The following is a 232,804-nucleotide window of genomic DNA, read 5'->3' as shown; positions in this document are numbered from 1 at the left end:
GTGAACCAAGAGGTTACTGGTTCAATTCCTAGGCAGGGCACATGCCTGGGTTGCAGGTCAGGTCCCCAGTTGGGGGTGTGCAACCCATCAATGTATGTCTCACACATTGATATTTCTCTCCCTCTCTCCATCCCTTCCTTTTTCTCTCTAAAAAAAATAAATAAATAAAAATAAAATATTTAAGAAAAAGAAAAAACAAAATATATTCTTTAAAAGAGAGCTAGACAAGATCAACTATCAATACAACAATACCATCGTATTATCGTATTTTCATGATGCAATAATACTTACTATTAAGTAATAATACATAATTCTCAAGTAATACTTATTCAGACTCCTTTGGTGCTTACTATATTCCAGGTACTGTTTAAGGATGCATCAATTCACTTAAGCCTCATTATAACTCTAAGAGGCAAGCATAATTATGATTCCCATTTGATAGGTGGGGAATCTAATGTAGAGAGAGGTTAAGTTGCTTAAGGTCACACAAGCAGTAAGCGACAGAGCCTGCTATAAACCCAGAGAGCTGGGCTTCCCAGGGCCACTTACCCACTCTCTTTTACTGCCTTTTCTGGTGCCTTCAAAGCTCCTTCCAAGAACAGCCAGATCTGACTTTGACGTGAGTTAGGAACGCACCCTAAACTGTGCTCCCACAGCACCTTTTACATCCCGTCAAGCATTCCTCACATTTCCTGTAATCACTTGGTTAATTGTCTGTTAACCATAGTCTCAGAGTTATGGAAGTAGATGCTGTGACTCCCTCATTCACTGCTGTCACCCAGGCACCTGGCTCGATGCCCAGACCATAGTAGTTGCTCAATGCATACTTGTTAAACTGATTAATAAACTAATCTAACCAGCACTGCCATTGCACTGCCATTTACTAATTCGAGGCATGGCACTTGGAGGACATTTAAGAGATGTTTATTGTTGGGTGAGTATACCCAAGCAGGGTATTGGTAGTATCTGCTTAGAAGGTTACACTGCCAGTTTTCTATTTTAGCCTGTAAATGCTGCCCTCAAGACTGTAAAGGAGGAAAGAGGAAGGACATCTCTAAAATCAGAGAAGGAAAACTCTGACTCCAAAAAACCTCCGCTGCCTTGCGGCATACCTCTTCAGGGGAAGGGCTAAGGGAGTAAACCCCGACAGAAAATCCGGAGCCGGAGTCCCTAAGGCGGTTTGACATGTAGTCAACACCGGCAACTCCTGCGGCGCACCTGAAGCCAAGCTGTATTGACTTTGTCTTTCCCTTGGACCCTTCAGCTGCGAAGAGAGGGGGGGTCTGCTGCATGGGCAACAGCAGACCCTCCATATCACCCTGCCCAGGCTCTGTAGCTTCAGTTTCACTGGAGAGGACACTCCAGCGTCATCGCAAGATGTCGACTCAACACGGGAGGAGACAGATACCGGTTATAAGCTCATCCGATTGGCGAAGGAAACGAGCGCCAGGGGTCTCCTCTGACGGTGGGAGAGGTCATCGCACCTCACTGGACAGCTACCGTCTCGCCATGGCTCGCCTGCCCCACTGGGTGCATGGGGATCAGAGAGGCGCCTCTCGAAAAGTGGGCCACAAAACACCCGCACCAGTTAATTCCAAGCAAACAACAAGAAAGAAGCCTCCGGCTCTTCGCCTCGCTAGCTGGAACATCAGGACCATGTGCCCCGGACTTACTGCAGACCTTCCGTGGATCAAGGGTGCCAGGAAAACCGCTGTCATCGATAGGGAACTGGCACGACTAAACATCGACATTGCGGCTCTACAGGAGACCCGGTTGGCCGACAACGGAACTATCAGAGAAACCAACTACACCTTCTACTGGCAAGGGAAGTCTCCGGACCAACCAAGACAGCACGGTGTTGGGTTCGCTGTGAAGAACACGCTTGTTAACTCCATAGAGCCACCCACAGGAGGCACAGAGAGATTACTTACCCTCCGATTGTCAACAACTTTCGGCCCAGTCAGCATTCTTAGCGCGTATGCCCCAACCCTCTGCGCCACCACCGAAGAGAAAGAACAGTTCTACCATGCACTGGACGAAGCGTTATCCAAGATTCCCAGAAGTAACGCTCTCTATCTCCTTGGAGACTTCAACGCAAGAGTAGGAGCCGACCACATGGCCTGGCCCACCTGCCTTGGAAACTTTGGGAGAGGAAAGATCAATGAGAATGGTCAGCGACTGCTTGAGCTTTCGTGTCACCACGGCCTGTGCGTGACAAACACATTCTTCAAGTGCAAAGAGATCCACCAGGTGTCATGGAGGCACCCCCGCTCCCGCCACTGGCACCAGCTTGACCTCGTCATCACCAGAAGAACGGATATTGGCAGCACCCTCCTCACCCGCAGCTACCACAGTGCAGACTGCGACACGGACCATGCCCTCGTGGTAAGCAAGGTGCGCATAATGCCGAAGAGGTTGCACCACTCCAAGATGAAGGGTCGCCCACGCATCAACACCAGTTGTGCCAGCAACCCAGTTAAGACCCAGCAATTCATCAACAAGATGGAAGATGCACTCGGCGAGGGAGTGGCGGCAGATGACATTATCGAATCCAATTGGCCACGTCTCCGCGACGCCATATACAACTCCGCCATTATTGCTTACGGGAAGAAAGAGCGGAAGAACGCTGACTGGTACGAGGCTCACTGGGAAGAAATGGAACCCGTGATCGAGGCTAAGAGGAAGGCCCTACTGGCTTACAAGGTCACGCCCACTCCCAGTACACTTCAAGCTCTACGGGCTGCCAGGAACAAAGTCCAGAAGACCGCCCGCCACTGTGCCAACACCTATTGGCTAAACCTGTGCAGAAGCATTCAGGAAGCCACCGATATAGGCAACGCACGAGGAATGTATGAGGGTATCAAGAAGGCAACAGGCCCAATCCCCTCCAAGATGGCCCCCCTTAAGTCCAAGACAGGTGAGGTCATCACTGACCAGGAACAGCAAATGCGGCGGTGGACCGAGCACTACCTCGAGCTGTACGCAACGAAGAACACCGTAACAGACACTGCTCTTAAAGCCATCCCAGACCTACCAGTCATGGAGGAGCTAGACACCCCACCTACTGCGGCAGAGCTCGGCAAAGCCATCGACCGCCTCGCTTGCGGGAAAGCACCAGGAAGCGACGGAATCCCTCCAGAAATCCTAAAGAGTGGGAAACCAGTCCTGCTACAGCCGCTCCACCATCTACTCCGTCTCTGCTGGAAGGAGGGTTACATCCCCCAGGATATGAGAGACGCCAACATTATCACCATGTACAAGAACAAAGGAGACCGCAGCGACTGCAACAACTACCGGGGCATTTCTCTCCTCAGCGTCGTCGGCAAAGTATTCGCCCGGGTCGCTCTTGCCCGCCTGCAGACCCTTGCTTCCCGCGTCTACCCAGAGTCCCAGTGTGGCTTCAGAGCTGGCCGATCAACAGTGGACATGATCTTCTCCCTACGCCAGCTGCAGGAGAAGTGTCACGAGCAGCATAAACCACTCTACCTCGCCTTTATCGACCTCACGAAGGCGTTTGATCTGGTCAGTCGAAGCGGACTCTTCAGCTTGCTACGGAAGATTGGCTGTCCACCACATCTGCTTGCTGTGGTCATGTCCTTTCACGACAACATGCACAGCACGGTGTCCTACAACGGCGCAACCTCTGAGGCCTTCCCAGTCAGCAGCGGAGTAAAGCAGGGCTGCGTCCTCGCGCCTACGCTGTTCGGAATCTTCTTCTCCATGCTCCTCCAATACGCCTTTAAGGACTGCAGCGAGGGTGTCTTCATTCACACCAGATCCGATGGCAAGCTCTATAACCTGGCCCGTCTACGAGCCAAGAACAAAGTCAAAGAGGTGCTCATCCGTGAGATGCTCTTCGCCGACGACGCAGCTTTGACATCACACTCCAAAGAGGGACTCCAGCAGCTAGTCACTTGCCTTTCCCACGCATGCAAGGAGTTCGGACTAGCCATCAGCCTGACGAAGACGAATGTTATGGCTCAAGGCACGGGGACTCCCCCATGCATCACCATCGACGGGTACACCCTGGAGGTTGTCAACGACTTCACTTACCTCGGGTCCACCATCTCGAGCTCTCTGTCAGTCGACCTGGAGGTCAACCGGAGAATCGCCAGGGCAGCCACAGTCATGGCCAGACTGAACCGGCGAGCGTGGAACAATTCCAGCCTCACTGAGAAAACCAGACTGCGCATCTACCAAGCCTGCGTACTCAGCACTCTCCTCTATGGCAGCGAGACGTGGACCACCTACGCAAGGCACGAAAGGAAACTCAACAGCTTCCACATGAGGTGCCTGCGACGCGTCCTGCATGTCGCCTGGCAGGATAAGGTCCCCAACACCGAGGTGCTGAAGCGAGCCAATATGAGCAGTTTGCATGCAGTTCTTAGCGAGAGACGCCTCAGGTGGCTCGGCCATGTCAAAAGAATGGATGCAGGCCGTATCCCCAAAGACCTCCTCTACGGCGAGCTAGCAGAAGGCAAGAGGATGACAGGGCGCCCAAAACTGCGGTTCAAAGACATCTGCAAAAAGGACATGACACAATGCTCCATCAATCTCAACACATGGGAAGTTCAAGCAGACGACCGCCTAGCCTGGAGGCTCGCGGTCAGGCAAGGTACGTCACGCGCGGAGGCTGCGCGCAACGAGGAGGCGGTCCAGAAAAGATCGAGGCGGAAGCAGCGTCAGCAGCAGCAACAACAGCCATCTGCCTTCACCTGTACCAAGTGCGGCAGGGATTGTCACTCCCGAATCGGACTGCACAGCCATTCTCGGCGGTGCAGATAGACTCTCAGGAAGCTACGCCATCGTCTCTCGAGATGGACGGCTGCCGACGACGACGAGGTATGTACTGTTTTATAGATAAGGAAACTGAGGCACAACAGAAGTTGAGAAAATTGAACAGGTAGTAAGTAACAAAGTCAAGATTAAAACTTAGGCAGTCTGACTTGAGTCCATGTTCTTAACAACTAAGTACAATGAATACATGAATGAAGAATGACATATCTATCTCTATACACTATATAGTCTTGGATTATTATTCCTTAGGCTTTTGTGGTCAGTTTTTTTCCTAGTGGCTTCGTGATGGCTTCCGTTATGGCTTGGGTTTGTAATTTTTCACAGGCCTCCTCCAGTGGAAAAATGATGAATATTACAATTGCATCTTGGCTGAGTGAAGTACCAGATATTTCTGTCTCAGTTACTCTGCTTTTTATTTAGTCTCTACAAATGTCTCCAAAAAAAAAAAAAAAAAAAGGTGGAAATAGTTGTCTAAATCTTTGGAAAAGAACTAAAACACCGAATTCTCATAGCATTGCTAGATGTCAGTAGAGTGCCAAATGGGGAAGAAAAAAAAAAAAAAAGTCTAAAAGACTTACTTTATTTCCAAACCTGCAGTATTATTTTGCTGAAACCCCTCAGATCCAAAGAAAATTGTGAAAAATATTGAAACAAAATTAAACACATGTCTTTAAAATATTTAAACAGAAACTTCCGCTATGACATTTTCTACAATTTACTACTTACTTGATTTGTTCCACTAAAGTTTGTGCCATGAAAATAGAATCCTGGTTTCTTAAAAATTATTTATAACTACTGGAATATTGAAAGAAAAAAATGCATAGGTTGGAAGTAATGTGCCTGATCATACAAGGATTTTTTTTTAATTCTTATTATAGTTTTTTATCATCATCTGAGGATATTTTATTTTTCATTGCTTTTGGAGATTGAGGAAGAGGGGGAGAGAGAGAGATAGAGAGAAAGAGAGAAAGAGAGAGAAAGCATCAATGTCAGAGAGAAACATTGATTGGCTGCCTTCTTGTATGCACCCTGACCAGGGATCAGATCTCCAATGTCGGTTTGGGTATGTGCCCTGACTAGGAATCGAACCCATGACCTTTCGGTCCACAGGACAACACTCCAACCAAATGAGCCACACCAACCGGGGCATGAAAATTCTTAAATATCTCTTACTGGTATATCAAGCACTTGGAATGAGAAAAAATCATGCAGAACTATGCCCTCAATGATGAAGAAAGAGTGATCATGATGAAGTTTATATTTTCTCCCACTTTATTCTCATCAGAGTGACATCTGCTTGCTGCACATGGGTTACCTCAATGTGCAGCGTCTGGCCTGGTTGCCCTACAGATGCTCCATACATGCTTGTTGAAGAGAGAGGGTAACACAGAAGGGAAGATATAGTTAGATAGCCAATCCCTGTGTTATAGAATGGCTCTTCAAAAGTGGAGATCAGCCCCGACCCCCAGAGAGATAAAGTGAAATTAAAAAATCCTGTTTTCCCCAAAGTTTTCGTGGCAATAAAACCCAGAGGAGAAATTAGAAATTATTTAAACCACAAACCAAAAGTCTTTAAGTGGAGTTGTGCTTCAGGGTCTTACAGATGAATCATACATTATTACATTTTTTGTATCTGTCTCTGTGTTTTTTCCCCAGTTGAAATAATTTATTTTATTTTGGCACCATAATGAGTATGCAGTGAAAATAATGTCTCCCTCCCACCCTCAGCGAAAGATCCATTACGTGAGGGAATCACCATTACTAGTCTACTGTGTACCTCCTTCTGGAAATAATTCTTTGCATTTACAAATTTTTTCACAATAATAGTATACACATACTTCCATCCCCTGTTTTTTTCATACCATGATGTGTTGAATATGACTCCGTACCAGTATAGATACATCTGTGTCATTCTTTTAAATGACTATATGGAATCCCATTATATGAATATACCACAATTTTTTAGCCAGTTTACTGTCATTAGATTTTTTGAACTTATTTTTGCTATTAGAAACAATGCTGAAAAGATGATACCTAAACATACAGACCACCAGTATTTTAGATGGAAAATAACATTAAACACTGAAAAAGAATGCTCTTTGAAACCTTTTTGGGGCTACTTATTTCCAAATTACTTTTTAAAAAACATAACATTTCTAGTAATTTAGGAGAACAATGAAATACAGTAGAACTTAGAGGTTTGTAATGTGCAAAAAACCCTGGACTTTTTGGAATAAATTACTCTTTATGAGCAGGATGGCTCAAGATTAGAGTGAAGTGTTTGGGTAGCAGAATGAGATGGCCGAAGAGAAATAACTTTAGCTACCTCTGCACAGATTTTTCCAGTGTAATGGCCTTAAAGGTGGAAAAGGTATAGAATACAGGACTACAGTTTGAAATGACTAAGGCTGGGAGGAGGGTATTAGTCATGAAAACACAGCAGAATGAACAGGTTCAAAGAGTGTTGTGGGAAAACCTGGCAAAGTAAGCGGTAGAGGACAAGGGTAATGGGACTAAAGACAAGTCTCCAATTAAAAAAAATAGTAACAGTATCCAAAGGGTGACTATAGAATAATGGGCCCAGATATGGTCAACATGAAACCTACAGAAGCCTCTTTGCAAATATGATTATGCATCTCAACCCATGACCAGCCCTGATCCTTCCGACTTGGGGGAGTATTGGCCAGGGACAGCTGGGGAAAACAAGGAGAGACATCAATTAATATGTCACCACGTTTTGCTTGAGTTTCTGGACAGCTAAAGCCCAGGCTCTGCAACTATGTGCTTGTCGTAGGACTCAATTAGTAATGCAGGCAGGAAGAGTTAGCCAGACTTGACCTGTGGCAGGATGCAACAGATGCCACAGTGCCATCTGAGCCACAAAGAGCAATGGTGATGAGTGTGATGTCTGCGATGTTTGTCCTCTTAACCAGACGGCTCCAGCTGCCAGCCTCTGATTCCTGCCTGTTTTCCAGGCCTGGTTCTCCACTCCCCAGCCAATTCTGTGAGTCATCCAATATCCTTCTAATACATTTATTTTCCACTTATGTTAGCCGAGGTTCACTGCTGTTCTTTGTGTTCAAGAACCCTGACTGATAAAATAAATGTGAAGCAGCAAGCAACTTTAGCTGGAGCCAGCCTCTGGCAGAAATATGGACAGGGGCAGAGATCCTCAGAACTGAGTCCTAAATGGCAAAACCTCTAACACTGGGCTATAAACTTGGTCTCTTCATGAAAGGTCAGAGAAGCAAAAAGCAAGGCAAAGGTACATAAGGGCTGCGCTGGTCTCAGGCAATTAGATAACTGTCCTTTCTTTTGATGAGGTTATCGGGCCTGTCAGAGGATAAGTGTGTGAATGCTCTCCTCCCAGCAAAGGGGAGACGGTTGCGTACAGGAGAGGGGAGGGCAGAGCAGAGAGGGAATGGAGTCCTGCCACTTCTTCCATTAGCAAAAGGAACTCATTTGCTTTGCTCACTGCCATGTCCTCAAGGGTGTCTGGTACACTGTAGGTCCTCAATAAGTAGGTGTTGAATGAATGAAATAATTGTTAAAGATTGGACACCCACCATTAGTCAGCATTAGTCACATCAGGGTACCTCATGTAGGCATGATGGAATGACATTTGGGGTTTCAATCCAGACCTGTCTGACTCTGAAGTCCAAACTGTTACTCACTGGGCTCTATTGTCTACTTTCTGGACCTCAGTAGCTGTAATTACTCAGGATTCTCCTGCCTGCCAAGCCATGCAAAGGCGCCCGCTATGACGGCTGGTGCTCCCCAAGCTGTCACCTGCCCCACTTGCCACCTCCTCCCTCACTGTGCATCATGTGACAGAGATACCAGATCTGTCAAGTTGCCAAAGCTCCTCAAATTCTGGGCAAGTGTGCTTTGGATGTCCTGCTTTCTGAGTGAGTACTGAAGTCATGATGTCTGTATAGCAATGTCACACAGACATTTTAGGGAAATGGCTTTTTCAGAGTTGACTCATGGCTCACATTTCCTCTCCCCAGTATATACACCTGTACTTGGGTGCCCCTATTACTCAACTATGAGTTTACAGAGAGGGCTGAACTGGGACACAGATCTGAGTGAAAAAAAAAAAAAAAACATGACTCAGTATCACCCCCTGGCCCTCCAGTGACTAAACCTTTGTTACAATCTTGTGTGCTAGGTTCTTACCTAATGATTCATCTCTCAGAGATTTGGGGGGATCTTTTATAGGTAGACTTCTAGTGACTTTCTCTCTGTCTCCCAGAGGTGGCCGTCCCTCTGTCCCCCAGAGATGGCCATCCCTGTGTCTCCCAGCAGTAGACACCAATGAGATTCTCCCAGGGATCCTTTTTAGACAAAGTTAGTAGTTTTAAGCATATATTATGAATTCTCTTCAACTTCCATGCAATAAAATCAACAACATGAAAAAAAAAGTTTAAATCAAGTTTTTATCTCATATGAAAATACATAGAAAGCAAAATGAGAGTGATAGAAAGCAGGTGGCTGAAGACGGGGGGAGAGGATTGACGACAAAAACATAGGAGAAAACTTATTTGGGCGAGAGCAGTGTTCTATACCAGGATTGCGATGGGGGTTACGTGATTGTATACCTGTCGTAGTAGGTTAGAGTCCTCCAGAAACAGACCTAGAGGTAAGAACTCGGGTGAAAGTAGTTATGTGGGAGATGATTCCAAGAAGTAGAGGGAAGTGAGAAAGTATGGAAAGTGAGACAGGGAAGAGAGAAAAACGGGGTGTTAATGACCAGTTTACTGTGGTGGCAATTGGTGTTTAATCCTGTATTGGCGTGAGGTGTATTTCATAACCTCTTCTTGTTTCTTAGACATTTTATTTTAATTAATTATTTATTTGAGAAAGAGAGAGGAAGGGAGAAAGAGAGAGAAACAGCAATTTGTTGTTCCACTTATTTATGCATCCTTGGTTGATTCTCATAAGTGCCCCAATCGGGCATCAAACCCACAACCTTGGTGTATCTGGATGATGCTGTAATCAACTGAGCTACCTGACCAAGGCCTAGATATTTTATTTTAAACATTACTTTTAGGAATAACTTCAATGTTAGGGTAATGCAGGCTTTCTCTTTAGAATTTCTGTTTCCTTCTACCAAGTACCCGATGCTGCTAGCAGTCAAGGGCAAAACCGGATTACCTAGATGACCCACGGGAAAGTACCTACTTATTTTTTAAAGTCAGGTGTTTTGGACGGCATGGCTCAGTGGATTGCGTGCCAGCCTGGGAACCAAGAGTTGAACAGTTTGATTTCCTGTCAGGGCACATGTCTGGGTTGTGGGCCAGGCCCACAGTTTGAGGTGTGCAAGAGGCAACCAAATGATGTTTCTCTCCCTCTCTTTCTCCCTCCCTTTCTGTAGCTCTGAAAATAAATAAATAAAATCTTTCTTTAAAAAATAAATAAATAAAACAGCCCTGGTTGGTGTTTCTAAAAATAAATTTTTAAAAATATTTTTTTAAATAAAATTAAATGAAATGAAATCAAGTCTGGCATTTCAGGGTTCCAGTCAAGGGCAGAGGGTCTCCACCTTCAGATACGTTGAATTTCAACTCCCAGGTGTTTATCAGGCAGTTCCATTTTTCAGCTGTTCCCCTGAGATTATTAGCAAATGACCTCAGGGTAAAAGCAGTAGCCCTTTACGATATTTAACAAGGAAAGGGATCTTTATCTTTGGCTGCCAAAGGACTTAGTTTTGATCATTAGCCAAAGGCAGCCTTGTCTCTCAGATGCCTTTTATTTTTTTCATGAACAAATGCCTCTTGGACAGAAATGGCTTCGTTTCATCTCTTTAAGCCCCAATTCTCTCCCAGGTCAAGGTTCCTATATGATTATGTCTCTGATGCTTTTTAGTAAATGCTTCTGGTATTTATCCAGCTTATTTTTAGTTGTCTTAGTGAAAGGATAAAGGACAATTAGCCCCAAAAGCCAGGGCATGGAGTGAAGAGAGACAAATCTGGATGGTCCCGGAGATTCATTCCTGTGCCTCTTCCAATACCGTGGCAGAGAAGTGAACATTTCAGCAAATACTCACTCCTCTCAACCTCTATGTGAGCAGTCTACTTCCCGGATCTTTTCATGTTGCCCTTGGCCATGTAACTTGCTTTGACTCCTGAGATTTTGCCAAATACAGTGCCAGGAGAGGCTTCAAAAGTGCTTGCCTACCTGGGCTCGCCCTCCTGCACCTCTGCCACTACCATGAGAACTTGCCCCGGGAAGCTGCTGCCCCTTCAGCCTGGGCCCCAGAATGAACACACGTGTAAGCGATCCTGAGCCTCACCCATAGAAGAGCCCACCCTAGCTGGGTGCGCAGCCTCAAGCCCAGCCACCCCCAGAAGCCCAGTTTAGATACAATGACCCCCCGCTGACCTGCAGCTGCATGAGAGAAAACAAATAATAATTTTTTTAATTTAATTTTTTTTAATTTTTAACTTTATTTTTATTGTTGGCATTAACACAGATGTCCCCCATTTCCCTCCTTTTGCCCACCTCTACCCAGCCCTTGGCCCCTCCTTTCCTTTGGCCATCACCACACTGTTGTCTGTCTGTGTGTCAGGCATATATGTTCTTTGCAAATGATAATTTTTTAAGGCACTGAATTTTGGGAGTCGTTTGTTAACACAGCACTTCTGTGGCAATTGCTAAGCACACAAGTAGCCTAGTGAGAAGCTGGCTCAGCAGATTTGAGTTATCGCCACAGGGAAAAAAAAAAAAAGCTATTAGAATCTGAGCTCCAGAAGCTTCGCTTTGCTAACGGGTCATTTCCCCAACCAGGAGGTTCTCACTGTCACATAATTGCCTAGATACTCCCATTTCCCATTCTATGTAAGTAGTTAAACATCACAGGAGTCTGGTCCATCACCTGGAAGCTCCCCGCTTTGGGGGCAGTATACCTAGTCTACTTATCCCAGGCTTGAGCATGTGTCTGTAGGGTAATGCCTTGCAGGATCTCCACTATGTTTTCCCCACTAAATCTTATTTTGCATTTACTCTCTGCAGCATTAGGGGTGCGTGTGTGCCTCTGTCCCCTTTGTGCACTCAGAGGACAGGCAGAATCATTTTGTACGCTACTATCAAAAGCCAGAAATCACAATCACCCTGTTAAAAACCCATCACTGAAACTTAACAAGTCTTATGATCCTGCGTGCGTTTTCAAATATTTTCATATTGTTATCGCTGATATATAGAAATGCTTTTTTTTTTTTTTTTTTATATGTTGATATTGGAGCCAATAACCTTGCTGCGCTCTCCTTAGTTTTCAGTGTTTGCTCATATAGGCTCTTGAATTTTCTATGGTGACGATCGTATTATGTGTATACAATGAGTTTTTCCTCTTTCTAGCTCTTACATCTCATTGCCTTTTTATGTCTTTTTGCATTGGTTAGACCCTCCAGCATGATGCTAAATAGTAACTGTGGTAGTAGTGAATGAACATCCTTGCCATGTTTTAAAGAAAATGCTTTTTAAATTCTAATATTAAGGGTAATGTTTGCTATAGCTTTTAGTAGATTAAGGAACTGCGCTTTTATTCCTAGTTTGTTAAAATATATATTTTAACCATTAAACAGTGACTTTTTATTGAAAACTTTCTCTGCATCGCTTAGAATCATATTTCTTTTTTTTTTTTTCCCCTTTCAGGAGCATCAAATTTATTACAAAATTTAGGAGAACCAAATACTTTAATAAGCACCCCCACAAATATGGGAGAAAGGGGCCCCAGGAAAAACAGTAGTTTCTGAAGTTTCATTGGGGGGGGGAGCAAAGGGGTGCACCCACAGCGAGGATGCCCTCTCCTCTTGACCTCCAGTGGGCTCCAGGCCGTCCTCCAAGCTCAGCAAGTATTTTGGATAAGAGGTTTCTAAAGGCCACGGAGCTGCAGGGCCCTCTTCTGATGTGAATCCATGCAGGGAATGCCACGGCGGTCTGCGCACCCCGTCGCCTGCCGGACCAAGTCCTCTCGGCGGCAGACAGAATGTATTTCTGGAGCCGCTCTCACTTGCAGCTGTTTGCGTCCAGCCTCTGCGTCCCTGCAGCTCAGCACCTTCAAGTTCAGCATTTAAAATGCAGGAAGTGCAGCTTGACCTCCCCAGAGTCTTTTATCGTGGCCCTGCCTTGGCTGTCCATGATTTAAAAAATGAAATTGGCTTGACTCTTGTCCTTTTGAGATGCTGCTTCTTGGTAGATGGCCTACCGAACATGAGCCTTAATAGGAAACTAAAGACCCTCATAGCCGTCCCCTGCTGGTCCTGGCTGTGGCCAGAGGGAGAGGCTGGGGTCCCACCCTCAGGCTTCCCAGCATGAAGAAAATGTTCCATACTGGTTCCTTCTGGGGCTCCACCGCTGCTGCTGCTGCTGCTGTGGGCGGAGGGGGAGCCCCCAGGGCCACACTGGAGGGCTGGGCTGGGGGTCCTCATCCTCCATTCCAAGCTGGGTGGGGCAGTGGTGGTCCATGACTCAAGGTGGGCTGGGGGACTGGCTGGCTCTTTGGTCTTTTGCCCTGATGGCTGAGTCTCACGGGCTGGGTCAGGAAAAGGGCAGGGCCGTACCCTGGTGGTGCAGCCCTGCACCTCGGTGTCCCTGGTACTCAGGATCAAAGGGCCCATCACTCTACTGTTACTGACTCCTAGGTCTCATCCAGCTCAGGTTCTTCAATATCTCTGTTACCTGGGGGTGGCTCGCTGCAAGGCCTGAGTTCCTCCTCCTGGCCCAAGCTGAGCCACGGGTCCTTCAGTATATCTTCCAGGGCTCTTTTGCTGGGTTTGAGGGTCATTACTTTTTTCAAAGTTTTTGACATTTGCTCCAGTTGCTGAGCTGCCGCCACCTAGGACTCAGCAACCTTCCCCATGAACCACCCACCTCGCCTCCTGACCCTCCTCCCCGCTGCCTGGTTTCTCCTGCCGCAACCAAGGAAAAGGAATCATCTAACATGTCTGCTTTCCAGAACGTCCACTCTTTCAACCCCTTTGCTGATGCAAGTAAGGGTGATGATTTGTTTCCTATTGGCACTGAGAATTATATCCACATAAGAATTCAACAGAAAAATAGCAGGAATACCCTTACTACTGTCCAAGGGATCAGGATCGCTGATGATTATGATAAAAAGGAAGGAGTGAAGGCACCTAAGAAGAATTTGCCCGCGATGGTACTGTAGAATACAGAGAAGTAATTCAGCTACAGGTGACCAGCGCAAGAACATAGGCCAGTTCCTCGCAGGGATTGGACTGGCTAAGGATGACCAGCTGAAGGTTCATGGGTTTTAAGTGCTTTTGGCTCACCGAAGCTTAAGTGAAGATTTCCTTGCAATGAGTAGAATTCCCCTCCTTCTGTCCCTTGTCACAAGTTTAAAAACTTCACAGCTTATATAATGTAACCACTTGGGATCTGCTTTTAACTTGGACTAGCGTAACTCCTTCACGTAATAAACTGAAAAGAGCCAAAAAACAAAACAAAAGTTGACAGTCTATAGATATGGCATATGGGACATGGAAGTGCCCGCTCAGTATCTGCTGCTTCAGTTCCCACAGACTGCAGGGTCCCTGTAACCAAACCGTACAGAACTATCCCCAGGCTCTAATATCAGCCCCAGGGGCGTCATAGGTTCGGTGCAGGAATAACTCTGGGACAGCACAGAACACGCTCAGCTTATGGCCTATAAATTCACAACTGAGGCCAGCTGCCAGAACATGGCATGGGCCTCCTTCTCAGTCATTCAGCTGTGGACCTCCAGATCATCAAGCAAGTCCCCTCTGCTCACATGCTCCACAGAGAGAAATACTGTTTCCCTGGTGGCAGTCACCTCGAATAACTTCATAATACTTGGGTGATTCAAATGCTTTGTATAGTGGGTTTCTTGGAAAAGGCTAGAGGAGCCCAGCTGATGAATGGTTGACAGCCACCTCCGTCCTGGTCATATTGTGCCAGACCAACCTCACTTTGGCAAAGGTTCCTTGGCCAATAGTGTTCAGGAGTTTGTAAGGCCAATATGGCACTCATGGTCAGCAAAGATAGCTGCAAGGCCATTTGACATGGTGACTTGCTAACTATGCTAACTATACCAATACTAACTGTACTAATTATGCTAATAAACAATACTAACTATACTAACTATATTGATGCTAACTATACTAACTATTCTGGTACTAACTATACTAACTTTAAAAATTCTGAGGGGCACTTGAGATCTTGCTCCTTGGCATATGTTGTCAGTTTGGCTCAAATAAACTCTTATAAAAGTTTTCTTTTGTTTTGTTTTGTTTTAATCTGAAGAGGTCCCTGGCTGGTGTGGCTCAGTGGATTGAGCACTAGCCTGTGAACTGAAAGGTCACCAGTTCAATTCCCAGTCAGGGTACATGCCTGGGTTGTGGGCCAGGTCCCCAGTTGGGGGTGTTTGAGAAGCAGCCCAATCTCTTGCACATTGATGTTTCTCTCCCTCTCTTTCTCTCACCCTTCCCCTCTTTGTAAAAGTAAATAAATAAAATCTTTTAAAAAAAATATGAAGAGGTCTGGCTGGGTAGCTCAGTTGGTTAGAGTGTCGTCCCAATGCTCCAAGGTTTCAGGTTCGGTTCCTGGTCAGGGAACATAAGGAGCAACCAATGAATGCGTAAGTAAGTGAAACAACATCTCTCTCTCTCTCTCTCCCCCCTCTTTCCCTTCTTCCCTCTGTAAGTGCAATGAAAAAAAATGTCCTCAGGTGAGGATAAAAAAGTTAAAATCAATCAATAAATTTTGTTTAATTTAAAGAAAGAATGATTAAATACAAATATAAAAAATTAAAAAATGAGAAGAGAACAAAACACTGAAAAAAAAAAACAAGAACATAAGAAAAAGGGAAATAAAGAAAAATGAACAAAGAGAAAAAAAAGAGTAAATAAATGAGAAAAATAGAAAAGTTAACTAGGCCAAGACCTACAGGTCACCACAAATCAGCTTCCTGGGCTCTAAAGGATAAAAACCCAGCCAGAGCTTTATATAGTAGTTGTTTGTAATTCCATCAAAATGATGCCTTATGAAGTCAGAGCAAGAAATGAACTAATCACAACTGGGGATAAACCACAGTGGTTTTCTCACTTTTTGGTCTTAAGACCTTTTTACTCTAAAAGAATAAAATAAAAGGGTTAACCACCAAAAAGCTTTTTGTTTATGTGGAATATTAAAAATTGATATTTATAGTGTATCTAATTCTTGTTTACTGTCTGTCTTTCCCATGAAGGAGGAGCATGACTTTAGTGTTCCCTGTATCTAGCACAGTGAGTGGCAAACAAAGTAAGTGTTGAATAAATATTTGTTGACTGGAGTAATAGAAGAGTTTGGGGGAATGAAAAAAGATATGGGCAACTACTTATTTAATCAAAGTGATTCATAAAAAATTCTTAAAGCTCATGCGTGTTTTCTATTTTAATCTGTTGATGTGGTCGTTATGGTACATTTATCTCCATAAGTAAAGAAGTTGAAAAAGAAGGGTTGAATAAGAGAGGCATTATCTATTTCTTGAATGACGGCCAAAATTGGCCTGCAAAAATATTGACTTGGTGTCTTTCAGGAGGAAATCTGACTACTTATTCAATTTTTCATGAGTATGTCCCTGAGTAATTGTTTCAATTGTGGAGCATGTCACACGAAAGAAAATACAAAATGTATCTGCATCTTTAAAAATGATAGTAACATGAACACTTGTGTGTCTACAAGATACAGAAATAGACCTGCACCAGTTCCTTAGAAGTTCCCTGTGTAACCTTCCAAGATCATGTCCTCTTTTCTCCCCATAGAGATAAACATGTCCTGTATTTTGTCTAAAACATTTCCTCGTTTTTGTTTGTAATTTTAATCTATGTATCTCTGGGCAACATTATTTAGCTTTGCCTACTTTTGAACTTCATGTAAAATATATCTTACTGTTATATATTCATCTGTGACTATTTTCCTTTGTCCAATATTTTTTTCTTCTAATATTTTGTTATTAAAATTCATTCTTTGAAACTGAAGCCCTGTCTGGTGTGGCTCAGTGGATTGAGCACCAGCCTGCAAACCAAAGGGTCGCCAGTTTGATTCTTAACCAGGGTTCATGCCTGGGTTGTGGGCATGTCCCCAGTTGCGGGCATGTGAGAGGCAACCACACAGTGATGTTTCTCTCCTTCTTTTTCTCCCTCCCTTCCACTCTCTCTAAAAATAAATAAAATCTTTAAAAAAAAAAAAAAAGAAATTGAAACGCATAGCTGTACTTCAATCTTTTTTTTTTCTGTATAGTATCACACTGTATCAAATTATTCAATTTATCCAATCTATTATTGACTGACATTTGGGTTGTAAATGCTATTACTACTAATGCTGCCATTAAGTTTCCTGGCATACCTGTGTAAGACACACACACACACACACACACACACACGCATCCACACCCCCGAAACCCAGGAGTGAAATGCTTTGGTTGTAGGGTATATTGATGGGCTGTTTTGCATTTCCTTTTATATGAATGATTTTTTTTTTTTAATCAAACTGATAGGGGAACTCAAGACTTAAAGATTTTAGCCTTAGTTGATAGGTTTAAGTGATTAATGCATATGGAAAGCTGTTATTCCAGGAACTGGACTGCATGACCTACTTGACCCAGGAGGCCAACAAGCAATTCAGCCTTTGTGCCCCAGGGCAGCTGCAAACCTTGGAGCTGGTATCTGAGTTGTTCATCTACAGATAAAGAAGTACTAGGAAAATCCCTGTGTACTGTAATTCTTATCTGATTAACCTTTCCCCCAAACCTCTTACCTACCCTTTCTTCTCCTTATAAAAATGGCCACTTGACATAAGATGTTAAGATGGTTTTTGAGGGTACATAACCCAACATCTTCTAAAGAGCCCATAAAGATTCAATTCTTGTCTCTACTTATAAGTTACTTATAGGCAGCCCAAATCCCGACTTTTCCAGTTTCAAAACCAGCAAACTACAGCCTTAGAGCCAGCTGCCTATCAGGTAAATAGAGTTTTATTGGAAACAGGGCCAAGATTAGGGGAGGGAAGCGAGCAAGGCTTCAGAAAACAGGGTCCCATCTTGTCTTTATTTTACATTTTAACATTTTGTTGTTTGCATTAATTTTGATTTTTTTAAATGTTGTATCAAAATATCATTTACCTCCATACGGCATCTTTTTGTGCTTGCTTGAATTCTGTGCCCAAGGCGAATGCCTTCCTCACACCCCTCAGTACCAGCTTTGTTCCTGTCCCAGTCCTGCCCCTGTCTAGGCCATTTATTATCTCCAGGCTACCCAATAGCTTCCTCACAGGTCTCTTCACCCATCTTTGATCTCTTCTCCACATGGCAGCAACCTGACCTTTGGAAAAGATAAATTGATTTATGTCACTCTTCTGCTTCAAATCCATTCAATCATCTTTTAACCTATTTAGAATGAAATCCAAATTCCATGTAAAAACCCTGCATAATCTGATTTTTACCTTCTTCCCTAACCTCCTCTCCTACCCTATACTCTGTCTTTGCCCCAGTTTCACTGGCTAATTTTCCATTCCCGGAATATGCTAAACTCACTCCTGTGTCAGGGTGCTGGCATGAACCATTCTTTAAATTGTTTATCCCTTCTAATCCTTTAAATTTCAGATTAAATTATCTCTTTAGAGAAGCTTTCCAATCTCAAGTAAATCCCTTCCTGATATTTCTATTGCTCTGTTCCTTTTCTATCCTATTCCTCTGACAAGCAGAGTGTTACTTGCTTCTTATTTTGTTTACCTGTTTTCCATCTTCCCTTTTATACCCTAAGATCTTTGAGGGAGCTTAGTGCTTTGCTCACTACCATACACACAATATTTAGCACTCAAATATTCACTAAGTAATTAAAACTAAACATAATAATGGTAAAGGTCAAAGTAAATGGGTTTTTAGGGACAAAAGCTCCATAACCAAGATCATAAAACTGATCATTTCCTGTGGCCCAGCAGGTCTACATTTGAGACTATATCTCAAGAATAACTTGAAAATTTTATTTATTAAAAGTACTGATATATGTATATAATTTATGAAGGTTGAAAAAATGGGAAACAACCCCTAAATTTGGTTGCCCATTAACCTTCTCCTGGTTTCATTCTCCTTCTCTAGCCTTAATAAGCCCAACTACATATTAGGCCTATAGCAGAACCCAAGCAGATAAGCATTAGAAAAAAAATCAGTAAGTTGGGCAAAATACTATAGCCATGATTAAAAAAAAACAACTATTTATTCTTAGAGAGAGGGGAAGGGAAAGAGAAAGAGAGGGAGAGAAATATCAATGTGTGAAAGAAACATTGATCCGTTGCCTCTGGCTCCTGCCTGGATGGGGACCAGGCCTGTAACCCAGCCATGTGCCTTGACGGGGAATCAGACCAGACCAGTGACCTTTTGCTTTGCGGGATGACACCCAACCAACTGAGCCACACCTGTTAGGGCATATGGCCATGATTTTCAAGTTCACCAGTCTCAAATGGGCAATCATTATTTCCCTTAAATTTTGTTGTTTTTATGATGAAGCTGTTATCCTACTGTCTACAGATGTTATTCCAATATTCACCATCCTCCCTTTACTAAAGGAGCTACCCTACAAGGCTACTTAAGTCAGAAAATCTGAATCATTCATGAGAATACCTCCATTATCCAGTTCATCATCAAGTCCTACTGTTTCAATATCAAAAAATATATCTTGAATGCATCACCTCTTTTCCATTTTCAGCGCCACCATAATTAGAACCAACATCTGGATAATTGAAATGTTCTCTTAATCAGTTGCACCATCTTCATTCTTTTCGCCTACCCATTCTCCACACAGCAGAGTGATCTTTTTTAAAAAATATATAAAACTAACTCACACACACAATAAATCAATACAGCAATTTATAAAGAAAAAGTTATTTTCTCCTTCCACCCCTTTCCAATTGCAATCTCCCAAGGTAATCAACCACACACTAAAACTCGATGTATATACATTCTTGCATTCTTTTTTCTGTTTTATACAGAAATATATTCAAACATTTTTATTGGCTTTTTTATTTCTAAGAAATGGATTATGTTATATACAATATATCATGTTGTTATTTACTTATTCTTTACCTAATAATATATCACGGTGCCTAGTGAAAATGAAATACCACCAGCACTCAGCACAATGCCTAAATGTAAAAAAATATTTACTAACTGAATAGATGTGCTACACGGAGGAATTACTAGGCAGCTAGGTAATAGAACTTAGTGTTAACTTTTAAAATTAAATGAGTATTATTATATAGATTAGTTTATATGAAATACATATACACACATACATACATATGATATATGAAAAACTAGTAATATAGTATAGTAAAAGAAGCATTGGCCTTAGAGGGCAGTGACTGGTTGGTGACCTAGGAAATGTTCATCTCCACCAGCAATTTTCAACTGGTGTACCGTGAGAATGTTTAAAACATGCAGTACCTGACTATTTAGTCAGGGACACCGACCTCTTTACGCTTACATTTTCAAATAAAAAAATGACAACAGCCAATACAACAACAGCTGTTTGGTGTCAATAAATCAAAATTATACCTATTTTGGGGGGTCAGATTGGGAAAAATTATAATACATTTTCTGGTGTGCCGCAGAATTTTAGTAGTTCGTTTGTGCGTGTAAAGAGATGAAAAACGTTGAAAATCACCGGTCTCTACCAGTGAATGGCTCAGTAGGTGTGGTATTGCCCCCTAGTGTTAGATAGTCGGGGAGGTACTGCTGGCCTTTGGAGAACAAGGGCCACTAAGCAAGACTTTCTGCAAAATGTGCTAGTGTTCCTGACATGAAAAATTACTTTGTGTCCATCCAGAATAATCTGTTTCTAATGATCTGTACCTGAAACCTGACCTATTTTATATATGAACCCAAAACTTCTTTTTTATTTTTACATAATTCTAATAGTGAATGCTTTAGGAATGCATCTACAGTGGACACTGAGGACAGATTAGTGTTGTGCACCAGAGGTGGCCGAAATACCATACTTGTGTCAGCTGGGATTTGTAGCTTTCACATTCATGGGGATTCTAGTTACAAATACCAGCAAATGACAACTTGATTACATTTTCAAGAAAAGTCATGCCTCAGTATTTGCATATTGAAATATAAACTATTGGATTACAAATTATTTTCTTTGTATTTTTTATACATGGTATATAATTTACAAAATAATATGTAGATAGGTTATACTACCTATGAATTTAATTTAAAGCTAATAAAGGTGATGTTACAGAAATATTTATTTTTAAAAGGTATGTTGGGTAAAATAAGGTTGTGAACTATTACTGACTTAGATGATGATTAATAATGGGAAGGGTTCTTATTTTGTTCTTTTTATTATTCTGTTTATATTCTACTATAAAATTGGTAATATAACAGACATTTAAAAAATATACACGGGTGAGCAAAAGCAGGTTTACAGATATCCATATGGAAAAAGACATGCAGGTTATGATTATTACTAATAAATCAGAGTACAAGAATTAACTGTCTCCTGCACTCACAACTGTAAACCTACTTTTGCCTGTCCCTGTAGATCGCGTATACTGTTTAGACAATTCATTATCTAAAGGTGAATTCAAATGATTTCCCAAATGTCCTTGCTAGATAATAATTTTATAATTTTATAGTTTGAAATTCATGGTAAATTGTGAATTTATCATATATTTTAAGTTTTCACCACGTAACTGTTGTCTTTAGGCTTCATAGGGAAGAAACGGAAATATAAAAGTACTAATCTATTAAGGAAAAGAATGAAGGCTTCTCGCTATGAAATTGAATGCACAGACTTAAAATTGCTACCCCTTTCCCTATTCTCTTCCCCTGCTCTAACTTTTTAAATCAGCATGACATACTATGCATTTAAATCTTATACTGTAAAAAAATTGCCTCCTTTCCCTTTCCCCTCATCCCAACACCCACTAAGATACAGGACTTCCTAGAATGGGAAGAGGGAATTTTGTGTTTTGCTCACCAACATCTCCCCATGTATAGAACAGTGCGGGGCACACAGGAGGAGCTCAGTGAGTATTTGATGTATGAATGGAATAATGCACGCCATAAGCAAAAACGACTGCTTCGAGAGCCACTTTCACCAGAATTCTAGGAGGCAATTGGGAGGAACCAGGAAGTTGATTTCTGTGATTTGGCGCTTCTAGGGACTGCAGGTGCATTCTTATATTCTTTGGGATGTACGTATTGATGTGTGAGGACTTTGTGAACTTCGTGCGCTGGGCTGTGCAAACAGGAAACAGAACTACCAGTAACTTGCACCAAAATCCGCATAATGTTCTCAAATTTATATAATCGGAAACACGTTTTTGTCAGGGCATGGGTCCTCGTTCTCTTGTACACGTGTACAGGGCTACTTAGGTTATTTCTTCACTGAAGATGAACGGTGAGGATGAGATAAGGCTGGTGCCTGCAAAATGTACAAACGACGGAAAACAAACTAACTCTTTTCGCAAACAGCCAATTCAGTATCCAATTCTCACCCTAGATTAAATCCCGCGCTCCTCCTACCTTGCCAATCTGCCTCTACCCCGCCCTTTTAATAGCTATGGTAGGCGGAGCAGGGGAGAGGCGTCCTTGGCTCCCCCTACATTGGTTAAGCTCGCCCCAAGTTTTGGTATCCCATACTTGAGCAAGCTCAGAAGAAACGGAGCCAACCACTAACGAAGATCGTCGACTAAATGAAAGCGGAGCAGCACACGCGGACAGCGAAGGAAGCAAAACATGAAGAAAGGCAGTAGTCTAGCAGCCACTTGAGGTGGGCGACCCCATCCGCCCTGTGAGGGAGAACTTCAACTCCCAGCTTGCTACTGGGCAGTTATCATCTGAGGACTACAACTCCCAGAGTGCTCTGGGAGCGACCGCCTGCCACTCCCCCAGCCCCTCCCCCGTCCCCCTCAGCCGGATCAGCGTGCGCCTGCGCACGGGAAGCCGGAGGAGTCTTACCCTAATGTAAGATGGTGGCCCGTCTGGCTGTGGAACCCACCGAAAGCTGAGAGTGTCTCTCTCAGCCGTAAAGGTCGGACTCGCTAAAGCAATCAGGCCCGGTTCTGAAGAGTTTTTTTCCCGACATTCGTCCATTGGTCTCCTGTGAGGACGCGGCAGCTCGTGGAATCGGCTAAGGGAAAAGCGAAGCGAGGCAGGCGGGTGAGTCTATGCGGGGCTGGGCTTAGGGGAAACCCGGGGCTGACCGGCTACGAGAGAGCGGAGGCTTCGCTGGAACTATGCAGGCCGCACCCCCCTCTCTCCCCAACCCCCGCCTCATCCTCACCCTCCTCTCTCTTGGTCTTCTTCCTCCTCCTCCTCTTCCTCCCTCTCCTCTCTACGCCACAGCAGTTACCACCAGGAAAAGAGAGCGGGGCAGAAGGCAGCGTGGCGGCAAGCACCGACTCCTTGGAAAATTTCTTCAATTGGGGGAGTCGAGGCGGCTTTTCGCCTTCAGCTCGCCCCCCTGCATTTTTGTTGGGGCAGGGACCTTAGATCTCAGGGCTCCTTGTTTCCCCAGACCCCCGTCCCCTCTCTGACGTCCTTTCCCAGTGGCCCCCGTCTCCCACGAGCAAAGCCATCACTTCCACTCTGACCCGTGTTGCTGCTGCTCATTAGTGCTCATTGCCCACTCGTCCTGCTGCTTGGTTTTAGCTCCGCTGCTGCTGCCGCTCCGGAGTTAGCCTTTGCCCCTTTCTCGTGCTTGCGATCAGCCCCCCGTCAACGTGCCACAGGAGAGCCTCTTCCGATGTGTGTAGTCTCGCCTGGAACCGCACCTGTCATTTTAAAGCTGCCCCTTCAGTGTCTCGGTGCTGCTCCTGCTCGTGCCGACCCACCTGTTTCTCAGCTTTCTTGGGAATTGTCCGTTCCTTTCCGCTTTCCTGTACGGATTCTTCCAACATTCACTTCCAGAAAAAAAGGGGTGCCCCTGTTGGCCCCCGAAAAGTCCAGGAAGTTGGGAAGTGAATGAAGTGCGGTAGGGTCCTAGATCAAACATTCTGAGTGAAGAGCGTTTACTTAGGATACTCCGGAGAGGGACGTTTTCGTTTTGTTTTCAGTGATTTGTGGATTATTCGTTCTGTTGGGAGGTTGTTGTTGTTTTTCTCTCTCTCTCTTTTCATTTTGGACCGATTTGTCCGTGCAGCTCAGCGTTCTTCTGAATTGCCTCTCCCCAGGACACTTAATGTGGGCTCTAATTATACTAACAAATGTTAGCCTTGGCATTTCCAAATAAGATAAATCTGGCACACAACGAAATTCATCTGTGATCTCCACAAACAAATATATGTGATATTTTGATTATATGCAGGTTATACGTGGGTTACAGATCCCTTCCATATCGTGCATTGTTTATTGAATAAGTGAATTATATTGATGTTCAGCTTAATCGATGACATTTTATTTATGTTTGAGTGGAAATTTCCTCTCCAGCTAATATCAAACTTAGAATTTTTGGATTTGGGAAGTTCTCTCTTTTAACAGTTTTAGAGTGGTAAGTATCTGAATACATTGTTTTCTTTTGAAAACCCATTAGGTATGTATATAGAAGAAAAATAGACCCCCCCCCCCAAAAAAAAAAAATTAAGTCCCTCATTTTTCTATAGAAAAGATGAGGGCTAAGGTTGGAAAGAAATGACAGAGTGGCCACATACATGTATTTGGTGGCAATCACTGTCATTATCTACATTAAAAAACAAAACTAGAAGCAAGAGGTGGCTTATCATGTCTATGTTTTGGCAAAAGCTAAATCAAAATATACTGAATAAATGGTGTAATTGGAAGGAGGAGCCTTAGCTTTAAACAGACCACTGTGAAAAAAAGAATTACCAGAACATCAAAGAGGATTACATATATCAGATACATATATCTCATGTCTAAATAAGATGTTGTGTTCTTAAGATATAGGTAAAAATGTTAAAAGTCATAGTAGTGATCTCATGCAGCAGTGTACCTTATTTGCAAAAAGTATAATACCTCAAGTTTAAATACAGATACAGTTACCCCTTTGATCACTTTGCACACACTGTGTTGCGATTTTTTACAAGTTTTACCTGTAATGCTTGAGGAATCTTACATTTGGCATTATGGTCACTTGATTGTGATAAGTGATCTGTTTTATCAAACTGAGATAGAAAAGCTGTTTATAAAACTTATTTTTTTCCTTTTAGCTACTTAAGCCCCAATTTGAAGAAACTGAATAAGTCCCTACTCTTGGGAATTGGAAGCAATTTATATAGAAAACCTTGTTCTAAGTTATAACTTGAGGTTTTTAAAAAATACTACTTACATTTAGTTTGTCCCAGTAGGAATGTGATTAATACAATTGATTTTCACTCCTAAGGGAAAAAATGTATTTCATATTTGTTTGTAATATGCTGGTGGAGAAGCTTTCCACTTTGAACAAACCTAACACACAGGTTGGGAAGCCCTTGGCAGTCATACTTGGCTGAGTTGTAAGCAGTGTGTTTTAGGAGAGGACTGTCTGGCAGAAGACGGTAAATGCTTTTGATACATGTTTTCTTTGTAAGGCGATTTTGCCTCAGTAAATACATTCTCAAGGAGTTTTTTCCACTCCACACTTTTCCTGCAGTCATCGGATTCTTAATTTCAGCACTGACGTTAAAATGAATTTACTTTGGGATCTTTATCACATCTAAAGATATCTAAAGTTTTTTGACATTTTGATAGGAAATAGCTAAGATTTCAAAATATTTTTGTATGGTTTAAATTTTTAGATGTAACATTATAAACATTGCGACTTCCTAATTTTGACTGTTGGAATACTTTCTGCCAGGTTCAGTTGTTGAAATCTCTAGATGAGTAGATTATTTCTATAGAAGGTTTTTGAGCACAAATTACTTAAAGTTGACTTATGTATTATAAAATTTGTTTTCATAAAGTTGCACAGACAAATCTTTAATTTTATTAGGATGAGACAGTTATAATCAAAGGGCAAAATGCAGGAAAATTGTTTTGTAATGTCTTCAACTTCAGTCTAAAGAGAGCAGTAGTAATAACCTGCAGTTCATTACTGTATAAAAGAAAGAGGGTGTTGTATAATTGTGAACTTACATTAGGGGAGTTTCATTTTAAAAATTATGTTACATGTCTTAAGAGAATTGAAGACTGTCTTCTCAGTTTAAGCAGTGTGTTTTTACAAGTCTTCTGCTCGTGTCCTTCACTACTGCTGTTTTTAAGGTGAAGCTATGCTTTGTTTTAATGTGTTATTTTTGGGAGAGGGGTGCCTGCAAATACTACTCGATAGAATCTATTTTAACTCAATGTTATTATTTTTTTAGACCAGCTGTAATAAAAAGTTTTAATTTGTGAAAACTTCAGGCTCTGTGAAAATTTGGTTAGCTTTGTGTTATTAAGTATAGTACTGTCTTGACGTTTTGTGAAAGAAGTTACATTCATCTCAGCTGGTTCCAAAGAAAACAGTAGGGAAATAGGTTATAGAGCTTTTTAGTGTTCTAGAAATAGTATAAGTAGAATGTACTACATACTTTTCTCAAAGGATTTCTTAATCTAAGTGGAACTTATAAATGGTTTTCATCCCACTGGAATAACATGTATTGTGTAAAACTTATTAACACATTCTGAGATTTTTTTTAATGTTATTTTTCGATTACACTTTACATTAAACAACATTTTGTATTAGTTTCATGTGTAGAGCATAGTAGTTAGACATCACATACTTTACAAAACATTCTAGCACATTCTGAGATTTCAAAAATTTTGTTACCTAAGAGATAATAGGAACGAGTTACAAATGTCCATTCTTATAGAAAATGTGGCAATATTCCTGATATTTATTTTTAAATTTAATTTTATTGTTTTTCTATTACAGTTGTCCCATTTTCCCCCCATAATATTCCTGATATTTTGAAGATAGTAATATATGTATATTTTCAAAAGTTGAGAGTACACATATTATACAAATGACATAATTTACTGAATTATTTAGTGATCCAAGGAAAGAAGATAAGTGGGACTTTTTAGTCACTTATTTAGTGATTTTCTGAAAGAACTTTCTTCAGAATTGTTTTTAATCTCCTTATTATGTGACCTTTTTTATTGGAAAAGATTGAGTGCTAAATGTCAACTTTTTCAAGTGTAGTGATAGTATAATCCAGTGGGTTTTGTCACATTTCTATTTTATGCTTTGATTCATTCATTCATTCATTCATTCATTTATATCAGAAAGTAGTTTATAGAGAAAAAATTTCAACACTAGGTTAAGCTTTCCCATATCAGAGTTTTTCTTTTACCAGAAGAGAGAAATTATTTTTACTTGCTGGGAAGACTTAACTTTAAAGATAGTACAAGTAACAAGGCAATTGGAACGAGTTTATTTTTTTCCTAAGAAGTTTATTTGTGAGAACTTTTTTTCTTACTGAACTCTCTTTATACAAGAGCTTTGCCCTGTTTAAACTTGAATTGCATTGGGTGATGGTGGATGATGTATCACTCTTAGAACGATCCTTGCTATTTATATATGTGTATGTGTAAGATATCTGTTCAAATAAAATATGCTTTTTAAAAAAGTTATGGTAACTAAAATCTCACCTCTTGAGTATTTAGAGAAAATCAGAGAAGAGAACATCAGAATAATCAGTTTGGTTCGTATATATTCCTAAAACCAGTTTTGGAAAAAAGTCAACGTGAAAGAGCAGTGTAATGAGAATAAAATGCCAACATTTTAAGATAGTAGGTGTTGTATTACTGCTTTTGAAAGGAATTAGTGAATAATGTTGTAGGAAAAATTGTAGTGATTGAATTTTGAAAAGTAGCTATAGCTGAAATATAAAAGAGGTGGAGCATTCTTTAGCAGCAACAAACAAATACATTGTTATTAAGCCAAATATCTGAAATTTCTTAAGCATTTTTGCAGTCCTTGGAATAAAAAGGAAGTGCTAATTTTTCTGATTGTTTAAGAACCTGATTCATTCCCTTTTAAGAGCAATAGGTGTCTTCAAAGATTATCAATTCATAGCCCATCTGGGTTCATCTGTATCCTCACTTCTTCCGTTTACCCCCTTGCTTTGACCTGGATTATTTTGAAGCAAATCCTAGTCAACTCATTTTATTTGTACTAGACATCTTTTGACATAAAATATCTTAATGTTTTAAAATAAGGATTATTCAATTAGCTTGTCAAATAATATTGGAGTACTTATAAACACACTTCTTGGGAAATGGTCCAATTTCTTTTTTTTAATTTATTTTAAAAAGATTTTATATTAGTTTTTATTTTAGAGAGAGGGGAAGGGAGGGATGAGGAGAGAGAGAAAAACATTGATGTGAGCAACATCGATCGGTTGGCTTCTGTATGTACCCTGTGACTGGGGACTGAACACGCATACCAGGCATGTGCCCTGACTGGGGATTGAACTGTCAACCTTTCGATTTGTGGCATGACACCCAACCTACTGAGCCTCACTGGCCAGGGCTTGTTTTAAAATTATGTTTTTTATTACTGTTTTTTAAGTTTTACTAACTTCTAAGTTTATTGTCTTGTTGGGTATACTTTCATAATATAATTAGTGTTAGCCAAAGTATTAAGTATTATACAGATAATGGGTGGTACATATCATCTGAGTCATATATTAGTGTAGGGGTATCTTCAGACTAAGTTCTAGACATGGGGCTCCCTGGAGAAAGTGAGACTTGAATAAAGAATATGTACTATTTGCATGTTCAAAACGTGATCTAAGAGGGATGTAAGGACCTTGGTCTCAGTGGAATAAGATGTTAATTTCCAGAACCAGTGTTGGAGAAGTTAGTATAGTAGGAGAGAGCTAGATTATGAAAGGTGTGTTCATTGTCAAGTTGAATTTGATCTGTTAAGCAGCAAGAAGCCTTTAGAGGGGGGCAGGAGATGACGATATAAGTGCTTTTTATAAAGATTGCTCTTTCAGTAGGATGCAGCATATTTTGGGTTTGGCAGTTGAGTGTGAAAAATTAACGTCTAGAACATCAAGATAAGGGGCCATCTGAGGGATGTTAGTGTGGAAATTCTACAGTATTAGACAGCTAATTGATTTCAATAGTTTTTTTCAGTCGCTTATATCCAGAAATGACACCAAGGCTTTGGAGAAGAGAGAACTGAGGAAATGTCTATTTGTCTTTGGTAGTAAACTGCAATTTGTTATCTAAGCCCAGCTTTTGGAAAGGAAATGCTGCATGATTACTCAAATAATCTCAAAAAAATTTCAGTAAAAAAAAGCTACCAGTCCCTTCAGATAGCTTTAGGTATTTATTCATGGGCGAGTAAAAGTTGGGAAGATAAAAGAAAATTTTATTATATGATAAGTAAGAGGTGGAACATATTTTATTTGTAAAAGAGATAATTTGTCCCTCATTTACTTCTTAGATGTGTATGAGTTCAAAAGGGGTATTAGGAAACATATTTGAACAGCTATAACCAGTGTATATTACTGGGTATCTTTGAAGTTTAATAATGACCTGATTAGAGCAGAAGAAATTCTAATGAAATAGGGCACCAAGTATTGCCAGTTCCAAGCTCCCTTAAGGGTGGATAAGGTTAGGTCAGAAGAATGTAGACATTATTAAGTGAAAGTTCATTCTTCAGTTTATTTTGATATAGTTTGTTTTGCAAAGGTATCACTTAAAAAAGATCTAGTTCAACAGCTGCGATATTTGTTAGATTTGGAATTTTAAAAAAGATCTGAGATTCTTGAAGTTACTCTTTTCTTTGTTCTGGTTTGTTGACCCTTCTTAAGCCAGCCTTCATCTATTGTGTATTTTTGGGTGGCACATTTTCTTTGTTTTGTGAAGGAAATTTTCACATTTTATCTTAAAGCAGGGGGGAAAGTAGATTACTTGCTCCTAGCTTTATAAATAGTAAGTGAATAGTACAGTACTATTATGTCTTATTCTCTTCCTGCTTCCTTCAATATGGCATGCATTCCCTCTCCACGGTATTTGGCATGCGGATGTCAAGGATTCTCACGATTGAATCTGAATCCATCTCAAACTTAGGTGGTCATGCAGCTTCAAAATTAAATTTATCTTAATTTACTAATCATTTAAGTTTTTGTTATTATAAAAGTTGTAACCTACCATAATGCAATGTACTTTTTAGGTACTGTACTTGGGAAACATTAAGGATAAAATTGATGATGCAGGATACTACATTTTGGGGGAAAATCTGTTTTTCATTGACATTCCTTCCATCCTAAGACCTTAATCCTAGTACTGTGACTGAGCTTTTCTTGACATGTTTTACTTTTTTAGTTCGCTGTTCATGTGTGCTAATGTGAACACTAGAATAGAAAGCTATTGTCCTTTCCTTGGGAGTTGAATAGGAGCTTTAATGTGTTAACTTTGGATTTAAGATCAAATTGAGACCCTGTGTGTGCGGGACAATCTTGAGGATTATGCATCTTATTGCATATGGGAGAGAAGTAAATATCAGATATGTAGTATAGTATTTGAGAATATCTTCAGTGGTAGCTGCCAGTCTATTCTTTTCCCTAAGAAATTTTAATTTAATCCCTTGGAGTGTGGGGCCTCTTATATAACTGTCATGGTGAATTTTTGGTGGGGAGAGGAGAAAATGTCTCCCACTCCAAAAAATCTCTTCCATATTTTAATAACTTGAATTAATATCAAATTATTAAGACTTTGCATATTTTTCATTCATATAATTCTTGGGAGGGAGCTATTTTTTTGCGAGTGGCTTTAGGGGTGCCTTGGGTAGTCAGGAGGTAGGTGCATTGTAAACCCAGGAAAAGAGAAGAGAGGAAGAAATATTAAGTAGGAAGACTTCAAATTCTAATAGTGGCTACTGTGTATTTTCACAAGAGTCATTCATGGCCCTGGATCCTTTGCTGTCTTTGGCTACATACTTTAAGTGTTCTAGGTTACATTGTTGGTATTAAAAGGCTACCAATTTTAGCCTTTTATAAATCAAACTATTGTCCATCTAGGCATGTGCATTTTAATCTCTCCAACTCAAAACCTGACAATTTTTGTGTCTTTGCCAGAAGGAAAGGGGAAAAGGGAAAGAAAATGATAAGTGTGATACTCCCCTTCTGCTCATATGTTAGGGTTATGTTATTCTAAGATATTTTTTATGGAAGAAACTCTGCCTTTCATTTTTAATTTTATGTAATCTGTTACAAAATGGCTTAATGAATTTGCCAGGTGAATCCTTAGAAGCCTTCTGAAAGGTCCTTTAACCATAGAGTTGGTGAAAAGTTGGAGAGTATGTAAGTTAGATGCTTAATGGAACTTTTGGATTTTACTAAAGTCTTTTGTCTTACTGGACCCTAGTCTAGATGTGAATTTTGCTTCCAAAAACTCAAGTTAGTCTTTCTTTAAGGTAGTTATCTTCTCTGAATTATATTCAAACACGCTTCGATCCTGATGAAAGCAAGTATGATAGTAAAATACTTCAATAGGCATGCCAACAAAAGAACATTTGTCACGTACCATATATTCTTTTGTCATATCTAGCAAATATTTTCAGCAGCTTTGTAGAACTCTTGAGTAATATATCATATGTTTATATTTATAGATTGTACTTTTTATTATATGGTACTAAATTCTAGAATTTTAAAAATTTGGCATGATATTAAAGGAACTATTACTATTTAGTATTTGGAGTTACGGACTAACTTAAATTATTTTTCATAGTTGAACCTAGTTTTCCATACAAGCCCTTTGAACGCTCCCTGTTTTTTATTTATTGTTCCTATTAGGAGTATGCAGTATAGCATGGAGCAAAACTGCCTGAGTGTGTGAATCTTGGCTCTCCCACTTAATATTTGTCAGACTTAGAGCAAGGTCCTTTACCCTGTTTGGGCCTCAGCTTCCACAGTTGTAGAATGGATATATTAGATTGCTGGGTGGAATAGCTAATTAATGCATGTGAAGTGCTCGGAATGGTGTGAGGCAGGTAGTAAGCCCTATATAAATATTTGCTATTTTTATAGGTTTGAAAGAATAAAAAAAGATCCATTTTTGAACATTTAGCTTTTTATTCAATATACTTTAAAAAAATATTTAATTAATTTTTAGAGAGTTGGGAAAGGAGGAACGAAAGGGAGAGAAACATCAATGTGTGGTTGCCTCTCATGCACCCTGAACCAGGGACCTGGTCTGCAACCCAGGCATCTGCCCCAGCTGGGAATTGAACCAGCAATGCTTTGGTTCTCAAGCCCGTGTTCAGTCCACTGAGCCACACCAGCCAGGGCTCAATATACTTTTTTATGTCTAGGTATTGGACATATGTTTTCAGTAATTACTTTATTAACTGGAAACATAGGTAAGGTATTAGAAGGGATAATCAAAGACCTGGCCTTTCTGGAATTATTTTTTGAATTAGGGAATAATAGAAAATGAACCTGGATACTTATGATGGAAAATGATTATAGAGCATTTTGAACAAAGACAGAGAAATTTAGATTTGATTGATAAGAATCATTGCAAGATTTTATTTATTTAAAGTCAGGAGGGTGCTGTGTTTTAAATAGTATTTAGAGGAAGATGGTTTTGATGTTTTGTTAGTTTTTTGTTTTTTATTCTGCTCACTGATCTATCCAGACTGACCCGTATAGTGTGCCTGGTTAGCGAGAAGGTGCTCAGTGAATATTTATTGGATAAATGAACCTTAAGGGAAACTGAGTTAACAGAGATAGAAGCACAAAGGACCCTAATTAAACTTTTGGGATCCCTACCTTTAAAGGAATAGGAGGGGAAAAGGTATTAAAAGAACAATTGGACACGTAGAAGGAACTTGGGAAAGCATGTCTTAGAAAACAAAGGAAGAGATTTACCAGGAGAGAGAAATTACAAACAGGGATAGGAAGATCCAGCGTGGTATTGCTTCTGTTTGAAGAAGTAAAGGAATTGACATAGTCTAACAGAACAGTCAAGGAGAATGAGAATCCATAAAGCTCTTTGGCTTGTGGTGTGATGGTTACTAACTACATTAGAGCAAATTTATAGACTGGGGATGTAATTGGAGATGTAAATCAAATTGGGGGAGGTTAAGGAAGGTAGTAAGTGGAGATTGTAGGTAAAGACCACTCTAGAAAACGACTGGTAAAACAGCAAGAAGACATTATACAATAGTAGCAGCTTTCATAGTTACGGGAGAGATTCTATGTACGTGTTAGAGATGAGAAGACTTGACATAGTTTGTGCTGCATGTTGTTAAGTTTTATAGTAGACAAGACTTACTCTAATGTTGTTTTAGGGTCTGCTACTTGCTAACTTTCTAGTCTTAGGGAAAGTTGCCTAATCTTTTTTATTTTTTGAGTTAAAAATATTTCACTGTTTATGCTATTACACTTGCCCCAGTTTTTCCCCATTTGCCTTCTCCACCCAACTTCCCTGTGTTTGTTTCTATGTATTGGGTAGAGCTACTATGACTCCCTGTCTTGGTAGTGTGGCCTAATGTAGTAGGAGTTCTGTAGGGTCCAGTGGGACGTCCTCTCCTATCACCCAAGCTGGGTACTCAAGGTGCACCCTTCGTGTGAGCCGAGTACATCCTTCTCTTATAGTTGAGCCTTGATTGCTGTTGGCAAGTCAATGGGAGGGATTTACCCAGGCCAGTCAGCTGCAAGGATGGGCTGTGACCGCTGACCACCTACCTCCACCCTCTGTGAAAGATCAGCTGTGCAGGGGCAGGGTGGCGGTGCTCCAACATGGCCTGTAGCTGTCCAGTGGGTGTGCAGGCTCTGGGCTTTTCCAGGTGGTTCAGGCCAAGGTCAGCTCATACCAGTGTTTTGCCTGGGCCACCCTGCCTGGGCTCTAAAGCAGTCTGAGATGGGGGCTACTTGTGCTGGGCTTGGAGAGTCCTAGGCGAAGCCAAGCAGTGAGTCTAGGCCGGCTGCTGCTAGTGCTGGGCCTGAGGCCACTTAGCAAGAGTTTGGGGAGGTGGGGTGCTCACTGAGGCTGGCTGTTGCTCATTTGATAGGATTTAGGAAGTTGTGAAGCATGAGCCAAGACCAGCCACTCATATGGAAAAGCAGCTAGGGTGGGCCCATAAGTTGGATGAGACAGAGTCTCGGGATCTCCAGGGCAAGGCAAACAGTGTTAGCAAGTTGATGAAGTCTCAGATATGGCATCCACCTGCCAGCTCTGTAGCTCTGTCGGGGGAGGGTTCAGAAAAGGGTCGATGGACTCTGTCCACCTATCTGTCTGGAAGAAAGCTGTCCCTAAGCTCCCACCTTCATGCCAGACACTTCAGTTTCTCCCTGTACACCACGGATGATGCCTTTCAAGCTGCGACCCTGGTGCTGGAGCTCAGAGGGAGTGAGTCTGAGTAAGTCCATGTGTGGGTTCTTTTAGAGGAACTGCTTGGGACTCCAGGAGTTCCTTCCACCGACTCAATCCCCACTGGTTTTTAAAGCCAGAAGTCATGGGGACTTATATTCCTGGCACTGGAACCCTGGGCTGGGGACCTGGTGTGAGGCTGAGACTCCTAGTTCCTGAGGTATCCCTGCTAAATTTTTACCCACCACACGTGGCTGTGGGACCAGCCTGTCCCGTGTCTCTGCCCCTCCTACCAGTCTGGATGGATGTGATTTCTTTAATTCCATAGTTGTCAGACTTGCATTCAACTCAATTTCTGATGGTTCTGAGTGATGGTGGTTCTGTAAGTTAGTTGCAATTTTGATGTGGTTGTACAAGGAGGTGAGCTGTATTTACTTACCTATTCCACCAACCTGAGCAGAAATAACCTAACCTTTTTGCGTCTCAGTTTTCTACATGGAAGCAATGGTAGCACCTATTTTATAGATCTGTTGTAAGAATTAAATTATTTAATCTTTTAAAAACCACTTAGAATAATGCTTGGTGTGTGGTAAATGTTTGACAAATGTTAGCTATAATCATCCACCACTAAAGGGGAGAAGAGGGTAGGATTAGAGGCTGAAAGAGAAGAAATAGGAAAAAAAGAAGTTAACAATAAAATTATTGCCAAGTAATGGCAAGAACTAAATGAAGAGGTCTTAGAACCTTTGCTCTGGCTTTTCTCTCTGCTTAGAGAACAATTTTCCAGATATCCACAAAACTATCTCAACTTCTTCAGACCTTTGTTCAAATGATATAGTTTTCACTAGGACCACCCTGACTATTTATTTATGGTTAAAATCCAGGTTCCTCGCCCTATTATTCATATTGTTTCACTTTTTTTCTATAATACTTATCTTCAAACATATAAACCACTTATTCATTATAGTTACAGCAGTCCCTCTCTGTATCACAGTTCACTTATCGCGCCCTCACTGTATTGCAGGATTTTAAAAAATATTATATTTCATTATTTATTGCAGATTTTTCGCTAAATCGCGGGATTTTGCGGTTCTGTGTACATATGTTGTTAAAGTTACGTAGGTTTAAGAGTGTAGAATATTTTTAAGAACATAAGTAGTGTTTATAAAAATGTGGAAACAGTTAATAAGGAGTGGGAAAGGTTAATAAGGGACTGGGAATGGTTTATAAGTGTGTGGGAAGGGTTTATAAAGCCTTAAAATATATATAAATACTAAAATAAATGTAAGGTTCCCACTTCGCAGATTTTCACCTAACGGGGGGGAGGGTCTAGAATGTAATACCCGCGATAAGTGAGGGAATACTGTATACTGTTTGTCGTTGGTCTCCATCTACTAGGGTAGGGATGTTTGTTTCCTGATGTATCCTACGTTCTGTGAATAGTCCTTGGTACATAATAGGTGCTCAGATATGGTTTTTGAATGAATATATTATTTTACCATTGAAGTTAGGTGGATGGAGAAATCAAGTCAAGGGCTGGTGGTGCTACTTTTTGGAGGAGAGCCAATTTTCTGAGCCTGATGGACCCTACATAAAAGTTGACCTCAGAGACTTCCTCTTCTTTCTCAAATGAGTTTTCTGAGTCCATTTTGATACTTGTTTTCTTAGAGGTCACTTGGGAAACCTATTTGCTGTGGGAAGGAAAATGTAAGATGTATCTTTTTTTTTTTGCTACAATAATTATATTTTACATTTGACTCGCTAATAAAAGCTTATCTTGAGTGCTCATTAGATGTGAGACACAGCTCTAATTTTTTTGTATTATTAATTTTAAAAAATTCTACAACAACTTTACTAGTACATTAGAGTTCCCTTGCAAGCCATCATTAAGGGGGAGGCTAAGAACATGCTTTCCCTGGCTCTTGTGTTCTACCGACAGGAGCTTCTGATACCTCATTCCTTGCACCAACACTCATAGCCTTGACACTATTACTTGTTTGAAGTCCATCAGGACTAATCTTATTATATTTTCATCCCTTTTTATGTCAGTCACTATCAGTCTTTCAGGTGACACTCCATGTCTCCCACCTTAATCCTTAACAATGTTCTGAATGATTCCTATCTTTTCAGTTCTCTCCATCATCAGCAAAATTTTCCTGTGTCCCCGTTTTTTCCCTGGATGTTTACGCTACTTTCCATTTTTCTGAAGACACCTTTCCCCTGTACCCTCACCTTTAAAAATTTTTATTTATTTATTTACATTTAGAGAGAGGGGTGGAGACAAAGAAAGGCAGAGAAACATCAGTGTGCAAGAGATACATGATCGGTTGGTTACCTGTCGCACACCCCCAACTGGGGACCTGGCCCACAGCCCAGGCATGTGTCCTGACTGGGAATGGAACCCGTGACCCTTTGGTTTGCAGGATGGTGTTCAATCCACTGAGCCACGCCAGCCAGAGCTCTATATATTCTTTTATGTCTAAGTATTAGACATATGTTTTCAGTAATTACTTTATCAAGCTGGAAACACAGGTCAGGTGTTGGAGGGGTAATCAAAGAACTGGCCTTTCTGGAATTATTTTGAATTAGGGTTCCCCTGTGTGGGCTATTAAATTTTTCATTTTTTTCTTATATGCCACCATCAAGGGTCAGCAGGGAGTTCCATGCACTGAAATTGAAGACTGCGTTTCCCATTCCAGCCTCCACTGAATTGGCGTCTGAGAGGGAGACTGGTTCCACTGGGCCTGGAAACGGGGCAGATGTCTTCCAACCTTCTCTTCTCCCTAAATCTTGTCTGTTAACAGGTTATACTGTCCAGAAACGCTCATGTTTGCTGGCGTTTACTGCACCCTGGGTTCCTCATTATCTTTCCCTGACTGTGTTAGCTCCTAGCTCACTGTCATTCGTACTCTGTGCATCTTTGAATTCTTGGTAATTTCCACGTATACTATCTATAGTACTTCCCATACTGCGGCCTCCTAAGTTCTAAAATGCCTCTTCTCTGGTCATCTTGCTCTCCCCCTCACCTCAGCCACTCACTCTACGATCATATTTTACACTTTGTTCTTACCAATATATTGAACCCTCCGTGATTTTCAATTCATGCAGCCCTTTCCTGACTACCGTCTATATTCTCAGCTCACTCTACCTACTACCCCAGCTCAGCAATCTTTTACTGTCACTGGGACCTCCAGTCCACGGATCCTATTCCCTCTCCACTGTACCTGCCCCCTTACCTGCCTTTCTTCCCTCCGCACGTAGGGTACACTCATTACCTAGCTGTCAGTTACCGTATCCATTCCCCTCAGTATGCTCTCAACCCCCTTGCTCCTTTCTTCTTAATACTTAGTTGGCAAAATCTCAGCCCTACTTACATCAAAGTCTTTCAGTAGCAAGTGACTGAGAAAAAAGGCAACAATATGACCACTCACGCTTTAAATTCATGGTTAGAAACCTCAGGTGGCCCTTAACATTGTCTGGCAATCATAGTACATTTCCTAATTTATTCAGTTCTCCACTCCTAGATGGATTTGTCTCTTGTCTTTTAAACTTTCAGCTGCTCTCCTCATGTTCGCTTTGAGTTTATAAGCCTGCTTTCTACTTCATGGAGAAAAGAAAAGCAGTCAGAAGAGCATTTACAGACTCCGTCACCACACCTTGTGTACCTGCTAATCTGCCTCCCAGACCCCACTTGCCTTCGTGGCTATAGGTTAGCTGTTTCTGCTTTTTCCGAATCCCAGGTCCTCTGGTTGGTGCATTAGATCCCATCCCCTTTCACTTACTCTGGACGTTGCCCTAGTAATTTTCCCCTCTCTTTGTACATCATCAGTTCTCCCTTCTCTTCTGGGTCATTTTCGTCAGCATGCAAACGTGCTGTTATTTTAATCAAAAGTATCTTCTCTTGATCACTCTTACTTGTTTTTCTCTATGGCCATTGCTGCAAAACCCCTTTTAATCATTGTCTAAGTACACTTACTCTTGTTTTCTTATGTTCTCACTTATGCCTGTTCCAGTCTGGCTTTTGTTCCTACCATTTTACCAAGATTGTTTTTGTTCAGGTCTCCCAGCAATGACCTTATTAAATCTCATCAGTTCTTTGTCTTATGTGATCAATGCCCATTTGATGAAGTTATTTTCTCCTTTGATATACTTGTTTCACCTGCTTTTTCGGACACCACATCCCCTGGTTTTCCTGAAAACTCATTGGCTGCTGCTCAGTTGTCCTTGGAAGATGTTCCTTTTTGCCTGCTTCTATCATTGGAATATGCCAGGGAGTCGTCCTTGATTATCCTCTCTTGTCTACCCTGACCACCTTGTGATTTCTGCTAGTTTCGTGGCTTTGAATATCTTCTAAATGTTGATGACTCTTAAATTTATTTCTCTAGTTCAGACCACTCTCCAGAACTCTAGATTTGTATATCTAGTTGCCTACCTATTATCTCCACTCTAAGGATCTCAAACTCAGCGTGTCCAGAATAGTCTTGCCTTTCCCTCCCACATCTGCCCTCTCATAGCTGCTCCACCCACATGCGTGGCCTTCTTCATCACAGTTGTTGGTGGCTTCACATTGGTCAGGCCAGGAACCTTGGAGTCATGTTTGATTTTGTTGCACTCACATTTCACACTCCTTCTTTCTGTCAGGAAATTATTGCTCTACCTTTAAAACATACCCGGAATTACCCAATTTTTGCCATTTCCATAGCTACCATCATCTCTTGCTGGATAATTGCAATAGCCTTCTAATTGATTTTCCTGCTTTTACTCTTTTTTCTATGGTCTATTACACAGCTGTCAGAATGATCCTTTGAAAACAAGTCAGATGGCGAGAGATTTTGTTCCACGTTTAGAAAATTTCATGAGTTAATATTAGAGAGTATTCTGTTTTATTTTACTAACTCTCCTTTGCTTGGAAGGCATCTTTTAATGCAGGCTTTGATTATGCCAGTTTTTATGAGCAGGCAAGGAGTCGTTAGGGTTAGTTCATGGCCTTCCCCTTCTCATTAACCCTCCACCCTAGAACAGGAAGACTTGACACCTTTATTCCTGAGGAAATTGCAAAGAGAGGGTGTGAGTTGGGTGGTCTTGCAAAAAGTTGCTTTTGAGTGGAAGACTGGACCACCCTTTCTTGATAGAGGGTGTTATTTTGCTGCTACCTCTAACCTCCTTTAGCACCCCTTGCTCTGCCCCTAACCCCTGCCAGGTTTAGTGTCCTTCCACTCGTACCCTCTGCGTTCTTCCTTACTTCCAGATGCAAAGGTTGTATTTCTTAAGATTTTGACTCTATTTAAATTAGTATTTTATTAAAGGTTTTTAAAAATTTTATTTATTCTTAGAGAGTGGGGAAGGGAGGGAGAGAGAGAGGGAAAGAAACATTGGTGTGTGAGAGACACATTGATCGGTTGCCTCTCCTGCATGCCCCGGCTGAGGACTGAGCCCTTGTGCCAGGCATGTGCCCTGACCGGAATCAACCAGCGCCTTTGCTTTGTGGGATGGTGCCCTAACATCTGAGCTATACCTGTCAGGGCTAACTTAGTATTTTATACTCTTCATTTTCTTCAGGTATTCTGAAACCCATTCTTTTTTTCTTTTTTTTTTAAAAGATTTTATTTATTTATGTTTAAGAGAGGAGAAGGGAGGGAGAACGAGAGAGACATCAATCAGTTGCCTCTCCCGTGCCCCCCAACCGGGGACCTGGCATGCAACCCTGGCATGTGCCCTGACTGGAATCCAACAGGTGACCTTTTGCTTTGCGGGATGACGCTCAACCAGCTGAGCCATGCCGGTCAGAGCCTGCAACCCATTCTTAAGGCTTTGATGTGAGTTGCTTTTACTTTTGTTAATAAAGCTTCCAACATGAGAGTAAAAGGGAAATTGATACAAAGAGGAGATGTAGTCATTCGTAGAATTATGAGGAATTTAAAGATTTGGGTATTGTACGTCAAATGTGCTTGTCATAATGCTAATGATTTCTAAAGGTGTTATATGGTACTACATGTAAAAAAACTTGGAGATTGGTTGGCAAAAAAGAACTTAATCTCTTTACATTCTTTGAAGGTGAATGTTCTCCAGTGAGTTTTTCTTTGATTACCTTTCAAAGTGGAAGGTGGGGAGAGAGAAATATCGATTTGTTGTTCTATTTATTTATGCATTCTTTGGTTGCTCCTTCTATGTACTCTGACTGGGGATCGAACCCCAACCTTGGCATGTCGGGATGATGCTCAAACCAACTGAGTTACCTGGCCAGGGCATTTTTTAATTTACTTGTTAATATTAGCACTATTAATAATAAATTTTAGAGTTTTTCTGTTACTAACATTTAATTTCAAAACTTAAAGTAATGGCAATTTGTATATGGTAAAAAAGAAAATGGATAGAAAATTTTACATATGAGAAAAGAGATTTTGTCTTTTTGAACATAAAACTCAGTAAACAAATAAATAAGCAAAAATGCCTGCATGGACTCACTCTGCTGACACAGGCTTTATAAATGTTATAAACTTGGACCTTAGCAGCCATTACTGCTCTTTCCCCCACTCATGTTATAATACTTGAAAGATTTAAGTTTATGGTTGTATTTTTATTACCTTTTTTGATCTGTTGACAAAAAGATTTCTGTTGGGTTCAATGAATGCTTCTTAGGGTTAAGCCTTGAACTGTGTGGCATATGGCTTAGATCTGAGTAGTTTTTAAGTGAACAACTGATTATTTGGGAGCTGTGGACTATTTAAGGGGCGATGTTTACTTCTGAGTTCCAAAATATATTCCAAAGTAATCCATGTTATGTTATTACCGTAAGGGCATTAACAAAAATGAATTTGTTAGGCATTTGAAAATAACTTATTATTGTTACTCAGAATGTCCACAGCACATACTGTGGTGTTGAAAATTGTATAAAAGCACAGTCACAAGAAGAGTGTACAGAAGTAAAAATGTTTGGGCCAACAAGCTTGAGTCTTTTTCTTTTTTTTTAATGATTGGATTTGATAAAAAGGTTTTATAAACAAGGACTTGAGAAAAGCAGATATCTAGGGAGAAAAGAATCCTGAAAATACAAATAATAGGATTGTGGGAACAAAGAAGAAAAGTGAGCTCACTAAATTCACATTCCTAGATGGATAACTTTTGATAGACTGATAGACAGAAACAAAATTTTGCTACTCGTCAATTTTCTGGATTTCAGAATATTGTCTTTACCTTTTGGTTCCTCCTAAGCTTTAAGGATTTCTGTTGTCTGTGTAGGTAGACTGAGGTTGAGATCAGTCCATAAGAAAAATTTTTTATTCCACCTGTATTGTGTATATGTTTTCCTTTTAAACTGCTGAGTAGTATTTCATGGGGTGGATATCCCACATCTTGTTTAGCCATTTACCTGTTGGATATTTGCATTGTTTTCAGTTTTTTGGCTCTTACTGATGGAGCTGTGTGCAGACTTTTGTGTGGACATAAGTTTGCTTCTCTGGGCTAAATGCCCCAGAGCACAATGCTGGGTCATCTGGTAAGTGCATATTTAGTTTTTTTAAAACTGCAAGGTTATTTTCTGAAGTTGCTATATGATTTTGTATTCCCACAAAGTTTGTATGAGTTTCTCTGCATTCTGCTTAGGTTGGGTGATATCCTTGTTTTTTATTGTAGTCATTCAGATAGTTGTGTAAATGATATCCTTTTGTAGTTTAATTTGCACTCCCTGTGGCTAAAAATATAGCACATTTTTTCATCTCCTTATTGGCTGTCTTCATATCCTCTTGGGTGAAATGTCTGTTTATGTCTCTTGGCCATTTTCTAATAGGATTTTTTTTTTTTTTTGCTATTGAGCTTTGTGTTCTTTATATATTCCAGATATAATTTCTTTGTCATATATGTGGTTTGCAAATATTTTCTCCCAGTTTGTAGCTTTTTTCATCCTCTTCATTAGGGTTCTTCAGAGCAAAAGGTTTTAATTTTGGCAAGACTGAATATATCAGTTCTTTCTTTTATGTATTGTGCCTTTTGTGTCAAGCCTTAAGAACTCTTAAGGCTCCAGTCCAAAGTCTTGAAGATTCTGGTTTGGTTTTGTTTTGTTTTTCTAAAAATTTTATAGTTTTACATTTTACATTTAAGTTTGTGATCCATTTTGAGCTAATATTTGCATAAAATATGAGGTTTGGGTTGAGGTTCTTTTTTTTTCTTTTTTTCTTTTTCTTTTTCAAGTCCATTTGCTCCACCACCATCTGTTTGAAAGACTTCTCTCTATTGAATTATTTGTGTGCTATTGTCAAAAATCAGTTGGGTACATTTGTGTGAACCTGTTTCTGGGTTTTCTATTCTGTTCCATTCATTTGTATATCTCTCTCTTCATCGATACCACACTGTTTTGATTACTGTTGCTAAGTAGTAAGCTGAAACATCAGGAAGAGTAATTCCTACCACTTGATTCATATTTTTCAAATTTGCTTTAGGTCTCGTAGGACCTCTTCCTTTTCACACAAATTTGAGAATAAGCTTATATCTATACCTGCAAAAAATCTTTCTGGGATTTTTGCCAGGAATTACATTGCACCTGTGGATCAATTTGGGGAGTAGCAATATCTTCACTGTGTTATGCCTTCCAAATAGTGAACATGGTCTCTCCAGTTATTTAGATCTTTGATTTTGTTCATCAGCATTTTATAATTTTCAATATATAGATCCCGTGAATTTTTTTAGATTTATACCTAAGTATTTCATTTTCTTTGGAGTAACTGTAAGTGGCGTTATATTTGTAATTTAGGTTTTCACATATTGTTAGTATATAGGAATGTGATTGATTTTTGTGTATTAACCTTGTATGTTGTGACCTTTTAGAACTCATTTATTCTAGGGTATTTGTTGGTAGGTTTCTCAATATTTCTAGGTAGAAAGTCATGCCATCTGCAAACAGGGACAGATTTTTTTTTTCTTGTGTTCCAATCTGTTAGCCTTTTATTTCCTTTTCTTATTTTATTTGCTGGCTAGAGCTTCCATAACTGTGTTGAATAAGATTGATGAGAACAGCCACCCAGGTCTTGTATTTGAGCTTAGGGGAGGAAGCATTAGTTTTCACTATTAAGTTGTGATGATAGCTGTGGGATTTTTATGGATGTCCTTTATTAAATTGAGGACGTTCCCCTCTATTCCTAGTTTATAGGGACTTTTATTGTGAATTTTGTCAAATGCTTTTTCTGTCAGTTGATAGACTCATGTAATTTCTCTTCTTTATCACTTTGATAAGTTAAATTGATTAGTTTTCTTTTTTTATTTAAAATTTTTTTATTGATTTTAGAGAGAAAGAGGAAGGGGAGAGAGAGAGAAACATTGATGTGTTGTTTTTACTTATTCGTGCATTAATATGTTGATTCTTGTATGTGCCCTGAACTAGAATTGAACCCACAACCTTGGTACATAGGGACAACACTCTAACCAATGGAGCTACCTGGCCAGGGCTTGATTGATATTCAAGTGTTGAATCAGTCTTGCTTACCTAGAATAAATCCCAATAATCTTTTTATTTATTGCTGGATTAATTTACTAATATTTTGTTAAGGATTTTGCATCTTAAGTTCCTGAGAAATATTGGTTTGAAGTTTTTGTTCTTTGGTACCGCATTTGTCTGATTTTGGTGCCAGAGTAATATTGGCCACATAAAATGACTTGGGAAGCATTCCCTCCTCTTTTCTGGAAGAGAGAGTGTAATAGTAGAATTAACCCTTTAAATTTTTGATAAAATTCTCCAGTGAAGCCGTCTGGGCCAGGTGATTTCTTTTTCCTGAGTTTTTAAACTACGAATTCAGTTTACAGTGTTTAATGGTCATAGGACTATTTAGATTATCAGTTTCATCTTTGTTTTTAAAAAAATTTTTTCTTATGTTTATTCATTTTAGAGAGAGAGAATAAGGGGAAGAGAGCGAGAGAGAGAGAGAGAGAGAAAGAGAGAGAGAGAGAAACATCTCTGTGAGAGAGAAACAGCAATTGGTTGCCTCCCGTACTTGCCCCGACCGAGGATCAGACCTGCAACCTTTCTGTGTATGGGACAGTGCTCCAACCAACGGAGGCGCCTGGCCAGGTTGATCTGTTTAAACTTGATTGAGTTTGGGTAATACATGGTTTCTGAAGAATTGGTCCATTTGTTCTAAGTTGAATTTATGAGTAAAATTATTCTTAGTATTTCATTATTACCTGTCTAATGGCTGTGGAATCTGTAGTGCTGATCTATTTCATTCTCGTATTTATGATCACTGTTTTTTCCCTTTTTATCTTTGTTAGTCTTACTAGAGGTTAATTTCATTTTTTATCATGAAGGACCAGTTTTTTGTTTCATTACTTTTTCTGTTTTTGTATTAGTTTTATTGATCTCTGCCCTTTATTTTTTCCTCACTTCTGCTTGCTTTGAATTTATTTTCCTCTTCTTTTTGTAGTTTCTTGAGGTAGGAGCTAAGATTATTGATATAAGACCTTTCTGCCCTGACCAGGTAGCCCAGGTGGTTAGAGTGTTGTCCTGATGTGCCAATGTTTGGGGTTTGATCCCCGGTCAGGGTATGTACAAGAATCAACCAATGACTGCGTGAATACGTGGAACAACAAATGGATGTTTCTCTCTCTCTCTAAAAATAAATCAATGAATTAAAAAACCTTTTTTCTCTAATGAAAGCATTTAATGCTACAAATTTAACTCTGGGTACTGCTTTCACAGCATTTGACAAATTTTAATATGTCGTATTTTCATTTTTCTTAGCTGTATATATTTTAAATTTTTTCTTTGAGACTTCCTGTTTGGCACATGGATTATTCATTAGTATGTTCTTAAGTTTCCAGGTATGTGGAATTTTATTGAATTCTAGCTGTAATCCTTACGGTCAGAGAATATACTCTGTATGATTTCAGTTCTTTGAAAAAAAATTTTTTTAAGTATATTTTATTGATTATATTGTTACAGTAGTAGTTCTTTGAAAAATTTTAAGGTTTGTTTTATGGCCCACAATATTGCTTATCTGGCTGAATGATCCAAGGGCACTTGGGAAGAATATGTGTTCCACTTATTTTTGAATCTGCCTAGTTTATTGGAATACCACCTACCTCTCTTTATGCAACTTCCCCTCTGCGCCCTGCCCTATCTGTTCTAGTGGTTCACGTTCCTTATTATCGGTTTGTATAGCATCATTGACAATTGCTTTATTTTTATTTCTTCCCCATAGAATTCTTTATCTCCCATTATTTCTTTATTTTCATGTCTTATGTCTCATTTGACATTTTGTAAAGTTTTAAAAATTTAATATTCTTTGTTTTAAATCAGTGGTTCTCAACCTTCCTAATGCCGCGACCCTTTAATGCAGTTCCTCATGTTGTGGTGACCCCCAACCATAACTAAAGCATAGTGATTTATCACAAAAACAATATGTAATTATATATGTGTTTTCCAATGGTCTTAGGCGACCCTGTGAAAGGGTTGTTCGACCCCCAAAGGGGTCGCGGCCCACAGGTTGAGAACCGCTGTTCTAAATAGTGACTAGTTTTTATCTTAGCTGTGTCGTTTGTGCTTGTAGTAGTGGCAGATTGACCTTGAAATTTTACTACTCAGAAGGTACCCACACAGCATGATTTTCTGGATAAACTTAGGAAGTTAGAAATTATATGCTAAGCATATTGCTAGGCATGAAATGGGAACAAGATTTGTCTCCTCAAAGCACTTCATGGGACACAAGATGAACACCTCTAATGGTTCTAACAGTATAGCGCAGCAGATACCAGATGCTTAATGGAGAAGTATTATAGGAATTTAGGAAAAGATTAAAGAATTTAGACAGGACTAATCTGTGTGGTTTTGTGAAAAGATAATACTTGAATGAGTGGTAGGTGGAGTGGGAAAGAGTTGAAATGGAACTGGAGAATGTTATCTGTGTAAGGGGACTGCTAACCACATGTGTGTGGCCTGTAGGAAGGAGATGTGAAGGGCATTCTGTGAGTTCTGTACTGTGGGTTCTGCAGTACTACACAGGCAGAGAGAGAGAGGGTTCCGGAGCACCACAAGAGAATTTAAATTCGAGCAGCAGGGTAGCAGCTGATTTAAAGGATCTTAATCTGAAGAGGCACTTGAAGGATGAAGTTAAAGCATTAGCACACCTGGGAGCTTGCTAGAAATGCAGAATTTAATGCCCCACCTCAGACCTACAAAATCAGAACGTTCATTTTTAACGAGATACTCATGATTTGTATGCACGATCAGCTTTGAGACTCACTGGTCTGAAGGGAAGTTTTAATCCAAAAGAACTGTGTACAAATTGGATTCTAGAGGAAAGAGATTTCACTTAGAAAATTATATTAATTATCCAATTGAATTGGAGATGAAAGGGCATGTCCGAGAAAGTTATTAAAGGAATATAAGCAATAGGAGTTAATGACCAGGGTTTAGAGACAGGAGGAGAGTGTTAAATCACAGATCATGATCAAATTTTGGAACTGGGCAACTGAAAATTGGGTGGGCCATTGAGAGGAAATAAAAAGCCTGGGTGGCATAAAAAGCTGTGATTTTTTTTTTTTTTTTTTTTACTCTCAGGCCACCAGAACTTTTTGTTAACAGAAAATCAGCATGATAATAACACTGGAGAAAAATTTTTTTAAGCAATGAAAAAAACTCGAAATCCCTAAATCCTAAAATAAGTAGCATTTTCATTTTTTGCATGTTATCTTGATTTCTTATTAATATGTGAACTTGTTTTTACATTGTTCTTATTAGTGTATAGCTGTTTCTTATAATTTAAAAATGCATTATATAAATATCTTTCATGTTTTTTATATTTTAATTAGTTTAAAGAACTTTTTCCATTATAAAATACATACACTCTAAGATTTTTAAAAGCACAAATTTAAAATAACAGTGAGTCCAGTATTTTCATTTTAAATTGGGAAGAATTAAAATAGATCTTAGAGTATACATGGGTGGAACTTTTTAAAGGACAATTTGGCAATGTCATCAAGGCTAAAAATTACACATACCATGCTTGATCCAGCCATTTAATTTCTAGGAATTTGTTCTACAAATATACTGGCTCTAGGTCAATTAATCTATATGCTACATTGTCAAGTTTACCAATTCTTTGTATCAACATATTCAGAAAAATAATTTTCTAATGCACATGGACAAAATTGCATTATCATGAAAGAACTTTTCAGTTTATTCTGATTTAATTAGTCCTTTGAAAAATCATTTTGTTTTATCCAGCATTTTCTGATATCTTTACAATCTTTTCAAAAGTTATTTTATGATTTTTCTAGCATTTTGGTATTTTTAAGATTCTTTTGTCAATTTCAAAGTCTATACTATCAACCTTGCTTTTGATGTTTTTGACTACAATTTGCAGTTATTTATATTGGATAGAATGATTTTAATGCTTTTAAGGGTTTTTTAAATGAGATTCGGTTGTACTCACAGCTGTAAACCTACTATTTGCTCTGCCCTGTGTATACATACATGCAACATCATCTTTATTCATTTATCTGTTGATGGACATCCAGGTTGCTTCCATCTCTTGGCTATTGCTAGCAATGCTGCAGTGAACATAGGGGAGCATATATTCTTTCAAATTAGTGTTTTGCATTCTTTCAGATAAATTTCCAGAAGTGGAATCAATGAATCATAAGGCAGTTCCATTTTTAATTTTGTTTAAAGATTTTATTTATTTTTAGAGAGAGGGGAAGGGAGGGGGAGAGAGAGGGAGAGAAACATCAATGTGAGGGAGAAACATTAATTGGTTGCCTCTCATACTGCCTGTCTGGGGACCAAACTCACAACCCAGGCATGGGTCCTGACTGGGAATCTGACTGGCAACCTTTCGCTTTGTGGAACAATGCCCAACCAAGCCACACAAGTCAGGGCCCATTTTTACTTTTTATTTTTTTTTTAACTTTTTAAAATTTATTGATTTGAGAGAGAGAGAGAGAGAGAGACATTGATTTGTGTTCCACTTATTTATCCATTCATTGGTTGATTCTTGTATGTACCCTAACCAGGGATTGAACGTGCAACCTTGGTGTATCAAGACGCTTACTCTAACCAACTGAGGTATTTGGCCAGAGCAGGGCCCATTTTTAATTTTTTAAGGTAACTCTATACTGCTTTCCACAGTGGCTGCACCAGTCTGCATTCCCACCGACAGTGCACTGAGGGTTCCCATTTTTCCACATCTTTGTCAACACTTGCTTGTTGACATATTGATGATAGCCATTCTGACAGGTGTGAGGTATTCTCTCACTATGGTTTTGATTCGCATTTTCCTGATGATTAGTGATGTAGGGCATCTTTTCATATGTCTCTTGGCCATCTTTATTGTCTCTGAAGAAATATCTGTTCAAGTCCTCTGCCCATTTTTTAATTGGAGTCCGTGCGTGTGTGCGCGCGCACGTGTGCGTGTGAGTGTTGTATGAGTTCCTTACATATTTTGGATATTAATCTCTTATCAGATGTATCATTGGGAATATCTTCTTCCATTCAGTAGATTCACTTTTTGTTTTGTTGATGGTTTCCTTTGTAGTGCAAAAGTTTTTTTAGTTTGATGTAGTACCATTTTTTAATATTTCTTGTATTTTCCTTGCTTGGAAAGAAAATCAAAAATATATTGCTGAGAGAGATGTTTAAGAGTTTATTGCTTATGTTTTCCTCTAGGAGTTTTATGGTTTTAGGGCTTATATTTAAGTCTTTAATCCATTTTGAGTTTTTGTGTATGGTAGAATAAAATGTCCAATGTCATTCTTTTTGCATGTTTCTATCTAGATTTCCCAATACCAATTTTTGAAGAGACTGTCTTTATCCCCACTGTGTATTCTTGTCTCCTTTGATGTAGATTAATGGACTGTATAAGTGTGGATTTATTTTTGGGTTCTCTATTTTATTCTGTTGATCTAATATATCTATTTTTATGCAAGTACCATAGTTTTGATTTTTGTAACTTTGTAGTATAGTTTGACTTTAGAGGGCGTGATGCCTCCCACTCTGTTCTTTTTCAAGCTTTCTTTGGCTATTCTTTTTTGTTTCATATAAATTTTAGGAATAGTTGTTTAAAATTCTGAGAAGAATGCCATTGGTATTTGAGTAGGGATTGCATTGAATCTGTATATTGTTTTAGGTAGGAAGAGCATTTTAGCAATATCAATCCTTCTAATCCATGAGCAAGGCACATCCTCCCATTTATTTGTATCTTGTTCAGTTTCCTTCTTCTGTGTCTATAGTTTTCAGAACACAGGTATTTTACCTCTTTGCTTAAACTTATTTCTAGATGTTCTGTGCTTTTTAATGGAATTGTTTTCTTGATTTCTCCTTTTGATTGTTTGTTGTTGGTGTATAGAAGTGTAACAGATTCCTGTATATTGATTCTGTGGCCTACAACTTTACTGCATTTGTTTATTCTAATAATATTTTTGGTGGCGTCTTTAGGGTTTTCTACATATAGTATAATGTCACCTGTAAGTAATGAGAGTTTTACTACTTCTTCAGACTCAGATGCCTTTTATTTATTTTTCTTCTTTGATTGCTGTGGCTAGGACTTTCAATACTATCTTGAATTGAAGTGGTGATAGTGGACCTCCTTGTCATGTTCCTTTCTGTTTTTCACTATTGAGTATGACATTAGCCGTCAGTTTGTCATAAATAGCGTTTATTATGTTGATATCTTCCTTCTGTACTGTTTGTTGAGAGTTTTAATCATAGAAGGATGTTAAATTTTGTCTAATGCTTTTTTGCATCTATTGAGATGATTGTATGGTTTTTACACTTTATTTTGTTAATGTGATGTGTTGTGTCAAGTTGATCAATGGGTGTTAAACCATCCTTGCATCTCCCTGGGATTAATCCCACTTGGTAATGGTGTATAATTCCTTTGATGTACTGTTTAATCTGATTTCCTAATATTTTATTGAGAATTTGTGCATCTGTGTCAAGAATATTGTCCAGTAATTTTCTTTTTTTGTAATGTGTTTGCCTGGTTTTGGTATTAGGGTAATGCTGGCTTTATAGAATGAATCTGGATATATTCCTTCCTCTTCAGTTTTTTTTTTTAAATTTATTTACTTGCTTGTTTGTTTATTTATTTGTAGAGAGAGGGGAAAGGAGAAAGAGAGGGAGAAAAATACCACTGTGTGGTTGCCTCTCACTCACACCCCCAACTGGGGACCTGACGTGCAGCCTAGTCATGTGCCCTGACTGGGAATTGAACCAACGACACAGTTTTTAAAAATAGGTTAAGAAGGATAAGTATTAATTTTTTAAATGTTTGTTGGAATTCACCTTTGAAGGTGTCTGTTTCTGGATTTTTGTTAGAAGCTTTTTGATAACTACTTAAATTTTTTTTGCTAGTTATCAGTTTGTTTAGATTTTGTATTTCTGGTTCAGTTTTGGAAGATTATATAGTTCTAGAAATTTATTCATTTTTTTAGATTGTCAGATTTCTTTGCATTTAATTTTAGTATTCTTTAATGATTCTTTGTGTTTTTGTGGTATCAGATGTAACTTCTTCATTTATGATTTTATATGGGCTGTCTTTCTCTGAAGAGTTGGCTAAAGGTTTGTTAATTTTGTTTATCTTTTCAAAGAATCAGCTCTTAGTTTCTTCTTTATTTCTCTTTTCTCTTTGATTTCTATTTTATTTTTGCTCTCATCTTTACTGGTATATTTTTCTGTTTACTTTTTTTTTTTCTCTTCTTTTTTTCTTTTTCTTGTTTGTTTTTGTTTTTGTAGTTTGTTTAGGTGTAAACTTAGATTGTTTATTTGGGAATTCTCTTGTTGTGGTAGGCCTGTATAGCTATTAACTTCTCTTTTAAAATTGCTTTTTCTGAATCCCATACATTTTTAAAAGTTGTGTTTTTATTTTTTTTTCAAGATTTTTTTAAATTTCTTGTTTGATATGCTCTTTGATCTGTTGGTTGTTTAGTAGGATGTTGTTGACTCTCCATGTATTTGTGTATTTTTCCCAGAAGTAGATTTCCAGTTTCATGCCATTATGGTTGGAAAAGACACTTGATAGGGTTTCAACCTTCTCTAAGTTATTGAGAGTTACTTTGTGGTCTAATATGTGAGTTACCTGGACAGTGTTCCATGTTGAAGTGTCCTAGAGATGTTTTATTAAGTTGATTTGGTCTAATATGACATTTAAGGCCATTATTTTCTTACTGATTTTCTGCCTAGATGATCTGCCCATTGATGTGAGTGGGTTATTAAAATCTCTTACTATTATTATATTACTGGGGATTTCTTTCTTTATGTCCATTAATCATTGCTTTATACATGTAGGTGCTCCTATGTTGGGTGCATAGATACTTAGGACTGTAATATCCCTCTTCTTTGAGCCCTTTATAATTATGTAATGACCTTCTTTGTCCTTTTTTATTTTTTACATTTTTTGTTTTAAAGTCTATTTTGTCTGAAAGGAGTATTGCTACCCCAATTTTCTTTTCATCTCTAGCTGCATGGAATATTATTTTTCAGTCTTTCCCTTTCAGTGTGTATGTGTTATTTGATTTGAAGTGAGTCTCTTGTGAGCAGCATACAGATGGATCATGGATTTTAATCCATTCAGTCACCCTATGTTTTTTTATTGGACCATTTAGCTCATTTACATTTAAAGTAATTATTGATAAGTATGTACTTATTGCCATTTTATTAATTGTTTCTTGGTTGTTTTTATAGTTCTCTGTTCCCTTTTTTCTTCTTGATCTCTTTCCTTGTGGTTTGCAATTTTTCTTTAGTGTTTTGTTTGTTTTTTCTCATTTTTCTTTGTATATTTTTTATAGGTTTTTGGTTTGTGGTTACCACGTGGCTTATATATATCACTCTATACCTGTGGCAATCTCTTTTAAGCTGATAGGCGTTTAAGTTCAAATATATTCTATGAGGACTACAGTTTTACTCCCCATTCCGTGCTTTGTTATTGATGTCATGTTTTAGATCTTTTTGTCTGTTGTGTCTTCTAACTAGTTATTGTAGTTTGAGTTAAGTTTGATACTGTTTTTTAATCTTCACCCAAGGACATTTTTTCATTGCCCAGTATGCAACCAGACTGGGGATCTAACCCTCAACCTAGGTATGTGCCCTGACTGGAGATTGAGCCTGCAAACCTTTTGGTTATGGGACGATGCTCCAACCAGCTGAGCCACACCAACCAGAGCAAGTTTGAAACTTTTCTCTTTTGACCTTTATAGCAGCATTTTAAATGTCTAATTTATTGTATTTATTAAATATTTGGTTTTACCTGTGCAGTTTTCTCCTTTCTTACATTTTCCTATTACTAGGTATGGCTTTTGATTTTCTATTCAAAAAAGACTTTAACATTTCATGTAAACTTGGTTTAATGGTGATAAACTCCTTTCGTTTTTTTTGCTTGTCTGGGGTATTCTCAGTTTTTGATGTCCTACGTAGAGTAATAGTTTATCTTTTTAACTGAGTATCATTTTGACCCAGTAGACGTATTTTCCCTCCAAGGATATTGGGAATACAACCACTTTAACTAGTCATGCCAGCATTAATGAATTTTAATCAGATTATCTTCTGTAGAAAACTACATTAAATCAGTTAAGTTTATTGGTTAGTTATCCACATCATGACATTAAGCTTTTTCAGACTTTCTTTTCGCAGTATCTTTTTAGTCATCATTTTTATTAGGATCAATTCTTTTTCTTTCACATTTAGAGCGAACTTTCAATTTGATCAGATGTTGTTTTTAATTAAGTTTGCAGATTTTAGCTTTGGTATTTGTTAGATTTTATTTAAACTTGCTTCTGTCAAATTCAGTGTCTACATATTGTACAGTGAAATTTTGTCTAGAAGAGGTGACTGATCGGTTTTTAGACAGCAGCATATTTTACCATGTACAGTTTTAGTCATGGTCTGCTCAGTTTTGTTGATTAACTATGCCATTCATATTCTTATCAGTTGGATAAAAGTTAGCTAATCCATGAGAAAATTATAAGTAATTTCTCTTTGATATTATAAGACTGCTAACTCTAATGTCACATGCAATGAGTCTCAGAATTCTTCTTCAATTCTTTTGCTTTTCAGTTGCCTTAATCCTAAAATTACTGGTTGGCCTCTTTTATTTTGGAGGATTCCTGTTCCAATGATGAGATTTTAAAATGAATTGTTCTGTTTGCTTGTGACTTATCCATATCTTTGTTAAAGTTTTGTTCTGTAGTTGTCATTGGTGGTTCTGTCACGTAGATAACACCTGTGGATTACAGCAAGGCAATGTATTGGGTGGTCGAAATGCAGATCTTTCTGCTGACCTAAACCAAACCTCAGCTTGTTTAAACTGACTGCTGAATTATAGTAACTGCATTCTCAAGTGCTAGGCAAGTTGAAAGACCTTACATTGCTTTTAGTCAAATTATTTTTAGAGAGAGGGGAAGGGAGGGAGAAAGAGAGGGAGATAAACATCAATGTGTGAGATAAACATCGATCAGTTCTTCTCACACTCCCCCAAATGGGGGCCTGGCCTAGGCGTGTGCCCCTACCTGGAACCGAACTATGGAAGCAGCCCAACCCACTGAGCCACACCAGTCAGGGCAAGGAAAATGTTAGCTGGTAACCAGAGCTTTTGGTTATGCAACCTTCTATGTACTAATATAGTACTATGTACTATATTAATGTTTTGAATCAAAGCCTATTTGATTCTTAATTTAAAAATTAAGATTGGTTATTAGCATAATGAAATAGAGTATTTCTGGAGGGAAAGTCATAGAGTGCTATTGTCCTCTCGTAACAGAGAAGTTCTTTTGTCTTAATGTCCCTCTAGCCTCTGAATAGAATAATATGTTACTTTTATCATTCAGTTTGACAGTCACTGTGCTTAAATCTCTGTGTCTGCTCAGTTCAGTCAATTAAAAACTTACTGTTTATTTCTTTGCCAATTTAGTAATGCCACAATATATTTTGCAGGGAAATGAATAAAAACGATTTTTGTCATGATTTAATAGTTTTTCTTGTTTATTCAGCCAAAAATATTAGTGTAGCCCCACTTTACTGGTTTTAAATAATAGTTTTTGAAGTATAAGTAATTTAAGATAAATTATCTTTTAAATTAAGCATTTCACTAGTGTATTTGTTAGAAAACAAGGAATACTTGATAGGCTAAATGAATTTTTTACATACGTTCCCATTTATGACACATTATGACTCTTATTCAAACTTCCAAGTCAACGGTTTTATTAAAACCTGGTTCTAAGGCAGGTTCATCATTCTTTTAAAAAAATTTTCACTAAATTATAATTGCATCTTTTAAAAGATGTTTTAACTCTTGTTTAGAGTTTTTTTTAAATTTGTAAGGTGCGTACTTAGAAGTTGTTGTTTTTTTCCTTTAATTTCTTTTGGAGTCAGTCATCTTTTAGGGCTAGTTTGGAAGGGTTGCTTAAGTGGTGTGACATGCCTTCTGCTGTGACCTACTTGTTGTGAGGAACATTTAATACAATATATAGGAAGAACTTGTTTGGTTAGTAAGTACCTCCCAACTCTGCTAGGTGTAGGGATACTGCCTTCAAGACATTAGCATTTAGGCTAGCTGAGTGACAAAATGATCATGTATAAAGTAATACAGTTATGAGCAATGCAAATCATGGTGTACGCAGAAACTGGATAAATAGAATACAGAGAAGGAAAAGATGATCAGTGGTTTACTTTCAAGACTGTTCTCTACCTTTAACTTTGCTTATCGTGCCATGATTCTGCTTCCTCTAGTACAATTTTATCAGATCCCTTTAAAATTAGTTTTTGACACAATCCTTTCATAGGTATTTATTTACATTTTTAGTACTAGTTTCCAAGGTGCTGCTTCTTGGCATGTGTCACAACTTTCATAATAATAAATAACTGTAAAACATGCTGTAGTTTAATAATTGTTTGTTTGGGGTTTGTTGTTTTCTTTTGGGTTTTTTTTTTTTTTTTTGAGGACTCTCGTGTTTTACAGTATTGTTGCCTTATAAAGACACATAACATAAAAGTTTCTTTAAACTATTAAACTTTTTTTTTTTTTTCAGTAATTTGAGTGGTCTCTGGTTTTGCATGCATGGTGACTTACTATCAACCAGGATCTCCTTTCTCTATTCCCAGTCTGCTAACTAAAGGTTTGCTTGTAATACAGGATTATTGTCTTGAGTATTTCAGGATTTAGACTTCTAGGGCATGTACTGGAAGACTTCCTTCCCTCCCTCCCTCCCTCCCCTCACCCCGCTTTCCACTGGTGCTTTGCTTCCCTCCAAGTCTACACCACCAGCCGAATTGTGGAACCAAATTCTAATAGAGTAGGCTTACCTGTAAGAACTCTACAGGCATGGCGAGCTGATAGAGATTTTATTATGGATTTAAAAAATGATATTTAAACAATTTGAGGTATAATTTACAAACTGACATAAATTTTAAGTGTTAAATTAAGTTTTGACAAACATGCACCTGTGTAACTTACCTCTATCAAGATATGCACATACATTCTTTCTCTCTTTCTCTCTCTAAAATCAACATATCCTTGGGTGAAAATTAAAAGTATATAAAAATATATGATACGTATTCCAGTTCTTTTTTTTCCTCCAACCTCTTTGAGTGTCTTTTCCCCAACCTCTCTTGAGTGACCTGTCTTCCAGAGTCAATCTCTTGTTCTTATTCTGTTACCACAGCTTAGTTTGGCTGTTAGTGGAATTTTACATAAATGGAAGAATTTTGTGACTGGCTTCTTATACTTAGCATAATGCTCCTGAGATTTGTCCTTGTTATGTTTATCAGCAGCTCCTTTTTATTGCTGAGTAGAATTGTAGTCGTCCATTGAATAAAACTACCACCTTTCATTTAGCCATTCACATGTTGGTGGACATGTCGGTTGTCCTCATTTTGGCTGTTATGAATAAAGCTGCTTATGATCATTCATGTATAAGCTCTTCTGTGGACATATGTCTTCATTTCTCTTGGGCAAATATCTAGAAGTGGAATTGCTGGCTTTTATAGTAAGTGTATGCTTAAAACTATTTTCTCAAGGCCAGTGTTTGGAACATACTGATAGAGGGAATGGTGTGAGAGACTACTAGAAGGCAGTACCATGAATGACCTTATAGGTCATACAAAGAAAGGCATTATCCCCAGTGCAGTATAAAGTGCTGGAAGGATTTAAGATAAGAGAGTAAAATCATAAAATGTGTAATTTTACTTTGACTGCTTTTTGAAGAGCAGTTTAAAGGTGAGGCCGGAGAAGATCCAGTGAAGAGGACTATTTTGTTGTAAAGGACATAAAACTTGACCCAAACTGGCTTTAACAAGAGGAGAATGTTTTGGGTCACATAAATGAGAAAGGCCAGGCAGTATCATTCAGTCTCAAAGCTTTAAATACTAAATGTGTGTCAGTTAAAAATTTATATTTCATCAGCCCTCGTGTCTCTGAACTCTAGATATGATTATTCAAGTAAGTCCCCATACGTAGAAAAGCACTTTGTACATTTAGACCCTCAGTAAGTATTTTGATGAATGAATGAATGTTCTTGTGTATCCCTGGGAGTCCCATTGGGAGTCATTCTTGAAACCTCATTCTCTTCCCTTTTCAATCATTCTGTTTATCCTCCTGCCACAATATTTCTCGAACTTACCCATTTTTCTTGATCTCTGCTGTCATTATGTTTTTTTTCCTCCAACCTCTCTTTAGTGTCTTTTGTGGTCTTCTTATGCATCCTTTTCTGTGTCCTGCTCTTGGTGGAAGGTAAACATTTTAAAAAGTAAAGTGAAAAAGGTGTGATATTAGGAGTAAAGCATGCAGTTTTAAGTGACTAATATACAGTGAACTACATACTACCTTGCTACAAGGAGAAAGTAGAAAATACAGCGATGTTTATTATAAATGAAATTTCAGGGAAAGAATAGATACATAAATGTGAGAGAAAATTTCTAGTAGAGTTCTTTCTGGTTTGCTTGAGAATGGGGAAAATATGTTATCCCATTGCAGTCAGTCTACAAATTAAGTACACAAAATACAATCTTAGTATACCCACATCAAGTAATTGTAACATTTATTTTTCTAAGCTAGCAAATTATTTTAAGATATGTAAAGAAAATGAGAAAAAAGTATGCTGCACCAACATTTATATATATATTTTGCCCTTGACTCTGTCCTTCCTATATTTTCCTTTGGAATTCAAATTTTCCAGCAGTTTTACATCTTTAAAAACTGTTGCTGACAGTGATGATGGGGAAAGTAGAGGCAGCATGGAGTAGGCACTGATGCACAGTGGTTTGCACAGCTGTGTTTAGAATATAGCTGATTTAATTTTAAATCTGGGAGAACCTGCAATTTGCCTGTGTAAATAAAGGTAATTAAATGTATGGTAGATTTATTAGTCATTAATTTTCTCTGCCGAACAGCAAACAGCACCAGCATCATCAGTATCGTCAATGCTTAGTACTATATCTGACACATAGTAGGTACCTAGTAGGGTTTGCTGTTTCGAAAGTGATGGAACTTCAGTTCCCTAGAAAATTCACAGATGGTGAAAAATAAACATTACTAAACATTGAAAGGCTCAGTCCTAGAAATGGAAATATGTTTAAGGGAGGAGTAAGAGTTTGGCCTAAATATCTAGTGTATTAAGTTCTTTTTAAAAAAGAAATTGAATTTATTTCTTGTCTAGGCATTTAAGTATAGTATGTAAGCCTGCCCCAACCAGTGGTCTTTGTATCGTAGTAATATGCCTTATTTTTTAGTATATGTATATGAGAATAGATAGATAGATAGATAGATAGATACAGATATACAGTAGTCCCTCTCTGTATCGTGGTTCATTTATCATGTCCTCACTGTATCATGGGATTTTAAAAATATTCAATGTATTGCGGATTTTTTGCTATATCGTGGGATTTTGCGGTACTGTATATTTATGTTGTTAAAGTTATGTAGGTTTAAGAGTGTAGAATATGTTTAAGAACATAAGTAGTGTTTATAAAAGTGTGGAAACGGTTAATAAGGGAGTGGGAAAGATTAATAAGGGACTGGGAATGGTTTATAAGTGTGTGAGAAGGGTTTATAAATCCTTAAAATATATATAAATACTAAAGTAAATGTAAGATTCCTACTTCGCGGATTTTCACCTATCGTGGGCGGGCCTAGAACGTAATACCTGCGATAAGTGAGGGAATACTGTACTCAATTTCTGTTCTTTAAATTTTTAAAATTTACTTTTAGTAACACTAGCGATGCATGTTTAGAAAAATTCAAACTGTATAGATGAAGCAAAAGTCCCTCTTAATCGAACCCCACTACCCATTTGGATCCCTTAGAAAATTAACACCTGTGGTCAGTTCGGCATATATGCTTTTGAGGTTTTGTACATGCACACAGATATACGCACTTTTTAAAATAATGTTTAAACTGCTAGTTTTCCTCAGGTGAGTTTTAAGAAGCTTTCTGCATTTTTCATCTGGTTTTATTTACTTATAGTATGTAGTACTCTTGGTTTACCTAGAGTCCTTTATTTTAAAATTAATTGATTAAAACCAGAGATCAGCAGCATAGAAAATAAACCAGATTTATTAAAATTTGCTTTAACAGCCAAGCTGTTTCCAAATCATCTTTGATGATTTTGTTTGTCAGTAGCAGTCTGATACACGAGATACAGTGTGTTGAAGGTTAATATCCAGGTGATGGGTTTTCCCAGAGTCGGCATGTTAAAGGGGTTGATTGGAGGGGAACAAGGCCACTGCGAGATGGGCTGGCCCAGCAGCAGGGTGACACTGGGTGTTTATGCCTAGAGGTTCTTCATGATGGCACAGGGAGGGATGACCAGAGAGAGGGTCCTGCTGAAGAGTTCTTGGGGGAGGTCTCAGGGAAGAGATGAACGAGATGAACAGCCACACCCGAGGGCATGGGAAGTCAGTGGGGAGCCAGGGCCGGGGTGGCTGGTGACCCATGGAGAAGTTGCTCACTGAGGGAGACAGGTGTCAGGCAGCTGTCTTTGGAGCATCCATCCTGGGGAGGCGAATGCAACACTGGGTGGGATGGGCGTCTGGACATGTGGGCAGGCAATTTGGGGAGCTTCTGAGTCTTTTTGCATCTCTGGCCAATCTGCCTGCACTCTCCAGGTGTGACAGTTTGGCTCTTTGAGCTTTTGCCCAGTGGTTTGAATGGTCCATTCCTCAGGTGCCTGTCAAGGGACCCGGGTGGGTCCATGCCAGCCCTGTTGCCAGGGCCCAGAAGCCTTGGGCCTCTAGATGCAGTAACTTCTCTTTAGATTTTTCTAGCTTTTACTTCATAACACTAAAATTAAGAGCCATTTATTAACATTAGATTTCAAAATATTGGGCTTTATTAAATAAAACTTAACAGTTTTCTTATATTTTGGAATCATAAAATGTTGATTATCATTACATGTTTTCTAAGTAACATTCCTGTTGTTGGCTCTCATATTATTTAATCTCTTTAAAATACTTCGTGCTTAATCATAGAAGGTTAATTTTCTTACTTTTTGTATTTTTATATGCAAATAGTATGATTATTTAGAAGTTTACTGAGGCCTTCAACATCAGGAACATTTTGTAAATGTTTAATAAGTGTTGATTAACATCATTGGGGACAGTTTTACTTAATACTTTAGCATGTATTATTCAGAATGGTGTTGGTTCTATTGTAGTTGTCATATGGTAGGTATTTCATGTCAGTATTTCTCAGGTACTGTATTTATTTCCTAAATTCGGTGTAATTGGAAAACAAGCCTGTTCCACAGTCTACTTCCAGTTTGTGAAATTTTATTTTAGAGTATGAGGATACAGAAAGAATTTTTGTTTATTAACATAGTGCTAGTAGTTTCTTGTGGCATGGTAGGGCCAATTCATCGGGGCCAGTAAAAGTAAATGCTTAAACGCTGTAGGGGAGCAAAATAAATAAATAAATAAATAAATACTTAGCATGGAGAGAAGCCATTTGCCTAATATAATACTAAAAAGATTTCCCCAAGGGGTTTAAGAGAAATAGATTTGAAAGAAGTCCAACACTTAGACTCCTATGCGAATTTGTGAGGTTTCCGTATTAGCTTAGAACAGGGCTTTTGGCTACTTGTTTTTGTAAGGCCTAAGCGAATGTTTTTTACATTTTGAAGTGGTTAAAAAAATAAAAAGAGGAATATTTTTTATATGAGAAAATGAAAGGAAATTCACATTTCAAAGTCTATAGATAAGGTTTTATTGGAACACAGCCACACATTTATTTATGTATTGTCATAAGTGCCTTTGCATTTCAGCATCAGAGTTGTATAATTGCAAGTCCGTGTGGCCCACAAAGTGTAAAATATGTAGTATATAACCCTTTACAAAAATATTAGCTGATCCCTAGTTTAGAGCCTCTTATTTAACATATTTTTCATTCCACAATTAAGTAAACAGAATATCCTTCATTTTCTCAGAATTTGCATGTACATATGTTTTAGTCATTTTTGTAACCTATAGGTTTAAATTCCATGAAACCATTTGAAATATATAATTATTTAAGTAGACCATTTTGGCTACTAAAAAGGAATATGTTTTTTCTAACTTGCTTCACTCATAATTGATCATAGACTTTTTTTTTCTTAAGGTTTTATTTATTTATTTTTAGAGAGAGGGGAAGGGCAGGAGAAAGAGAGGGAAACATCAATGTGTGGCTGCTTCTCACGTGCCCCAGCCGGCGACCTGGCCCGCAACCCAGGCATGTGCCCTGATGGGGGATTGAACCAGCAACCCTTTAGTTCACAGGCTGGTGCTCAGTCCACTGATCATGGGCTGATCATGGACTTTTATTTTAAGATATGTGTTACAGAGTATCTTACGTTCGATTTAAAAATTAATATTACAAGCACATTGGAGACATAGCCTTTGAGTTGGTCGAATAGGTTTGCATTGCTGTATGGATTTAAAGCTTTTTTATTACATCATTCTTTATGTTGTATAACCATGGTCTTTTGTTTATAAAATTGTTATTGTTTAAAACGTTTGGACAAATACCATATCTTTGAGACTTTCCACAGAAATACAGTTAGCTTAACATTTTCTGCATGAAACTAGTTGGTAGGCATAAAGTAGTTGTACACCTAACAGAGAATTCTGACATGTGTACTACTTTTACACAGCTTTGTAGTGTAAAACTGTTACCATTCTAGATGTTACTGAGTCACAATGGAAGCTAAACACATATTCGGCAAACCAAACTGAAACAATAATTTTTGTCTAGTTTTTATGAGAATTACTAGCTATCACTTCTGTATCTTAGGCCTCTTAAAAATCTTAATCTTTTAATTTTATCCCACATGGGTCGCATGGTAATGTGTCTAGAAATCAAGTATATAATATTGACAATTCTAGGAAGAATTTGTAATAAGCTTGATTCCTGTATTTGTTTAGCATTAGTATTTAAAATCCACCTTTTTAACTTAAAAATCACTAGCTAGATACCTCTTATCTTTTCTCCTCATGAACCCTGTCTTACTCTACCCCTCTATGTCCACTCAGTCAAAAATCTGAAAGGATGGTCTTTCTTACTAGTCAATGCTTACCATGAAGTGGAAAGACCAGAGTGGTGGTAGGATCAAAGAACTTAAGGATAGATGGATTGGAACTGATCTCTTCGTGGGAGGAGGAGCATGTGATCTGGGATCAGAATTTAAGAGGTTATAGGATCTGAGTGACTGGGAGACTAATTTGGGTTTCTGAAGAAATCACACTTAGCCATGCTTAATTTAGGGGGACTTGGAGAGCTGTGGATGGGAGCAAGTGGCAGAGGCAGCGGTGAGCGGAGCCTGGAGCTCTGGGAAAGCATTGGGCACTTTTTCACCACATTGACGGCATTATAAATGTATTTGTCAATTCTCTCAAGTTTTAACTGGAGAAAACTCTTTTAAGAGTTTATACTTGAGGACTAAAGTGTGACTGCCAGTTATCAGGCTTTCAGAATGAATCTGGAAAAACTTAGCAAGCCTGACCTCCTAACACTAATTCACTATTCTTGAAGGAAATCTTAAAGCAAGGGACCTTGTTATAGAAACTTTAAAGAGAAATAATTCAAATATTTTGCCTGTTAGAACACAATCAGAACTTCCAGCCAAGATGGAGGCATAGGTAGATATACTTTGCCTCCTTGCACAACAATAAGAAGGATCACAGCTAACCTCAAAACAAAAAGAACAGAACTGCTAGAAAATCAAACTGTATGGAAGTCTGACAACTGAGGATTTTAAGAATTATTCATTCAGATGGGTAGGAGGGGTGGAGCTGGGGAGCTGGGGTGGAGAGGACGTGGTGTGACAGCAGCAGCCAGTGGAACAGGTGGTCCCACGTTCATATGTGGCAGATAAAAGCCGGGAGGTACACCTGTGGAGTCCCAGCCCAAGGCCAGACCACACAGCCCAGGGTTCCAGCATCAGGAAAATAAAGCCTCATAGCTTCTGGCTGTAAAAACCAATTTGGATTAGGGTGGTGGGAGAAACTGCCTCTCCCTCGGGAGAGTTTGTTTAGAGGCCCCCACAGTCCTAGAATGTACCCAGATCCACTCACCCTGGGAACCACCACTAGGGCAATAACTAGAGGGGTGCCAGTCACATATGGGAAGTGGGTGAAGTGACTGGAAAAGGGGCAGATGCCAAGCAAGTGTCATTGTTCCTTCTCTGAGCCATCCCCCACATATAGCACCACAAAGTGGTGAAACAGGTTGCCTCACACGGACAAATACCTAAGGTTCTAACAGGTGTAGCGTAACAGGTGTAGCGTAACAGGTGTGCCTACAAGTGAGTCAAAGCAGCCCTACCTAATACACAGAAACAAACACAGGGAGGCTGCCAGATTGCCGAGACAAAGAAATATGGCCCAAATGAAAGAATAGATCAAACCTCCAGAAAAAGAACTAAGCAAAACAGAGACAGCCAATCTATCAGATACAGAGTTCAAAACACTCGTGATAAGGATGCTCTGAGAACTCATTGAGTACAGCAAACACATTAGAAAGAAATGAAAGCTATACTAAGTGAAATAAAGAAAAATCCACAGGGAGCCAATAATGAAGGGAAGGAAGCCAGGGTTCAAATCAATGAATTGGAACATAAGGAAGAAATAGCCAGTAAGAATAAAGTAACAAGATTTCAAAAAAAACGAGGAGAGAATAAGACGTCTCTGGGACATCTCCAAAAGTGCCAACATCTGATTCATAGGGGTGCCAGAGGGAGAAGAGGAAGAGCAAATAATTAAAACCTTATTTGAAAAAATAATGAAAGAAAAATTCTTTAATTTGGTAAAGAAAATAGACATACAAGTCCAGGAAGCACAGAGTCCCAAGCAAGTTGGATCCAAAGAGAATCACCAAGACACATTATAATTAAAATGCTAAAGGTTAAAGATAAAGAGAGAATCTTAAAAGCAGCAAGAGAAAAGCAGAGAGTTACCTACAAAGGGGTTCCTATAAGACTATCAGCTGGTTTCTCAAAAGGAACTTTGGAGGCAAGAAGGGACTGGCAAGAAGTATTCAAAGTGATGAAAAGCAAGAACCTACAACCAACACTGCTCTATCCAGCAAAGCTATCATTTAGAATTGAAGGGCAGATAAACTACTTCCCAGACAAGGTAAAGCTAAAGGAATTCATCATCATCAAGCCATTATTACATGATACATTAAAGAGACTTATTTAAGAAAAAGAAGATCAAAACTATGAACAGTGATATGACAACAAACTCACAACTATCTAAAAGTGAATCTAATAATCAAAAACAAACTAAGCAAACAACCAGAACAGGAACAGAATCATAGGTATGGAGATCATTTGGAGGGTTATCAGCTGGGAAGGGGAAAGGGAGGAATGGGTGAGAAGGTACAGGGACTAAGAGGCATAATTGGCAGGTACAAAACAGTCAGGCAGATGTTAAGAATAATATAGGAAATGGAGAAGCTGAAGAACTTACATGCATGACTCATGGACATGAACTGGGGGGAGGGAATGTGTTGCTGAGGGGAAGGAGGGTATCAGGTGCAGAAGGACAGAAGGAAAAATAATTGGGACAACTGTAGTAGCATAATCAATAAAATGTACTTCTAGAAAACCTTAATTTAAAACAAAATTCTGAGAGTATGAGTTTGGCCCTTGCACTTCAGTTTAGTATATCTCTTTGGATTAATTTTTTTTAATCTTACATATTACTACTGTTTATTATTGTAAGTTAATGTAGAGAAGCATCTTTAAAAGGACTAATTTTTAAGTCCAGAGTGACTAGTAGAGTTTTAGCTTTTGATGCCTGGATGCATTTGTTTCAAATAGGTCTCTGGGTGAGTCCTCAAAAACCTTAAAATAGGCTTACCTTTCTGCCATGCACCTTTCCCCTAAAAAGATCTGTTTTTTGTTGGTTTGTTGGTATTTGTTTTTGTTCTGAATTGAAAAACACATTGATGTAGGCAGCTCCTGTTGACAACCTGTACAAGTATGGTAAAGAACTAATTAGCACAGTAATTAGTCACTGCTTTGATTTTGTGCGATTTGATTTTTATCTTACTCATAACACTATCAGGCATAGCCTTTAATTTTTTAAACTCCTAGCCTTCTGAGAGAGCATGAACTAATGGGAAGTAGAGTGATGTGGATTCTCTAATTATACATTCAAAAGATTTTTTAATCTCTTTAATTTATTCTTTTAATGTTTTTATTTTACTTGATTTTTAACTAATTTTTTAAATAATTATTTTTAGAGAGAGCGGAAGGGAAGGAGAAAGAGAGGGAGAGAAACATAGATGTGTAAGAGATGCATCGATCAGTTGCCTCTCGCACAGGCCCCAGCTGGGGTCCTGGCCCTTAACCCAGGCATGTGCCCTGACTGGGAATTGAACCTGTGACCTTTTGGTTCACAGGCTGGCACTCAGTCCTCTGAGCCACACCAGCCAGGGCTGATTTTTAACTAATTTAAAATAGTTTTTCCCACTGGAGATGTAAATGTTCATTTTCTAAAAATTGGCAGACAGGGGAAAATAAAATGAAAAACTGCTCATATCTGCCCTTATACTAAATGAAAAACTCTTCTTGCTGTTTTGGTATATTTCCTTTGAGTCAATCTTCTATGTACCCTTTCTCCCCACAGTTGTGAGAACCTATGACTTGCTATATACATTTGCCCATGCATGGTGCAGTGTTGAACATAATAGCTGCAGTGTTTGCACTCAGAGGATTCAAAGTTTAATATCCTTAAAAAGTTATTTTTGAAAATTAACTTGCTGTTACAGAAGAAATGTATAATCATAGGCAAGGTTCAAGTTTCCAATTCATGCCATTTCCCTCATTGTTTTTGTAGGTGTAACCACTATTACCAGCTTAGTTATAACCTCTTTCTTGATTTGGCATATGTAATTATATTTGTATATATAGAAAATATCTGGTTTCTTTTTAAACATAAAAATGTTATATAGTAACTGCAATTAGCTTTTTCATTCAATATGTTTGTAAGCATACAGTAGTCCCTCTCTGTATCATGGGTCACTTATTGTGGCCTCACTGTATCGCGGGGTTTTTTTAAATATTATATTTAATTTATTGTGGATTTTTCACTATATAGTGGGATTTTGCAGTACTGTATATGTATGTTGTTAAAGTTACATAGGTTTAAGAGTGTAGAATATGTTGAAGAACATAAGTAGTGTTTATAAAAGTGTGGAAATGGTTAATAAGGGACTGGGAAAGGTTAATAAGGGACTGGGAATGGTTTATAAGTGTGTGGGAAGGGTTTATAAAGCCTTAAAATATATATAAAAACTAAAATAAATGTAAGATTCCTACTTCGCGGACTTTCACCTATCGTGGGGGGGGGGGGGTCGGGGCGGGTCTAGAACGTAATACCCGCGATAAGTGAGGGAATACTGTAGATCCACTTGAGTTCATTTTGTTGATATACCATAATTTTGCCATTTCCTATTGATGGCAGGTTTGCGATTTCTTGCTTTTAAAAACAGTGCTGGAACTGTTTGTGTAGTCTCCTCATTAAAATGTGCAGCTGTTTCTCTAAGGAAGATACAGGGAAGTAGAATTAGTAGATCATAGTGAGTATGTGGTTAGCCTTGAAATTTAATCATTCATATTGCTCTCAAAGTTGGACCTTATAGCACTTATCCTATATGACTCCTCTCCCAACTTACATGTTGTCATTGTTTGCCATTTCAGTTTATCCTTGTTAAATTCAACAGATTATATTACTTTATATAGAAATATGTGACTCAGTTTACATACCTTTTTACCATATTCTTCCCTCACCATCTCTTCTTTCATCTCACTGTCCTGAGACCATTTTCCTTCTTCCTGAAGAACATCTTCACAAATTCCTTTAGTTGAGGTCTTTTACTGGTAAACAGGCTTTACTTTTGATGATTTGTTTGAATTTTTAATTTAGCCTCATGATTTTATCAATTATTTTAAAATTTTATCATGGAAAATTTTAAGCATACGTGAAAATAGACCAAATAGTACAATAAAACTCAATTATTTCCGTCCTTCAGTTTCTGTAGTTATGGACAGTTTGCTATTGTAGTTACATCTCTTCCTCATTCTGTGCTTCATTTCCTGCTGAAATGTAGTATCATGAAGTCTGTAAATATTTCATAATGTATTTCCTGTAGAAGAGCTTTTAAAAAATAAACACAGTACTTCTATCATATTTAACTAATAATAATTCTTTAATATCATTAATATCCAGTCCATGTGAAAACCTCAATCATTACCAAAAAATGCCTTTTTATGGTTTTACTCAACATTAAGGGTTATTGTTTTCTAGAAACACAATTGTAGGTTGACTGTCATTATCTCACAGTATCTTGAATATGTGTCTTTCCCTTCTGGCTTCAATTGTTGCTCTTAAGAAGTCTGCTGTAATTCTATCATTCCATTGCTTGAAGGATCCTTTTGCATGATCTGCTTTTAGGATTCTTATTGCCTTTACTGTTCACCACTTTTATTCTCTCGTGTCCTGTGGGTTTGTTGATCTTAGGTATGTGTGTTTTCTGAGTGTGGGGATTATTTTTAACCATTCTGGGAAATTTGCAGCTATTATCTTTTTCTTTTAACACGTTGTTGACCAGCAATTTTACACAAAAGCTATCCTATATCACTGGCTATTTTTTCATAATTGAATATGAAAATGAAACAATTCACAAAATTTTTTTACAAAATTCTATATTACTCTCAGTTTTAAGAATTGTATAAGCTAATGCAAGTGCATATACAAGTTAGCTTGTTATCTGTCAACATTTGAGCTTGAAAACGAGTTTTTTTTGTGACTGGTCAACAATAAGACTTTGAAAAATGAAGTATATGTTCAGAAAATATATAAAACTTGTACATGTAAAATATGTACAGTTTGATTATAAAGCATACATCTTCGTAATCACTTCCCAGGTTAAAAATAGAACACTTCACTGGCTGGGAAACCCCCACCCCCGACCCCGATGGCTGGGTGGGGGAGAACATGGACCCGCTCCTTTGCACCTCCGAACGTGACATTGGAAGGAGGGATCCTGGTGGGGGGCTCTCCGTAGAGACCTGGATCCCTCCGCTCCCCATGGGCAGCTGCCAGGTGGAGTACCACTCACCTCTGATCCCTGCTGCTTTGATCCTGCTGCTGCTTGGCCTTTCTGGCTTTTTCCGCACTCACAGGACCGGCCTGCACAGCACTGAAATCCCTCAGGACTGGGTCTCCTTCTTGAGATCTTTTGGCCAACTGAGCTTGTGCCCTGTGAGTGGGACAGTCATAGAGAAGTGGCATAGGTCCCACATCATGGGCTTGCTGGCCACCTTGAACTTTAGAGGTGGTCCAAGCAGGAACAAAACCCACATGTTCCAAGCCAGGGTCCTAGGTAGTCAGATGGGATTGGAAGGACCTTCTGCAGGAGAGCTTGCTCATCCTCATTTTACAGCCACGGGGACCACAGAAAGGACCCCAGGAATCTGCCTGTTTTAGTGCTGCTCCAGGACGCCTGACCTCCAGCCAGCCACCTGAATCCTGCTTAGAGGAGGGAGCAGGAAGTGCCACCCTGAGCACTAGGATGGCTGAGGCTTGCCTGAGGGTCTGGAGCCAGGCAGGCCTGTGCTCGCCAATGCTCATCTTGTAGGCAGAGCTGGCCCTGCGTGGCTCCAGGCAGCTGGTTGGGGCTCCTTCGTCCCCTTCAGTGTCCTTGTCTGCTTTTCTACTGCTGTGTGAGCTTGCCTTCGTGGGGAGTCCTGGTCTGGAACCCAGCTCCGAGGGCACTGGCCTAGATCCTGTCGGGTTCTCAGGGCTAGGCCTGACTGCTGCGACCCCCTGCATGAGACAGGAAGTGAGGCGCTGCCGGGCCAGGCTGAGATTCCCCGGAGGCCGCTGCTGCCGAGTGGAGGGAGAGACCGGGCCTTTCCCAGGTCTGAGCAGACTGGGAAAGGAGGACTTCGTGGCCCAGGCAGATCCCCGGCTCCTGAGGCCTTCCCAGTTGGGATGAGTGCTCTTTCCTCAATTTCTGCAGCCCATCCAGAGCTTCCCCCAACGCCTCGCACATGCTACTTTTTAAAAAAATTTCTTTCTCTCCAGGTGGGAGTCAGCTTCTTGGGCTTTGGTTCTGAGTTGGAAGGGCTGTTAGCAAAAGTGGAGAGTTAGAATGGTGCCCAGTGTGTGTATTAGGAATTGGACTGAGGTGGGGATGTGAGGGTATACGTGCTGGGCTGGGAGGGCTGGAGGACTTCTTGTGGGGAGAAAGGTTGTCATAGGGCATGGCTCACTGCAGTCGTTCCCACGGTTGTACCTTGGCTTTGGGAAACACCTGGTTTTGATCCCAGCTCTGTCACCTCACGCCTGTAAAATAAAATCAATAATTTCAGCTAGTTGGGAGAGTCAGGTGGGTTTGCTCACAGGAATGCTTTGAAAAAAATTTAAGAAAGAAAAAAAAAAAACCACAACATTTCAAGTACCTCAGAATACCCCATCACCCCCTCACTTATGGTTCATAGCCCTCCCCCTTTCATCCACAGATAGTCACTGTCCTGTATTTGTCATTTTCTGTGCGTCTCTAAAATATAGTTTTATCTGTTGAAATTTGTATGACTACAATTCTTTTTGCTTTCTTTGTTCAACAGTACGTTTGTGAGTTATTTTGTGTAGCTGTAGTTCTTAATTTTCATACAACCATTATTTCTTTAAATATTTTTCCTTCTTCCTTCTCCCAGTATTCCCATTATGTGTATGCTGATACTTAATGCTGTTTTACATTTCTGGAACTTTGTTCATTTTTCTTTATTCTTTTTTTCCTGTCCTTGGACTGCACAGTCTCTATTCATCTGCCCCCTTCTAGTTCACCAGGTCAGTCTTTTGCCACTTAAAACACACTGCTGAGACCCTCTAGGGACTTTATTTTAGTCGTTCTTTCCAACTCCAGAATTTCCATTTTTTAAAAAATCTATCTTTTCGTTGAAATTCTGTATTTGATGTGACGTTTTCATTACACATTCCTTTACTACTTTAATCATGGTTTCTTTTAGCTCTCTGAACATATGTAAAGTGGTTCCTTTGAAGCCCTTGTTAAATCCCACATCTGGTGGCTCTCACAGGCAGTTTCTGTGGCCTGTTCTCTTCCTGGTGACCGTGGATTATACTCTCCTGCTTCTTTGCAGGGCACGTAACTTCTGGTTGGAAACTGGACATTTTATTTTATGTAGCGGCTATGAGCACTGCTCTCCTCCCACCCCTCCCGGGGCTTGTAATTGTTATTTGCGTATTTGTTTAGTGAGGGGGGGGGGGGGGGGGCATTGTGGAGTCTGTTCCCCTCTCGCAGGGTTAAGCCTCTGTTGCTGTTCCTGAGAGGTGCAGGCCTGGGTCTGCCCACGCGCACCCTGGGATGACAGTGTTTCTGTCACCAGGCCTCTCTTCCCTGTCCCTTTCCTTGACCACACCCAGATGCTAATTGCCAACTGACTGCATCCTTCTTTTCAACAATGCCCTAGGACACACATTGCTTCTCACCTGGAAGAGAAAGCTCTTGAGATCAGAGCTTTGAAATTTGTTCTGACCCCAGGAGGGCTAATCCCTGATTCTCCTTATTCGCTCTTCCAAACTCCTGGTTTACAGTGTTTAGCCTGTATCAGCATCTCCTCCCAGTCTATTTTCATCACCAGCTGCTAGGCTTTGAGATTGCCCTTAGGCCTGAGTTTCACGAGTTGCACACGAAGTCTGCTCTTTCGGAAGAGTCAGAGCTGTTTCAGGGCCTGGTGCCCCTTCTCGGCACAGTCCCTGGCTCTGACTCTGCAGTGGGAGAGCGGGGACGGGACGGCGGTGGCCTTTTCCCTCCGTGTGACCGATACCCTGCGTTCAGTAACTGGACGCTTCTTGGATTGGCACACAGCAGCCTCCAGTGCTCCTGCTTTGCCTGTCCTGCTGCGGGAGCCCTGCTCTATGAAGCAGCTGGGTGGAGGGCAGCCTGGGTCCTGGATTTTCCACATGCAGCAGCAGCAGCAGCAGCAGCAGCAGCAGCAGCAGCGGCGGCGGCGTAGGGCCGCTTCCCTGTGAGCGGCAGCTGGGTCCGCTGCGCCTGCCTGGAACCTCGCTTTAGCATCGGGGAGCTTCGGGCAGGCTGAGGAGTGCTGGGTCCTGCGCTGTCTGACTGGCGGCCCGGGTGGAAGGGCACCCTGTGTTCATGGCTACACCAGTCCGGAGGGAAGTTTCAGGTTCACAGAGCTGAGGAGGGAGAGAATTGGTTCAAATACCATTATAGTTGTGCTGTTTTTCCTGAGTTTTAGTAGATTTTCTTGAATAAATTGTTCTTCATTTGCCTTAGTCCTTTATGATTATTTTCAGATACTTGAAAAGGTTGGTTTTAAGGAATTTTCACCAGTTTCACTGGGGAGTGGGTTCATGGAACTCCTTACAGTCTTACTATGCTGTAAGTGGAACCAAGTGGGATCTTTTGAAAATATGAGTCAAACCTGTGCCGGTTCTCTGTTTAAAAATCTCTGGTTCTCATTTATTTCACAAAGAAAGCCGAAGTTGTTCTAGTGGCCTATGATGAAACCTTACAAGATCCTGGACCCCCCACGTCTCTCTCTCTCTCTCTTTTTTTAGAAGATTTTATCCATTTATTTCTAGAGAGAGGGGGAAGGGGGGGGGAGAAAGAGAGGGAGGGAAACATGGACCTGCTGCCTCTAGCACATGCTCTGACTGGGGACCAAACCCACGACCTAGGCGTGGGCCCTGACCCGGGAGTCAAACCCACAGCTTTTCACCCTGCGGATGACACCTGTCCAGCTGAATGAACCACACCAGTCAGGACACATCCGTCTCTCCCCTCACCTCCACTCTTCTTCCTCTTGTTCTGTTCCAACCACTCTGAGTTTGCTGTGCTTCAAAAACTTCAGGCATGTACCCTCCTTGCAGCCTCTCTACTGACTTTTTCGTGCCTGCTCTGTTCCTTTCTCAGGTATTTGCATGGCTTGCTCAGTCACCTCCTTTAAAATGTTACCTTTTCATGAAACCTACTCTAACTGGCCCATTTAAATAATTCCATCTCTGGTGCCTTCTTCCTCTATAGCATTATCATCTTCTATCATATTATTTAATTTACTGATTTATTATGATTGTTTAGATCTCCCAATTAAAAGTTAGGCAGCAGGGCGTTGATTTATACCAATTATGGTCAATTAATGTGTCCCAGAGAACTAGACCAGAATCTGAAACATAATAAGAGCTTAATTATTTATTGAATCACTGAATGAAGATAAAACAAGAACTGTTAGTATGGCATAAACCTTCATTGCACAACTGTCTAACTTAAACTATTTACATAGATGGAGCAGTAAGTAAGTGTTATCGGTGTACTACATAAAATTAGAACAGCCAGTTCGCGTTCTTGATAAGAGAGGCTAAATGTGCTTTTTTCTTTTGATATCCTCACCCAAGGGTATGTTTGTTGATTTGGGGGCTGGGGACAGGGAAATCCATGTGAAAGAGAAACATCAGCATCCTCCCTTATGCTTCCTGACTGAGGATCAGACCCACAACCTAGGTATGTGCCCTTATTGAGAATTGAACCTGCAACCTTTTTCGGTGTAGGGGACAATGCTCCAACCAACCGGCTGAGCCACCAGGTGAGGGCTGCCTTTTTTTTTTTTTTTTTTAAACAGCCTCCTCCTCTAAAAGACTAATCATTGTTAAGTACCAATTAATTGATAACTCCTCATTCTCTTGACCCCAGCTGTTGGGAACTTCTCCTTTCTGTGTCAATGAATTTGCCTATTCTAGATACCTCATTATCAGTGGAATAATATGATATTTGTCTGTGATGGACTTATTTTATTTAGCATATTTTTAAGGCTTACCCACATTGTAGCATGCATCAGAATAAATTGTGTATATATACTACATTTTCTTTATCCATTCATCTGTTGACAAGACACTTGGGTTGTTTCCACCTTTGGCTGTTGAGAATAATGCTGCTATGAATATTGGTGTACGAGTATCTGTTAAGAATCCCTGCTTTCAATTCCTTCTCTATGTACCCGGAAGTGGAATTGCTGGATCATACAATAATTCTGTATGTAACTTTTTGAGGAACCGCCAAACGGTTTTCTGCAGCAGCTGCAGAACTTTACATTTTATAGTGTATTTTTATACATATCTTTTGAATAGTGTTCTAAGCTCAAAGCTTTGTATATAGCACTTGATGAACGGTAAGGGATTGGGGGGCCTGATTTTGAGTATATGATTTTTATTTTGTGCTCTTATTACATGGTATGTGAGATTTTTTGTGATTCAGGAGCATTATTACGTGTGTCAGAATTTAATTGTGTTATGATATTAGTTGCAGGTGATATGGAGAATAATAACTGGATCAACAAAGTAGAAATTTCCTCAAATTTAAGTTTTTGAAAAAATGTCAATTTTACTTTTTGAACATTTGCACTTTATACCTAAGTATAATGACTTTGGTTATCATAATTTCTATCTTACCATGTTGGAGAGGACATGGGTTTTTAGGTTGACTATCATACTTTCTAATTGTGTCTTTGACATTTAAAGGCTGGGCACTGTTTGACATCAGTTTCATCTTTTATAAGGGAATAGTACATTTGTATCAAGCAACTGTGAGGATTAGATCATGTATGTGGAAATGAACTTTTTTCCCCCAAAATTAATTCCTGGATCAAAAACTGATCACTTTGTGCTATATAACTCTTATACCTCATCCAGAGAGTCATTGACTTTACTCTCCTAGTTCCATTTATTCATTTATTTGTTTATTTAAAAGATGAAGAGAGAATCTTTTTAAAAAATATATTTTATTTATTTTTTAGAGAGAGGGGAAGGGAAGGAGACAGAGAGGGAGAGAAACATTAATGTGTGAGAGATACATCAGTTGGTTGCCTCTCACACGCCCCCAGCTGGGAGACCTGGCCTGCAGCCCAGGCATGTGCCCTGACTGGGAATTGAACCAGCGACGTTCTAGTTCGCAGGCCAGTGTTCAATCCACTGAGCCACACCAGCCAGTGCCCTAGTTCCATTTAAAAACATCTTTTATTTTTGTGTCTTGTACCTTTATAAATCTATTTTTTAAAAGATTTTATTTATTTATTAGAGAAAGGGGAAGGAAGAGAGGAAGAGAGCGACTGAAACCTCAATCAGTTGCCTCTCGCATGCCCCCAGCTGGGGACCTGGCCCACAACCCAGGCCTGCGCCCTGACTGGGAATCGAACCAGCGACCTTTTGATTAACAGGATGACACCCAATCCATTGAGCCACACCAGTCAGGCTATAAATCTTATTTTCTCAACTCATTGATTTATTTTTATTTTAATATCAGTTGACTGGTTTATGAAATAAAAGTTATTCATTCCTGAATGTAAATCCTAGCCAAGATACTTGGAGGGGAGAGAATTTATTTCAAAGTTTATTTTTAAAGTTTTGTTCAGTGTGATTACATAAAAGTTGTTTCTCTCTATTTGAAATTCCATTAAATTTTGTGTCTCAGTATTTTTCAGATGAGTACATTGAGTCCTAGGTAGGGCTTTTGAATATCTTATCCAAAATCATGCAGTTACTTAGTTATAATCCTTTGTAATTCTGTGAACTACTCATAGTCTTTTCTCATTTTTTCTTTTCACTTATTTGACTTTTTAAAATTGCTTTATAAGATTTTTAAATACATTCTGGACACTAACTCTTCATTACATGTAGTGTATATATCCTTTACTCTGTTGCTTGTCTTTAATTTTGTTTCTGTTTTTTTATTCCATGTTGCTAAGTTGAACATATCTTTCTTTTAGGGCTTCTGCATTTCAGTCTTTCCCTAGGAAGACCTTCTGTATCCCAAGATTTGAAACATTCTTTTTTTTTCTAACACTTTAGTAGTTAATTTCTATGTATATTTCTTTAGACAGAGTATTTGGGATTTATTTTGATGGCACTGTGACATAGATATACAGTATTCCCTCACTTATCGCGGGTATTACGTTCCAGACCCCCATGATAGGTGAAAATCCGCAAAGTAGGAACCTTACATTTATTTTAGTATTTATATACATTTTAAGGCTCTATAAACCCTTCCCACACACTTATAAACCATTCCCAGTCCCTTATTAACCGTTTCCACACTTTTATAAACACTACTTATGTTCTTAAACATATTCTACACTCTTAAACCTATGTAACTTTAACAACATATGTACACAGTACCACAAAATCCCGCGATATAGTGAAAAATCTGCGATAAATAAATATAATATTTTTTTAAATCCTGCGATACAGCGAAGCCGTGATAAGTGAACCGCGATTTAGAGAGACAGTACTGTATACTGATTTTTTTCTTAAAGTTGGATAGACCAGTATCCTATTATACTGATTTTTTTCTTAAAGTTGGATAGACCAGTATCCTATTAGTGCTTATTAATTTGATCCATCCTTGCACTGTTGATTTGTAATGTCACTTTTGTAAAATATTAAATCTCATAAGTTTATGGTTATTTTTCTAGATTTTTAATTTACTTTCTTTGATCTTTTGTCTATATTTGTACCCATATCAAATTATTTAAATAGTAGTAGCTCTGTAATACAGTTCAGTATCTGATAGTGCAAATCCCCACATTTCCCTCCAGAAGTCTCAAAGCAATTCTCATGCATTTATTCTTTCATGTCAACTTTAGAATTATTTTGTCAAATTATGTAAAAAAAAAAGCCCTGTGACTTTGATAGGCATTGTATTTAGTTATATTTTGGAGTCTATCAGTTTTTTAACCTAAAATAGTGACTTCACCCTAATGTTTTAACAGTGATTTTAATTTAAATTGTTATTTAAAATTTTTCTACTCTGCCTGATCTACAAAGATACATTATTTAATTTTTATTTAGTCTGTTTAATATGTGCTTATTCTCCCAGAAGTGTTTGTTGGGTGTTATACATATGGCATATATGTATTTTTTTAACTCTAGCCTTTGTTTTCTTTGATAAGGGTTTGATATTAACATGTAATTTTAGATGACTGAAGCCTTTTAAATTAGGCTTATTTTGTAAATTGTGATGCATTTTAGAATAATATGCTTCTTTAATTATGTGGCAGTATTAAGTATTACTAGCTTTTAGGTCAGATATAAGACAGTTCACAGTGTGTTTTAAGGCTGAAGATGCTTCTCTATATCACTTAGACCCCTAAAATGTGCCATGTTAGTACGTTATTACTAAATGTTTTATCTAGAAAAAGGAAGTTCTTTTGTTTTTCTGTTGAATCCAAAAATTAATGATGCCAGGCTTTTTATTTTGGCATGCAAAAATATTCAGGTTTCCATTCTGAAATCTATTCTGAGATGAGAGCAAAACTTTACCTGATTAATATTCAAGTTTTTTGATAAAATGATTCTTGATTGTTGAAAATACCATTTTTTTCCAGTAGTAAACAGTATATTTTGTTCCTTCACATGCAGGTCTTTGAAGTTCTACATTTTAATTCTCAGCGCTGAACTTCTTTCTCCCTTAAATTATTATAAACTTTTGCTGCTGTTAATAAACGTGAAGATGTCTCGCAGTCCTGATGCGAAGGAAGACCCTGTGGAATGTCCTCTTTGCATGGAGCCCTTGGAGATAGATGATATCAACTTTTTCCCTTGCACCTGTGGCTACCAAATTTGCCGATTTTGTTGGCATAGAATTCGCACTGATGAAAATGGGCTTTGTCCTGCATGTAGAAAGGTAAGTACTCCAAAATAACTTCGTGTACATGTGTATGAGTAAATAGATTCTCGGATTTGTTGTTAACTAAGTACATGACTTTAGTAAAGTCACATAACCCCTCAGTTGGCCTTCATTTTGGCTGCTTAAAAGGATTAGGAGTAGAGAAGCAAAGAATTTAGATAGGATGGTATAAAAGTGGAAAAGCGTTTAATATATCTGCAGGGGATTCGCTTTAATTTTCTAGTACAAAATAGAAGTTTTGATATTCACTAAAATAAGTCACGGGTTAAAGTGACAGAAATTCTGGTTCAGAAGCCAGTAGTTGCTCATTTCTTGAGTGCTTATAACAATTTTTGGCCAATGACGCTGTCCCCATTTACACTTAAGGAAAGTGTGCAGACAGACTTGCCCCTGGGCATCAGCTAGTGGGTAATAGGCTTGGGACTCAAATACAAGTCTTTGGACTCCCTTCTAACTATAAAAGAAAAATTTTGATTTTTTAAAATGTTTTCTAGATTTTGTTGTTTTAATAAGTAGGTGCAACAGTTAGAGTGTAGTGAATGACCTATTACGGTGAGTAGGATTGTTGCATATCTATTTTGAAAGACTATTTGTGACCTTGGGGCTTCATGCAGTATCAGTTTTTTGCCTTTTCTTTAATGTTTGTATGATTTAAACATTTTTTTCTGTTTACTCATTTGAAAGAGTTTTTATGTTTATTACTACCAGATTTTGAGAAAGCAGAAATCTGTTTTACATACCTAGATTATTATTATTAATATTTTTAAAATTTTCTTACCAGAGGAATTAAATCTCAGAAGGCAGGACATTGTTCAGTTTTTTTTTAATCTAGTGTATATGTAATATACATTACATGAATGAAAACCAGATCTACTTAAGTGTTAATATAGTTTATATATAAAATATATATAACATGTAATAGATATGTATATTTAATACATATAATTTTATTTTTTTATATAGTTAATATACTTTTAAGAATGTGAATGGAAAGGTGAATGAAAATCTTAACATTAGCCATGGTTAAAATCTATAATAAGTTTGTGGTAATGGGTTTAAAACAGTCAGTCATTTTTTAAAAATTGGTTCCTCATTGTTTCATAAGATAATTAATTTGAACTATTTTTTTGAAAGTGGTAACTTGCAGGATGGCCCAAGACTCTAAGGCTCGTAAATGTGATTGACTTCAGGAAGTTTATCACTTTTTCTTTCTCTCTTTCTCTTTTTCTTTTGTAGTGTTGTGAAGTAGTCATTTTTTAAAAAAATTATTTATTTGTTTGTTTATTTATTTTTTGTTTTTTTAGAGAGAGGGGAAAGGAGAAAGAGGGAGAGAAACATCACTGTGTGGTTGCCTCTCACTCATGCCCCCAACTGGGGACCTGACGTGCAACCTAGTCATGTGCCCTGACTGGGAATCAAACCAGCGACACTTGGCTCACAGGCCGACGCTCAATCCATTGAGCCACAGCAGAAGTAGAGTCTTGATTTTAAAAGACCAATTGCTACATTTTCATTAGACAAAAATCAGTTATTTGGGGAAATACCAAAGGAATTCATTTCAATTTTAAGGGATTACCTAGAATCACCTCAGATCCTTTGAAAGTAGAGAAAAAACAGAAAAAATTTAAAAATAAAAGCAAAGCTTATTATCAATAAAGGGTGCTTTTCTGGGAGGGCCAGGAAGTATGAGGAATATGAAGGACAGAAAGCCGTTGGGATCAATTTCAATAGAGAAACATTAGCTTCCAAAACATACTCAGGAGAAAACTGCTGAAAAAAAAGGTAAGGATAGTGGTGCTTCAAGATCTTGGGAAAATATGTGTGGTTGATTATAGCATTGGAGCAGCATATGGATCCAGCCTAACTTTTATACCACATAGCGGAAGCAGATGCTCTCTGGCTGGAACATTCATGACGAGTTTGGGTCAGAGCCTTAAGGTGGATAGAAACACCTGGAGGAACTTGGACCTCCTATGCTCAGAAGATGAAATAATGACACATCCTATCCAGCAGCTTCTCCTCTCTACAGTCATAAAACAGCACCTGCAGTAAATAAATAGCATTTACAGGCTGGCTGACAAAATTCTTACATGTAAACATGTGCAACAAGAAAGAGTCAACAGACATTTTAAGAAAACCAACATTATGAAAGAGAAGCACAGAAATTAGTAAATGGAAGAACCTAACATAAGTAAGCAAAGAAATTTTTGAAAGTGTCGGTACAAGAAGTAAGAAAGAATGACATTAATGTAGAAAGAACATTTTTTAAAAAGCATATCAGAGATCTTGAAAATAGATGGGCTGAAGAAAGGAATGTATGCATTTCAAGAGCAAATTCGTAAGTTGGAAGATTGTGCTCAGTATTTTCTTGCAGGATATAGTGCAAAAAAATTAAAAAGTAGAAAGCATGAAAGAAAAGTTAAGCATCATAAAAAATAGATGTACTGGTTCTAACCTCTGCTAAGAGAAGTTTTAGAAGTAGTGAGTAAGACTAAGACTGGTTAGGGAGAAATAATCAAAGAACTAATAGAAGAAAATTTTTCATGAAAAACAGTTGTCCTAAAAGGGTTTTGTGAATATGAAGCAAGATGACTGAAAAAGATCAACATCTGTTTATATAATTGTGAAATTTTAGAATATCTAGAATAACGACAAGGTATTAAAGGCTCATGAGAAATACATAGACTACAAAGGAAGAAGAATAAAACTGATTTTGTTTTACAGCCATAGAAAAGAGAAAATAATTGAATTTGTTTTTCTAAATTTTTGAGTGAAAATAACTTTGAAGAATTCTCAATTTCAGATGTGAAAGCATAATAAAATATTTTTCAGACATACAAAGATTAATAAAGTTTAATATCCACTATACAGGAAAAGTAGAAGATTTGAGGATGCCTGCAAGGTTTTGGACTGAGCAACTGGAAGTAAAGAATGCCATTAATTGAGATGTGGAAGACTACAGTAGGAATAGGTTTTTTGAGTAGATCAGGAACTTAGTTTTAGACTTGTTAAGTTTGATATTCCTATTAGAAATCTAAATGGAGATGTTGAATAGACAGGTGACTATTCAAGTTTGTTTCTGGTATGAAGACAGATTCGGGTGTTATCAACATATAGAATGTTATTTATAAAATAATGATTCTTGATGAGATCACAAGAAAGAGGAGGTCAGTAGAAAAGATGAGAGATTGTCTAAGGATGAGCAACAAGACTGTCCAACATTTACAGGGAAAAAGATCCCGATTAAAGAAGTATTAGATAACTTCCTTCCAGGTCTCCCAACTTATAATCTATAGCTGAGATGGTTTTTCTACCTTCCTCCTTTCCTCCTTTTCTTCTTTCCTTATTCCCTCCCTCCCTCCCTCCCTTCCTTCCTTCCTTCCTTCCCTCCTTCCTTCCTTCCTTCCTTCCTTCCTTCCTTCCTTCCTTCCTTCCTTCCTTCCTTCCTTCCTTCCTTCCTTCCTTCTTTGCAGTTGTTAATGGAACAAGAATAAATTTTGTTGGTGGTGGTTGTTTAGTGGAAGCACAGCTTCAGAACTCTTCTTGGTCTCTTGACCACCAGACCTTCCGTGCACCTGTGTCGCGGCTGGAGTGGGTCACGGAAGGCAGACCGTCTTGGAGACTGAGACCTGGCTTACTTAACCTCGCCGGGGCGTGAGCTGAGCACTCTGAGCACACGCCTCTCTGAGGCTGCCTGTCTTAGTCAGGGACCAGCAAGTCTTGGTGTCTCTGGGGATCAGCCTCAGTGGTTGTGTGAACACAGAGTGTTGCTGGAGGCCTGGAAAGGACCGTGAAGCTGCCGCTTACGTTAGCAGGGGGAGAGCCTGAAGAGGCCACTGTAAGTGGCAGATTGGCATGGTTTAAATAAACTTGGAGATGCAGGTAGGGGACTAGTTGAAATAAGCTTCTGATTTTGGTCCACAAGGTGAAACCTGCCTGGTTGCAGAAATGGCTTCTTTGCTTTAATAGCTTTGAAAAGCAGAGCGATGGCGGTTTTAGAAACCAAGAGCATTTAGTGCTTCTGTTTGGTCCTAGTTGCTGAGCCTAATGGAGTCAAAAGGACCTTAATGCTTTCCTAAATATGGGGACAGGCTGCCTGGTCATGTGTCAGTGCAGCATTCTGAGAAAAATACCTGGTGGAAACAGCAGATGTGGGAACACAGGTGGTGTGCTGACCGCATCATACAGCGTTAACTCACGTGGAAATCAGAGGCTGGCCAACCAAATGAAAACTTCAGCAAGGGTATTATTATTTTAATCTCAGAAATAATAGAAGATATTGCATTCATGAAACAGGAACAGGATAGTATTAAAAACTTTGGGGAACAATAAATACCATGATTGAAATTTAAAATTTGATAGAAATAAGAAAAGAGTCAGCAGATGAAGTTGAGAAGATCTCTTAAAAAGTAGTGCAAAATGACAAAGTTATTGGTGAAAATGAAGAACGTATCTTTTATTTTATGGAAAAACCCACAAGAACTTTTTGACCATCCCAATACTGGGACTCCCATTTTACCAAAGAGAAAAAAAACTAAAGTAAACAGGTCCCGTAACTTAGCTACGGTCTCTCAGAGGGTAAAGCCAAGATTCAAAGCCATGCAGTGTGAGTCCACAGTTCTTATTCAGGCCTTGTAGCCTTGGCATTAGCAGTAGGAATGAAACCAATATTGTAATGATGAGAAAGGAAAAAATTATAGTAGTATAATTGATAATGTTTGTTGAGAATTACTGTGTGCCACTCATAATTGCTGTATAAGTGTTATTTAATCTTTAGATCAGTCTTTAAGATTATTTTCATTTTACTTGTGAGGATACTGAGGCCTCGAGTGTGGTTAACTTACCTAAGACCACATAGCTAGTAAATGTTGAAACTAAATTTAAACACCTGAATCAGAGTTTCTGTGTATTATATTTATTTCCCCTCTGTGTCTCTCTTTGACTGGAAGTGTGTTAGAAAACAACACATTAATCTTCTATTACATAGCAGGTTCTCATTAAATATTTGTTTATTATAACACATAAACCTCTTATGTAGTACCTTAGAACTTTAATTTTCCTGTAAGCTGTGTGTTAGGCACCGTAGGGACTCTACGATTTTTTTTAAATTTAAAAAATTTTTTTTAGAACCTTTGGTTTAAGCTTTAGCACTAAAAGCTACCTGTGCTAAGCTCTAGAAAACAAGTATTCAGAAAACTATTTTTATTTATCATTTAACTTTTATTAAATAAAAATAGTTCAGGCAATTAAAAGATTCAGAAAATTGGCGATGTAACAAATAACCACATACTCATACTCCAGAATTTGGTAATTGTTATTTGTTTAGTTTTCTGTTTATTTAACGCTAACTTCTATGTTGGTTTTATGCTTAAAGCCATATCCAGAAGACCCAGCAGTTTATAAACCACTCTCCCAGGAAGAATTACAAAGGATAAAGAATGAGAAAAAACAGAAACAAAATGAGAGAAAACAGAAAATATCAGAAAATCGCAAACATTTGGCTAGTGTACGTGTTGTACAAAAAAACCTCGTCTTTGTTGTAGGTCTGTCTCAGCGTCTAGCAGACCCAGAGGTAAGTCCTTTTCTATTTTCTTTCTCAACATGACATTTTCTTCTTTTTGCTTCTCTTATTTGAAAATAAGTGCTGACCCTGCCCACCTGTAGGAGCCCACAGAAAATATTGAAACTTAGAGGAAATGGGAAATGACTTTTTAATAGTCCCTAAGAAACCAATGACCAGTTGTGATCTTAGGCAAGTGTTGTATGTAATCTCCGTTGGCCTCATTTTCTTCACTGGTACAACTGGGTGGTTGAATTACTTTACTATAGATCTCCAAAGTCCCCTCTAGTCTTAATAGCCTGAAACTTGGATAATAGTTCTATTTTGTGGTTGGTTCTCTCTTTCTGTAGCTATGTAAGGCCCAGCAGTGTAGATGCAGTTAGGTGAGCCCATTAGAGATCTGCCCAAGTAGTAGTTCTCGTCTGCGGAAGAATTGTAGAACTGTGGTTCCGCTGTTCTTTACTCATTCATGTCAAAGCCAGTTGTCAGGAAAGAGGGAGAATTGGATGAAGGGATATAATGGACCGGGTTCTTTGTCATCTGTTTAGAGGCAGGGAGGATCTTAACCCTTTTGTTTATTACCTCTTTTCTCTCCTTCCATCACGAGCCTTCTTAGGGTAATGTTGAACTCATAAGTTGCCGTGATGCCTTTGAATGCACATGTGCTGATTTTTAGTTTCTGATATGCCAGGAGGTGCTGACTAGATTAATGGGAAGGCAGATAGGAGCTAATTAACAACCAGAGTATTTACTTCAGTAGGAGAGAGCTGGATTTTGTGGATCTGCCTAAAGCACCCATTGAGAAGGTTTTGAAGTAATGCCCATCATGGTACCAGTCAGAGGGACGATTGTAGTGATTATTGCCTGGGAAGGTGGGAATCATCAGCTTGGCTAAGTAAGGTTAAGACCCCAGGAGGAGGAAATTTAAGGAGTCTAAACTTTGATTTTATAAAATTCAATTTAGAGAGAAGAGTAAATATTTATTGATGATGAATTTATTATGTATTGAGGTTAGGAAGGGCTTCCAGTCAGTGGAGGAGAAAGGCAGGGAGATTTTACTATGAAGGCTCTATCATTGAGAATAAATATGGTGGCAACTCAAGAATCACTAGGACCTAGGTCCAGAGATGCTGGCATTTGCGGGCTACGTGATCTTTAGGAGACCAGGTTCTTTCCAAAGCCAAAAGGTGGATCCAGAGTTCATACAGGAAAAGACTTAGTAAAAGATGTTAAGGAGAGAGCTCATTTTAGACTTATGATTCATCTTCAGCAGCCAGTTCTTCCTTTTTCTAAGCTGGTACATAACTCCCCGGGCAGGCACTTCACCCGTGACAGTTTCCCTGACTACTGCCACGACTTCTCATCGGCTCTGGCTCTCTCTCTGTCTCTCTCTCTCCAGTTCTGCCTTTTTCCTCAGCAGAGGGTACTCTCACCACTGCAAGTTTTTTATTTATCTGCCTCTTTTTACTCTGTATCTTATTGATTAGACTATTTGCGTTTCTGAAACTGCTACCCCAATAAACTAAGGGAAGTTTTATCTTGATTTGAGAATTCTTAGATGTGAATGTCCTTGAGTTTTTTAAGTACATCTTGGATCTGGTCAGCTGTAAGACTGGGGGAGGTATAGGAGCAACCGCTGAAGGCTAGGTGAAATTAAGCCATCAACCTGAAGTTTCGATTATAGGTTTTCTACCTCTTCTTTAGACTCTATTGTTTGGTTTTATTTACAACATTCTCCCTTTATCATCTGTGGGGAATTTGTTATAAGTCTCCCAGTGGATGCCTGAAATTGAGGAAAGTACTGAACCCTATATGTGTGTACTGTATTTTTTTCTATACATATATACCTGTGGTAAAACTTTAATTTATAAATTAGGCACAATAACAAATTAACAATAACCAATAATAAAATAGACCAATTTTAACAGTATACTATAATAAATGTTATATGAATGTGGTCTCTGTCTCTCAAATATCTTATTGTACTGTACTCACCCTTTTACTGAGAGAAATACCTGCATGATGAGATGAAGTGAGGTGAATGATGCAGGCATTGCGATGAGGTGTTAGGCTACTGTTGACCTGCTGATGGTACATCAGAAGTAGGATTATCTGCTTCGGGTCATCCTGGATCATTGAATCTTGATGATGTTGATGTTTGGATGTCAGAAGCGAACAGTGTCAGTAGTTGGAGAAATTTAGTGTTTTCGGACCACAGTTGACCGCGGATATCTGAAACCACAAAAGTGAAAGTGCGGATAAGGGAGAACCACTGCACTTAACAGCGATTTCTTGTTTCCATTAATAACATCACTCCAGAATGACTAATTGAAGAACTGTTACAGAGAAAGAAATTAATCTAGGCGGTGACCAGTGAGAGAGAACACTTTATTAGGAGTCTCAGTGTACCTCAAAAACAACTCTACTGGTTTATACTTTAAAATAATTGTTTGGTAAGAGGACAGTGAACTTTCTTAAACATTGGTTTTTCTCTCTTATTTCTCTTGGAAGCAGAGGAAGACCAGAGACCGGTGTTTTATTTATTAGATCCTATCACTTCTAAATAATAATATCTTTAAAAATTCTCTTAATTTCTCTGTACAGGCTTTCTAATTTGGAAAACTTAAAGTTGACCTCATAAGAAAACTCGAAGTTTCAAACTGTTAGTGTAACTTTCAAGTCAAAGAATATCCCTGTTATTTACTGGTCTTTAGATGATTACTAAAACAGAAGAGTTTAGGAAAATTTAAAACTTATTTTGAAAATATTTTTTGTATACCAGAAATTTTCATACCATGATTGTCAAATGTATCATTTATTGAATAATAGAAAAAGCTATCTTAGAAGATATAGTAATTAGAGGTAATGATTAGAGGTAACGATCGTCTTCTAAGTTGTAAAATTTTAGGTTTGTTGGAACCTAATTCATTTACTCTGTAAATTGACGCTTGAATACTTACCATGGGTTGGACATTTGATGTCGGAAATAAAGTAGTTTAGCAAGCCAGTCACAGTCTCATTCCTTAATAAGTTTACAGATTCGTAGGGAATACGAAATTTAAGAACTTATAAGTGTACTGAGCATTTATAAACAGGGAAATGGGGCTCTTTGCACACATACAACAGTGGGGAACTTCATGTATAGAGATCCACAGAAAGTCTCCCTGAGGAAAGGATGGTTAGGAATTACCAGGAATTAGGCAGCAGATAAGGACAGGAGAGTCCCAGGTGGATGGTGGCCTGAGAGAGCAAATTGTTGGAAGAACTAAAAGACTTTGAAGACCTAGCTGTTTCATTTAAAAATGAGAAATGGAGGCACGGGGAAGAGAGTGACTTGCCTGTGATCACACATCTGTTCCATAGCATAGCCAGGACTGGGAAAACCTCCCAACCACACCCCCACACCCCCACACCCCTCACATACCCCGTCTTAAAGCTCCTATTTCAGTATATTTCATCGTGATGATTGTTCTGTTATTCATCCTCTTATGCGTCCATCCGTCATCCATTTATCCATTCATCCTTCCATCTGCTTACCAGGTGTTTGATTTTTCTCTGTCATCATGAACACTTGACTGTGGTCCCAAAGAAGCCATTTTACGCATTCGACATGCTATTGGGCATTTATAATTCTGTCACATGACCTTTTATATTCTATGTTAGTACGAAAACTGGCTCACTGAAGTAAATAGTTAACATTGAATATATGGATAATGTGATAAGCAGGGTGCTGGGCCTACTCCCCATACTTTATTTACTTTAATACTATTTTGCTAGTTGACTTATGTTTAGGCAGAATCTGTAGTGTTCAACTTAATCTAAAATGTTTTAATGACTTGAATTTCTCTTGCCTGGGCGGGCCATTTCTTCTCAGCCATAGGCCATTTGTTGATGCATTGAGGCCCATCAGTGTTCCGTGTCCATGTAATTCTTTGTGTTCACTGCCAAGATGGTTTAATTTCTCATTAAGCATGTATTGAGTACCTGAGGTGTTCCAGGCACTCTGTAAGACACTGAGCGTGCACCCATGAGAAAGTAGTCCCTGGTTATTTACAAAGGAACAGTGCAATATGACAGGCGGTGTGTGCCGTGGAGGCGCAGGAGGGGGCACTGGACCTTTAGGTGGGAGGCATGTACCCCTCTGTTATCTTCGGGGTAAAGTGCTCCTGGCACAGGAACTGTGCTAATGCTTCTGGATGGGAGAGCTCGGTCTGCAGGGGGTTGGTTTGGCTGGAAAGAGTGCAGTGTGAGAAAGAAGGCTGGTGAGGTAAGTGACAATGGATTACCAAGGGCTTTCTAACCATGCCAGGGGGTTTGCACTTTATCTTCGGCACTGGGAAGCTGTTAAATGTCCTTAAGAACAGTGACATGGCTAGACTTGTCCTTTGAAAATACCTGGCTGCAATGTGACATGTCAGTGTAATTATATACAAATCTTATGTTGTTATAAAGGTGCCAAATATGGGCCAGAAACTTCATAATTCATTGATCTTTAACCTTATCAGACATAGTACCCACTTTTTAAAAAGTAGTATTTTCTAACACCCTTTGACTTTCATGAAGTGCCTTCTTGATAATATAACCTGTCTGCATAGATAATTTGCAAAAAAATATAAAGAAGAAATAAAAGGAAAGTAATTATAAAAAGCCTTTATACTTGGGTCCTGCTACCTTAGAACCTTGCTCCTTAAGGTTTGGCCTCTGGGCCGGTAGCGTCAGTGTCACCTGGGAGTTCGTTAGCAGACTCCTGGGGCCTGCCTCAGAGCTGCTGAGCCAGACCTGCATGTTCCCTAGATCTGCAGGTGACTCGTGCATGTAGTCAGGTTTGCGAAGTACAGAGTACAGAGTACAACCGGAAGATGCTTACATCTGTCTGTAGAATCACTCTGAATGTGGCAACTCCAAACACAGATTGTTACAGGCGTGTGTATCCACAGCTCGGGTACTACGAAATGTTCAGTGACAATTCTCTGAAACAACTCTTAGTAAAATTCCAAACAAAGCTTTTGTACTCTTCTCTTAATTACATATATTTGCTTTCCTGTAAATTCAAAATATGTCAAAACCGTGGGAAACTACTTTGTGTTTACATATAATATGGAGTTTGTTTTTAGGTTCACTTAATTATAAGCAGTCTTCTCAGTTAAGTGAGAGTCTTGTAGGACATTTCGAAAGCTGTACAGGACAGCTCTTTGTTGTGCAGGGCTCTTCCAAGCATCGTAAGGCACCCTGGCTCCCATCCACTGACCAAGACCACTGTCTTCCAGTCACTTTGACAACGTCCCCCAATAAAGCTCCCGCAAACTTCCGAAGTGCCCTCCCGCATGCTGCCTTCATCGGAACTCCCACCATAAACTCAGATGTGCTGTGAGATGCTGACGTAGCGCAAACCGTTGATACGCATCCAACTAGACTGGTGAATGAAGTTCTGCACTCCCCCTGCCAGGAAACTTCTCAAAATGTGCTCTCCTGCCCCTCAACCCTGAAACTGCTGTGACCAACCCGAGAGTCATTGCCTTCGCCACTATTACTATCATATTCCTCAGAGTATTTGGTGGGAAAAAAGTGTAATCACTTCACCTTCTAATTCATTAAAATCATAATAAAATAGGGTAAAAGTAATAAGTTGATCCTTGAACAATATGGGGGTGTGGAATGACTTGAAAATCTACATATAACTTTTGAATCTCCCAAAACTTACCTACTAAGAGCCTACTGTTGACCGGAAACCTTACTGATAATAATTAATTAACATACTTTGTATATTTTATGTATCATGTACTGTATTCTTTATTATAAGCTACAGAAAAGATGTTATTAAGAAAATCAGGAGGAAGAGAAAATAAATTTACAGTACTTGACCGTATTTATCAATACCACAACTTTACATGGTGTGTTTACAACATGAATCATCTCTCAGTATCTACATCAATATTGTCTTATATGATACAAAACACTGTAGACGTTATATATATTACTGACACTAGACATCAAAAATGGAAAGATAATCGCAAAAATTCATATTTATTTACAGGTGTAACAATTCATGCACTGATAATGAAGAAGAAAATATCATTATTTTTTGATAGCCTAGTGTAATTTGTACGATCACTTCATACACTAATGAATGACTCGTTAAAAAATTTTTATGTGTGGCTCAGTGGATTGAGCATCGGCCTGTGAACCAAGTGTCACTGGTTCGATTTTCCAGTCAGGGCACATAACTAGGTTGCATGTCAGGTCCCCAGTTGGGGGTGCAAATGAGAGGCAACCACACAGTGATGTTTCTCTCCCTCTTTCTCCTTTCCCCTCTCTCTAAAAATAAATAAATAATTTTTTTATGGCATACAATAGTATAGTTATATTCAAATACAGTATTGGAAACATTGTTACATTTTCAAAAACCACTTGTGATGATAGGCTGATAGGTAATTTCTCCAGTTACGAGAGAGGCATACTATACAGTAATGTAATTCCTTGAGAGCAGACTTCTAAAACAGTAAGAAAACGCATTAATTTTATATTAAGCATCCCTCACTTTATGCCTGTGTAAGGACAGGCTTCCACTTCCATACACGTCTTGTGCATGATGATGTACACAGTGACCACATATCAAATGATAAGGATCATGACACAAAATTGTTTCATACCAATGTATTTGCGCTACACTTAATAGATTTTTCTCGTGAAAACAGACACAGCAGAGAAGTTTATTTACTGTATGGCATGAAGATTACTCTTCATTAAGTGGAAGTGGATTATGATTAAGGTCTCCATCCTCATAACCTTCACACTGAGTAGGCTGAGAAGGAGGAGGAGGGGTTGGCCTTGCTTTCTCAGGGGTTGCAGAGGCAGAAGAGATGGAAGGGGACGCAGGGGAGGCAGGCACAGTCAGTGTAACTTACGGCGATACATCATGAGCTCTGTGTGGCTTTTTTGCTTTTTCATTTCTCTGAAAAGGTTTCTGTACAGTACCAGTTTTTCTCCCACTGTTTGGTGTAGTCTCCGTGCTAGGGTCGTAGAAGGTCCCTGTCATATAAGAAGTCAAATGCAATCTTGAACAATCGAAAGACTTCTGCCAGATTATCTGGTTTGTCAGTTGGTTTTCTGGTGCTGCTGCTACATCCGCCTCATCGACTGGCTCGGGTTTGAAAGCCTCTACCTCCAGCAAGTCATCTTCTGTTAATTCTTCTGATGTGTTATCTATTAGCTTTTGAATTTCTTCGAGAGCCATATCTTGAAACCCTCCGCCCCTCCCCTTTTTTGCCATATTCACAACCACTTTAACGATTTCCTTTATCAGCTCTTTTACAAAGCCCGTGAAGTCATGCACGGCGTCTGGACAGTTTTCTCCAGCAGGAATTTATTGTTTGGGGCCTCATGCCATCCGCAGCTTTTTCTGTAACAATGATGCATCTTCAGTGGTGTCATCCTCCCAGACTTCCGAGACGTTCTCTCCGTCAGGGTTCTCTTCCATAGCGTCGGCAGGCCTTCCCAGAGAGCCCCGTGCGTAATGCTCCTTAAAGGTCCTTGTGACCCCTGATCTAGAGGCTGAGTTGGGGGACATTGTGTTTGGGGGCAAGTAGTCCACTTCGATGCCTTCATTGTTGAACTGATAGGGCTCTGAGTGGCCAGTGGCATGTCCAATGTCAAAAGAACTTTAAAAGGCAGCCCCTTACTGGCAAGGCACAGTACTTCCTGACTCTGGGGACAAGGCATCGATGGAACCAGTCCAGAAAAAGGGCCTTGTCGTCGTGCAGCTAAATGAATGGCAGCTGGTGTTTATCTTTTCCCTTCAAGGTTCAGGGGTTAGCAGCTTTTTCTAGATAAGGGCATTCCTGATCATAGAGCCGACTGCATTTGTACAAAACGGTAGAGTTAGCCTTTCACTTCCTACCTTAAATCCTGGTGCTCGCTTCTCTGCTTTGCTAATAAGTGTCCGTTGTGGCATTCCCCCCCCCCCAAGAATAGGGCACTTTTGTCCGTATTAAAATTCTGTTCAGACAGCCTTTCTTATGATTTTCTTAATGGCGTCTGGGAACTTGTCGGCCGCCTTTTGGTCGGCAGAAGCTGCATCTATTACCTGGACATTTTTAAAGCCAAACCTCTTTCTAAAATTATCAGACTATCCTTTGTTGGCATCAGATTCTTTAGCTTATTCACCTTTCTTTTACTTAAAGTTGTCATATAATGACTTTGCTTTTTTTCCCAAATCATGTTAGAGTCTACAGGTATTTCTTTCCTTAGCAATCCTCTACCCACATAAAAGTCGCATTCTCAATATAAGATAAAAAGCTATTTTGCAGAAGTCAAAGGTTTTCAAAAATGCTGGTGTAGCTGCAGCAAGGGCGCCGCACATTGCCTTTTCTTTTTTACACGCTGCTTTGGATTCATTTATCTCAAAATGGCAGCTGCTGCAGCTGCGCACCTCGGTCTGTGATGCCCATCTGGCCCCTCAGCCTTTGCTCATAACGTGGTGGCTTTTCTCTGCTTCTTGGGAGCACTTCCAGCATCACTAGTGGCACTTCATATGGGTCCCGTGGTGTTATCTAAGGTTGATGGTATTGCACTAAATGCAATGAAAAATACACAAGAACCTTGCGAGATCACTTTTTACTGCGCTGCATAATGTGCTGGCGGGACAGCTGTTCGCACGGCGATGATTAGCATCACGTGGCGTTTTAAGCGGGTACTTGTAATACTTGAGTTCACCGCAGTGGCAACAGGAGGTGACAGTGAAATTATTGCGGTAGTACAGCATGTACTGCAGCTCGTTCTATGCAGGTTTGATTTAATATTGCATCTTTCAGCTGTGAATGGCATTGTGTATGTTTGTGTAAGTTTTGAAAATTTTTAAGCTTTTATATTAGATTTGTGTATATTTTATGATAGTAAATAACAGAGTAAGTTGGTATCTATATAATATTTTATTCACTTATGATATACCTAACAATTTTTTAAAAAATATATCAAAGCTACTTAATTCATCTGTGAGATTTTTTCAAATTGTTAATTTCAAAAAAATTTTTTTTTCCTATATATTTATTGAAAAATTCGTGTATAAGTGGACCCACACAGTTCAAATTGCGTTGTTCAGGGGTCAACTGTATGTTAATTAAGTTGCAAACTGTTAAGAATTAATGATACCCCAATCATAGACTGTTTCACAAAGCTTTAATTCTCACTGATGCAGAACATATCTAAACTTGGCTAATTTGCCAGTAAGTACCTTGGCGCAAAAACCTCTATCATAATTTGCAACTACTTCAAAATTATATATATTCTTTTGTTTTTCCTAAGTTAAAAAAAAATCCTCACCCAAGGATACGTTCGTTGATTTTAGAGAGAGAGCAAGAGGGAGAGACATCGATCTGTTGCCTTTTGTGTGTGCCTCCATTGGGCATTGAAATTGCAGTGTAGGTATGTGCCCTGACCGGGGATTGAACCCACAACCTTTTGGTGTATGGGACAATGCTCCAATGAACTGAGCCACCCCACCAGGGCTCTTTTTCTAAAATATACCTGTAGACCTACTGTTCTACAATCTCTCCAAACAGCAAGCTTTCTTTCAAAGGAAGCTTTCTGTGCATACCTGTTCAAGTGTATGCAAAATATTCTTTCCAAACACTTTATAATATCTTCACACACAACTTGGTAAGTTTTCAAGAGAAGCTGAATGAATACATAAGATGATCATAAGTATGATGGGAAGTAACCATGGAGAACTAATCTAAGGAATAGAGGAAGAAATGTATAGATTTGTTTCCCAGCTGTTTTGTCCTGTCTATCATCTCACATACACTGTTTATTGGGAATAGAGGGGTAAAAAAAATTGGAAAGTTGAGAAATGGTAATATCAATTGATCTAAGAAAACTAAATAAATATATATACACAAACACAGTAATAAATCATAAAGCATTGACAGTTGAAGAGGATTCTGTTACGGTATTTGAAATTTGTAGTTCATAAACAATGCTTTAATATATCAGATGTTATATACAATAGATTTATGAGTAAAGACTGTTTCTACTTAGGTCCTTGAATTTTTATCTCTGTCTTTAATACATAATTTTGGTCATTGCTTTGAGAAATAACTTCTTATAGGGATTATCTATTAATGAAAATGTGGTCAGGATTTTGATCTGTTTTGTGTTTAAGAATATTGTAAACATTAAGATCCCAGAGTTTTGGTGCAGAAATTAGAACATAGTAGAAAATAACTAAACTTACTGAATCTCAGTTTCTGTTCAGTGGTCAATAAAAACTAGCGATTAGACTCTGTTGATGATCTCCTGTAGGTTAACCACACACATTATAATTAGGAAAATAGTCACATTTATTAAAAAACATTAAAAGTTATTTTGCTTTCACTGAAGAGTATGTGTCCCCATTATAAGGATAAAGTTGATGAAAATGAGGACAGTTTATATCTTATTTCTTCTTCTTTTATAGGTTTTAAAACGACCAGAATATTTTGGGAAGTTTGGTAAAATACATAAAGTTGTTATCAATAACAGCACATCATATGCAGGCTCACAGGTAACTAATTATAAGGATTTTTGCCTTTCCTCCCTATGGTCTGGGTTTAACCTGGGCTGTCAGAAGGAAATTTCATTTTCTGTGATTAGGAAGCTTTAGGGTCAAGGACTTAAGCAGTGTAGAGACCTCTCTGTTGGTGGAGCGGGGCCATTTTTGGTGCTCATTGGACTCTTCCAGGACTTTACAGTGAATTGATAGTAATAAGAGGAAAATAGTAAAACAAAGATTTAGTGATGGTTTGAAGGGGAGGCAAAGTTGAGTCTATTATTAGTCTAATAATTAATGATTTCTAATTAATACTTTCAGATATTGAAAGCTTAATAGGGCTCTTTGTTACGCTGCTATTAGCAGATGGACTATTCTTGCAAAGTGCATTTATTAATTTGACCCAGAGCCTTCAAATCTTAGTTTTTAAAATCTAACTTTCAAAGCTTGCTTTTTGTAACCTTGAGAAGCCTGTCAAATGACTTTAAAAGAATAAATGCCAGTCCAAAGATGATATTTTATTCACAAGTATTTATTCACAAGTCTACTTAAAAACGTAACATTTATTAAGTATGATTGTTTTAAAATGAGCTAGTGTATGGTTTAATTAAAGCTACTACAACTTCTAATTATTGCGATTATTTTTAATGACGGTAGTGGTAAAGGCTTTTAGAACTTCCTAGGCAAGTTACAAGAGAAATCTTTTAAAATGTTTTTGTTGCATTTGAAACTAACAACAGCGGGTTTTCACTTTAGGGTCCAAGCGCCAGTGCGTATGTCACCTATATCCGGTCAGAAGACGCGCTCAGAGCCATACAGTGTGTCAACAATGTGGTGGTAGACGGCAGAACGCTTAAGGTAGGAGGGTCCTTTTGATTTTTTTTTTTTAAAGGGGGAGGGATAAAAACGTAAGTAGAGGAGTACCTGGCATTTACATAATACTTTTGAAGGGAGTCTCTTTGAAGATGGCTTTTTAGGCACCCATTCCAACCTGTGACAGCTGACTTGTTTACTGCTGGTTTACGTACGGTCCTGTTTTGGCCGATATGAACAAACATTTTCATTATGGGAGGAACAGTCATTTAAAATCTTCTATACTTATGCACTTTATTCTGTAAGAATGAATCTGTTCTTTTCAGAAATAGATAACAGCTCTGACTTGTTGTCCTTAAGTATTTTGACATTGATCAGTGCAGGTTTGAGTGAAGGGTCCCACCAAGCAGGGCTTTATGTAAATGGGGGAAGAATGGCATAATTAGAAAAAGCAAATTGCCTTCTTATGTGCCTAACTACTCATAATGTGGGACAGATTTTGTCTCTCTTCTGACCACAAAGGAAGAAGATTTGGATGCTCAAGCCCTAGAAACCATAGACTGAGATGATGTCTTCAGTTTTTTCAAATGAGCATCATCTTTAATAAGTCCTCCTAAATAATAATGGTTTATTTCTCTGGTATCCATAGGCACACTTCTTATTCTGTCGTGTCTGGGTCTCATGTTAGGAGAAGTGAAAACACAGAACATGGAAATTCTCATTGTGGTGTCATTTCACATTTCGGGGCCTTTCCCCCTCTTCTCCTCCTCCTGCAGGCATCTCTAGGTACAACAAAATACTGCAGCTACTTCTTAAAGAATATGCAGTGTCCAAAGCCTGACTGCATGTATCTCCACGAATTGGGGGACGAGGCGGCCAGTTTCACAAAAGAGGAAATGCAGGTAGTAATGTGACTTACCAAGTTGCTGAAAAGGGGAGGATTATTCTTTATAAGTTAAAATTGCTAAATTAGGGGTTTTGTTTTTGTAAACTGGCATTACTTTAAAGTAGCACTTTCTAAAGAGTGTTCCATGGAATGTCAATTTTATAGGCTTATTATGATAAAAATGGGTCTTCGGTCCACTAAGTTTGAAAATGTTAGATTAATGAAGATAAATAGGTTTCTCTCCTACAGGACTTCTCAGAGTCTTTAGTGTGCCAGCGCATAGCTAAGATGGGAATGTACAACTGGAACTTTAGTAACCAAGGAAAGCATTTTGGGAAATGCTACTTTAAGGGTAATGTCAGCAAAATGACAGCTTAACGTGATACTAAAATTATGAGTTGTGTTCCCCGCTCCCAACCTTTACTCTTTAGATATGCTACAAAATAATATTATATCAAATGTTGCTGATAACTTCACATTATTTTTATAAAGTGATTCTCCTCGTGAAAGGTTCTGTAAAGCGTAAATTGAAGGCTTTTTATTTTATGTTCATTTTTACATTTCCTCTTCTCCTGTCTGTCTCCTTTCAATTTGTAGTATAAACATGTCTTTACAAGTAAAAATGTTGACCATACGGCATATTAAATGAGGATTATACCAAAGCACAATGCTGTACTTCCCTATTATAGATGAGGACTTCAGATTGTTGCTGTGGACTTTTGCAGGAATACTTCTCATTTAGAAGGTGGGGGGCATTGATTACTACCTTTCATTCTCCAGGTCAAACTAGAGAAAGTCTAGTAGGGGCTCCTTTAAGAGCGGATTGTTAAATAAAATGAAATAATACCTTTTTTGACTTGGAGTTACTACAGATTAAATCCCATTATAATAAGTACATTGGAATTTCTTGACAGTGTTGTCTTTATGATCCAAAAACAGCGTTAAAATAAGATCTTTGTCAGATGACTTATTTCTTAGTTATCTAACAAATGCTCTTCGATTTCCTCCCTCCTCCCTCCCTCCCTTCCTCCCTTCCTCCCTTCCTCCCTCCCTTTCTTCCTTCGATGAAATCTTAGCTTTAACTATTTCAAACTGAATCTTGACTAGTAGGGAGTATGCTTTACTCAGAGGTACTATTACAATGAAAATCTCTGTCAAAGACTTTCTGAGCTCCAGTTTATCTCATTTTCAAGGAGTATTGAACAGCAAAAGAAAACAGATGACACCTGAAACTAGTAGAATATTGTATGTTAACTGTAATTGAAAAATTGAAAAAAAAATTTTTTTTTAAGAAAATGGGTGGACAGCTCCTTAAAACTTAATTTGTAATGGGATTTAACCTGTCTTAGGATCTGCCCCTGTAGAATCATTTGAATATCAGCTTCAGCTCCTTGGGGCTAATGAAAGCCACAATATCTGTTGAAGTATTGATTTCAGGAAGAATTTTCAAGGCTTTTCATGTGTTAAGTTGTAAAATCCACATCTAATTGTATTTGTTCTTAGTAACTTAAAATTTATTTTATATTTTTGTCTGGAATTCATCTTAATTATTTTTTTATCCTTAGTTTAAATTTACTTTGTAAAGAGGCTTCTTTGTTAAAATACTTTCTCATAGTAGAAAAAAATTTGAGTAAATTATATCATGGCAAAAATCAGGAGATTTTCTTTTTGTTACTGTATAACTCAGAATTCAGTGCCCTGTGCAATACTCAGAGATCCACTGGGAGCAGGCAAGAGCCCTCTCAGAACTGGGAACGATGCATTGTGTAGTGTGTGCGGTACGGTCGTGCCCGGTCAGATGGCATTGCCCTGCCCGTGCTCATTGTTATTGTTCTGTTTGGAACTCTTCTGCTTTGGTTTTGAATTTCCCCATAACATCTCTTTAGATTACACTTTTAAAGCAGCCCTGAAGGTAAGTAAAAATGCTGTTCTAGTCATATACATACAGATAGTAGAAAGTTTTTCAGAGTAATTTCGTTGCAGTTTATTTCTGTATATGACTAGTTTCCACAGTCTTTGCCTAATTTTTTCCATAATGTTTGTGACTTTGACTTCTGCTATATAACTACCAACTACAGTAAATACAGAATTTCCTTTGTTCTGTTTTAGAGCAGGGATTGCTGAACTTTTTCTGTAAAAGGCCAGTTAGTAAATATTCTAGGCTTTCTGGGCTACATGGTCTCTGCAGCAGTTACTTGACTCTGCTGTTGTAGCATGAAAGCTGCTGTAGAATAATAAACAATTCATAAATGACAGTTCATAAATAAATGTGATATTCTAATAAAACTTTATTTACAAAAAATTGCTAGCTGTAAATTGGCAACTCCCGGTTTAGAGTTTAAAATACACTAAATGTTATGTAGAAACATAATTTTAATCTAGAAAAAGAAATTGATTTTCAGTGATCTTCAGAAAATTTAGTAATGGCGTATTACAATACTTAATTTCTATATGAAGATGGTGTTTAAAAGTAAGTTTTTTTGAGCTAGCAAAAATATTGTTTCTTAATATACTTTTCTACACAATAAAGTAGTTGATGAAATGCCTGAATTAATGGAATATATATATATATGTTTTGTTGGAAGAACTTTCATTGGTCTAGAAGTTTTGTGATAGCCTCCTCACAGGTTTCTGTGACATGAAAAACCCTCACATATTTTATTTAGGATATCTTTAATAATTCAGAAAGTAATTCAATATTTTATACTAGCCATTTTGTGAACCTCACTGCAGTTTTAATTTCTTCTTCCATTAGGCAGGTAAACACCAAGAATATGAACAGAAGCTACTACAAGAATTATATAAATTAAACCCCAATTTTCTTCAACTATCTACGGGTTCAGTTGATAAGAATAAGAACAAAGTGACCCCACTGCAGAGGTATGATACGTAAGTACTGATATTCGTGCAATTAGACACCTTACCTTCATGTCTTTCGACCTTCTCTTTCCTTCTGCATCATTTTCAGACAAAACCCTTCTTGCAGGGTCTGTCATTTATGCAGAATTGTTGTGCTGTATCGGAAATGATGAGTCAAAATTCTGACAGTGAATATTTGCTACCTGTTGTTCCCTATTGATAATTTCGATGAGCCTCTTGATGGCTTCCCATTTGTATTGGTTTGCCCTGGGAACAGCCTCATTGATAAAAAGTAAATTGAGGGATGTTGGTTATTAAAAGGCTCTTGTCACCTAATTGAGGGAGATGAAGTTTTCTAAGTATCGTGTGTTGGGGACACCAATATTCATGGTTGTCTAGTCTCAGGAATCACTAAAGCCCTATATTCTCTGAGTGAGGAAGGTATCCCATATTCAGAATCTTACTCATCTTAGGGGACAACTTGTTTCGTGCATACCTATATTGTGTCAATATTTAAATAAATTTGTAGTGTTAAATACCAAGTTTCATTCTGAAATGACACATTTTGTATCTTGTATTATATTTGGTTGTGGCCTGTCAGAAAATGGTCTGATTAGTAAAAGCAGTAATTTGGGGGCTGTACTCTATCCTGAATGTTCTTTAAACTTGATGAGTTAGGATCTTTGTTTATTCTTTTTAAATTTGGTAAGTGTAACTTTTCTAAAATGACTTCACTTAGAGCAAATAACTGTAATTAATTTAGATATGTCAGTTTTCTTTTTCTAAAAATTTATCCCAAAGTTAAATATGTTTAAGTAATGTTTTATATGTCTGGGTGTTTCATCTACAGTCCAGCATCTACTTAGGGCTTAAATAATGTGAAGGCCATTTCACAAGTACAGGTAGTCACTACGTGGATTATTGTCAGAGTCGGAGTCTTCAGAATTGTATTTAAATTCTTGAAGTCCTCGATAAGTTTCTTTGCTTTGATAGTAAAGATTATTTGTAAATAATTTAATTCTCGTTTATGCACATACTCACATGTGTACATGTTTATATAAATATGTATAGAAGAGGCCACAGAGTAAAACATAAGTTACTGTATAATAAACTAAGTCCAAAAGCTATCTCTCTGGGTTGAGAATCTTTGACCCTGCCCATTGATCTTTTTGTACCTTTCCACTCCTCTGTGTTTATTATGAACCATGTGCCATTCCTTACTTCATTGGCTGCTCCCTTTGTAGTGCTTCTTATAAGAATGTGGTTATTGTAGTAAAAATTTATTTCAGATGGTTTTAACATTTATACACATCATTGTTCTCATTAAAAATGTCATTTAAATTTAAATTGTATTCTGGGTCTACAGCCCCTAGAAAATTCAGAGCAGAAATTTAAATTTTAGATTATCTCTTTGAGATAACATTTGTTATTACTATTTCCTGAATAGAAATAGTGCTATCTTTTTATTGAATGAAATTAGAAAAAATATATAAAGCATACAGAAGTAAATATTATATGTATTTCTGTTAGACGGTTTTACTGAAAATGATTTGATGTATTTCCTTATAGTATTTTTCCTTCCAGTGAATGTGTATAAACACAAAAGACTTTGGTTTGTTACCTTTTAAATTTTAATACCCATTAGTATGAGTATTTTCCTATGTCATGAAAACAATTTTTTATGGCTGAGTTGTAATCTATTATATATGAGTATTTCAAATTTATTAAACTAATTTTCTGCTGGTGTATATTATATTACTTTCATTTTGGTGCTGTTATTTATAGCACTGCAATGAGCATTTTTTTATGTAAACATTTTGGTTATATCTTTGATGACGTTCTTAAACATAGAACCGCTGAGTCAAAAATTATGAGAATCCTTCCATTGAGTATTTTTTTTCCTGCACATTTGCCAGTATGATTAAAAAACTGTTTCATTTTATAATTATTACAAAAAATTATTTATTAATTTATTGATGTTTTAGAGAGAGAGGAAGGGAGAGAGAGAGAAATAGTAGTTTGTTGTTCCCCTCACTGATGCATTCATTGTTTGATTCCTCTATGTGCTCTGACCAGGGATTGAACTCGCAACTTCGACTTATTAGGATGACACTCTTAACTAACTGAGCTACCTTGCCAGGGCAGAAAGCCATCCCATTTTAATTTGTATTCAATGAAGAGTGAAATTTTTATGCATAGTGAATTTGTATCTATTTGCCATGTTTTATTGATATACTTAAGTGTTTTATGTGCAGTATACAGACCTAATTTTCCTCAGTGAGTTGACCTATCTATTTGTATTTCAAAATACTTGAATTTATCAATCCAATTTGGAAGAATATATATTATACAATTATAACATTGAGTCATCTCTACCGTTAGCATGTATACCTCTATTTAAGTCATTTGTGTGTCTCAGGAAAGTTGTTATTTTTTGTCTTTTTCCTGTATTACTGTATCAGGCCTCCCACCACCACTTCTTCCTGTTTGAGAATCCTTAGGATAAAAATTAAGGAATAGCTTTAGTGCTGCTAGGAGGCATCCTTGTCCCATTCTTTACTTTTACAGGGATATCTTCAGTGTATTATTATTGCCTCTTAAATATGATTTTGACCATTTATTTGAGATAAATATTTTTAATCATATAAAAATACCTTGTTATTTCTGTAATTTACTGAGTTTTTTTCTTTAGATTGGAAGCGAAACTTGGAATTTACCAAATGTCTTTTCAGCATTTATAACTACAATTTAGCTTTTCTTTTTATGTGTGTGTGATCAGTTATAAATAGACTTACTAATATTTTATTGGCTTTACCTTTAAAGATACACAGTGTAGTCAGAGCACATTCATAGCTGTTTCAGTAGCAGAAGAGGAGTTTCCTAGGAGCCACAAGTTGTAACGGGAAGACCAAGGAGGATTTAAAACAGTATGCTCATTTAATTACTTTCCCCAAAGCCAGTGCTACTGAATCTCAGCTGGGACTCAGAATAAATTTGGTGCGGTTCTATGCTTTGCATAAGTACATGTTATTTTGAGTAGGTCCCCAAAATTTATTAAGGATAGTTGATATCTCATGTTAAAGAGAGTTGTGTTTTGTTGTTGGTTGCTTTTCGGGCAAGCTCCTATAGCTTGTTTTCTTTATATGCTAACCCCCCGCAAGAGAGTAAGTTTAACTGTCAGCGATATCAAAGCTCTACTACAGTTCCCATTTCCACATGCCATCGCAACATGTCATCATACAGGGCACAGCTGTAGGGACAAATCTGTGGATAAGTTTTCTTCTTCTCACGGGGAAGACTTAACCAAGTTGGAATGATGAGCAGCATAACTCTTCCCACAGTCCTACCCTAGAGAAGTTTTTCTTAATTAAGATAAGTTGAGGATTAAACTTTATAGGGGGGAAAAAAACAAACAAATGGTTCCTTTCCCTCTTTTCTTGGCCTTCCTATGTAGTGAGGAGCGGCTTTAGAAGAATTGCAAGAAAGCAAAACCTGGAACCTTATACACTGACACTAGATTACAAATACAAAGAGTATCATAGCTACTAATCCTCACTGAACCCTGACATGGTCCCTCGATACACATATATGATAGTAAGTATATCATGTTCTATAATCTGCCTTTATCCCTATCTCACTTAAATGAAAATAAATTCTAAAAAGGAATGTGTCATTTTTCGCCCCTCCCCCATCATTATGAATTGGAGAGTATATTTGTCAGATTGAATATGGACTATAGATGTGCTGTTTTTCTGTATTAATAAATTACTTTGATATGACAAATACAAATGAGAATGGGGAGTGAGGAAGATACACAGTAGTGATGTTGGAAAACTGAGGTATTTTGTTTTTAAGTTTGGGGCTTGAAATGCCTTCATTTAGATTGAGACACTGTTCATTTACCAGCTGAAGACTTTGGGGCAGGTTAGAAGCCAGCAAAGTTTGCCAGGTGTCTGAAGAGCCAATGGAATTACAGCTGTGTCTGCCTGCCTGCTTGCAAATAGTTGTGAATTTTGGTATTTTTATTTATAAAACGAGATATTTAAAATTGATATTAATAATCCCTCTAGCTCTAAAATCTACTAAATACAGGGGCTTTGAGGAAACTTGATTTGATAGATGTCTTTTCACTGTGTTCCTCTTCACTTCCTCTAGTCAGTGATCCTTGGATGTCAGGAGTCTCAGTTTGGACCCATTGAATTAGAATCTCCAGGGACAGAGCCTGGAAATATACCCCATGCTTTAATTAAATAACTACAAACACATGTATTTATTTTTTGAAAAGCTTTAGGCTTGCAATTGTTGAGTTAACTGAAAAATACTCCTGAGAAATCTGTAATCTTATCATTATTTCAGCACTATTTAGGGCTAGAACTTTGAAAAAAAAATTAGTGAGCTTGTTTCTATGAAAACATCATATGTTTAGTAATGTTTACCCACCGAAATTTAGACACATAGCATTACCTTCTGGAAATAATGTCTTGATTGTGTGATGAGACCAAACTACCTATTAAAACTTTGAAGTCCCACTTGAATTCAGTGATTTTCAATCAACTGTGCCTTCAGGTGTCTTGATTTCTCTTTCTTGCAGCACACGACTTGTCAGTATTTGTTTTGTTTTTTTTTAAGATTTTTATTTTTAGAGAGAGGGAAAGGGAGGAAGAAAGAGAGGGAGAGAAACAGCAATCTGTGGTTGCCCCTTGCGTGACCCCAGCCAGGGACCCGGCCAGCAATCCAGGCATGTGCCCTGACTGGGAATCAAACCAGCAACCCTTTGGTTCGCAGGCCAGCACTCAGTCCACTGAGCCACACCAGCCAGGGTGTGACTTGTCAGTATTTGAATGAATTGTAGTTATAGGTGGTCTTCCAACTCTTAGTCTTTTCAGAGATGATTTCAGCCTGCTTTTGCCCCCTCATTCTTCAGATCAGTTTATATCATCTGCTTTTCTTTGCTTTTATCCAAGAGAACGAAATCAATATGCTTCAACTTTTCAGTGCCATTGTAGGTTTTTTCCCTTACTAGGCAACTCTGCCCCACTGCTTGGTGCAGTGCAAAGGGCGGTTAATCTTTCCTGTTGAAAATGGAATGAATAACAAAAGTTTTGTTTCAAAATGCAAGATGTTTTTTTCAGTGTGGCAAAAAGAGGTTGTTTTAAGAACGCCTGAGCTGAGCGGCAGCTAGTGTTGGTGCATCCGGCTGGGAATTTTGAGCTTGGGTGTGTAGCCACCCTCTCAAGTGTGCTGCAAGGGGGTGGTGGGTCAGAGGGTCTGCAGCTAAGGTAGGGATGGAGGCCCAGGTGCTGGAGCGCCCTCTGGGGAATGGAAGCTGTGACCAGAGCCACTAATGGGAGTGGGGATTGAGTCCCTAGCCAAACTCAGACCCACGTGGTACAGTGGGAGATTTTGCAGAATCTTGACAGCCCATTTCAGGATCAAACAGCCTTCTGCTGGTGCCCATTTTATAGTACTTAGCAGTCTGGATTGAAGACCAGAACTGGCCAGGACACTGCACTGGGCAAAGATAACTCCAAGGTTACTATGCTGTTCTTCCACTTCTTTTGCCAACCGAACCTTGAGTATGGCTGCTGTAGCTAGGACCCCGAGTGCTTGTTGCTACAGCACAGCTTGTGAAAATTCTGTCAGGACATTCAGACCTTTCCCCAGAGTCCTACCCAGTTGGCTGAGGTGATCTTTAATCTCTTTAATTCTGATCCAGGCTCAGAGGGCTCGGGCGAGCAAGGAGAACCAGGCCTTGGAGCACCTATGGAGGGCCGGCAGCATGAGGTTGAATTCTGGATCCTGGTATTGAGGGCTAAGATGGGAAAGCTGGTGAGATCCACCAGCCAACGGAAAGACCAGCAGGATGTCTTCTGCTTTCAGTATAAGGCCCTGACCCCAGTGTGGACACCTTCTCTGGACCCCCGTGGACCAGACAGTAGCAGCTTCTGTGGGAGACTCTGAGTGATCGGGACACAAGGAAAAAGGAGGTTCTGGGTGCTTCGAAAGCACTGCTAATCCAGTTAATTACCCCAATTGAGCAAGCGTTTGCAAAGTTGGAGGCATGGAAAGTACAGCAGCAAAATGCCTGTTTTGGAACTCCATGGACCACAGTTGGAACACGCTGGAAAAGTGGTTCACAGATGGAGAAGAGCTGTTGTTGCACCTGCATCAGCTGTTGAAGGAGCCAAAGGGGTTTAAGTCACCTGGTTAGCTATCAGGATGGCCCTCTGACCGAAGGGATGGACCTACAAAAGGCCCGGGACCCAGAATTGCTACAGTGTCTGCTCCACAAAGCCTTTGTGGTAGAAATTCAGCCCTGTGTGCCCTGCACTCCCCATCGACCCCTCGACCTCAGGACTGAGACAGTTTACTTTGTGAATAAGGCCGCTGATGAGATTCCAGGAAGGTTGTGGGTCCCTGAGTGCAGAAATCTCCACCCGCAGGAGACTGTCATTACGAGGTTTCTGCAGTGCATTGTAGGTCCGGCACTCTGACTTCAAACCGGAAGGTTTTGACCCCCAGAGAAGGGACAGGGTCAGGGCTTAATTTGGGACTTTGGCTACCTGACTGGTAGAGCAACGTTCAGGTGATCTGGAGAAGGCAGCCGTGGGGCTTCTGGGTGTGACAGGAACTGCATGTTAACAGCTACATGATTGGATACACCAACCGGAGACTGAAGCAGGACCTGAAACAGACATCCTCTATGTGGTTATTATTTCTGTTTCGAACATGAACTTCCTCTCAGTTGCCTGGGCCTCAGTTATCTAGTTCAGTCTGCATAGCTGAAGCCCCCAGAATCAGCACTTCTTTTTGCCCCACCCTGCCCAACACACACACACAGCCCTCCTAGACTTTGCTGGGCCACGCTCTCAGTTGGCAGTCTTAACCACACTGGCCAGGCGCTTGACCTGTAGCAGCTGAGGAAGCTGAGCGACAAGCTGTTGGGGCAGAACTCTGGGACTGAGTGTGCATCGTTGTCCTGGGATGACTTCATTAAGCAAGAGAGCCTCCCAGGCAAACTGTTCTGGACATGCTGGGCACAATTCTGAACCTGATACATAACCATCTGACGGGACTCTGGAATGACGGACACATTGTGGACTTTGTGAACCAGAACCAGGAGCACCAGCTGTTGGAGAAGATCATCTCTGGTGCCTGCTTGCTTCAGTGAGTCATCAGAAGGGGGAACACTGGGACAATGATGGGGTTCTCATTTAGGCTGTGCCGCCCTGCACCAAGGAGGTACTGCAGTCACTCACACCAACTGAAAGCATCCCCCAGCTGCTCACTGAGGACAGAGCTGAGAACCTGCTGTTTCTTCTTCCCTCAGGCCCCCTAGGATGAGGCTAGTACCAGGAGATAGTTAATCTTCAGGAATGGAGGAAACACCCAAAACACAGACTCATTATGGTCTTGAACACGTAGGTGGATGAGCTGCAACAGCTGCTGGAGCCAGAACTGCAGTCATCAGCTGGAGCTGGGGCCGGCACTAGGGCCAGAGCCACGCCTGGAGTTACAACCACTGCTTGGGGCAGGGCTGGAGCTGGGGCCAGGACTGGAGCCCATGCTCGGCATGGTTTCACAGCGTGCCAGGGCCACACGTGGGGCCAGCACTGAAGCTGGGGCCTCCTCTAGAGCCAGTCCCAGGGAGTCCCAGGAGACAACTGCCGTTACTCCAAGATGTCCTTCTAGGGCGACCTGAGGCGCAAATGAAAGGCCCCGTACAGGCACGCCGCATTCTCTTGTGCTTCACAGGATTGATTGATTGATTGATTTTAAATTGAAGGCAAGGCCCTCCACCAGCAAAAAGATTGTCTTTATTGCAATGCTTGCTTTATTATGGTGGTCTGGAACTAAACCTCCAGTATCTTCGAGGTATGCCCATATGTGTGGCTGTTTCCTGCCTGGTATGTCAGAGGAATGGTCCTGTTCAGAAAGAGGTCTTTCTGAGCAGAAGTGGCTGAGAAACTTTGTGCTGACCTGTGGAACAGGGGGCAGGGAGGAAAGAAAAGAAAACTTGTAAATTTTTTTTTGTTTGTTTTAAATAAAAAAGCTATGTGCAATTTATCTTAGCATACCCATTCTTCTTTCACCTGATATCAGTGGGACTTGGTATATTTTTGATCAGAGAATAGTACACTTCGTACAGCAGGTCTCTTTTCTTCATTAGTAAATTAGTGTTTATTAAAGTTTGTTTTCCTTTCTTAACCTTCTTGACACAGTAATGGGGCGACGGTGGGTAGGTGGATGTTGAATGTAAAACAACAAAGTTGTTAACAGGATCTCAGGTTAAGCAGACACAGAGTTTGATGAGGAAGCAAGTTTGACATCTCGTGCCAGGGAAGTTATAAGAACTTGGGCCTCTTAGTGGTAGCCTCGGGCTGTCTACATTCTGTCCCGCCCTTAGAGATCCAGGAAGTTCATATTTATTGGAATTGGAATTTGTAAATATAAATTTTCTTAGGATTATACATGCATTTTCAGGGACTCATATCTTTATTTTCCACTTTTACAATGACAATTGCACTTATAATAGATTTAACTATAATAGACTTCTTACAGCCCACGTAGAAAGTAAAGCAATTTCTAGTTATATATTTATTTTTTCATTCATTATTCTTTGAACTCCTTAGTTATTCTTAAAATAAATTGGAGAATGTACTAAAACTCAGTGGAACATAAGCTTACTGATATCTTGCTCCAATCCCAATTTTTCAGCAGCTGTCTTTGAATTGATGACACTGATCTAGAAATTTTTAAGCATCCCTGATAAAACTTTCCCAGGTAAAGTGTAAAATATCTGCTTATAAGAATGCAGCTGGTGCCCTGGCTGGTGTGGCTCAGTGAATTGAGCACTGGCCTGTGAACCAAAGGGTCGCTGGTTTGATTCTCAGTCAGGGCACATGCCTGGGTTGCAGGCCAGGTCCCCAGTTGAGGGTGTACGAAAGGCAACCACACACTGATGTGTCTCTTCCTCTCTTTCTCCATCCCTTCCCTCCTCTCTAAAAAAATAAGTAAAATATTTTTTTTTAAAAAAGGAATGCAGCTGGCATGGTGAACAAAATGATATAAGTTATTCTGATTAGTTGTAATTCATAAGCATTAAGATTTATTCTGAATGCAATATTTTCACATATTACCCTTGACATGAACAAGACTGATTTCAACTATTTTGAAAAGTATTATTTAGTGCTTTTTGATGGTGGTGGTTGGGAAAGTTAACCATGATTCTTCCTTTGTAATATCTTGCTTTCATATTTTTGTGTCTATTAATATTGCTTCTTCTTACCTTTTAGCCCTTATTCCAATATTATAAGAATAGTGCTTGCCCTGGCTGGTGTGGCTCAGTGGACTGAGTGCCGGCCTGCGAACCTAGGGTTGCCAGTTCGATTCCCAATCAGGGCACATGCCTGGTTTGCGGGCCAGGCCCCCAGTTGGGGGTGTGTGAGGGGCAACTGGTCAATATTTCTCTCCCTCACTTTCTCCCTCCCTTCTCCTCTCTCTAAAAATAAATAAATAAAATATTTTTTTTTAAAAAAGAATAGTACAAATTTGGGGGAAGGTAGCAGAGTATGTAGCAACAAAAATCTCTCTTCCCACCTAGGCAATAATTGTACTAGCATAATCTGTCTTATGTAACTATTTTGGAACTTTGAAAGTCTGTTGAAGGCTTATAACTTCCAGGAAAAGATTTGATGGTTAATTTTGATCAATTTCAGCTTTCAGCACAGTGGCAGCATGACAGGCAGCTGTGCACATGTTTCTGGAGCACCTTGCACATAGCTTGAGGGAACCAGAGTCAGCAAAAAGGGCCCTGTTCTCCAAATATTGAGGATCTCTGCTCTGTTCTGACTGCTGAGTACTGCCTCTGACCACAGGGGTGCAGACAACCAAGTCAGGCAGCCATTGTTGTTCCTCCCCCATTCTTGCAAGCTCCTCTCTCTCTTTCTGAAGTTATTTCCAGGGGATTTATGGGACTATGCCTAGCCCCTTTCAGTTTCCACTTTTCCTCTTTGGAGAACCAGGCATTAAAGTCTAGGACATTAAAGAACAGCTGCATATGGGGAAAATTGGAAGGTGATTCTGTATGTCCAGGGAAAGTCTAAGAAAGGACTTGAAGAGATCTTAAGTTTATACCTAAGACTTATCCTCGCAGCACAGGGAGAGCCTACAACAATCTCCCCCGACTCCAACTCTTCCCCCCCAACCCCCCCCCCCCAAAAAAAAACAACAACAAAAAGCAAACATTGGGGAATGGGCAGAATCTTATTTCCAAAGGGACCATGTTCCTAAATTCAAATTGCCAGTGTTCACCAACAACAAAATCACAAGTCATACAAAGAAACAGAAAAATATTGCCTATTCCAAAGAGAAAAAATAAATCAACAGATTTATTGATAGATATACTAGACCAAGACTTTAAAGCACATCTATTTAAAAATCTTAAAGAACTAAATGAAGATATGAAGAAAGCAAGAAAATGATGTATGGACAAAATTGAAATACAAAAAAAACAAAAAGAAAGAGCTGAAGAGTACAATAATTAAAATGAAAAATTCACCAGAAGATTCAAAGGCAGATTAGAACAGGCAGAAGAAAGAATTAGTGAACTTGAAGATGAGGCAGTGGATATTAGTGAGTCAGAGGAACACAAAAAGATGGAAGAAAAGTGAACCGAGCCTAAGGGACCTGTGGGACACCCTTTAGTTTACTAGCATACTCCTTCTCAGAGTTTCAGAAGAAGAGAAAAAGGTGCAGAGAGGCTATTGGAAGAAATAATGGCTGGAAACTCCCCAAACTTGATGAAAGATGTGAATATAAACATCCAGGAAGCTTAACAAATTCTAAGATGAACTGAAAGAGACATACACTGGAACACATTATGATCAAACTTTAAAAAGCCAAAGACAAGGACAGAATCTTGAAAGGAGCAAGACAATTAAATCATCACATAGAAATGATCCTCAATAAGATTATCAGCAATTTTTTTTATCAAAAACTTTAAAGGCCAGAAGACAGTGGGCCAATATATTTAAAGTGCTAAAAGAAGGAAAAAATATCAACCAAGAAGCCTGTATTCAGCAAAACTGTCTCCAAAGAGGGAGGAAGAAAATAAAGACATTCTCATCTAAACAAAACTGGGAGCATTTGTAACCTCTGGACCTGCCTTGCAAGAAACGCTTATGGGAGTCCTAAAAGGTGAAATAGAAGGACAGTAGACAGAAATAAAGATCTCAGTAAAGATAAGTAAAATGGTGGAGTAGGTAGCAACAAAAATCTGTTATGAAAGCTAGTAATATTATAACAATGGTTATAATGATACTTTTTGTTTCCTATATGACTTAAGAGATCAGTCCCATTAAGATCCAGTACATTTATATAAAAACTAGTATTGCTGTAACTTCTGTTTGTAGCTCCAAATTCTGTTTTGTACACAATTTAAGAAACTGAATTTTAAAAAATCACTAGTTTATTATTTGGCACACAGTATATAAAGAGGTAATTTTGTCATAGAGATTGAAAGGGGTAGAGAAGGAGCTATATAAAGGAGCAGAGTTTTTGTATGCTCTTGAAGTTAAGTTAGTATAACTTTATAGAGTTTTATAACTTTCAGATATTAAATGTAATCTCCATGGTAACTACAAAGAGAATACCTCTAGTATATGTACGAAAGGAAGTCAGAAAGGAATTTAAACATTTCACTACAAAAATGTCAACTAAACACAAAAAGACAATAATGCAGGAAATGAGGTGGGGAAAGCTATTTAAAAAATAGCATGATGACGTAAGTAATTCCATTCTTATAAGTAATTACTCTAAATGTAAATGGATTCAGCTCTCCAGTCTTAAGACACAGACTGGCAGACTGTGGACAGGAGTGCACGACACAGCTGTGTGCTTCTATAGGAGATTCACGTTAGACCCAGAGGCACAAACTGGTTGAAATTAAAAGGACAGAAAAAGATATTCAATGCAAGTAGTAACCAGTCGAGACCAGACGTGGCTATATAAATCAGACAAAATAAATTTTAAGTCAAAAAATATTATAAGAGACAAAGAAGAACATTATATGAGTGTGTGTGTGTATTTAAAGATTTTATTATTTTTTTTAGAGAGGTGGAAGGGAGGGAAAAAGGGAGAGAAACATCAATCAATTGCCTCTCATATGTGACCTGACCGGGACCAAACCAGCAACCCGGACATGTGCCTTGACCAGAAATTGAACCAGCCACCTTTTGCTCTGCAGAACAATGCCCAACTGAGCCACACTGGTAAAGGCAGGACACTATATATTAATAAAAGATTAAGTACCGCAAAAAGATAGGACATACCATTTGTGCACCCAGTGACAGGAAAAACAGAATTAAAGTGATACATGGTTCTACCCTACTAGTTGGAGACTTTAGTACCCTGGTCTCAATAAAGGAGAGAACAGCCAAACAGAAAATAATTAAAGAGAAGATTTAAACAATGCAATAAGTCAGCTATATTTAATAGATATACAGTTAACATTGTACCCAAACAAGAGTACACATTCTTCTCAAGCACATATGGGACATATTCCAAGATAGACCATGTGTTACGTAAAAATTAAGTCCCAGTAGATTTTAAAAGATAAGCATCATACCAGTAGAAGGAAATCTGGATAATTGAGAAAATTGAATATTAAACACTTTTAAACAACTAATGGATCAAAGAAATCACAAGGGAAATTAGAAAATACTTAGAGGCCAATGAAAAAGAAAACACAAAATACCCAAACTTATGGGAAACAGCAAAAGTGATGCTAAGGGGGAAATTTATGGCTATATAGTAGGTAAGTTTCAGGATCCCTGTGGATGCCTGAAACCAGGGATAGAACTTAACTATATATACACAATGTTGTTGTTTTTTTCTATACATAACGTACCTATGATAAAGTTTAATTTGTAAATTAGGAACAGTAAGAGATTAACAGTAATAGCTAACAATAAAACAGGACAGTTATAAGAATATATTATAATGAAAGTTATGTGAATGTGATATTATTAAATAAAATAAGGGTTACTTGAGTACAAGCACTGATACCACGACATTTGGTCAGATAACTGAGAAACATGCTGTGTGACTAATGGGCAGGTGATGTATACAGCATGGATACGGGGGACAAAGGGGTGATTCATATCTTAGGTGGGGTGGTGGAGCAGGATGGCACAAGGTTTCAGTATGCCAATCAGAACAATGCACAATTTGAAACTTAGGAAGTGTTTATTTCTGGAACTTTCCATTTAATAGTTTCAGACCTCAGATGACCTCAGGTAACTGAAGCCACATAATACAAAACTGTGTAAGGAGGGACTACTGTAAATGCTTACATCACAAAACAAGAGACATCCCAAGTCAGCAACCTAACTTTATAACTTAAAGAATTAGAAAAAAAGAACAAACTAAACCCAAAGCTAACAGAAGGAAGGAAATAATAAAGATTAGAGCAGAGGTAAATGAAATAGAGAATAAAAATCTGCAGATACAGATCAATGGAACTAAAAGTTGGCTCCTTGGGCAGATCAACAAAATTGATACACTATTATCTAGATGGACTATTAAAAAAGAAAAGGCTCAAATTACTAAAATCATAGATGAAAGTAGGGACATTACTACAGGTTCTACAGAAATAAAAAAGCATTATAAGAGCATTGTGAACAATTGTATGCCAACAAGTTGAATAACCTAGATAAAGTGGACAGATACATAGAAACAAAATCTACCAAGACAAAAAAAAAAAAAAGACATAAAGAATATGAATAGATACATAACTGGTAAGGAGATTGACTTAACAATCAAATATCTTTTCACAAAGAAAAGCCCTGGACTTCGTGGCTTCACTGGTGAATTCTACCAAATAGTTAAAGAAAAACTAATACTAATCTTTCTCAATTTTTTTTTTTTTTTACGTGAATGGGAGGGAGCACTTCCAACAAAGACACCAAGAAAACTGAACTACAGACCAATATCCTTTATGAACACTGATGCAGAATCTGCAACAAAATAGTAGCAAACAATTAAGCACATTAAAAGGATTATACATCAGGTTCAAGTGGGATTTATTCCTGGAATGGAAGGATAGCCTAATGTACGGAAATGGAGCCATATGATAGGCCACATAAACAGTGTGTAGGATAAAAACCACACATTCATCTCATTTATTACAGGAAAAGCATTAGACAAAATTGAACACCCTTTTCACTGGCAAAAACAATTAGCAACTTAGGAATAAAAGAAAACTACCTCAACGTAATAAAAGCCTTGTACGAAAAACCTACAGTGAATATCCTACTCAGTGGTGAGGAACAAGGCAAGCATGCACACTTTTACTTCTTTTTAACAAAATATTCGATGTTCTAGCTATAACAGTCAAGAAAAAGAAAAGGCATCTGAATTGAAATAGAATAAATAAAATTATGTGTTTGCAGATGATACAGTTTTAAGTACAAAAAAACTAAAGATTCCACCAGAAAAACCCATTAGAAATAATTAATGAATTAAGCAATGTGGCAGGATATAAAGTCAGCACACAAAAACCTTTTGCGTTTTTATATGTGAATGGGAACAAACATTAAGGAAATTGCAATAAAATCCCATTCACAATAGCATCAAAAATAATAAAATACTTAAGAATTAACCAAGAAAGAAAAAGACTTGTGCAGTGAAAACTACAAAACATTGCTGAGAGAAAGAATACACATAAATAAATGAAAATACAACTCAATTTCACGGGTTGGAAGCCTTAACATATTAAAATGTCAGATCTACCCAAAACTGTCTATAGATTCAGTGCAGTTAGTATCAAAATTCCAGTGGAGGTTTTTGTAGCTAGCAAACCTATTCTAAGACCCATATGGAATCTCCAAATAGCCAAATAATCTGGAAAAAGAAGAATTAAACTGGAGGACTCACACTTTTTGATTTCAAAACTTACTACAAAGCTACAGTAATCAAAGCACTGTGTTTTTTACTGGCTAAAGGCCGACAAAATGGAATAGAGTAGAGAATCCAGAAATAAATGGTCACATATAAGGTCATATGGTTTTGACAAGGGTACCAACACAATTCAGTGGGGGAAAGGACAGTCTTTTCAAGAAATAGTGCTAGGAAAACTGGTTATCCACAATCAAAAGAATGAAGTTGGACCCTTGCCTAACACCATATTTAAAAATTGTTTCAAGCCCTGGCCCTATGGCTGTTGGTTGGAGCATCATCCCATACACCGAAGGATTGCAGGTTTGATCCCCAGTCCGGGCATATAAGTAGGTTGTGGATTTGATTCCCCCGTCGGGACGTGTACGGGAGGCAACCGATCAATGTTCCTCTCTCACATCAGTGTTTCTGTAACGAAAATCAATCAACATATCCTCAGGTTAATATTTTTTTAAATGCTTCAAAGTGGATCAGTGACCTAAATGTAAGGCCTAAAACAATAAAACCTTTAAAAGAAAGCGTGGAACTTTATGACATTTACTTAGCTTCATGACATTGGATTTGGAATGATTTCTTGAATATGACACCAAAGGCACAGATAAAAGAAAAAAATAGACAAATTGGACTTCATAAAAATTCTAAAATTTTGTGAATCAAATGACACTACCCACAGTAAAAGGCCACCCACAAAATGGGAGAAAATATTTGCAAATCACATATCTGATAAGGGTCTAATAATAAGGATATATAGAGAATTCTTGAAACTCATTGACAACAAAATTAGATAACCTGATTCAAAAATGGGCAAAGAACTTAAATAGATATTTCTTCATAGACGATATCCACAAATACATGAAGAAAAGCAGAAAACAAGTGTTAGAGAGGATGTGGAGAAATTGGAACCTTGAGCACTATTGGTAGTCATGTAAAATGGTACCACTGCTGTGGAAAACTGTATGGAGGTCCCTCAAAAACTTAAAAGTAGAGTTACCATATGATTCATCAATTTCACGTATGGGTACACACCCAAGAGAATTGAAAGCATCTCAGAGATATTTGTACACCTGTGTAATAGCAGCATTACAGTAGCTTAAACATGGAAGCACCCAAAGTGTCCATGGGCAGATCAGTGGACAAGCAAAAACATGTTGCATACATACAAGGTACTATTGTTATTCAGCCTTAAAAAGGAGAGCATTCTTCGATATATTACAACATGGATGAACTGTGAGGACATTATCGTTAAATAAGCTAGTCACAATAAGACAAATATTCTGTGATTCCACTTATACAAGGTATTTAGAGTGGTCAAAATCATACAGAAAGTAGATGCTGTGGAGGAGGGGAAATTTGGTGAGTTATTGTTTAGTGGATACAGAATTTCAGTTTTTACAAGATGAAAAGTTATGGGGATGGTTGGTAGTATTGATTTAACAACAATGTGAATGAATGTATTTAGTAATACTTTATTTTACACTTAAGAATATCTAAGATGCTAAATTTTGTGTTAAGTGTATTTTACCACATAAACATTTTTAAAATATTGCAGGTTTATCTGAGATTATCTGTATTATATTCCAGCCTATTCTTCATGTTACCACCAAATTTATCTTTCTAAAACACTGCTTTATTTATACCATTTCTGTGCTCAAAAATTTCATTGGCCTCTCCTATCTGGCCTCTGTCCACCTTCCTGTCCTTACCTCCCATTGTTAAAACCATCCTACATTAGCTAAACTAATTATTTAACTTCCTCCAAGCTCTGTCTGCAATTTTTTGATTCCTGATACACTTGTATTGATAATTCCTACCTTCAGTTCTCTTCTTTCCCCTTTTCTTTCTCCTTTCTTCTAATGTGTAGATCTTTTTAAGGGCCTCCTTAAATTTGAACTCCCCTAGGAAATATTCCCCAGTTGCCCCATTTGTGGTGATTGCGCTTTTAAAGGCCTGTAGCATTTTTTGATTAAACAATTCATTAACTAGTTGGCACTGGCTGATACTTGTGTGCATTTGTTGCCTCAAATAGTTCTAAACTTAATAGGCTCAGAACTATATCTTAAAATTATTTGTAATTACCCACTCAATTTAATAACTTGAATTGTTTATAGATCTATTGTGAATAATAAGAAGTAAAGATGCTCTTCAAGTAAATTTTAGACCTATCTCAAATTCTAGAGCATCTGGCAGTGTTTCTGCAGAAGGTACTCCTGGTATTCAGGTTGGATACCAGCCCTTGTTAAAATTTTTTAGATCAATTAAATGTGGTACCAGTAAGTTGTCTATAAGGTGACTTTGTATGTATTTTCAGGCAATAAAATAATTTTGAAAAATGTGAGGTCTTAATCTTTTTGACTCTAGTATTGTATCAGAAATATTTGTATTTGGGTATTAATACTTACCTTTTTTGTTCATGTGCTGGGTTAAAGTTAGCTGTAGAAATGACTTGCCCGTGGTGTGTCAGCGCTACCTAAGTGTTGTAGTGCTTGTAAAGATGTTGTTTTGTTTGTACATCAGATGAGTTAAAAATGGACTTTTAAGTTATCAATTCTGTATTACTTGACGGTGATACTGCATTTTCTCTATGTCGAAGTCAAGTTTCAATGTGTGTGTTTTTTTTTAAGAGTCAATTGTTAGCACAAAAGTTTGTTTATGTTAGTCTCGTGTGTGTTTGTGTTTGCATATGCACATACCTTCTGCAGGGTTATGATTAGGGTATGAAAGTATTAAGTTCACTGTTCTTAAGAACCTATAGAGAATATTCTAATAAATTCTATGTTCCCTGTCAAACACCTAGGAAAATGAGTATTTTTCAAAAAATTTAATGGGGAATGTGTTAATTATGTGCACAAAACTAAGTGGTTAGACTTTTAACCTTTTACTTGGAGTAGTATCTATTTTAAATAGTACTTTTAAAAATAAGCTATTGATTCACCCATTGTTTTTGGAAAACCTAATTAGAATGTAAGATGCTCAGGGGTAGGGATTTTATCTTATTATACTTTGTATCCTTAACATCAGCCTAATGTCTTACATCATAATGCTTCAATAAGTGTTAAGAGGATAAGATGTCTGTTTTTCTGGCTTTTGAGAAGGTTGTTTTTATTGTGGGAGAATTATTTTACTCTTAATTTTATTCTATTTATTTTCTTTTTACAGCCCCATTGACAAACCTTCAGATTCTCTCAGTATAGGGAATGGTGATAATTCTCAGCAGGTAAGATTTTGATACTGTGTCTTTTCATTTATCTGTTCTCCCCAGCCCCCACCCCCGAAACAGGGCATTCTATGTAAGTGAATTTCTAGATAGTGAAAAACACTTTAAATATTAAACAACTTATATTGTTTAATATTTAACAGTTTAACATCCTTGTCAAATGTACTATAGTTAGCCTTCTTTTTCTCCACAGAATCTATAGAGCATAATTTAGACCTCTCATGACTCAGAATTACCATTATGACCATATGTTACTGTGTTGTGGCAATGTATTAGTGTCCTTAGAGTCTGTTATTATTGGTCGTCTTTTTTTTTTAAGATTTTATTTTTATTTGTTTTTAGAGCGAGGGGAAGGGAGGGAGAATGAGAGGGAGAGAAACATTGATATGAGAAACAGCAGTTGGTTGCCTCTTGTGTATGTGCCCCAACCGGGGACCAAACCCATAACCCAGGCATGTGCCCTGACCAGGAATCAAACCAGTGACCTTTTGCTTTACAGGACAGTGCCCAACCAACTGAGCCACACTGGTCAGGGCTCTGGTCCTCTTGACCCTACATGAAATGGTCCCAGACTATGCTTTATACATTCCTGATTGTAGGGGTTGTTTCTATGCCATATGCTTCCCCGTCCCTTGCTGTCAACTTTATTTTCTATTTTTCTCAGTATACTTGCTCCTTACAGTTTTTCCCCTTCCTCCAAAGACCATAGGGTTTGAAATGATAACTAAACAGTTAAGTTCAGAGTTGCCCCAACACCGATACTGAATGAGGGCCAGATCTTTAGAGTAGGCTTTGTATCGTTTTGTCCGTTGCTCGCTCTTCACTGGTTAAGTTTCTGTTCCCCTTCTTACATTGTAGTTCTAACTCCTTTCACAGTGTTTGTGAGAAACTTAGAGATCTGCACTATACTGCTTTTCCAAAAGTTTTGCTCAAAATCCTGTCAAAGAATTTGAAAATCAGTATGTCCCCTCATGTATTTTAAGTTAACATTTAAGATTTTTGAATAATAGGTTTAAAAATTTGTAAAGGATGTAACTTCCAACATATTGTTAATTGGTATTTTGATTTGCTCAAAGCAACTTATATAAGTATAGATTTTGATAAAAATTAATTAAACATACTAAAATTATATTGGAAATTTATTTCCTATTGAGATAAACAGGGCGATTTTAAAATTAGTTTTCATGTATCTATAGATGGATATTACCTTTTGGTACAAGTTTCAGCAGTAATCCCAGTCATATTTTTATTTTTCTAAATGTAAGTGCTAAGATATCTTGTTCATATAAATGGGAAATGGAAGAAACAGTATCATATCAGTATCACTCAAATTTTTCTAACTCCTTTGAATTAAATTCCTAAAAATCATAAGAAAATCTATCATAAATATTAGTTTTAATGATGTGTCTGGAAATAACTTAATTAGATCTTCTTTCCATTTTTTTGCCAAAATTAATGTATTGAGAATCCCCTCGTTTGCAAAAGATTCCCAGTCATTAGAGTCAGCCACTCTCCCATCACCAGCCTGAGTATTTCTGATTAATTTTTGTACAGCTCCCAGAAAGTTTTCACTGTTGAGCAAAACGTTATAGTTAGGTCCCAGAGAGTGAGAAGTATTCTGTGTAAAGTGAGAGAAGTTAGGCTGTAAAGGTTGTAAAACAAGAGGGGACTGGTTTAGTCTTTTCAGGAGAGTGAGTTTTAGAAAAGCGTACTGATGTAGTGAATGGATGGATTTTCTTGAAAATTTGTGCACTCATAGAAAAGTTTTCAAGTAGTGCAGGTTGAAGACCACTATTCTAATACCTCTGTCGCAAGTTGTTTTAATTGTTGCTTATTAAAATGTATAAATTTATGTTGATTATTCTTTTCTCTTCCTATTTTATTTAGATATCTAACAGTGATACACCTTCACCACCACCTGGTTTATCAAAATCTAACCCAGTCATCCCCATCAGTTCATCCAATCACAGTGCACGGTCTCCTTTTGAAGGGGCGGTAACTGAGTCACAGTCGTTATTCTCAGACAACTTCCGCCATCCCAACCCTATTCCAAGTGGGCTTCCTCCTTTCCCCAGCTCCCCACAGACCTCCAGTGACTGGCCTACCGCCCCAGAGCCCCAGAGCCTCTTCACGTCAGGTTTGTATGTAACAGTACTTCCTCAAGCTAATAATTACATTCATAGATTAGAATGGATGTGTTTTCATCCTTTTCACCCCGTTTTCTTTTTCATAAAAATGTAACCATTTAAATAAACTGTATGGAATTGGATGGTTAGATATGTTGTTATATGACCTGGAACTTAGTTATATGTTAACAGACAGATTTCTCTAGAAATCAATGGTTAGATCTTTTTTTTTTTCCAGTAAAAAAAACACTTATTCCTCAAGGAAGTATTAAAAGCTTACATTTTTAATCAGATTTGCGTTTTTATAATTAAATTTAACATTTTTCTCCCAGCTGACAAAAGACGTAAGTTTATATTAAAATTTATATTTTTGAGCCATTTTTATTTTTATTTATTATAAGTCCTCTTATTAATGTGAAGGATGGCATAAACTTAACATTGACAAAAGCATCTATTCTCAATAGAGCAAATTTTAAAAACTATAAAGATTAAAGATACTTTAAGTTACATTATTTTTTCTTAGCAGTATATAAAGTATATGTTCAAAATTATAGTTTATCTTTAATAAATACATTTTGAAATATGTACTTCACTAATAAATTCTGTTATATATGTTATTTATTTCATTTAAATGACTTATTCTGGGTTTTGATTATGAAAGACAGATTATAATTTGGATTGCAAGTACTTTTTCTTTGATTAGCACAATCTGTGAATATCATTCAGAGCTTTTGAAGTTAGTAACTTAAGAATGAAGTCATTGCTACAAGTATATGAAGTCTTTTGTAATTTTACAATTTTGATGTTTTAAGAAATCATACATATTTTGTGTGTATTTGCCTTTATCTTCTAATACGATATTTAATTTTCACTAGTACGGATACTTATTAAGTACGTAAGTGAGAGATGTATTTTAAATTCATCACTAATTTTCTCCCCAACAGAAACAATCCCAGTATCGTCCTCTACAGACTGGCAAGCAGCATTTGGCTTTGGTTCTTCTAAACAACCAGAGGATGACTTGGGTTTTGATCCCTTTGACGTCACTCGAAAAGCCTTAGCAGACCTGATCGAAAAGGAACTGTCAGTCCAAGACCAGCCTTCCCTTTCACCCACGTCTCTGCAGAACTCCTCCTCACACACTACAGCCGCCAAAGGTCCAGGCTCTGGGTTCCTGCATCCTGCTGCTCCTACGAATGCCAACTCTCTCAATAGTACCTTTTCAGTCTTGCCACAGAGGTTCCCTCAGTTTCAGCAGCACCGAGCAGTTTATAACTCATTCAATTTTCCAGGCCAGGCAGCCCGCTATCCTTGGATGGCCTTTCCACGCAATAGCATCATGCACTTGAACCACACAGCAAACCCCACCTCAAATAGTAATTTCTTGGACTTGAATCTCCCGCCACAGCACAACACAGGTCTGGGAGGGATCCCTATAGCAGGTAGGTTCATTTATAGCCCTTGAGAATGTGTGAATAATTCATGCCTTCAGGTTGTTGGGTGGGTAGGGAGGGAAGTTTTGAATAGCGGAGTACTTATCATTATTATTGGAAATTTCTGTGGAAAAAAATTGAAGTCCTTATAATATAAAAATTTTTTTAATTGGGTGGATGCCTTGTAATATTGAGCTTTATAAGGATGGTGGAGTATTATACCTAGTTACTGCATGGAATCATTTCACTTACTAGGATAGTTACAAACTTTCATGTACCATAAAAATACAAAAAGAAAAAGGAAAAAATGGGCTCTGAAATTATCGTGCCAACACCACGGTAAAAATTTTGATTACACATTCTAAAAGTAAACTGGTTCAAAAAAAATTTTTAAGATGGTAATAAGTAGAGCATTAGGGATAAAGCCACTCACTTTACTTTTGGCAGTTAATTATTTTGACCGATATACACATACACACACATCAAAATTGCTATATATTAATAAAGTATTTAATATTTGATAACTGATTATTAATGTTTCACAGACATATATGTGCATAAGTATACTTTCTATGAAAAAGTAATTGTCAAAGGAGAGAGATTTTCCCTTTGACTGTCATTTTTATTTGGGGGCAGAGTGCATATTAAGTTCCTATAAGTGATGCCAGAATACTTCTGGTTTTGTACTATTACTCTGAAGGTTTCACAACTTTGGAGTTTTAAGGTCCCATATAGCCTTAGATCAAGTGACTTTTATTTCTAAAGGAATAATCTTAATAGTTTTTTAAAATTTAATTTGGGCTTTCAAGGTGACTGGTAAAAGAGTTTGTCCCTCTTCTGATTCTCTCAAGTAGAATAGAATAGTCCCTCACTCATATATAATTCATTAAGTTATCTTTTATCTTTTGTCATAGCCTTTAAGATATGGCATGGCACAGAGTTATTGTCATAATGTGCTTTTACCAATAAGGTGTTTGTTCTCTTGTTTTTAGCAAGGTTGATCAATGAATTTACAGAGATACATCAAAATTCTTTGGCTGTAATCTCCTTATGACCAACAGTATTTCTTTTTTAAGACAAGTAGGTGGATTGAGAGTGTTGTTTGTGGCTGTTGATATAGTGAAGTTAACAGTTGGTACAGTGAAGGTAACTAACATAGTCTTGATAGCACTTACCACGGTGGTTTGCTCCTCAGTGGGACTCCTGATATTTGTTTATTTGATATGGTAGTTGGTAGTTGACATTTTTTAAAATCCTCTTCTATTTGGTATTCACAGAAACACTAAATGTTCAGTATCTGGTACTCCTTTAATTTCTCCTTTCAAGATAGCTACTAGAGTGTAATTTTGTTTTGCTTTGTGTTACTCTTTGAGAAATGTGGAATTTTAATTACTGATAGTGTACCTGTAACTTACTATAATATTAAAATTAGTTACATTTCCCTAAGTATTCTAAACATTTAAAAATAAAATGTTAAACCAATTAGAGTGAATATTTGAGCTCCTATTTGCCCAAGAATGAACTAGGCCATGTGGGTAATGCAAAAGAAATATAAAATATGGATACTGTTTCCAGGTACTTGACAGTGTAGTTGAGTTAAAATGAAGGTTGTGTATGAAAGTGGTAACTGTATCATACTGGACTCCCGAGACGTTATTGTTGGGGAGGCTTCATTGAAGAAGTAGAAATGGATCTGTACTGTGGTGTCTGGGATTTGGGATAGCAGGAGGGAAAGAGAAAGACCTTTTATGTTGATGGGCATGTCTGAATTAAGGCATAGAGGCAGGAGTTTGTTACCGTGTCATGATGATATTAAGCAGCCAAACTGCCTTCTCTAACAGGAGGTGCTTCGTGTATTGTAGAGAGAATGGATGAGAAAGTGGGGAGCTCAGACAGCAAGGCACTCAGTACAGTCTTGGTGTGACAGGAAGGAGGGTGCCTTTGTGGAACTCTAGTTCTTAGCTGTCTTCATTGTTACTTTTATTTGACTTATTACATGATCATTATCTGTTCTTCCAATTTTATTATCATATGGTCCATTAGCACAGAAAGAGCAGTTTGATCCAGATAGTTCAAGCCAGTAGGTAATGAGTAGTCACTGATTTGTGAGTGTGGTTGTCCTCATGTTAGTCGTTTGAAATCTTCATCTAAAGTGGGTAGATACTTTATGAAAAAAATTTTGTGGGAGGTGGGTAGGATTTGTTATTTCAGATTTTGACTATGCATTCTTCCTTGGTATTTAAATGGTGACTTATTTCTAAGTTTATTAGATTATTTTTAAGACTCTAATGACTAGAGAAATTTTAGTTTTAATGTATTAAAATACTTAAGATTGTTATCAAGAGTTACACAGAATCCTCACGTAGCCTATAAATATTTGGTAGGTACCTCAGGAAGCCAAATGTGCTAAGCCTCAAAACAGAATAGTTGTAAAATTGTAGCCAGATGATTTAGTATTGTTAGTAATAATTAGAAATGACGGAAAGTGAAGTTCTAGAGAACTATGTACATCTTAGCTGTGTCTAATTTGAAGCAATTTAACACCTACGCAATATCTGCCCACCCCACCCTTACTTATAAATCATTTGTTCAACTTGAGTTGAACTATTGAAATAGGTTCGACTTGGTGTCCTGCAATGAATAAATATCATGGTATTTTACACAGGGTAGCTTTCCCTTAAAAGCTTGATAATGGAGAGTACATACTGTTTCAATGAGACTAGCCACTTTAAGATATGCTGAGACAATATTCTACACTGGAAAAGGCCTGTATATTTATTATTTAGACGTGTGGAGCATATCCTGACCTTCAGGAGCCAATACTCAGAGGGGTCAGTTACCTACTATCATACAGATACCATATCTATATTTATTACATATTTGTATTTAAATTTTTAGTTTTGATTTGTTTAATTATTAAAAGTTGATATATCTGAAACCTGTCATGGGAAGGACATTTGCCAGAGGTTTGACAGAAATGTGGCTTCCATTTCCTTTGCATAACTGAAAACATTTTTGTGTTAAAAATTAGTTATTTCCTTAATTTGTAGAATTTTTTTAAGCAGTATTTTCTTGGCAGCAGATTTGTTAAATTAGAAGGAATTTTGAGATAAATATTCTTGGGGAAAACTTTAATTGGTGGTAGTTATAGTAAGTCCATACAGCTCTTTTATTATTGGAACCATGTGCTTTTGTTTTAAAAAATGACTTTTCTGGTCCTAAAAAGTGACTTATCCAACTCCTCATTTTAGGAATGGCAAAACCATGTTCCAGAAAGGTTATATAATTTGTTAAAGGTCACACACTCAATTAGTAAGAGAATTACAATAAGAGCTCAGATCCCAAATTCAGCAGCTGGAATGCCTTCCCACTGCAGCACTGACGCTCTCCTTCATAAACGAAGATCCCTGGCATGGACCCTCCCCTGGCTCTCCTGCTGTAATAATCCACTTCTGCTCTCATGCACTTCCAGGTTCCCTTTTACCAGCAGTCCGTATTCGTGAGACAGTTGGCCCAGCTCAGGGATATGGCCTGTAGTTACAAAATAGAATGAAGTTTATTGACTTGATGAAAATTAATCTTTTACTTAGTGTTCATTAACACCATGCTCCCACAAGAACTCCAGCATAAAATTGCCCTTACACATCCCCCTTGCTATGTGCTCAGGGTTTATAAAATCCTTGCCAATTTACCGAAAGACTGAAATAACCTGTCCTAAAGACTGAAGTCCTTTTCTTCTCGTCAGTTAAGCTATTTTTGCAACGTAATTTTGCAGATATGTTTTTCAAGAATTCTGCCAAGATGTTTTTGTTCCATAATGCTAAAAATTATTTGGGAAAACAAATAATATTAAGTCTAAATCTGTAAGCATTGTTGTTTCAAGATATACTTAGGTTTGGATTTTTTTTCATGTTTTTGTTCATTCGGTTTTACTTATAAAAGGTCATTTTTCTTTATATTTTATTTGCTTCTGAACTAGCTGTTTTAACAGTGACTTGATTGAATTTCGAGTCGTGTGAAACAAGTCACTTGTCATCAAATAATTATCAATTATAATTAGGAGAACTGATCTCATTTCATGTATAGTCCTTTGACCTAGAAGTAGTCATCTCGCTTTCAGTCAATTGGATCATTGTATTGTTGTTAGCATTTTACTATTTTCTAATCACTTCAAAAGTTCACATTATGGCAAGGATGACATATACTTGCAAAAAAAAAAAAAAGTTCACATTAAATTTTCAGATGCTATTCGATAATTCACTAAATTAATATTTTAATCTTTTTATTTCTTTTCTAAACATTTCTTCTTTTAAAACATGGATTTGCCCTTTTTCCCTTTTAAAAATCACATTTTCACTTCTGTGATTTTGGTTTTAATTTTTTCACAAAATACTATTAGCGGTACCTGAATTTATAAGGGGTCCAATTGGCTGAATTTATAAGGGGTCCAATTGGCTTGGAAAAGAATGGCTTTCCTGGTCTCTTTTTTTCCTTTTTGTATATTTATAATCCTAAATATATTTGTTCTCATATCTGACATAGTATTATTAAATTTAAGGATGTGTTTACAGTGTAACTACTTTCTAGGTACTTGATAACTTTATATTTTAAAACTCATACTTGTTTCACACCCAGATTCCAACCATTAAGCATGTATTTTATATATGTGTCAGTATTCCAACTATTGAAGTCATTTTTAAAGGGACTGTTCACAAATCCAGTCACCCGTAACTAGACCATGACTGACTTTTCCACAGGGGAAGAAGAGGTGAAGGTTTCGACCATGCCACTGTCAGCCTCTTCCCATTCATTACAACAAGGACAGCAGCCTCCAAGTCTCCACACTACTGTGGCCTGACAACAGCACTGAGAGGAGAGGATTAGACTCTGGGCTGCTTGCATGGGCAACCGGATTTTTGCATGATTCCTTTCTGATTTTGCATTTAATGTATACACCCAAAGGAGCCAATAGGAACGTTCCTCATGCCTACAACTAGTGTGTTACCTCATAGTTGCTGAAGTATTTCTTCATTAGGCTTCAACACCATTTACGAGCGTAATAATTTTGGCATTGTTTCTCATGAGTGATACTATTTTTAACTCACAAATGAACTGGTAGTACTAATTAAGATCCCAAATGAGATTAGCTAGAATTGTTCTTATTTTGGCTCTATTATTGAAAATATACAAAGATAATGGTAGTTCCTTGTTTTCTGATTTGTAAAAAAGAAAAAAATGGTAATATCCTAATATACTCATGAAAAATTTGAAAATTAAGAAGATCATGTCTGTTGCATTCTTTGAATACTTAAGAAAGAATACATATAAAACAAAACTGGTGGTGTCATTTAATGCTCAGAAGGATGTTGTCAGCAATTGTTTGTAGTTGTATGGATTTATACCCTATATTATGCATTACATGTTTGGGAACTGTTTTTGTTCTCATTTGCACATTTGCACTTTCTTTTTGAATGGTTGTTAATTATCTATAGATGGTTAAAAAATCATCATTATAGACTAAATGCAATATAATCTCTTTTCTAATGCACTGCCTAGTATACCAGGAAATGCCTCCAAAACAGAATTTCATCTTACAGTTGATCTATCAGAAACTTGAATATGGGGTAAACACTGTATGTGAGAAGCAACCACAGTGGTGTAACATTCTTCTGTTGAACCAACGGTACTTCTGTGGGATATCTGTTTGGAAAGTTCATTGTTTAATGATTGAAATGTGACAATAAAACCATATTACAAGTACCTGACCAGAATGGGACTAAGGTGGAAGAGAAGAGATTGGGGATCCCCTAAAATTAGGCCACGTAAGTTGTCATAGGTAATTTTAGTTAATCACAGAGCAGAGTGGAATACTTGATTAGGACATAAAGTGAGGTGATATTTTTGAATTATACACAATTTTTTGAAATAGTTTTAAAACTGATAATGAAAGAAAATAAGCTGAATTCCATTCTGAGCAGTAGACAAAAGCTGATTGGGGAAACAGGGCCTAAATTTAAGCATCTGGCAAGGGGGAGAGTCGGAGCTCCTCCTGAGGTTTTCAGAAAACAATTGTGACTTAAAAGATTTGCCTTTGTTTGTTAAAAATATTAAAAGGGTAGTGTGAATACCCAAAAAAGGAAGCATAGATATTTAAATTAAATAATAAAACACCTAATGAGGAGATGATACTTAATATCATGTCGGAGTTGGCGTTCGCAAGGGTGCCTCTATATAAAGTCTGATTACTTTCCATTAGCTGTATATAATTCAAGTTAAATGGCGTTCTCCTCAGTTAGGGTGGGGTAAACTAAAATCTGGTTTTAGACATCCTTTGATTTGGTTAACTGAGATGTGGAAACACCTACTTACCTAGCTATTTAAATTATTTTTGTGGAATTCTGCGTGAACGACAATCTCTTAGTTTTTTGGCAGTGACTTTAGGGCAGCACTACAAGAAATTTAGAAACTACAAATGAAATATTGGAGACCTACTGGAAGCGTTTTATTGTGGCTTAATTATGGTTATATTTTTGCTGTAAGAGGCAAAGACGTTCACTTAAATGTGGTGCTGAGGCCCTGGGCTCTGTTAACAGACTTGCACTCCCTGCAATGAGTGGAGCATAGCTTTCTCCAGCCATCAGCGCAAGCTTTTCATCTCCTGGATCTTCTTACAAAGACGTAAGAGGCGGTTAGCTCCTATTTACTTACTTTTCTGTCTGGAGAGGTACACCTGTTAAACAAGGCTTCTTTCCTGTGGTACTTCTCTCTCCTTTCTCATTCCTAGTCAGTGCCTGGAAACTGTCAGGTAGTTTGCCCAGACCTGCTGGAACCCAGAACTGTTTCCCCGCCTACTCCTTCCCTCACCCGCCTTCCACACACAGCGTGTGTCGGGCCAATGCTTCTGAAGCCATTAGGCTTCAATTTATATATTTTCACATAGAAAGCTAAGGATTACCCTTTAACTTCATAATTTTGAGATCTTGTAAGCTGAAGACTAACAAGCATCACTGTGTTGCTTACTTAATATTTCATATAGTATGGTTTTCAAAAAGATTTTATTTATCCTTAGGGAGAGGGAAAGGGAGTGAAAAAGAGAGGGAGAGAAACATCAATGTGATCAATGGCCCCTCGCGCGCCTCCACCGGGACCGGCTCCCAACCCATGCATGTGCCCTGACTGGGAATCGAACTGGCGACCTTTCACTTGCGGGGTGATGCCCAACCAACTGAACCACACCGGTCAGGGCTAGCATGTTTTTTTAATAAAGTGAAGTCTTAAATTCATAGTTGTAATTAAGTATACTAAAGCCCAGAAGAAAGTATACAGCACGTAAAAGAAAGCAGCACTTCACATAGCAAGTAAATTGATGACACCAAATGATGATAAAGAAAGAGAAATTCTTTTTTAAAAAATCTTAATTATTTTTGATAAATTACTGCATCATTGATCTATCATGCACAAGGGAGATTTTTTTATGCTTTTACCTACTTTACCTTTTTTTTTTTTTTTTTTGAAGATTGCATTTATTTATTTTTAGAGAGAGGGGAAGGAAAGGAGAAAGAGAAGAAGAGAAACACTGATGTAAGAAAAAAAAAAATTCAGTTGGTTGCCTCTCACACATCCCCACCAGGTACCTGGTTAGGCATGTGCCCTAACTGGGAATTGAACTGGCAGCCTTTCGGTTTGTGGGGTGATGCTCAGCCCACTGAGCCATACCAGTCAGGGCTACCTACTTAACCTTGAAAAGATGACTAGTTTATCCCTTGAATCAGGAATTATACCTGGAGTCCAGAAATCTTTGGGTGTACTTGCAAAGTGATGAGTTTGTGTGTATGTACATCTGCCCTTTTTTTTTCCTGGGGAGAAGATTCATAGTTACTAGATTTCCAAAGGTTTTGATGACACACCCCAAGGAAAAAAAGTTAGGAACTTCTGCCTAAAAGTGTTTTTAGTGCCACTGCAGGAAATAGACACCTAGACTGAATGATTTTAGTCATATGATAAATATGAAATGCCTCTATTTTCTTAAAGGTTCCATTAGAAAATGTTTTCTAATTAATACTTTTCTTTTTATTCTACTTTTGCATTTTGTTTTTCCAGGTGGTGCATTTGTATACTCTCCCCTTATTTCAATAGAGCATTAATTAAATATTCAAGTGCCTGTTCTGTGTAGTGACCTGCGCCAGATCTTGAGGGATACAAGGTTGTATCAAGTACAGACCCTGTTGTCAAGGATAATAGTCTAGAAACAGTTTTATTTCAGATTATTTCTATGAGGTCAGCACTTAATATATTTTAACCACAAGAATTGCCACAGCAGTCCAGACTCATTTCATTATCTATTGCCCTGACAGTGGCAACAGAGCATATTGAATACTGATACTTGAAATTTTTAAATATAAAATTTGTCAGGAGTGCAAAAATAACAGGAAAGGCATACATTCATTATTCTAATTTATTTCTCAGTCGTGTGTGTATGTTCCTGTCTTTCACCCTTAGCATCCTGCAGCTTAAGCAGAGTTTTCTATAGATGTGTTCTTCTAAAGAAAACAACTTTAAAGCATTGTACCTGTGTACATTTTTTACTGGCATGCCTCCTGTTTGTACGGTATTCCAAGCACCTTCAAGACTGCCAGAGTTCCCCTGCTGTGACGCAGGGTTATAGGGAGCTCCTCCCCCAGAGACATTGCCTCAGAAAGCCACGAGACAGGAGTGAACTGCAGAAGCATTGAAATCTTTACAGAATGAAGACCACCACGTTATTCGTGCATACATAAAAACCAGGCCATTTTTCCCTATGTTGAGCTGTAAGGTTGGGGATTTTTTCTCTTTTTTCGCTTATTTGATCATGAAGTTTCCCCAAATCTGCTTAATTGGCTCTAAGAGATAGATATCATACAATTGAAAACACAATATTTTTTAAAAATTATAAACAGGTGAGAACCCAAGACATGGCATGTATGTCTTTCTCTACTATGACTCAGGTCAAGTATCTGGTGTCAGGCTAGTCCTCTGCTCTTAGTGCTGTGTCTCTCCTCAGCCTTTTGATCTGAATGAGCACCTAACACACTGTCTCCTGTGCTGCATGCATGGCAGTGACATATGCAGCCGTTGCACACGAAGTGTTGTGACCCATGATTTGTATCAGCATAGTGTCTGATTAGTTGGCTAAACACTTGTTGTGAGCTGGTTCAGGGACAGGCTTCATTAAAACTGTGAGTTATGCTTTTTATTTTGTTTTTTTAATTGAAGAATGGCTGCGATTTAGATGATGAAAAGGAAAACTACAGGAAAAGGAATAGATTGAACAAAGAATTAGAGGTAGAGATTAGCGTTGTCTGTTGGGGAGAGGAGGGAAAGACAGACAGGAGTTGGACCCATCTGAGGGGTGCAGGTCACACGGGAAGGTGGGGTAGGGATGCGGATGTGGTCAGTGGTAGCGCACACCGGAGCATCTTTGGTAAAAATGTAACTTGATTAAATTGGTGCTACCTTTGCTTGAAATTAAGACCAGTTTTAAAGCGGTTCCAGTATGTCATTGCTCAACCAGTACAAATTACGTGGCCTGGGTGAGAACAGTAATAGGAATGGAGAAGAACTTAGGAGTTAGAAGTCAAAAAGGACCTAAGAAAAAGCTTTGGGTTTGGTTAGGTCTCTAGTGACCTTTAAAAGTGGGACCTTCCTAAAAAGGTACAAACAGAAACCAGATTCCTAGGATTCCTGAGGATACGTCCAGAATATGGATGCAGCAATCATCAAGTACTTAGTAACGCATTTGGCAGCAAAGGGGAGGAGACAAACAAGATGCTAATTAGATGGGTGATAAATCTCAGAAGACCTGGCTTGACGATCAGTGAGATACCTAAATGTCTGAAGGCAGAACGTAGAGAGCCACCTGAGAGGGAGGCGGGACTGGGAGTGCTGAGGGGAAGGTGAGCTGGTACGCAGGGTCCAAGTTTCTGCAGTCCTTTGGAAGAGGAGAGCCTCCCGCGGGAGAGCCCTGGAGAGGAGGTTAGGTCATGGGCGTGGCTTTAGAGAGGTAGGATACATCTTCCCTGCTCTGTGCAGGAACAGTCAGAAGATTTAGGAGAGAATGAGAGTGTGAGGACTGAGAAAATGCGACTAGGTAAAGGGGCTCATGTCAGTGACTGTCGAAGGCACATGTGAGGATGGAAGCAAAGAGTGGAGTTGGGAGCCTGGAAACAAAGGAGGTTAAATTCCTCTGTGAAAAGAAGCCTAGAACGGCATCTGAAAGGAATTAAAGGAATCGCTGAGCAAAGATAAAGGTCAAATTTAACATTTTTAGAATGTGAATGTACGATTTTGTATTTCCTCTGGCTCCGCATAGAGGATCTGGAGTGGACAAAGCAAATATCAAGAGTCTTGGTTAGAAGGCGAAGAAGAAAAAGACACAAAGATAGTCAAGAAGATAATATTGAAATCCGTGGCCTTGTCAGGAAGACGCCCCTAAGGCGGGAAAAAAGGGGGTGTCGTCCTGTCCAAGAGAGTTCAGTGAGTTTAGATTCCGTAAGGATGAAGAACAGGCATAGTCCTGTTAAATGAGTGACAGATTCGGGGATAGGGGACTGTGGTTAGTGTGAGGACCACTGCTGAATGATGAGTGAGAACCAGAAAGAAGATGGTAGTTATCTTAACGTTAGGGCTGCAGGTCAGAAAGGCAAGCTAGCTTTTGTAGCCCCTACAGTCTCTTCTGTACCTGCGTTCCCTCCAGCCCTTTCTTGAGAGCAGGCAGTTAGACTGCGTTGTGTGAAAGGGAATTGCAGAAAGTACGGCATTGCCTGGGGAGTCCTGGGACAGGTTTCCTGTAAGCTGATTACCCAAAGGAAGGCTTGGTGGATGGGATCAACATTCCTTTCTCAAAGCACTGTGGGAAGACGGAAGCAGAGTGAAGGGGCAGTCCTGGGAAAAGCCAGAGACGAGACTGGGCAGGTGGCGGAAGCCCAAAGCGGGCGAGGGACCGGTCGTCGCGTTCCTCGGGATGTGAGGGATTGCGACAGAGGAAGTAGGCTGGCGTGTCAGGAGTCCTGTAGTGAAGGAGCCCCGATGGCAGGTAGGAGCTAGTTTCTGCCAAGCTCACATGCCAGCTGGAAAGAAACGACTTTCCATCTACATAGGGAAAGTATCTTTTCCTAGTTGGACTCGGTCGTATTTATATAACAAGTTGGAATTAAAAGCAGCGGATTGGTGAAGAGTAGAGAAGAGAGAAATGAAGGATTTTATCATAAAATATTATTAAAATATTTTAACAATTTTCCTCAAAAAAGAATGTGCTAGTTATTAAACTAACATCCTCTTGGTCCTTATATTTTTGTGTTCTTAGATGTGACCTTAAGAAAAATTACTGAAGGTGTAATGGAACAGGGGTTGAGATACAAAGATACAGAACATATGTTTCCTCCTTATTTGATTAATGGCACTGTACCCAGTTTGGAAGCGCCCCTAATTTCCAGTACACTAAAATATTTTATACCCACTGGACTTGTTTCAAAGATGTCAGCCGAGATATCAAGTATGACATTTAAAAATGATGATGCTTCCAAGTGCCGGTTGTTGACCGAGAATACTATGTTGTGAAACCGTGCCGAAGGATCGAGAAGCCACTGCTCCTTGGGTCTCCTGACTGCCGCCCTCTGATTTGCTGCCGTTAGGATTACATTGCTGGGCATGCCAGCCTACAGCTTCTTTAACCAGGAGCTTTTCCTACAGTATCACTCTTGAGAAGTCAAGATTCGTTAAGGAGAATCTGCTCTGTTCCACAGAGCTTTAAAGCGTCTTCTCTGGGCTTGAGTTATGCAGAAACCTGTTAGATTCCCAGAGCCAAGGGCAGTCTAAGCTGCTTGACAATATGACTGAAGTACGTAGAAGTTCTGTGAAGCCTCTGGAAATTGGTGAACGCATCCCCTTTCTCCGGGTCTCTCGGACCACACTGCCGTAGGTAGCTGTTGACTTGACTTTGTTCCTAGCCTAGTTCACATGTCACGGTTATTCTAAAGGTTCCCAGAAGCTGCAGACTGGCCCCGGAACAGTGTGCTTAGAACAGTTTTGTTCTTGCAGCTTCTTTTGGGGACTGAGACCCACTGTTGTGCTTTGTTACGAAGCACGGCCCCGGAGCACCCCTGCCCACCCCATATCATTTCTAAGGCCTTTAAAGCACCTGGTACTTTTTTATGTTTAAAGACTTTATTTATTTATTTTTAGAGGGGAAGGGAGGGAGAAAGAGGGAGAGAAACATCAATATGTGGTTGCCTCTTGCACGCCCCCAATTGGGGACCTGGCCCACAACCCAGGCATGTGCCCTGACTGGGAATTGAACCGGTGACCCTTTGGTTCGCAGGCTGGCGCTCAGTCCACTGAGCCACAGCAGCCAGGGCTCCCAGTATTTGTTTTTTAATTGAAGTGAAATTCACATAACATACAATTAACTTCAAAGGGTACAATTTAGTCGCCCAGTACTGTCCTTTATATAAATGTTAAAATAGCACAATAAATAACCCAAACCAACTCTGAGAATTTTGGCCTCTTCCTCGTTGGGGCTGTTTGTTGGGAGCTGCATCTAGACTCTGTTTTATCCCATAGGCTGAAAGGCAGATATTACACCTTAAAATATCCCACACTCGACAGCAGTACTTACATTGTGGATCAAGCAACTTTTATACCCCACTCTCCCAAAAAGGTGGCATGGGCAAGGGGGCAAGGAGTCGTAGGCAAGAGACTTTAAGATGCTTCATTTCCTGAGTAGGTAAAAATGTTTGAAACAATCATCTGAATAATTTTGAAATGGCAATAATGGCCTTTCTGCCTTCATAATATTTGATTAGCATTATGTAAGAAAAGGTTTGCTTGGCGAAGTTAAAAGTGTAAGCCTAGCTCTGTATGAGGATGTGGTTGAACGTGTGTATGTGTTTTGGGTTGTATATAGCAATTTTCCATTAAATCCTCCCCTCAGTGGATGCACCAGAGGAAAAAGTGTCAGGCCATCTCTGTGGCTTTTCATGTCTGTTCCTGCTGTGTTCTGATTAATTTCTATGTTTAGGATAAATGCTGTGTTTATTATATTCTGTCTTTCTCTAAATATTTAAATAAATAAATAAAGACCCTATTTAAATGCAGCGAGCTTATAATACTGATGCCACCTCACTCCTGGTCATGTTTTACCTGAACAAATATTTTCATAGCTTTTTCTCATCAAATTTCACTTCGTTACTAAGGATACATGCCTCATGTCACACTCTGGGAAAACCTAAGGAAAGAAGAATAATAAGAAATAAAAAAGATTGGTCATAGAATCATGAAATTTCAGTGTGAAGTCTGTGAAAGCCTTTAACAATCCTCCTTTCAAAGACCAAATAATAATTGTAGTAAATGAGGCTTAGAAGGATTGTGATGTGCCCATGATCACCTTCCAACAGCAGTGAAAAGTTCTGTTAGCCTTCACCATCTGAATTGGCTTTCGTACATGTAGCTCCAGGAGAGAAAACACTTCCAAGATACAGAACGTCTCTCTTCTCTGAACTTTGTTGTGTTGCAGTTTGATTAGTTCTTGCAAGTCAAGGGCTTTCGGCTGTGATATCAGTGCACATAGTGAACTGAAGGCTTTAAAAGTGTCCCTCTCTTGGCAAGTAGTATCACAAATCCTGTAAGTTATCAAAACAGCCTTGTGTTCAGTGTGACCCAGTGATTTCGGAGGCACTTCATTGGGGGGCAAAAGTAACCTTGAGGTACTCTTACTGTAGTCTTAAAATAATTACCAGTGTCGGAACTAAAGAGTAACACAGGTGGAATTAAGTTTACCCAGGATTTTTCTGCAGTGCCAAAGAGTGTTTAAAAACAAACATGCATGACCCTAGCCTGGTGACTTCTCTAATTTAAAAAAATCTTCTATTGATGGCACCAAGATGTCCTACACCCACACTAACAGTGTGATCACAGATTCATCTTTGGAGAGCTACTACTGTATGCTGCACCATGTAAAATGAGAGAATACCTGCTGATTGGCTTTTTAACCAAGGACGTTGTTTTCAGCATAATGAGACGGAGGGAGAGCTTCACAAGGACTTTAAAAATGATAAATCATCATCGTTTCCAAGAAGAAATGCAGGAAAGCTGACCGCAATCAACTTCCATAGCCTAGTGCCGTTTCCTAGTAGGGTGAGATCTCACCCCAAGGACAATGCTGGCATTTACGCTCTGCTAACAGGGCTGCGTGCTGAAGTAATGTGTCTACCGGCAGAACTTAGTGATCCGCCGCATTACTGGGATGTTTTTAAACATTGTCATCTTAAATGTTGGTATTTGCAAGAAGACTGACACCCTGAAGCTTTTTTTGTTTTTTGTTTTTTTTTAATTGATTACATCTTCAAATTGAATATCCAGCTAAAGGTCAAGGAGGCCCTGGGTTATGACTTCATCAGCCAGGTAGCAAGGTTTCTTATTGGCTTGAAGCTGAGGGTTGGGCTACATACCATTGTTCCACTTATGTTTTTATTAAAACTTATGATTATGGGTTACTGATATATGCCCTATCCCCTTACCTCCCATTTAGGGTGAGATCTGAAACCAGGTATGTTTCTTTTTACTCCTAAACTGTTAGCATTCACTATTAACCTAACCATAGTCTCCCCTAGTCCCAGACAGGTGTAAACATGCCTGGCTTGAATTTTAGTGTAATCAGTGCTGCTAGGTTGTAAACTCCCAACCCATCACCAGTATTTTAAATGGTAGGTGACTGGAATGAAGCCCGTTACTAAAATATGCACAGATCTTATGTAATCTCCAAATACCGAACACACAGCTGTGCAACCTTTGTTTTATAACATGCTTTCAGGTTTCAATTCTTGACCCCCCTGAGTCTTATTCTGTATGCTAACCTCTCTATGTAGTTTCTTTTTCTTTGGACAAAGAAGAAATGGTTTCTCTGTGTAACTTGCCACAATTAGAGAGGCTGGTCTCGACTAGATCTTAATGTGCACTGCCTGTATGATTCCCCAACAGGATCCTGAGAGGCCTGAATTTTCCCTTTTCAAAGGAGAAAGCTCTATCCCTAACAGGCCGCCTAGTCTCTATGATCAATTATCTCCCCAGTAACCAGTCCACCACCTTTTAACTATTTTCAGACTAGCTTTTGATTTTAAGTGATCTTACTTCTTCTGTCTCTTTTAATTCAAAACAACACATTTAAACAGAAAATATAGTCTGGGTTTTGGAGTAGACTGAGTAACAACCATGCACTGTTAAATGTCAAATTGATAAAGAATTGTGATATTGTAAAACTATCATTACTTCAATTTCTAAGTTAGTCTAGCTCTTTTAAAAATCACTTAATACTTATAGGCAATATGACTATAATTCAGTGTTTTACCAACATGTGTAATTGTTAATAGAATTAATGTTTTTTTTAACAGAATGTTCTAATTCAGTGTAAAGCTCCGGGGTATAATGAAATAAGAATTGTTGTTTCTAACTTATATTTGAGAATGTATTCTTCTGAACTTCCCTCTTTCCTTCCTGCACAGTAAGACTCAACACTGATTGAGAATTGACTCTGTCAAAACTATTTCTGGAGACTTTCCAAATTCAACTGTAATGAATCATAGCCAAAGATGAACACTTAAATAAATATAAATGATTTTTAAACCAAGGCTTCTAGTGGATTGGTGGTGAGCATATAAGTCTTTGAATTCCTCAGCAATATTAGTACTACTTCTTTGAAAATCGAGACATCATCTGAAAATTGGAAGCAAAAAGTTTATTTTGCCCTAGTATGTGACTAAACAGTAAAGGAGAAAGAATAAAATACTCTTGTTTTTTAAAATTATGCATTACATAGATAAAATAGTTAAATCTCAAAGCATAATGCTTGTTTTGAAAGTCAAATGTGTATAAAACAGTCTCGAAACAAACTTAACAACTGCCTCTTCGTTTGGGTAAATAGTGCAATGAGGAAGAACTCTGAGAGATATTTGCTTGGTGTTGGGTTGGACGTGTCTGTCACCATGATTATTCCCATGTCTGTTTCATTTGGTTTAGTATAAAATAATGAGGAAATTACTTCATTTTTTGAAATTAAATAAAGCAAATTACTGTTTTAGTATCCAAAAAGAAACTTTCTAAAAACAAAGTTCATAGCTCAGTTATGAAGAATTTGTCAATTAAAATCATGTTTCAGAGATTGGCTAATTTTAACCTTCCTTTGGGGGGATTTTTGTGACTGATTTAAACCCTTACGATAAGATAGGAGCCATCTTTTAAAAAAGACTGAAACTAATCTTCACTGTTGAAGTAAAAGTGAGTTGTGTGATCAAATGGAATAAAAAACCAGGTTTGGTGTTTTAGAAAATTAGGAAAATTAGAACATCAGGAATCTTAGGAATTTCAATAGACACATAACCATAGGGGATTTGCTGCATAGGCCGCAACATACTTTGGTCTGAATGCAAGCCTCTGAGGAGGCACTTTTCCCCCATAAAAATGTTTTTTGGGGCACTAAAAATAAAAAACTAGGACTGACTTTGTTCAGAATGGCCAATTTCCAGTGATCCGCTAAAGAAATACAAACACAAAGCAGAAGAGCGTGATTTTTTGGAAGCTGCTGTAGAATATTACAACGTCAAGCCCCAGAGAAAATGGTACGGGGTAGACAGTAAATCTTCGTTGAATGCAAACTAATGGTTGAGAGAGTGACACTAGCGTCTGATTGCTTCTGGAGGCCTGTGAAGCCTGGATCTGCTTTGTGTCACAGCTGGACTTTTGGACGCTCTTAATCCGATTCGTTTGGACATGAGTTATAAGTCACCTCTTGGCTGTGCTGTGATACTCAGTGTTGAGACTCCCCTCACCGCGCCACGGTCAGTCCTTTTCTCCTGTCTCCATTACCTTCGAACTCGGGCAGCCTCAACTGTCAACATTTCCGTATTTCCCCAAGACCAGCCCTCCCACACCCCTGGCCCCATGAACTTTTAAAAATTTACCTAATAACACCTTTCTTAACTTCAGTTTCTCATTTATGATACAAATCAATGTCAACATCTCTATACACACACACACACACACCCATACACATATATTTATATGGAAAATTATACAACAAATCATACAAGAATGAACCCTGTTCTGCACACTCAACTGTAAATCTACTTTTACCATTTATATATGGAGAGAGATATTATATATGTGTGTGTGTGAGTGTGTATATCCCCCCCCCCTTAGACATACACACACAATTCAGAAAGTCTGTCAAATACCTTTTCTTCCAAAACTCTCTATGGGTAATGATGAGTTATTTTGGGAGCTAAATACTTTTTTTTTTTTAAATTACAGGTTATATTCAATATTATTTTGTATTAGTTTCAGGTGCACAGCATAGTGATGGCACAATCATATACTTTACAAAATTTTCCTCCCAATATTTCTGGTACCCATCTGACACCATACATGGTTATTACAGTATTATTGACTATATTTCCTATACTGAACTTTACATCCCTGGGACTCTTTGGTAACTATCAATACGTACTCTCTAGTAGTAGGAAGATTCTTTACGGCAACTTAGAATTGCTAAAGAATTTTTTACTCTTGGTTAAACCAACATCTTTTTCCCATTTATACTTCTGGTTAAATATGTGAAAGCAATCACCACTTGTCTAATAACTTCTAGATGTCATAAAACAGTCTTCGTTCTTTTCAACCATTTGACACTTAGCATGGTTTCTAGTTCTCTAGTTCGGTTTTTCTCTGCACATAGATTCGCTTGACAATGAATGCCTTTCTTAAAATACGAAGCTCGCCCTTCAATAATCCAGCTGTAATCAGATAATCTACTTTTTAATTAAACCATTATTACTAATATTTGTATGTTCCTTTCAGTTTACAGTGTTCTTTTGTAAAAATATTTTGTGGGGTAGGTATTATCCTCATTTTGTAAATGAAGAAACTGAGGTTCAGAGTGTTTATCATCTGCACTTTCCCCAATGTCATACAATTTTTAATTTAGACATTGTACATCTATTTGTGTGGTCCTAATGTTGCCTTTTTTTAAAGTTCCATTATCCACTTGTCATATTAAATATTGTAAGCCTATTAAGGTCTTACAGGCAAGACCTTTTTTCACACACACGACTAGTTAGTCTTCCATCCTGCACTTCTCTAATGCATTTTTTAAAAATCAGAATGTCTAGCAGTTTATTTTCATGTGTTTGAATTTGGTGTAGAGTGTATCCTTGTTTGTATATCACCATCTTACAAGTTTGTCTTATGAAAGAACTGTGTGATTATAAAGTGATAAATGTCATTACTAACATTATTAATAACATCTGTGTGGAGAATTTAAATTTAAGAATAGTTGAAGTTTTAATGACAGATTTTGTCATCTCTAGAACTGGCTTTTATTTGCATATTTAAGTTAACTGTGTGAGGTTTTTTAAAGCGTAATAAAAAGCATGGAGTCAAAAGATGTGCCAAGCAGAACCTTTAAGGCTGACAACACAGTATCTTAAGTTCTGTGCAAATCCACTTAAACACTTCTGTTATCCACGCTGTACTTTACCATCTTATCCCAAAAGATTACCATCAGAGAACTTACCAGAAACTGCTGAATTCAAGATATATTTATGACGTCTTAGGAAACCTACTCAAAGAATAAATTACTTTGATATGATTTTTTTTTAACTTAAAAAAAGTTATTTTCTAGAGAGAGGGGAAGGGAGAGAGAAAGAGAGGGAGAGAAACATTATGTGAGAGAGAAACATTGATCCGTTGCCTCCTGCACGTGCCCCGAATGGGGACCAAACTTGTCTGACCAGGGATCGATCCCACAACCTTTTGGTTTGCGGGATGATACCCAACCAATGAGCCACACCAGCCAGGGCAACATGATTGGTTCTTTACATAAATGCACTTTGGCTCTCATTGGGCACTCTGTTGCTTTTGTTTTATGGGATTTATGTGTCAGTGGTCTGGGAATGGAGCTAGCTGCAAAGTCTTTGGGTTTGGGCAGGCAACAGAAGAGGAGAGGAAATGGACCATGGAGTGGAGAAGGAGGGCATTTCCAAAGGGAGAAACAATGGTCAGTAGACCCTGCCACCATGACTAGTGTTCCACTTCACAATTACAAGCTGAACTTGCTGTGTGTTTCAGTTTGAAGTGAACCAAGGTTCTAGGCGAAATGCCACATATTATTTCCCATGAAAAATGCCCCAAACACAAACAATAGAGCAGTGCTTGCTTAAATCTATTATTTCACCACTCATTTTTAAAGAAACCCAGTTCTGAACCTGTTTCAGAATTTCCCCCAGAACTAGTTACAAGCATGTAGCTTCTGGAGTCTGCTCTTTCCCCTTCTCTGGCACTTCTCTTAACCATGGTTTTGTGATCACCTCTGAGGATTAATACCTCGGGACAGAATCCATTTTGCATCTAGAGATTTTAAACTAATTTACATTGAGTCAAGGTTTTGTTTTTGTTTTTTTGTTTTTTGTTTGTTTTTTATTTTGGGTTTTTTTTTTTTTTTTTTTTTTAGTGCTTTGCATCTCTACTGCCAATTCTTTTACACATTGCTCAATCGGTCCTTTCTGATATGAGTATTGTGTGCTTTTCTATAAAGGAGATGGAAGGAAGCAAAATGAAGATGGAACTACATAGCTTGGCCTTCTCTTGGGGCTTAACATTGTGGTATCAGGCCGAGTGTTGACTTTTCCTAATTTCCTTCTCTTTGAATGTAGCTTTTTCTTGCTTTCACAAGCCTCAGTCATTGTGGACTCTGATTTTAATCCTCAAGGAGTAAGATCCTGTTATATAGGTAGGTTATATACCTCCATGTAAAGCTTCTTCTAGGCTTTTCAAGTCTAATCCCATGATTCTCCCTGCCGAGTGACTGGTTTCCTTGGATTTTCCCCGATTTGTTTTCCTTACTAGAATTATTTAGTATTGCCTAGTCAGAATGTCATATTTTAGCATCTTCTGTGACCTCTGAGGCACTGCGCCCTTATAGCCAGACCGGTCCATCCTTTTTCTGACCTTTTTTGGAAAGCTGTTGTCTCCAGAAAAAAACCTGGAAGCAAATGTTCAGTGCTATTCACTTAGGAAACATAAATACCTCTTTAGGTTCAGAAACTGTTCGCTATATACAGAGAGAATTAAGTCAATGCCCCTGTCCTGGAGGAGCTCACGGTCTAGTAGGAAAAAACCTCGCATTGTAAACAGGTGGTTGCCAAACTAACTAGCAGGCCCGCCATCCAAAAACTCGAGTCTCCTCATTCTCATTCTTTGCTTCTGTAAATCCTAAAATTATGCGCATACTTTCGGGGCTTCTGGTCACAAGCCCAGAATATAGGTTTTCTTCCTTGTTTTCACCTTGGGGAAGCGAAGTGGTCAGGAAGTGGATGTTATCAGGTTTATTTTCTTCTAGCAGATATAGACCTCAGAGGAGTTAACGGGGCTGATACCCTTGATGTCTCTGCAGTTCTGTAGTTTGTCTTGGTGACGTCCTTTCCTGGACCGTAAGCTCCCCGATCACCCTTGGGGGTCCTCACAGAGCTGCTCAGAGTCAGCGCTCCGTTGTGAGCGCACTAAAATGTCTTCCTCCAAAGCTTCCAACTTCAGGTTGTGTAAGTTTCTCATACAGGATTTTTGCACCTCCCCATCATTTAGCTCTTTCGCTTGTATCTTCTGGTTCAGGTTCCGTCTCATCCAGGTCGTAACGCTTCTAAGAATGTATTTATCTTTTGCATTAAAATTTAAGTTTACTTTTTTCTCATTCTATATGTAGCTTTATATAGGGACGTTTTTCATAAGTGTTTTTTTAATAGATCCTGCTTCCTTAGATTCTTCATAAAGCAAACATCCAGATGTTTTCCTGGTTTCCATTAGATCATCTGATTCTCCCCCCAGACAGAATTACAGATTTTGTGGGAACATTCTAGAAAAGCACACATTGTGTAAAACACACCTTATATTTTGATATGTTCTTGGTTTACGATTAGCTGCTTCTGCTGCTCTCTTCTGTATGGGATGTCTTTTCCCTCTTCCATTTCAGCTTCTCTTCCTCTGAGCTTCTCCAGTCCCCATTTATCCTATGTGGAAGATGGCAGAATTATTTGCTTTTCCTTTATGCCCATTCATACAGAATAGCATTAATTATCACAAGGGGGTAGGCTATTTAAACATGCCTACCCTCCCCTTCTCTTGGCCCGTGAGTCCCACCAGGACAAGGACTGGTTGGTAGTGTGCTCAGTGGGGAGAAGAAACGCTTCGGAGCCACACTGGGGCTGATGACTGGCTTTGACATTTTTAAACTGTATGAACGAGGCGAATTCTTTAAACTACCAGAGCCACTCAGTCTCTCATTTGTCAAATGAAGCTGATACTTATGGGATTGTCGGCACTAAAGTCATCAAGTATGTCAAGTTCATAGTGAGTAAATGAATAGTACTTAAAAGAAAAATGATAGAATAGTTAGTAGACCTGTTTATTATCCTGTATACATAATGATAGAATATTTTTTTATTATTTCTTAAATAATCTTGGTGTGTTGTATTTTTAAAATTATATTGCTTGTGTTTTGACATCTCAAGAACAATTTAAAATGTATCATTTGAGTTTCGTCAGCTTTCATGCAGAGAAGGCCTTTGGACCCTAAAACTTAGCTGATTGCTGCTTTCAAAAAGATTGGCATCTCTTTGGAGAGAACTGTTTGATTCGCAGCGTGACATAGATATGAATGAAACAGGCTTTTTGGGCAAAGCGATTTTCCAGCTTCTCAAGTTGAACCTTTGCTTCAGCAGATTCAGCAGATACGCTGCAGCACGTCAATTTCTAAGATGCTGAGCTACCTGCGGAGGAATGTCCAAAATGTCTCCCTGCAGACCTTTCAGGTTGTGGGGGAGGAGAGATGAGTCACTGTCAGGGTACACAGTAACTACAGTAGATGTCCCAGCATGGTCTGCTGCCAAGTGAGTGCAGTTCAAACACTAACTTCTGTCATCTGAATGGTCTGAATGGAAGAGAAAAGACAGACTTTTGAAAAACTGAGTAAAAATTCCCTGAAGAGATAGGAAAAGCATTCTGGACAAGGAGAAAGTCAGGGAATAAAGACAGTCTAGAAAGGACAAATCATAGTTAGCTGATCCTGTGGCCCCTTTTATCTGGTTTATGTCTTTTCTGCTTCCTTCCAGTAGGAATAAATTTTACCTGTTTGTTATTGCTTTGTTCAGTTCTGCTGTTCTCAGAATTTTCTTTTATTTGAGTTCTAAGAATTTTTCACTTGGTCTAATCTCTCCATTCAGATCTTTTAAACCTTAAGCAAATGTGCTCTGCAGACTGGTCTGTCTTGCTTGAAAATAAATACAATCTAGAAATTTGAATGTCAACTCTGTTTAAGCAGAATAACATTTTTCACATACAATCTGGTTTTATGTCTGTTTGAAAGACTATTCACATAGTAGTCATTTTCCCTGCAAATTTTAGTTAAATTGAAGTGCTTTTTGTGTACAGCATGTGTATCATGAAGACTTCGTTTAAGTTCTCTGACAGGAGTTTGGTGCGCTCTATAAGGTTGAGTTTGCCATATAGGCAAGCCTAATTTGTTTCTGTTTGAGTTGCTAGAGGTAAGTTGTTGAAGTTTGAAAGTTGGGCTTTCTTAAAATCATTTACTAATGGAGATGGACTCCAGCCCACAGCTGATAGGAAATAGTATGTAATGGGGGGGGGGATGTTTAGAGGAGGTCACAGTAGCTGACAAGCTCTGTCCTGTGTCCTTCTAAAACTGCAGCTACTGAACCTCCTCACAAGTAGTCGGACTAGTCTAGTGTTGTGTAAATACCAAAGGTACTTTCACTTGTGGGGTTCTTAGGTGCAGGGGTTCACACAATAACTGAAACGACTCCATGAATGAATCCCAGCTACTGTTCTTCACCCACCAGCACATTTCCATGCATGCACCTGATTGGTCTCTCATTTGACTAAATTTGTTATACTCACCTGAGGACTTTTTTTTTTTTTTTTCATTGCTTTTGGAGAGGGAGAGAAAGAGAGAATGGGAGAGACATCAGTGTGAGAGAGAAGCATCTATTGGTTGCCTTCCCATATGCACCCCAGCTGGGGATCGAACCTGCAACCTGGGGATGTGCCCTGACCAGGAATCAAACCCGCACCCTTTTGGTCTATGGGTCGACGCTCCAACCAACTGAGCCACACCAGCCAGGGCTCATTTTACTAAGCATATAGTATTCATTAATCATGGACAACCCTATAGCATTTCCTCGGTTGCTTTGTCAGGTTGTAGTTGTTGAACTTTTCCCATAATTTGCACGGTATCACCAGCAAGGAGTTAGGCTCCTTGAGAACGGCAGTCGTGGTTTAAGTGCATTGTCGTCGTGTGCGTTCAGGAAATAGTTGCTTTGACTTTTATCTTGGCAGCCATAACACATTCATATTGTATATTTTAAAATGAGGTTTATTGTTGCTGAAAACTAGACTTGCCATCCTGCTTCGTGTGCGATGATCGAAAAGGTATTTTAAGCCAGGTACACTGAAAGTATACTGGCACTTCTTACCCAGTGAACGTGAGCGTGGTGTGTGGCATTTGGGAAGTACTCTAAATTCTGTGCCTTTTGAGTTCTACACTAAAAAGTAAACTACTATGAACAACTTGACCTGCTCTCCTGCCCTCAAATTACTTAGAACCAAAAGTAGTGTTTCGTTGTACATATTTGAAAATTAAATCAAAATTAGTTCTTTTGATATCATAAAACATTTAAACATAGTAACGATCCTTTAAAAATATACAATCCTTCCAAAATGTATTATACTACTAATAATTAAATACTTTAAAATCACTCATTTTAATATAAAATATGTCTAGTAACTTGATTTTCATTGTACTTTACTTGGTCTTGTCCAGTTGTGGAAAGTTTAAGGTCCTTTCTGATATTTTATTTGCCTTTGAAATATTTTGTAATATTTTGGTGACTGACGACACAGTACTTCCGTGAGAACCCTGAGTGTTCTCCTTGCGTTCCTAGGAGGAGACCATTATGCACAGACAGTTCCCAGCAAGTGACCGTTCCTCTGCCTTGGCTTTTTGGAAAATTCACTATCTGTTCAGTATTGAGCCCTAGAGAAAAAAGTGTTGTTAGACATTTATCAGGTAATAAATGGGCTTCACGTTCCTTTTCCTTCTCTTATTTTATCTTTACAAGGGAGTAAGGCAGATGCTGTTCCTACTTAGGAAGTAGTGTCCTGAGACATTAACAGAATGACTCACACGCCCTTAATAATCCGTGGGGAGCTGTTTTATACGTGCAGCGCATCTGCAATTTTCAGCCCACGCTTTCCCCATTAGACCTACTGACCTGTACGTATTGAATTATACACCCCAGTGAGAAGTCCTATACAAGTCGTGGGAAATGAAGTGGCATCAGATTGAGTCTGCTGGTCAAAGTCCTGGTGCCGTGTGAAAGGGAAATTGTATTCCAGCGGGATTGTTTAGAGCCCCAGATGCAAAGGAATCTTCCTTTGCGTCTGGTTCTCAACCAGTAACGATTTAGCCCCCCGCCCTCCATAAGTCATTGGCAATCTCTGGAGACATTTGGGGTTGTCAGAGCTGGGGAGTGGGGTGCATGCACCTGCTACTGGCATCTAGTGGGCAGAGACTGGGAATGCTGTTAAACATCCTACAATGCATAGAAAAGCCTCTACAACAAATAGTTGATCATATGGCCCAAAATGTCAGTAGTGCTGAGGTTAATAAAGCCTGCTGTTTGTGTTGCAAGGAATGGAATTAACAGAAGTCCTAGAAGCTAAAACAAAGTTGGGTCAGAGACAGCGAGCAGGTCAAGGAAGTGATTTCAGGTGTGCTGGACAGAGATGAGCTATTTTGATGTTAAAGGGTTCATGTCCTTTCTCTTGCCCTTTCTTTGTGCCAAAACTTGGCACAACCGTAGTGGAGAAATGGGGAAGAAAACTTTTCTTCTTCTAAGGGACTTGGGGTAGTGGTCCCATTCCGAGCTGAACATGTTGTTCTACTTTCCTGTGATACTTGCAGCCTCTCTGTAAACTACTCACCGTGCTATCAGGCTCCCAAGATGTCCAGGGTACAAGACAGTTCCTTTGCAAGATTGTAAGTGTTATAAACTAGCTAATTCATTTCCCAAAGTATCTTAGATAGTTCACGTGGGAGGATCTTGGTTTCTCACTGTTTCTATGTTTATGTGCCATGTGTGAATTTCTTTGACAGACTCTTGCCTGATTTCATTAGTCTAAAGCCAGAGAAACATGTATCATTTTTTAAAATACACTTTATTTTTTAGAGCAGTTCTACAGCAAAAGTAAGTGGAAATTTAGAAGTTCCCATATCGCCCATGCCCATGAACAAATGTCTTTTCACTTTATTGTGATACGAATTTTCAAATAAGGGTTATGCAAATGCAGTGTTAATTCTGTTAATGAAAAATTAAAGGTTCTTAGCTCCAGTTCTCACTAGTGTAAAGCAAAAGCAAGGAGAAAATCAGCTTGGTGAGTTATGGGTATTTTCTTTTTCCCTACTTAGTGGGAGGGAGAGGCTCAAGTCATCTGCAGAGCTTCTTACTCACTTTGGCCGCCTAGTTCAAGGCCATTCCTCTCCTTCAGAATGTTCCCACATAGTTATACATCATCTTTGTGTATCGGGGGACTTTAGTTCCCTCCTAGGAGGTTTTCCTGGTTTTCTAAAGTTCAGTCTTGGCGGTGTGACTGCTTTAAAGGTTGAATGTACCATAGCCGCCAAACCATCCTGTAATCGAGGGATTCTGGGACCTTAATAATGTGGTCTTGTTAATGTCTCATGCAGTTGGAGCCAGGCAAATATTGATGGTGGTGTTGCTGATTAGAATTGCGCCCCAACCCTCTCCAAAGTCCAGTGTGTTCCTTCAGCCAAAACGGACACACTATAATACTGCTGTCTTTTGTGCTTTTAATCATGGGTTTCATAGGCCCCTGGGTTTTCCTTTAAATAGATGACCCATTAAAAAGTCAATTAGCAGTCTATGAGAGAGAGAGAGAGTTGGTGTTATTAAAAAAACAACTTTGGTAGACTCTGGGTTCAAGTCCTGTATACAACTTGTGTGACCTTGGGCAGATTATTCTGGGGTCTGTTGCTTTATGCATTAAATGCGAATGATTCCCCCCCTGCTCTGCCTACCTCACAACATGAGGACCAAATGAAATACTGACCTTGAGAGTGCATTGTAAGTTGTACAGCACAAGGAAAATGTGTGGTAGGGGGCAAATAGGAGGGATTTGCACTGACTGTGAAATGAAGTAGGTTGAAAACATTTCTTCTCCCTTCTTTTGACTTGTCTGTATTGCGTAGGTTGCCTTTTCTTCACCTTAGTAAATTCAGAGATGTCTTTTGTTGGGTTTGGTTGTAGTTTGTTGTCTTTTTATAAATAGGGTTAATATAGGGTTAAATGATTCACTTGCTGAAACATGATATAATTTGGCGTAGATCAGTGGTTGGTGCCAAACAAAATTCTGAATTCACTAAATAGCATAGACAAGGCCTGTTACATTGTCGTTATCACCATCATCATCATCATCATGATCATCAATGGTGATTACTCATCAATTCTGTAGAACCAGGAAAAAATGTCTAGGACCTTCTCAAAACACCAGTTGGTAGTTTGACCTATGTTCCTATTTTCAAACAGCAATTATTCTAAACAGCAATTACTTTACTCTTTGCCCCCAACCAGTTATACTATATGGGTTCTGGGTGGTGGTAGATCGTTAGTCACGATTTATGAAAAGCCTTTTCACATTGATAGTATCTTACTATGTCTGATGCTATTCATAAATAGACCCAGAGAACTGGTGTTTTAAGTGATTGGTAGAACTTCTGGAGTAAGGTAGGCAGACCGTGCTGGAAATTACTCCAGCTGAAAGGTAGCTTAGCCCTGCCTCTAGGCCTTTGTGACTAATGGAAAAACACTTTTCAAACTCAAAAGCCTAGTCATTACTGCCTTTTTCCTCTGAAATGCATTAACGATTTTATAATCAAGAAGAACTTAATTACTTTTCTATTGCCAATGTTTATTCTTCATAAAATGACTTTTTCTTCCTTTTAATGGGCTCAGAAATAAGCTCCAGTGTTGAACTTTGCAGGCTATCAATATATATATATATAAATCAGCTCAGCTGGCTAAATGCCTTACAGACAAGCTTCATAATATAGCTGGAACTAAATTGTGCTCTGGAGCACTGAGTCTTGAAACCGGATTACTGATTTGCAAACGCAAAATGGTGAAGAGGCCATGAGAACAAGAGGCTCCCTCTCCCGATCCTTGAGCAACTTTTTCTTCACGTGTTTCAGGGGCTCCGAGCTCACTAGCAAAATCCTAACCAAGTTTATCTTGCTAGGACAACTCATTTTAAATGCTCGATAAAGAAAGAATAATTCTTCTCCCGCTTAACCACTCTAGAACAACATCTGTTTCTAACGTCAGCTTTTATTTTTTTTTTTTTTATCTTCCATTTTTTTTTTCTGTTGGTAAACCTCCCAGACCACAGCAGTTCTGTAGAGAGTTTAAGTATGAAGGAATGGCAGGACGGGCTAAGGGCACTTCTGCCCAACATTAACATCAGCTTTGGCGGACTGCCCCCTTCTGCCTCCCCCTCCAACGCCAACCACAGTGCCCCGCCGCCCGACACTGCCACCGCCGACAGCCCGAGTTGGGACAGCCCTGGCCGCTGGACAGACCCAGCCATCATCACAGGTAACTCTCTCGCTCCTTCGGCTCCACTGCCGGCCGTCGGTTTGGTTTTCCGCGCAGGCTAGACGAAAACAGGAGGCCCTTCGCCATAAGCCGCTTCGCGCAGAACCGCAGGTGTGGGGGGCTTGTGTCGCTCTCAGGGGTGCAGTCACGCTTAACGCTGTCGGCGCGGTCGTGTACTAAGGCGCTGGGGGCCGAGGTGGCTTCTTTCGGTGTAAGTAGGTGCTAGCGTCTGCAGCGTGTGTGTGTGTGTGTGTGAGGTCTCCGAGTACCATGAGGCTCTGACTTATCCTCTTCAAGGGACATACTCCACTTTTTAAAATAAAGCTCTCTATTATAAGGCTGTCTTGGTAAGGGGTTCCTGTTAGAGGAGAAGCCCAACTGGGAAATGACGCCATGCAGTGCTGGGGACTCGTTTCTGCAGCTCTGCCTCTGCGACAGTGGGGGACAGTGTGTAGTGGAAGAGGGGGCACAGGTTTCTCTGGCAATAAATCGTGGCCGTCGTGCGTGGGGGAGAAAAGGACCGTAAAGTTCAAGAGGTCTTACCTGGAAGGAGTCAAAAATTGTAATTTCTTCTGTTTCTTTTTTTGGGCAAACTAACCACCTTAACTTTTGTTTGTTTGCTTGGCGAATGTCTTACTCGTTCTGCACCAACTCACCCTTTTCCCTCCTGTTTTCTTGTCTCTCCTTAGGTGTCCCCGCCTCTTCAGGAAACAGTTTAGACTCTCTTCAGGACGACAATCCTCCACACTGGCTCAAGTCCCTGCAGGCCCTCACGGAGGTGGACGGCCCCGGCACGGCGCCGGCCCAAGCCCACCACAGCGGCCCCTTCAGCACACAGATCCCGCTGCACAGAGCCAGTTGGAACCCCTACCCTCCCCCTTCAAACCCTTCCAGCTTCCACTCCCCGCCCCCAGGCTTCCAGACGGCCTTCAGACCCCCCAGCAAGACCCCCACAGATTTACTACAGAGTTCAACACTGGACCGCCATTAGGGAAAGGGGAGAGACCATTAGAAAACGCAGGATTTGTCCCACCCCCGTTCTCCCCTCCTCGGCCCAGCCACAGCTCCCTCCTCATCTCTTAAGTTCTGAAGAATCCAGCTCCCGAACCGTTATTTTTTCTCCCTGTCCCCAGATGCAATGCGATCACAGGGTCATTACCATCGTTTTTTGTTGTTTTTTTTGTTTTTTTAATTGTACAAGTTTCTGTTGATCCAGCATTCGTGTGACACCGTTGAATGTTTCCTAAAAATGCCTTTTTAAGGAAGAAAAGAAAAAGAAATCAAAGGGCAGTCTCGATACTTAGAAAATTACTGTTTGTCTGTCGCGCATAATAATGACATAATCTGCTTAGCAGAAAATGACGATTAATCTATAGGAAAGGTCAAGTAAACGCATTATCAACTGCAGAAGTTGGAAAACCAGGTTAAATGAAATGAGATTGCTTAATGCATGAGGGAAAGCAGTGGGCCTGGCATCCATCTTGTATTCAGCTTATCACTATTGCAGGGAAAGTGCTTTTTTTAATTAAATTAAAAATTTAATTATTTTGGCAAGTTGATGGAGGGGACTTGATTGTGTCGTTAAGCAAAAGAATTTATTGGAAGTTGATGGGAAGACAAATTGATCTGTAGTAGTAACTGGCCAACTGCTAAGAATTTATTTACAAGCAGGGAAGAAGTGACTTTTTATTTTTTTTAAGGAGAAAAATGTTTTTGGCTTTAGATTTAAAGTAAATTCAGATGTTTTAAAGGGAAAAAAAAAAAGTACCCACAGATTCAATACCTATGCATAATGTAAGAGCTGAAATATAAGTGATTTCTTCAGTCTTTCTCATCTGTCAGAACCTTTTTTTCTTTGACCTGAAATTCACCTGACTAGGGCACCCTGAGACAGCTCTGCTCTGGGGCCAGGAGATCACCATCAGGAGCAAATCTGACCTCCCTGCCTGCAGCTTTTACTTAACCCTGTAGTTCCTGGACACTTGTGCAGTATTGAAAAGACAGGAGAAAAGAAAACAGAAGCCTGGTTATAACCTGACGCTAAAACTAAAAACAAGAAAATGTACCTCTTTCTTCAGAATTAAAACTAAAATCTTAAATAAAACAAAACTTGATGACAACCCCTGGATTGTTCTTGTTTTTTCTTTTTCCACTTTATTGCACGTGAGTTTGAAATGTTTTGTGATAATGAACATCGGATGTTTCCATTGATTGTACATCTTCAGCAACAGGCAGGATGGTATGGAAGAGGAAATTAGAAAAATAATTTCTTTTATTGTCAGCTGCTGCCATTTTGAAGTTCTCCTCGTCTTGTGCTCAAGAAGTCCTTCCCAGTGGCTCTGTAGACCAGACCCCTTGTGTGTTGTATTAGGCAGACCAGACCTTCCCCACTGAGAAGCCTCGTGCCAGGAAGGAGCGGGTGGGCTGTTGATAGGCTGAGATGTGGGTTTTCCGGGGGAGACCTGGCAGGAGCAGCCAGTGTGCTGTAGAGGTGGCAGCACCTGCGTGAGTGCATGATGAGAAAGAGATCGGAGCACACTGATGTCAAGACCCACTGTTAAATCTTCCATGACCAGCCTTTCTGGGGAGATGGTCACACCACCCACCGGAAGAGGGTAGAGGACAGAAATGATATGTTCCTACCAGATTCCAGTATGCCTGATAATGTCCTGACCTGGATTCCATTCAGAGGGCCAAGGGTGGAGTGTGCAGGTTTTCAGCCACATCCATGAAGGGAATCTTTGTAAGATGAAAAAGTAGATCTTCTAAATCTTACATTCTGTTCTTTAGGATTGATTTTCTTCTTACTTTTATGTTGTAGTTTGATTTGCTACCGACCTCCTACACCACCCTCCGAAAAAAGTTTCAACATAGTTTTTGAAAAACCTAAACAGGGTAGTCACAAATGTCACCACACATAGGTATTGACTGGGTGAATAGTGAATTGTTCTTTCCTTTTCTAATTTACCAAAATGTTACTGGAATACAGAAGAAAGGACTACAATCTTCAGGTCCTATTTGTCCTGAAGTTTACTTCAGTCTCCTGAATGTTCACATTGCACGACAGAGTGATGGATCAGCACATACAACCAGGTAGCAGCAGATTGTAGTAAAGGCTTTGGGGATGGTGGGTTTGGATATCCGTGAGATACGGGTATATCAATTAAAAATGTTGCTTTGTCAGTAGAAGGAGGGGAATTCTATCTTGCAAGGCTATGCTGTGATTGTATGTTGAATGAATCATACATAAGACTATTAAATGTATAAATATTATTTAAAGAAGAAGAATAAAACAATGAAAATCTATGTGCTTACCACCCAAGTTAAACATAGAATCAGCTGCAATAGCCAGTGTGGCTCAGTTGGTTGGAGCGTCATCCCATGAACCAAAAAGTTCAATTCCCAGTCATGGCACATGCCTGGGTTGCAGGTTAGCAGTCAGGGTACGTACATGAGGCAACTGATCAATGTTTCTCTTCCTCTCTCCCTCCCTTCCCCTCTCTAAAATCAGTAAGTATGTCCTCAAGTGACAATAAAAATAAATTAAAATTAAATGAAATCAAATAAAAATGGAACTTGCCATATCTAAAAAAGAAGACCCGCTATCTGCTCTTCTCCAATGAACTTTCTTTTCTTTCCTCACCATCCTCAGATAACCGTTATCTTGGTTTCTGTGTTAATCTTTCTTTTCTTTAGTTTTGCCATTATCCCTGAATAATACATTAAGCTTTAGAAAGCTAAGCAGTTAACCACAGCCCAGCTGTATCAGAAAAGGGCAATGTGGTCACTATTACATCAAGGCTTTTAGGAGAAGATAAACAGATTCTCTGGGTTATAGTTTGGCTTTACCTTCTCTGATAATTTATAAAAGACAATTTGCGGGGAGACAGTGTTCACGCTCATGAGCGAATCCTGCATAATGGTCCAGCACAGTTGGGGCCTCCGACAGGGTGGTCGCGGGAGAGAGGGTGTGATTTCCATGTGTAAGGTCGCATAGCTTCCCACCGGTCCTCTGGACTGGATCATGGCTCCGTTCATGGGAGTGGGCTGGTTTATAATATGTCAGCTGATTAGTTCACCAGGGCATGGAGGGAACAGACCTATTTCATTAGGTCTGGTCAAAATCAGATAAGAGCAGAAAAGCTGGACCAAACGGACTTGAGCAGTCTGGGTGTAATATAACAGCAGCGAGAATCTCAGCACCGACAGCCTTCAACATCTGTCTCTTGGGTCACAGTACTCAGATCTGGTGCACAGCTGTAATTGCTAGTATTTCCTTTTTCCTCTTTCCTTCTCCCTATCTATGCCATATCCTAGTCTTTTTTTTTTTTTTTTTTAATATATTCTTTAATTCTGTTGGAGTGCCACCCTCCAGTAACTTGAGAAAAGTGTACAGGAGGTACATATTTTAGTAATTGGCACATCTGAAAATACTCTGTCTCAGTTGACAGTTTGGTGAATACTGGAATCTAACATGTAGATATTTTTTTCCTTTAGAATGTTGAAGGTGTCACTCCTGTCTTTTTCCAGTATTGCTGTTTAAAAATCCAAAGCCACTTCGATCCTTTATATGTCATCTGGTTTGGTTTTATTTTTTCCTCCCTTTCTAAAGCTTGTAGAAATTGTGTCTTTTGTGCTCTGAAATTCCGCAATGATGTTCCTCGGTGCGGGTCTATTTTAATTCATGGTGTTGGATACACAGTAGGCTTTTAAAATCTAGCAACTCATATAAGTTCTGGGAAGTTTTCTTGACTTGTTTCATTAGTGAATTTCTTGCAATTATTTTCTCTCTTCTTCCTTTCTAAAAATTTCATTATTCAAATGTCAGACCTTTTGAATTTTCCCCGTTTTATTTTTTCCTAATTTTCTATGTCTGTCTTTGCTCTTCTTTCTCAAGTGTATTATTCGTATTTATAGTTTTTTTCTCCTTGCATTGGTTCTGTTCCTCTGGGTTGGTTTTAGCTGTTTATTTGCTTTGATCTCTATCTTCCATATTAGAGACTTCTCAGATCCCTAGCAATCCTTGATTATTTGTTCGTGAATAAGACTAAAAAGCTGATAGGAAGTTCTGGAAACATGAAGGCTTGTCATGTTTGAACTTCACTGTTGGAAGATCTGGGTGGGCTCTGTGTTGGGGAACCCCTCCTGCCAAAGCCTTTAGTCCTTTTCTTTGGGTTTCAGATTCCAAAGAGAACGATCTTACAATGGCTGGCGAGAGCTATATTAGTGGTCTCTGTATTCATCGTGCATATACTTGTTTAATTCCTGTTTTGATTTCTTTCCTCTAGAGATTACATTTCCCAATATTGGTCCACTTAGGATAAATGTGGTTACACCGTGGTGGGGAGGTAGGGAATGAATCTAGGGAGCTAACCTCTTCAGACATCTCTCTCAGTAATCCTTACTTCAGCCCTACCCTGCACATCTTATCTTTGGGTCTAGGGGTGCCTGGCACTGTCAGTTTCCGTGCCAGTGAGGACTGGGTAGTGAAAAATGGGTTGAGTCTCCGCCTCTCAGATCAGCCAAGTGAGTTCACTCAACCATCTGTTTTCCAGGTCGCCACATACTGTTGTCTTCATTCATGTTCTCCCTGCTTTGTTTTGGGTTTTTTTTTTTTTATTATTCTAATTTTAGTAGACCTGTAGGAAGAAATAAAATTAAGGATGTAGATTTAATCTAGCATCTTAGTCCTGATTTGTGCACTGTTTTACAAGCTAAGAGGGGGCTTCTTGCTATTGGACAGCGAACACTAGTCACCATGTACATTTCTTGGTTTTAATGGCACCTGCCTGTGTGTTAACATTGGAGTGGCTGCTCTCTTGAACACCCTCTTTTCCAATGAAGCTCTTTTGGTTTCCAGTCAGTAGTTTATTTTCTGAAGGCTCCTCATACAGGAGAGTATTTTAATAGTCAAAATTTTAGTCTGGATGCTAAAGGCCAGTTTTACTTGCCTTTTATTGCAATTTGGTGGGAGGTTTGTGAGTTCAGATGGATGTCTGTCATTTTCTAGATTATATTGCATTAGAAACATTCTAGAAATTGCAGAGGAGGAAAATATTGTCTGTCCTTAAATGTATACAAACTGAATTTTGCAAATAGGTAGTAAGTGTCAACAATAATTGATATTTCCACAAGGTTTATACTATGATAACCAATATAGAAATGAATGCCGTTAGTTCTATCCAACATGGTTTGCCTGAGCTTGAAGACCTGGCATACACGGCATGCTATGTAGTTTTCTATCAGATTTTTTACCAACATCATTTGATTCAAGGTCCCGATTATACTTAAGGTACATAAACTTTGAAAAGTCAGACAGCTTGTGTACCTTAAACACAAACATGAAACATACCTTTTGTCAGATGTAGCTGTTTCTGCCCAAGTGGTCTACCCAAGTGAAGGATGACTGAGGTCATTAGCATGAATGCTTTTGAAAAACCAAATACTTATTTTGTTATAAAAACCAGTACTCATCCTTTGTATTAAACACATTGTTAACTTAGTCCTATTTAACACATTGTTAACTTAGTCCAGACGTAGCTTTTAGACACTTAGACCGGTTCCTACCAGGAAGATCAGCCTTTGAAGATGCATTTCTAAAGTTGTCTCTGAACAAAGTGATTTAAAGACCTTTAAACCTTTTTGGCACCAGGGGCCAGTTTCATGGGGTGAGTAGGGGGTGGGGGTAGATGGAGGTGGAGCTCAGGTGAGCTTTGCTGGCAGCCTGGGGGTTAGGGACCCCTGCTTTAAAGGGTAAAATAATTTCTATTGGTGGTAACCCAAATTCTTTGGGGAAGAACATAAACTTTGGCCCAGATGTTCACAGAACATCTAATAAGAATTAGTCATTCTGAAGAATATAATCTGCCTTTGCTTAATCATTGAGGGGAACTGAGTGTAATAGGCAGGTGTTTGTAAGTGACATCGCACCTCCTTCCACAGTGGAAGGAATCCGGTGTCTAAGACCAATAGAAATTAATAGGCCAAATAGGATTTTGGTGGGGGTGGGGGTGGTGGCTGGGAGATTTAAAAACTCTAAAGCTCAAAAATCATTTAATTAAGAGCACTTAAAAGGAAACAACAAATGGTCTGTGGTTTTCTTACTTTCAGCTTTAGTATATGCAAAACTAAAAGAATGCTTATAAAATGCCTGGCGTATTACATGTCATCCAGAAGACTTCCTTTCTTATTGTTTATTGTTGTTTCAGTAGCATGAATTCCTCGGCAGTTCTCTCCATAATGCGCAAATAGGCCCAAAGAAGTTGGGTGTACGTCCTGGGTCACAGATTTTACAGCAGAGATGGAACTAACTGTTAGCCATCCTCACCTACATCTGTCCGTGACTCTGTCTTACCCACCCTGTCTCAGAGCTCCGCGTGCTTTGCCGGCTTCCTGGTTTATATTTATAAAATGACTAAGATAAAGGTGCTGTTATCTGTGCTTCCCCCCCGCCCCCCCATCTTAGCTAAGTGGTAGTGGAAGAAAGGGTCTGAAGAGATAGGTACTTATCACAAGTCATAGACTGAGTCAAAGGATGGTTGGGACATAGAATCCTTGAGGACTTTTTGACTATTTTGTGCTTGTATTGAATCTGGTTTACATTGAATTAGACTATCAAGTTAGCCAGTATCTTCTGGATTTTGTACAGGTAACAGATAAAGACGAGGTAACTGTCTTCAAATGTTTAGGGACAGTTATGTAGGAGAGGAAACAGGATGAAGGATGTAACTGGTACTAAGGTGTAAAGGAGAGATCGGGGTTCCGTTTAGTTCCATTTTCTCAGACATCCACGTGGGGCTGGGCCTCGGGCAGGTGCTAAGGGGATTGCTGCTCTCATACTCAGAAAAGGTTTCGGTAGTTAACTGTAAAACAAGGCTGAATGTGGGGGTCAGAAGTACGAAATGTCGGAGTGGTGAAAGCTTTGGATAAGCTGAGACTTGGGAGGGGACAGCCCGAGCAAAGGAAGACTCGGAGATTGCACAGAGCATGGTTAGGGACTGCACCTCAGTTTGGAAGGGGCCTGGGGCGTGTGTAGCTGGCTCGTGAGAAAGGAGGCCCAATGGGGGATTGGGTACTGCTTTCGTTAGAAATGAGCCACTGGTCATTTGTAAGCAGGGAAGAGACATGGAAAAGCTGGACCTTTTTTTTTTTTTTAAGATTTTATTTATTTATTTATTTTTAGAGAGAGGAGAAGGGAGGGAGAAAGAGAGGGAGAGAAACATGAATGTGTGGTTGCCTCCCACAAGCCCCCAGCGGGGACTGGCCTGCAACCCAGGCATATGCCCTGACTGGGAATCGAACTAGCGACCCTTTAGTTCGCAGGCCAGTGCTCAATTCACTGAGCCACAACAGCCAGGGCAAGAGTAGGCTTTATAAATATACAGCCCTGGGTGGAAATGGTGAGAATGAAAGCAACATTGAGGTGGAGTTCTTGGGGTTAATGAAAGAACCCAAGGGATTTACGGTTTGGCCTCAAAGGGGGGCCATCAACGACCCCCGAAAATTGTCTGCAAAATATGGTATATGCATATGTTTTAGCAAAACAAAACATGTCCATGATGTAATAAAATAGCTAGTCAACTAGGGGACTAGTCCAGGTGGAGATTATTTGTTGATAAGAGGATTGAGAAAGGGAGGAAGGGGAACAAATTCAAGAGAGATTTCGGGCTCCTGAAGTTTTGCAAGTGATTGGATATAGTTAAAGGGTAAGAAAAACAATTTCACAACTTTCCTAGGTTTCTCCTAGATCCTCCACTAGACCGGAAGCTCTCTGAGAGGAAAGGACACCTCTACTCTTAACCGATATATTCCCAGCATTTAGCAAGAGTTCTGGCCCATTGTAGCCTCTCAACCAACTATTTCAACCTGAATGGGAATGAAATATATACTACATGGGTTTGAGCCAGATAACTGGAGTAAGTAACCATATGGTGCCTAAAAGACATGTGGGCTCATGAAAAGGAACTAGTTTAAAAGGAAGATGATTCTTATTTTTGGATTTGTGGAGTTTGGGGTTTTAGCAGGTCATCCAGCTGGCGGGACCCCAGAAACAGTTGAAAATGTGGAGTGTGCAACTTAGGAGAAAAGCCAGAGGTAGAAATAACAGTTTTGGAGTCATCTCTAGAGGAAGAGGAGGGAAGGAGGAATCTTGGGAAAAAGAGATGAAGGAGGCTTGATGGTGGTGTCAGTGTAAGACCGTTTCCAGGCAAGAATCATTCAGGTCGGCATTCTGCATTAGTCAGGGTTTTATCAGGGAGCGAGGGACTTCACGACCGCTGGAGGGGCTGGGAGAGATCAGAAGAACCTCTGCTGGCTTTCAGGAGATCAGAAAGCGCAGGAGTTCCTGAGGACTCTGGGAAGCAGCCATGAAACCCCACATTTGTCACCTTCCCGGAGCTGCCGCCTCTCAAAGTATGGCGGCTTCTCACCCACCTTTCAAATCTCACCTGCGTGCCTCTTAGCAGCGGCATCTCACCTGGGGTCCGGTCGGAAGGCAGCTGAGCACTGTGAGGCAGAGGAGAGCAGGGCAGGGAATGAGGCCTGTGATGAATTGCCAACAGACAAGCTAGCGCCTGGGGTTTAGGGCATCTAAAATGGGTCATGTCACCCTCCCCAATATTTTTATAGTGAAAGTTAACGTTTTGTCAATGTGGCCTACAGTCCCCTCTCCCCTAACAGACAGAACGGTATCTCTTTCAGACGACTGCGCGTCTCTGTTCTCTCAACCTGGAGCGTGCACACAACTCCCATCCTCACGCTGGTAATCTGCTCCTTGGAGCTCCCTCTCACACTGCTGGGTAGATCTGGGTGGTCCTGCCTCCCCTTGTCCCTTCTATATGCCTTCACAGATGAAGGGATGTTGCTTTCTGTCTACGTACACCCAGGGCTTAGCATACTGCCTGACGTCCAGCTTGAGTGAATGAAACAAGGAAGGAAGGAGGCTGTGGGTGGTGGGCTGCTCTTATATTTTATTAGCAGGAGAGCAAATGATCTTCAAGGGACTGCTTTTGATCCAGTGCTGCTACTGGAATCAATCGCAGAAGGTGGCAGAAGGCAGACTGCCTAGGAATGAAAGAATTGGAGATAATGTACTGAAAACAAGTTTGATCCCAGGACCAGGACAATACAATGTGAGAGCCAAGGCAGCATAAAGGAAGCCCCCCACCCCCATAGTTTCTTTAGCATTAGGGATCCCCTAGGCAGCCCCCAGAGGCCACACGGCACCCTGGACAGCACACCTGGGAATGGCAGCTGCAGTGTCCCTTCCAGAAGACCTTCAGTTCAGTGGCTTCCAGGTTTGAATTCTGCTAGCAACCCTCCTGGGGAAGAACCCGTGCTTCCGGTTTCATGGCCTCAGACTGTCAGGATGACAGCTTTGAGTAATTACCCTTATTATAGTTGACACTTAAAGAGCTACTAATCAGAACCAGATGTTGGGATAACAACCACCCCCCTATACGGTATGTGGCAGGGTACCTAAAGTATATTTTGGAATCCTGTATCTAAGAAGCCTTTTAGGGACCACCAAATGTGTCCTTCTATATGAGAGAAGGCTGAATTTTAACCCAGTTATAGATGGATGAATATTTTGTTTACTCCTTGAACATACATTTACTGGGTACCAAGGATGAAATGATGTGTTCCTGACCCCCTTGGAAATCACAGACTCAAAGTGGAAACTGACATCAATAATAGGATTTGGAAATAGATGAGACATGATGATTAAATACATAAAGCCCAGCTGTGCAATGATGTAATGAGGTGGAGGGGGTTTTCGCTCAGCCGTGGGGACCGGGGACAACTTCACAGGGCAAGAAACACAGAGGCTGGGTGGGCTGCAAAGGATGAGTGGGTTTGCTAAGTTGAAGACCAAAGATTTGGGGGAGGGCACAGAGCATGGAGAGGCTATGACATTCCAATTAGGGGAGGTGGCAGGTGCAGGACAGTGAGAAAGACATGAAAGGGCTTACTTACCAGGTAGAGTGGTGTGACTGTTAGAGGAGCAGCAAGAGGGGAAGCTGGAGAGGTAGGTTGCGGCCAGATTTTGAAAAGCCTGACCACCATGCTAAGGAGTGTAGGCTTCTCTTGGAGTCATCGTGGAAGAATGGATCTTTCCCTATCTTAGAAGGGTGTTTTGGAGGAGAAGAAAACTGGAGGTAATGAAGCTAGTTAAAAGGCTATTGAGAATAAGCCAGACAAATAATTGCACGTACATAAAGTACCTAAAATAGTCAAATTCTTAGAGAAGCCAAGTAGAACAGCTGTTACCGGGGTCCAAGAGGAAGGGGAGAATGAGGACTTCCGTTTAATGGGTACAGAGTGTGAGTTCGGGGTGACAGCACAGTTCCGGAGGTGGATAGCACAATGCGCATGCACCGAATGCCACTGAATTGCACACTCAGGGGTCACATGGGAAATTTGAGGTTATGAGTATTTTACCACAATAAAAAACAAACGCCATCACAGTCATCCTGGTAAGAAAGGGTACATGAGTCTGAACCGAGATAATGAATATAAAGAAACAAATAGCGATTAATCCCCGCCCTCCCGGTCAATAAGAGTAATTTACACTTAAGAGACACTTCTGAGAGATAATGGGCTAGACTTATGTCTGAGTGAAAAGATCAAGTAAGAGAAGGGGACCAATGACAGGGGTCTTTGATTTGGATGCCTGCATACCCATTGGTTCAGGAGCAAGAGAATGATGAATTTGATTCTGCGGGATCTAATCTACAGTGAAAACAAAAATGTATGTGTACGAACAAAACCAACCAACCAACCACCAAACAAACAAACACTGGAGCTCAGGAAAGAGGACAGAGGCAGAGAGCCATTTAGGAGCTGTCAGTCTGTGGGCAGTATGGGATGGAAGGCATTTAGGGAGGCGTGGGGGTGGGGGGCAGGGGAGCCATACGTGGGATCTCAGAGAACACCAACCAGTGGGACCGAGGTGAAATAGAAAAGGAGAACCAGAGGAAAAAATGCTTTCATGGAAGCTGAGAGAGAAAACAGCAGCAGGCTCAATTATGTCCAATGCTGTGGAAGCCAGGCAGGATGAAGACAACACCGTTGGCAGGTGTGGGAATCTGGAGGGTCATCGGTCACCTTTTCCAGAGGGAAAGCAGACATCGTGGGTTAAGAAATGAATGGGAAGTGAAGAAATGGAAGTAGTTAGCGGAGACTAATTTATTTAAAATACAAGATTCTTTGTCTCCTTTGAAAATAGCGCTTGCTTTAGTCTTTTTATTTTTTTTTAGACTTTATTTATTTATTTTTAGAGAGAGGGGAAGGGAGGGAGAAAGATAGGGAGACAAACATCAATCGGTTGCCTCTCACGTGCCCCCAACTGGGGACCTGGCCTCCAACCCAGGCATGCGCCCTGACTGGGAATCGAACCAGCAACGCTTTGGTTCGCAGGCCGGCACTTAATCCACTGAGCCACACCAGCCAGGGCTTGCTTTAGTCTCTTTGTGCGTTCACTGTTCTAGTGTTTTTGATGAAAGCCCAATCTCATTTATCAGTAGTTGCCACTGTCTTCATTGAAACCTCATATTTCTGTTACACCCTCAGCCCGTCTTCTTTGGTCTAAACGTGAGGTCCTTAAACCAAAGAAAAGAGAAAAACACCAACCTTCCTTTGTAGTTACCAGTGACATAATGGAGACGGCTCATGTGTCGGTAAGAGGCCCCCTTTGTGTCCTTACAGAACCTCTTCAATCACAGCATGATTTGCTCCTCTTTGTAGATGAGGATGATTTTGTGTCTCTCAATCAGGACTTGAACTTCATGCATCCAGTGGTCATAACACATATTGTTGACATGTGATGAACCGAGTGTTAGGAACGTGGATCCTGGTTCGTTTAGCCTCTGGCCTCCCGTGTGGCGCTGAGTAAGTTATAAGTCATTTTACTTTTCTGGATCACAATCTCCTCATCTATCAAATGAGGGGGTGGGATTAAGTGATTTTGAAATTTTCTGTTCCAATACATTTCCACCCGTTACCTTTGTGATGGCGGCACCCACTTGCCAGGTGCTTGGCCAGGACCAGGGGTGCGCAGTGTGAATGACTAGGGCATATGACTGGCACACTGGGACTTGGTTTTTATGACTCACTGTCATGGAGTGTCACTTAGCCCTCTTGCTTGCGGGGCTCCAAGGCCTTGTGGCTTATTTAGCCTCTGGTGTCTTTAGTCCAATCTACTATGTTCTTCTAGGCTGGCCTCTTAGAGCCATGGCCTTGGTTGATGGATTCGTGAAGGCCAGGAGCTGGTCTGGAAACGCTGGGGCAGGGGAGATGGGAAGTGGCTATGAGGCCAAAGAGCCCCAAAGACGCGAGGCGAGAGTCTCCGGATGCAACATTCCTTTCCTGAGGGAGGCTCGGCCGCACATTCAAGTCACGCAGGCAGGCAGACTGGCTAAGGGACAGGTCGGTTCCTGGTACAGGCCCCTAAAAATAGCGGAGGCAGCGCTGCACTCCAAAGCGGTGACAGTATCAGCAAGTTAATTAGGAAATTAGCAAGAAAGCTGGCACATTCCCATTCAGCTCACCTCCGCTCCCGATGAGCCGGGCAGCATCTGTTGGTGGGGCCGAGCGAGTCACAGCAGAGAGAGCAGCTTCATGTCAGAGACTCCGGAAAACCCACTTCTCCCTCTCTGATCGGATGACATTTCAGGGGAAACGGCGCAGGGGTTCCGTTTTAGTGCCCAGTGTTGCAGCCAGTTCCCATCATGCCTCTCACTGTCTCCCGATTTTGGTTTTGGTGCAGCGCACCTGGTGTTTCGTTTAGAGTCTGCTCCTTGTAGGCGTATCCTGCTCGTGGTTAGGTTTTAGGGGACCGAAGGGCAGGGCAGTGGCCTTGCAGTGTGCGATGGTAGGAGAAAGGCACAGGGTGCGTGAGGCTGTGGTCTGGGTGTAGAGCTAGTGGGTGGGAAAGAGGAAATGAGAGGGAATGGTGGGATGCTGGCCTCTGTGTGGGCATCCAGTTCCTAAGGCAGCTTCTGCTGAGAGGGGGTGTATCCGCCTCCCACTCCCGGGTCCGGTGCTCAAGCCTCGGGAGCAGGTCAGCACTGCTTTTCGATGGGCTGTGGTCCCGCGTGTCTAGCTGCCGGTGGCCTACTTCCAGCCAGCTGTCCACTCTCCTTTCACACCCGACACGCATGAAACCTGGTTCCATTTCCCCTGACATGCTCCCCCCCCCCCAACCTGTGTGTAAACTTCATTTGTCAGTACTGGCCTGGGATGTGGGAAGAGGCCGGGGCTGGATTCTGGTCTCAGTCTTTTCACTCAGCTGGCTGTCTTTGGCTGACTCCTGACCTTTGGGACTCACTGGGGCAGCATTGCCTATGTGAGCTGCATGCCAGTTACACCCAGTCGCCTTGGCGTGCAGTATTGAACATGTCCATTATTGTCAAGACTTCAGTTTTAATTGATCACAAGAGCAAGCTGTCCACAAATGCCCACCTTTCGCCTTCTGTGACTGATTATTTCTATCTGAGTCATGATTTAGTGTCTGTCCCAGATAGTTTCTGTTTGTCCTTCCAGACACACCTTTCACTCTTCACCATTCTCTGTTTGCACCTGGGAGGCCAACCTAACAGCCACATCAACGTCTTGTGCCATCTGGCTTTGGCTGAGGTTGGCCCGTGGGAAATCAGAGGGAGGACGGGAAGTGGGCCGTGACCTTAGTCACCTGGCTCCCCACCTATAAGTCTCCTTGAATCACTGTATCCCTCAACCAAGGCCCCTGGACTTCTCAAATCATCCTTCTCAACAGGACTCCCTCCTTCTGGCTTCTAGTACCTCTTCCCTCCCCTTCTCCTTGGGCCTGAGGTTGCAAACGATTCTTCCTACCCCTGGGTCACTACCGAGCCACTGTGGTTGCCTGCTCTTCCATCCCCACCCGTGTAAATGATCTAAGGTGTTTGTGCCCTCTGTTTCCTGGTGGGGTCTGACCGATGGAGCATTGGAGACCAGGGACAAGAGCGAGGACTGGGATCGGGGGACAGAGGGCACCATTTCCAAGGCTCACAGGCCCACCTGCTGATCGCTTGTCGGTAGAGGACAGAGTGAGTGGCCAAGCTGCCCCACCCATTAGCACCCTTAGGGCTGGATAGAGGTGCCCACTCCTCCCCTCCTCTGAGTATGCCCTCTCCCCATGGGGCAAAGAGTCTATGGGGCCAAGAAGGCATGCCAACATGGAGCCATAAACAGCCCTCCCCTCTTCCAGGCCACACTGCCATTCCTGCCCAAATGGCCACTTGTAGAGCAGGTGCAGGGCTCTTCCCCAGGGTGTGTGGCACAGGCCCAGCCGCAGAGCAGCCAAGGGCAGCTGCTCATGGGGGAGGGGTGGGCAAATGCGGATGGGGGTCCACTTGCAGGCACGTAGAGCTCTCACGATGTGGAAGGGAGCCAAGGGTGAGGAAAGCGGGGGCGGGGTCAGGCTGAGCTGAGGCCTGCCCTTCAAGGAGTCAGAGAATTCTAAGTGCAGACCAGCAGCTACCCAGGACTTATGTAGGTGCACCCATCAGGGCAGGAGGGTAAGACATGTCTATTAACAGTTTATTAGCTTGATTTGTAACTTTTCAATAAGTAGACACATGGATGTGTCTCTTGGTACTTGTGCCCTAGGACCTCAGGGTCTGTTGCTCCTATTCAATGGCAGACAGCCTGTCTTCTTTCTGAAGATTTACAGGGACAGAGAGTCATCCAGTTCTTCAATAGTCCTTGCTGTGAACACAGCCTTCTTATGAAACTCCCTTCCTAAGTTCACTTCCCTTAAGAAACAAGACACAGAGAATGAGTAAGTCAGTCACGAGTGCCTGTCTGTGGCCTTGAGGCTCCTGAAGCAGCAGCTGTCAGCTCTCAGGCCCTTCCATCCGCTTCCGCCGAGCCTGCCCTTCCTCCCACCCCACGACATCAGCACCATGGACAGGACTCAAAGCCCAGTCCTGGGAAGAGCGGGTCTGTTCGGGATCCTGGGGAGAAATGGAAGGCAGGCCAACTTCTCTCACTGGGGAGAAGGGTGCCAGTGTATACGTCTCCACTGGGTGTCACTATCGCACAAGGCTCTGGCAGGCTGCAAGGTGACAAAGCCAAGGGGACCCCTCCAGTTCCCCAGCTGGGGAACAGGGAAGGAATGACCTGGGCCAGTCCAGGGAACGCTGGCTGGGAGCCCAAGCATGGGTATCGGCCCTCCTGTGCTATTTGCCACGCAGCGACCTTGCTTGACAGGCGTGGTAAGATCAGGGTGGTGGGAGCTCTGATGGAACCCCCTGCCTGCAGCTGTTTCCTGCAGCCACCCTCCCCAAGCTGCGCTGTCTCCCTGACCTCCCAGCTCCCGGGGCCGGGTTCCCTGCCTCCCCCAGGCCCATCCACCCACAAGGCTGGTGTGTGCTCTGTGTGCCCAGCCTTCGGGGTTTTCACCCTCACCGGGCCCGGGGGATGTACCCAGAGTGGCTCCTAGGCACCCTGTCCCGAAGGAAGCTCGCAGGAGAGGAGGGGCGGCCCCATGGTGACAGTGCTGACGAGGAGGTGGCCCTGCTCGGGGAAGCCGTCCTTGGAGGGCTCAGGACTTCCTGGAACCCAGACGACAGGTAAGAGTTGAGGAGCATAGACCCTGGCATGGCTCCCTGCTTCGGGGGCTCACCCTCTGGGAGTCCAGGTGCAGTCCTGACCCCAGGGGCAGGTCACTGCCATGCTGCTGTGAGCTGACATCCCCCTCAGCACCAAAAACGGAACTTCAGAGCCCCAGGAGGCCTGAGCCCATTTTGATAACATAGGAACTAAGAGGGCAGGGCCGCGGCCAGGCACTGGGGTTCATCTCTTTTTTAAAATTAATTTGAGGCGGAAGACAGAGAGAGAGAGAGATCAAGAGATCTGTTCTTCCACTTATTTCTGTGCTCATTGATTGATTCTTGTATGTGCCCTGACCCGGGATCGAACCTGCCACTTGGCACAACGGGATGACACTAACCAACTGAGCTACCTGGCCTGGGCAGTACTGGGGTTCTCTGGAGTGACTCAGAAGGACTGCGGGAATGAAGACAGCGAACGCCCAGAAAAACAACCCCCTGGTACTGCAGAAAACACAGTTCTGGGCAGAACCCCCTCCCCACTTTGCTCCCCCGGGGCTTGTATTAGGAACCGTCCCAGTGACCTCAGTGCGGTCGCTCTGTGCAGTCCCCACCTTCAGATCTGTTCCAGTGCCGCTACTCCCCCACCTCCGTGCCAGGAAACAATCATGGAAGGAAGTGTGTCCTCAAGCGTAAAATCCACGAACGTGCCATGCACCGGGACCATGACGTGGTTTCACCCACAGAGCTGTCCTGCGAGGGGCCCCGTGAGCCACTTCAGTGCAGGCATTTGACCTCTGGGCTTCTGCACCACCATCCCCCCCAGCGTTTCGACTTCTCACCCTCCCTGCTGTTCCTGCCTGCCCACCTTCACAACAGAAATGCACACCTCCCACCAGGTCATTTCCCTGTGCTCCTTCCAGAAGTAAATTTTGTCAGATCACAGTCATCTCTTTTATTCTCTGATGTGCTAGGTGCTCGATCTGGATTCCCAGACTGGCCATGGGTCTGGGAACATGTTTTAAGCAAATGATTGGAGGCTTAGTGACAGTGCTGAGTGTGGGGATAGCCATCTTTTAATGTTCTTCTGCATCGAAATGACTGACTTGGGGTTCAGGAGATAATGGGGCTTCCCTGGGGGAGGTACACCTAGGGAAGGAGATGGTTGCCATTTCTGAGACAGGAGAGAAGAGACCCAAGCTACAGTTTGACTAGGGGGCTCTTATTGCAAAGGGTCGGTTGTCCCAGCCTGGGTCCCCTTGATCTTTGTGTTATCAGAGAAACCCTGGTTCTTCTTGTCAAAGCAGGAAAGACTTACAGATCAGCAAGCCTACTAGTGTGCACGCAAAGTGTATTAGTGAATGGGAGAGCAAAAGCAAGGGGACCAAAGGCTGGGGTGGCAAGCTTTCCCTACGGTGGCCAGAGGTCTGGGGCCAAAGGCTAGGGGCCAGATTGTATGCCAAGATAGTTACTTCCAATACCCAAGGCTTCTGAGCCTCCACATCCACTTGTAGAGTGTGTGATTTGAGCCTGAAATTTAACATGACCACCCCAAACACCTACCACTGAACCTATTATTATACTGCCTTTTGATTTCTACCTGTCCTTTTGATTTCCAAATGCTGCACCATTTCAAGTTTATCGTTCTCTCCCCACCCCCACCCTCCACACACACACCAAGCAGCACCCACCAAAGACCCTCTGGGTCCATGCGGGTGTCCTGGCCAATGACGTCACTTTACCAGACTATCTTAGAAGAAGTGCGCGTTGACTTGGTGGCCCGGGGCTGTCAGACCCCTTCTGAGGAGTTCTGAATCTACCCCAAATGTTCTTCGGTTTGTTCAGAAAACTCTCCGTTACACCCCCTGCCGTGATGTGAGACCCAGGGCAGGGAAGATCCAGCCCCTAGCACTTCCCTGACCCCGGGAAACAGCAACAAAACCAAAATTCATATCAGGCAGGACCAGGAGGAGGGTGTGTGAACTTGTGCTGGGTGAGGGCAAGTTTCCTGCAGAGAAACTTCCTAGGAGCTCAGTGTGGGAGGGTTCCTGTGACCTCACCTTTCAGGTGCCCTGAGCTGACTTCTCCCTCCCTCTGGTCCCGCTCCCATTTATGGGATCAGAGCTGCTTAGGGCAGCCTTGGAGAGCTTCCTCTCCACACACCCGAGACTAACCCTATCAGTGCTGCTGCTTGGAAGCCAGCAGCCAGATCTCCCCTTCCCAGGCCTAAGGAGGCATCAGGGAGGACTGACCTTTGCCACTGTCTAGCTGGGTCCGCAGACCAGAAGCCAGGTGACCAAGAAGCAGGTAGGTGACTGAAGCCACAGGGACCCTCCTAGGCGCTCGGCTGTTTGCACTCCCTTCCCCCCGAGTCTGAGGCAGGGCAGCCTCTCTCCCTTGGGTCTCAGCTCCGGTGTCAGTTCATTTGTTTCTGTGAAGCTGCAAAGCTTCTTTCTAGACCGGGAAAGGTTTTATTTTACCCTCTCACTTCTCTCTCCCGGAAGTCTTCCTTTGCCCCCCTTCCCCTCCCCCTGCCCTGTCCCATGGGCCCTTCTTATGGAAGCAGGGACTATCAGGGCCCTTTCAAAGGGGACGGTGGCAAAGGGGGGACCCCTGAGTAGCTGCTCAGGTGAGCAACGTGCTTGTGAGAAACTCAAAACCTCTCCATCTAGCACTGTCATAACTATATTTTCCTTATTTTCTGTATCCTTTTTGCTCTCCTCTTTTTTTACTGTTATTTTTAAAGGTTTTTTTTTTTTTCAACCAAAGTATACATTCACTGTTTTGTATTAGTTTCAAGTGTACGGCCTGGTGGCCGGACAATCACGTACCCGACCAGGTGTTCCCCTGACACCTTCCGTGCCCCTCTGCCACCACCGATAGATGAGGGAATAAAAAAGCGGTGGGACGTACATACAAAGAAATTTTACACGGCCGTCAGAAGGAACAAAGTCTTACCATGTGGGACAGCATGGCCAGACCGAGAGGGTATTATGCTCCGTAAAATAAATCAGAGAGACAAACACCATATGATTTTGCTTATACGTGGAATTTAAAGTCCAAAATAAATGAGCAAACAAAACGGAAACAGACTCATAGAGAAAACAACAGACTGGTGGTTGCCAGCGGGAGGAGCACGGGTGAAGAGGATGAAGGGGCTGAGAAGTACAGGTTGGTGGTTACTTCCTGCTCTCCTGATGCTGTGGCATTTGAGGCTCCGCTGACCAGGGAAAGGCTGAGGTAGCAGAGGACTCCCCTGTGAGCATGGCTTTCCCATGCAAACCAGCCAATCCATGAGCCCTGTCCTCCACCCCGTCTTTAATCTGGCCAATCCACTCACCCTCTGCCCTAATCATCCCAGGGCCGGGTACCAGCAAATCGGCATAGCCCCCTCTGCTCCAGAGCCCAGCAGAATTATTCCCACCAGCCAACCCTAAATCTGCTCAGCTACCCACCCCATCTTGTTCGTTCATCCCCGCAAAAGTCGGGGCGTCCCCCTTACTCCTCCTTCCTCCTGACCGACCCTGGGGCTCCCTGTGTGGCCCAATGAGACCTGCTGTGCTTCCTCCTCTTGGGAACCGTGAGTAACAAGCTCTCTTTTGTTTCTTTTATTTCTTTATTTTTTTTATTTCAAACAAACATTGCTTAATCTCATATTAAATGGGCCATGGTTAAGAAATGCACCTCCTCTGTCTGTGGACAATTGTCTCCGCTGTGCTTACCCCCTGCTGGGTATATCCTGTGGTTCACTGGTCTCTGACAATGACTCCCACTCCTGTGATGGAAGAGGAGGCTGGTCAGTAGCTCAGAATCATCTTTAGTACAGATCACGGGCAATGGAGACCCTGCTTCATCTTACACGGGTGGGAGATGAACTCATCACTTTCTGTGGAGGCACTGGGCTCATCTGCTGCTCCAGCCACGGGCTCTTCTGAATGATCCGCAGTGACACTTGCTGTGGACATTTGATCCCCCAGCAGTGGACAATTGCAAAGCCTGCATATGCTCCAAATAAACGTCAGGGCTCAACCCTACAACCACCTGTGAGAACTAGGTCTGGGGTTGACTCCAGGTCAGTGGTCAGCTTCAGTTCGGCCTGTGACTCAGTCATTGAAAATGTCTGTGTCCGGGTCCACGCCCATGTATGGGAGTACTGAGGGGAAAGTCACAGGCAGGCAGTGGCAGGCAGCGGCAGGCAGCACAGGAGGCTGGAGAAGGTGAGGAGGCAGCTGGCAGGTCCTTGGTGCATTCGACAAATTCTTTCAGTGGCAGCTGTCCATCTCCTGCTCTGTTGGCCTCACCATACCCAAAAGAAAGCAAAATCCTAGGTACATTTTGAAACCAGCATGGAGGCCAGAGACCTCAGTTACCATGCGCCCCTGGCTAAGGGGCCTGTGTCACCCTCTGAAAGGGAGATGACATTCCCAAAGTTTTAGAGGAAAGCTGGTCCTATGCCTCCCCCTGTGGCGACGGCAGCAGCGTCCTCTGCCATGGAAGTGTGCCCAGCATGGATTGTCCATCCTGGGCTCCAGCAGAGGAAATCAGAGCCTGGCCCCCACTTTCAGACATCTCCTGTGGTTTCACAGCCGGAATCCTGGACAGCGGGAGGCGGGTTTTGAAGTTCACCCCTTTCTGGACAAAGAGCTGGCCCAAGAGTTCGGAGTCACAGGTTGGTGCCCGAGACGTGCTGAATAAACCTTGTAATCTGATTAAATCCAGCTGCTATTCATGGAATGCCGCCTGTGTGTGCCCAACTCGGAGTGATGTGGAGCGGCAGGCCATGGGGCTCAGAGCGAGCTTTGTTTTGTTTTAAGATTTTATTTATTTATTTTTAGAGAGAGGGGAAGTGGGGAAGTAAGAGGGGGAGAGAAACATCGATGTGTGAGAGATACATCAATAGGTTGCCTCTCATACATGCCCTAACCGGGGACTGAACTCGCAACCCAGGCATATGCCCTGACCAGGAATCAAAGTGGTGACGCCCAACAAGCTGAGTCACACCCGTCAGGGCAGGACAAGTATGAAAGAGGAAGATGACATGGCTAGATTTATGTTTTAAGAGTTTATCCAGACTGCTGTGCATTAAATCATAAGCTGATACAGAAGTGAAAGGGGAGCATTTAAGGTGGCTTAGATGAAGTTAATGTATTTGCTTCCATGAGAGAGAAGTGGACACATGTGTAATACACTTAGGAGGTGAAACTGGCAGAACCTGGGAGAATTGCATATGGTGGACCACGCTCTGGTGCGGGTTTTGGTGGTGGTTGGTGTCATTCGCTGAGATGAGGAGCGTGGACCAAGCAGGTTCCCTTCTTCTCTGGACACTAGTTTCTTCTAGAGTTCCTCCCAGCTCTCAAAATCTAGAATTCTACTTCCCAGTAAGAAAATTGCTCTGCAAGAAGGAGCAGGCCAGGGAGGAAAGGGATGTTTACATGCTTGGGCCCAGAAGGTAGCCTTTGAACCGCCCGCCAGGCTGCTATTCAGCAGAGGACTGGGGACGTGTGGGTCATGGTCAGAGCTGGGCAGGGAGCACCCATGATGGCCACCTTGTGGGCTGCTCAGAAGAAGCATTGTCAAAGTGTCACACAGGCCCCACGCACCTCAGCCCTCTTAGCAGTGCCTGAGGAGAAGATGGAGGCCGCTTGCTAAAAGTATTTAGGTCACATTCCTATTGATAGGAATTGAGTGGAGAAAAAGCCAGAGGCCAAAACCACTATTCTCTTCTTATAAAGCCAGTCACAAGGGAATTCCGCACATGCCAGATTGTCTTAGTCTGTTTGGGCTGTTAAATTAAAAATACCACCAACTGGGTGGGTTGAACAACAAACGTTTATTTCACACGGTTCTGGAGGCTGAGAAGTCCAAGATCGAGGCCCTGGAAGATGGTCTCTGGTGAGGACCTGCTTCCTGGTTCACAGACTGTCTTCTTGCTGTGTCATCAGATGGCAGAAGGAGCAAGGGAGCTCTCTGGGGTCCATGTGAAAAGGGCATTCATTCCACTTATGAGAGTTCCACCCTATGACTCCCCCCAAAGGCCCGACCTCCAGATACCATCACATCAGGCTTTAGGATGCCCCATGAATTTTGGGGGGATACAAACTTCAGTCTATATAGCAAAGGTCTTAGGTGTCTGGCCCTGGGTTTCCACAACTCTCAGCCAATTCACAAAGAGGAGCCAGTGCTCACACTGGAGCAAGGAGGACACGCAGGAGCTGGGAGGGTCCAGCCTCCCGAAGCCCCACCCTCCCTTCTGGGCCTCAGTGACCCGCGTGGGGAACCACAGTGCTATAAGGAAGAGCCAGAATCATGAAGACACCAAGCTGTCTGCAGGACCTGCTCCTGCTGGGAAGGGGCCGCTTGGAGCCGCTGTGACATTTTGGAACCTGTTTTCCAAATCTGGGATCTGCCTGATTATATTAGAGAAGCGGTTTTCAACCCTGCTCTCCACCGGCTGTTTCAGATCTTGGTTCCATCCTCCTCGGCGGCTCTCAGGCCAGGTTCATCCCATCCAGATGGCCAGCCCTGGCTCCTGGGACCCCAGCTGGATATGCGTCCGTGTGTCCTGCTGGTCCGACAGTAGGGCTCAGACACCAAGACACAGAGACAAGCTGAAGGGTTAGCAGAAGCAGTTAGTTACACAAGAGCAGAGACACGAGGTGATAAAAGGCAAATGTCCTGTCAGGACTGTGCCCGTGCCCGCAAGAGTGAACCCAGACAGAAGCGTGGACTCCGTGGAGCTCCGGAAGAGAAAAGCAGAGACCAGTATGCTGCAACCGAAGAGGAGAACATTGGGTTAAAAGAAAAAGACTTAGATATCCTTCGTTTAAATTTATTTATTTAAAATCACACCTACATTGTGTCATTAAAAAGGAAGGATTATATGATGAAGACTTAAAATCGAGGGTTGTTTTCTGAACATGAGTTTTGGGACTGGTGTTCTAGAACAGCAGTGAGTGAAATGTTCTGCAAAGGGCCAGATAATGAATTATTTTAGGTTTCATGGGCCCGTCACACCTATTTGACTGTTGGGACACAAAGGGAGCTTTAGAGACCATGTGGACGTGTGAGCGTGGATATGTTCCTGTGAAACTCTATTCACACAAATTGGCAGTGGGCCAGAGTGGACCTGTCTGCTTGCCGACCTCTGTTTTATAAACTGAAATTCAATTAAGTGTGAATATGGGGAGTATTTAGACCATGAAGGACTTAATCAAGAGCCACAATCCACTTGAGGCGGCTTTCCCAAGCTGCACACGTCAAAACTGGAAATAAATAATTTGACAAATCCAAATCTGAAATCGTACAACCCCACCCTCCAGGGCTAATGTTGGTTTCCTGACCTTCCAGATCAGGAGTATATGAAACCAGGTATTAATCTGAGTGAAGTTTCTTGGAGACAAGTGGACTTTAGGTCATTTCCCCAGCACTGATTGGTGTGGCTCAGTTGGTTGGGTGTCATCCTGAAAACTGAAAGGTTGCCAGTTCAATTCCCTGTCAAAGTACATACCTGGGTTGTGGGTTCAGTCCTTGATGTTTCTCTCTTTCTCTTCCTCTCTCCCCTCCCCTTTCTCTAAAAGTAAATAAAATCTTTTAAAAAAAATCACTTCCCCAGTCCTGTTTTAGATTGTTTTTGGCACATTTTAGACAAATATAATCCTGTTGTGGAAAAATATGTCGAGGTTGTTAGCATTAGAATTGATGTTTAAGTTATTTTTAATGCTCTTGGGATTTAACAATCATTGTTAGTGAAAGGTAAAAAATGAATAAAATTATGTTAAGTCATTCTAGAAAAAAAAAAAAAAACACCTGGTTAGGGATTGGAGATAAAAGTGTACGTTTGTGGATGGGTGTTGGTAGTTGTTGCAAATGTTAGAAAACCCAAAGCAAATTGGGTTAAGCCAAAGAGAGAATTGACTAATAAAAAGGTAGGTGGGTGTATGGACTCAAACATTACTGGACCCAGTTTCTCTCCATCTCGGCTCTGTTCTCCTTGCTGGGTTCCTTGTCAGGTGCCGTATAGTTATGAGTGGCTGCCAGCAGCCACAGAGCGACATCCTCTAGGTTCAGGGTTAGTGAAAAAGAGAGTCCGCCTTGCACCCTGAAGTCCCAGAAGAAGCCTCATCGTATCTCATGGCTCTAGCTGGGCTCCGTGCCCATCACTCCTCCAAGGCCATGGCCAGGGGATGGCAGCGCTCCCACTGTGCCCACACCCCTGTGCTGGGCAGCCCCAGGGCAGAGTAAGCGCTGCCTGGGCACATGACCTGCTTGCTGTGGATCAGGATGGTTTTCAAGAGGAAAATGAGGGAAGGCTATGTGGATTCTGAAAGGCAAACCCAAGATCTGCGCCTACAGTTTCTTGACAAACCCTCTTGGCCTCACTAGCTCTGGTTGTCAGGTGTAATCTGCCCCATGGCTATATCTTGGCACATTCCCTCCTGCAATAGCCAACTGCCAATTTATCTGACCTCACGCTGAAAGGTCAAGCCTTCTTGCTTAGTCGACTTTGCAGGCAAAGATGGGGCGTCCAGTGAGGCCATCGGGCATTACAAACCAAGAGGCCCAGTGGCTTCCTTTTCCCAAAGTGCCTGGGGCCCGAGCCGCTTCTTCAAGTTTGAGATTAGGAGCTTTTGTGTGGAAATGTAATGGAAGAGTTTTAATTCCTTCATTTTTTTGAGGAAAGATTTTAGGTTCCCAGCGAGACCCCACATTCTTAAAACAAAGTCCTCCCATTGCTTGAGCTAATTACTAGAGTTAGATTTCCGTAACTCGAAGCACAAAAGGTCATAAATAATCACATGGGAATGTGTTGGGTGTGTCCTGTGGACTTCAGGCCGGTGTGTGTATGGGGCGGAGGGTGATTCCAGCTGGGGAGGGAGACCGAGGCCACCCGCGGAGCAGCTGAGGCTGTGGGAGAGTTGCAGGGTACCACCGTGGCTTTCTGGTGAGAGATGGTGGCAGAAGCCCGGCCACGCCAATAAGGGGAGGGACCATAGTCTGTGGAAGTGACTTCTGAGGGGCTGAAGGCTTGACTCCTCACTGAGCAGTTGAGGCAGGTGGGGACTATGTGACATCAGCAGTGACCACAAGCCACAGGGCGGACGCAGAAAGGACTTGTACACAGAACCATGTGAGACAGAGTGCCGGGCCCCAAAGAGAGGGCTTGGAGATGAAGAGTGAGGAAAGTTCTAGAACACTGTACAGGCAACCAAACGAAGCGGGTAATGAGATCACCTATTGCTTTATCTCCGCTGTGTCTCTAACCCTGCACCATTTCACCTCCTGCTGCAGAGGAGCGTCATTGTCCACCTAGACCAGCGGCAGGAGGGCAAAGCCAGGAAAGGCAGGGCCTTCATGTGGGAAGGGCGGAGTCTTAGAGACATCCCGTTTCTCCATGTTACCCCAAAAGATGGCAGGGAGAAGAGATGTCCGGCATGAACCTAACTTTGCCCACCACGCCGCAGGTCTGCGAGGGTGGGGGCTGGGCTGGGCAGTGGAGGCAGCTCCCACTCTGACCCCACCGACCACGTTTCCTGCGGCAGTGAAGCTTGGGCTTCTCACTGCAGAGGTCCACGTGGATGTCGGCACCAGCTCTCTGTCCTCACCTCGGAACTTGTCGCCCAGGGAGTTACACATTTAGTGTGTTCAGGGGGACCCAGCAGAGGCAGGAGTCCTTGCCCTCCTCAAGCTAAGTCTCTCTCCCACTTCTAAGGTGAACTTGGGGTCCTTGGGCACCATTCGGAGCAGACTGATATTTTCACTCAGGGAGAGTGTGAGGAAGCCTCCTCTCTGGGCCATCTCCCCCGGAGCCCGGTCCTTCCCATCTTCTGACCCACGTGGCCTCCATGGCTCCATCCGATATGCCCTTGACCCCTGCGGGCTGTGGAGTCAGACAGTCTGGATTTGAATTTCAGTTCCCACATTTGCTATGAACAAATAGTCTGACCCATCAGCACCTGAATTTCTCAGCTGTGAAATAAGGATGGGAATGCTAGTTTGCTGTGAATGTTAAGTGAGATAATATAAGAAAAGGTGGAGCACAGAGAACGTGTTTAAGTGTTGAGTGAGTTCAGCCACTTAGTGATCTTTGACTCCCTGCTGACCTTTGCCTTTCTGTTACAGCCCAAATTAGGTCTGTCTCCTCCTTCATCAAACATCCTACCCTTGTGTTTTTCAGGGCTTCCTCTTGGACCAACTCCCAATGCCATCTATGTGCTTCCTGCCATGTGTTTCCCAAACCTGGAGACTCAGTGCTTCCAGTTCTAGAACATTCTGCTGTGATGAGTAGCTGGAACTTGGCTTGCTTTGAATTTCACAGAGTAGGATTTATCAAAAAATTTTGAATAGAGCCTTTCAAGTGCCTTCTCTGGAATAAGAGCAAGAGGACACCTTCCTGGATTCATCTTTCTAAAAGGTGGGTTATAAGACATTTCTGGGTATTAACAGAGACAGTCATCTAAGATTAAAGGCATTTTTTCCTCAAACTCTCACTCGAGGTCTTTGCCCCATCCATGAGCTTCAGTGGCTGTTCCTATTACTGCACAGAGGCCTGGCCCTGAGTGGATCTGCCAAGGGCCAGCTGTAGCATGTGGGCTCTTAACTTCCTGTAGGAAAGATGTCACAACACGAGTCCAGGTGACTCTGAGGATACATTTATTAAAGCTGGAGACAGTAAAGTAAGGAAGCACCTAGCATAGAAGACAAAACAGGAGAGCCTAGGTGGGGCTGCCTTAGCTCACTGGGAAGTCAGAGGACAGGTTCAGGGGATCAGCCTGGGACCAGCTACCAGCTGCCCACTGCCTTAGAGTTTAGGAGATTCGTGTCTGTCGGGGAAGACGTGGGGGAAGAAGAAGGGAATGGAAATGGCACCAGCTGCTCCCGAGAGGGAGAGTGCGGGCTGGGTCCTTTGTCTTGAGGCTTTTATCTCTTTCTTGCGGGTGGGAACCTTAGGAGTGGTCTCAGGGGAGGGTTTCAGTAGAATATTCTTCAGTTCCCCAGGTGTGCCCTTTCCAGGTCATGGCCTCCTCTGATTGGTCAGTGCCAGGGCAAGGGGCCTTGAGGCACTGCAGTTGGTTCTGGTGTTGCTCAGCTGGTTTTGCTGCTTTTCTGGGCCTGGAGCTGAAATACAATTGAGGCCTGGATGTTTTTTCTAGTGAAGGGGAGGTTACGCTGGAGGTGAGGTCCTTGTTTTCCCAGTTTTGCCCCCTGTCGGGCAGTGGAGGCCTTCCACTCTGGTGGCCATCTGCACAGGGCTGTAAATTGCCCAGCCATTGCGTTCAGATGTCTGTCTCAGTTTCCCTATTCCACTTGCCGAGGAATTTTCCTAGCTTCTCACTATCCTGTCTCATTTCCCCCTCAGAGACTTCCAACCCTAAAATCTTTTACCTGGCAGAGGTCATGGTCAAAAAAATTACAGTGTAGGTCCCATGTATGGAATATCACACACCCTTATGAAATACATATTATAACTCTGCTAACTGCTTAAATATCGTGGCCTAACATTATCACATACACACAGCTAGTCATGACCTTAAGCCTATGCACCCAATATATGTAACAATATTTAAGAAAGAGTTTGTTTGTGTCTCTCAGATCAGCTGTGACCTCTGCAGGGTTTAGAGGTGAGGAGAGTGGAGAGTTTCTCTTCAGTAACTACTTTCTGCTGACAAGGGTTGTGGTCCTGCCTGCGTAGGGTATGGAAGTCTCTTCCTGTCTGATCTAAGAGAGACAAGGGAATAGGATCTGAGACTGGAACAGAAAAGCTGTTAGCTGATTCTTCCAAAGTAGGGCTAGGCTGGAACCCCCGAGGCATCATCATCTTGAGACGGAGTTGTATCCAACTCAGCCATCTAGTCCTGAGAAGTCAATTCAGCCAAACCGCTGAGTCTTATTTCAGGAGGTAGTGATGCAGATGAACTAATAAAGCAATCGGATAATTAAAGTCGTAGTATGCACTCTATAAAAACAGAAAGAACACAAAGGTTGATGAACCCAGCGAATCACAAACCAGTTTCTGAGTCTGCAAGACAGTCAGTTGAGAAGACTTCCGAATACGAGGTCCAGGAAAGGGACCCGCCAGTGGGAAGGCCCACACCAGGCCTGGAAGATCCAGGAAGTGGGTAGAACACCCTAAAAACAGCCTGCTGGTCACCAAGACCCCAGACCAAGGGCAGCCGCAGCCAGAGCTTGCCCTGAAAACTAGTCATTTGGGTTATAGTGTTCAATTGACTGTGTTCCTCCAAGGGGCTTCCAATTTGTAATAAAGATAAGCTTCCCATTCACTTAGTTTTAGGCTGGCATTACTAGTTTTGTCTGCAAGAATTAACTTGGGCATTAAAAGAGATACATTTTGGCCATGTTAAGTCAGTCACTTCTAGTTAAATCTTCCCATTTTTGTAAGTACTTGCAAGTAAGTAAAGGCTTTTCAGTAATTGTTGGTCGACACTTCAAACCCTCTCGTGTGTCTCTGCCTCCCCTTCACCCTCCACGAAGATTCTCAGTTGCCTAAGAATGTCTGAGTTGAGCCAGAGGGAGTAAGTGCCTCTCATCCTCAAAGCTAAACCATTGGGTTTAGACTTTTATCTGTGCAGCAAAGGTTTTATTAAGATCAGCAAGAAAGCAGCTTCAACTGAAAGCCAATGTTAAAAATCAGCCATCCATTTTTTTTCCTTCTGTCCTGTCTTAGCTTGGCTTCTTCTCACACCTTAACCTCTAGCTCTACCTTGATGATTTAAAAAAAAACAGATGAGCCCTGGCTGGTGTGACTCAGTGGACTGAGCGTCAGCCTGTGAACCAAGTATCGCTGGTTCGATTCCCAGTCAGGGCACATGCCTGGGTTGCGGGCCAGGACCCCAGTTGGGGGTGCGTGAGAAGCAACCACACATTGATGTTTCTCTCTCTTTCTTTCTCCTTTCCCCTCTCTCTAAAAACAAATTTAAAAATAAAATAAAATAAAAATATTTATAAAAATAAACTAAAAAATAAAAAGAGACAGATGAAATAAATTCAGCCTCTCATGTTATAACAACAGGGATGTCCGAAATTCCAAGGGAATTCACCCAAGCTCACCTGATGCAAATGGAGAAGGTGGTCAGGCATGATGGACCTCTGCGGGACCTAGTACAGCCCTGGGGTCCTTTCTGGAGCCCTGCCATTCTACTCATAGTGTAAGGGGCAAGGAAATGGTGACTCCCAAACCAGTAGAAAATAATTAGCAGCAAAGGACAAATGTAATTAAATCTTGAATCAGGGGGTCTCTGAGCCAGAATTAACAGTATCAGCACACTTACAAGTCAGGAAGGGGGCATTCTGCAGCTCAACACAAGTGCTTCTGAGGGCAAAGGATATCTGAGATCAAGGCAGGGGGAGATATTCATCACCAAACTCCGGGAAGTGGGAAAATGTAGCTAGACAGCCCAGCAAACAAGATAGGGAAATTTCAAAGAAGAGCTGGAGACAGACCTATAACCAGATCACCCCGAGTTAACTATCACCCTCAGTTAATTTAGTTAACTGCATTAGATTGTAACTCCGGAGTATCTGGCATGGAAAAACAGAGGAGAAGGAAAGAGAGAGGGGAAGTGGGGAGAGGGGGATTTTACTCATGTTAGGATAAAAACAGCCAGCTCCGTCTTTTCTGCCCACACCTTGATTTGGCTTTTTGGCTGCACCCAGAGCTGCAGATTGGTGAATAAACAACTACCTCGGTTACTGCTCAAATCCTATGTCCCGGTGTTTTATTGTGAGCGTTTCTCATCATTTGGGGGCTCGTCCGGGATCCTCCACCTGTGTGCGGGAAGGGGCTTTGAGCTGAGGCGGGGAGACACGTCCTACCCGCTTTGGGGTAGCTCGCTTGACCCAGAGCCCACCTGCCTCACAGTGTCCAGAAACGACCTGAGACTTTCTGTTGGGACAGCAGTGGATTGACACAGGAGGGAACTAAAAGTTAAAAAAAGAGAGAGAGAGAGAAAAGCAAACACCGCAGAAACCAGGCAACCAGGCAACCTCGTGCACGGGCCAAGGTATGAAAATTGGACTTAAGTTCTGCCTTGGTGGCTGGGCATCTTCGGAGGGTCAAGTGAATGTGTGTGGCTGGGACGTGTCTCAAGATACGGAGCGAGTGCGGAGTCCGGATCCGCAGTTCCATTCTTCCGCGAGGGAAACGGCTGGAGATGGACGAAGTGTCTCGGGCTGTGTGCAATGTCTCTGGTAAGAGGGCTGAGCACACAGGACTGTATACAAGAAACTTCCGGTAAGGGAGGTTGAGTACACAGGGCGTGGGCAGGAATTCTCCTGTGTAGGGGGATTGAGCTCCCGGGGTCTGTGCTCAATCAATCTCTGGTAAAGGAGGTTGAGAACACAGCCGGATTCAGCGGCAGGAATCGACTGAGGATGGGAAATAAAAATTCTAGGCCTAAGGAAACGAAGTGGAGCCAAGGAAGGCCCCACGGACATTCTGGCCAATAGTCCATTAGGGAGAGTGTACAGGGCATGGACAAGAAACTTCCGGTATGGGGATGTTGAGTTCACGGGCCATGGGCGACCTATTTCCAGTATGGGAGGTTGAGCTCATGGCGGGTTGGTTGGTGGGGAGAAGATCCCCAGACCTAGAATAAGGAGAAACAGACAATGGTAAAATATTGCTGTCTCCTTTGGCCAAGGAACCCATTAAGGGCAATCTGTTTTCTGGCCCCGATTTGGGTCTGATGAATCTTGGGTTTGACAAGCCCTGATATCATATGTGAGTGATCAGGCATCAGCTCCTAAGGAAGAGAAGGAATATGCTGGTTACAACCTACCGGCAGATGTACAGGTTTCTTCTCTGTAAAAGAAAAAGGAGATAAAGCCTGGGACCCTTTGTCCCGTCTCCTGCCGCCTTATAACCCTGGCCAGCCAGCGACCAACCAGGCAGAGGCACGGGAACAGACAGTACAGATGGATCAGGCCGGGCACAGGCAGAAATTTACTCTAAGGAATTAGAGCAATACAAACAGGACCTTGAGAATTTCCCTAAAGAAATTGCTTGCAGCACTTCTTTCCACCCCAGGTAACTTCTAGCAATTTAATTTGCATCTGAATACCCCCTGCTAGAGCTGCAAGGAAGGGCAATGTTACCTTTGCTAGCCAAGCAGCCGTCTAATCCCCTAAAAAGCTAACAGGTCCTGAAAACAATAGGATAATTAACTGGCTACAGGTTACAGAAACAGCAGGATGTCTGCCTCTCCAACACAGAGAGAGGAGGGGGAAAAAAAGTGGCACTTTTAAAACTCAGGCCACTTTTCTTCAAACTCGTATAAGCAGCAGTGGTAGCAGCTTGGCTGCCAATCGACACCACCTCTAAGGGCTGTAACTGGAGGGCCCTCAAACTCCTCACTGCTTCAGCAGGGGGAGGGCATGCCTATATCTTAAGAAAGAGTGTTGTTTCACATGGATGGAATAATGTCCATTCTAGACATCCTCTTCAGTGGGGAAGGAAGAGGAATAATCAGATGGGCTGCTATAAGAATATGGAAAAGCAAGCATCCTCCTGGTCAGGGAATTGTCCAAACAAAAGTTTCCCAGTATAGATCCTAAATGGGATAATAATTGGCCAGAGGATAGGGCCCAGATGAGAGACCTTAGGGGTCTTGCCATCAGGGGAATCAAGGAGTCTGCTCCCCTGAGCACAGAATGTCTCCAAGACATTCAAAATACAAGAAAAAAAGAGATAAAACTCCATCAGCATTCCTATAGAAGCTCAGGGACCAGATGAGAAAGTATTCTGGTCTAGATCCAGAGAACACTGTAGGGCAGGGACTCTTAAAAGTCATCTTTGTAACAGGAGCTGGCCAGATATTTGTAAGAAATTGCAGAAGGTAAATGAATGGGCCGGATAGAACAATTGAAAAACTCCTCAGGAAAGCTCAAAAGTGTATGTTAGAAAAGAGGAGAAGCAAAAACTTCAAAAAGCTGCAGAATATCTCTGCAAATATGGGAACTTTTAGCTGCCAAGATACTGAGTTTGAATATAGTCCTTCACAGTGTGGAAAAGAACAAGGATTGGAAGCATGTTATGGTTGAATCTAAAGAAGTAAAAGGCATTTAGAAAGTCTGTAAATGTTGCAGAAGTTCTGTGGAAAGTAATAATAATAAAAAGGAAACAGTTATGGGAGTTTTAAATCTGGGAAAAGAAAACCTCAGCTGCATGTGTGCTGATTTCATAAAAGCGTATTTTGGTCTGTTCTGTTTTGGAATTCTCTATATCAGTTTTTGACCAATAAGACCTAGAAAGGGTAATCTGTAAACCAGTTGAGGAGAATTCCTTTTGAAACCCAGGACCCAGGAAGGGTCATTCAGGGCTAATGAGCATTCCAGCCTGAGCAAGTGAACATGTCTCTGCTAAGGGCACTTCTCTCTCTAGGCCAGTGGACATACTGGAGAGAGAGGGCCTAGCTATCTGTGTTTTGAATTATTGCTCTGTTGATGCTCTGAAAGGAAAAATTGATGTTTCCCAGATAAGTTAAAACTTTACATGAAAGAAAGTAAACAGGGGACAGTGTAAGGCATGAAAATGAAGGTTTGTGAGAAGTATCTAGAAGTTTTATTAAAAGTTGTGAAAGTTTTGAAAAGAAATTGTATGGTTTTAGTAATGGAAGATACAAAGCGTGGAAATGCAGTTTTGAAGGACAAGAATTTTCCTTCATGCTTTTGTATTTTTCTCCCTACCTGATCCCTCCAGTATTTAGCATTCTAAAGAAATAAGCAACGACATAAAGTTTCTTTGCAAAAAACTAATAAGACCAGTTACTAATGGTGGTTTTGTCAACGGAGGCTTTGACTGGGATGTCGTACCTGAAGGAGGCATGCCTAGGCTATGGTTGTTACCAGAAAGCCCTGGGGAACAGGAATTGACTTTCAAGGCTGATGAAAGCCAAGGAGGAGAAAGCCTAATACCCTGGTTGGTTGTTCGGTTTGTGGCAATCTTTCTAGGAAAGGAACAAAGGCTGCTTTCCTGAAAGATGGCTAGGAGAAACCTTAAGGCACGATAAAAATCCTGAAGGACTTATGAAAAGCATGGGTTTTACAGGCGAGGCCAGATGGCAAGTGTGTGGCTCAGCTTCTGTGCCCAGAAGGGCAGACAGAAAGTCAACCTAAATGTTCCTTATGTGAGTTCCAGCAAAGCAGACTTAAAGATAATATATAATCAATTGCTTCTCTTGTTATGTTTATGCAAATAAACATACTAAATTAAAACTGGACTTAATGCAGTCCCTTTAATAACAAGGAGAGTAATCTTAAGGAGAAAAATTATGATTTAAGAAAAATCACAGGGCTCAGCGGTAGACTATAAATTAATACAGCTAACTGTCTTTAAAAGTTTGTTTTCATTTAAAAGTTAAAACTAGGTTTGTAACATCATCAAAATGTTCAATCTACAGGCAAGGAGGACCTGTCAAATTGCCACTATTAAATATCATTCCAGCAAAGGCCCTGTAACTGAATGTCTCCATAGTCTTAAGATTCAGAGACTGGTTTGCAGGTTATGTTATGTAAATTAACATGTATATTCTTCCTCCTGTTTGCATAGGAAATAAGCCTATAATCTCATTACCTGAATAATTGTCTGTATGTATAGGCCTCACTTAAGAAGCCCATCTGCATCGCTGCCTCCTGAGACTCAAAGGTTTGGCGGAATTAAGTGGTTGGATTGGTAAAGTGTGGGGCAGTCTATGGGCCTCATTTTAAAACTTGTTTCTCTCTTTCTGTTCCATAGCTTGGACACGAAGGGCCTAGAAGTCTGAGAAGGGGGAAATCCTAAAATATTTCTTGGAGCCCAAACTATTAGTGGGAAAAGGGCTGGGAACAGGTGTGACATGCCTTGCACACCTTCCGCCAAAGAAGCCAATTATTTTTCCTAATGCAGGACATTAAACATTAATCCCTGCCTGTTGTCATCTAGTGGTTATAATTTTAATTATGCCTTTTAACCCTGTTGCCAAATCTGTTGTCCCCAGAATACGACAAGGATGCCAGTTTGTTCAGCAGTGCCAGCCCTTGGAAATCAAACATGCTGCTGCCCGGGGACAGCCAACTGTCCTGGACTTTATAAAATCCTTCCCCATGTGAGAAGGCCACCCTCCCCTCCTCATTCCCACTCTATTAGGGATTTTTGGACCCAAGAGTAAATAGAATGATGACCATGTCCAGCTTGAAGCAGCTAGGGGAGCACAAGACCTTCACCCATTGTCCTCTATAAGGTTATAAAGCATCTTAAGTCTGAGAAGAGAAATTGTTACAGCGGAAGGTCCCCAGGAGTTCCCCAGAGCCTGTGGTTGGGGATAGGGGAAGAAGACAGCTATCGGGGTGCCTTTGCATGGCTGTGGCTGGTAGCTAGTGTCTTGGTTATACAGGTGGCTTTGGTTCTTCCAAGGCCCCAAGGAAATGGGAGGGATTTTAACTATAAAATAGTGACAAGAGAGAGAGGTCAACAACGCCTAATGGATCATTCAATCCTCACATCTACATCGATGTCATTAGGGTCCCTAGAGAAGGTCCAGATAAATTTTTAGCTAAAAATCAAATAGCAGCAGGGTTTGAGTCAGTGCTCTTCTGGTGGTCAACCATTAATAAAAATATTGATTGAATAAATTATATTTATTATAACCAGCAGAGGTTTATCAATTATACTAAGAATGCTGTAAAAGGAATAGCTCAACAACTAGATGCCATCAGTCGAGTGGCCTGGGAGAATAGGTTGGCATTGGATATGATTTGGCAGAAAAAGGAGATGTATGTATAATGCTCGGGGGGCAGTGTTGCACCTTTATCCCTAATAATACAGACACTGATAAAACTACCACTAAGGGTCTGCAGGGACTGACCACCCTAGCAAATGAACTAGCAGAAAACTCAGGCATCAACAATCCTATAACAGGATAGTTAGAAAATTGGTTTGGCCATTAAAAAGGAATGATCTCATCAGCTCTCATATCCCTCATAGTGGTAGCAGGCATCCTAACAGCATTAGGCTATTGGATTATTCCCTGCATCAGAGGTTTAGTTCAGAGACTAATTGAGACTGCACTACCTAAACAGATGCCGGCAATTTTTCATAATCTCCTCCTCTTAGAAGCCAAAGGGAATCTTTGCTATAAGAAAGAAAGTCAATAAATCCTCTATAGGTTTGAAGGAATAAATAAAATGGTTTGAGTAGTCAATTTCCCAAAAGAGATAGGGGTATTGTAAGGGGCAAGGAAATGATGACTCCCAAACCAGTAGAAAATAATTAGCAGCAAAGGACAAATGTAATTAAATCTTGAATCAGGGGGTCTCTGAGCCAGAATTAACAGTATCAGCACACTTACAAGTCAGGAAGGGGGCATTCTGCAGCTCAACACAAGTGCTTCTGAGGGCAAAGGATATCTGAGATCAAGGCAGGGGGAGATATTCATCACCAAACTCCGGGAAGTGGGAAAATGTAGCTAGACAGCCCAGCAAACAAGATAGGGAAATTTCAAAGAAGAGCTGGAGACAGACCTGTAACCAGATCACCCCGGGTTAACTATCACCCTCAGTTAATTTAGTTAACTGCATTAGATTGTAATTCCGGAGTATCTGGCATGGAAGAACGGAGGAGGAGAAGGGTGGGGAGAAGGGAAGTGGGGGGCACTTTACTCGCGTTAGGATAAAAACAGCCAGCTCCGTCTTTTCCGCCCGCACCTTGATTTGGCTTTTTGGCTGTGTCCAGAGCTGCAGATCTGTGAATAAACAACTGCCTCGGTTATTGCTCAAGTCCTGTGTCCCGGTGTTTTATTGTGAGCGTTTCTCATAATAGTGAGGACAAGTCTCTGCAAGTGGGCCAGCTTGACTGTATAGGATCAAGAAGGAATGTCCCATCTGGGTCACCATATTATGTTATTTGACAAAGGGTGGGCCCTGAGTGAGTCTGACTAGGGTCAGCTGTAGTGTGTGGGTTTTTTACTTTGCATAGGAAAGATTTCACAGCATGAGTCCAGGTTACTATGAGGATATATTTATTAAAGCTGGGGACAATGAAACCAGGAAGGGCTTAGCATAGAAGGAAAATGGTGCCTGCTGCTTCCCAGAGGGGGAGCACACAAACTGGGTTCTTTGTTTCGAGGCTTTTTACCTTTTGCTGGCAGGTGGGAATCTTATGGGAAGTCTCAGAGTAGGGTTTCAATAGAATATTCATCAGTTCTCCAGGTGTGCTCTTTCAGGGTCATGATCTTCTCTGATTGGTCAGTGCCACTGCAGGGGGGTCTTTAATCATTGTAGTTGGTTCTGGTGTCACCCACCTGGTTTCGCTGCTATTTTGGGCCTGGAGTTGAAATATAATTGAGACCTAGATGTTATTTCCAGGGATAAAAGGCCAGGGTAGAAGAGGTTATCCTAGGGATGAGGTCCTCATTTTCCCAGCTTTGCCCCCGCCAAGCCCTGCAACCCTGGTGACCATCTGCACCTGGTTGTAAATTGCTCGGCCATTGTGTTCAGCTATTTGTCTCAGTTTACCTATTTCACTTGCCAAGGAATTTTCCTAGCTTATTATCCTGTCTCACTGCCGTGCCCTTAGGGGCTGTACCCTAACTTATTTCCTTGTGCTGTGGAGGATCATTAACTCCTCTGTCGTTACTTGAAATTATCAAATTATAAAACATTCACCGCAACAGCCATAATCATACAAGGAGATGACTGGAGGGGGAGTCTGTTGTCCATTGGCAGTCAGGGTGGGGCTAGGAGGCCCCACACTCCCCAGAGCCAGTCCTGGATCCCAGTCTTTCTCTCCCACTTATTATTTTGACAGGTGTTGAGAAGTCCGTCTTTCTCTACTAGAACGACTTCACTTCTTTTTTAATCCTGAGAGGACGCCCAAAGGAGAAGACCTCAAGTGGCCATGAACTCTGCCATCACCAGCTGTGAGCACCCTGACCCCTTGGTGAGTGCTGGTCAAAGAGAGGGAAGGGCAAGAGGCGAGGCAGGCAGCGAGGAAGGAGGCGGCCTGGTGGAGGGGCCCAAGCGTGGAGTCCCAGTGCCTTGATTCACTATTAATGCTAAGGATGACGGCTTGCAGATCTAGGTGAGATTTTAAATCATTAGGCAAAGGCAGCAGCTGTACTCTGGGCCTCGCCATCACCAGTGCAGACACTCCTCCCTGGGTGCTGGCCTCTGAATGAATCACAAAGGAATGAGGAAGAGGTGGAAAGTTCTCCACTTTACCTTTATTCACAGGTTAGTCTCTGTTGCAGCTAAATGTTTGTTTTCCAGGTTTCTCAGATGTATGGTTTCCTTACTCAGAAGCCCTTTCTGAAGCAAAGCAAAGGGAAAGAGAGAGAGAGAGAGAGAGAGAGAGAGAGAGAGAGAGAGAGAGAGAACTGATATTTACTGAACAACCAAAATGCCCCAGGCACTTTATATACTTTATTTTGTTCCTTTGAACAAAATAAAGAAGCAGGCTCTTCTGTTCCCATTTTAGAGATGGGGAGCCTGAGACCCAGAGGACGAAAGTCAGGGTAACCCAGCTGGAGGCTTGTCTAGCTAGTCCTTGAGCCCTGGCCCTACTGCCTCTCCAGTCTATCCTGGCCACTTGCAAATAACAAGGGGAACTGAGTGGAGACCCTCTGCTCTTGCCACTGCCCACCACAGGTGGAAAGTGACCCTCCCTCTGCACCAGGCTGGGGCTACAGCCCTAATGAGGCTGAGCCCAGGTGTCTTCGGGACAGGTGCCACCCACAAATCTGGACTGGGCTTCTAGAGCTGTCCCCTGGAGCCAGTCAGCCTTTGGTAAAGAGGAGGACCTGGTTCTCTCTACTGAAAAATCACTGGGGGAGGGGGGGCACCTGAGAGAACTCCCCTCTCTTCTCAGAATAATTTCTGCCACTACCTCATGGAAGCCAAAAAAAAAAAAAAAAAAACAGAGCAAATCTTGGGAAATAAGTCGAAGACTCCATCTTCTGAAGGCTGTGATGTTTTCCACATTTCTGGTCTACATGAGGCCAGTTGGGGAGTGGAAGGGACGGGGCACATATCCGCCTCTTTTCAGTGACCCATCTTCTCTTCGTTTTCCTCAAAACCTCAATTTCCGCACGCAGAGTAAGAAGTCACGGTTCTGGGCTGTTTTCGGTTTTCACGTGCATGTTGCTGTGCTAGAAACTTCTAGTGATATAAGCCCAGGGAAGGTAGCTTCCCGACCCTGAAAGCTTCTGGCCTAGCTAGAGAAAAGTGGGGTACACAGAACCCTTTCTGAGACAAGAGAGAGAACGGCTAATTACATAACAGGGAGACAGACGTGCTGGGAGTAGGAGGGAGGAAAGTCATACGGGGGCGGGACGTCGCGAGAGGCGACGGAGGAGGAGATGAGCTCTGGGGAGCGGGGCACGGTGGTGAGCGAAGGCTCTGAGGCAGGATAACGGAGGCCACCCTTGGGGAGACCTGGGCGATCCCATTGGCTAGAGCCAGGTGAGTGGGGGTGTTAGGAAATGCACCTGGCGGGGTCGGGCGGGGGCTGGAAGGCTGTGTGGGGAGCGGACGGCCTCAAAGGGCGGGGGACCCAACTTCCCCCAAGAGCTCTGCTCCTTCCCATGGCTGCTGTCCCTGCACCAGTCGCCTCCTGCTCTGCTTGTCTGCTCCAGGGAGCTGGAGGGCTGTCCCTCTGTGCGTGAGGGACAAAACTGCAGGCAACGGCCCTCCACACCAGAAGGGGAGGGTGCCATTCTCCCATTTACAGTGAGACCTTGGACAAGCCTCGCTGAGCCTCAGTCTTCACATCAGTAAATCGGGGCGATAAGATGGTGGTGACAATCAAATGGCAAGGTGCCCTGGAAGCTGCCTGTAAACTGTAAAGCGCAACAAAATGGCAAGGCTCACCAGAACGCCTCTTTGGGCCGAGTCTTAAGGTGAAGAAATTAAGCCCCTGTGCTGACTTGGTAAACTCGCCTCCAGCAGGAAAGGGTGTGCCCTTCTTCTCCTACCGATGCTCACCAGCAGGGGGCGCGTCATTGAGAATTCACTCTTCCCCCAAAACAGGGGCTCGCAAGCTTTCTTTTTCTGGAGCGTGAGTCACATGCACAGCCTTCTTCCTGCAGGGGCTTCCCCAGGGATAAAGGCGCTCCCCATAACGGGGCAGACTCTGAGATGGGGCATCTCCTACCGCCATCTCAGAAGCCCTGCTCTTAGATGTCTCTGGGATGTCCCTTGTCTCTATGCAGGTCGTTAAGTGTGCTAATGATCCCTCTCTGACACAGGCATCTGAAGGCACGCGATGTCCCTGCTTTTGTTTGTTCGTTTGTTTGCCCCATCTATTTGTGGTTTACCATAAAAGGCATTCTGATCAGGCTCTGTGCTTTTCGCTGCCGTGGCTAACGGGCTTCAGAGAAGTCGGACACTCTTTATCAGACAGGAAGAACCAGCTTTTCTCCAGGAAGACACATTTTTTCCAGATCCACGTTATAATTATTTTTTAAAATTTGGACCTCATGCAAGGTCAATGTCCCAGACACTTTTAATAGCAGATGTAGAAGTGTTTTCCATAACCTTCAGATGGTCGAAGTTGATATCCAGACAGAATATCCAGAGGCCATCATGCTGAGAACAATCTTTGAGTCATTGGCTCTTCACAGGAAAAAAAAGACAAGAAGGGCCAAAACCAACAGTTGCCCCCATGTTTCCTTCTCCGTCACCTTCTTGAGAATTCCGAGAGGTTCTGGAGAGAGTGCAAGGGGAGCTCGCTGGGGGAACGCACACAGATGTACCAGCCGCAGCCCTGTGAGCTCATGTATAGGTACACATGGGACACATGCACTCTGCTCATTGGGGGTCTTCAGGTATCCTGGCACCATCCAGATCTAGATGGGGAGACTGAGGCTGGGAGAGGGAGGTGATGCACCCATGACTCCCAAGCAGGGGTCTGAGAGACCACATCTGCCCAACTTCAAACTGCGCACGGTTGCTCTATGTAGCCTGCCCAGAATCGACTGACCAACCAGTCAGCCCAATTGATCCCTCAGTCCCTCTTTCCTTCTTCCTCTCCTCCTTTTCTCAGTCTGTTTTTACCTTTGTCGCCCTCACCGATTCCTCCCTACTTCACTAAAACCTCATCAAAAGTGGTCAGGGGCCCTGAGTCCCTTCCAGCACCCTCCTGTCTAACTTTGGTTTGGCTTTGACCTTCTTAGGCAAAAACAACCTTTTGTGTGCAACCCAAGTACCAAGCAACACCCTTCTTTTCAGAAATCTAAATAGGATAAGCATGACGTTTCAAAAGAGGTCCGACCAGTTAGGGATTTTTAAAAAATCAGTGAGAAAAATTCTCAATAGTCATGAATTCATTTCATCAGTCAACAGATAGTTATATGAGCACTAACTATATGTTAGAGATGGCGATAGAGATGTTATGGGACTTTATGGATTTTGAACAAAGAAACATGATTGCAGTGAGGCATATTAGGGCCATGGTTTTGTAGGAGCCTCTGAGAAGGAGAGACCTAGTCTAGTCTGAGGCCAGGGTGGGTTAAAATCAAGGAAGGCTTCCTAGAGTAGGTGAGGAAGCATGTTACTGGGCATCGCTAAATAGAGGAGTAAAAGCAAAAACCTTACGTCTGTGTTTTAGGACATAAATATTAGATTAGTGAGCAAGCACTGTTCAGAATCCCAGGAACAAAATGATTCTACAGAGCTGTGCTGTGGCTAGATCAGCCAACCCACCATCAGCAAGCCTGACCACACTCCTGCTTAACACTCTGCAGTGCACAAGACAGCCCCACCCCCAACACACACACACACACACACACACACACACACACACCACAACAAAGAATTATCCTGGCCAAAATGTCAATGATGCTGAAGTTGGGAAGCCCTGTCTTAGAATAAAGTTCCCTAGGGACCAGTGACGTCCTGGAGGTGGTAGGGGACAACCATCCAGCTCTCGATCTGGTGGCTTTCTTGCCTCTCCTCACTTCTAAGCAAATGCTAACCCCCCTCCATCTCCTCCTCCCACTTCCCGGGACAGCAGCCAGAGCACCCAGGGCACACAATTCTTTTAGGGGCCCATGAACACGCTTTCATTTCTTTGAAAATCAGAAGAAAAAAATGGAACTTTTATATCAAAAGAAAATGTTTTAATATATAATAAGAAATTTGTCTTTGTACCAGTGTCGTCGGCAGCCGTCCGTCTCGAGAGACGATGGTGTAGCTTCTTAAGAGTCTATCTGCACCGCCGAGAATGGCTGTGCAGTCCGACTCGGGAGTGACACGGTATCTGTCTCCTCCCGTGTTGAATCGACATCTTGCGATGACGCTGGAGTGTCCTCTCCAGTGAAGCTGAAGCTACAGAGCCTGGGCGGGGTGATATGGAGGGTCTGCTGTTGCCCATGCAGCAGACCCCCCCTCTCTTCGCAGCTGAAGGGTCCAAGGGAAAGACGGAGTCAATACAGCTTGGCTTCAGGTGCGCCGCAGGAGTTGCCGGTGTTGACTACAACGTCAAACCGCCTTAGGGACTCCGGCTCCGGATTTTCTGTCGGGGTTTACTCCCTTAGCCTTTCCCCTGAAGAGGTATGCCGCAAAGCAGCGGAGGTTTTTTGGAGTCAGAGTTTTCCTTCTCTGTGTACCAGTGTAGTCACAAAATATAACCATTTTTATATAAGAAGGGGCTCGCAGAGTAAAATTGTGCAGTACCCACGAGGGTCATGGTGCAGCCCTGGTTCAGAAGTCATTTTCTGAGTCGGGGCTGAAGGAAAGGGTGCTGAGGCACAAAGGTGGGCGTTGAAGCTCTCTCTGGAACTTTCTCCACGAGAAGCCTGCAGTACCCTCCTCAGGGCAGCCCTGGCTGCCACTCGATAGACCCAGCCTGCTGTGGTCTGACCAGGACCCAGGACCCTGCTGGGGCACATCAGCTAGGGTGGCCTGATTTATATGCTGGTGGCCTTGCTACCTTCTGACCACACCAGGGACATTGTTCTCGTGCTCCTCTCACCCACAGCCAGATGCTCAGACAGCAGCCCTAAGCACAAGTTTAAAGCCTTCGAAACATGAGACTAGAAGCCCTTTGTAATTAAAACAGCTGACACGTATAGGGCAACACACTGCCAGGCACAGGACCGTTTGCTTCCTGCTCCATTTTTCCCCAACTTTATTGAGAGGTAATTGACGTATAACATTGCGTAAGTTTAAGGTGTACCATGCGTTAATTTGATACACTTAGGTATTACAAAACGGTCACCGGTTTAAGATTGGCTATCACCTGCGTCACATCACATAATTACCATTTCCCTTTTGTGGTGAGAACACTTACCTACTCTGTTAGCAGCTTTTAAGTTTAAAATACAGTATCATTAAGCCCTGGCTGGTTTAGCTCAGTGGATTGAGCGTCGGCCTGCGAGCTAAGTGTCGCTGGTTCGATCTTCCAGTCAGGGTACATCAGAGAAGGAAAACTCTGACTCCAAAAAACCTCCGCTGCCTTGCGGCATACCTCTTCAGGGGAAAGGCTAAGGGAGTAAACCCCGACAGAAAATCCGGAGCCGGAGTCCCTAAGGCGGTTTGATGTTGTGATCAACACCGGCAACTCCTGCGGCGCACCTGAACCCAAGCTGTATCGACTCCGTCTTTCCCTTGGACCCTTCAGCTGCGAAGAGAGGGGGGGTCTGCTGCATGGGCAACAGCAGACCCTCCATATTGCCCTGCCCAGGCTCTGTAGCTTCAGCGTCATCGCAAGATGTCGATTCAACACGGGAGGAGACAAGATACCATGTCACTCCCGAGTCGGACTGCACAGCCATTCTCGGCGGTGCAGATGGACTCTTAAGAAGCTACACCATCGTCTCTCCAGACGGACGGCTGCCGACGACGACGACGACGACAGTATCATTAACCATAATCACTGTGCTGTACATTAGATCCCCAGAACTTATTTGTCTCAGAGTGTTTGTATCCTTTGGCCAACATTTCCCCATTTCTTCGTGCTTTAATTTAATCTTCTCAACTATCTATGAAGAAGGTGTTAATGTCATTTCTGTTATGTAAAGCAGGAATTTGAGGCTTAGAAATATTAGGAATTTGCCCAAAGTTGGTAAGTTATACAGCCGATACCTTGGAGGGCAAAGTTTAGAATTCAGAGTTGATTTTGGTTGAACTGGTAGGAGGAATGTGAGTTGGCTGTGAGCCCTCTGTGTGCCCTGTACTCATTCCCCTTTGCACGTAACTCCCCTTCATTCCCCACCCACTCAGACTGCACTGGGCACAAGGACCACTAAAACAACAAAGAGTAAGGCACAATCAATGCATCCCAGGAACTCATAGCCCAGCAGAAAAGACGAATAAGGAAACCATCCATCCTAATTAAACATGCTGTGTTGAGGCCTTTGGCAGATGTCAACATAGGGCCTGGGGACAGCTGCATCGTGCTGGGACCAGGATCCCCATTTTCCTGACTGGCTGGGAGGAAAACACGCCCATTTTCTGACCTTGGGATTGACTCCCACCCCCTCCTGCACAAAGCTGCTTCTCTCCCAGAGCTTTGGGTACGCCATCCACTCCTCTTACACTGGCCCAGACTTTGCAGGGGGGCCCTGCTATAGAGTTGCAATACAGAAAACCTTTGGTCGTTCAGGTCTGGACCTAGAGGGAAATCCCAAACTGGCCCCCAAGTCATCCCTGTCTCGTTGCCTCCTGCCTCTGGAAGGCCGCCCATCTGTGTGGCTGAAATCAGGAAGCCCACCTGATTCCTTTTGAAATGCCCAGATGTGTTCTTCTCTGTTCCCAGCCGAGGGGTGATGGCGTGCTCAGCCTCCATGATGCTGGTGAAGGCAGGAAGAAGGAGGGTCAGCCCAGGAGTCCCAGCAGCAGCCGCCTGGCCTATGGCATCTTGGACGTCCCACCATGGTACCTCTGCATCTTCTTGGGGATCCAGGTAACGCCACCCAGCAAGCACTGGGTCTAAAGTGGCTCTGCCACAAAAGCCACATCGATACACACTCAGGTCAAATTAGTCAAGAGCCACACTTCAGTTGGATATTCTTATCTCCCATGTATAATAGTTTACCTCCAGGGGAACTGAAGGCTTCTTGGGTCTCTCTCTTTGTGTCCAGGAGTTTGGGGGTGAGGGAAGGAATTAGGAAGGATTCTCTCTCTTGGTAAGCCAATTTAATTTATTTGATTGGCAACAATTAAAAGTCTGATAATCAATGCTTGGGAAATTTGGGGAAACAGGCACTCTCAAACGCTTTTATTGAAATGTTATTTGGTACCTTTCTAGAAGACAATGTGGTGATTTCTAGCAACATGTAAAGCACATATACCCTTTAACCCAGTCCCTAGTGCTTAAGAATTTCTCTGAGGACATGTTGATAAGGCTTGTTAAGTACAAAGGTGTTCTTATAGCATTATTGATCATAGTAAAATCAAAATCACACAACAAACCAATAAAACCCTAGAATCAACCAAAATATCCATCGTAGGGAACCAGTTAAATAAATTGTGGCACAACCTAACAAGTGGCTTTTTGTGCAGCTGTTAAAAACAGAAATATATATTTACCCTGAAGTTAGAGAATGTCCTCTAAGATATAGTAAGTGAAAAAAGCAAAGTAAGTAAATAACTGTGTATAGTGTGATTTTTGTGTGTGTTAAAAACAAACAAAAAAAGATCATAGAAATAAGTATATGTAGTAATTTCGTATGTTTTGAAGGATTCGCAAGAAACTAATAAAGGTATTTAACCTTGAGAAGAGGAACTAGGAAAAGGAGGGTAGTTTTCAACTTTCACCTTTTATTTTGTAAATTTTTATAGCATGAATTTTCTAATCTCATAAATGTGTTTCTTTTAATTTTACAAACTATTCCATGTGGAATATTGGGGAATGGAATAAACATTATTGTTTGCTTTTTTTGTGCTTTTCTATAAAATGTCATATTATTTTTAACATATTATGAGCCAGTAAAATGATTTAAATGGTTAATGTATATATTCTATCATGAAAGGATGTTGAATTTTGTCAAATGCTTTTTCTGCATCTATTGAAATAATCATATGATTTTTAGCCTTTATTTTATTATTGTAGTATATCATATTTATTGATTTGTGTATGTTGAACCATCCTTGCATTCCAGGAATAAATGCCACTTGGTCATGGTGTGTGATCCTTTTTTTTGTTTCTTTTTTTTTTTTTTTTAGTGCCAATTTAAAATAATTTTATTAAAGACATCATATTTTCCACTTTACAATGCAGTGCTTATAAAGTGCATTACTTCCTTTCCCTGTGCACACAGTCCATATTCAAGTATCAAGAATGCCCAGTCATTTACTATACAGCAGCTCAACTTTTTAAATTGCCATGGAATTTGTTACAGATTTGGGTCCTTTAATATTTTGTGTGGAACAATGCTAAATCTATGCTCAAGTTGGCTTACTCGTCCTCTCTGATGGGCCCTGTGGAGACACCACCAAATGAAGGGGCTTCACCTCCAGGGAAGCCCCCAGACATTCCTCCTGGCTTGCCTCCTATACACTGGCACCACTTGTTAATAATGGGACTGTAGACTTTTTTTCATCTCTTTCTGCTGATGTTCAAATCCTTTTCTACAGTCTGGTTCTTATCAAGCCAGTTGATAATGTCATTGCACTTGTCAAGAATCTTGTGTTTCCTCATCATTGATCTTGCCTTGAAGTTTTTCCATCTTCTACAGTTGTTTTCATGTTGAATGCATAGGATTCAATATTATCCTTGGTATGTACTGTTCAATTTGTTAGCTAGTATTTTGCTGAATATTTTTGCATCTATATTCATCAAGGATATTGGCCTATCCTATGGCTTTATTTTGTTATAGTGTCCTTATTGGCTTTTGTCTCAGGGTTCTATGCTGGTCTCATAAAATGAGTTTGGGAGTGTTCCTCTTCAAATATTTGGAAGAGTTTGAGAAGGATTGGTGTTAATTCTTCTTTAAAAGTTTGGTAGAATTCTCCAGTGAAACCATCTGGTCCTGAGCTTTTCTTGTTGGAGGGGTTTTGATTACTGATTCAAATTTCTCACTTATTGGTCAGTTCAGATTTCCTGTTTCTTCAAGATTCAGTCTTGGTAAGTTGTAAGTTTCTAGGAATGTATCCATTTCTTTTAGGTTATCCAGTTTGTGACTTACGGTACTTTGTATCTCTTTGTATCAGTTGTAATAGCTCTTCTTTAATTTCTCATTTTATTTCTTGTGTTGTCTTTTGTTTTTAGTCTAGCTAAGGGTTGTTTTATTTGGTTTTTTCAGAAATACAGCTTTTAGTTTTAGTGATCTTTCCTATTGCTTTTCTGGTCTCTTTACTTTTGCTCTGATTTTTGTTATTTACTTCCTTCTGCTAACTTTGGGCTTAGTTTGTTCTTTTTCTAGTTCCTTTGAGGTATGATTTTTAATCTTCTTAAATTTGCTAAGGCTGTTTTGTGACTCAGCATATGATCTGTTCTGAAGAACGTGTTCAAGCCTTCCTGGTCAATGGTCTTGCCCTTACCTTGTGCTTTGTTTTAATAATGAGTCTCTCGCCTTGTTTCTGTTCTTAAAGCTCCCTTCTGGGTTCCCCTTATGTCCTCCTGTGCTGTGTTCCTGCCCTGGTTTCTTACCCAGGATATCAGTTTCTGGCACTAGGGTCCCTCCCTTCAACTCCAGACCCTCTGGCTAGCTCCCTGCTTCTTGCTGCCAGGCCTTCCTAGTGCCCTCTGCTTGCCTGGATCTCTGCGTGTCACTCATGGCCAGGCTTCTCTGAGACCAGAGGTGGGTCTCTTGCCTCTGGCAAGAGAAATTGGGAAAAAAGGTGGGGCAGGCAGCCACAGCATGCACCTGCTCATCTATTTTCTCTGCTCCGCCCACAGCACTTCCTCACGGCCCTAGGGGGGCTTGTGGCTGTTCCCCTCATCCTGGCCAAGGACCTGTGTCTACAGCACGACCCTCTCACCCAGAGCTACCTCATCAGCACCATTTTCTTCGTCTCTGGCATCTGCACTCTCCTGCAGGTGTTTATAGGAGTCAGGTAGGTACAACTTCTCTGCTTGGATCCTGACTTTTATCTGTCAACAAGGTGTGCTTGGCTTGTAGCCAGAAGGTGTCTAGAAAGCTGGTGGGACATGACAGAGGGAGCGCAGGGCAGGGAGTCGGAGCCTGGGTTCCAGTCCTCGCTTCGACACTTACTGCCTATATCAACTGGGAGTCTTGATTAAAGTAACATGAATCCAGTTTAGCTTAGGAAAAAAAAAGTTCTTAATTAACTAATAAGATCAGACATCAGGAACACATTGAACCAGGGACTTATATGCCGCTGGGGCTTTCTCCCCATTTCTTATCTCTATCCAGACACGCCCCTAATATGAGACACAGGCTAAGGGAACAAGTGGAGACCCACACACCCATGTCTAAGTACTGGAGAGTTATAAATAAAATATGTCTGATCATCTCAACTGGGAGGCCAGGTTGGAATTTAGAATTCTCTGACTCCTCAAAGTTCTGCTTTGGATCCCAGGAGCGGGGACAGCCCGCAGCCTGTGGTCTTCCCCCTTTTCTTCCTACCATGAGCTTCGCTCCAGATCACAAATGGCCTTACAGGCATGAATGGGCACATGCCAACCTGCACCTCTAAGTTCCGTCCACACACCCCAGCCCCACACAGACCAGATTCCCCAAACAGCAGCCCCTTCGCCATTCTTCAGGCCTACGGTTGGCACACCTGCATCATGGTCGGCCTTCAGCCGGACAGACCTGGCAAAGAGGCCCAGGCAGGGTCTGGAAGAGGCTCAGGGCCATTTGGGCAGAGATTTCTTGGGAGTCAAAGAAGAGCACATAGATTGAGGTAGGCATAGCTCCTTGGCCCTGCAGACACCTCCCCTGAGGAGACCAGAGGGGGCTCTCTAGAACATCGGGCTAAGTGCAGGGGACTCCCCTTTCCTAGTGTGGGGCCAGACTGTCTCTTCATCACCCGGCCAGGCCCTGTCCTTGCAGACAGGCTTCCTGCTCTGGCTGGGGGCAGGGCTGCTGGCACCGGCCCCCTAATGCAAGCAAGTACCGCTCTGGCTGGCCTCGCACTGTAAAATTCCAGGGGAGAGCTCTGATAGGCACAGCTTGAGCCAGATGCCCAAGCCTGGATGCACAAAGGCACACAGCTTATGAACATATTAGCCCCTCCTTGGATATTAGGTCCCTGCAAGCCAGGGACCCTCACTGTGCACCTGCTTTTGACTCAATCTGTAAGCGCATGGCTTGATGGGAAAAATTAATATCCACTTATTCTTCATCAATGGTGTGAAACAAGCCATACAGGTGTAGACTGGCATGGGGTTGGCCCACTGTTTCTGGGATAGGCTGACTGTTGGCAGCATCCAGAGGAGAATGCTCATTCCCAGTGTGGTCTCTTCTCCTAAGTCAGACACAGGCACGTCCCAGGATGCTCCCTTCTCAGGTCACTTTCAGGAGAGATAACCATGCTGAAGTTCTCCCGTTCTCTGGAGAGGGCTGGAAGACTAGTGTCTGCATCTTGGGTGGGTTATTTTCCTTCTGCCCTCTGCCTTCTTCTGACACCACCTCTTTGAGCCCAGGCTCCTTCCAAATCCCCCACCATGGACACAAAAAGGTACAGGGTTTGGGCTGGTCTGTCCCTCAGGTTCATATTCACATAGGTGCCAGGGAAGTGCATAAAAGAAAAATGAACAGAAATGCAAAAATATATGTCTATCAATCATCTAATTATTTACCTATTTATCGAAAGGGTACTGACAAGCAGCTATGAGACAAATACATGGAAAATTTTATTTTGAACATAAAAGTTATTTAGCGATTACAAAAAGGCAGAAAGTCCACACATCACATTATCCTAAATATATAAAACTATCTCAAAAGGCTATAACATGGACAGAATTAGAAAAGTACTTACATACTTGAAACATTTTAAATACTCCCTTAAATACTGTCTGAACTGGGGACAAGTTTCTGCATACAATAACAGAAGTACTTTTTTTTAAATGAAAATACACCTCATAACCATAAGAATTGTTAAATTCTGGCAGTATCCAAATTCTATATATTGACTAGCAGACAGTTTATAGACAAGGAAAAACAGACACAAAATCCCACGAACGAGTCCTCCCATTTCAAGGCTTAATGAAATTAGAGTTTCATTACATGCCTATGAAACTTTTTAAAAAGTCAAGTGATAAACCTAATGTTGGCAGGTTTTCTGTGGCGCCAGGCTCCACGCCGAAGGGACAGAAATGAAAAATAAGTACTCCCTGCAGCGGAGGCACACTGACACGGTGGAGTGTTTGTAACCAGAGCTGAAAGGTGTTTAAAAATCCCCGAGAGAAAGGCACTACTGTGAGCAGTTGGTTTGTTAGAACAAGAGCTAACAGAGAAATGTGTAATTAGCATATAAGTGGGAGTTTAGTTTCACTCAGCCTGGTGTCCCCAGTACCATGGCACCTCATGCCTGCCACCTAGCAGGTGCTCAATAAACATTTGTTGAATGAATGAAATTTTAGCCAAAACAAACAAACAAAAAACAAGTTCTGTTATTAGTTTCTCTTCGGTTATACCCACAGACAGAGATCTATATGTTTATTTTTAAAGGCTCAAAAGGGATTTGGCAATAAGTACAGCATGTTTCCCTGTTCTGTCAAGAGACTTAGATTCATGGTTTTTAAATTAAAAATAGTTATTCACACGGTCCCCTACCACCACCCGCATATTCCGGCCCTCTGTGTGCAGCGTAGTGCATTTTCCTGTGGAGACCTGTGGATCTGGGTTTACCAATCTAGGTCAGAAACACCCCTCTAATATTGTTTTTTAAAAAAATCTGACCTGAGCATGTGCCACAGAGCCAAGTGCAATCCAGATGCGGGTCCCTCAGTCCACTCCCCAGCCCCATATCCAAATGTCCAAAGGCAGGCAGACTAGGTTTGCTGTGACGGTGAGAGAGGATTGCGGGAAGTGGCCTTACCAGGCCGTGTGAGCCCCAGAGGGAAGCCCGGTCAGGTAGGCACCACTGGAAGTTCTCATGGAAGCGGAGTGACGCACTGACCACGGTGAAGGAGGGTCAGGGCAGAGAGCACATCCTGGTAACTGACCTCCCACCGATTCTGTCCATGCGATAAAAAGGAGCCTGCAGGCACAGGTCTGGGACGGAGGCTCATTCTGGAGACATGAGGGCATCTGGCAACCCAGGTTTTCGGCTGTGCCTCTCCTGTTGGCAGGAGAACGTTACCTATGTGAGCGGTGCGGCGGTCCTGGGGTCTGGGGAAGGCCCACTGGGGTGGTGTAGACAGTGGCACCCACAAAGTGTGTCCGCTGAGCTCTGGGCTGTCTCCGAGTTACTTCTCAGGGCCTGGTAGGGTTCAAGGGCCTGAGTTGAGGCTTGGCAGGAACTCCCTGTCTACTGAAAATAGCAGGCATCATGTTGGTGCCTCTAAACCTAGCCGGGACTTGGGATTAAAAGGCCCCTCGTTGGGGGTAGGGACAGACCAGCACTAAAGCGCTGTGTGGGTAACTGTATTCTTCCGCCCCTCTAGGCTGCCCATTCTCCAGGGAGGGACATTTGCTTTCTTGGCACCCTCCCTGGCCATGCTGTCTCTCCCCGCGTGGAAGTGTCCTGAGTGGACACTCAATGACAGCCAGGTGAACACCAGCTCTCCCGAATTCACCGAGGAATGGCAGAAGAGGATCCGAGAGGTAATGGGACACAGGGAGAGGCGGGGTGGCTGCGTGCGTGGAGTAGAGGGCTACTCCACGGGGGCTACAGCGTGGACGCATTTGATCAGCCTCCACTGTTCAGCTCATCACTAGGCAGGATCCTGGGCATTAAGACTATTGTAGATAAAACAGGTCTTTAGATGTGCGGGACAGGGTGGGAGGGAGAGACAAAAATATTCCAAGAACTAAATAAAAAGGGGGAATTTCAGGGAGTCATAAAAGTAATGAAGAAAATCAAGCAGGACGATGCGCAAGAGGTGGATTGGGGCTGCCTGCGTGGAAAAGATGGAGAGGGAAATTAGGTTTGCTTGGAAGCACTCACATATTTCAAGGAAGAAGAGGGCAGGCATTTCCCTTGCCAGTCCCAGGAGGCAGAGAGGGCAGCAGGTTGTACTCTTGTCTTCTATCAAGTCATTGCATGTCATTGTTGATGCCAAGTGTTGTACTAAGTGCCAGGACTGCAAAGAGATGAAGAGACACATCCCAGCATGATGATGATGATGATGATGATGATGATAGTGATGATGGTGATGACGGAGATGATAGTAGGAACAGATTGTACATAGTAGCTAAGCACTTAGAGTTCTGCAGACATTCTGCTACAAGGTTTTCCGAGATGTACCAGCGCCATATTGACTATAACCACAGTAGGCTCAGATTAAGGGGAGAACCAATGTGTGGGAGCGGGTCTGGCTCATCCTGTTAGTGCTCACCGTCTGCTTATCCTGCCCACGCGGGACACTGCGCCCCTGTGCTTGTCTCTGTGAAACCCGACCCTTACTTAATTCAGCTATATCATCAGGGGCAAAGAACTGGTGGCCTTAATGTACGAGGGGGGACCAAAAAAACCCTGGAATTTATTTATAAAAAAGTTGTGGGTTTATTCTTACATGTTTAAACTTCAGTCATCTTCAAAGTGCTCTCCATTGGATGCAATACACCTATCAAGATGCTGTTTCCACTGCTCAAAACAGTTTTTGAACTCGTCGATTTTGATGCCTTTTAGTGCTTTTGCCGTTTTTCTGTTTCACCTCTCCGACATCAGCAAAACGTTTCCCTTTGAGGACTTTTTTCGTCTGGGGAAACAAGACAAAGTGGCTCAGGGAGAGGTCAGGTGAATAGGGAGGGAGGGGCATGGGGGTCATGCCGTTTTAGGCCCATTCCCTTGCTCCTGTTAGAAGAGGGGTTCCTCAGTCCTTCTCTGTTGTCCTTCAGATAGTGCGCAGCCAAAGCCCTCCCGTGTGACCTTCTCCAAGCTACTTTCAAACGGTTTCCTAAGTATATCGTCACTGGGTCCTCTCCACTGGGTAGGATGCCTCCTGAAAACACCAGACTTTCCCATCAGGCCCATGAATAGCATCAGAATTCCAATAATTCCAATTAAATTGATTTCTTTTTTTCCTGTCTCAGGGAACACAAGTAAATTCCTGGTCCCGGGAAAAGAGGCTTTCTTTACCCTTCTGATTGCTCAACCTGTCCTTTCGAAACTGCCCCCAGGTGACTCACTTTTGTGTCCTTCATGTTTAGCTTGAACTTGCAAGCTCCTACCCTGGAAAGCCAGCCCTCTGTGCCCTCATTGCCCACATTTTGTTGTTCCATGCACACATTCTAATTTTTCAACGATTTCACTGCCTTTAGGAAATGGTATGAAATATGAAAAGGTCACTCGATATTCTGTTTCTTGGTTCACTCCTGTCCTGTTCATGCTATGAAAAACGATCCTTGAGCTGATATTCGTGTTAGTGGACCACCGGCTGCCAAGTCTGTTTATAATAGTCATCTGGGCCAGGGCTTCACCTGCAGAATAGGGAAAGCTCAAACCAGAAACACCATTGATACCAGTTTTAAAAATATTCAGACTTCCTGAGCTCTGCGCAATGTCCAGCATGGGCAGCCTGCCGACTCTGTGATGGGCCATACACCCTCATATTCTCCCACCAAGGGCATGTGTGCCCTCGCTTTGGCAACATCAGTGACTTCAGATGGATATGGGGATCATGTTGTCTGTGAGCCCATGTGTGCATGCCTTGTGGCCCAAGGCGTCATCTCGTGGACCTTAGTGACTACACTGAAAGTCATACTTCCCTCCTCTTTTTAGACTGAGAGGCATCAACATGAACCACCAGTATTTGAGATTCGACTATAAATCCTGTCCCACAAAAGGGGAAATTTCAATAGCGCCTTCCGTGATCCACTTGCCAGATCAAACTGCTAGTCCATTGGCCACAGCCCGAGAACCTATGTGATTATATAGAAATGTTTCTAGGTATGGATGTGTGCACATCAGCCACATCCCACACAGCTCGGTCCACGCGCTGAATTCAGACTTGCCTTTCTTCTTTCACCAAGGGCCTCCTGTTGAAATGTTACTTTCTCAGCAGCACCTTCAGCAAGGCTCCACCCAGAGCTTCCTCAATTCAAAGACTCGCACAGTGGGAGCCGAGTCTCTGTTGCTAGAGTTTGATTCTCTTGTGATGTTGTGTCTGCCCCAGGAAAGGGGGTGGAGGGTGGGGTCCTATGAATCCCTCCTGTGTAATTGCCTTTTCTTCTGACTATAGCTCTTTCCCTTGAATCAGCAACTTTTGTTGATCATCTTCTTCCTTATTTGAATGTCTTTCTGACATCAGTCAAGATGTGGGATCTCTGAGGTTAGAGTTTTGGGTGCCATTCACAAATGGTCTAAGTCCAAACAGTGCCCCGTAGCAGACATGCAAGTAATGACCTTTTAAAAATTTTTTAAATCATTTTTTACTTGTTATTCTATTACAGTTATTTCAGTTTCTTCCCCTTTGACCTCCTCAACCCACCCCTTGCTCCCATAGTCAGTTTCCACCCTGTTGTCCATTTCTGTGGGTCATTCATACATGTTCTTTCTAGTCGCGTCCCCTTCTTTCCACCCTTATTGCCCTCCCCACTCCCCCGTGGTCACTTTCAGTCTGATCCATGTTTCCTTTTAAAGCGAGGGTGATAGAGAAGCTGCTCCAGGCCACATCGACATGACAGCCAGGATACAGGGCAGAAATACCTGGCTTTGAACAGGGTCAGCCCTTGTGCAGCGTAGACCCTCCACCAAGACTTCCAATACCCAAGGGAGCACTGTGCTTGTGAGGACACAGTGGGTCAGTCTGAGCTGGAACTGCAGAATTTCAGCCAGAACCTCCTGCTGTTCCTCCCTTTGAGAAACAGCCTTTTCTCCTAGGCCTGTGCTCTGCTTACCAGGATGTGGCGTACTTCAGGAATCTGATGCAATCCTCGGGCTTCCTTTTTTATCTCAGGGTGGACCCTGAGTTAACAGGACTTTCTGATCTTTAAAGAACAGTTCCCTGTAGTCCCAGACCCAGCTATCCCGAAGAATTGTGCTTGGCAAGCGGACGGAGGCTGGTGTTTTGCCTGGTGGATTGCCCAGTCTCAGAGAGTTGTGTGTTGTGCTGCCTTTTCCAAATCAGGATGCTCTTCTTCAGGGAAGCCTAGCTTTTCCATCTGATAAATAGAATGAATCACAGAACGCATGAGGTTTGTGGGGCTTTGTTTGTTTCCTTTCTCTGTGTGCTTTGTTGTTTTGTTTGTTTTTGCTGCCCCGAGGGAGCCTACACTTGGCTTTGATAAGTTCCAATTAAAACTGAGCAGAGAACAAGAAGGAGGGTTTCCTCACCCAGCGCTGCTAGATGCCAGGGGCAGGATCTTCCTTTCCATTCATGCCTTTTGCATGCATCTCTTGCCTTCATACTATCCAAGAAGAAAGGTCTGGCAAGTTCGTTGGTTTCTTCTCCTGCCTAACGACCTGTGTTGCTCGAACCCTTCCTGGCCTCCAGTGAAGTGTCTGCAACACCGCAATGGCACGGCGTGCGGCCACTCAGAAGCGCTTACCTGTGCTTTGGGGACACCGGGCAGGACTTACGGCAAATAATTCCCCTGCGGCTTGAACCGTCTTAGTGGTGAGAGAGGATTTGTAGGAATATGGGTCATGCTGTCTCTGCACTGAGTGACATCCCTATTTTCTTGAATACATTTACTGTTTATTTGAGTATTTGTGATATATAGAGTCCTCTAAAGCAGGAGTCAGCAGACTATGACTCTTGATCCAAATCCAGCCTGTGGTTTGTGTGTGTGTTTGCTTTTTACTGCCTACAAACTAAGAATTGATTTTACATTTTTAAAGAAGATTTTATTTATTTATTTTTAGAGAGAGGGGAAGGGAGGGAGAAAGAGAGGGAGAGAAACATCGTTGTGCTCCTCACACATGCTCAGCCAAGGACTTGACCCACAAGTCAGGCATGTGCCCTGACTGGGAATCAAACCAGCGACCTTTTAGTTTGCAGGCCAGCACTAATCCACTAAGCCACAGTAGCCAGGGTAGTTTTTACATTTTAAAGGCTATTTTTTAAAAAAAGAATATGTAACAGAAATCTCATATGGCCAACAAAGCCTGAAGTATTTACTTTCCTGCCTTTTACAGATGGAGTTTGTCCCCAGCTCTAACACACAGGGCCCAGGCAAGGTGTCCTCGTGCCCAGGTCTAAGACCGTAGACCCTTACCATTTTCCCCCACATCGCCTCCCAGTGTCTAACACTGAGTCCCAGCCCAGCGTCCTACCTCTGGTACTTTAGCTCCATCTGCTGGTCCAATGGTGTTCACCAGTGCTGTAAACAAGAGAAGGTTCTTAAAAGTTCCAATCTCATTTTATTAATTGATTGATTGATTGGTTCTGCTTGCTGAGCCAGCCTATTGAAAGTTAGGTAGATTCTCCATGTTTCACTGGGTTATATTTGTCCACACACATCTCAAGTCTTGAAACCACTGATGGTCAGCAGATCATCTGTGCATCACAGTACCAGCCGCAAATAAAAGTGATGCGAATAGAGAACCCGTAGGGATGTCATTACTCACTGGGATATAAAAGTAATGGAGAGGTAAAACTGAGTAGGGATTCTATTTTGAGGAATTGGTGGTAGCAGAAAAGATAGGAAACTGTGGGAAGGAATGGCAAGTTCGATCTTTAACACATTTGACGGATTTTAGCTTCACCTTCCAGTGTCATGGCAGCTTCTATTTACACACTCATGCATACTAAGTGCAACGAATGACAGCCATGGGTGGGTGGGATAAACCAGGATTACCGTGTTCTTATAAGATACGCACACTACCCGTGACGTGGTACAATGTTATTTGAAACTGGACTTGGCTTAGCTGTAAATGCATACCGCACACTCTAGGGCAACCACTAAAAGAAGTTTAAGAAGAAGAAAAAATGCTAAGAAAGGAGATAAAATGTGATCACATAAAATACTTAATTAAAACCACAAATGGCAGAGAAGGAGTGGAAGAGAAAAAGAAAAACAAAGAACAAAGGAAACAATAAGACAGTAGCCAATATGGTAGGCATTAATTCGACCACATCAGTGATCCCTTTGAACATTAAGGGTCTAAATGCACCAATTAAAAGGCAGAGGCTGTCAGAGTGGATCCAAAAACAAGACCCAATTCTTTGTTGTCTACCAGAAACCCACGTTAACTCTAAGCCACACATAGACTAAATGTAAGTAGATGGAGAAAATATATTCCATGCTAACATTGATCAAAAGAAAGCAGAAGTCACTATGTAACTTTCAGAAAGAGCAGCAGACTTCAAAGCCAGGCAAGTTCTCAGGAATAAAATGGAATCCTAGCATCTAGACTAGTAAAGTAAAAAAAGAGCCGTAAAGGAAACCGAGTCAGTCCAGGGGACCAGGGATTGGGAAACTACAGCCAAACGAGCCAAAACTGGCCTTTTGCTTCTTTTTGCACAGCTCACAAGCTTAAAATGGTTTTATATGTTAAGTGGTTGAAAAAAAAATCAAATGAAGAATAATATTTCATGATGTGTCAAAATTATGTGAAATTCCCATTTCAGAGCCTATACATGAAGTTTTATTGGAACACAGCTTGGCTCATTTGTTCACACGCTGTCTGGAAAAGTTTGCACAGGGCCCATATGGCCTGCAAAGTCTAAAATACTCACTGTCTGGTCCTTTACAGAAAAACAAACAAACAAACAAACAAACCCATTGCCAAGTCCTGCAATAGAAAATAGGAGCACAGAGAAAAATAAAGCAAAAAAGATGTTCAGTACACTAACAAGTGATGCTAGTATTAAGAGCCATTATTACCGTCATCACTGTGACCAATGAATACCTTTCAAGGCTACTTCCTCAGGAGGTTCATATGAAGTGGAAATGTCCAACAGGTGGTCTAGAACTAGAGAGAGGAGTGAGGTCAGAGCTCCCCTTCTCTCGGTTCCTGTGGGGTCCACCTTTGCCCCTGCACTGCCTCTGACTGGGGCTCCTGGGGGTGACTAGATTTCGAAGTGGCCGGGGCTGGCTCAGGCCCGCCGACCTGCCGCAAGCCTCAGGATGCCTGAGCCATGACCTCTCTTCAGTTGCAGGGCGTCATCATGGTCACGTCCTGTTTCCAGATGCTCGTGGGCTTCTCGGGACTCATTGGCTATCTCATGCGCTTCCTTGGCCCCTTGACCATTGCTCCGACCATCTCCCTGGTGGCCCTGCCTCTCTTCGATTCTGCGGGCAATGATGCTGGATCGCACTGGGGGATCGCCGCCCTGTAAGTCCTCTCTGGGGAGGGAGTGCCGTCCAAGCTCTCTTTGGTGGAAGATGACCCAGTGAGAATAATAAGAGCCCTGGATATTGGTCAACTTCTGGGGTTCACAGATACTTTCATGAACATTACGATGCTTTGTAAAACAATGACATGGCTACTTGTAATTTATTTTTACTATTATTTATGATGTCATGAGTACACAGTCAATGAGTCAACCACAGGCAGTACAGACTACTTAGGGTACCGTTCACAATAAGTTGATACGACCAGTCGCCTGCCTACTAGGTTTTCACGGAGCAAGTGTTTGTAAACCTCTGGCACCTGGGAAGGGTGCAAAGACATGGCCTCAGAACTCAGGCAGATTACGGTGTCAGAGAGAGAAGACTGAGACACCGTGATAAGAGATAGAATGTCGGGCATGCTCAGGGGTCGGGGTGGTGACAGCCAGCTGGGGCATTACAAAGAAGCCTTAAGCATTTAAACAGAACTTTGAAGGGACTTGAGAATGACACAGGACACTGACATTCGCTCTACCCTTTGTGGTCTGACCACAAGTACCTGTAGAATGACCTGGGAGAGAAGACATCTCAAACCTTGGCCTCCTTGGCCCCAACTGCTGCCTCCACTCGGCTGCCAGCCCCAAGGCATGCTAGCCACCCCCCCCCCCCACTGTTCCTCTTCAGCCACCAGCAGCTTCAGAGATAGCAGGACGCTGCCTGCGCCGCAGAGCGGGGCCTAGATGGAGACCTGGACCCTCACTCAGGATGGGCACCAGCTCGCCAGGTCAGGTGTGCTTTGTTCTGTTTCAGGACCGTCTTCCTCATCGTGCTGTTTTCTCAATACCTGAAAAACACTGCGGTGCCTGTACCCATTTACGGACAACGGAAGGAGTGTCACATCTCTAAGTTCCACCTGTTTCAGGTCTTGCCTGTAAGGAGCACTCCCCACCGTCTTCCATTCTTAGTTGACGTGGCTGGAGAGCGAGAGGCAGCCTCCTGCACGCCCAGTCGACCCCCAAATCAAAGGCTTCCCCCACCTGCAGTGGCCTCCGCTCCGTGACCTTCCTTAATCCACCTGTGGTCTGCGGGAACACTCCTGCACCCTTGGGGTAATGCCATCCCGGGTAGTGCTTCCATGCTTCTCTCCCAGGAGCAGAGAAGCCTGCCCTAGGTCACTGCTCTGGGCACCAGTGTGGGACAGCCTTCTCATGTCCCCTGGGCCAGCCTCACAGTGAGATACTAAGACAGCAACCAGACTCACTGCTCATTATATAAAACTAGGGATCGAGATGCTTAGATCAGATTCTTTCTCAGGGGCTCATGGGTAATTCAAGTGCCCTGTGATGATGATAGTATTGCCCTTTTCAGACTCTTCTCAGTTGACTTTGTACCATACTGTTAAGTATGTGTAGCTGTCAGTCACACATATGTTTTCAGGTTTGATTGAATTGTAAACTCCATTTCATGTTGTAAGAAGATCCTTCCACATAACGATCTCATTGATCCTTCAACACCCTGTAGGCCAATGGTTCTAAAATTTAGTGTGCATACGAATCACTTGGGGACATGGCTGAAAATGTAGGTTTCCAGGGTTTAGCCACCAGAGATTAAAAATTGTATATCTGAGGGCCGTGATCTAAGACATTCTGTTTCAGGCGCTACAAAGCAGTGATTGTAATCCCATTGTACAGATGTAGAAACTGAGGCTCAGAGAATTTGATCCCAGGACATTTGACCAACCAACAGTAGAAAGGGAGGCAGCCTATAAAATAAGTGCCCACTTTACTAGACATTCTGCCTCTATTTGATGCAAGGGCTCCCCATCATTTATTTTCTATGTTCCTTTGATGTGCACGTCACCCACCACACACCAGATTCCTGTTGTCGTTGGAAAGGCCCCTCCGGGAGGGGTTGGCAGGGGCTGGGGCAGACCCGGCGGTGAAGGGCGGCTTCCCCTGGCAGGTGCTGCTGGCGCTTTGCATCTCGTGGCTCCTCTGCTTCGTGCTCACAGTGACCAACACCCTCCCTTCGGCCCCCACAACCTATGGGTACCTGGCCCGCACCGACACCAAAGGCAACGTCCTGAGCCAGGCCCCTTGGTTTCGCTTCCCTTACCCAGGTAACAAGAAGATGGGGACATGTTTCCCAGGACTGCCCATGGGGCCCAGGGCATGGGACAAAGAGTTGAATAGGGCTGGAGGCAGGCTGTCCTCTGAGGAATCTGACAATGAGGGAAAGGCCCGAGAGAGTCTATATCAGACCCCTAAGAGAAGAAGGAGACCCCTGGGTTGTCCTAGGAATCCTTTGGGGGCAGGGAATGGTACCCCTTCCTACAGCGAGAATGTCAGGGCACTGGGAATCACCAGGGTAAGGCTGCTGATGGCGGCTCCTGGGCAGGTGGGGCACCTAAATCTGTCACTCAGTGTATTCGTCTTCTATTTCTGCTGTGCTAGAGAAGAGTCTCCACTCTCAGCACTGCCTCTGAGCTGGCCCATGTCTCTCACCCCTGCTCCCTGTTGCTCGGAGTCCATGAGCCTGGAAGCAGTGGGGAGGACAGAGCGGTCCCCACCTCCTATCTGCACCTTTGGGTGTCCTCCTGGATTCGGAAGATACCATACAAGGGAGGCCTGGGACTGAATGAAAACATTTCTGGGGAGACAAGTTCAAGGCCATCCCTTAGGCCACTTCCCGTCTCCTTTCCCTGCAGTTCTTGGCTCAGGGTGTATAAATAACCAGGTTCCAGGGAGGGCTGCTCTGGCCTATGGACTGTGGGGCGGGGGCCTCCCTGAGTAAGCATCTCATCTTCCAGGTGCTTCAGGGTCTTTCTGGAAAGACACTCCATTGCTGGTTCCTTTTGTGTATAGTGACCACAAGGTCAGGGCGTCTGACCCACTCTGAGGGAGGAATGGTAGGGCAGGAGTGAGCCAAGTCCTCTGGACAGTTGTGGCGTTAAAGACATGCTGCCTGGTCTTGAAAGCCTTCCAGGGATCCATCCGGCAAAGACATGACTTGGGGTTTAGCAGCCTGTTTGTTACCTTTTGTGTTAGTATTTTGTCTGCCTTGCATTTTCAGGACAGTGGGGCCTCCCCACCATCAGCCTGGCTGGGGTCTTTGGAATTATCTCTGGGGTGATCTCCTCCATGGTGGAGTCAGTGGGCGATTACTATGCCTGTGCCCGGCTGGTGGGGGCCCCGCCTCCCCCGAAGCACGCCATCAACCGCGGGATCGGCATTGAGGGCCTCGGCTGCCTGCTGGCAGGGGCCTGGGGGACAGGCAATGGGACCACCTCCTACAGCGAGAATGTCGGGGCACTGGGAATCACAAGGGTAGGTGGTGCCTGGGGGCAGTGAGGGGTACCTCAGTCTGTCACTCAGTGTATTAGTCACCTAATCCTGCTGTAACAAATTAGCACAAACTTACTGGCTCCACACAATTCAAATTTATTATTTTACTGATCTGGAGGTCAGAAGTCTGACACAGGTCTCAGGGGGCTAACATAAAGGTACTGGCAGGACAGTGCACCTTTCTGGAGGCTCCAGGGGAGAATTCATGTCCTTGCATTTTCCATCATCTAAGAGCAGGGGTCCCCAACCCCCAATCGGTGGCCTGGTGGCCTGTTAGGAACCAGGCAGAGAGGGAGACTCACCTGAGCTCTGCCTCCTGTGTACCCCCTGCCCCAGCTCCATGGGAAAACCAGTCCCTGGTGCCAAAAAGGCTGGGGACCACTGATCTCCTTCCCTGGCTGTGGCCTCCACATCCTCCCTCTTCCAAGCGAGCAGTGTCGCATCTCTCTGACTTCTCTTCCATAGTCACCTCTGACTACAGCCAGGAAAGGGCCTCTGCTTATAAGGATTCGTGTAATTAGAGCGGGTCTACCTGCACACCTCAGGATACTCTTTCCATCTCAAAATTCTCAACTTCATCACCTCCGCAAAGTCCCTTTGGCCACACATTACCAACACATTCATAGGTTAGGGATTGGGATGTGACCTCTCTGAGGGGTCACCACTCTGCTCACTGGCCTTGCCCTTCTTGCTGGTGGCCACTCCATAGGCAGAAGGCCTGTCCTGGCCATCACAGATGTCGGTGGCTTTGAGAGCACTGAAGAAATGTTTTCCTTTCTGACGTTTGGGTGTCAGACCTCCAAACCTGAACATTCAGCTGCCACCTGGTCACACCCTCATCAAGCCCCATGGGAGAGCGGAGCGGGGGGTTCCCTCTGGAGTTAGGAGGTGCTGCTCCTGTGAGCCCGCCCGGAGTGCTGTGGAAGGTGCCCCGGGAGCAGGGCAGAGGCCTCAGCGGCGTGTGTCCTGATGCTGAGCTTCTCGTCCTGATGTCCCCGAGTGCTGCAGGTGGGGAGCAGGAGGGTGATTGCTGCCGCGGGCTGCGTGATGCTCCTGATGGGCATGTTTGGGAAGATCGGGGCTGCGTTTGCCACCATCCCTACCCCTGTGATTGGAGGCATGTTCCTCGTGATGTTCGGGGTCATCACTGCCGTGGGGATTTCCAACCTGCAGGTGAGCCGGGTGCCCCTGGGAAACAGCAGCATTTCATGGCTTGAAAGGAGCCCATGGGGATTGAGGTGCATGGAACAGGGCTGGGGAAGCGGAGGAGCAAGGGATCCTTGGTCCCAGTAGCCACACTGCCCTCCACCCACGCCGCCCCCCTTCCAATGGAAGAAAGGACTAGCTAGAAGCATCCAAAACTGGGAATTGTATCACTTTGAATTGGATTATCCAAACCATTCAGCTCCCAAGGTCATGTGGGAATTGGGGCTTGGCTTGTCTGCTGCGAATGTGTGTTGCTCTGAGTTCAACCCTTCCCCCCAAATCTCTGGTGGCGGTTGGAGGGGAGGGGCCCTTGGAAGGGTGTTAGGATGCTGTGCAGCAAAGGTGCAGATGGCTCTGGGCTGCCACGGGGCCTCTCTCCACAGTACGTGGACATGAACTCGTCCAGGAACCTCTTCGTCTTTGGCTTCTCCATCTTCTGTGGGCTCGCCATTCCCAACTGGGTGAACAAGAACCCTGAGAAGCTCCGGACAGGTGAGTCTCTGTCCTCTGGACTGTGACCACTCCAGGGGCAGAGCCAGCAGGGCCCTCCATCCCTGGGAATTTTTGTCACTTTCACCTCCACTCCAGGGATTCTCCAGCTGGACCAGGTCATCCAGGTGCTGCTGACCACAGGCATGTTCGTCGGCGGATTTCTGGGCTTTCTGCTGGACAACACCATCCCTGGTAGGGCTCCCCTTGGCTCTGGAAGCTAGCAGTTTGGGGGGGTGATCAGCATTTGGGCCACTGACCTTACTTCTCCAGCCCTGATTACCAGGTCAGGCTGACCACATTCGGAGCGGGCCCTGGGTCTGGGTGGGGTGTGTGCGTCTGTATGAGCTTTCTAGGGCTGCCATCCCTGAATATCACAGTCTGAAATGTACTTTCTCACAGCCTGAAGGCTGGAAATCTGAGATCAAGGTGTTGGCGGGGTTGGTTTCTCCTATGGCCTCTCTCCTAGACTTGCAGACAGCTGCTTTCTCACGGGGCCCACACCTGCCCTTTCCTCTGTGTGTGTGCATCCCTGATGTCTCTCTATGTGTCCTAGTCACCTCATCTTGAAAAGACACCCATCAGATTAGATTAGGGCCTACCCTAAAGCCCTCCTCTTTAATTTAGTCATCTCTTTAAAGGTCCCATCTCCAAATACAGTCACATTCTAATGTACAGCGCTTAGGGATTCAACATGTGGTTTGGGGGGCGGACACAATTCAAACCATAACAAGGCCCTAAGGGGAGAAATACACAAGAAGCAAAAAGAAAAAGACACAGCTCCAGCTCTCTTAGAGCCTGCAGTCTAGTTGGTCGGGGAGAGAACATGGGTATTCATTTGTTCATTCATTCATTCACTCATCTATTCATATTTTTAATAAAAACTTGAGCACTTGTGTTTCAGGTGCTATACACAGGCATAGCCTGTTTGCACTTCATTTTATCATGCTTCACAGGTATTATGTTTGTTTGTTTACAAACTCCACCAACGAAAACATCATGTGACTCATTTCGTTGGGATACTCGTTTTATCCTGGTGGCCTGGAACTCAACCCACAATATTTCTGAGGCAGGCTTGTGCTGAAAACACGAAGAGCAGAAAGACATGCCCCCTGCCTTTCAGAAACCCACAGGCTAATGGGTGAGAGAGACTAGAAAAGAGACAATTGCAATACAGGGTGATAAGTGGAATGATGAGCAAATGGAGTCTCTAAGTGCTGAGGACGTGGGAGGTGGAGAGCCCAGAACTACCATCGCAGATGGCTTTCAGTGCTCCTTTGCTGACCCTCCCACAGCCTCTTGAAAGGACCTTTATGAGAGCACCTGCTTCGCCGTAGTCTACTTCCCACATTTCTCTTCTCCTCCAAGTGTAAAATGTGCCTGCATTCCAGAAACAGTAAGACGTGGAAAGGCCAGCCCCCTAATGAAAGGACGGTGGTTCATGGGAGGTCCTGCCCTGGAGCTCTGCGCCACGTCAGCCGCACAGTGGGAGCTCAGGCAATGCGTGGGGAGCTGAGCTGGGCTGAGCTGGGCTGAGCTGCGGTTCCTGAGATGGGCTGGCTGTGTTGGCAGGCGGAGGGCGCTGAGACAAGAACTCAGGACTGCCTGCGGAGGGCGCCCTCCTCCACTCCACCCCGGGCCCGGTCTTGACTGCTTGCTGTCTCCTCTCAGGGAGCCTGGAGGAGAGAGGCCTCCTGGCATGGAGTCAAATCCAGGAACCCGAGGAGACGATGAAGGTTTTGGAGATCTACGGCTTCCCTTGCGGGATGGGCACCCAATCATGGGCTTCCTCCTGGACCCGCTGTCTCCCGTTCTGGCCCAGATTGGAAAGCCATGGGAAAGGAGAGGTGGGAGTGAGCCAGCTCACCCTCTGCTCCCGGGATGCCCCTGGCGAGCCCCCGAAGGGAACCCCGGAAACCAGGATGTGAGACTCTTTCCCGACGCCCGTCCCCCACCCCACCCCACCCCACCCCCACCCCGGAACGTGCTGATTGCCCTGTGCACGCATGCGTGGGGACCACATCCTCCTGAGCACCTGCAGCAACCACATGAGCACTAAATGAAGACCATGATGAGCGTGCTTGGACCTGGCCACCGGTTCATTGAGGCCAGGCCTCAAGCTGCACCCTTCCGTGGGGCTCCAGCCTCCTGTCTCTAGTGTAAACCAGTGCAGCTCACTGTCCCCGCAGGAAGTCCCTCAGGCCACACATTCTTGGCAGCATTTTGATGCCCTGGGAGAATGAGGCCTGTGGTGGGGCAGGGGACGGAGATGGGGCTCTTGGCTGGAAGAACAGGTTTCTTTCTTTCCAAAGGGACAGGTGGCCCTGCCTACCCCTGTAGGACCTTCCCCTTTGTGCCCCTGTGGTTTGTAAATAACCCAGTGCCAGCAAAGCTGCAGCTCCTGCACACCCCTAGCGGGATTCCTCGGGCATCGGCTCCTACATCACAGGACAGTGAGCGGTGGAGTAGGCAGGAGATGAAGCAGCCAAGGAACTTGGGGGGCCTCCAGTGGAGGGGAGCCACTGTGCTATGATCTGTAAACTGTAAAGAGCCAGGTGAAACCATTCTCCCTGCACGCTCAGCGGATTACTCAGGGTTCTCCAGAGAAATTGAGCCAATAGGTTGGTTGTGTGTACACATACAGATATACAGGTGGATACATACATGTCTATTACATGCACGTGGACAAATGTTACTAGATATTCTATATACACATATGATTGATATATAAATATACACGCACATGAGAGAGATATATTCTTTAAGCAATGGACTCCTGTGATTGTGGAGGCTGGCAAGTCCAAAGTCTGCAGGGTAGACCCCAGCAGGCTGGGAAGATTGCAGCTCAAGTCCCTAAGGGTAGTCATTGGCAGGATTCCCTCTTCCTCGGGGCAGGTCAATCTTTTGGTCCATTCAATTTTCAACTGATTGGTCCATTCAGTTCTTCAACTGATTGGTCCATTTTCTTCAACTGATTGAACAAGGCCCACCACATTGTGGCAAGTAATCTGCTTTACTCAAAGTCTACTGATTTAACTGTTAATCTCATCTAAAAAAAAATACCTTCATAGAAACATCTAGAATAATGTTTAGCCAAATATCATGCTCATTGTACATGCCCAGGGACCTTATACACTCCTTCTCCAGAAGCCTCGCCAGAAAGTGCCCAGAACACTGTGAAATCTGGCTTGGCCTCCATTCAGAGGTCTTCATTATCAGAAGAAGCAGGTGTAGCTGGTTCTACCCTGATGTCCTGTAGCACATGGCTGAGGTCAGCATTGTCCTGAGTTCCCAGAGCATGAAGAATGAGCAGGTAGTCTCCAGAACTCTCTGGAACTCACCAGAACAACAACCTGAACCCAGAGTGCTGAAAGTACCCGGTATCATGGCACCTCCAGAGGCAGGTCCTGCCTGTAATTTTCTTAGAAGGCCTGTGGCCTGGGCCTCAGCTCCACCTGCTACCCCCAGCTCCACCCCAAATAGGAGCACAGGGGGAGCAGGTCTATACCCTGCAGCAGGTCAATCCCTTATACCAAACTACCCTGAAAGACTAACATGGAGCCACTCTGTTCTTAATATTTTATAATAATCAGAAACTGAAACCATCAAAAACGCTTCTTGGATAGTTCATCCAAAAATATCCCAGAAGGCTGAGGCACATACAACCTTGACTGCCGGCATTCAAACTTGAAAACTGTGTGCCTCATTCATTCCCTCCCAGCTGCTCTGCATTACAGATCTTCATCGTCAAAGGTCTCCAAGCATTTCAGCATCAACATCTCATCGTCTGTGGGAGGGTCTGGTTCCTGCAACACACAGGGCAGAAGAGGATTACTTTTTATTTACTGTTTCCTGGCCCAGGCAGATGGGCACACATCTCAGGTGTGCGCCGCTCCTTCAGTCTCTACCCCACATCTCTTTAGATGCATCTTCATCTCCAGCTTCCAGCCAGGAAGTAAGGGCAGTGGGGGGAAGGTCCCATGACATTGCACTCTGGGATTGCCAGAAAGGCTTTTCCTGGATACCGCAGAACTGGCTTCTTCAGAAATTCTTAAAGCTTGATTCCAATGCCCATCAATAGAGGATGGTGAGTTACACTGGGACGCACTCACCAGTGGGACACCTTGCAGCCGTTTCCCAAAAAGGAATGTGATCACTCTCTCTGTGGAGTGCACTAATTAAAAAGGGCAAGATACAAAGCAGTGTGCACAGTAGACTACCATTTGTGTTTGAAAGAATTTATAAATATTGGATGGCTGTTCAAAGAACTGGTAGTGGTAGTTGCCTCTGGGGAAGGGAATGGGTAGTAACCAAGGGGTACTGGTAGGACAGAGACTAAGTTTTCTTTGTGTATCTTTTGGTAACTTGCATTTTAAACCATGTATGTGGGTTAACTATTAGGAGTTAATTTTTTAAAGAAGCAGCACTATATTTGTTTAGCATGAATTTCTCATTCCCTTTACAATGATCCCAGCCAACCCCTCTGAATCCACAGGACTTCTCTCCCTAAAAGTATGTTTCAGGGGGTTTTGCATTCCCTGACTTTCCCCTCCCCAGCAGAAAATGACCCTTGTAGTTTGTTAGCCTCGCTGGTCTGGATTTGATCCCTTTGGGCCCTGGGAAGCATCCCCAGCCACCTATCTCATGAATGTAGGACATGGTTCCAAGGGTGATGGCCAGATTAGGGGGTGAGGCTGCAGGTGAAGCCTTCTCTGCTTTCGAGAATGGTCCTCATTGTCCATGGTCTACTGATGGGGGCGGGTGCAAGGGGAGCCAGTGTATCTGAGAGGGGACCCAGTGGTCAAAGGAAGATCGCCCAGGGCTCCCTGTTTAGGATGAGGACAATGGCAAATGTTGAGAAAAGTGGGAGTCAGAGCGTAGAGAGTGCCAGGAGGCCAAGCGTCCAGGAGGGAACCACACACTCAAGTCTCTGTCGCACAAAGTGCTCGAACATCGTTCAAAATGTTCTAGTTCCTTAAGCCCCTGAAAATGGTGTCTGAGGTGTTCTTAAGCTGCAGATTTGTGAGAGCAACAGGCTGTCAGAGGTGTCTGCAGGAACCGGGTGCTGCAGTGTGTAGAAATAGTCTGTGTCCCCCCCCCGACCCCCCCAATTTCCTTTGTTCACCTGGAACCTTATTTGGAAATAGGGTCTTTGCAGATATAATTCATTAAGGATCTTGAGATGAACTCACCCTAGGTTTGGGGTGGCCCTCAATCCAATGACTGATGTCCATATAAGAAGATGAGAGGGACAGAGAGACACAGAAGACCTTGTGAAGACAAGAGGCAGTGACTGACAGTGACGGGGCTTCAGTCACAGAGTGCTGAGGGCTGCGGGAGCCACCGGAAGCTGGGACAAGGCCAGGTGGGGTTCCTCCCTACAGCTTTCCGACAGCATGGCCCTGCCAACACCTTCACTTGACCTTCTGTCTTCCCGACCATGAGAGCTGTACACCACCAAGTTCATGGTGATTTGTTACAGCGTCCTAGGTAACCGATACAGTGCTGATGAAGTGACATTCGGGCCCCTCCTACAAAGCTGACTGGGGAGGTGGATGGGGAGAGAATGGAATTTCCCTCTTTACACCTGCAGTTATGAAAGCCTCAGGCCTCCTGCACCAGAACCTCAAGGGCAACTTGTTCAAAATACAGATTCCTGGGGCCCCATCTCAAAACACTGAATAAGAACCTTGGGGGTTGGGGCACCAGAGATCTGCATTTCTGAGACGCTGTCAAGGTGATTCAAGTTCGAGAGCCTCTGCTTTATGTAGATACTTCAGTCCCTGCTTGTCCTTTCTTCTCTGCCCTGTGTGCAGACAGGAATCAGACAGAGCAGAGATTGTCCCATTAATGCGTTCTCTTGAAGGCTTAGTGCGAAAGGGGCCAAATTATCCCTTAGCTTGTTGAAAAGCTGTCCTAATTATTTTTAGATAAACATTTTCATTAATACTGCTTAGCTTTTAAAATAAACCTTTTTTTTTTTTTTTGCTAAACTGGTAGAGAAAAGCTGTGGCTATGAAGCTTCATGGCTCAGGCATCAACCCCACCCTGCCCCCCAAAAGCTTCCAGAATGTATCTCTGAACCAGGGCCTTCGCTGCTTATACCATTATATGCTGCACAACCAGCTTTTTGGAAGCAGAAATTAATATCCTTCCAAAGCTGATGGCAAACATCACCCCAGGGAGTCAGAAGAGGAGGAGACAGCCCAGCCTCTGGGGAAGGTGTTGGGAGTCCCACCCCAGTTAGGAATGCCTTCGAAGAGCCAGGCCCTGGGGCCTGGTGGCTACTTCAAGGTCTGCCCCGAGGAGCTTCCCTCTGTCTCTCCCCTCAGTTTCCCTGGACATCTTCCATCCCACAGGTTGCATTAGACTGAGGTTGACCACCCACAGAGCGGCCCAGAGAGAATGAAAGAATATCCCCCACCAGTGGCCCCTGTGGTGTGATTCGGGTGGGGTACAGCTAGGGCTCCCCTCAAGAGCCCTTTTTGGATCCTAAGGGGGTAGGCGGAGGTCTTCTTGCACTCTGCTCTGTCCTACCTGTTGTTTTAAGCCTCACCTGAGGATATATTTATTGACTTTAGAGAAAGAGAAATGTGAATGGATTGCCTTCCATATGCACCCCGAATGGTGATCAAACCCACAACCTAGGTATGTGCCCTGACCGGGGATTGAACCTGCAACCTTCTGGTGTATGGGATGACACTCCAATCAAATGAGCCAGCGGGCCAGGGCTGTCCTACCTCTTTCAGCTGATTGTTAACACAGCAAAGGCCATTACAGAAGTCGATGATCTGCGTATAGAGCTGAAACTTCTCTTCTTGGTTTTCTGGGTTGCAGTTGGCAAACGTGAAACTGACGACAGAGAGGAATAAGAAACAGCAAGTGTGTAGAATCCTATTCTTTGACCTCTGCTTGAACAGCCTAAAAAACTTGGATTGGGATGTAAACCAAGCGCTTTTAAACACCCAGCTGACTCCTCAGATACCCAGGAGCCCTTCTTGGAAGGTCTGCGTCACCTCAGCGCCAATGTCACATGTGGAACCCACTGGGCAAGTGGAACGACAGGGAGACTGGCTCTCGTGTCCTAGTTTAGTGTCCTGAGCCATGACCTCTGGAATGAGGGAGCAAGATGTCCTCCCTCCCTGAGAGTCAACCTCTACAGTGAAGCCCCAAGGGTCTGGTCCGCCTGTGGGTACCTCGCCCACTGAAGTTCATTCCCTTCAGACACCTCCACCCAGTGGGTCCCGCACGGAACACGGATGCAGAGGAAAGTCCTGCTTTGCAGACTCCTCTCCCTCTGCCTTCCTGGGACAAGGAGAGAAGGTGGACAACCAGGAACCACAGAGTGAAGAAGCCGAGTCACACTGTGACAGCTGGCGTTCTGACCTCACATCCCCCTGGAAGGAGGTCCCCCCGCCAGCTAGGGACCCTCTGGCAGCAGACCTGCCTTTTCTAGGGAAAGGAGAAAAAAAGATTCTTTTAATAGGTTGCTTTTTTTGTTCCACCAGCCGGGTGAGAAGTTCCAGATGCTGCTTGTCAGGGGCACCTGGGCAACTTCTCGTCCAGCTGCCTTCAGAGCCCGAGCTCAGCTCGGAAGACCTGCCTCCAGCCAGTCCCAGCAAAGTCCAGCTCCACACAGAGCAGCGGAGAGCCTGGGTTGCCCCATAAAATCACTGTGCACATTTGGGACAGGGCTGTCTAGGCTGGGGGAGGGGGGCAGGTTGGGGGGGAAGGACAGATGTTGATTTGTGGCCAGGTTACCAGGGACAGCTGTGGCCTTACGGCCTCGGGGGAGGAGGGAGATATCCGTTGGGATCAGGAGGACACGAGTGCCACCCTCACCCGCAAGGCAGGAACACCAGACACTCAGGCTTCCCTTTCGCCACGACACCTGCACAGGTCTCTGCAAGGCTTTTCAGAGAAGCGAAGGAATTTCAGCCCTGAACTCGCTCGGAGAAAATGCCCCAGTGGTGCAGACTCAGTCAGCTGCTGCTTGTTACAAATCTCCCCAGATCCTGTATTGTGTCTTCTCACCCCGTGGGGTCAGCCGTCCCGTCCTCCCCTCCTCTCATATTCGCTGACACCAGGTGACAAGCAGCTCCCACCTTGTACAGCCCGGAGATTCTCCTAAGCTCCGGGCACAGGGCCTGTTTCCAGGTTGGCCCAAATTCTCTGTGCCGCAGACCTCTCCCTGCCCAGATCGTGCCCCAGACCTCGCAGACCAGGCTGATGCCGTAAGCTGCCCACAGCCTCCTCCCCCTGGGCAAATAGCGCAATGTGAACAAGCTGGAGTTGATAACCCGTGGTGTCTCAGCCCTGGGCCAGGAGGGAAGAATGTTCTGCTCTGGAGAACCCCAGACAATACCAACCCAGGAAAAAGCGGATCTCCAAGAACTTCCACTGAATCATGCACCTCACTGAGGGCTGCAGGGGCAAGGTTCCCAAACATTGCAGCACGGATACACACATACACTCACACATGCACACACATACACTCACACATGTATACATATGCACACACATGCACACACATACTCTCCCCATCTCACACCCCATTCTCACCTGGAGCTGGGTGTGCTTGGTTCCTCAGTTTGGTCCAGGAAATACGCCACGTCGAAAGCATCGTCAAACAGGAGCTGAAAGAAAGCACGGAACTTTGCGCGTCAGAAATGAATCTGCAGTTTGACCTTTGCCCTGGGCTGCTGTGGGACAGATGAGTAGGAAAGCTGATCTCTCTTTACCCGTCAGCCCTGAAGGCCATGCCTGTTAAAGCTGAGCTCGATCCCAGGGTCTCTGCTTGGTGACCCTCCCATAGAGTGAACATGAAGCTCTTGCCCGCTCAGAACAAACTGCCAACCCCAGAGGGAAGTGCTGGGGACTGTGTTTTCCTCTTGCTAAAGATGACAGAGCTCTGGCGTGAGGTGCAGCAGCCAGAGCTGAGCCTCAGTTGACCGGGAGAAGGGTCCGTCTTCCCCTCAAGATTGACAATCGCACAGTTTCCTGCCACGGGGGCTCCGGAGTTAGGCTGCAGAGGAGCTGACAGCCCGTCCTGCCACAGTGAACCTGTGTGACCTCAGACAAGTGCCTTCATCGCTCACATCCTCCCCTGTAAATGGGAATCACGACCAGTGCCCACTTACAGGGTTGCTGCAAGGATTAAATGAGACGTGTGAGGCACCAGGCCCATGGTAATGGCTCAAACATGTTAGCAGTTATTGAATATTATCTGGCTTATAAAAGAAATACATGTTTATCATGAAAATGTTGGGAAAATGGAACAGATAGAAAAAGCAAAACTCACTGAGAAACAATCCCTCTGGGAGAGGGCCATTCTTGATATATTGATTTATTTCCCTTCGTGCTTTCCCTAGGAGTACTACATCATATAGTTCCAGTTTGGGAATCTTGCTAGCTAGACAGTTTTTGGTCCTGCTTTTCCCTAATTTGTTGAAGATTACAAAATATGCCACAGGAATGTGATATACACTCGGATTGCTAGATTTAGCACATAAACATACAGGATGCTTAGTTAAATTGGAATGTCAGACAAACGATTACACAGGACACTCTCATGTTACGAGTTTCACTGGCGTGCTGTGTTCTGTCTGGCACCCGGTCACACGAGAAGCCCCCAGGGAGGAGAGTGAGTCTCTGGTCCTGTGTTGTGTCTGTCCTTCCAGTCATCTGACAAGTGGCTTCTCCTGAACTGAATCCCTTGGGCCTCTGGCCATGTGGGTGGCTCCCTCCTGGTTTTCTGGACATTTTCTGATGTCCTTTTTAAAAAACATCCCTCTGCTCATCTCAAACAGAATCTGGACAGGGGTCACTGAGCTTCCGTGTCCATCAGCCCAGAAGCTTATCGTCTGGTGTCCCCCTCCTCATGGGACAGAGGCAGGGACTCAGGACCTAAATTCCTGCCCTCAACCAATCTGCCCACAGTAGCTGCACCCCACACACTGTCCTCACCAGGAGTCACAGGCCAGCCAGGGTCAGGGGGCACAACCACGCTCCACGGCCCTTCTGGAGCATTCAGCACACTATGGACACACTTCTCAGAACTAAAAAGGTAATGTCCAGGTGCCTCCTGGGTACACCTGACCCTGACTCCAGGTCCTGGCCCTGAACACAGCTGTTACCTAGCAGAGCCTCTCCTGATGGACCAGGAGCTACAGAGGTTTCCCTCAACTCACTTAGAAGCCACAGTAACAGTGGCTCCGTCCCTACCTTGGGCATAACGGTCACCCAGCCCTGGGTTGGCCCAAACCAACTTCACTGAGTGGCAGCCATGCTCTTTGGGATGAGAACTGACCTCCTCTCAAGGTCTGGGCCTGATTGGTCCAAATGTAATCTTATCTTGATTATGCAGGTCATTGGCTCAGTCACCTGTCAATCTGGCCAAATCTGGCCAATGAGAGAAGAGGAGAGGCTTGATGGGAATTTCTGGAAAAGTTCTTCCTTGGCCCTTGAGAAAAACCCACAGGACACCTTTCTCACACCTGATACAGGGGATGGGGAATGACAGCTTGGTTGCTACCAGCTGCCATTGCACAGTCACACTGCAGGAATGGGGGGAGTGTGGGAAGAGGGGGCGGGAGAAAAGGTGAGAAACCAGCCTTAAGATGGAGCAGAACAGAGAAGAACCAAATCTCTGGTGACATCACTGAGACACCTACCAGAACCCTGTCTTGCCACGGAACCTCCCTGGGTTCTTGGTTTAATGAGCCAGTAACTGGCAGTTGATACAAATTGCTAAGACTTCTCTCCTATAATAAGAACTACTGGTCTGTGGTTGTGGCGATGTCAGCAAAATCAGAAACTGGCCAGTGAGCCAGGATCCAGAGCCCCTCAAACTTGTTAAGTGACCCCGAGCAGATCCCTGGCATCTTCTGACCTGGGAAACACCCCTCCCCACAACCCCCCAGCGTTGGCTCACCTCCTCCGGGTTGGAAAGGGGTGAGCAGCTGGCCCCTTTGCTGTCGATGCCGCTGTCCTTCAGGCTGCCCTCCACACAGGTTGGCTCTTGGTCAGTCTTTTGGAGGCCCAGGAGGTTGCTGTGCTTCTGCACCACTGCCTCCAGAAGTCTGGCCCTCTTCTCCTCAGAGAGGTTCTGCCACAGGTGGGAGATGGCTGCAGAGACTATGGGGAGTGTCACCTCCTGCGAGGAGATGACCCCATTCCTGGTCAGAAGGTCCATTGTCTGGTTGTAAAAGTTGAGATACCTGGAACAGAAACGACACCATCTCCCAAGCCTGCACCTCGAGACCCCAGGGCCCTCCCCAAGCCATCCCCTCAGGAGTCTGTGGGTGAGCTGGCCCACAGCACACGGGCCTGACCACCTCTCTGTGCTGTACCAGGGGCTTAGCATTGCTAGTCTCTGCAGGCCCCTGAGCCTCAGAGAGCAGAAGCCATCTTGAGGGCCATGGGTGACAGATTTCTGCTCAGGGTCCTTCCTCATGTCCTCCCAGTACCCCGTGGAGAACTCTCTGCCTTATGCAGAGATAAGAGGTGTGGCTGGCTCAGCTGTCACCCAACAGGAAAACTGCTTAAAATTCCAACCCCATGAATGTGCAGATGTGATGTGACACCCACTTTAATTTGAGGCCTGAAAGTCAAGCTCGGCTATGGATGGAGCCTCCACCTATTGAGCCAACCAATGCCCCCAAAGCCAGTGAGGGTGTCCAGGGTCTTGAGTCTGTGGAGGGGCAGTGGGTAGCAGTGGGAGTCTGAGCCATCTTACTGTCAAGCTGCCCAAAACATACTTCATGGGGTATGTCTGTGGAGAGGGCTTTAGCCCTTATAATCTCCATCAGCCCCCCGCCAAAAGGCACTTCAAATAAACACCCAGTCTAAGGAAATGCAAGTATGTGCTATGTAAATGTAGCTTCAAGACAATTTCTTTAGCTTTTCTGCCAACCCCATCCTCAAGCCCTGTTTGTATGGGAATTCTGGAGCTGCCATGACTCAGGGCTGGCAGCATATGCCAGTTGGAGCCTCGATCCCTTCCCGGCGGGAGCTCCAGCTGTGCACGAAGCCACCTCTCAGCTGTCCACACCGTTCAAATTCCATGAGGTCTGGTGACAAAGTGACTGGGGAGAGTAAGGGATCCACGTTTTCCTCCTTCTCCTCCTCCTCTTCCTCCTCTTCTTGGTCTTCCTCCTCTTTCTCTGCTTTCTCCTCCTCATCTTCCTTCTTGACATCATTCCAGATTGCCTCAAGTGGGCATGTGTGCGCAAAGTCTTTTGGATGAACCTTATTTGGGAACAGGCTGGGGAAAGAACAGAAACAAGATAACTATAGATTAGTGTCCTTCATGAACATTGACACCAGAACTCCTAACACAAACTTAGCAAATTTTATATATACATACATATATATATATATATGATATATTAACACACACATGTATATGCATGTGTGTGTTAATATATCATGGCCAAGTGGGTTTTATTCCATGAATGCAAAATGGTTGTTTCAGTCTTTGAAAATTAATCAATGTAACTCACCATATCAACAGACTAAAAATCTTGCCAATATTTGATTTTCAAATATTATGATTTTTTACAATCTCAGTAGATGCAGGAAAAGCACTTGGCAAACTTCAATGTCTATTCATGATTAAAACTCTCAGCAAACTAGGAATAAAAAGGAACTTCTTCAACTTGATAAGACCATCTATCAAAGAGCTCCAGCTAACATCATACTTAATGGTAAAGAATCAAATGTTTCTTCTCTAACATCAGGAACAAGACAAGGCTATCCACTCTTACCACTTCTGCTCAGAAGCACACTGGAGATTCTAGCCAGATCAATACAGTGAACAAAAGAAGACAAAAAGATATACAGACTGGAAAGGAAGAAATAAAATTGTCTTTATTTGCAATGATTGTATATTTAGGCAATCCTAAAGAACTTAGGGACACATGACCATAACTAAGAAAGGGGTTTAGCAAGGTTGCAGAATACAAGGATGATAAACAAAAAATCAATAGTATTCCTATGTACTCTCAGAACAGTTGAAAGTTGAAATTTTAAAAAGTACTGCTTATAACAGCACACAAAAAAAAAACCCCACGAAATACTTAGATGTAAACCCAAAACTCAATATATAGAAGAAAAAAATAAATAAGTTGGACTTCGCCAAAATTTTCAAGTTCTGTTTTTCAGAGGCATTTAAAAGAATGGAACTAGAGAATGGAATAACATGACATCATTTGGAAATTCAGAACTTGTACCCAGGGTGTCTTCATACTGATAGGAATAATCCCCACGGTATCGTGTTGAGTTAAAAAGCAAGTGAGCCAGTAGAGAACATAGGAGGAGACTCTTTTTTTAAATTTCAGAGCTGAGGAAGCCTAAGTATGCCCCCAAACTCAGGCACCATCCCAGAGCGACAGATCAGACTTCATTTTTGCATGGTCAAACAAACAAACAAAAAAAAACCTCCAAAAGCAAAATAGTAAATGACGAAGGAAAAATTGTTTTAAAGTCATATACTAATTTCTCAGATACATAAAGAGCTTCTACAATTACATAATAAAAAGACTACCAGTCCAACGGGAAAATGGGCCAAGAACAGATACAGAAAGTTCCCAGGAACGGAAATACAAGTGATCTTGAACAAAGGCACTGAAGCTCACTTGTAATTTAATTACCATAGTTTTCGCACTATAAGATGCACCTGACCATAAGACACACCTAGGTTTAGAGGTGGAAAACAAGAAAAATAATATTCTGAACCAAACAGTATACTAAAATATTTAATAAAATATAACAGAATAATATTTCAACCATGTAAAGTGAACAACAGTCAACAGCAGGTAAGAACCATCATCACTGTCATTAACAAATGAGGAGAGACTTTAAGGTTCAAGTGCTCTTCTAGTTTTCTGGGAACCCCAAGAACTCATCATCGCTAGTGTCAGAATTTATGAAGCTCAGTTGCTCACAATCACTGATACCACTTTCTTCTCTACCTTCATACTGACCAGACGCCCTGAGATTCAGCAGTGAAGTGGCACATTTAAGCATCCCCAGGGGTTTCGCGTGAGCCCACCGCTTCCTCTTTCTGTAATAAGCGTGGACTTTTAGCATCAGAAGAAAAAAAAAAGTCATGCGTGTTATCAGATTAAAATAGAAAAGAATTCTCTCCAGCACGGGAGGGTTCTAACTAGGTGAGCAGCACCTCTTCCGCTGTTCTGTGTTCTGGAGGCAAAGCGGGCTTCTGTGATAGCAGAACCGTAAGACACCAGCAGGCGCCGGTACTCCTGGTACTTGGGGGTCTTACCTATGATTTCTGAAGAACATGCTGGCATATTGTTCCTTGACCTCCTCTAAGCTGTTTGCATTCCCATCCTCCAGGTTGAAGGATTCTGTTGGGGAGTTGAAGGAAAAGTATTCAATCACCAAGGGGAAAGCCAGGCTTTGCCCGGTCTCTCCTGCTTTTTGGTCCAGGGGGAGCATGGGCGGTCCCCGAGCCTACCCAGGGTTCAGTGTTAGGGAGTCAATCAATGTTAGGGAGTCAAGAGCCCTGTTTCACTCCACCTTCCAGATGTGAAGGGGAAAGGCTTTTTGGACTGGCCGGTCTCAGTCAAGACATCCAAAACACCCCTTTCAGAGTTCAGGTGCCACCAGCTCATTAAAGTCAAGTCCCCAGCAGCCCTCTCTCCCAAACTGAGTGCCAAGGAAAGGAGCCAGGTTCTGACAAACACCGGCCCACTCCTTGCCCGGCGTCTCAAGATGAGATCAGGTAACTTCAACTGCACCCCAATCGGATCTCATCACGCTCACGCAGGCCAATGACCTCTGAGGCCAGGCCGTGAATCTCATTGTACCCCTGGCCCAAGCACAGTGCCTGGCACACAGTAGGCACTCCGTAAATATTCATTCGCTTGGCTTAACCCAATGTCTCTGTTTTCAATAGAAAAACCAACCAACCTTTCTTTCCCTGGGAGGGCAATGGGGGCGGTGGGTGGGACCTGTTACCTTTAACCTTCAGCAGATGATCCAAGTTTTGTTCCTGTTCCTGAATATGATTCTTCGCCTTATTCAAAATCTGCCACTGAGGACAGAGACAGACAACGTTGAGAGGTTGACCTCCCACTACAGACTGGTTGTGTGGACCCAGGAGCCCCTTCCCGGGTCTCAGGCCTAGCTCCCTCAGATACAAAGTTATAGCCCTTCACCATTGCCAATATAAAGGGTAGGACGTTTGTTCTGATGAGCAGAAAGCATGAAGTTTAATTTGTATTCTGGAAATGTTTCTCACTGAAAGTATTCCGAAACAATTAAGCTGCATTCAGCAAACTACTAGGGCTGCAAAAAAGGCAAACAACTACATACACATGCTGCTTGAAGGCAAATAAATGGTGACTCAGAGGAGGTCTGAATGAGTATCAGCCCCAGGCTGTCACAAGGCTCCCAACTAACTTCTGCTCACTGCTCACAATGTGCAACTGCCTGGTTACTATAAAATGTGCTTTCCTAACAATATTTTTTATTTGCTAAATGCACACATTCCAGTTGATCTGAAAACGTAAATGTTCTGTCAACCTGCACTCGGAATTTCCTGTTCTGCAGGACAGAATCACAAGCATTCCTTCCTCCTTGCCTCCCTCTCCCCCTTCCCCTTCCTTCCTGTAATATTACCAAAGGCAAAATGCTAACTGCAAGGTTATTCACAAACAAGAACTGCTAAGCGCTGTTTGTTTTTGCTGACGGCTGATACCTGCCTGAAGCAACACACACTCATCAGGCATGCATGTCTGTGGGGTAGGGGTGCAGGCAGTGGCATCCCTCAGGGGTAGGGGTGCAGGCAGTGGCATCCCTCAGGGGTAGGGGTGCAGGCAGTGGCATCCCTCAGGGGTAGGGGTGCAGGCAGTGGCATCCCTCAGGGGTAGGGGTGCAGGCAGTGGCATCCCTCAGGGGTAGGGGTGCAGGCAGTGGCATCCCTCAGGGGTAGGGGTGCAGGCAGTGGCATCTCCAGACCAGTCCTCACCCCGCTCCGCAGTCCCTCCACATGCAGAAACTTTTCCTCCCCACGCTCAGGACCTCATACCTTTGAAGCTGTGGTCTCAGACTGGTGGTAAACGATTTTCTTGAGTTTACTGAAGAGCCTTTTCAGGGCAGCTCGGCGGCGGGCCTGGGACAGGCGTCTGCGGGCCAACTGAGGCTTGAGCTCCTGCCCCTGAGCCTGGAGCCGAGGCATTGCTTGGCCCCAGGGCTCACTGCCTTCTCCAGAGGTGGCCATTAAAATCTGCAATGCAATATTATGCTTTTGGGGGGACCCTAAATAATAATGATACAATGTGAAAGAAAAAAGAAGACAGATCAAAGCAGGAAGAAAGTAAAGGATCCCAACCAGTGAATAGAATCAGTAATAGCTATGTCATGAACAAGACATGATACAAAATTTGTTATTTAAGTGCAACTCCTAAAACCACAAGCCCGCTCCTATGCGACTTACTTGTGAAGGGCACTGCTGCTTTACCTCCAGGAAGTTTCCAGAACATTGCAGGTACTCACCAGATACTTGTTAATTGACTGCTGTGGCCAAGGAGAGCCAACTGTACCCTGAGTTCTTATTCTTTACATTCTGTTAAAAGCTGAACGGGTATGTGACCCACCCATCGAGTCATTTCCTACCACCAGAATGCATCCCACTGTGATTCGGGTAGTGGTAACACTGGTGTACAGATATGAAAAAAAAAAAAAAATCCATCAAGATGCACTCTTTAGATGCTCTTCAAAAAGAAGAGAGTATACTCTTCTACCTATGAAAGCCAAAAGTCACTTTATGACGGAGGAGTGGGTTTGGCTTGTCCCACTTCTAGTGAGTTCTGAAGGTGATCGTCACGTCATCCTTTGTTACATCTGAATTTATGGACCGGGAGCCCTTCTCTAGGACAGGCGATTCTGGGACTGATACCTCACAGTTTTAATAAGAGACAAGGACCAGTGTCTTTTACCTGATGCATGGACCCCTCCATCAGGCACTCACCCCACCACGGCTCTGCCAGCTCTTCGAACAGAGAGGCCGTGTCTTCATCACCTCTGGACCCCCGTAGGGGTTCAGTGCTAGGGTTTTGAGTGAACTAGAATGGGAGGTCTTCGCTGGGTCCACTCTCCCCTGAGCTCAGTCCTGCTGCACACAAACAATGCATGATCTTGGCCAGTTCTGATGTATGTCGGTTACTTGGGGAGACATGCCCGGGCCTTGCTTTGAAAACTGGATCTGAAGCTACTGGGGTGGGCCCAGGCAGCTGATGGGCAACACGCACCCCAGGTCATTCTGAGACTTTCATGGTTTGAGCCTACGTGTGGCAACCCCTCTCTCAAATCACCACCCCTGGCAGCAGCTGGGAACAGAATCTCCTCTGCAGAGGAGGTGGAAGAAAACTTCCACTAAGTCCTAGGGGGTAATCAACCAGAGGTCGTGAACCCCATCAGGCAGTGTAGGATCTGAAAACGCCTTTTAGGTCAGAAGGCAAATCTCCCATCAACACTGTGATCTTCACCAGGGTGTCTACTTTCCTGGGGTTTGCTTCCCAGAACCACAACAGGAAGGTGGCAAGTGGGTGCCCCTGTGGTTGCCTGCACTGATCCTTGTACACTGCTGTGACTTTTTTTTCCAGGAGTCACAACATCAGCATTGGGAGGACAGCACAGAATCTGCAGAGGCCCATCCAGTCTGAGGGCTGGGTTACATCAGAGGCCACACCTTTTTGGTCTCCAATTTCCAGACACCAGCAAATCTTTCATAGGAAGCAAAGTGAAACAGTGAAGGGTTTGAACTGCTTAAGGCAACGTGGGAACCTTCTGAACCTAAGGATTCAGGTTCTCTTTAGTAATTTAAATTAAAGAAAAATGAAGGTGCCTGGACACCAGGGAATTTAAGTCAATGAAAGGAAGTAAAAATACCAGGGCCCTCGCAGGATCTCGAATTCTCTAATAGTCTAGAAATACTGTTACCAAAGGCCTTTGGATTGTAGAGATCTGGAGCTCTCCCAGTGCCAATACCATTAAGTTGGGTTAACTCCTAGGCTCCTACCCAAACACACTCCCGAAATACTTAGTCACTGGGTGCAGCCCTCTGCTTGTCCCATAGGGGGCAGACCCTCCCATTACTTGCTATCCCTGGGGGCAGCTTTCACTGCCGCCGCTAGGGGAGAAAGTGGCGCTAGAGCATCCTGCCCAGCAACTGGCCGCTGTGGCCTCCACCTCACCCCGCCCGCCCCAGGCTCCAGGTCTGGAGCTGGGAGACTCTGGGGTGGGGGTGGGGCACACGAAAGATGGGAGAAGACCCTTTCGCTCTTGAGCTTGATTAGACCCCAGGCAATTTTAAGTATCCTGCTCCTAAATGCTGCCTCTCGCTCTCCACTACGAATGATTTGCTGATTCTCCTCAAAACGTTCTTTTAAGGTTATCTTTATTGACTTGCACTGTGGACCTGACTAGAGCTTAGGGTGATATTTCTCAGACAGAGCAGCTTAGGGTGCTATTTTTCAGACGGAGCTCTTTGTTGCGATAACACAGTTGAATCTGTCCCGTCCGCGCCTGTGATTGGCGTGAAGGGATGAATCGCCCTGGACAAATGCCACAGACGTCACAGTCTAGGATCGGGGAGGGGAGGGCAGGACCCCTTTCGGCCTTATTCCAAGAGTGGCTCTTTCGCTACGACTGCATATGTGTATCCTATTTTGATTCAGAAAACAGAGCAGATTTGAGTGTCTTAAAGGTGGGAGAAACAAGAGAACCCAGGACAGAGGTAGTATATACCTACTGCATGCCATAGTTGTATTACTTCTCGTCTATAAACCAAAGCATACTTTCATTATCAGATACCTTCCTATTAAAACACCACTTAATACTCACTTAGAGCTGACATTTTTTTTAACTCCCTAGACTAAGTTTTTTTTTTAAGATTCAGAGAAACTGAATCAAGTGTGATCCATTCAAATCCTAGGCAAACCTATCAGATCATGTAAAAAAAAAAAGTCATTCTCAGAAATATGTAGGTAGTCAAAATGACATATATAAATGTTTGTATTGAAGTCTAGCCCCAGACCTAAATGTTCACCTGTTTAGACGCACCAGCTTAACTCAATTCGCATGCAAGTAAACACCCACAAGGCCAAGTGCACCTTTCTGGAGATGAGTGGGTGCAATAACCTCAGCCTTTATCGATACTCACATTCTGAGGGATGGGCACTTATGCACACGACGTCCCCTCTCCTCGGACACGCAGAAAGCCGCGTGAAGCCCTGACAGCGGTGACAGCGATGTCATCACTGGCCTTGCGCCAGCTAGAGTGGGAACCACGGCTCCTGCCCCCTGCCAAACAACAACAAAAAAAAAAAAAAAAAAAAAAAAACCAGACCTAGCACTTCAGCATGGACACGGACCAATCGCGGCATGTCCCCACTCCCCACAGCCAATGGGGATGCGCTGTGGCAGGCCAATAGGAGTGCGAGCATTGGAAGAAACACTGTAACTAGGGTTTGAAGGACACAAGGGGGCAAGGTGAGAGGAGGTAAGGGTCAGGAGCAGGTGGTGGGCTGACCTTTTCACCTTGCTAGGTGGTGGCTCCTTTTCATGTGGAGGCCGAGTTGAACAGGGAGGTGATACCTCTGTCACCTCAGTATCCCCACATGGCCCGTCTGTGCCCGTAGAGAACTAAATGGGTGTTACCCAACTGGTTCCACTCACCTGCCAATGAGCTCCAGTTTCAGCCAGCCAACCAGCATGCAAACAGGGTACCTGGCATGCGGTTGGCACTCCTGACATTCAACTTCGGATTTTGGTGGAACATTAAATTAAATGAGAGGTGATTTCCAGAGGCCCTTGTGGGTGACTGAGAGTCTCCACTTCCCCCCTTTCCCCCCTTATCCCCTCTTCACCCCCTTTCCCCATTTCGTCCTTTCCCCCTTTCCCACTTTCTTTTCTCCTATCGGCTCTGGAGTTGGTCCAAGAGTTTCCTCTTATCTCTAACCCCTTTCTCTCCCTCCCTAAATAAAATTAATTAATTAATTGATTGATTGATTAATTAATTAAATGTGTTATGTATAAAGAAATTGTCCCATAGAAAGCATGGAGTAAGAGTCAGTTCTCCTCTCCTTTTCAAGATAAATGTAAGATGATTTCACTTTAAAATTCTGCTTGGGTCAAGGCTCTATCTGTGCTGGCTCTCAGGCTGCCTTTGACCCAGGGTCTCTGAGGACCCCTGAGGAATTGCTCTTCCCCCTTGCCCCACTCCCTGGTTTCTCTGCCCTGGCCCTGCTCCTCACCTCCCACCACCAACCCCATCACAGCATTCCTGGGACCTCACTGGAACAGGCACTCGGGAATCTGTGCAGCTCTGTCTTGGAGAGCCTTACCTTTGCATGGAGAGGACACACGGAGGTTCAGAAACAGACCTGCTCCGCCTTTCACCTAGTCACCACCCCCCACCCCATCTCTCAACCACCACACCCCATACACCTGCCTCCCCGGATGCATCTCACTGGGGAGCAGATCTGCACCTAAAGAAATGCAATGGTGGGGTAATGTTACTAAGAGGCTTCTTTACCTATGGCAGTCTGATTTCTTTATTGAAATTGCAGATCTTGTCTATTTCAGTCAATCTCCCCCACAACTGGTAGGCAAGAGGGCTCTGCTCATGGACTTTCTGGTGACCTTGTGACCTCCTGCTGGCCTCTCACCAGCTTTGGATATAATCAGAGTTTTCCGCAGTAGCATCCATAGACACACCATCACCTTCTGACTCTGACCTCTCTCTCTCAGGAGCATAGATCCTGCCCGGAAATACCCACCTCATAATAACATAGATCCAGTCCTGCAATACCCCCCTCAAAATAACATAGATCTTATTCTGAAATACTCCCCACAGTAACACAGATCCTGTCCTAAAGAACCCTCCTCACAGTAGCATAGATCATACTCTGAAGTACCTACACACACCCCACAGTAACTTGACCATGGGTCAGGCGAGTTCAGTTCTTGTAAATAAGATCATTGGTCAACTCCTTGATTAATTTTCTTTATGAAATTAATATTAATTTCCCAAACAATACAGATTCCCCTTGCAAAATGAAAACATTTTGACTCCGCCCTGGTCTTCTCTTCACCTTTATAAAATTAACAACTGTTATTAGTTTGGTATGGATGCTTCCAGATCCCTTGCTAGATGTTTACATTTCTACAGGTATCTTCCCTGTGAGTTTTGGAGGAAAGAAATTGACATAGGAGTATCACTCTGCAACTTGCTGTTTTCACTCAGTAGTATGAGTTAGGGGTGCGTTTATATTTGTACATGGAAATCTACCTCATTAGTCTCCACCGCTGTACACTATCCCTCACATTAGACAACTATAAAGGAATAGTGAATTTATTTGAAAGTGAAAAAACCTTTTGCAAGTTGTATTAGGGTTCTCCAGAGATTCAGAATAATTATATATGTATATGTATGACCAGTGTGACTCAGTTGGTTGGGCATCATCCTGCAAAGTGAAAGGTCACCAGTTTGATTCCCAGTCAGGGCACATGCCTGGGTTGCGTGTTGGGTCCCCGGTCAGGGCGTGTAGGAGAGGCAACCGATAAATGTGTTTAGAGGGAGATGTTTCTCTCCCCCTTTCTCCCTCCCTTCCCTTCTCCCTACAAATAAATAAAAATAATTATATATTTATATTTATATTTATATATATATATATATAGAGAGAGAGAGACAGACAGACAGACAGACAGACAGAGAGACAGACAGAGAAGCTTGGCCAGCTGTTGCAGAAGGTGGAAGCAGGAGTGCACTGGGCAGAGTTGCTTTTTTAGGAAGTGTGCCAACAGAGATGGGATTCCCTGTGCTGTCCTCCACTTGATGTTTGTGTGAAAGCAATGTGACTTATTAACCGAGGAGGTTTGAACTGTCCCAGCAGTGAAAGTGAATGATTTTATGGACTCATAAACCGATGGATTCCTATTGCTGGAAGTCCAATTCTATTCTTGGTGATTTTCTGTTTTGTGCAAGTGGGGACTTTGCTGACTCTAACCTGAACTACTCCTCAAGGGATATGGTCACAATGTTCCGAGGGGAGGTGGTTCACTTTCAGTCTTTGGGACCTATGATTTCTAAACAGGCAGACCAAGGTTCCCAGCAGGTGTTGATACCAGCATGAGGCCCGGGGACTGTAACGGCTGGAGGGAGCAGGTTTCTTCTGACCGGAGGGCTCTATGTTGGCCACAAAGAAGCTGGGAGTCAGAGAAATGATGCAACTTGATAATTAGAGCTCAGGTGTGAGATCCTGTATTTGGTTCAAAAAAACGGAATTGTATAAGCTCAGGATTGGGAATTCCTACTTTAGCAGTAGTCCATATTTAAAAGTTTTAGGATTGATAAAATCTTTGCATGAGTTGGCACTAAGATACGGTTGTTATGACAAGTGAACATGCTATGTTTAAAGATATTCATCATATTTATAAAATAATTGTGTTCATAGTATGAAATTTGAAAAATATTAAAAAGTATAAAGACAAAGTCAGAAATCACCCATAAAATCCAATCCGTTGGCAGCCGTCTGTCTCGAGAGACGATGGTGTAGCTTCTTAAGAGTCTATCTGCACCGCCGAGAATGGCTGTGCAGTCCGACTCGGGAGTGACACGGTATCTGTCTCCTCCCGTGTTGAATCGACATCTTGCGATGACGCTGGAGTGTCCTCTCCAGTGAAGCTGAAGCTACAGAGCCTGGGCAGGTTGATATGGAGGGTCTGCTGTTGCCCATGCAGCAGACCCCCCCTCTCTTCGCAGCTGAAGGATCCAAGGGAAAGACGGAGTCAATACAGCTTGGCTTCAGGTGCGCCGCAGGAGTTGCCGGTGTTGACTACAACGTCAAACCGCCTTAGGGACTCCGGCTCCGGATTTTCTGTCGGGGTTTACTCCCTTAGCCTTTCCCCTGAAGAGGTATGCCGCAAGGCAGCGGAGGTTTTTTGGAATCAGAGTTTTCCTTCTCTGATGTGCCCTGACTGGAAGATCGAACCAGCGACACCTAGCTCGCAGGCCGACGCTCAATCCACTGAGCCAAACAAGGACAAGGTATATTCTAAGTAAAATGTACAGTGCCCCTCCCATCTTGAATAGTGTCAACTATACTGTAAAGTTGTAGCCAGAAAATACATCACTGCAGCGCCTGATTACTGGTAAGTTTCTCTTATTAAATATTGATTTGATATTTTTTAAGCAGTGATACAAATGCACCTAAGTAAAATGTGTATAGTAGTAAGTGACTAAAATCCAATACAACTATCTAAAACCAATAATTGTAAATATTTTGTGTATGCATGTATAAAAATACTATGTAAAGCAATCATATTGCATCTATAGTTCTGTATCACACTTCTTAAAATTAAACTTATTTTGAGGGAATTGTAAATTCACATGCAGTTGTGAGAAATAATACAAAGAGAGCCCATGTACCCTTCACCAAGTTTCCCGCAATGGTACCATCTTGCAGAATGACAGCACAATATCACAAGCAGGGCTCTGGGGGGAGT

The 232,804-nt window shown here is 42.1% G+C and overlaps 3 protein-coding genes and 3 pseudogenes across 8 annotated transcripts; 5 read left to right on the top strand and 1 right to left on the bottom strand.

Annotated features, from left to right (window-relative positions):
• Positions 1–13,738: 13,738 nt before the first annotated feature.
• LOC150002177 (eukaryotic translation initiation factor 1 pseudogene) lies at positions 13,739–14,072 on the top strand (annotated as a pseudogene).
• Positions 14,073–22,774: 8,702 nt separating this feature from the next.
• CNOT4 (CCR4-NOT transcription complex subunit 4) lies at positions 22,775–148,497 on the top strand. 6 transcript variants are annotated; one of them, XM_090287548.1, is made up of 12 exons: positions 22,775–22,981; positions 75,972–76,236; positions 81,614–81,811; positions 92,253–92,339; positions 93,081–93,182; positions 93,914–94,039; positions 96,779–96,903; positions 114,997–115,054; positions 116,942–117,191; positions 118,125–118,622; positions 146,165–146,377; positions 147,067–148,497. In XM_090287548.1, the coding sequence occupies exons 2-12, from the start codon at positions 76,063–76,065 to the stop codon at positions 147,366–147,368; spliced, it is 2,133 nt and encodes a 710-aa protein (XP_090143674.1). In that variant the 5' UTR covers positions 22,775–22,981; positions 75,972–76,062; the 3' UTR covers positions 147,369–148,497. The 6 variants fall into 6 exon arrangements, with proteins under 6 accessions (XP_090143674.1, XP_090143673.1, XP_090143676.1 ...); XM_090287547.1 differs by having other exon boundaries at positions 96,779–96,912; XM_090287550.1 differs by lacking the exon at positions 146,165–146,377.
• Positions 67,512–68,243, top strand: LOC150002176 (insulin-like growth factor-binding protein 3 receptor pseudogene; annotated as a pseudogene).
• On the top strand, positions 102,168–104,949 carry LOC150002175 (signal transducer and activator of transcription 2 pseudogene; annotated as a pseudogene).
• Positions 148,498–165,097: 16,600 nt separating the features above from the next.
• LOC150002173 (solute carrier family 23 member 1-like) lies at positions 165,098–211,218 on the top strand. Its single transcript, XM_090287546.1, has 14 exons — positions 165,098–165,255; positions 173,123–173,359; positions 183,746–183,877; positions 190,694–190,840; positions 193,778–193,935; positions 197,456–197,615; positions 204,053–204,234; positions 205,041–205,161; positions 206,193–206,349; positions 207,303–207,556; positions 208,583–208,747; positions 209,164–209,272; positions 209,369–209,464; positions 210,941–211,218. Exons 3-14 carry the CDS (start codon positions 183,836–183,838, stop codon positions 211,195–211,197), a joined length of 1,848 nt encoding a protein of 615 aa, XP_090143672.1. The 5' UTR covers positions 165,098–165,255; positions 173,123–173,359; positions 183,746–183,835; the 3' UTR covers positions 211,198–211,218.
• Positions 211,219–212,879: 1,661 nt separating this feature from the next.
• STRA8 (stimulated by retinoic acid 8) lies at positions 212,880–225,515 on the bottom strand. Its single transcript, XM_090287545.1, has 8 exons — positions 225,324–225,515; positions 224,252–224,327; positions 223,554–223,638; positions 221,322–221,534; positions 220,203–220,488; positions 217,832–217,905; positions 216,010–216,121; positions 212,880–213,075 (listed from the first exon to the last, which is right to left on the bottom strand). The coding sequence occupies exons 1-8, from the start codon at positions 225,513–225,515 to the stop codon at positions 213,001–213,003; spliced, it is 1,113 nt and encodes a 370-aa protein (XP_090143671.1). The 3' UTR covers positions 212,880–213,000.
• Positions 225,516–232,804: the final 7,289 nt, after the last annotated feature.

Source organism: Furipterus horrens, unplaced genomic scaffold, assembly GCF_987537825.1.
Source record: "Furipterus horrens unplaced genomic scaffold, mFurHor1.1.pri manual_scaffold_9, whole genome shotgun sequence".
NCBI classification, from domain to species: Eukaryota; Metazoa; Chordata; class Mammalia; order Chiroptera; family Furipteridae; genus Furipterus; species Furipterus horrens.
Note: the sequence above shows the minus strand (reverse complement) of the source record. Positions and strands in the feature narration are given on the sequence as shown.

Bases quoted from the DNA above. Each gene is read 5' to 3' on its own strand.
- STRA8 (XM_090287545.1), bottom strand. From the start codon at position 225,515: ATGGCCACCTCTGGAGAAGGCAGTGAGCCCTGGGGCCAAGCAATGCCT. The intron at 223,639-224,251 runs GTAACAGGTCCC...ACTCCCCAACAG, and splicing joins TCATCTGCTGAAGGTTAAAG to AATCCTTCAACCTGGAGGAT. The intron at 217,906-220,202 runs GTGAGCCAACGC...GCTTTCTTTCAG, and splicing joins CCCTTTCCAACCCGGAGGAG to CTCCTGTTTGACGATGCTTT.
- CNOT4 (XM_090287547.1), top strand. From the start codon at position 76,063: ATGTCTCGCAGTCCTGATGCGAAGGAAGACCCTGTGGAATGTCCTCTT. The intron at 93,183-93,913 runs GTAGGAGGGTCC...CTCCTCCTGCAG, and splicing joins TAGACGGCAGAACGCTTAAG to GCATCTCTAGGTACAACAAA. The intron at 117,192-118,124 runs GTTTGTATGTAA...TCTCCCCAACAG, and splicing joins CCAGAGCCTCTTCACGTCAG to AAACAATCCCAGTATCGTCC.
- LOC150002173 (XM_090287546.1), top strand. From the start codon at position 183,836: ATGAACTCTGCCATCACCAGCTGTGAGCACCCTGACCCCTTG. The intron at 183,878-190,693 runs GTGAGTGCTGGT...CTCTGTTCCCAG, and splicing joins GTGAGCACCCTGACCCCTTG to CCGAGGGGTGATGGCGTGCT. The intron at 207,557-208,582 runs GTAGGTGGTGCC...CGAGTGCTGCAG, and splicing joins GGGCACTGGGAATCACAAGG to GTGGGGAGCAGGAGGGTGAT.